The 263,100-nt window shown below is 34.6% G+C and overlaps 23 protein-coding genes and 3 long non-coding RNA genes across 34 annotated transcripts; 11 read left to right on the forward strand and 15 right to left on the reverse strand.

Moving 5' to 3' along the window:
- Positions 1-953: 953 nt before the first annotated feature.
- LOC135835265 (putative nuclease HARBI1) lies at positions 954-2,478 on the reverse strand. Its single transcript, XM_065349443.1, has 2 exons — positions 2,117-2,478; positions 954-2,032 (listed from the first exon to the last, which is right to left on the reverse strand). The coding sequence occupies exons 1-2, from the start codon at positions 2,380-2,382 to the stop codon at positions 1,168-1,170; spliced, it is 1,131 nt and encodes a 376-aa protein (XP_065205515.1). The 5' UTR covers positions 2,383-2,478; the 3' UTR covers positions 954-1,167.
- Positions 2,479-4,368: 1,890 nt separating this feature from the next.
- On the forward strand, positions 4,369-7,611 carry LOC135835268 (intraflagellar transport protein 74 homolog). Its single transcript, XM_065349451.1, has 9 exons — positions 4,369-5,003; positions 5,078-5,278; positions 5,362-5,617; positions 5,726-5,922; positions 6,000-6,176; positions 6,274-6,498; positions 6,582-6,890; positions 6,984-7,208; positions 7,305-7,611. Exons 1-9 carry the CDS (start codon positions 4,905-4,907, stop codon positions 7,518-7,520), a joined length of 1,905 nt encoding a protein of 634 aa, XP_065205523.1. The 5' UTR covers positions 4,369-4,904; the 3' UTR covers positions 7,521-7,611.
- On the reverse strand, positions 7,458-9,913 carry LOC135835269 (uncharacterized protein F21D5.5-like). Its single transcript, XM_065349452.1, has 7 exons — positions 9,589-9,913; positions 9,139-9,506; positions 8,634-8,951; positions 8,271-8,549; positions 7,912-8,199; positions 7,773-7,834; positions 7,458-7,697 (listed from the first exon to the last, which is right to left on the reverse strand). Exons 1-7 carry the CDS (start codon positions 9,725-9,727, stop codon positions 7,583-7,585), a joined length of 1,569 nt encoding a protein of 522 aa, XP_065205524.1. The 5' UTR covers positions 9,728-9,913; the 3' UTR covers positions 7,458-7,582.
- A 138-nt stretch (positions 9,914-10,051) lies between these two features.
- On the reverse strand, positions 10,052-12,335 carry LOC135835270 (histone-lysine N-methyltransferase SUV39H2-like). Its single transcript, XM_065349453.1, has 4 exons — positions 11,485-12,335; positions 10,946-11,386; positions 10,667-10,866; positions 10,052-10,430 (listed from the first exon to the last, which is right to left on the reverse strand). Exons 1-4 carry the CDS (start codon positions 11,770-11,772, stop codon positions 10,109-10,111), a joined length of 1,251 nt encoding a protein of 416 aa, XP_065205525.1. The 5' UTR covers positions 11,773-12,335; the 3' UTR covers positions 10,052-10,108.
- A 2,399-nt stretch (positions 12,336-14,734) lies between these two features.
- LOC135835272 (serine/threonine-protein kinase meng-po-like) lies at positions 14,735-21,708 on the reverse strand. The gene is made up of 5 exons (XM_065349454.1): positions 21,063-21,708; positions 16,096-16,425; positions 15,788-16,002; positions 15,393-15,703; positions 14,735-15,255 (listed from the first exon to the last, which is right to left on the reverse strand). Exons 1-5 carry the CDS (start codon positions 21,153-21,155, stop codon positions 14,957-14,959), a joined length of 1,248 nt encoding a protein of 415 aa, XP_065205526.1. The 5' UTR covers positions 21,156-21,708; the 3' UTR covers positions 14,735-14,956.
- Positions 21,709-21,960: 252 nt separating this feature from the next.
- On the reverse strand, positions 21,961-27,320 carry LOC135835267 (xylosyltransferase oxt-like). The gene is made up of 17 exons (XM_065349450.1): positions 27,185-27,320; positions 26,837-27,103; positions 26,465-26,765; positions 26,238-26,394; positions 26,021-26,163; positions 25,764-25,933; positions 25,487-25,686; positions 25,111-25,411; positions 24,857-25,033; positions 24,676-24,781; positions 24,401-24,606; positions 24,195-24,317; positions 23,924-24,124; positions 23,689-23,843; positions 22,954-23,133; positions 22,701-22,868; positions 21,961-22,617 (listed from the first exon to the last, which is right to left on the reverse strand). Exons 2-17 carry the CDS (start codon positions 27,017-27,019, stop codon positions 22,614-22,616), a joined length of 2,775 nt encoding a protein of 924 aa, XP_065205522.1. The 5' UTR covers positions 27,020-27,103; positions 27,185-27,320; the 3' UTR covers positions 21,961-22,613.
- Positions 27,321-27,488: 168 nt separating this feature from the next.
- Positions 27,489-40,705, forward strand: LOC135835266 (arginine-glutamic acid dipeptide repeats protein-like). 5 transcript variants are annotated; one of them, XM_065349448.1, is made up of 23 exons: positions 27,489-27,668; positions 28,008-28,078; positions 28,209-28,445; positions 28,531-28,629; positions 28,780-28,860; positions 28,940-29,087; positions 29,160-29,198; positions 29,274-29,375; positions 29,445-29,644; positions 29,723-29,866; positions 29,944-31,042; positions 31,122-32,125; positions 32,208-32,382; positions 33,189-33,341; positions 33,600-33,708; positions 33,795-33,951; positions 34,037-34,314; positions 34,403-34,570; positions 37,586-37,674; positions 38,521-38,808; positions 39,212-39,327; positions 39,407-39,507; positions 39,871-40,705. In XM_065349448.1, the coding sequence occupies exons 2-23, from the start codon at positions 28,034-28,036 to the stop codon at positions 39,887-39,889; spliced, it is 4,851 nt and encodes a 1,616-aa protein (XP_065205520.1). In that variant the 5' UTR covers positions 27,489-27,668; positions 28,008-28,033; the 3' UTR covers positions 39,890-40,705. The 5 variants fall into 5 exon arrangements, with proteins under 5 accessions (XP_065205520.1, XP_065205516.1, XP_065205521.1 ...); XM_065349444.1 differs by having other exon boundaries at positions 27,490-27,668; positions 39,920-40,705; XM_065349447.1 differs by lacking the exon at positions 27,489-27,668 and adding an exon at positions 27,768-27,861 and having other exon boundaries at positions 39,920-40,705.
- Positions 40,706-40,781: 76 nt separating this feature from the next.
- On the reverse strand, positions 40,782-42,238 carry LOC135835273 (beta-1,4-galactosyltransferase 1-like). Its single transcript, XM_065349455.1, has one exon. The coding sequence runs from the start codon at positions 41,824-41,826 to the stop codon at positions 40,846-40,848; it is 981 nt and encodes a 326-aa protein (XP_065205527.1). The 5' UTR covers positions 41,827-42,238; the 3' UTR covers positions 40,782-40,845.
- A 3,356-nt stretch (positions 42,239-45,594) lies between these two features.
- On the forward strand, positions 45,595-49,170 carry LOC135835275 (kynurenine aminotransferase-like). Its single transcript, XM_065349458.1, has 8 exons — positions 45,595-45,796; positions 45,884-46,034; positions 46,118-46,354; positions 46,508-46,754; positions 46,828-46,994; positions 47,062-47,248; positions 48,169-48,332; positions 48,982-49,170. The coding sequence occupies exons 1-8, from the start codon at positions 45,720-45,722 to the stop codon at positions 49,036-49,038; spliced, it is 1,287 nt and encodes a 428-aa protein (XP_065205530.1). The 5' UTR covers positions 45,595-45,719; the 3' UTR covers positions 49,039-49,170.
- Positions 49,171-50,012: 842 nt separating this feature from the next.
- Positions 50,013-52,421, forward strand: LOC135835276 (RRP15-like protein). The gene is made up of 5 exons (XM_065349459.1): positions 50,013-50,197; positions 50,418-50,932; positions 51,021-51,106; positions 51,204-51,393; positions 51,796-52,421. Exons 1-5 carry the CDS (start codon positions 50,161-50,163, stop codon positions 51,883-51,885), a joined length of 918 nt encoding a protein of 305 aa, XP_065205531.1. The 5' UTR covers positions 50,013-50,160; the 3' UTR covers positions 51,886-52,421.
- Positions 52,422-52,699: 278 nt separating this feature from the next.
- Positions 52,700-71,112, forward strand: LOC135835274 (histone-lysine N-methyltransferase ash1-like). Its single transcript, XM_065349456.1, has 27 exons — positions 52,700-53,009; positions 53,911-54,123; positions 54,441-54,554; positions 54,714-54,866; positions 54,957-55,139; positions 55,212-55,757; positions 55,836-55,991; positions 56,069-56,395; positions 56,470-56,892; positions 56,974-57,737; positions 57,878-58,049; positions 59,699-61,758; positions 61,847-61,954; positions 62,033-62,247; positions 62,325-62,551; positions 62,640-62,826; positions 62,912-63,072; positions 63,155-63,309; positions 65,700-65,898; positions 66,006-66,261; positions 66,346-66,684; positions 66,768-67,028; positions 69,225-69,357; positions 69,441-69,662; positions 69,746-69,866; positions 69,945-70,169; positions 70,244-71,112. Exons 2-27 carry the CDS (start codon positions 54,010-54,012, stop codon positions 70,403-70,405), a joined length of 7,983 nt encoding a protein of 2,660 aa, XP_065205528.1. The 5' UTR covers positions 52,700-53,009; positions 53,911-54,009; the 3' UTR covers positions 70,406-71,112.
- Positions 71,113-71,215: 103 nt separating this feature from the next.
- On the reverse strand, positions 71,216-72,764 carry LOC135835277 (BLOC-1-related complex subunit 8 homolog). Its single transcript, XM_065349460.1, has 4 exons — positions 72,559-72,764; positions 71,923-72,100; positions 71,732-71,839; positions 71,216-71,458 (listed from the first exon to the last, which is right to left on the reverse strand). Exons 1-4 carry the CDS (start codon positions 72,635-72,637, stop codon positions 71,314-71,316), a joined length of 510 nt encoding a protein of 169 aa, XP_065205532.1. The 5' UTR covers positions 72,638-72,764; the 3' UTR covers positions 71,216-71,313.
- A 90-nt stretch (positions 72,765-72,854) lies between these two features.
- On the forward strand, positions 72,855-73,999 carry LOC135835278 (anaphase-promoting complex subunit 11). The gene is made up of 4 exons (XM_065349461.1): positions 72,855-73,007; positions 73,117-73,236; positions 73,312-73,435; positions 73,542-73,999. Exons 1-3 carry the CDS (start codon positions 72,989-72,991, stop codon positions 73,425-73,427), a joined length of 255 nt encoding a protein of 84 aa, XP_065205533.1. The 5' UTR covers positions 72,855-72,988; the 3' UTR covers positions 73,428-73,435; positions 73,542-73,999.
- A 1,871-nt stretch (positions 74,000-75,870) lies between these two features.
- On the forward strand, positions 75,871-84,301 carry hop (tyrosine-protein kinase hopscotch). The gene is made up of 17 exons (XM_065349466.1): positions 75,871-76,772; positions 76,858-77,108; positions 77,182-77,301; positions 77,371-77,531; positions 77,605-77,730; positions 77,803-77,927; positions 78,005-78,223; positions 78,303-78,427; positions 78,507-78,660; positions 78,740-78,887; positions 79,130-79,258; positions 79,362-79,468; positions 79,559-79,717; positions 82,832-82,978; positions 83,061-83,228; positions 83,305-83,474; positions 83,551-84,301. Exons 1-17 carry the CDS (start codon positions 76,053-76,055, stop codon positions 83,864-83,866), a joined length of 3,345 nt encoding a protein of 1,114 aa, XP_065205538.1. The 5' UTR covers positions 75,871-76,052; the 3' UTR covers positions 83,867-84,301.
- Positions 84,287-85,903, reverse strand: LOC135835288 (macro domain-containing protein CT2219-like). Its single transcript, XM_065349473.1, has 8 exons — positions 85,758-85,903; positions 85,495-85,609; positions 85,285-85,419; positions 85,061-85,216; positions 84,868-84,984; positions 84,694-84,797; positions 84,516-84,620; positions 84,287-84,450 (listed from the first exon to the last, which is right to left on the reverse strand). Exons 1-8 carry the CDS (start codon positions 85,779-85,781, stop codon positions 84,352-84,354), a joined length of 855 nt encoding a protein of 284 aa, XP_065205545.1. The 5' UTR covers positions 85,782-85,903; the 3' UTR covers positions 84,287-84,351.
- A 102-nt stretch (positions 85,904-86,005) lies between these two features.
- LOC135835287 (lysosome-associated membrane glycoprotein 5-like) lies at positions 86,006-89,798 on the forward strand. The gene is made up of 8 exons (XM_065349472.1): positions 86,006-86,198; positions 86,270-86,430; positions 86,496-86,598; positions 86,670-86,788; positions 86,884-87,000; positions 87,078-87,165; positions 87,235-87,426; positions 87,515-89,798. Exons 1-8 carry the CDS (start codon positions 86,162-86,164, stop codon positions 87,673-87,675), a joined length of 978 nt encoding a protein of 325 aa, XP_065205544.1. The 5' UTR covers positions 86,006-86,161; the 3' UTR covers positions 87,676-89,798.
- Positions 89,799-92,216: 2,418 nt separating this feature from the next.
- Positions 92,217-94,544, forward strand: LOC135835280 (UDP-glycosyltransferase UGT5-like). Its single transcript, XM_065349463.1, has 4 exons — positions 92,217-93,312; positions 93,521-93,740; positions 93,883-94,102; positions 94,203-94,544. The coding sequence occupies exons 1-4, from the start codon at positions 92,491-92,493 to the stop codon at positions 94,516-94,518; spliced, it is 1,578 nt and encodes a 525-aa protein (XP_065205535.1). The 5' UTR covers positions 92,217-92,490; the 3' UTR covers positions 94,519-94,544.
- A 60-nt stretch (positions 94,545-94,604) lies between these two features.
- Positions 94,605-102,208, reverse strand: LOC135835281 (vesicular glutamate transporter 1-like). Its single transcript, XM_065349464.1, has 9 exons — positions 101,482-102,208; positions 100,077-100,307; positions 99,842-100,016; positions 99,558-99,688; positions 99,358-99,478; positions 99,132-99,271; positions 98,889-99,031; positions 98,674-98,794; positions 94,605-95,198 (listed from the first exon to the last, which is right to left on the reverse strand). Exons 1-9 carry the CDS (start codon positions 101,647-101,649, stop codon positions 95,040-95,042), a joined length of 1,389 nt encoding a protein of 462 aa, XP_065205536.1. The 5' UTR covers positions 101,650-102,208; the 3' UTR covers positions 94,605-95,039.
- Positions 102,209-102,308: 100 nt separating this feature from the next.
- On the reverse strand, positions 102,309-109,423 carry LOC135835279 (probable cytochrome P450 6a13). The gene is made up of 6 exons (XM_065349462.1): positions 108,958-109,423; positions 108,618-108,888; positions 103,860-104,149; positions 103,174-103,395; positions 102,840-103,085; positions 102,309-102,754 (listed from the first exon to the last, which is right to left on the reverse strand). The coding sequence occupies exons 1-6, from the start codon at positions 109,328-109,330 to the stop codon at positions 102,576-102,578; spliced, it is 1,581 nt and encodes a 526-aa protein (XP_065205534.1). The 5' UTR covers positions 109,331-109,423; the 3' UTR covers positions 102,309-102,575.
- A 656-nt stretch (positions 109,424-110,079) lies between these two features.
- LOC135835283 (farnesyl pyrophosphate synthase-like) lies at positions 110,080-115,913 on the reverse strand. Its single transcript, XM_065349465.1, has 8 exons — positions 115,595-115,913; positions 115,128-115,272; positions 114,527-114,667; positions 114,224-114,424; positions 113,943-114,104; positions 113,024-113,101; positions 112,794-112,925; positions 110,080-112,695 (listed from the first exon to the last, which is right to left on the reverse strand). Exons 1-8 carry the CDS (start codon positions 115,723-115,725, stop codon positions 112,480-112,482), a joined length of 1,206 nt encoding a protein of 401 aa, XP_065205537.1. The 5' UTR covers positions 115,726-115,913; the 3' UTR covers positions 110,080-112,479.
- A 7,734-nt stretch (positions 115,914-123,647) lies between these two features.
- On the reverse strand, positions 123,648-135,947 carry LOC135835286 (toll-like receptor 3). Of its 2 annotated transcripts, none has more exons than XM_065349471.1 (2): positions 135,850-135,947; positions 123,648-126,279 (listed from the first exon to the last, which is right to left on the reverse strand). In XM_065349471.1, the coding sequence occupies exon 2, from the start codon at positions 126,255-126,257 to the stop codon at positions 124,860-124,862; it is 1,398 nt and encodes a 465-aa protein (XP_065205543.1). In that variant the 5' UTR covers positions 126,258-126,279; positions 135,850-135,947; the 3' UTR covers positions 123,648-124,859. The 2 variants fall into 2 exon arrangements, with proteins under 2 accessions (XP_065205543.1, XP_065205542.1); XM_065349470.1 differs by lacking the exon at positions 135,850-135,947 and adding an exon at positions 129,366-129,614.
- LOC135835285 (uncharacterized) lies at positions 132,779-190,941 on the forward strand. Of its 2 annotated transcripts, XM_065349468.1 has the most exons (3): positions 132,779-135,696; positions 179,494-179,549; positions 189,655-190,941. In XM_065349468.1, the coding sequence occupies exon 1, from the start codon at positions 133,451-133,453 to the stop codon at positions 135,620-135,622; it is 2,172 nt and encodes a 723-aa protein (XP_065205540.1). In that variant the 5' UTR covers positions 132,779-133,450; the 3' UTR covers positions 135,623-135,696; positions 179,494-179,549; positions 189,655-190,941. The 2 variants fall into 2 exon arrangements, with proteins under 2 accessions (XP_065205540.1, XP_065205539.1); XM_065349467.1 differs by lacking the exon at positions 179,494-179,549.
- A 13,168-nt stretch (positions 190,942-204,109) lies between these two features.
- On the reverse strand, positions 204,110-205,882 carry LOC135835289 (uncharacterized). The gene is made up of 2 exons (XR_010556852.1): positions 205,667-205,882; positions 204,110-205,561 (listed from the first exon to the last, which is right to left on the reverse strand). It is a non-coding gene; the product is annotated as an uncharacterized LOC135835289 (long non-coding RNA).
- Positions 205,883-210,283: 4,401 nt separating this feature from the next.
- On the forward strand, positions 210,284-226,195 carry LOC135835291 (putative helicase mov-10-B.1). 2 transcript variants are annotated; one of them, XM_065349475.1, is made up of 14 exons: positions 210,284-210,427; positions 210,503-210,620; positions 210,734-210,927; positions 211,079-211,221; positions 211,569-211,825; positions 211,937-212,120; positions 212,228-212,538; positions 222,492-222,902; positions 222,995-223,188; positions 223,278-223,444; positions 223,522-223,646; positions 225,404-225,527; positions 225,603-225,803; positions 225,916-226,195. In XM_065349475.1, the coding sequence occupies exons 2-14, from the start codon at positions 210,508-210,510 to the stop codon at positions 226,111-226,113; spliced, it is 2,622 nt and encodes an 873-aa protein (XP_065205547.1). In that variant the 5' UTR covers positions 210,284-210,427; positions 210,503-210,507; the 3' UTR covers positions 226,114-226,195. The 2 variants fall into 2 exon arrangements, with proteins under 2 accessions (XP_065205547.1, XP_065205548.1); XM_065349476.1 differs by having other exon boundaries at positions 210,286-210,427; positions 225,627-225,803.
- LOC135835294 (uncharacterized) lies at positions 215,778-217,264 on the reverse strand. The gene is made up of 2 exons (XR_010556853.1): positions 217,093-217,264; positions 215,778-216,961 (listed from the first exon to the last, which is right to left on the reverse strand). It is a non-coding gene; the product is annotated as an uncharacterized LOC135835294 (long non-coding RNA).
- Positions 226,196-243,329: 17,134 nt separating the features above from the next.
- LOC135835295 (uncharacterized) lies at positions 243,330-254,032 on the reverse strand. Of its 2 annotated transcripts, none has more exons than XR_010556855.1 (5): positions 253,714-254,032; positions 253,318-253,425; positions 253,054-253,169; positions 244,926-245,065; positions 243,330-243,862 (listed from the first exon to the last, which is right to left on the reverse strand). It is a non-coding gene; the product is annotated as an uncharacterized LOC135835295 (long non-coding RNA). The 2 variants fall into 2 exon arrangements; XR_010556854.1 differs by having other exon boundaries at positions 253,296-253,425.
- Positions 254,033-263,100: the final 9,068 nt, after the last annotated feature.

Here is a 263,100-nt window from a genome sequence, read left to right on the forward strand (position 1 = left end):
CACGAGAAAAACTGAAATCTCAATGAAAATTTTTTTGAGCATTTCATGAAAATTTTGAGTTGAAAAATTCATGAATGAATGTATGACATTTCGACAACGTCACCGTTCGACCTATCAAAGTGGGTTAAAATTTCGCGACGAAAACGAAAATCTCAATAAAAAATTTTTGAGCGTTTCATGAACATTTTAAGCTGAAAAAATTGTATGAATCATTTTTTAAAGTATATTTGGTCTGTTGTTGTAACATTCAACGTATACGAAAAAAAAATTATTGAAAGTAAAATGACTTTGTTCTTTGGACACCTTAGAATCCATTTAAAGAAACGTGAAAAATGAGAAAATTAGAAAAAACACATTATAGCACCCCCTCCCCCCCTCCTCCCAAAATACTTGCTTTAGGGGTACAAAATTTTTTCTCATTATAGTTAACCTTTTGAGGTAGGAGCGGTGAAAATCTGTTTCAGGGGAATCATCATACTTAACCGACTACCTAGGTAAGTATGTCTTTTTAAAAAAGTTTATTCAAAAAAACGCGATTTTTCAAAATTATAATTTTTTTATTTCCCAAAATTTCAAATTGGTCTGATGTAATTTTATGGGGTTTTGATACCTACTCTTAAAACCTCAAACTCAAAAATGACATTTTTTTTGAAAATCCCAAAATATTGAAAATGAAAACGAGAATGAGAATCTATGTTTCATCCCTTGCTACAGTCGCAAGAATTCTAGTCATTTTTCCAATTTTTTTCTGCATCGAGGTGTCAACATATATACTAAAATCCAAAAAGCCTAATTCGTACTTTTCTGTGTATTTTTCGTGTTTCTAAAGTAAAACTTAGTATCAAGTCAACTCTATACCTCCATAGTAGGTAATAGGTCTGGTACTTCCCTTCCCGCATCAGAAAAAGACAAATTTTTCAAGGTTTCTTCAGATTTCTAAAATTCTACATAAATAGGCGACTCAAGATATTTATTCAGCGAAAGTACAACACAGTCCTTATATTAAAAATGTACAATCAAAAAAGATTATAAAAAAATATTCGTAAAAGCTCAGAAGAGCAATAAAACGCAATAGTTCGATCTTGAATTAACGTAACGTGTAACTATAACGAATTAGAAAAATAACGCTATCTTCGAAATACCTAAAACGATATTTCCATTTCAGATCTACAGTTGACTTTCAAAATATTTCAAGAAAGAATGCCTGTGCACGGATCGATTATTTCCTGCAGTTAATAAAGGAATGTTTTCCACTTCTTGGATGTCTATGAGTGCTTCAAGTTCTCGAGTAGGATGAGGGACATCGTCACCAAACTTTAAAGCTATATTGTGCAGAACAGCTGTCGCCACAATAACGGCGAGCGCTGTTGACAACTGAACACTAATACCGATGCTCAATATGGGAAATCTCAGCTTCCACTCCTCATGCGATCGTTCTACAGGATTTCTAGTTACCATTTGGGACTCGTTAAATAGCACTTCAGCTGCAGTCTTCGGATCCTGTAGAGGAGTTATGATATATTTCTGAATTCCGTAACCGCTGTCAGCCACCAAAACATTATTTTTGAATTTTCCACTTTCAAAATGTTGTCTGATACGAGAGCATTTCAGTATATGAGAATCGAGACTGGATCCAGGCCACCTAGCAACTATATTTTGTATCCGCAGCTTAGTATCGCTGATTGTCTGCACGTTGATGGAGAAATAGTTGTTTCTATTTTTGAATATTTCCGGCTCTTTGCCACCTGGTGAACGGATTTTGATGTGGGTGCAATCTAAAGCACCAATGCACCGGGGAAATTTAGCTATGTTGTAGAATTCTTGTCGAATCTGCGTGATATCTGCATCACTTTCTGGCATGTATATGAACTGTGGCCTAAGCTCAGCTATAGCTTCGGATACCAACTTGATTATTTTTTCCACTGTTGATTCGTGAACTCCGGCAAATTCAGCAAACGCATCTTCAAATGAGCCAGTGGCGTAGTACCTCAATGTAAGTAAAACTTTTTGCTCCGGTGTTGTCGCATCATTTCTGTAAGAAACAGTATATTGTTGTAGATATCATACAAAATTAATAGGTACCTCACACTGAAGTAAGCTACAAGATACACTTTACCTGGTGGTCGGTGAAGAAATTTTATTCTTGATGAGTTCAGTCAAGAATTTTACAGTCGTTTTAGTCAATCTGAACTTCTGAAGGAATTCGTTATCTGGATATCTTTTATAATCACTTCGTTCACGTACTACTTTCCCAGCTCTGGGGAATGCTACTTGTATACCCATTTGAAAGAAATCCGAGTCCATGTCGATACTACAGCTTTCATCGTCACTGTTATCTAGATTGATATTAATGTAGTTTATTACGTTAATATTATCCATCATGAACAAGAAATTGTAAAAGTTTTATGACAAATTTGAAAAAATATTTGCACTTCAAAACAGAATTATCACAATTCTCACAAACATGCTCACAAAGTTACTGGGTACTGATAACATTTTTGCAACAAAAAAAAAATGACACCATCACGCGATTTCAAATGGGCCAATAGTATTGCTAACCAACAGAAGTTCGTCAGCTAGGAGAAATACGTTGTAACAGTGTGTTAGACGCTAACCAACGATTGTAATATCTCACAACACAATTGAACAGTCATTAACTAATGAATCGTTGCTAACAATTGATTGTAACGACCCTTCAACTATACCTATTCGACAAATCGATTAATTACCGATTTACCTACCCAGGGTGAGAAGATTGGATCTAGGGAATATCCAGATTCCAGATCTCATTAGGTTCGAAACAGGTAAATAAATATTTTTTTCAGGAAAAAAAGGTCTAACCGGATCAAAACTTCGACCTGGCCATGATCTGATCCGGTTTGATCAGTGGTCAAATTGGGTCCAGGTTCAGGAAAAGTTTGATTTAATCAGATCCATCAATCATTTCCTGCTGGGTCATTTCATGTCAATTCGACCAACGTTTTTGAGTACCCCTCGGGGGTTGGGTGGGAGGGTCTTCCATTATTTTCACATTGTCTCGAGGTACTCAACTTCAGCAGCGCATTCCTCCAAAACTATGATACTTTGATCAAAACTGATTTTACAGTTCAAAAGGGTATTGAATTTTGAACTTTTCAAGCATTTTGAAATTTTCAAAATTTGAAAGTTGAACTTTCAAATTGAAAGTTCAAATTTCAAAATGGCGCTGTAAGTGAGAGCTACCATTTAAAATTCTGAAAAAATGTCCATAGATGCACCTTTTGATGATTTTTCAAAATATTCAAGTTTCGAGATTGGATCTGTTAATGGAGAGGGAGCACCCCCACCACCAATTTTGGGCAAAACTTTCGAAAAAAATCTGTGGCATGTGATATATCGAATTGTATGTTTTTAGTAACGCTGAACACGAATATGACGTTAGATTTTTGATTGGGCCCCATCCACGGCCCCCAGCGCCTCCCCAAATGGGGTAAAAGTTCAAAATAGGGTTTTTTCGTGCGACACATCAAATAGTATGTTTCTGCTGACGCTGAATACGAATATGACGTCTGAATTTTGATTGGACCCATCCACGGCTCCCAGTACCTCCCCAAGGGGGGTAACCTAATAAAAAATGGTTTCAATCGTGTGACACATGAAGTAGTATGTTTTCGATATCGCTGAACACGAATATAGCCTTATTTTTTTAAATTGACCTCATCCATGGCCCCGGAGAACCTCCCCCAATTGGTAAAAGTCCTAAAAATTTGTTGGAGGCCGTGAATGGGGTCCAACCAAAAATCTGACGTCATATTCGTGTTCAGCGTCATCAAAAACATACTATTTGATGTGTCGCACGAAAAAACCTTATTTTGAACTTTTACCCCATTTGGGGAGGTGCTGGGGGCCGTGAATGGGGCCCAATCAAAAATCTAACGTCATATTCGTGTTCAGCGTTACTAAAAACATACAATTCGATATGTCACATGCCACAGATTTTTTTTCGAAAGTTTTGCCCAAATTGGGGGGGGGTGCCCCCTTCCTTCAAGAGATCCCATCTCGAAACTTGAATATTTTGAAAAATCATCAAAAGGTGCATCTATGGAAATTTTTTCAGAATTTTAAATGGTAGCTCTCACTTACAGCGCCATTTTGAAATCTGAACTTCCAATTTGAAAGTTCAACTTTCAATTTTCAAATTTTAAAAATTTCAAAATGCTTGAAAAGTTCAAAATTCAATACCCTTTTGAACTGTGAAATCAGTTTTGATCAAACTATCATAGTTTTGGAAGAATGCGCTGCTGAAGTTGAGTACCCCGAGACAATGTGAAAATAATGGAAGCCCCCCACCCACCCTCTGAGGGGGCTGGAACCAAACTGATTGCGGGTTTCTTACTTACTGGGTGGGTAGATATTGTAAAAAAAATTGAGCGAAATCGAAAGACATGACTTTCAAAATCGCACTTTTTTGGTCGAATTGACATGGAATGACTCTGAGGGTTGAGGTAAGTAGAGGTACTGGTACACCTACTGAAGAAATTTAGTTTAATACATACAGGGTGTGCAAAAATATCGAGTACCCCAAAGAAAGTGTTGTTTGTTGAAAATAATAGATTGGCAACGTGAAATAGATACGTATGAATTGTGGCCAACTGAAACATTTAGCAATTAGCAGAAAACTTGGGGGGGGAGGAATCGATATTTTATGCACTTGCACACCCTGTAGGTACTCATAAAATGCTGATCATAAATATTGCAACCAAAATCCGAATTTGAAATATGTACACAAATTGAATTCAAGGTACTTGAACTTGTGTGTACTTGTTGATAAGTTGTTGCCCTAGCAACCAATCGCTTTTTATCACCGGACCGTTCGAATTAAAAGTTGATACCCAAATACAGTAGGTAATATCGTCCTCGTCGATATGGATCGTCCAAAAACATCTAAGCAAAATGAAGATCAAAATTTTGAGGGAATCAAAGGTCGTCCATCTTCAAGAAGAGGAATTCGAACAGCTCAAAGAGTAAAGTTATAAAATTATAGAACGTTGAGATTTGATGGTTATCAAAGAGTGATATTAATACATATTTTATGCAGGAACCTACTGCCCAAGGTGCTCGTACTGAGAGACCAATTAGCAGAGCAGCATCGTCAATTAACAGTCAAGATGGTGGTTGGAGACCACCTTCGGGAATCGCCCGAATTCAAGGCACCGCTTCTCGACTTATCTCTACCGCTTCTCAGTCTCAACAAAAAGGCCTTTCTCGAGCCATTTCTCCTCCACGTTTAGATAACCAAGTGAGCGATGAGTCGATGAATTAATAAGAGCATAAATTCGCCTATAGTTCAACAGCTATAATAGTCATCAATGTGTTTCTCAGGTAAATGTAACCGATCGTTTAATAACTCAACAAGGTTTGAGCAGCAGAGCTAAAAGTACAGCGACAGCTTTGAGAGGTCCTGGAAGACGTCAGGTTCTAGATAAACGTTATTTCGAAGGATTACTGCAGTTGAAAATTAGAGAACTTACTAACGAAATAGCTTCGATTCGAAAAGATACCGAAAACAGCAATAAGGAACGAGAAGCTTTTTTAATTTACGATAAACAAAATAAAGAACTAGCCAAAGAACTGACTGGTAGGTATTTTTATACATGACGACATGTCGAGGAATTCTTATGTGTGAGAGTAAAATTTATCTCATTTTGTCACAAAGAAACGAAATTATACTTTATTTTTATTGCAGAACTTCAAGGAACGTTGGCAGATTATAATTTGGTTATGGATAGGTTACATACAGGCACAGAATTGGCAGATATTGAAGCTGAATATCAATCTTTGAAAGCTACCAATGATGCAGAACATGTTAAACTGGAACAGCTTTTTGCCGAAAGGACACAAAGACAGCAACAAATACGTCAAGTTGAAGAGGATATCCAAAAGGTACCTACCTGCCCAATGACTGAACTCTTCCGTCTTCCAGATAAATGTAATCCTGTTTTTCTTTCTATATAAAACAGGAAAGGCACGTAGCAGAAAAACTTGTCGAAACAATGCCACCGGAAATGCGACAAAAATATGCTGAATTATCGGATACTAATTTGAAACTGCAAGAGGTTATCAATAGAATGCAAGAAGAGCTTGACACCATCACGAAAGATAAAGCGCTCTTTCAACAGCAATTGTACAATAATTCCGTAAGTGAAATGGTCATTTCACTCATAGAATTTCATTGAAACCTACAATTACTTACCTATCTATATATCTAACCGTCTTTATGTGATTTACCTACAGTTGAAGCAAGAAGCAGTAAAATTGGAATTAAAACTTTTAGAATTAGAAGAAAAACGTAATAATTTGGTTGCCGAAGAAAACGATAATAACCCAAACAACCTACAGCAGAAATATCTCAATCAAGTGAAAGAAGATAATACCGAAATAGCCACCATGGAACGTTCCATGAATCAACTAAACGAAGAATTACAAAATTACGAAAAACAGCTGGAGCAAGTTGACCAGGTCTGCAATTATACACGATCAAAATTATTATTTTCATACGAGTAGAAGTAGGTAGTAATTTCGTGAAAAATTTTCATGTTCAGGATTTGGAAGAATGCCAAAGTGACAGACATAAAAAATATTTAGAGCTTCGCAAACGAGAAGAAACCATCGAATCGTTTTTATCTACGTACGAAGAAACTAAAAATTTAGAGCTAGAGAATTTGCAAGAATTGAAATCTGTCATCGTAAAAACCATGTTCAAAATGAGCAAATTTTTACTAACAATGCCACCGACGGAAAACGAGTACGAATTAATTAACAAGGAATTGACTTTAATTGACAGCGGTGATTCGAAAGGACAACAATCTTTACTCATACAATATAAGCAGAAACAGCTGTATTTAGAAAAGGTAACATAAGCTTCAAAAAAGACGTATATTGCGTAACAGATACCTCTTAATCTTAATTTTATTTTTAATTCGTTTTTTTTTCAAATGCTACAGTTGCAAGGTTTAGAATCAAAATTGAAAGTCGAAATTGATAATTTGCAAGAAAAAATGGAAAAAGCTCGACAAGAGCTTTCAGTCTACACAAACCTTGATCATCTCAAAGACCAAGCAGAGAATCAAAGAAAAGAACTGTTACAGAAAAAACAACAGTTCTTAGAAACACAAGATGCTTTAAAAGATGAACTGAAAAACGTACAGCAGGAATACGAGAAACTTCAGGTGAAAAAAATTTATCATTATTTATCCATATTCACGTAGTTACACGTTTTATTTTATTGGTAAAAAAAATTGAAATAAATTGTGGACAATTTACAGAAAGAACTGGACGAAAACGAAACACATAAACAACTGCAAGCTTTAGAACGCAAACTGGCGGTAATCGAACAAGATAATACAGAATTAAAAGAATACATTACGGAGAAAAAAAATGAAATGAATTACGAATCGATAAAAGATCAAACTACGGAATTCATACGAAAATATAATGAAGAATTGAAGGAAAAATACAAAAGTCCTCTGCCAGAAATATAAAACGGATATCACGAGAAATACATCTGTCATTTTTCAAAACCAAAGCACGAAGCTCGTCAACGTTAGTCTAATAAATAAGTGTAATACAGTTTCTCTTCTTCGTCATTCTTAAATTTCGGTATAAAATTAACTCGAACTATTTCACTAAATCCTTCACTCAAGTCCGGCGGTTCGATTCTGAAATAATGATAAGAAAAAATCATTATTCACGTAGCTTTAAAAAATGAGAATTGAGATGTCACTGAAACTTACGAAAAATGATTCAACGAGTAATTAGGAATGATTTCGTGACTAGTATCAGTAATCTTGCGGAACTAAAAAAAAAAAAAACCAATACAGTTGGTGAAAAACATCCTTTCGAATTCAATCTTAAGAGTGAAACATTACTAACTGCGTTATTATGTTTAACATGATCCAACGAAACATTCATCCAAAAAGCTCTAACAGGAACATTGAAATCTTTTCCTACGTTGATATACCTAGCTCTAGATTCTTTATCAGGATTAGTATTGTCTACAACAACCGATCTATCATTGCCAACACTATGTTCGGTCAACTTGACACATTTTTGCCAAGTTTTCAAGGTATCTCGATTCACGTAGATGTATCCTGCAGATACTAGGTGAGTTTTAGAGAAGAACGTTTTGCCCGAGCCTGGACATCCGATCATGACTATTATCTAAGAAAAAGATATCGATTAATTTACCGAAGAATGTAACGATGAAAAAAGTACACAAATTCAAACCATACTTCGGTGGAATCATCGATCAATTTAGCATTTTTTGGTTCGAGTAAAGAAGTATTTTTCAAATTCTTCGCATAAAAGTCCGGTAACTTATACGGCGCTGGTTTCCATCCCAAAAAATATTCCTCCGGTGTGTAAAATTTCAAGTTCAAGTTTATAGCGAATAAACGATCCGAAGACGAAAAATCTTTCTTTTTTTTATTCGGTTCGCAATGTGCCTGTCTTCCGGCAGCGTCGCCACAAAAGAACGATTCTTCATAATTTACAGGAATATTATCATTTTTCTGGAATAAAAAATTGAAAAATTGAAAACTGTTGAGCTGTGGTTGGGTAGTAAAAATTCAACAATTAGGTATGTACTTACTTACATTCGTCACTAAGCAATTCCACATTCCTGGACGAGGTTTTCGATAAATGTCGTCTCTACCGGAGACGAAAACTTGTACCGGTAAACTGATTTTTCTTACAATCGTTTCGACCTTTTGCTTAAAATCTGATAATTTTAGTTTACCGCTAGCGATACCACCTTGATTGGTGAAGAATACTATTTTATAATTATCACGATACAGTTCTTTCAATTTTTCTTTCACAGTAGGATACGCAATTTTCCAATCATTCGGTTCTTTTGGGTATACATTCCCTGATAATGTTGTTATTATGGTGCCATCTAAATCGAATGCGGCTATCTGCGAACAAATGTACAAGAATTTCGATCATATTATTTTTTTCATTCCACTATGTAAAGTAAAACATCTTACCTTCGAAGTATAATAAGATTTACATCTCAAAATAGTGAAAATTACAGGAGAGCGAACCTCGTTATTAATACTCCGAAGATGCGATATGAAATGAAATCGTCGTATTAGTGATTACCTTTTCTTTACTTTTGATACCATCTGATGTAAACACGTATAAACTATCCGGAGTAATACTTTCCCAGCATCCTGCTTGTTTCAGGGCGGAATTCTTCAAAAAATGATCCAAAGTGCCACTCGGTTTCGAAGTTTTCTCAATGGGTAATCCACCATTCTCAACTTTATCAGTCATAGTGGACTCTGTGCGAGAAGAATTCGGGAATTCAACTTCGAATAGATGTTCGGATGCTAGTACTTCGATGATATCGCCTTGGACAGCTTTACGTTTTTCTCCCTTTTCGAGCTTCATTCCGTTTATTGCTGATGGATTAATACCAACTTGTTCAACAACCAATTCAGAGTGTTTCACATCGGCAGAGACTAACACTAAAGGAAATCAATTGGAAAATATGAGAATTACTACTGGTATCTTACTGAAAATTATGATATTGTAGGTGATTGATCTTACACTGTACTCGAGAACATCTCGGATCAGTTATTTGAGTATCACGACTTCTTCCCAATAGATAAACTGAACCATCGTGTAATTTTATACATTTTGAACCGTTCTGTACGCTTCGTAGGGTTATTGAATTATTATCATCCATGAATATTTTGCATATTACGATGAACTAGAAAGAAATTGGACGACTTCTCATCGCATATTTTTGCATTTGCTAAAGAGAAAACGAATCGACACAATTTGAAAAAAGTGATAACAAGCACATGTTTACAGAGATTGGTGTTTTGTTCCGAAACTACTCGATCGAACACGAATGCATCCGAAGCTGTGAAAAACTAGTGTTAGAAAGATTACCTACATTGAAATAACGAAGGCAAATGTTTTCCTCTTGTATTCTTCTATTTATTCATTAGATTTTATTTGTTAAATCCCATCGAGTGAAGTATTAAATAAATATTGGGTCAAAGAATCAATCGTACGAATAAACATGTAATTTATTATTAAGTATCAGAAACAGAAACAACGATCAAAATTGAAACACAATAACTTTACACGAATCACATTTACAATTATTACTTACGGATGTATTTTTATGTAAAAATGTCAATTTTTCTCCATTACAGATATCTTGAGATGCAAACAATGCTACGTGATATATATTGGGATCCGATGAATCAATCCATACCGAATAAGCGTGTAAATTAGGTGCACAAGAATGACCAATAAAACGTGAAATATTTCCATGTTTCCAAGAATTAATCGTGTACAAGCAGTCTTCTTTATTGAAGTTTAAATCGAATAAATAATGATTCTGTTTTTCTTCATGATGGAATTGATCTATTTGATTCCTGCAATGAAAAATGTACGTTTAATTACCGGTTAAAAATAGTAAAATTGTTTGTATTCTGTTGAAATTTTGATAACTCCAAATTGAGTAAGCCAAAGTGTTTCTGATTAGCTTTAAATTTTCTCATCAAGTAGGTAACAAGTTTTAGAATCCTTTCAGTAAGAAAATTTCGTTTTAATTTTATTTATTTACAATTAAAAATATTCCTCAAATAGATATTTCAAAATGTTCGTTTACCTTTTCACAATCTCGCCAACATATTCCACAACAAAGGTGCCCTTTTTGATGGACTGAGCAGCTTGAACGCCCCATTCGTGATCTTCGGTTCGAAAAATGATGAACTTGATATTACTTCCTCTTTGTACGATACGATTTGCGCATGATTTCGAACACTTGCAATTTTTATTGCATTCGTAAATCGGCATATTTGAAGGAATCTGTAACCATTTAACAAATTATCGATAATTTGAAAATTTCCAATTCCTCAAGTAGGTAATATAGAATTTAATATCTCACCATCACTTGACCGTCTTCATTGTAGGTAGGTTGACTATTGAACATTTCCGGACAACAGTTATTCAATAAACAGATACGTTTTCCTATACAATCGCATCCGATAGGAGGATGTTTTAGAAACGATACATCAGCACCAGCGATATTGGCATTTATGTAAGAAAAATCAAAAGGCAATAGTTCCAAATCAACGAAGTTCTCGACGGTAATTTTTTTCCTACATTTGGCCACCAAATTGATTTCTTTTTCTAGACAAAACAACACTGATAATTGATCTCGTCTTTTGTTCACCATTTCTTCGCGAAGAATATTTTGTCGTAATTTTTGCACGAGTTGTGGGCTGGTTTTTTGTGTCGTTTTGTAATCTCGCATCATTTTCACGATCATCGTGTTTATTTCGGATTTCTGCGACGTTGGTAAATCTTTCAAGTTCAACTTGACGATCTGTAATATTTAATTTGAAATGTCTCATTTAGTACCTAATGTAGGTACCTGTACCTATCTATTTACCGAAAATAATTACCTATTATGATGTTACCTACTTGTTTTTGTAATTCGAGCAATTCAGTATCATTTGCTCTGCTTAATTGACTGTAAATTTGGTTAACTTTATCTTCCAAGCTCGAAATATTTTTTTGCGGTGAAGTAGGTCTAGGTACATTTTGTTCAGCACTTTTTCGATTATTCTCATCTGCTTTAGCATTAGTCATGAGATAATCTGGTATCCATAATTTCATTTTCATACCGTTATCCTTGCACAGCACCAGGTTGTAGGTTGTATCGTTGACTATCTTCCTATCGATTATTTCTTGCTGATTTATATTATTCATGATACCTACCTACTATGTATAGCTGCTGCAGTCACGTGGTTGAAATTAAGCTCTATTTTGAACTTGAAAGAAACCGCTCGAGGTCCCGAAATAGAATTTTTTTCTTCTTTCATCAGGTCACAACTTTGTAAACGGCTGCATCGTTCGGAATTTATTTATATAATACGATTATTATTTGCACGTTCACTTTGAAAATGAAAAAAAAATCGAGCTGGTTAGATTTTTGATTCGGAAAAAGATCTCGTAAGTGCATCGCGAAAGTAAACGAATCCAAATTTCAGCATTTTTGCGAACTGACTCGGTTTTGAGAAAGAATTCCACGAAAACGTCGACTTGACGCAATTTCGCTTCGAAAAATCAATAGTTGCCCTATACAGCATCGCATCCAGGTTTTCGTAAATGTTACCTTTTCCTGTTCGACCGCAGTGTTGCCATGAAAGGGTGTTGAACTGAACTTTGCAGCGCAGATTTGTTTTTGAAGTAGGAAGAAGGGGAAAAGGGTGGGAAATGATTTCAAATTTTGAACAGCAAAAAATATCTCTTGATTTTAATTTTGAAACTGAACTGATTAAAAGATAAAAAGAAAGAAAGAAAGAAAATTGGGCAAACAGAAAATTTTTGAATGGTACCTCTACCTACTAATAAACAATGTTACCCTTAACCCTTTTTATTAATTTTTTCTCCTACTTTTTAATGAATATTGAAGTTGTCAATCATAAAACAAAAATGAATCTAGTAAATGGACAAGAAAAAGAGTACATCTTTCTAAATTTTTCGATTAAGTATTTTGAAACATTGGTCAAATAATAAATTGATTTTACAAAAAAAAAAACGATTTTTTCATCATTCACAATTTTTTTTTACTTGCTGTATCCATTTCACCTCCTCACCTAAAAAAACGAGGAAAATGTTATGCCCAAAATTGAATCATTATTGTCAAGATATTTTACAAAGTGTCTGTGAACCATCAAAATGAGCTGAAATTTCGCGATAAATTCAAATATTTCGAAGAAAATGTTTTTTGAGCACTTTTTAATAATTCTGAGCCGAGGCCAAAATTGGGCCATAATTTTAAAACTTTTGAAAAAGTGTCATGTGACCTATCAAAATCGATTGAAATTTCGTTAGAAATTCAAATATTTCTATGAAAATATTCTTTGAGAATTTCTCGAGAATTTTGAGCCAAAATCGGGCCTTGATTTTTGAAAAAGTGTCATGCAGCCTATCAAAATGGATTATTTTTGTAAAGAAAATGGTCTTGAACATCTTCGCCGAACTTTCAACTGTACGAATTGATTTTTCTATTTTTGAAAAATTTTTAAAAATCCAAAATTCACATTTTCGGTAGTTAAAGTATGTTTTTTTTTTCAACGAACAGAAAAAACTTGACCTGGTTATTCTCCCAGCAAAATTTCCGATTTCTTCAGAATTTTTAAATTTTTCCATAAGGGGCGGAAATTGATTCAGGAAACTAAGAATTGAGTTGTACGTTATTTTCGGCCTTTTCCGCGAGTTTATCCACATTTTGGTCGATTTTCCAGACAGACACCTTGAGGGTGTATTTTTAGATCGCTCAATCGTGAAAAATATCAATAATTAGAAATTGCTCTTCAAAAAAAGGCTCTCGTCTGAAAATTAGCTCAAATACGAATCAGCCCGTTAGTCGGTTTAGAAAATGAGCCATCAACTCGATTTTACAGACTCCAGAATGGTTCGAAATAGTGATCTTTGGATCAGGGAAGGTTGGTTTTATCAAAAAACACAACCATTCTCCATCGCCTTGGAAACCGCTTAAAATGTGGATTAACTTTTTTAACAAGTTGAAAAGAAGTAACAGCTCTTTTTAGCCACCAAAATCAATTCCGATCCTTCTGGAGAATTGAAAATTGCGCTGGAGGCTCCAAAACGTCTCAAAATGACGAAAAAATCTGACTCAGAGGAATGGAAATTAATTTTATAACCAATCTTCATCACTTTCCTAAAAAAAATATATCTTTTTTAAGAACATGAATCGCCAAAAATGACCAATTTTGGGAATTCAAAATCAGGGATTTGTACTCCAAACGCGATAGAATTCAAACATTAATAATATTTGTCTTAATTTTTTTAATTTTTTTTTTGACAACATTTTTGCTTTCAACTCCTCAGCCCTCCTTCCAAATTCGGTCAATTGTATTAGCTGGAAGATCCGTTGAGGAGGAGGGGGGGAGATCTTGGGTAAAAAGTTAGGAGAATTTCAGTCTAACCCCACCCCCTCCCCCCACGACGAATCACTTCGTCACGCCTCTGGAATTATGAAATCAAGGGGGGGGGGATATGTTTCAGACTGGAATAAGTAGGTACCTACACTGATTTTAAGGAAATTGAAACAAATAATGATTACTGACCCTATCGACCATGATGGTCCAAAAAGTATCTGGAAGCTTCAAAATGACTTGGAACCACCTGCAGTCGACTTCAATGCATATTGAAATTGGTTTGAAGAGCGAATTTTGACTTCATAAACCCCGTTTGATGAAACGCTGTTGAAATTTCAAGTTTCTAAAATCTGCTGGAGGCTCTGGGAATTTTCAAAAAGTCGCTGGAGGCTCCAAAATTACTTGATAGCGGGTTGAAATTAGAGTGCAGATGGTGAATTTTGAACTTCTAACTCTGTTTGGTAAAATTTTATGGAAATTTCGAACACTGAAAAATCTGCTGGAGGCTCCAGTAATTTTCAAAAGATCGCTGGAGGCTCCGAAATGACTTGAAATCTACCTGCGGTCGACTTCACGCTGTAATATTGCTGAAAATTTCAAGTTTTCAATTTTTAAGATGAACAAGTGCTCGAAAAAAATTGATGAAGACATTTTTGTATCACCAAAACACTTATCGAAGGGAAAAAATAGGAAAAATGGGAGAACTGAAGGGCACAGAGAAATCCGAAATTTCATGCAGCAAAGTTTGAACTTTCAGATGATCATTTCATAGAAAAAATGTATATTCTTGTGCAGGTAAAAACATAACATCTAATACAGGAGATATAAAATAGGACATTCGACACATAATAATTAAAAATATAATAAATAAAAATAATTGTGTACTTTTCGGAATATTTTCAAAAATGTCCATAACTATCAGTTCATCATTACCAAACCTAATATTCTCAGTTCTAACAAAGTCCCATTCATAAGAAAAAAAAGGATCACTTTGATCGGTAAGAATCTCCAGTTGTGGATGAAGAAGCAGTAGCACTGTCAGAAACATGTCTTTGGTATTGCAAATGAGAAAACTCGACGTCTTCGTTATCTGGTGACATATCTTCATCTTCTTCTTTGATCACACTGTTTTGTATCCATTGCTGTATGCGTACCTTTTTAGCGGATCTATCGACGGTTGTCTCGACTCCGTACTCGGTTAGAACATGAAGTAATTTTTTCTTTTCTGCAGGACTACTATGGAAGCTGTACATAGAGGGGCATAAAGTTTCATCTTCGAAGCGATCTGTGTTTTAAAAATGAAGAATATTTATTACTTATTTCAAAATATGTTTTGAACACTCGTGTGCATATATTATATTTTTATCATATTTAGTAAATAACTATAATAGAAGTAAAATTCTTGTTTCGTTGTCAACTTACCGTTACTTTTATCAGTAATCGATTTATTGAGCCATTTTTCATCTAAATATTTGGCGAGATCTTTCAAACCCGAAGGTCTTCTTTCTTTTTTCGGTTCTAGAAACTTTCTTAGAAGTCTTTGAGCTTTAGAAGATAATAACTTGAAGAGTTTCGGCCTCCGGACAGCCATCATGACTCCGTTACTATTGTGCCATAATAAATAACTAACGTATCTAGGATCATCGCTGCCTGCCTTTTGCCAAGGTAGGCAACCAGTTAGACATACGAATAAAACGATTGCAAATTGCCATACGTCGTGGGACGGTTCAGCTCTGTAAATTGAAGTACGAGGAGATTTAAGATCCAAAATAATAGTGAAGGGGTAATAGTATTGTTGTGTGGATCTGAATATTTACCTATAAGTTTGATCAGTATTGGTAGCCAAGACCTCAGGAGGTGAATAAGGTAACCATTCGTTTCTTCTCCTGACTAAAGCGTGAGTTTTTCTCGTTTCTCCTAAATCGCATAATTTTATACGAGAAAAATCAGACTTGAAAACCAGTATGTTATCTAGTTTCACATCCCTGTGGACCAGATTCTGATCGTGGATGTATTCTATAGCTGCTGCTAGCTGCGATATGAAAAAAAATGAAAGGTATCGAATTAAGCCTACTTAACTATTACAGGCGTTTTAAATGAAATAAATAATTTGAAGATTATTCACCTGTTTAGCGACCTTTTTGCTGTACAGTTCGCCTATGCCATTTTCGGATACGTTAGACGTTAGGTCGCCAAGCGGAGCATATTCTTGGGAAAAAACATAAAATCCAGCAGTCTCAAATGCAACGTTATAAGTGGTAACAATATTTCTATGTACTCCTAAATGAAGACCGTAATGAAATTCTCGAAAAAAATCTTTCAAACTGATATACTGTTTGGGTAATGCTTTTAGTACCATTTCCGTATCCGTAGACTTATGCTCAACTAATAAAATTTTACCAAACCATCCTTCGCCGACTATTTGCAATATGTCAAATTCTTCTGCTAAACTGACCTGTAATAAACAATACAGTATGAATAGATTAGTGAGTGAAGTAGGTACCTATTTAGTTTGACTTTCGCATTGATAGGTTATATTATAATACACAAATTTATCATTGGGGACTTTTCGAAACGGTTTTGTTTTCGGGCGATGAGATGAAGAGAGTGAGAATTGATTGGAGGCTAAATTCGTTCAACAAAAGAATTTCAAGTGCTTAGTTAATCGAAATACTTTTGCGAGTTGGATCTATTTTTAAACTGGAAAGATCTTCTTTGGACAGTTTCCAGATTCCAGCGAGCCTTTAACGCAGTGAAGAATAAAAATAAAAAATTACTTACTACTTTTTCTGAGAGAGAAAATACTTATCGGAATGACACCTGTGACTTTTTTTCTGAATTTTTCAAACTAATATTTTCAGCAACAACCTCCTACCACTTCATTTATAAGATTTCAAATGAAACATGACGCAAATAGAAATTGAATTTTGTGCAAAAAAAATGGTAGGTATCTGATCCAGTCAAATAATTGATCGATCAAGATCAATCAATCAGGTGGTTTACGTTTATGAATTTTTACTTGAAAATACTAGGGAGGATTCATCCCTCTGCTTCAACTCTCGGTTTGCACCCTCGTTTAGATGGACTTCTGACTTCTTGCATTATGACTTTAGGACGAAATAAATAATAAAATGAGGCTTTTTCATCAAAATTTAATAAAATGGACCTTCTATGTATAATTTTTAATCTCTTGAATCGACGATTCGAGATTGTTTCAAGTCTTTTTGGGAGCCTCCTTCAGAAGATTTTTTCAACGTAAGAAAATATCACAAGCAGAGAATTGAACCCACGCCTCCCCAAGGTTTTTAAGGAATTCAACTACATACTTAATTTTTGAATGAAAGTGAATTTAGCGATGCAATGTTGAAAAGTATAAATTTATCAAGGTGTCTATCAGGTCCTACTAGTCCTACTAAAGTCCTACTTTTTTTTCAATAAGACTTTTTCAAACCTTCAATTTTTCCCCTTTTTCTGGAATTTTGCACAAATTTTGTAGAGAGGGCTCATTTGTCGATTTTTTTAGATTTTGAATTACACATTTTTGAGAGCTTTTACCCTGTCGCTTAGCTCGGGTTATTTGCTCTTTTTTCCCGCATAAAAAACTTATCGTTCAAATTCAAGAAATGTTGAAAGTTTGAATCAGAAAAATCAGAAAAATGAACTCCTATGTTCATAAAGAAACTTTTTGTTTTTGCTTCTGAAACATTGATTGAATTTTTAAAACTTTTGGCCTTGCTTCACTCGGGTTTGTTTGATTTTTTTTTTTTAAATAATCATCATTCGAATTTTAATATTTTGAAACAGAAATACGTAGTAAACTGCTTCTTATATCACACAAGAAAACATCGTTTTTTCGGAAGATTTTGCCCTCGCTTCGCTCAGTTCAATTTGCGTGTCTTTTTAGCCAAATTTTTGTAATTATTTATAAGTTTCAGCACGATGGTGATTTTTACATTTTATGACCTGGAGCCTGTTCTAATTGATCAAATAAAGTCAAACTTGGGGAATGGAGTTCTCCTGGAAACTAGAATTGACCCCTGCAGTTGGAAGGGTCAAAATTGAAAATTACAGAAATGTCATGTTTTGGAAAAGCATAATTTGACCCCAAATTGATGAAAAGTGTCCAAATTCATACCATTGGTGAGTACCTCTATTGTGAACAACATATCCAAATTTCAGCTTCCACCCCCACCCTATTTAAGGTGGAAAAAATCTGATTTTGACCCTATTTTTAACCCCAACCCACTTAAAATTAACCTAAGGAGCCCCAATGTCCAGCATACAATGGGATAGTGCCACTAGAGTGTATTTTGTAGGTTTTAACCTTCCAACCCCATTTAACCTCTCTCCAGGGTCAAAATAATGTTTTTTTTTGCTATTTTACAAGTTTTTCGACCTTTAGGAAAGTCTGCAGCCCCCCCCCCCTTGATCTAGAACATCCAAATTTTCACAGTACATTGGGAGGATGTACCCGAAGTGTCTTTTGCTGGTTTCAACCTTCTATCCCTATTTGATTCCTCTCCAAAAGATGATTTTTCCGGCTATTTTACATGTTTTTCGACCTTTAGGAAAGCCTACAGCCCCTCCAAATTCACCTAGAGGGTCCAAATTTTCACAGTACATTAGGAGGATGTACATGAAGTGTCTTTTGCTGGTTTCAGCCTTCCAAACCCATTTGACCCCTCTCCAGGGTGATAAAAGTGGATTTTTCACCTATTTTCAAGTTTTTTTTTTCAACTTTTAGAACACCCTGTAGCTCCTTCAAATTGACCTAGAGGGTTCAAATTTTCACAGTACATTAGGAGGATGTATCCCAAGTGCCTTTTGCAGGTTTCACCCTTCCAAACCCATTTTTTCTAGTTTCAATTCTTCTAAAAAAAAACAAAAAAATATTCGAATTTCAAAATTTTGAAGGAAATAGTAATATGAAAATATGTTTACAATCGAAATTGAAGAATTCGAGTTCAATTTGATATCAAACGAACATAATATTTATTCAATTTTTAAAATTGATCGTTCATCGTTGAAAATTTATCGCCAATAACTTCCAGTTCTGTTTTTTTCCTTGTTGAAATTGAAAAATTCGATTAAAATTTTATTTCAAGTGAACGTGATGTGATATTCAGCATTTTTTAAATTGAGGTCTTTTTCTTTTAAAAATATAATCAGAAGTCTGCGTGAAATGCTGCCCAGTTTGAAAATTTATTTGCAAGTTCAAGTTTTGTTCCTTTATCATCACAAATTTAGTATGTAATTTTGTTACGTTACTTACGTTTTTCAAAATTGTGTGATTACATATAGACAAAATAAGGTTATCGTTTATTTTATTAGGTACTTGTGTTTATTTTTGTCCTCTTCTGCATGATTTTAAGTTGAGAAATATTGTATCGAATTTCTTGCATTGAAAAAAAATTATTTCATTAGCTCGAGTTGCTCAACAGTCAACTTGATAAATAAAAAGTTCAAAGGAGAAATAATATTGAAGTGAAACGTTATATTTTTGGCGTCTATACTTAGTTTTGTTTAAATAAAATCAAGGTGTTTGAAGGCATTAGAAAAGCAAACATTTTTTACGAAAATTTGACTGAAAGGAGAGTAAAAACTTGAATGTGAATTTTGACCTCTACCCCCCCCCCCATTTGAAATTTTGTTAAAGACTCTGGTATAGGCACAACTTACCTACTGAACTGATATCAAAAATTAAAAACCGCCTTTCTTCATTTTGAAAAATCACAAATAGAGTAAATGAACCAAATTCCATCTTTCTATCTTGGTTTTATCAAAATTTTATTTTTCCATGAAAGTTTGGACAATTTCAAATTTTTAAAAATTCGTCAAAAATAATTAAACGCGGTGGAAAGGGGAAGAGATGGTGAGAAAAAAGTTCGTCCAGAGTGGAAAAGACAGAAATCCAGCCAAATTGTCCAAAGTAGGTAAGTATAACAAAAAATTAGGAGTCAACGTAAAATGACCTATGAAATAAAATTTCCAAAAAAAAATCTTGCTTACATTTCTTTACCATGTTCCGAACCAAGCAAATAAAAGAGTATATCCATCGTTCAGCCTCATTGTGCCTTACTGAACCCCCTCTTTTCTCCTCCTTCTTCGCACATGGAGACCTAATTTATCAAAAACTTGTACCAACATATCGAATACTCGTATAAGCACAACTCGCACATGGTTCACGAGTCTTTCACGAATAAAAATGGCCTGTTTTCGAATTTGGTTCATTCTAAATATAAAATTCTAGCGTGTTAACGTATGTTACTTTGATGTTCCAGTTCAAGATATTTCTGTCCTTATTGATTTTGCAAAAATGTTTCTCAACTAAAATCTGCATGTAGCGTGTACCTAATTATCTATGTACTGTAGATACTCGTACATAAATGTTCGCGAAAATATCTGTTAAACGTTATTTCTCGTACACAATGAGGAAAAACAAGCACCTGATGATTATTTTCTTACTATAGCTCGTACATTTTAGCGTAAATTCTCGTCCCTGTTTGCAAATAAACTTTATTGTATTTTATAGGTTCGACGATTTTATGGATAGTTAATCTCTATGTATTGGCTGGATTGATTTTTGGCACATCGAAATGCGAAGTCTTTGTCGAGAGAACATAGTAGAACATCTGGCACTGGTACATTTTCTCAAATTACTCGTCGTATTGAAGAAATTACATAACTTATTCGTCATAGCCCATAGGTAGAGGTACCCAGACCCACCTAATTTTTATTTCTATTGTTGGGTCATGAAATATGAATATTTTTCTGGTGATGGGTCAGACTCGTTATTAGTCAATTTTAAGTAAGCCTATGAGTCATTTTTTAAAATGTGAAATTATGATTTCATTTTGAGATCTGAAATATGGCGATACCTATCTTACTTCCAGCTGTTGGGGTGAAGCTTTTTCCTCAATTTTTTGATAAATAATTTGAAAATATAAAGCTAAAAATATGCTGTAGGTATGGGTACCTATTTTCACATCTTTATGAAATATAATACGGTCAGCTGACTTTGGATCAAAACTTAATGTAATCCTATCTATTAATATAGTGTTATCTGGTCTAAACGTCTCTTCAGTCTCTTACCTTTTCTAAATCAAATTCTCTAATTTTATACACATTCGAGTTCAAAATAGGCGGCGCCTTTAAATGATCAGTAACGTTGATTTCTTTTTTCATTATTGCCACTTAAAATCACATTTCTTCGTTCGAAAAAATTCCAACCCCGAGCGACACTCGTTTATTTGGAAAATCACTTCTGAACACAATGTAAATTCAAAAACAATACGAAAATTCGCGATAAGAAAAGAGGGGAAAAACACTTATCACCGATAGAATCACGACGAAATATAAAGCACGTCAACTTTCTATGGCTATTTTCGTAATAAGGTTTTACAGCCGAGAATGTAATTTTTGAATAATCCCCACCACCGAAATTTTTCACATCCGATTTGATTACTAAGCCAACAAAAAGTAAAATAATAGAACACGTAGCATCAGGGACCAGACAAGCCCGACTGTCTTATGTAAAATACAATAACTTAGTAGTTAATTGTTGGAACTGTTCCCATTAATTCACTTTTTTTTTCTGCTTCTTCATCTTTCCTATCTTCTCTTCGCTCCTCTTCGGTCTGGGATTGGACTTCGATGCAATTTGGCTTAATTGGACGAATTTTTGTCGAGCTTTTTTTTCAAAATATTTTCATTGAGGAAAAATTATTTACATTTTATAATTAGCTTAGCACGGATTAGATGGACTGTGTCGCGGGAGTGGGATGGCGTTTAAGTCAGTAGCCTTCTGTGTTGGCAACCTGAAACAAATTACTTACCTACTACGTGTACGTAACATGAAAAAAATTAACTGAGATCACACATTCGTAAGACCATTTTTGAGAGTTCCAATGACTGATCGTAAATTCATAATAGGTAAATCAATCATTTTTGATAGCGACCGTTCAACCACATTTTGATAATAAATTCGATATTTTACAATATTATTTTATTAAAAATCATTCACAAACCTTATGACACGCATAGGAAGTCAGTAATTTTCACACACCGTGTACCTATTTACGTGGTACGTACGTATATAAATTACAAAAATTGGTGGGTGGGGGGAGGGGAGTTACAAAACAAATCACAAGTAAAATTGATAATACTAGATAGAATAAAAAAAATTAATACGTAAATAAAAAATAAAACACGAACAACGATTTACGACAAAAATAATTGAAATCATCGAACTCCGGATTCCTGTTTAAGTAGTTTAAGTTTCTGAGTCAGGAAAATGTGATGGTAACATTAGGTCGATTAACAATAGGTTTACGTGATATTGACTAAAAATTCGTTGAATTATTTCAATACATGTTTCCGAATCCAAGCAACACGATAGTTGAAATTTTCACCGGAGGAAAAGAGCTATTTTTAATAATACGTATGATTGAATAAATAAATAAAATAAAAAAATGGAAGAAATACGTATTTTATGTCTGTATACGTAGTATTTCCTCAATCAATTATCGTGTTACCCGTTTCAAAAACGTTTTGTTCGTGAAGTGCTTAAAATTGATTTTGATCGTTTGTTCATCGCCGATGAAAAAAAAAATACAACTACCTATAATGCTACACGATATAAATTCATCTGCAAACAGAATATTCGACGAATTTAGTAATGTATTTCTATGAATACGATGTAATACGAGGATGATGAAATTAATAACTCACCTATTCAGTCTTCCTGTTGATTTATTAACTGTGGTGATATGTGTTTTAGGATCCGGTGAGAATGAACTCCATAATGATACTTTGCACTGCTGTACGTTTTCACGAACACATTTCCATTCATCTTTCAACGATTCGTTATTGTGACATACATTTACCATTTTGAAAGATCTATCAATTCGAAAGAGTAGATTAATATCAGCAAAAGGCTAACGTAAGTAGTACGAAAGGTAATTAAGACATAAAAGGGACGTACTTTAAAACTAAGTCATCCAGCCATTGCTGAAGTTGTAATCCGGTGTATTTGGACTTCTCTACGTAGTCTTTTTTTAATCGTTCTATGTGATTGTGGTCTTCGATTAAATTTAATATTGATTTCAAATACGTCTCGTCGTACACACTTTTGAATGTGTTTTCGGAACCGAAATGTGTTGTTCTGTGAATAAGAAAATATTTTTAGTGATACGAGTACATATTTTTTCATTAGTTTAAAGGTACCTACGACTTATTGTAGTTAATAAACCAGGGAGTGGTCAGTTTTTATTTTTTTTGACAAACTTCCACCACTCCTAAACTTTTAAAATTTTTATGACATGTTTATGGATAAATAACCAACAAAAAATTGCCCAAATTTTTTTTTCATAAAATAGCTTGGTTCTTTGTAATCTCTAGAACTCATCTTAAAAAACGCAAAATTTTTATCAGCATTTAGTGAAAAATGAGAAAATTGAGGAAAAAACACATTTTAGCCCCTCCTTTCAAAATACTTGCTATAGGGGCCAAAACTAAAATTTTTATCAAAATTTTTTTTCATTATGGTTCATGATTTTGAGGACTTAGATAGAATTTTGCACAGCTTTAATTTTTTTTTCAATTTTTTAAATAAATACGTTGAGGGCCTTCATGAATCATTTTCAAAAAAAAAAAAAAAAAAAAAAAAAAGAACACAAAAAAACGATTTGCTCAAATAAAAACTGTTCATTTCACGTACTTTGCTTGTTCCAATGTGATCGGTTTTCCAGACACTGTTTCCAGAGGATTTATTAAAAATGTCACCGAAGCCAAAACTTCAGTCATATGGATCAAATGAACTTGCCATTGACCTGGTAGCAGCGGTGTCTTAAGGTCTGGTTTAACGTGATGTATCTAAAAAAAAAAATGAAAATTATTATTTTTGCTTTCATTTTAACGATAAACGTGCTTATTTCCTTTAGAATAAAAATTACCCCTAAGCTTTCATCTAAAGAAATTTCATTAACTTCTTCAATCGCATTCGCCGGATTCATCCAAATTACTGAAATATTGGAAGCTGGTAAGCCAGAAATGATAGAGTAGATGAGAACTGGTTCAGAATGCGGTCCCATTGCATTAACGTAGTTTCGTGACATTTTTTCTTTAGCGTCGAAATTTGTATTAACCACCAAATCCTGCAATGCTTCGATTAGTATAAATAATTCGTTGAATGAGTAATTATTAAAAATATGGTAATCATCTCACAGTAAATCTGGAAGAAAGTTGAACTTGAGGATGTAATGTGAACGAAGGCTCGAATGAAAACCAAACTTCCAAAATAATAGAAGTATTGATTTCCGTGGTAGCTTCAAAATTAACTAAAATTCCCTGTAAATTCGACGCATTAAATTAATATCTAATTGAGAATACATTTTACTTTTTCAATTTTTTTTTTTAGGTGATGAGCTTACTTTATGAATATCTTCGTCGTAATAAGAATAAACTTGCAGCAGTTTCTTAAAAGATAATTTCGAACATATGAAATGATCATTGGAAATGATTTTTGTTGCATGTCGAGAAAGACTAGAACAAACAGAAAGTATCGCGTCGTCGGGAGGCGGACTACGATCCGTGTGATGATAAACATTTTGCCAGTATTTCCTTTTGCTGTTGTACTCTGCAGGATATCGATCGAGGATGTGATTAATTAAAGACAATCAATTTGAAATATTGAAGGAAATCTTACCATCTGTGTATTGCCCGTATAACCACTCCTCTACCTGATTGATAACTTGTTGATTGACGGTAGGATCGAATTTTCGAGCAAAAAACGCAGATTTATTTACTGTAGACTGTATTAAAAATTGCAGAGTTAGAATCGGTCACTTTTAATCGTTCGATTATTAGTAAACAAAATAAATACGAACTTGTATTCTGGTCCAATCATCTAATGTAAATGCATTTGGGCTACAGCCACACCAGTCCACAACATGTTTGTATTGACACTTACATCCAAGATGTCTTTTCCAATTAGTGATGTGAAGATTATTGTCAATATACGTATCGCAAAATATCGAATTCCTCAATACGGTGTGAAAGTAACTCTGTCAAATAAAAACAATACCAATTAAGAGGAATATTTTTCGTGGAAGTGATTCTAAACCCCCCAAGAAACACGTACTTCAGCAGGAAGCAAAGTGTGTTTAAAAATAATTCTGAGTCCATCGAGTAATCTATCATTCTGAGCGGTGACTAAATAATTGATGAATTGTCTATTTAGAGCAATCCAATCACTTCCACCATCGATTACGATGCCTGATGGTAATATTTTGTTACCAATACGCCACATGTGTTCGTCGCATTCGACGAATGTTTTATCCAAGCCTTGTTTTTGAATAAAATGATAAACGTCTCTTCCATGCGACTTGACAAAGTTCCTATTACGATTGTTGCTGAGAAACGCCACTAACTCTTTATTGCTCCTGTAAAAATGGTCAAATTATAACGATGGTAACGAATAAAGCATGATTCACGTAAATTGTGTGGTGTGGTCTCACTTGATGGGAAAATCAGATTCACTCAAGTTAATTAGGAAATCCCAATCCCAAGACGATTGAATTAATTCGGACATCGACTCTAGCAACATGGTTAGTAAAGATGCACCGCCCCAAATTGTACTGTGACGTCGACGAGATAAACGAACGTTGGGTAATTTCAGCTCGAGCGATTGCAGTTCATTGAATAGATAATCTTGCCTCTGAAAAAATCCGCAATTAGTTTGTATTCGTAGGTATAATTATTATGTTTCTTTAATAGGTCAAAAATGATTCATACAGCGTCGACGTGAATGAAGAAGAAATGATCGCGATGAAATAGAGCTTTAATTAACCGCAGCACTTGGCGAATAGCTCGACCATTCAATGTCAAAAGAAAAACCACACGAACTGGTGAATCGAGTGAGTCATCTTGTGAAAATATTTCGTTTACGGTTTGTGGCTTGAATTCTGCAAATCAGTGGCACGATAGATAGGTTGATAATTAATGGTTTTATTTTACCAGCTACGTGAGGTTGTGTAATAAAAAAAACCAACTTGCTACTCCAGTTTCGAACACATTCATCGTTAAATATCCGCCACAATTTTGACTCTCGTTCGAAGGGCATTTCATGTTACACGATGAATCTGGTATTTGTGAAACTACAGAAGGTTCTTCGTTTCCACAGAAACACTCTCCACTACAAAATTTCCAAACATCATCTCTATCAAGTTGATATTACATGTACTGAAATATCGAATACTTTCTACATACCCGTATTGAACTCCGGCGTAAGGAAATCCAGCTCGAAAACATTTATTTATGCAGTACGTTTGAGAATTCGATTTACTCGAGTTGTAATATGCACCGGTCAATAGTCTAAGCGAATTCGAGTCCCGGAAACATCCCAAAGATTTATCCTTCCGAAGTCCTGTGTATTAAATTAAGAAATTAGTACGTGTTAGGAATGTTGAGATTTACATTCGCAGGTCTCGAATTACCATTTGTAGGACACGAATGAGGTAAAATTTTCGGATAAAGTTGTCCATTTTGAATTAAACATGTCGTGTTGAGTATTAGTTGCTTACAGTATGATGTTTTAGCTCGATTAATTGCAGAAATAGGTTCTTTTCCGGTGATGTTACACGAACTTGACGAACGATAACTCTCCAAGGTGGGTTTATTATTTAATATGGCACTCTGTTTGGTTTCTTTGTTCCTAAATATATTCGAGTCTTTTTGTTTATTTGAGATCCCATCGTTTTTCGATGATAATACGTCATGATATTGGTAATCTTTTTTCTGCAACAGAGCGAAGAGAATCATTAGGTGTGCGGTAAGTTAACGGTCGAATGAGTTTAACTGATACGTACTTGATTAAATAAAGGTGCATTTTTTAAATAAGTATCGCTAGACGAGTTCCTATCAGTTTCATCGTATAAAGTAAAAAATATCACAGCTAAGAATATCTGTAAACTCATGATCAGGATACAGATGATGAATATTGTACGATAGCGCCAAGCCCATCGTACGTCCAGTATTCTAAAATGAACCATTCTTCTTCATATCCAATAGCATCGACTGGAGAATACTGACATAACATTACTGTTCCAGTACCTCTTCGCAGTTTACTTGTGTTTCTGCAATATTCGAATATGTATTTACACATGGAAATTTCGTACTGAATAAATTACACGAAGAAATGATTGAACTGTACGTACCTGGTGAGCCATCATTTGAAGAGATTTGTTCGTAATTTTCGGATCCAATCACGAACTAAAAAATCGGCGTCTAGTTACTTCAATTTCTGAAGTACTTGTGCTAGTTGTTGTGTGTAATCTTTTTTATCAAAAAACACCTTCACGGATTGTTTACATTGAGACCACCTAGTACGTTACAAGCTGCCTTGTTCTAAAATGCTCTTCGAGCTTGAATAAAATTCCGCCAGATGGCGAACTTGAAAAGTTCTTTCTTCAATTTTGATTCTGGCTGGTTTTATCCAGGTCTGGATGATTATACTGGAGCTCATAGGAAAAACAAACATGTTAGCAAAATAAATAAGAAAAAGATGTAAAGTTGAAACAATACTATACTAATTAATAATACCGATGAAAATAATGAATCAGTTATACTGTGATGTGATGTGATCTTTATTTATTGAAAAATTTCGACGTTCGACGAATGTGCGAATCATTCACTAATCACGTAAGCTTTACCAAAAGTCATTTATCTTACCTACTTATTTAATTAAAGAGGAGCAGAATAAATTGTTGAACTGTGCAGATTATGTTGACATTTTAATCATTAAACCAATTTATGTTGTCGTTGGTAAACATAATTGCTTATTTTTAGAAGATATATGTCACGAATATCGCATTGCATAGTGTATTTTAACAAGGTTAACTTCGATATTTTATTATGGAAGCTTGCACAGATATCAAGTCACTCAAGTGTAATGATATTGCATTTAGTGATAATTATATTCAATTTTTCAATTTCCACCTTTCAACTCTAAAAGTTTCTCTATTATTGTTATAATTTCAGTGTGATGCATCACTTGAGAAGATAGGATGGGTTCTACTCAAGGAGAAATACGTGTTGGACCATCTCATCAGGTAATTGTTGTTAGCCTAAAAATTTTCAATTTATTTTATCAGTGAAATATCAGTGTTACGTGTTTCATTATCATTACTCACTTTGTTTACGTGATACTGTATATTAAATGTGTTTCATTCTACGTTTCAGGCCAAGTTACCGGATAATCGTTTGAACGGAACTGATTCGAGTCCTGATCCAGAATTTAGTAAAGAAAGAGAAGAAATAAGATGGGTTCCCAGCATGGCTTTGGACGGCGATCTCGTCATGTATTTGAGAGCTGCAAGATCAATGGCTGCATTCGCCGGTATGTGTGATGGTGGCTCTGCTGAAGACGGATGTATTGCGGCTTCAAGAGATGGCACTACAATCAATGCCATGGATGTGGTAAGAGTCAAATTTACCTTGTGATTCTTCACTGTTATTAATTGTTCGAAGGTTCAGATTTACAACGAGTGATTTCTTTTTTCAGTTACATGATTCTAATTACGACCCTGGTAAAGCCCTACAAGCATTGGTGAAATGCCCTGTTCCTAAAAGCATCGAGAAAAAATGGACTGAAGAAGAAACTGTACGTTTGAATGATTGCTTATCTTTTGTAACTTCGATTAGATCTGAAATGTGGTATAACATTTTAGGCCTATGACAGTTTCACGATAATTTAAAATGTGAACGTTTTAATGTGTAAAAAATTAATTCAATTCTCGAAATCATTTTACAGAAACGTTTTGTCAAAGGATTACGTCAATTCGGCAAAAATTTCTTCCGAATTAAAAAAGATTTACTCCCTCATAAAGATACGGTAAGGGTGATTTTATTTCATGACCGAACTACGTGTATGGTTTGAATTCATTTCTGATTTTGTTGTTTCTATTCTGTAGCCCGAATTGGTAGAATTTTATTATTTATGGAAAAAGACTCCCGGTGCCAATAACAATCGACCGCATAGACGTCGACGACAAGGATCATTGCGACGGAATCGAAATACTCGTAACACCAGAGGAGGCACTCCGAAAGAAGAAGTCTCAAGTAATTCTTTTTCTCCTTTTTCTCAAAAAAAAAGTTTCATTTGCTTCAATTAATCGACTTTCGTTGATTTAGGTAATAGCTCAAGGCCATCTCCAAGTTCTAAAGATCAAGGTAATCTATCTCGATACGTAAGAAATTTCTCTTTTATTACGTCGGAATTTTATAATCGTGTTTTATCTGTTGAAGGCGAGGCCAGTTCAGGAAGTGACGACGACAATGATAATTCCTACGACGATTCGGATTCCCGAGAAAACGGTGGTTACCGTTGTCAACATTGCTTTACAACAAGTAAAGAAAATACTTACCGTGTTTTTAATCGGCACTGTAAACTCGTTGCTAATAATTGAGCTCTTTTAGGTTCTCGAGATTGGTTACATGCGCCTAATGGTCCAAAACAAGGAGCTTTGCTTTGCTACAACTGCCGTACTTATTATAAACAATACGGTGAATTACCACCGGCCAATCGAAGTGAAACGTATTTATTCCAACCTGTGCAAAATGAATCCCCCGAAGGTTCGCCTGGCCGAATGAGGACGAGAAATAAGGCGAAAGAAACGGTAAAATTGAACAGTTCAAAATCTCGATTGTTTCAAATTGCATAAATTTTACATCAGTTGTGCATTTTTTCTGCGCAGCCCACGAAAGAAAAATCCACCAAAGCCAAACGAAGTGAAACCACCACACCGGAGCCTGAAAGTGATAAAAAATTCAGTAATTCGACCGCTGATTGTAAATCCCCCAGTAATGTTAATTCACCCAGCGATAAATCGAAAAGAAAGGTGAAATATATTCGTATTGCTCATCTAAACGAGAAACTTCGTGCCTGATTATTAATCGTTTCTCAATTGTTTCGCAGAGTAAACCTGAACAAAGTTCTAGCCGTAAACGAACCAACATCATGCAATCAGATAGTGCTCCGAAACGTAAACGAGGTCCCGATAGCGGTTCCGGTGAATCGGATAGCGAGTCTTTGCTCGACGAAGTTGACTCAAACAGCCCTGCTCAAAATGTCGAAGAAAAACCAAAGTCTGAAATTCCAGTTGCGCCTCCATTGTTACCAATTGCAGAATTAGCTAGGCAAGACGAAACCGATGTCAAAAATAATAACCCTGATCCAGCTGCTGTCTTTCCTCCTGTACCATCTCCTGGCGCCAAAGATACCGCAATTTCTGATAAATCTCCGGTGAATTTAGGTGTCGGCGAAGACAGCTCCGATGCGAAAAATTCGAATACAGCCGATTCCAAGGATAAAGAATATTCTGCCAGAGTGGAAAACGTACCAACAGCATCGAGCAAACCGTTCACCGAATACGATAGTTCGTCGAATTCGGCGGTTAAAAACGAAGGTATATTTGATTCTCCTTCGCCAGACAAAGATGAAATTTTACCCCCTGTATTGACTTCCGAAGAAAGCTACGTACCCAAAGATGAAATGCCTACTTTACACGCCAGCACAAATCTGCCCGATTCGATGACCACAACTTCGTCGTATTCGAACGAAATGAATTTGAAGTATCCGGGCGGTTACCTTTCGCAAATAGAAGTAGCCATAGATGCGATTAAAATGGAACCTGGTTTGCAATCCAGTGATGAAAATAGTACCTCGGAACCGGCGAATAAACCGAATTTATCCGAATCGTCTGCACCTCGTCCTGAATCGCCGACATCGTTCAACCGTCAACCTGTAGCCTCGTCTCCGTCTCCTATACCGTATTCTCACATTCCTCCCGAGTCGCCGAGACAATCGATGGATCAGAATCCAGATAAATCTTCGCAATCGGTGCTGTTACCAACTTATATTTATAATGAAAACGAAAGAGGCGACAAAACGTTGAATCCTACCGGTGTACCGCCCGGATCGTTGAATTTGGCTCAACATCATTCCGCCTATAATCCTTATTATCATTTTCCACCGCATCCTCACGCTGATAAAATGGAACCGTCTCCTTATCTAGGTACGGAGATTATCTCACTTTTGATAATGTATTGTAAAGTATACCTCTTATCTAATGGTTATTTTTATTCTCATCTCAGGCCCTAGTGCTCTGCAAATGGAACCTCAAGATTTGAAGATAAAACAAGAGGTTATACCACCCGATCAACGACCTCCATCCGTTGATCCTTTACAATCGTTGAAAGAAGTTAAAGTACCGGGTTACTCGAATACATCTATTTCACAGCCGCTTTTACCGACCACTACGAGCTCCGCTATATCGCTGAACGCGATGGAATCATCGCAGCATCCAGTGAGCAACAGGTCGGATTCCAATTCACCGTACATGTCTAACGTACCCAGCGAAGATATCAAAAAGGAATCCGAATCATTCAACTCGGCCAGAGTATCAACACCTCTGAAATCTCCGAGTTTGAATTTATCGAAATTATCCAACGATATTCCTCGTAACCTGTCTCCAAAACTATCCCACACTCCGCCCTATCAATCGGCTCCGTTAACTACGCAGACATCGACTCGAACACCTTCGTCGTCTCCAATCAGTACTTCAACGGCTGGCCCTCTGGTAGCTCACGCGTCTCAACAATCCTCTCCGTTGAATCGTTCTTCGCCCGCTCATCTGGCTCATCCTCATGCCTATATGCCGCCCATGCACCCGCATCAGCATTATCTACAGCATTCTCTTCTGGCTGCGGCAGCTGCAGCTCATGCTGCATCCGTACATCCTCCTTATTCGCATCATCCGTATCCGTATCCGTATCCTTTTGCGTACGGTCCGTATCCTATACCTCAACCTATTCCTCCGCCTAGACCGCTAGAGAACCAAAAACGTGAAATCGAAGGACCTACTACACTGATGACCGCACATCATTCGTCATCTTCATCTTCGTCCGTTACTACAAGATCGTTACGAGACGAAGATTCGAATGTGCATTCGCAAGAGATAACTCAAACTCATCACCATTCTTCGTCACATCACGCTTCCATTCATCATCATAACGAAAAACAGACGATCTCGCATTCGACTAGTTCGAGTAGCTCGGCATCGGTGCAGCATAAAGTGAAAAGGAGTTCTAGTCCTCAGGTTAGTGATTTTTACATTTTGAAAAAATTCAGTAGCGAAGTCGCCGATTTTACTGATCGATGATTTGATTTGTCGATTCCAGCATTCATCTTCTACCTGTCACGTTTCGGCAACTTTATCGCAGTCTACTTCATCATCAGTGTCTACTAATCATGGTCAAAGTACTCATCACAGTCATCACCACCAGCATACTCATCATCATCAATCATCATCTGGTGAACGTTTATCGCCACTGATGAATATGCCGATGTCATTAGGTACGTATTTATGGCACATGCTCCTTTTTTTCATCAATTTTAAACATCGATGTAATATTTACTCTCTGCCGGTTCAAAACGTTGCGTTAAAAAAAACATCGATGTAAAAATAATGTTTTAATGGCTTCGAGTCTAAAGATAGTACCTACCTATGTAACGAATACGAAACGAAAAAAAAAATATCTAGTTGAACGGAATTATTACGCTGGGAATATGTCAAAACGCTCTAAAGCGATAAACAATGAAAATTTTAATGAAAAATGTAGCGATGCGCATTGTCTGGTGCGCAATCTGTTGTCCTGTCAGTTGCTTTCTGTACGGTTATGAACTTACGATTACGATAGACGATGCATAAGCTTGTAAAATACACGTAATGTGTTTGTAGACTTGAATTTGAACATCGAGTCGTAGGGCATGACTAATGTATAAACTTCGATTATACTCCTCTGAATAAATATACCAAAATTCGTAAAATTATTATTATCGCTTTACGAAAAAAGAGCACACGAGATGTGCTATTTTTTCAGTTCTATTTCGTAGTTTTGTTCCGTTCACATGGTGTCATGATTTCCTTAAGATATTATTGTGGTAAAAATTTTTTTTGATCTATTCTTCAAATAATTGGTTTATTAGACGAGCATTTGTTTACATTCGTAAAATTGTTGAAAATCTAACAAAAATGAAATTTGTTTCGTCTTGTTTCCCTTTTTGGAAATTACATTGCTATAAAATTACAATGGTCTGGACGTGTATGTAAAAAATATGCTAAGATATTCACATTTTAATAATGTTTCGTTTGGTTTCAGGACCTGGGGCTGTTATGCCACCGACTCATCATTCAGGCCTTTCGTTGCCTGGATTACCTCCACCGCCTTCTGGTTCCCTAGAAGCTCTGCGAGCTCATGCTCATACAGCTGCTAATATGCATTCGCCGTTACAGTTACAGCCTTCTCCTCACAGTAAGCACAGTTTCAAAATGATTCTATAATGAAATACTACGAAGTTCAAGTACAGCTTTTCGTTCATTAGTATCGCAGTCAGTCTTCATCAGGGAATGGGGAATGCTTTTATTTTTTTTGATCATCGTACTTTTATTTGAAAAATATTGACGATCGACTGTGGGTATTTAGCACCTGCCGATATGAGTTTTACTGGAAACAGTGATTTATTAAAACCGGATTCGACTTTAATACGATCTAATGACGTTTGTTTGTTAGGACCTCCGGATGAAGATGATATACCCAGTCCGACGAATCATATACCAAAAGGACCATCACCGGAGCCGAAAATCGAAGATAGCGAATGTCATCGTAGTCAAAGTGCAATGTAAGATCGTGAAAATATTCTTATCGCTGGAAAATATCGTAATATTCGGCATATAGAAGAGTTTTTTAATTTACATTTCTGCGCAGATTTTTACGTCATTGGAATCGAGGCGATTATAATTCCTGCGCTCGTACAGATCTCACATTTAAACCAGTGCCTGATTCGAAATTGGCTCGTAAACGAGAAGAACGCATTAGAAAACAAGCGGAGAAAGAACGAGAAGAAAGGGAGAAAAATCAAGCTGTAAATACTCTACTAACCTTACCTATCTAGTATTTTTCCTACGGTGGCTCGAGTATATTTTATACTAATTTTGGTTATTTTACAGAGAAAAATTACCACTCCGGATAAGCCAGAAACGGCCAAACCTCCGTCTCGTGGTCCCATCGAAACAATCACCTCACCTTACGATCGTTTCGCTCGTGGTACTCCGTACGGCGATACGCCAGCGTTGAGACAGTTGAGCGAATACGCAAGACCTCATACTGGTTTTTCACCTGTAGCGTTACAGCGTTCGGCTGCTTCTCTTGGGCTACCGCCGCATTGTATAGATCCTATGTTACAATATCAGCTCAATAGTATGTACGGACCAACGCCTCGAGATAGGTATAAATTGTGATCATTTCGACGACACTTGAATATTTATTTTTTTTGTGTTGTATGATTTTTTACCTGCATTTCTTTTCTCTCGTAGAATCGAACTGGAACAAATAGAACGCGAAAAACAGCTTCGTGAACGTGAAATTCGAGAAATGAAAGAGAAAGAATTCAATGATCGGCTTAGAGACGAGCTTATAAGATCAGCCACCGGGTCTAGGATCCCTAATCCTATGGATCCTCATTGGATGGATATATCAAGAAGGTATTGTTTTGTGTTCGGATTGCCTACGTGTGAATTTTTTTGGTCATACTTACAACTAGAAAACTCCAGCTATTATGGTAGTGGCCTGTTAGCAGTTTTGTAGGCTATTTGAGATGAATAAACACGGTTTTTCGCATTATTTTGGCTCAGAGAATCAATTTATGACTTTTTTGTCGTCGTCGACGTTGTTTCCTTATAAGTGGTGGGCCTGTTGGCCTGTTTGCTATGGTATGGAACTTGTTGAGGATGAGCCTGAGGTATCAGTAAGTTTCCTCCTTGGTCTCCCTCCGCATCTTTTCCCCATTGGTGTATATTGGGGGACCTGTTTTGGCAAGTTTCCTCCATCCTTTCGACATGATTTCTCCAATCTTTCCTATACTTTTCTATCTCCTTCATGACTGACTTCACTCCGAGATCTGCTGTTATTTTCTCAGATGGGACTCTGTCTCTGAGAGTCTTCCCTGCCGTTCTACTCATGATTTTCATCTCCGCTGCAGTTATTCTTCTTTTATCAGATTTCTTCAGTGCCCATACCTCGCTTCCATAAGTCATCATCGGTATTGCTAGGGTATTGGGGTCCTATTTATCAGTTCAGTGACTCTCAGGAACTTTGCAATCTTTCCACCAACATCTTCTTCTCCCTGGTATGATCGTGTTTCCCCTGTATTTAAAATTATTGACCTGTTAGATGATTTTTCATTTATTACAATCTTGCTTCTTACTGGTTCTTTTCCTTTGAAGGCCATTGTTTTTGTTTTCTCTGATGATATTCTCATATCATACTTTTCCGATGTCTTTGTTAGATTGTACATTGATCTCTGTAGGTCATCTTCTGTTTCGGCTAGTACTGCTTGATCATCTGCGAATAGTACTGTTGATATTTTCTACCTTATGTCTATTTTAATTCCTTTTGGCTTTGTTTAGTTTGTTTTCGGCCATTCTTTTACCATGTGATCCATGTACACGTTGAATAAAACACCAGACAGTGGGCATTACTGGCAAACTCCTCTGTTTATTTCTGCTTGTTTTGAGAGTTTATTTCCAGTTTGTACTCTTTATTTTGGTGTTCCTATATCGTTACCTTAATGCCAAATCCGTGTATGTCCATACAAAAAAAGTACGATTTTACACATCACTGATAAGGTTTGGATATGCTCGGAAGGGTTCGTTGAGTTCTGATTGAACATTGGTCAGCTTTGTGCGTCTTTTGTGGTGCACTTTTACTGCGCTCAGATGCAAATTTTTCAATTCAGGGCATCCCAGAGTCTTATCAGTGACGCAAAAAGACAATTTTTTTTTTGATGTCCATACACGGATTTGGCGATAAGGTAACAATATGCTGTTTATTACCTTTCGCATTTTATGTTATCTCTTCATCCTTTAGGACTTCAAACAGTTTTTTTCTATTGACCTGTGACCCTATCATATGATTTTTTCCAGGTCTATAAAGCACATGTGTGTTTCTAAGTTGTATTCGATCCTTTTTTCCATCAGTAGTTCTACTGTAAAACTTGCGTCAGTGCATGATCTTCCTTTTCTAAATCCATTTTGACTTTCTGACATCATTTCTTCTGCATGTTCTGTTAGTCGTTTCACCAGTATTTTTGCATATATCTTGTAGCAGGTGTTGAGTAGACTTATTCCTCGGTAGTTTTTCAGGTTTGACGTATCGCCTTTCTTGAACAGTGGTATTACAATCGCTGTTTTGAATTCTTCAGGTACCTTTTCTTCTTGGTACATCCTATTTAGGAATTCCAGCGGTCTAATTTTAAATTCACCACTTGCATATTTGTACAATTCTATTGGTATGCCATCTTCTCCTGGAGCTTTTGCATTTTTCGCTGTTTTCAGAGCTTCTTGTAGCTCTTTAAATGGTATTCTGTCTTCTATTTCTCAGATTTCATCTTCTATTTTTATATCTTGTGCATTTTCATCCCTCTAGAGTAGAGCTGTAGGACCAAAATGATTTCGGGATTGAATTTAGGTTTTGGGTTTGAAATTTTTTCATTACGGGATTGGATTCATTTCGGGATTCGCTCTTCTAAATTTTCATTTTGGTTTTGGGATTCGTCTTGGGTTTGAAAAAATTGTTTTGGTTCCGGGTTGAATCGGTTTCGGTTTTGGGATTTTCATTTCAACAGATTTCAAGCCCAAATTGACTAATGGACTCTGCTAGGGCCTAAAAAATGGGAGGTTTTGACATGAAAAATCCAATTGTGTAATTAGTTTGATGTTTTAAATGCATATTTTGCTTAATTTGTCGAGTAATTTTCATTATATTCTGAATTGATTGACAATAAATGATTTCATGACCATTATCAAAATAAAATAGCGGAAAAAATGCAAAAATTGAAATTGTAAAACCAAAACAATTTTGTTTCAGTTCTGGGATTTTTTTTGGCTTCGGGATCAAGAAAAATAACTATTTTAGTTTAAGGATTGGTTTTGGGATTGGATTTGAATCAGGATTTAATTGGTTTTTGGTTCCAGTTTCGGGATTGTTTCGGTCCCACAGCTCTGCTCCAGAGTACCTCAAAATATTTCTTCGCATCGTCGATTTTCAATTTTGGCCATCCCACTTTTTCGTTGAAATTTGTGTCAATTCTCCTTATGATCTTGTACAACTTTGGCCATAACTTGTATGTGTCATGCTCCAGGAATGTGATAAAATTTTCCCAGCTGTTTTGCTGTAATTTCCTAGACTTTCTCTTGACTTTTGCAGACTGTTTTCGATATTCTTCACCATCAACTTCATTTTTTGAGCTCATGAATTTTCTAAATACCTGTCTTTTCTATTGTATGAGATCTTGGATTTCGTTGTCCCAATTCTTTATTCGCTTTGACCCAATTCTGTATGGAACCATTCCTAAGCTTTCTTTTGCCGCTTTTGTCGCAATGGATTTGATATTTTTCCATTCTTCTTCTATATCCTGGCTTTTTGGTATCTTTTCACTTATGATGTTCATCCGTCTTTGATACAACCATTAATGCAAATTAATTTTGTGACAATTCCAGATTCACCGCAGTACATCCATTTGGACTCTACGCTACCGGACAACCCGCCAGTTTGTCGCCACTGGAAAGGGAACGACTCGAAAGATTAGGTAATTGAGTAAAATTACTAATTAGTAATTAAATTTACTAACCACAGGATGACTAATTTTCATCATTTTATTCTGTCAGAAGTTGGCAATTTATTCGTTTTTTTTTACATTTTTTTTTATTAGTAATGCAACATTCATATTTTTAGAACCTGTTCATTATGAAAATATAGGTAGTAATGTTGTTAAAATGTGCGAAAAAAGTTATTTAATTAACATTTATGATATTTTACTCGTATATAGTTCTAATGGTTGAATTATTTCATTCCCTTTTTGCGAATATCTTTCTTTTATGTGATAAGTTTGTAAAAGTAGGATATAATTATGCGTTAAGTTTTTTTTATTGCTTTAGTCCATTTCAAACAGGTAGCTTTTTCATTGCACTGTTAGAAATTAGGATGTAAGATTTTTAAAACTAGGAATTATGTTGTTAATTCGAATGTGTGTGCGTGTGATTTTGGATAAGATGTATCTAGGTAAATTTTCCTCTTATTTTATTAAGGAATACACAGGGTAGAAAAAGAGAAGGAAATATTTGAGGGAAAAAATAGTCTCCTTCTGAATTATTTATAATACTTTATTAAGTTGCAAATTATTATGTTTTGTAAGTAAGCCTGTAATTTGTTTTGTTAATTTTTTGCATTATGTCTGGTCTAATTGGTGCCTTGGTCTGGTCGATTTGAAAAATGAAAAAGGTTTCTTGTTTGAAATGGAAACTAAAGGGGAAAAAAAGAGAAAAAGATTTTCAAAAAAAGGGTTTGAAAATTCAACGTGTTCGAGCTTTTTGCGAACGAATCCACGTCTGATTTCGGAATTGATGTGTATTGAAATTGAGGTACTATTTTAAAGGTATTCCGACCATTGGGAATGGTGGATCGGCGGCGTTAGCTCTTGGCGCCGGGGCTGGTTTGGGGCCGCCGTCGGTTGCGCAATTAGAAGCGGCGGAACGGTTGGCTTTGGCCACGGATCCTATGGTGCGTTTACAAATGGCCGGTATATCGCCGGAGTATCACGCTCACTCGCAGCACGCCCACACACACGCGCATACCCATTTACACGTGCATCCGGGACAGCAGTCTCACTCTCAAGCTGCTCAGCAGTCCACAATCCCCGATAGTCCTGCGTTTTCTTTAGCAGGTACATTTGTACAAATAATTTAGTTATCGGACTGACCATCTCTGTTTATATTTTTTGGTTGAGTGCGGAGACTTGAGGCAACTCTCTGGTGTCTGAAAACTCGATTGATTCGATGGTTATATGGTATTTCTCTTAGCATTATGATTGTAATTTTTTTAAAAATCTGATTATAATTTTGTGTATTACGAATCTTGATTCTTAAGCGGAAAATGTTCGCGATATTGTGTTTGAAAAACGTAACTTATTTATTTAATATTAATACGTAACAGGTTCTTCAACATTATTCACATAAAATGTTTAATTGAACGGTTGCATTACTCGTGTGATTTTACTGTACTTGTCTGTGATATACCTACTCGAATTGTCGAATATTTCTTCTAATTCAAGATGTTGTATCGTTTAGGAACAGCTGCCGGACCTTATCCTAGGCCTGGTTTGATTCCAAGAGAAGCTTCTATGGCGTTGCATCATCCCTCAGAATTATTACCCCGTCCATACGCCGATCAATTGATGCATTCGGTGAATACTCCCTGTTGAACTCGAATCGTAAGCTATTCAACGAAGAGAAAAGTTTTTAACGTATTTATTTCGTTTACAGGCGGCGGCTCAAGAACACTTACAAAGACAAATGATCTTGGAACGTGAACGATACGCTCATCCTGCTGCGTTGATTCAACAACAACAAGAGGACCTTTTAAGGTATAAAATTTGATTAGAATATCTACAATACTTTGGTGATAATAACTTATACGAGCTGAATCATCGTTACCTATTTAAAATGTAACAAAATAACCCAACATCGTTAGCCACATTTATACTACCTTGGTTTGGCTTCGTTCTTATTAATACTTCGCTATCATCATCGTCTCTCATGCGAATTTTCTTTACACGCTTTTAAAACGAAGAATATTGTGGGATTCGGTATTAGAGGAATTTACTGAATACGAAGTGTTCTATGCCGCAAGAATCGTTGGTTGTGTTTGTGAGTGTGTGATGTGAAACGCCGTGTAAGGCAAATGTGGCTCTGGTTATCATCTCTTTATTATTTTTATGCACTTATAGGAAGTTATATTTAATGTGATGAAGAGTTGTGATGTAAATGATTGTGTAGACAACAGAAAATTCGCACATTAGAAGAAGCAGCCAGAGCATCTCGACCTTGAGAAAATTCCTCGATGTGAAGTTGAAATTCTGCGATAGAACATTGTCAGCGTTGAATCCCTCAACGTTTATTTGGAGTTCTGTTCGAGTCCTCGAGTACGATGCACAACACGAAGGAATAATTAACGAAGATTTGGTTATAAACCGTTCGTGGTTTTGTATAATTTTTTTTAAGTGGTTTTTTTTAAAAAAGAAAATTCTGTATATAAATATTTTAAGACTGGTAGAAAAGTAGCGATTGTGAATATTTTTTCTTAATGTATAAATCACAAGGAAAGATGCCTTCGAGTATGGCACTAGCACGTTTAATTTTTTTTAATATTTACTTCGCACTTGTATAAAATGTCATTACTGCCTTTTTAAAATTATTAATCTTGCGAGTTCGAGATATAGCTTTATCGAAATCAATTATGGTTGCTGCGAGAGCTGTATGTTTGATAGGAATTTTTTGATTTTTTTGTTTTGTTTTGGAATATGAACGAAGTTGTGAGAATTTTTTTTTTTCTTTTGAGATTTTACTTTATTTTAATCATTTCCACCGTTATATTTTATCATTGAATCACGAGTTGTACGCTCACTCATTAATATAATCGTATTTTTAAGAAAAGGCTTATGATTAGCGAGGCGATTGTGTATTTTACCATAGATTATTTTTCTTCCGAAGAAAAATCGCGTATTTTTATAAAAGTAGAAACTTTGTACATGATGTAGATATAAATAAATACTTTAGAAAGTATTTGAATTTTTTTTCGGCGTTGTTCAGTAATGAGTAATGATTTGAGGAAATTGAAAAAATTGTAAAGAACACGAAACGAAAATTATATTAAAATCACAGACGTTTTACAAAATAGTACACAATTAAGTATAGAGAAAAATTCAAGTATAAACTGATATATGAACATGAGTAATATTAAAAATCTTAGAAGCAACTAGATACCTTAATGAATTGAGACCATCTTTAGAATAAGAATATATTCCTCTGTTCAGTTTATCGACACGATCGTCAGCCGGCTCAGCTTGTTGATGAGGCAAACTTGCATATCGAGATACCTCTTGAGCGAATCTACTCACTCGAAGACCAGATATTCGTACACGATTAAAGAAATCGTCATCTTCGCCACCCCATCCGTAAAAAGAGTTGGCGAATCCGTTGACTAGACGAAATTGTTCGCTCAAAATGGCAACAACTCCGCCAAAATTACGATCGTAAGGAACCTGATATCGGAATTTGTCGATGCTGGATGACATATGACGAGGATAACGCGTACAAGCGTAGATATTATCGTAATTTTGAGGCAGTAAATCGATATCGTGGAATATAAAACAAGGATATGGGTGATCTTTTAGAGCTTCGACAAATCCGATATTGAATAATTTGCCTCGATTGAAATTCAGAGGGTCTGATTGCTCGATAACGTAGATTCGATAATGTATGTTTTGGTTTTGTAGAAAAGGATGGATGTTGTAAAGGAAGATTTTCAGATGCTCTTCGCGGTTCCGGTAAGGTATTACGATGGCGACGTAAAACAAAGCGACGCAATCGTGAGGTTTCCATTCTCCTGCAGTAATGTTGAGATTTTTGGCCCAAGAGTTTAGATCGTCTGGTACGTTGGTGTCGGGGTAATGCAATCTACTACTCGAATCAATAGTATGAAAAGTGCAGTTGACGGAAGTGCTGTTACGATTTGTATCGAAGACTAGATTGGAGAATACTTTGTTCTGAGGGATAACGTCGAATACCGTAAAGAATTGAGTATATAAAAGGCTATTAAATAATACTAAAAGAGTTAAAAATAAAAGGAATAGCTTAAATTTATGATGCTTTAGAATTAAAGCTAGAATATTTATACGAGACATTCTTATTTTTTAATAAGTATGTGATTATTATTGCGAGTGTATCTTCATTGATAGATTAGATACGACGTGCACCACCAACATCTATCATCATTCAGAGTGTCTTATTCCTTGGTCCTTTTGATTTTGCCAACTTTCAGTCTGAGTCTCAATGAAATGAACTGATGTTAGAACTGCATTTAATGTACTGGCTAAATGTAAAAATATCAAAGTCTGAAAGAAATAGACCTAATTACCTTGTAAAACCTTCGATCGTTTACCAAAACACGCTAGATTTATTGCATTTTATTCAGATTTCTATTTTTCAAGTATTCGTTCATAAAATCGTGTAAACTTTCCAAGATAAGTCCTTATCAAAAACTTCAAAAACAATCAAAATAGAAAATACAACAAACAATGACGTCACAATGTGGCACAAAGGATCCTGTGATGACATGTAATCTTAGAGCATGTAGCTCAAAATTTTCAGTCGAACCTCGAAAAAATTAGGAGATAGCTGAATTTCACATTATTTGTTTAGATTGGTCTCTGAAACAACCCATCAAAAGTTGCACTAAACAACTTGCCGGATACCCCCCCCCCCGCCGCCGCAAGAGGTCATTAACCTTTGCCGATACAGGTTTTTCGGCTGTATCGTCGACATGAAGGGTCCGAGAGGGAAAATCAAAATGTTCAAACAAAAATTGTTCTACGCTAAATTTACTATACTACCATGCATGACCAGTTCAGGTTTTCCCAAAATGGCGATTTCACCCTTACTAAGGAGGGGGTAAAGTTGTTAATTTTATGAAAAAATTGTTTTTAAAAATGGAAATCGACAATTTAAAACGTGAACTCGATTCACGGTAGACCCGAAAATATTTTGACCAAAGTTGCACACGGCAGCTTGTCTGCCGCCCCCGCCAGAGGTCATTAACCTTTGTCAATCTACGTTTTTCGGCTATATCGCCGAAATTAGGGGTCGGAGATAAGTGATTGAACTAAAATTTGATCTAGAAGGATGAAATTTGGGATATATCCTATTTTCAACCTGCCAAATCGATTAGAAACTGTTTCAAGCCATTTTGAGCAGTTCTGGAGCCTCCAGCAGATTTTTGAAACTTGAATCAAAAGCAGTTGGAAAGCTAAAATTCATCTAGGGAGTCGACTGCAAGTAGATTTCAAGTCGTTTTGGAGCCTTCAGTGACTTTTTGGAAATTACTGGAGCCTCCAGCAAATATTTCAATGCTCGAAATTTCCATAAAAATTCACCAAACAGAGTTGGAAATCCAAAATTCACTCTGTAAACTAATTTTAATACACTATGAAGTCGACTACTGGTAGATTTCAAGTCGTTTTGGAGCCTCCAGCGACTTTTCGGAAATAACCGGAGCCTCCAGTAGATTTTTCAATGCTCAAAATTTCCATAAAATTTTACCAAACAGAGACACCCCATTTTTGACATTATTCTGAGGTGAATCGCAGACAGTTTCAATCCGTTTTGGAACCTCCAGCAGATTTTTAGAAACTTCTGTTTTTCAAAAAATTTCACAAAATCTATCAGAATCAACTTTCGGTGTTCCAACAACATTATTTGATGAAATTTCGTAGAAATTGAAAGTTTCAAAAATTTACTGGAGGCTCTAGTAATTTCCAAAAACTCAGCTTTTCAACTCCATTTGATGAAATTTTGTAGAAAGGAAGAGTACCGATAAGGCCATTTTTTGGCCCCACGACAGTTATCCACTGGACCACTCTTAAAATATTGTAATGAATATCCAAAATACGAATCGGTGGTTGGTTAACCCAAAATGACCATTTTTTGGGCTCCAGAGGTTTCCAAAGTTGTGATTACAAAAAGAATTTTAAGAACCACTGAGTATTATTTCCAGAAACTTTTTTAGCGTGAAATATCTGTTTGAATTTGATGAACGTTATGCGAGGTGACTTTCCTATTTTCGACCCTCGTGGGCAGAAATGGGGGGGGTGGGGGTAGTTGATTTTTGAAAATTTTGGAACCACCACCCCCCCCCCTCCAAAAAGCTTTTTACAGTTTATTTAGTATCTGAAAGACCTACATCCTACCAAATTTTGAGCTCAATAAAATTTTCCGCTGGTACTCAAAAAGCCAGTTTTCCATTTTTTCGCAATTTCGAAATTTTGGGAACCCCTGGAATGAGATTTTACTTCGTTGAAATCGTGAAAACGTGATTTTGGTGTTTTTTTTAAACAGTAAAATCTCAGAATTTGGCCCAAAAAAGCTTAATTTTGAAAGTTACAGGAAAAATCGAATGAAAAATTATCGAGCACTTGCCAGTGTGGTTCAAATGTAAATTCTTCAACTCATTTGAAAAAATTGCTTGAACGCCTTTTTTAGGGGTGCCTAAAGTGGGGGTTCTAAAAAAAGGTTTCAAAATAAAATTACGAATTTACAGGGAGCTTAATTAAACTTTTCCATCGAGATAATTGAAAATATCCTTCAAAACGTTACGTTTGGCGCAAATCGCAGGTTTCTAGTTTTCCAGGGGTTCCCAAAATTTCAAAATTGCGAAAAAATGGAAAACTAGATTTTTGAGTACCAGCCGAAAATTTTATTGAGCTCGAAATTTGGTAGGATAAAGGTCTTTCAGATAGATACTAATAAACTTTAAAACGCTTTTTGGTGGGCTCAAAGGGGTAGGTTCAAAATGGTGATTCCAAAATTTTCCAAAAATCAAAACCCCTGCCAATTTCTGCCCACGAGGGTCGAAAAAGGGAAAATCACCTCACATAACGTTCATCAAATTCAAACAGATATGTATTTTACGCTAAAAAAGTTTCTGAAAATAATACTCAGTGGTTCCTAAAATTCTTTTTGTAATCACAACGTTGGGAACCCCTGGAGCCCAAAAAATGGTAATTGTTTGTGGGATTTTCAAGTTTCAAAAATGTGCTGGAGGCTCCAGAATTGATCAAAATGGTTTGAAATCGTTTCCAATCGATTTGGCAGGTCGAAATTAGCGTATATCCCAAATTTCAGCTTTCTAGGTTAATTTGGTAAAATTTGGATTTTTTTCTCATTTTTGGCCTAAATTTGATTTTTAAAAATTCACCAAAAATCGAAAAATATATTTTAACTGAACTGATCATGCTTATGGGAAATTTGATGTAGAATAATTTTAGTTCAGTCACTTTTTCCCCTTCGACCACCCTTAATTTCGGCGATATAGCCGAAAAATGTAAATTGACAAAGGTTAATGACCTCTAGCAGGGGTGGCAGACAAGTTGCAGTGTGCAACTTTGGTCAAAATTTTATCCGGTCTACTGTGAATCGAGTTCACGTTTTAAATTGCCGATTTTCATTTTTAAAAAAAATTTTCATAAAATTAACAACTTTACCCCCTCCTTAGTAAGGGTGAAATTGCCATTTTGGGAAAAGCTGAACTGGTCATGCTGGTAGTAAATTTAGCGTAGAACAATTTTTGTTTGAACATTTTTCCTCTTGGACCCTTCATGTCGGCGATACAGCCGAAAAACCTGTATCGGCAAAGGTTAATGACCTCTCGCGGGGGGGTAGCGGTCAAGTTGCGGGGTGTAACTTTTGATGGGTTGTTTTAGAGACTAATTTGAACAAATAATGTGAAATTCAGCTTTCCCCTAATTTTTCCGAAGTTCGACTAAAAATTTTGCTAAAATGACTGTACTAATGACCGTCACCTGATTTTTCAAATTGAAAATAGGCATGCAATGATAAGATAATAATTATGCCAGTTAATTAAATTACTGCGCGCTTTTGGCATTACATAAAATGATTGATAGTTCATTCATTAGCTACGATTTGAAATTAATAGTAGCTACTCGTGGTCGTATCAGAACGCTTCATTTTTCGATATTTTAAAATTCGAACTAAGTAGGTAGTTACGTGCTAAAAAGTAATCATGAATGCAGAAGTGGAACGTATTAAAAAGAAATTTACTTTGCCTCACTCGCTCCAAAGCAGTGAATATAACGTATGGTAAGAAAGAAAAATCTCTGGAAAAATAATTTTAACGAATAATGGTGTATTGGTACCCTACCTACTATTTTACTTCTTGTTTTACAGGGTTGATTTTTCCATCGTTGCTGCTCAATACAAACCTGTAGATTTAGGACAAGGATGTCCAAATTATTTACCGGGAGCTTTTATTGTAGACACACTTACCGATGTTTCCGAATCAATGGATTCTGCTATTCTCCACGAAACTCGAGGAGCTGTAAGTTTTTTTTCATCATTACCTATCTATGGTACCGATCAATTTGATGAAATCATTGGTGAACATGGTTTTTTTTTTTGCAGGGTCATTTAAGATTGGTGAACGCCCTGAGTAATTTGTACTCCAGATTTTGCAACCGAAAAATTGATCCAGAAAGAGAAGTAATGATTACTTGCGGTGCATACGAAGCTTTATACGGTTCAATTGTTGGTAATGTGGAAGTTGGCGATGAAGTGATCATTATCGAACCTTTTTTTGATTGCTATGAACCATTGGTGCAACTTTGTGGAGGAAAAATCAGATTTATTCCACTTAGAAATGTACGTTGCAATTTATTTTATTTCGTTACCTATTTTAAAAGTGTGTTACCTACCTATGTGTTAATTTACTTACGCAGTCATTGACAGATTGCTCAACAAAAAATATTTCATTCATTTTAAAACCATTCCTTTCATTCTTTTTTATTATTTCAGACTTCTAAAAATGGTTTATCCAGTTCATCCAGTGATTGGAAACTAGACGAAGACGAATTACGAGGCCTGTTCAATGAAAAAACCAAACTGATAATTTTAAATTCTCCGATGAATCCTATCGGGAAAGTTTTCAGTCGAAAAGAATTAACTTTCATAGCCGAATTATGTATTAAATATAACGTCATGGTTATATCGGATGAAGTTTACGAATGGCTGGTATATGAACCAACACAACACGTGAGAATGGGTTCGCGAAACATGACTCAAATATCTCGCCCATTTGTATTATTGAAAATTTTTTAATAATTTTTTTAATACAGCTTCGTTGCCTGGAATGTTTGAAAGAACCATAACCATAGGTTCGTCCGGTAAAGCTTTCTGTGTAACTGGCTGGAAATGCGGTTGGGCTTATGGATCTGCTCAACTAATAGCTAATGCTCAAGTTGTTCATTCCATAAATACCAACTCTTACATTACTCCAATTCAAGTGAGCAGATATCTTCTCTTTTCAGTTCATTGGCCAGAATTTTTTTTTAATGTACCTAAAATTTCAGGAAGCTGTTGCTCTCTGTGTTGAGAGAGAAATTGCAAGGTTCGATTCTCCAGAATGCTGGTTCAAAGTTCTTCCTAAAGATGTTAAACCGAAGAGAGACTATTTTATTAAAGCTTTAATTGAAGCAGGTTTCAAACCAATCTGTCCTGAAGGAGGTTTTTTTATTGTTGCAGATTGGTCTGCTCTAGGTAATTATCTACTTATTATATTTTGTAGAAAAATTCAAACATTGCGAGTACCTATTCAAAACACTTTTTTATATCTTATGACATACTTTCATCATGTCCTTCAACTTTGGCCCTCGTAGATATGAAAAATTTCAATACCGTGAATATTAATAAATTTAAATTAATTGATTTAAATTTCCAATTTGATATTTTGTATCTTCCTTCTCCTCTCTAAAATTATTCTATTGTGTTACTACCTATTTCGTTAATGATTAGGAAAGAAAACTTTTTCCTTTATGATTCTTAAAAATTGTTATTTACTTACTTTGTTACTACTGCTTATGTAAAGCCAATGATACGATTTCGTAATTTGGTATTTATATAATTCAAGGGCGAAATTCTTTTGGGAGTTTGCGTCAATATATTTGTTATCTGATGTAGGTATTTGCCATTAATCGTTAATTCATTTTTCGATTAGATGAAATTATCTGTACTATTTAGTTTTTTTTTCCTTACCTATCTACGTAATTATCTGTATGAATGCTAATTATTTATGCAGTTTACTTCTGTTTTTGACCATTGCACAACTTCCTATGCATCTTATTATTGTGGCTAGATCAAATTTCATTTCAACACTTCATTAAATCAGATTCCTAAACACTGATTAGTTTTGCTGCGTTTCGCTGAATATAATTTTCATCTGTCTATTTCGTATGGTACATTTAGTATTTTTAGGGAAAAAATGTAGGCTATGGGTACTAGATAGGTACTACTGCACATTTTCGTCACGTGGGTTTTTTATCTAAAAATTAATTTAACTATACCTATCTTGTTTGTTAGAATCGCAATTGAGTTATTGCTTGATTAGTCATTTTTGTCGATTACATGGATTTTCTATGAATCTATCTTTTTAAAATTATTATCTAAATAATATGTTACAGAATCGAAAACGGACTTGCGGAATGAGACGAGTGAATTCAAAGATATAAATATGGCTAAGTGGATGGTCAAGAATATCAATTTATTAGCAATACCCCCATCTGTATTTTATTCAGCCAATAGCAAACATTTGGGATTAAATTTAATTCGATTCTGCTTTTTTAAAGTATGTACATACGTACCTGTTTTGTTTCAATCCAAGTCTGATTATAAAAATGTATGTGCTGAAAGGATCGTCCTTTCAGCAATTTTGCTTACGCTTCTCTGGGTAAATCCCCTATATTCTTCCAGAAATGTTGCATTTTGATTTCTAATACCAAAAAAGAAACATTTGCTAGGGTTGCTTCATTGTTCATAGTAGAAAGAGAAATCGTGAATAAACTAATCGAACTCTTTACTAAAAATAATTTACTTATTTCGGGAATTGGATTCTCAAAATCAAAAAATCTTCCATCCTCCGATTCAATATTTCAAAATGAGAAAATTTCAGGTATTTGTCAAATTTTTGTATTGAAGACCGATTTATGAACAATCGAAAGTTGCCTACTTTCACAATACTCAAAATTAAAGCAGGAAAAATGACGTTAGTTAGGTGGTATTCATGTTGAAAAATTTGCCTAACCTTTTTGCCGAAGGAGCAAAATCATAATGTTGATTAAAAATTTGAAAAAGTTTGTATGTACCTATTTACTTTTGCTTTTGTTTTCCTAATTTCGACTTTGCATCAACTATTCGTGTACCTAATTTTTATAATCAGCAGAAACAAAAAGGATTATCAGAAATTGATATAGTTACCAATTTGATCATTTTTACAGACTGATGAGACGTTGTCCGCTGCTGTAGAATGTTTGCAAAAACTGAAAAACTTTTAAAGAAGTAATGCATAATTACGAAATCAATATAAAAAGAAGAGGAATTAAAAAATTGAAGAAGCATAACAGCGAATATCCACGAAAATAAAAATGTGTTCAAAAGTTACCATAAAGATTAAATTTTCTACGTCACATGTTCATCCTCATTTTAAAAATTACTTCGTTATGATATAATAAAATTAATATTTAATTTTGAATCGTTTGCATTGCGGAGAACTGTATCAATTTTTTTCAGCGAAGTAGCTTGCACATTGAAATGCTGACACAGCGCGTATAAATAGGTAATTATCCACCAAACATACTTTTAAAAAGCAAAACCACCGCCAACCAAAAAAAAAAAAACAAGAATAATTGTCAACAAAAAATCGACTGGGTAATTTTAATGAAAAAATTCATGATATCGAAAGTTGGAAACATCGCCAAGCAATAATCACTCAGCAGTCAGCTGCTGTGATCAGGATTCAGGAATCAATAGGTATGAAATTAAATTTCAAATTAATTTGGTATTGAAATAAAATATCCATAAGTTTACTGTTTAAGAACTGCTGACAATGGCCCTATTTTATACATCGCAGTTTATTTTCAATAATTTTACTTTCGTGTTTGTTCAGTTTTTTTTTCTACATTTTATGATAGAGAGTATTGATTTTGCTGTAAATTTATGCCATGTGTTTGGATAAGGAATCGATGCCGGTCTCTTCCACTTATTCCACAACGTTAATTTGGGGATCTTTTCCATATTCAATTTCATGTTCACCTTCATTACATACAAAATTAAGTCATCGATAGAAATAAATGAATAAATATTTAATCGTTCGCCAAAATGTTCGACTTCAAAGTTCAAATATTTATTTCGAAAATTTGAACCTTTCGTGAGAGAGAAAGGAGAGGAGAAACCATTGAACGACGCGTCTGATTGGTCGAGTGTCACATCCAATCCACCAATCCTAAATACGCCATGCAGTGGTTCTCAGTTCTGTTATCACAGAAACTGATAAGAATTGAAACATGTGCTTCCATAGTTTCATTTCATTTCAATATTCAAATTACTTTAATTTTCAAGTAACTGAATAATTCGTGTAGATCTATGTTTAGAAGTTCTCGAATTTTGAAAAATTTGTAATGGATAACTCAGCATCATCAGTATCATCAGCGTCAGGTATCTATCTATTGTACATTTTTTTGAATCGCCCTTTATCATGTGACATCTTCTACACTTTTCAACTCAACTGAGATTAATAATTGAGTTGAGTGCATATAGGTACTAATTTCATTGAGTCATGAATACATTTCAAGTACTTATAAGAGTGCATGTTATAATAATATTTTATATTAAACCAGGAATACGTATATTTAATCCATCTTAAAATTGATTACAGATGACGAAAAATCGGACGCAGCGATCGAAAGCTACGATTCGTACAGCGAAGAAGACGAATTCGAAAACGAAGTACTCGGCGATAATTTTTTGGATTCTAAAACCGTCAGTAAAAACAAATCATCGTCCGATAACGACGACGATGAAAACGACATCGATAACGATGACGATAGCGAAGGAAACGATGAAAACGACAACGCTTCCGATAGCGAAGGAAACGATGAAAAAGACAACGCTTCCGATAGCGAAGGAAACGACGAAGGAGATATGTTAAATGTGCAAAATAAATTGAAATCGAATCCCGGATGGGCAGACGCCATGGCTAAAATTTTAAGAAGCAAGAAATCACTTAATAAGAAAGCCATCGTGTTATCCAAAGCTAAAAAGATTAAAGACGTAAAACCGAAGAAAGTCGAACTCGACTTCGAAATCGTTGGTGCGGAAAACGAGGAAAATGAAAAACCAAATTTAGACGAATTGGATGATAAAAAAAACGTATTCAACAGAAAATCAACGGTAAGCAACTCAGCATTACAATCGTTTCGCATTTGTTACATTTCTAATTGATTTACCTATGGAGAATTTTATTTTGTATGTTGATTAGACGAAAGAATGTGAAACAAGAGGCAGAGTTAAACCTTCTATATTGGATAAAGATCGCGAACGTACTTTAATGAAAATTGCTACGAAGTAAGTATATTGCCATTTATGTAGGCAAAATCTCCTCACGGTTCTTTCGTTACAAATATTTTGCGTAATTTTTTAATTTTCTATTTTCCCCCTGCAGAGGCGTCGTACAGTTGTTTAACGCAGTAAGGCAACAACAAAAGACAGTGGAGAAGACGATCAAAAAAGCCGGTAAATCGGAATTGAAACGTGAACGAATGTTGGAGTCAATTGATAAGAAAAAGTTCCTCGATGTTCTAGCTGGTTCAGTTAAAAGCACACCGATTGATAACGAAATTAAATCAGAAGAGGTAAATTTTACTTAGCCGAAATTCGCATTACATAATGATTCAGGACGATCGAGTAGTATTACTCCTGAAATTACCGATTACCCATTTATAATTTCCGATAAGTCCAGTTCAGTGAGAGACTGGTTAATTAGGTGGGAGAAATGGAGGTAAAAATGTCGAGTAGTATATGTGGCTGAAGTTGTAATAGGTACTGCTGAAATGTACAGTTTGAATGAACTTTACCCTTCGAGTCTTCCCATTTCGCCATTGAAATGTTACGCGATTGTCTGTGTATACATACACACATGCGTAATTTATCGTCAATAATAATAAAAATTATCGATATTAAAAGTATTGAAGATGTATTCGTTTATTTATGTTATTAATAATTGATATCTGATTAATTTTTTGTTTCGTTTACAGATCCCTAGTAAACAAAAATGCACGTGGGGTGTACTCAGAGACGATTTTATGATGGGTGCAAACCTAAAAGACTGGGATAAACAGGAATGAAGCTCGTGAAACTCTCCAAGCTCATAATGTGATATTTTCTTTACACTGTTTCTAAAGCTACCGTTTATTTTATAAGATTTACGAATTCGTGAAGCGTTTCATTTGTTAGATCACATCTACCAATTCGTAAACTGAAATGTTGAGTTGATTTGAAGGCGTGAGATTGGTTGTAAAAAAAGGTTGTATTGTCAAAGAATTCAATGGTAAATTGGTAGGTATGTATTGAGTTTTTTTTTTTTAGGCAGAAATTCATAAGTACTTTAAATTTGTCGTTTGGTGTTTGGTCTCAGAAAGTGGTGTTGAAAATCAGTATAGTCACAAGTTCAAGAGTATTGATATTGAATTCATTTTGAATGTGTTTCCTACAGCTTCGTGTTTCTATCTGTCTGAATTCTGAAATCTGTAAAGAAATGCTGGTTCATTATTAAGTACTTACCTATAGGCCTATTTAATTTTATAACAATCTACTTTACGATCTGTATGAAATTATTTATCAAAATAAAATGCGTAATTCCGCTCTGTTTTTTCACTTTTCAGACGAAGTTGAGTGTTGGTTAATTTTCCAAACTTCTCACGACGTGATTATTTCGCTGATCGTGCTGTGATGCAAAATTAGATGTGAAAATTTGATCAAAGTCAAACCTCAAACGTGCCTATTTTGGCTTGGTTGTTTTGTCAAACCGGTCAAAGGTTTCATGATTCTGCTGAATGCTGAATCAATCAATCTGACAATGCTAAATTTAGTTATCCTAATTCCTAGCACGGAATACGAGCAGGAGCAATAAACTTTCGTAGAAAAAAAATCAAAAAATGTTACCCACCCAACTGTCCAATCACGTTCCACGTTCCAGCCAAACGCACTCTAGTGGACGATTCGGTATACCGAGGGGTGTGCAGTTTGCATGTCACAGATGAAGCAGATGTTTCAACAAAAATGTAACTGAAATTTTTGTTTTTGTGTTTGTTGTTGAATCGAGAAATTCGAGATCGTGTTTTCAATTTTCACTTTTTCGTATAATTCAAATTGCATTTTTTGCTCAAGTGTCTTTTTTCATGTGTAATTTTCATTTATAAAATGTGAGCTGAGGAGTTGAATTAATACAGCCATGCGGACGTAGACTTAGGTACTTACCAAATATCTTAAATAAGTAACAATAGGCCGGTTGTATATTTCGAAAATGAAAACTTCAAGCCTCAAAATAAAATGAAATTTGCCTATTTTTATGCGAGAGGCGAGTCCCTAAAAGGAGCTGTGTTTCAAAAACAGAGTAAATACAAGCTGTGAAGGCTTTATTTCTGAAAAGTACAGGCTTTTACGATTATTTCAAGCTATTCGTGAATAAAATTCGTTGGAAACTGTTCACTTCTGAGTGATTTTGAAATCTTTGTTTACAATATTCGCGCTTCATTTCAGCGTTAGTTTTCGCCTAGTTTTGATTAAATTGTCATCAAAATATCTTGAAATGATCGTAAACGCTTCTACTTTCCGAAGATCAAGCCTTCCTTCGTGGCTTAATTCTACCGAATTTGTAAAATTTGAGCTTTTCAGCTATAGATGACCAGAATTTGCCCATTTCTATGTAAGAGATGATCAGCTGAAAAAGCCTACGAGACCTATTTCCAAACGAAGCAAAAATAAGCTACGAAGGCTTCATTTTTGAAAATTAGAAGCTTTTACGATTATTCTATATTATTTTGTGATCGAAATCCGTTCGAAACTAATCATTTCAGAAGGATCGAAAATCTCTGTTTACAAATTTTCATTTTTCATTGCAACGTTGGTGTTCACATTCCACTGGTGAATGAAAAATGATGAGATGTCTTTTTATCAAACTCGTCTCGTTTTTTCGGATTGAAAATCGTACGATGCAATGACCAAAAAAAAAATGAAGATGCTTTCTCTTTTATATTTATTGTATACTATGGAACTTTGTGAAGAAATATTGGGAAAAAATGTCGTTCACATCATTTTGATTTACTAGCTACCTCATGTAAATTATTCATTCATTTATGTATTTATTGCAGAACCGTTTCTACTGAAAAACATCAACTTGAAGGCACAACGATGATAAATGTATGTCCTAGCAGTGTTTCACATGCGTTGTGAATTGCAGATAATTCAACATGGATTTATTTCGATTGGATCCTTCTCTGAGAAAAGGTTTCTCAGAAAGGCCTTCTCATTTTCAAAGAACTGACGTACCTTCTGCGGTATCGCATCATGGCGACTTATCTAAAGTAAGGCGATGAAATTTGGTTTATTAAATATGATTGTTTGAAGTTGACAACCTACATATAGGGTGCCCAGAAATATCGTGAACCCCTTACAAAGTTTTCTGCTAAATATTTCGGTTGGTCACAGTGAATGATAATAATGATAGCACATGATTGGTTGTTATACTGAGGTGATAACATTCCACCAATCATATGCATCTATTTCACGTTGCCAACCTATATTTTTAATTAAAAAAACTTTCTTTGGGGTTCACGATATTTCTGGGCACCCTGTATATATGCAGCGCAATGTAATCGTTGAAACATCGATATCGTTTCAGTTTCCTGGTAGCGATCTTTTGAGTAGTTCTGCGTGGAGTTCAGTTATTCATCAACCTGATCAAGATTCTGATCCTGAAGATTTACCGTCCACTGTCGATATTGATGCTATCAAGGTAATATCAATCATTATTATATCATTCAACATTGCATTATTTTGTCTCATTCAATTTGCTATAAGATATACATATATAACCACTGAGAGAAAAAAATGACATCAAATACGATTTTCAAAAAAATGATCCTAATTGAAAAAAATCTGCTCGTACCTTTAGGAACCTCCTACTCCTGTAAACGCGTCAGCTCAAACACCTGCCGGTCAGCTGCATGGGGATAGTCATTCGTTCGAGTTGAGTGATGAACAAAATATCGGAGATAGTGGTTCTGACTCGGATTCCGATTCGGAAAGTGGAAACAGTGATAACGAGGTAACATTCGACTCTTTATTTATTGATATTTTTTCTTAGGCACATACAATTGTTCGTATACCGTCACATAATAACATGTTTAATTCGCAGAATGCTGCCAGTGGAGGTGACTCGGGAAGCTGTAGCGACTCCGACTCCGTTTCGAGCCACCTTAGCTCAAGTAGCGGTAAAGATAAACCGCCATCTTCACGTTCTTCGCGTTCCAATTCGCCACCTTCTGCGCATAACAATCAACGACAACAGTTCGCGGTACGAGAAACGAATTTTGATCAGGTAATACTTCGTCACGAAGTTAATGCGCATCCGAAAAAGCGCGAATTTTTCAATATTTGTTTGGTTTTTCAGGGTGGTCTTAGATTGAAGTTTTCTGCGCTGAAACGTTCGAAACAGAAGTTTGGCAACGACAACGCCGAGATTTCATCTGACTCTTCTGAATCTAAAATCGAATACGATGGCCGGCTAAAGAATAAAAAAATGTTCACTTCTAAAGCGAGGAACGATATTAAAAATAAATCCACGTTTTTCGCCAAAAAACAGCCAAAACGTCGTAATTCGAACGACAAAGACTCTGATAGCGATTCTTCGTCATCGTGTCATACAACTCCTGAAAAACCGTATAGTCCTTGGAATGCAAAAGCACGCCTTAGTATGAAATCAAATTCTAGAATGGAAACTAGCATCGGTCGTTCGAAAGCTGCAGTATTAGATAAAACTTGTTTCGGTGTGGGTAGAGATACCAAAAATGATAGATTGACGAGCCTTTCGACGAATAAACGAAATGATTCGAACAGAAGTATGTTTTCAAGTGCTAAAGAATCAACATCCTTTGGTGCGATGCATTCTAAATGTCGTGGTTTAAATAAATCAGCTTTTGGGTCGCCTTCGTTAAAGGTAAGGTTTCTCATTCAGTTATTGGAATAGTGTTTGTTTTTTTAAGAGCTTTCTGAAACGTTATTGGTGTATTTTCAGTTACCTCACGCTTGTAAACTATCCGAAGATTCGGACGAAAGTTTAGATAATTCCAAAACGTTGAAAAATGCGAATAAAAAGGAAAACGATCGCGATACGATAGAAAAATTAGCTCAGCAATTGACTCAGCCAGGCACCGCAACGGATCAATTACAAGTAATTTGTGTTGAATTAGTTTTGTTGTACATATACAAAAAAAAAAAAAACATACCATTCATGCTTGATTTTCATAGGTATTGAACGAAGAAGACTTGGCGGCCGTATTACCAGACGTGGAAGGCGGTGCAAGCGGTGCGGGTGAATTTGAATTGGCTGAAGGCAGCGCAACTGGAAAAAAACGAATTCAGCCGATTGCAGAAAACAAAAAAATCGATTCGTCGGATTCGAGTAGCGATACCGAAATGTTCCCTAAGCAAAAGCAAATAGTTAGAGATGTAATCAACAGTATACATATTGATTCGGATTCTTCCAACGTCAGCGATGACTCGAACCACGAGCACAGATCATCTGACGACTCTACCTCTAACGACAAACGTGAAAAACAAAAAAGGAATGAAAAGGTACGAACATATCAATCGAATAAAATCCAACTTCAAAGAACGTGTGTATTTTCATTATGTTCCGTATTTAATAGGCGCAGTATTCTCCTCGAAACAAGCAAGTCGCTAGTTTGGCTAAAAACAACGTGAAAAATTCACCAAAATCGAGTAAAGCTTCCAATATTTTGACTTCGAAGGATAAAAATAATGAAAATGTGGTCGCCAAGAAACGTGGAAGACCGCCTAAAATTAAACCTGCACCAACAGCTGATATAGAAACCTACATGCGGCTGGATTGCTCCGTTTCTAATGTTTCGCCTGACAGTGGTATCCAGTCTAATGCAGGATCTCCTTCGTATCATAATTTGCATTCATCAGGGGCGACTCATAATCAGAATTCGCGTTCGACTGGAAACAAACTCGCCTCCGTGTCTTCAAAATCGTTCAGCTTGACACAAAAAGCAGTATTATCAGCTTCGAAAAAGAAAAACAGAAAGGAAATGATTACCACTCGCGAGGTGCGTATTTTATTTCAAATTTATAAACATATCCGGATTCGGATGTGATCGACGTTTAATTTATCTGCAATATTTTTACAGACTGGTAAAGCTGTCACTTCCCAATTTTATAAAAGCAAAGCCGAAATGGAAAAGAAATCAACCTTAGCTCAAAAGCAAACAGTCCGTTCGAAGACGACCAATGAAAATGTAAAAACGTCGGCTCACTTCGATACTAAAATTCGGCAATCCGCATCAAATGCGGATCTACCTCATTTACTTAAACGTCGAGGTGATATAGAGAAGAAATCTGCGCCAACTTTGAAACCAGTAGCACGTCCCACTCACATCGATCAAAAACTTTCACAAGCTACGTCAAATATGGTCGCTATGCATGGCGATTTAACGTTATTCCAAGGCAAAAGAGGTCCGGGAAGACCGAAAAAACTCGTTTCCGCCAAAGTGAATGGCAAAACGAAATCTGAAAAGATGCTGCCTCTTGAACTAGACGGACCGTACGAAAAAGCAAATTATTCTGCGCAGAAACCGTTAATTAACTTGTCCGACGATTACAGAACCAACCCGAAGAAATTGAAATACTTCGGGTCTGTCGATATGTGTTCAGAAAGTAAAAAGAAGCATAAAAAAACAAAATCCAATCTCGCACTGGTTGTGTATGAATCTCTGAAACCTCCTGTGTCTCAAAAAATGCCTTTGCGTCCGGTCCAGAAGGAATGGCTGCGTAAGCATAAGAAACGCAAGAAAAAAGATAGCAAAGAAAAAAACGTTGATACGGAAGTAATGAAGATGATCGATGATTTAGTCGATACGTTCGATAAGAAATGCATTATCGAAGAGAGAAAAATGTAAGTATCCTCGATTCAAGCATTGAAAAATAAAATATCTCGACCTGTTACAGATAATATGTATCACTTTTGAATCTTTTGTGGCCGCATTGCTGTGTAATGTGATATACTTACGTGATAAATATATTTCTGTTTCTTAGATCAAAACTGACTCATCGGTTGAAAGAAAAGCCGAAGAAGAAGAAAAATACGGAAAAAGTGAAACATAGCGATAATGAATTTGAATTCGAACCCGTTCCGTCTGCTTCAGTTGCCACGAATATTGCCAGTAATAAACGAAGAAATAAGAAAAGTGCCATTGAAACCCCCAAAGTAATTATTTAAGTACATATGTAGTCGGGGAGTCCGCTTAAGGATCTATTGCACCTCTCCTCGATCCTCTGGGACAACTTTTTTCTGAAAAGGAGAGTCCTAAGGAACATTTCTAGCCCTTGTACTCAAAAAAAAGTGACCCTGCTTGACAGGTCAGCCGAAATCGCAGATTTTGCGTTCCAACATAGGACTTGCACAAAATTTTTCAAACCGTACAAAGGTAGATCGAAAGATCAGGCAAAAATTCATCACCTGTCAAAATTTCGAGTGTTAAAGTGCGTTTTTTGAATTTTGGTGAATTTTTGAAAATAAATTCAGGCCAAAAATGAGGGAAAAAATCAAAATTTTACCAAATTGATCGAGAAAGCTGAAATTTGGGATATACCCTATTTTCGACATGCCAAATCGATTGGAAACCTTTTCAAACCGTTTTGAGCAGTTCTGGAGCCTCCAGCATATTTTTAGAACTTGAAATTCCCACAAATTTTCATCAAATGGAGTTGTATAACCGAAATTTACTCTGCAAACTAATTTCAATACGCTACGAAGTCAACTGCAGGGGGATTTCAAGTCGTTTTGGAGCCTCCAGCGATTTTTTTAAAATTACTGAAGCCTCAAGCAGATTTTTGAAACTTGAAATTTCCCCAAAATTTCATCAAACGGAGATGGAAAGTCGAAATTCATTCTGCAAACTAATTTCAATGCGCTACGAAGTCGACTGCTGGTGGATTTCAAGTCGTTTTGGAGCTTCCAGTGGCTTTTTGAAAGGTCGTATGGCGTTTTTTTTGGAAAATTGAAATTTCCAAAAAGTAGCTGGAAGCTTCAAAACCATTTGAATCCACCATGTAGTCGACCTCATATCGCATTGAAATTAGTTTGCGAAGTAAATTTCAGCTTGCCAACTCCATGCGGGAATTTCTAGTTTCAAAAATCTACTAGAGGCTCCAGTAATTTTCAAAAAGTCGCTGGAGGCTCCAAAATAACTTGAACCTACCTGAAGTCGTCTTCAGAGGGTGTTAAAATTGGAGTGTAGAGTAAATTTCAGCTTTCCATTTCCATCTGATGAAATGTTGTAAAAATTTGAAGTTTGAAAAATCTGCTGGAGGCTTCAGTAATTTTCAAAAAATCGCTGGAGACTCCAAAACGACTTGAAATTGACCTGTAGTCGACTTCATAGCGCATTGAAATTGTTTGCAGAATTAATTTCAGCTTTTCAATTCCATTTGTTGAAATTTTGTGGGAATTTCGAGTTTCAAAAATCTGCTGGAGGCTCCAGAATTGCTCAAAACTGTTTGAAACAGTTTCCAATCGATTTGGCATGTCGAAAATAGGGTATATCCCAAATTTCAGCTTTCTTGGTCAATTTGGTAAAATTTTGATTTTTTCCCTCATGTTGGCCTAAATGTATATAATTTTCAAAAATTTACCAAAAATCGAAAAAGGCACTTAAGCATATAAAAATGTTGACAGGTGATACATTTTCGCCTGATCTTTCGATCTACTCCCCCTTTAAGAAAAAAGTTGTCTTGGAGGATCGAGGGGGGGAGGTTCAACGGGCTCCCCAACTAATGAACTATTCATTGGATATATGTATTGTTTTGTTGGCAGTTGAAAACTGATTTATATATTGTGTTTGTCATGTGTTGCAGGTGTTGCATACCAGCGAACAAAGGTTACCATTGAAAAAACGTCATTACCACGTATCCGCATCTTCGATTACCAGCAATGGTCACCAGAATAATGGCGAAAGCAAGAATCGTACCGAAAAACAAGCGATTTCGCATTCGAACGAAACCACGTCCCTGTTACCGAGCACTACTGACAACGTAGCGAAAATCAGCGAAAACGTAAAATCAAAAGTAGACGGTCTGAAAACATCATCAAAATCAGACACCCAAAAACCCGTATCAAAGAGCGAAGTCGTCAAATCAACGACGAAACTGGAATCAAACAAAACATCTGCCAAAGTCGATTCGCTGAAAGTTTCATCCAAAGATACGATCAAAAATCTGCCTAAAAACGAACCGCCCAAAAGTTCTAACAAAACCGATAATCGTAAAACATCCGCCAAAGTTGTCAATCAGCATCCTAGTAGAAGCGAATCGAACAAAAATAGTAAACTAGATTCTGGCAAAGATGAGCCCGATGTTACGGCCAGTAACGATAATGCTGACAGTGTTGTTACCGCAGCAGTCACTTCGAACAAAAAATCCCGACCTGACGAAGAGAAAAAACATACTAGGAACGTGGTCCCGAAAGAATTATTGCCATTCTTGCCTCTGAGAAGGTCTGGTAGGAGTATCACCAAAAAAGAAGAGCCATCGTCGCCGGATAAGAAATCAAAATCCAATACAAAAAACAAACCGGTTAGAAACGAGAACGAAGTTGAAATCGATGCTATTTCTGATGCTAATTGTAAAAGAAGTTCCAAACGAACCGAAACGACGAGTAAGGCTAACTCTACCAGTACTCCCGAAGGTGGCAATTCCGCAAATGGTTTAATTTCGAAGAAAGAACAAGCTGCAGTGTTGGTCGTTGATTCAAACAACGCGAATAATGACAAAGAAATTACTGATGAAAAGATCATTACGAACACTCCAGTGAAGCTTCAAACTACGAGCAATAAACCTCAACTCATCACACCGTTACCTTCGGAACCGGTACAGCAAAATACTTCGGCAGTTACTTTAAAGCCACCGGCTGGAGTTTTCGAGCCTTCGAGAAAATTACCAGCTTCTGTATCTAAACCGAAGAAATCTTCTATAGACGACGTTCTGTCTAAATTGAAAGAAAAGCTCAAGGATTTAGATTCGCCTTCGAAAAACACGACGACGTTGATCGAGAAAATCGGAGTAGTTAAAAACGACGTTATAGACAGTGCAAATAACGATCGTTGTCTTAGATCCAAACGTCCAAGCACCGAAACTGATGCCGTAGCTGCTAAAAAAAGTAAAATATGCAAAGATATGAGCATTCGATTGCGTAAACTGTCTCATAGCGAATTGGTCAACAACGGTATCGTCAAGACCGAAGTAAAACCAAAATTGAAGCGTAGAAAGACCATAAACAGAACTGGGTTCCCTGTCAAGAAGAAAAAGAAACGAAGTAAAATCGACACCGAATCGATTCTAAGTATTAATACAGATGATGAAACGTATTGCAACTCTACCGAAGACGAAAAGACTGATGAAAACAATATCGCAGAAATCTACTTGACAGGAAAAGTGAAAAACGAATCGATCGAAGAACAAGGACATAAAAGTCAAACTACCAACAGTTCCATCCTTCCACGTTCTGCTGATAGCGATGTCAGAGTGAAAAGCGAAGTGATGAGTGAAGATGAAACCGTTCAAGTTAAAAATATGCGGTTGTTAGTCAAGAACTCCAAAAAGAAACTCACAAAGCAGCAAGATCTATCCAATAGATTTCTTCCATCTCGTTGCAGTGCTCGCATTTACATAAAGCAACAAATACGAGCCAGAGAGATGAAAAAATCGAAGAAAAAACCCGCAAAGAAATCCAAAGCGAAAAAAGGATCGAAGTTGGGCAATAAAAATATCCAAAAACCAGTTCCAACTAAATTACTCGAACCTAGAACGTGTAAACAGAAATGTCTTTCTAAAAATGGTCTTCAGGAAGGAACAATCCTAAAAAATGACAGCAATAAGGATACGAAGGGCAGAGAAGAAACTGATAGAGAAGAATTCAGGTAATGATAACGTTACTTTTTTTTCATTTACTTTCGAGTTACGATTGAATTGAAACACTCGATCTTATACTAATTTATTTTTATGTAGCGACTCCGATTCCGTAAAATATCAAAGTTTGAAGAAAATAGAAATACCTAAATGGAAGAAAAAGTATTACGTCGCTGGCTTGTTTTCTGATTCTTACAAAGAAGAAAAGTAAGTTTCGATTTGATGAAAATCGACGAATATTCGATCATTATAAATATGTATATTAAAATTTTTACGTACTTGTAGACAAAACCTCGGAGACGCGAAGAATCGATCAAATTATAAAGAAGAAGACCATCCTCACAGTTTGTTACCACCTCCTGCCTACGCTAATGATTACGTACGCGAAAGAAGAGTCAACTTTAAACTACCTTACGATTTATGGTGGCAGCATTCGCACAATCAATTGCCTGGAAGAGATGGCGTGGTTCATTCTTGGAATTACAAAAAAATACGAACTAGTAAATTCTTATTCTTCATAATTAATAAATCAACCGATAATGAAACGTGCAACGTTAACGTTACTTATACTTTTCAGATGTGTACTACGACGTAAAACCAACGTATATGTACGAAGCTCAAGCGTGTAATTGTAAAGTACCTACAGAAAAAGATGAACTCGGATGTGGCGAAGACTGCATTAATCGTTTAGTTTACGCCGAATGTTCTCCGGATCTGTGCCCTTTGAAGCAAAAATGCTCCAATCAAAAAATACAGAAACACGAATGGTCCCCGAAATTGGTGAAATTCATGACTCAAGACAAGGTATGCGGCGTAATCGAACCTCATTGGTTGAGAAATCACTTCAAGTAAAGTTCACAGTGACCTGAAACCATGGTACTTTTTGTTACAGGGTTGGGGAGTAAAAACGAAAGAAGCAATCAAGAACGGCGCATTTGTCTTGGAATACGTTGGCGAAGTTGTCACCGATAAAGAATTCAAGAAACGCATGACATCGTTGTATAAAGACGATATTCATCATTATTGCCTCAATCTAGACGGTGGTTTATTAATCGATGGTCATCGTATGGGTGGATTTGGTCAGTTTCGTTAGTTAGATTATTCGCAAGATGAATTTCATTCGCGAGAATTCGTTGTAACGATGAATTTATATTTTTATGACAGGTCGTTTTGTTAATCATTCGTGCGAACCGAATTGCGAAATGCAAAAGTGGAGTGTGAACGGTTTATTTCGAATGGTGTTGTTTGCATTACGCAATATCGAAGCTGGCGAAGAACTAACGTACGATTATAATTTTGCCCTGTTTAATCCGGCAGAAGGACAGGTATATTGAGAAAACACGAGCACGACTTATGAATGATCATATTTCCAATAAACACTAATGTATGTATGTTTTCAATATTTAGCCTTGTTTGTGCGGATCTACCAAGTGTCGTGGAGTTATCGGTGGAAAATCTCAACGTGTTCCTCTGAACAATGTTAATAATCCTACGCACGATGCGGACAGTTGTAGCTCTTCAAATGCTGCGTCTAATGCTGACAAAAAATCAAATAGACAGAGGTATGTTCTATTTCAATCCCTCTTTTACTTTCGCCTTTATGTTTACGTATTAATATTATGTATAAATTAAGCTGCGTGGCAGCGTAGTCCTAAGGAACATTTCTAGCCCTTGTCCTCAAAAAAAAGTGGCTCTACTTCCAAAATGGCGGCCAGTTTGATTGACAGGTCAGCCGAAATCGCAGATTTTGCGTTCCAACATAGGACTAGCATGAAATTTTTTAAACCGCAGAAAGGTAGATCGAAAGAGCAGGCAAAAATTCATCACCTGTAAAAATTTCAAGTGCTAAAGTGCCTTTTTCGATTTTTGGTGAATTTTCAAAAATCAAATTTTGGCCAAAATGTGAAAAAAATCAAAATTTTACCAAATTGACCTAGAAAGTTGAAATTTGGGATATACCCTATTTTCGACCTACCAAATCGCTTGGAAACTGTTTCAAACCATTTTAAGCTGTTCTGGAGCCTCCAGCAGATTTTTGAAACTCGAAATTCCCACAAAATTTCATTAAAAGGAGTTGGAAAGCCGAAATTTATTCTGCAAATTAATTTCAATACGCTCGAAACCAACTGCAGGTGAATTTCAAATCATTTTGGAGCCGCCAGCGACTTTTTGAAAATTACTGGAGTCCCCACCAGATTTTTGAAACTTGAAATTTCTTCCTTTTTGCTAAAAATTTACAAACCTCGCTGTGTGTAGCCAAATTTGCTGAAAAATTAGATAAATTTTTTACCCAAGAATTAAGTACCCCAAAGTTGCGCCTTTTTGTCAAAAATTACTAAAACGTTCCGGTTTTTTCGAAAAAGTTGCAGAATAGCCCAACTTTTTTGACAAAAATTGAGAAAAAATCACTTTTTTGCCAATTACTAAAAGAAAATATTATTTTTTTGTTAAAATTGTCAACAAAATTTCTTTTTAACAAAAATTTTAGCTTTTCAGCAAAATTGCTACAAAGCCTTGCTTTCTTGCCAAAAATTTCCAAAAGCTGCTTACCACTTTTTGTCATACAAGAATTCTCAAAATTTTGTATTTTGCTGCTATCAAAAATTTAATCCAACTTTTTTGACAAAAATTACAAAAAAAATCACTTTTTTGCCAATGATTACTAAAATTTCTTTTTTTTCTTTTTTTTTTTTGCTAAAATTGTCAAAGATTTTTCTTCTTAACAAAAATTTTAGCTTTTCAGCAAAAATACTACAAAGTCTTGCTTTCTTGCCAAAAATATCCAAAAACTACCTGCCACTTTTTCTCATGAGAATTATCAAAATTTTGTATTTTGCAAATTTACTGCCAAAAATTTTGCCAAATCTTTTTGAAAAAAATTACCAAAAAATCTTTTCTTTTTTTTTGTTGAAATTGTTAAAAATTTTTCTTGTCAACAAAAATTTCAGCTTCTCAGCAAAATTACTACAAAGTCTTGCTTTCTTGCCGAAAATTTCCAAAAACTGCCTACCACTTTTTGTGGTACAAGAATCATCAAATTTTTGTATTTTGCAAATTTACTGCCAAAAATTTAGCCCAACTGTTTTGACAAAAATTATGCAAAAAAAATTACTTTTTTGCCAATAATTACCAAAAAATCTTTTTTTTTTGTTAAAGTTGTCATCAATTTTTCTTGTCAACAAAAATTCTAGCTTTTCAGCAAAATTAAATTTACTGCCAAAAATTGCTAAGAAGCCCTGCCTTTTGATAAAATTATTGTCAAAGTCTTGTTTTCTGCAAAAAATAGCAAAAAGTCTCGCCATTTGTCAAAATTGCCTTAAAAGTCTAATTTTTTGGCAAAAATTGTTAAAAATTGTGTTTTTTTTTCCAAAAAATTTCAAAAAGTCTCACTTTTTCCAAAAATTTGTCCTAATTGTCGAAATGTGTCATTTTTTTAAATCAAAAATCGCTATAAATCCATTTTTTTGCTGAAATTGTCAAAAGTTTCACTTTTCGCCAGAAATTGCCAAATTATTTCCTTGTTACCCCAAAATGGCAAAAATCTTGGATTTTTTTCATCTATTTTTTTTGACAAAAATTGCGTGAAAGTATCACTTTTTTGGTACTAATTGCCAAAAAGTCTTACTTTTTGCGAAAATCGTACCTACAAGTTTCCAAGTTTTCATTTTTATAGATTTTAATTTTTTTTAAAAAAGTTGTGTTTTTTTTCTGCATTGAAATGTTTTGACCGTGTATTGTCACTTTTTCAGTTACCTTTTAATTACTTTTTAGAGCTGTTTTGGTTACTAAAGTTACTTTTTTTTTGAAAAAAAAAAATGAGTACGAGTCCTGAATGTATACCTGATAAGTGATAACTATAGGTATTCAAGGCATCGTATAATTCTAGAGACCCTGTTCAAATAATCCATATCGCATATCCAAATAATACATATTCGCATTATTGATCTTACAGGCCTCGAAAACAAATACGCAAAAACACGAATATTGAAAGTAGCCAACATCTTAGGAGAGATTCAGTTGCCAGCAGCAATAGTATTGGTATATTACCTCTACGTAATGCCTACAATTTAATACCTGTCAAACCACTCACGTTGGAGGAGAAGAAAATTGTATTGAATTTCCGCGTATTCCTGATTCGTAATTTGATCAAGGTAGGCGTATAATTAATATTTCTTACGAACAGGGTATTTTATCTTTTCTACTTCATAATATTTGAACCGATTTATCTGTTGATTTAAATCCACCCGCTTGTTTTTAGATTCAACGTTTCCGAGAAAAGCTTTTACAAAATGGTAACAACAAAGAGAACGCAAACAACTTGAATCAGAACTGTGTGGAAGACGCTGCTGCCAAAGAATCAGCTGTTTTTGTTACTCATTTCAACGCTTTATCTACGCAAAGAGGTATTACAACGCGACGTTTAGCTCAAGCCCAAGATAACCCCGAAGTGACGAGGACTGTTCTTCTTGCGAAAGTTTTTCGAACTATTTTCAACGACGTGGTTTCTGCCAAAGGTACTTGTATATTTCACAAGTATTTTTTCTGCATACATAGACATACGTTAATTGCACTAAATTAATACAAATACGATCGCGCAGATGAAAAAGGACAACCGTTCAGTTCACTTTTTATGACGTTGCCTTCGAAGAGAAAACTACCGATGTACTACCAACGTATAAGTGATCCTATAGATCTGACTACTATCGAGAGAAACATCGTTACCGGAATGTACAAAAATGTCGAACTATTCGACAAAGATATGAAAAAACTGATTGCCAACAGCGTAAAATACTATAAACGAACTTCGGATTACGGAATCGCCGCTGTCAGATTGAGAAAAGAGTACAACATATCGAAATTGAAGCACGTCGATGAACTAAAGGAAGTTATCGGAGAATCAATACCAGCGACGTTTATGCCTGGTCAAGAGGATCCTGGTTGGTGTCGTATTTTATTCGAAGTACCCAATAGTTAGTCTTGAATCTTATTTTGAAAATATAACCGACGTAAATTCTTTCAGGTGACGAAGAAGAAGATGTTATCAGATGTATTTGCGGGTTCTACAAAGACGAAGGCGTTATGATTCAGTGCGAAAGATGTCTGGTGTGGCAACATTGCGATTGCGTCAAAGGCGACCCGAATGCTGAATTTTATTTATGCGAGAGATGCAATCCTCGAGAACTCGATTACGATATACCTCTCGATAGTGTACCTGAATACGCGCAACCTGGAGAAAAGCATTATTTAACTTTGATGAGGGATAATTTGCAAATCAAGCAAGGTATATTTTTGTTTTGGTTTTACGCTTGTTGGTATATTTGACTCCCTTTAGTCGTCAAATTGTGGCGAATTATTTCCAAGTGAAAGAGCTAGCGAGATGAATGAAGCGGCGTTGAGTAAGGTTAGGGAAAAATAAGGGCTTTCAAAAGCGACTAGCAATGTATTCTACACACCAAGGCGTCAAAAACGTGATATGAATTTTTTGAAACCGGTTCTTCAATTTGCAACCAGTTGACAAAAATACCCAAAAATTGTAGATAGAGAAAAAAAACTTGAAACAAAAGTTGTTGAGTGTGAAAAATTGAACCATTTTTGCTGATCGGATTTTGAAACCGGTTCACTAATTTGCAACCAGTCATCAAAAATTAACTAAAATTGAGGATGGAGAAAAAAGCTTGAAACAAAAGTTGAGGGGCGTGCAAAATTACACGATTCTGTTCAATCACATTTTAAAACCGGTTGATTGGTTCGCACTTAGCAACCAGTTTTTGTCAACCACCTAAAAATTAGAGATAGAGAAAAAAGCTTAGAACAAAAGTTGTAGAGCATGAAAAATTGAACCATTTTCACAGATCGGATTTTGAAAATGGCTGATTAATTTGCAACCAGGTACCTTTCGAGGGCTCCCGAATCATCTTTCAAACTTTTTGGGTAATTGTCAAAAACTGGTTGCTAAATGCGAGCCAATGAACCGGTTTCAAATTGTGATTGGAAAAAATTGTGTAATTTTTCACGCTCTATAACTTTTGTGTCAAGCTTTTTTCTCAATCTACAATTTTTAGGTATTTTTTGATAACTGGTTGCAAAGTACTGAACCGGTTTCAAAATCTGATCAGCGAAAATGGTTCAATTTTTCAACTGATCTTTCAAACTTCTTTCTCTATCTCCAATTTTTGGGTAATTGTCAAAAACTGGTTGCTAAAATGCGAGCCAATGAACCGGTTTCAAAATGTGATTGGACAGAATTCTGTAATTTTTCACGCTCTGCAACTTTTGTTTCAAGCTTTTTTCTCTTTCTCCAATTGTTAGGTGATTGTCAAAAACTGGTTGATAAATGCTAACCAATCAACCGGTTTCAAAATCAATGCGATTGAACAGAATTGTGTAATTTTTCACGCCCTACAACTTTTGTTTCCAGGTGGGAACAAAAAATAAAAGGCGAAAAAAATTTTTTAAAGCTTTTTTCTTTATCTCTAATTTTTAGGTAATTTTTGATGACTGGTTGCAAATTAATGATTAATGAACTGGTTTCAAAATCCGATCAGCGAAAAAATGGTTCAATTTTTAACGCTCTACAATTTTTGTTTCAAGCTTGTTTCTCCATCTTCAATTTTTGGGTAATTTTCAAAAATTGGTTGCTAAATGCGAGCCAATGAACCGGTTTCAAAATGTGATTAGACAGAAGACAGAATTGTGTAATTTTTCACGCTCTACCACTTTTGTTTCAAGCTTTTTTCTCTATCTTCAATTTTTGGCTGATTGTCAAAAACTGGTTGCTAAAAGCGAGCCGATGAACCGGTTTCAAAATTTGATTAAACAGAATTATGTAATTTTTAAGCTCTTTAACTTTTGTTTCAAGCTTTTTTCTCTATCTACAATTTTTAGATATTTTTTGTCAACTGGTTGCAAATTAATGAACCGGTTTCAAAAAGTTCATATCACGTTTTTGTCCCCTTCGTGTGTAGAATACATTGCACCAATAAAAACCAGTTTGAATTTTTTGACCAAACCGGTTTTTCAATTTGTGGACACCCAGTGGGTGGACCTGAAGTTTTCAAGGTCGCTTTTGAAAGCCAAAAGGCCCTATTTTTCCCTACTCAACGCCACTTCATTCATCTCGCTAGCTCTTTCCACTTGGAAATAAAAGCCACCGAGCACTACTTTTATGTCATACTGATTGATTTTTCATTTTAAATCCAAGTACCTACTTCTAGATTGATAGATTAAATTAATATTTGGTAGAAATAAAAGGAAGAAGGAGCGAGAAATCGTTAAATTTTTGCCTAAAAAAATATGCTGATTTTTCATTTTTTTTTCATATTACTTACCTATCTGAATCGATATTTCTAAAAATGAGGTATCCTATATCTCTGAAGATTCAAGGAGGATTATTAATATTTAGAAAGAGCGTATTGCAATTTTCAGATATCCTTTGTAATTGTTTTAATTAATATAATTAATTATGGTATTTTCGCAGGTGATACGGTTTACGTGCTGAGAGATATTTTCAATCCCGAAACGAAGACGAGACATACGTTCAAAACGATTAAAAACTTCAAATTCGACGACTGTGATATTTTCCGCGTGGAGAGATTATGGATAAATGAAAAGTAAACCCTTGTTTTGGTTTAAAGCTCCTCAAATTGTGTACAAAATCATAAACCTACTCACCTGTTTGCATTTTAAATTTCAGAGGGGAAAGGATGTCATTCGGACACCACTATCTGCGTCCTCACGAAACTTACCACGAACCGTCGAGAAAATTTTTCACTAATGAAGTCGTTCACATCCCTTTATACGAAGCGGTGCCTTTGGATTTAATTATGGGACAGTGTTACGTTCTAGGTTTATCAACCTATCGTAAAGGTCGGCCGATAGATTCCGATCCGGAACATATTTACATTTGCGAATTCAGGTACATATTCAACAAGTTTCGTATTCCGTTACCTACCGTTGTGATAAATTCATATTTTCATAAAACTATTCGCTTCCTTACAGAGTGGATAAGCAAGCCAGAGTATTTTATAGACTACCTTCTCCCAAGCAGCCCAAAGTGTGCACCAAAAATTACGCTTTTGATACGTTCGATATCCCATTGAAGCCTGTTCGAACCTATGCGGTGAGTATAATAGCAAAATTCATCGTTGACTGGTAAATATGATCGTTTTTTTACTTACGATGATATACTTCGTTTCAGCCACACGGTGAAGTGAAACTTACATCTAATACGTCTACGTCGTCATCGAGTTCAAAACCATCAATCAACAATTCAAAAGTTCGTGGAGTGAAAATTGAAGAATCGGCTGTCGTTAGTTCAGAGAGTAGTCGTGTATTTCTGGATAGTGCTACAGAAAACTCCAGTAGCGGTATGAAAAATATAGACGAAGATGATATACCGTTGTCACAATTAAGAGACTTTAAAGTAAGTTGAAAACGTAGTATAATTCATTGATGGAAATCCATGGTCGATTGTAACGATTTCGATATTATTTTCAGTATGAAAAACGAAAGCAACGTCTCAATTCGATACTGTTGAAATTATTGGCTAAAAAACCGTCTACGAAGGCACCTCTGGATGCGTCGTATTTGTTAGATTTAGGAAGAAGAAATCGTAAAAAACCAGAACTGTTTTCTACCGGAGTACAGTCTACGGGTTAATCAAGCTTTCAACAACTTTCCACCGTTCAGTATTCATTTGCGTTTGGTAATTCATTAATTTTAAATATTTTTCTACATGATCTTAGCTTTTGCGAACGATGTAATTTTTAACTCATTTCCAAACTCTGGAACGATTTAGAGTGGGAAATGTTTTGTGATATTTATTGTTTTTATAAAATATTACATATTACTTTTTGAAATTGAGTTTAAAGTATTATATTATTATTTTTTTTTTTTGCATAATTTCTATACCAACGTTGTTGAGTATTTTCAACTCCAAAATGTAATGTTTCATTTTGTTTTTTATATTTTACATTTTCAATTTTGTGTACATTATAATGTTTAAAAGACGGTGACATGTGATTTTTGTGTTTGATATTTTGCCCTTTTCTTGTTATTTTGTAACTAATTGTGTTACCTGCATTTGTAAAATTTCATTTTTAGAATTTCATTGTTCTGTCTTCTTATATTCGATTCACGATTTTTTTTTCTTAGCTTGTATTATAATGTCACAGTTTCCTTTTCAATGTTTAATAATTTTTGTCTTGATTTTTTTTTAAAATTTGAGTAATTAATATGTTTGATTGTAATATTGTGATTACGATATTTTTTTGGATAATTTTTAATGCAACCAATTAACATTTTTAAACATTCAATGTTATTGAAATAAAACAATGTTCGACAAATATTAATTTCTTTTCGCTCAATCTGTGTTTTTTTATGCCACCTTTTAGATAAAAATTACGATGATGATTGATTATTCATACCTTTACCTATCTGCTTCAAAGTGTGCTAAATATTTATGAATGATTAATACACGATGAAATAATATTTAATTCATGATGAAATTTAATAAAAAATATATTGCACTTTTATCGTTCATAAAACGATCAAAACTGTGTGAAAAATCAGTACATCGTCGAATGCCTCGAATTACCCATCATCGACTCGACTTTATTCGCTGTTTCTTTCAAAGCATCCGGTAGGTCTGGCAAATCGAGGGTGATATGAGCTGAAAACCTCTTATAGACAGACGAAGGATCTTTCTTATTCCTATGTATAAAATTCGTCATAATTAGACTCGCTGATTTAAATCACCTGATACACTAATCTCAACTTTACTAAAATCCAAAATACTCGATGCCCAAAAATGAACACAACTGTCTACTCAACTACCAGCAGCGTACGTGAACAAAAAAAAAGCCATCACAAATCATGCAACTATACGGGAAAATTCGATCTAGATTGAATGAAATACAGAAAATGATCAGAAAATCAAAGAAAGGCATCGTATCTACATAATTCTCCTACAACTAATGAAATTACCTTTTTGTTTTCAGATATTTTACTTGCTGTTTCATGAATAATGCAGTTTTCGAAAGCTCCAATATATTTTTAAAGGTTTCTTGTGTTTTTCTCATAGCTGTCAGCTCGCTATATAAAAATGAGATGAAACGATGAAATAATTTCTACACCGTGAGATGATTTCAGTCGCTAATGAAGATGTAGGTACCTACTTGATAGCGTATTCTAAGTCGTATATGTTGCCTTGTAGATCTTTTTGCAATTTTTCTGCTTCTATTCGTTTATCAACCACGTGTGGTAATGATTTCCTAATGTTTTCTTGTAATCTGTAGTAAGCGAGCGATGGCTCATTGGCGAGGATATGCATATTTTCTGATATTCTTTCTTTAGCTATAAACATGGAGGTATTTTTAAATTTTCAATAAATTCATGGAGTAGGAAGCTGAATAAATGTACGAAGATTTCATCAGGATCAGGTACAGGTGAGAATTACACATCCTTACAGCAAATTTTTTCAATCTGTCAGCTCTGTCTGTTGTAGAGACAGAGATTAGAGAATGGTAATTGACCGAGACGAGTCTTCTTAATCAGCTGAACTTTAATCTGTACGGTTTTCTTCATAATTACAGGAATAAAAATTTAATTACTATTCCAAAGAAAGGTAAATATCAATTAGTGATTTCCATATCACTAGACTGAAATTGATAATAAAATTTGTAGTATTCCTTTCTAAACTTGAGCAATATTTCACATTAGGTGACCCCTTGAAATTAATAAATAGAGAAATATTGAAACGTAGTAGGTTAGGTTAGGTTAGGATGCAGAGGAAAATCGATAGAAAGGCTCACCTTTACGAACTTTTTCTTCAAGCACCGGATCAATGACGATTGTATCGAGTTCTTTATTACCTTTACCACCTTTAGACATTTTAATGATTAAATATTCAACTAATTAACGTAGTAAATAAAATAAAACCTGAAGAAAATTAATTTTACAATTTTCTGAAAATTTATTTTTCTCTTATCATTTTTATATCATAAATAAACAAACTACAAACTAGTTTTAACCAATTACAACACGAGCGGATCGAAACCACCAATCAGAGACGTGTTAGTTCTTATCAGTAACTCTCACTCTCGTAGTTTTGTACTTCACATTTTTTACCGGGAATTTGCAATCGTTTCACTTTTTGTAATTTTTAATATACAGTAATCGAATCAATTAAATGACTAATGAGAAAATAATCTACTTTGTTCAAACTATTCTTCGTTGATTCAAATGAAAGTTAAAATCAAAAGTAAGTAGTTATTCATTTTTTTTACCGCAGGTACTGGAAGTAGTAAAACATCCATCTCAATCTCATCATCGAAGCTAACAAAACACTAATAATTATGTTATTTTTCTAGGCTGGTTGGGTGTCGCTACATGGCGATGGGTTGCTAATGATGATACATGTGGTATATGTCGATTAGCTTTCGAAAACTGCTGTCCAGACTGTAAATTACCCGGTGACGATTGCCCATTAGGTGAGACTGATTTCAAACAAAAACTAGCTGTTATCTGCACTAACTAGCGGTGTTTTAAACCTGAATTATTTTCAGTTTGGGGCCAGTGTTCGCATTGTTATCATATGCACTGTATTATGAAATGGTTAAATTCGCAGCAAGTTCGTCAACTATGTCCTATGTGTCGTCAAGAGTGGAAGTTTAAAGAATAGACATAAAGGTTAGTATAGCTTTACATGTACTTTTCCAGTGTCATCGTCGTATTATTGCCTACATCATGGATGACTATCTAACCGAGTAGTACACTTTTGCTTTTTATGTTACAGCATGATTTACGTCAAATGGATTTATCTCTACTGTCTTAACTTTGGTCGTTGAACGAAGCCATTCGTGAGTTCCGCCAAATGCAAGAATCTCTGTCGCCTCATAATACACCTTCGACTCATTCATCCGATAAAGATGATTGCGAATGTTACTCGAACGTTGATCCTCAATTCCTCAATGGGTTATTAACCAGAGCCTAAATACCACTGGGTCGAATTCTTCTCGATCTAGTGTCAATACGTCCAGAACTAATATTAGAGAGACGTGAATTTGATATTGTACAGTAAATCATATCATCTCGTCTGTCGCTTCATAATTTTTTCAATTTCTTTTGCGTAATTATGCTCTGTACTGTATTATGTAATTTTTAAGGCATACATACTCTCTCTCTCTCTTTTCGCGCATTTTGTGTTCCTGTTGTAGTTCGTAATTTCGTAATAAATTTAATCGAGTGCTTGTATGAGGTGTTTAATGTTGATGTATTGAAAGGAGGAGCTCGCGCTCGGCTTCATAGAGAACTGTAGGATAGGATTGGCTCGCTTAAAATCGAATACGAACTGCGTAGTAAGAAAAAAAATTGACAAAATGGAACGAAAATGAATAATTTTGAAACTATACATTCTCACCTCGAGAACTTGAAAATTTCTTACTAGGGATTAGGGAACCTCTTGAGGTGTCACACTCCGATTTGAACGGGGCGGCGATTTTTGGAAAGAGCATAGTCTAAAACCCCTAAATCAAATTTTCAGCTGCCCAAGTTCATTTTTCGATTTTTTGGTGAATTTTTGAAAATTCAAAATTAACTGTTTTTGGCGATTTATGCTAATTTTAAAAAGTGCGTACTTGATCAGTAAAAATGGTCAAAATAAGTCCCAAAACTACTATTAATTACCCAAATCCAAATTTCACCATTTCCAGCGCGATTTTTCAATTTCTCCAATTTGCTCCAGAAGGCGTGAACATGAAGTTGGACAGCTAAAAATCGAGTTGTATATTACACTCGACCTGTTCAACGAGTTCATCCACATTTGAGCCGATTTTGAGAGTGACACCTCAAAAGTGGCTTTTTGACCAGGGTTTTTCAAAATCAAAATTAAGAAATCCAAAAAATCAAAAAATAACCGTTTGTGAGGAAATTTTTGAAATTTGAGCGAATCACTGTATTTTGTCCATAACTAACCCCCCAAATCCAAATTTCACCATTTCAAGCCATTCTAGAGCCTCCAGCGCGATTTTCCAATTTCTCCAGAATTTTGAATTTGCTCCAGAAGGCGTGAATAAGAAGTTAGGCAGCTAAAAATCGAGTTGTATATTACACTCGACCTGTTGAACGAGTTTATCCACATATGAACCGATTTTGAGAGTGACACCTCAAGAGTGGTTTTTTGAGGTGTCACTCTCGCTAGTCTCGCTCCAACACGTCTGGAAATGGTAGAATTTGCGCTCCGGGGGTTATGCTCGACAATATACATCGATTCGCGCAAATTTCAAAAACTTCCTCACATACGGTTATGTTTTGATTTTTTGGATTTTTCAATTTTGAAAAAAGCTGGTCAAAAAACCATTTTTGAGGTGTCACCCTCAAAATCGGCTCAAATGTGGATAAACTCGTTAAATAGGTCGAGTGTATAATACAACTCGGTTTTTAACTGCCCAACTGCATATTCACGCCTTCTGGAGCAAATTCAAAATTCTGGAGAAATTGTGAAATTTGGATTTGGGCAATTAATATTATTTTGGGGACTTATTTTGACCATTTTTATTGATCAAGTACGTACTTTTTTTGAAAAAAAAGCATAAATCGCCAAAAACAATCAACTTTGAATTTTCAAAAATTCGCCAAAAATTGAAAAATGAACTTGGGCAGCTGAAAATTTGGTTTTGGGGGTTTTGAAGTATGCTCTTTCCAAAAATCGTGGTCCCGTTCAAACCGGAGTGTGACATCTCAAGAGGTTCCCTTCTTAATTACTAATTACATGGAGAACTGTAGGAAAGGATTGGCTAGCTTAAAAGTTAGAATCGATTCAAATTTCAATCGAATACGTAGTTCACGGTAGTTCAAGAAAAAAATTGACAAAATGGAGCGAAAATGAATCTTGAAACACCTTCATTCTCAATTTTTCACCTCGAGAACTTGAAATTGAAAATTAGATTTTCAGATTTTTATTTTTTCAATAATTATTATTTATTAATTATTTTTATTTTTTATGAAAAAATAAAAAAATAAAAAATAAAATTCACAGCTAAACCTTACTATTTTCACCACAAGTAGCGCTAGTGTCGTTGATATGATTCACCATTCTTATCGATGTTATCTGTGACGTATTCCAATATTTATGTTTGCTTGACTATTTTTCTCATTTTCTGCTTATTTATGCGATTATAATTTCAGTGATCGATTCTACGTAAATTTTTATAAATAGCTGAAAAGTGTTGCGCGATAATTATCGCATCGTGATCTGCAGCGTTACAATAATGAAAAGGTGATCCGAATTTCCACTCCGTCCGCCGCCATGAACACGGTAAACGTTGAAACACATTCGTCCAATTTCAAGATAAACACTGATTCGAAAACAACAGCCGAAGATTTGATCATAGAAACATGTAAAAATTTAAAAATCGGTCCCGTCGCTCGACATTTATTCGCTGTACGTATCAAAGCTAAATCGATATGGCTACACTTGAGCGCCAACATCGAAGGAATACCGTACAAAGATTTCGAATTCCGTATGCGGTTCGCTGTTCCTGATATGAATCGTTTACAAGATATCGACCCGAACGCTTATAATTTCTGTTACAATCAAATCAAATATGGTATTCTACGTAACCAGTTCCCCAAACAGATTTACAGAAAGTTTAAGAACGAAATTTTCGGCCTAAGTGTGTTGAATATGTTTCTCGCTATCATCGAAGACGGTCTGTCCAAAGAAGACGTCATTAACGACTATCAAAAATATGTACCTCCGGTTGTTCTAAAACAGCATCTTTTCTTCGTCAAGAAACCATTGATAAAGGCTTTGAACGAACTCGGACAGAATAAGTCGAATTACGATGCGTTCTATGTGAAAAGTGGTTACCTCGATCAATTCAATAAAATTGTTCCTAATTATCTAAATGAAAGTTATAGAGCTTTTGTTAACGGCGAAGATAAACTAGAAGCGGTGCAAATCACTGTTGACCCTTTTCACGATGTTTATCCTGGGATTAGTATGAAATACGATACTAGAGACGAAGTGAGTGTTGGTTAATTTCGTTTCTTTAATTCATATTTTGGATCACTGATTAAATAATTAATCAATTTTTTTTTCTTTTTTGCAGATCGAACATGTTTGCTCAATTGACGATTTATGCTACTTAAATATACGTAAAGAAGGAACTATTGAGATATCACGTAAAAATGGAATCCCATTGTATTTGCAATTTCATCCAATATCCGAAATGATGTCATTCGTTTCGTTACTCGATGGATATTACAGATTAATGGTGAAATGGATATTTAATCTTTGTCGTGATATACCAACTCCATCTTTACTAAAATTACAACCCTTAAAATGTCACGGACCTATTAGGTATTTATCGAATGTCATTTCAAGATAATATTATCTTCTATGTCGTAATTCCTAATCGCAATAATGATTTCAGTGGCGAATTCGCTTACCGTAAACTGGAGGAAAAACGTAGCAATAAAATTGGCTGTTTTATTTTGAGGGAGAGTGATCTAGAATACGATACGTACTTCATCGACGTTTGTACCAAAGCGAGGTAAATACATATTAATCATCTGTCTTACTCATAGATCGACGACAGTACTGATAAAATTATTTTTTTCAGCACCAAACCAGTCACGTATAAAATCGAAATGACCAATAACAAGCAATACAGACTGTGTAGTAGTAAAACCACCTACGCTTCTATACCAGCTATCATCGCTGCTCATAAAACCGAACAAGCAGATTTTATACTTCGCGAGTGCTTGCCACCGTCTGAATTTGGTATTTATTATCAATTTGTGTTTCCTCTGCATGACGAATGTGGCATAGTTTGATACGATGTCGTTGTGTTTAGATCAATCGAATTTATTAATATGTCAGACTGAAAGATGCGCCTATGCTCAAAAATCTCTCAGTAAGAATGAGTTACCAAAGACCATGCCGTTGTGTATTGATACGAGAACCTTGATGTATTTTAAAAGTAAGTCGAATTCGATTTATTTGCATTCGAAAATTTGTTCGTTTACTCATTTTTTTTCATTTTTTTTAAAAGATAAACCCAAAGAAGGAAGAAATCAATTCACTACCGTTTACCGAGCTATTTGGACAACCGATAATACGAAGAAAAACGTCGCCATGAAAGTATTAAGGGAAAGCTATAAAGATAAATATTTACAAGTAAATAGGATTTCTTCGACTAATTTTATCCTGCTGCGTTTATAGTTTTTTAAAAACGTATTTGTGTTTTTATCAAGGAATTTCTTTCGTTAACCAATCGTTGGGCTTTTGTTACCTCGAACGCAGTTGTTAAATTTTTCGGACTTACGTTATCGAATCCCATTTCAATGGTCACCGAGTATTTACCGATGGGACAATTAGACCATTATTTAGAAAACGCAGATAGTCGTCTACCTATCAAAGAAGTCGATTTAGTCGAAGCTGCTACGTATTTAGCAAACGCCTTGTGGTATCTGGTGCGTTATTCGTAACGTCAAAATCAGCATTTCGAATACGAGTACGAAGTTTCATCGAGCTTTTTTTTCATTTTTATAGGAAGAAGCTGGTTTCGTTCATGGAAACATCAGATGTCGTAAAGTATTAGTATCCTCCCATACGGAGAATTCATTCGCTGTTAAATTATCCGATCCTGGATTGCATGAAAACTACACCGATGCCGAGTAATTAATGATCGTTCAAGTTTACCCATATTTTGGAACTAGTTTGATGGTTTTTTTAATTGATCGAATTATTTTGCAGTTTACACTGGATCCCTCCAGAGCACCAAAATAATAACATGAACGAAGCCCGAAACTCTGTAGCGGCCGATGTTTGGGCTTTTGGAACGACCCTTTGGGAAATTTTCAGCTACGGTAAATCGCCTCCTTTGGCCGAACCCAGCGTTATCAGAAAGGTATTTGGGTATTTTTGATTAATTTTTCGTCGCTGTTGAAAATTTTACTAGTTTACTGATTGCATTTTTTCCCGTACAGTTTTACAAAAGCGGTAAAATGCTTCCTCAGCCAATTGGGTGTCCTGATACCGTATATTACGTAATGAAAGAATGTTGGAACAACGAAACCGATCATCGTAAAAGACCACAGGCGGTTATGCGTGATATTAATCAGGTTCTTTATCAAGGTGAGAGCCCTCATCTCGTAACTCGATGTTTATCGAACAAGATATGTACTTGATGAAATTTCTACCTATTGCTTTTCTCACCTCTTATCCCACCTTATTATGGGCAATTTCATCGATTATTTCAAGCTTAAAAATTATCTAAAATATACTCCGTCCACGATGGTAGACTTATGAAACCGTCTGCATTCGGTAAAGTAACGGAATTTCGTTTAATTCAGTTTATTATGTTGTTTTTGTTTCAGTATACAACGCACGACAACGTCATTCGTATACTACGATCACTCCATCTTTCGATAGTCAGCAAGATAATGTTTCGAATAAATCAAAAGAAAGCGACGATTTGAGTTCTAGTTTATTCTCCGAGCTTACAGGTATTATTAATCGTCTGACACTGACGATATATGTTAATGTTCGTTTGCAGCGTTGGGAAAGAAACAATAATCATAATTATTGACGATTTGGTTGTCATTTCAGTGACCACGTTTGTAGACGACGGAGAAGAAAGATGTTCGGCTGATTTATTCCATATGAATGGTAATACCACTTCCGATTTGATGTTCCCGATGAAAAGCTCTCCGCAGGTGAAATATATTAATTTTGTATTTCGCTTTCCAACGAATCAAAGATTTTTAATATCCACGTGTAAAATATATGTATTTTTTTTCGAATAGACTTACAAACGAATCGAGAACTCATCCCGAACAAATTCAGTGTTGTCGATATTTAGTCAAACCGAGTACAGTCTTGGAGATAATGCTATTTCCAGCATACAGAGTATTTTTGAACTGGATCGTGAATGGCAGCTGATTCTGAACGGACGTATTGGAGAAGTACGAAAATACTGTGTTTTTTTGTCGTAGCATTTTTGGAAAGAGCATGGTTTGCCCCCCCCCACCCCCACATACACATCAATTAAATTTTAGCAATTTAAATGCTTTTTTCGATATTTAGCAAATTTTTAAAAATTTTAAATTTATCATTTTTGGCGATTTTGATATTTGAAAAAAAAAAGAAAGAAATATGGGCAGCATTGAGTAAAAATTGTAACAATTAATACCTAAAGTAATTAATGAACTCTGAATCGAATTCACCCATTTTCGGGTAAATTGGAACCTCCAGTTCGATTTTCAATTTCTCCTGAAGTTATGGAAATTAATTTTGGGAGCTAAAAATCGAGTTGTGGCGTATTCTCGACCTGTCGTAAGAAGTATAGCTTTATTTGAGCCGGTTTCCAGGTGGGCATTATCAAGTTGTGTTTTGTTGACCAAAAAACCAAAATTTTCAATTCGCAGAGAAGTTTTTGAAATTTGTACAAATAGCTATATAGTCCGGGGGGGGGGGCGCATAAGGATTACGACAACTTTTTTCTTAAAGGTGGTAAGGAACATTTCTAGCCCTTGTCCTCAAAAAAAAAGTGGCCCTACTTCCAAAATGGCGGCTATTTTGATTGACAGGCCAGCCGAAATCGCAGATTTTGCGTTCCAACAAAGGACTAGCATAAAATTTATTAAACCGTACAACAGTAGATCGAAGGAGCAGGCAAAATTTCATCACCTGTCAAAATTTCGAGTGCTAAAGTGCCTTTTTCGATTTTTGGTGAATTTTCAAAAATCAAATTTTGGCCAAAATATGAGAAAAAAATAAACATTTTACCAAATTAACCTAGAAAGCTGAAATTTGGGATGTATCCTATTTTCGATCTGCCAAATCGATTGGAAACTGTTTCAAACCGTTTTGAGCAGTTCTGGAGCCTCCAGCAGATTTTTGAAACTCGAAATTCTCACAAAATTTCATCAATGGAGTTGGAAAGCCGAAATTAATTCTGCAAACTGATTTCAAGCTGTGAAGTCGACTGCAGGTAAATTTCAACTCGTTTTAGAGTCTCCGGCAATTTTTTAAAAATTACTGGAGCCTCCAGTAAATTTTTGAAATTTGAAATTTCCCCAAAATATCATCTCAATGGAGATGGAAAGCTGAAATGAACTATACACTCCAATTTTAACACCCTCTGAAGACGACTTCAGGTAGGTTCAAGTAATTTTGGAGCCTCTAGTGATTTTTTGAAAGGTTTCATGGCGTTTTCAGGAGAATAGAAATTTCCAAGAAGTAGCTGGAAGCTTCAAAACCACTTGAAACCACCATGCAGTCGACTTCATAACATTATTGTATTAAAATTATTTTGTAGAGTAAATTTCCATTCAAAAATCTACTGGAGGCTCCAGTAATTTTCAAAAAATTGCAGGAAGCTCTAAAACGACTTGAAATTAGTTTGCAGAATTAATTTTGGTTTTCCAACTCCATTTGATGAAATTTGGTAGGAATTTTGAGTTCTAAAAATCTACTGGAGGCTTCAGTAATTTTCAAAAAAATCGCTGGAGGCTCCAAAACGACTTAAGATTTACCTGCAGTCGACTTCATAGCTTATTGAAATTAGTTTGCAGAATTAATTTCGGCTTTCCAACTCCATTTCATGAAATTTGGTTGGAATTTGAAGTTTCAAAAATCTGCTGGAGGCTCCAGTAATTTTCAAAAAAATTGCTGGAGGGTCTAAAATGACTTGGAATTAGTTTGCTGGATTAATTTCGACTTTCCAACTCCATTTGATGAAATTTGATAGGAGTTTCGAGTTTCAAAAATCTACTGGAGGCTCCAGTAATTTTCAAAAAAATCACTGGAGGCTCCAAAACAACTTGAAATTCACCTGTAGTCGACTTCATAGCTTATTGAAATTAGTTTGCAGAATGAATTTTGGCTTTCCAACTCCGTTTGATGAAATTTTGTGGGAATTTCGAGTTTAAAAAATCTTCTGGAGGCTTCAGAACTGCTCAAAACGGTTTGAAACAGTTTTCAATCGATTTGGCATGTCGAAAATAGGGTATATCCAAAATTTCAGCTTTCTTGGTCAATTTGGTAAAATTTTGATTTTTTTCCTTCATTTTTGGCTAAAATTTGATTTTTGAAAATTCACCAAAAATCGAAACGGGGACTTTAACTTTTGAAATTTTGACAAGTGATGAATTTTTGCCTGCTCTTTCGATCTACTTTTGTACGGTTTAAAAAATTTCATGCTAGCCCTATGTTGGAACGCAAAATCTGCGATTTCGGCTGACCTGTCAAACAAAACGGTCGTAAGTAGGGCCACTTTTTTCTTAGGACAAGGGCTAGAAATGTTCCTTAGGACTCCCCCTTTAAGAAAAAAGTTGTCCTGGAGGATTGGCAGGGGGTACAAGTGATCCTTATGCGGGCCCCCCGGCTATATGTCTTGTCTAAAATCAATTCCAGAATCCGAATTTCGCAACTTCGAGTCGTTCTGGATCCTCCAGAGCGATTTTAGAATTTTCCCAGAATAAGAATTAATATGGGGAAAAAATCAACAACTTTCTGTAGGTAAAGAGATTTTTTGGAATTTTTAGGAATGGCTGTATCTTGTCCAAAACCATCCCTGCCTCTCTGTATCCAAGAAAATTTGATTTTTTTTCTATTTATGATTAATTGATTATGTATGCTGGTCAATAAAACGCACTCGAGGTGTCCGCTTGCTGGAAATCGCCACAAATGTGGATGAACTCCTAGAAAAATGTTGAGTATGAGCCATACCTCGATTTTTAGCTGCCTCACACCTCGAGTGGTTTTTGATTGGAATAGGTAAAAAAAATCAAAATTTTTCTGTTCACTGAAAATTTTTTAAAATGTGTACGAATAGCTGTATTTTGTTTAAAATCAGTCCCTCAAACTCGAGTTTTACCATTTCCGGCCAATTCGAAGCCTCCAGCATAATTTTTGAATTTCTTCAAAAGGAGTGAAAGTGAATTTCAGCAATATTGACACCACAATTTTTTGGGAGGAGGGGGGTGCCATTTTTCTACTTGGAAGGGCGTGTTATGTTATTGTTCTAAAAAAAATTGCAATGGAAAGTACATTTCATGGTTGTAATTTTTTTTCAGGGATTTCACGGTGAAGTATTTAAAGGAATGCTACAACATTGGCATGCTGAAGAAGACGCCCAGAAAGTTGCTGTAAAGAAATTGAAAACGCACACTTTAACACGTGACAGACTCGCTGACTTCGATAGAGAAATTTCTATCATGAAGGTAAACTATTTTTTTTTTTTTTTCGTAGCTTCATCGTAAAAGAATGACGTGTATTAATACTAGTTCTTTTTCCACGACGTAGAAATTGGATCATCCAAACATAGTCAAGATTAAAGGTATTATTAGAGATCCAGAACTATGTCTGGTTTTAGAATACATCGATCACGGATCATTGCGGTGCTACTTAAATATAAATCGTGATCGATTGGGTACCCTTCGTTTACTTAAATTCGCTCTAGATGTAGCTTTGGTAAGTGGAAGATGGAAGGAAGCTGATTTGAAGACTGTCGAAGTATTCGAGCAATACTAATGTGTTCTTTTTTCAGGGTATGGCTTACCTGAGCGAGAAGAAAATCGTGCATCGTGATCTAGCTGCTCGCAATATTCTAGTAGTGAACGATACCCACGTGAAAATATCGGATTTCGGTCTGGCTCAGTTCATCGGTAACAATAATTACTACCAGTTCAAAACCGAACGACATTTGCCGATAGAATGGTAAGTACAGTCTACCTCTGGGTGTGTTTCTCTTTTCGTCGTCTTCATCATTCTACTGACCCTTCGTTTTCGTTAGGTACGCTCCGGAATCAATACAGTACGGTAAATTCTCTCCTCAATCGGACGTATGGTCTTACGGTGTCACCTTATACGAGATGTTTACCCACGGAGAAGATCCTCGATTACCGATCGATCAACAGTCTGTTGATGACATGTTGAACGCCCTTAAAAACGATATTCGACTAGAGTGTCCACCTGACTGCCCTTCTCACGTGTATTCCAACATAATGCGAGAATGCTGGCATTACGAAGCGGCTAAAAGGCCGACTTTTCAAACTCTTAGTAAAACGATCGAAGAGCTTTTCCGTCCTGATACCGATGCACCAAAGTAAAGTCTAGGTAATTTGTAGAAAAATGTATTTTTATGGGTTTTATTTCGTTAATGTATTTTGTATTTGTAAATTGTTTGTAATCGATTGGTTTCTTTGAGCTTATTTGTTAATTCGAGTTTTAAAATGTGTATTATTGTGAACCGTGTGAATTTGACGGTCATGTGATAGTATTTTAGATTATAATGGATTTGATACGTTGTTATTTTTATTGTATCTTGCAGTCCCGTTACCCTACTTATTTTCCCCTTTCTCATCATTGTAACAAAGTAGATAATACGTAGTGTTCTTGTTTGCCTGTATGTCTCTCTCTCTCTGTACCCCTTTTGCGGCGTGTTTTATGTATCAATAACATGTGCATTTTTGTGAGTGCCATTTTTATATAATTTCGTTGAAAATTGTGTGTTTTTATTTTAAATTAAAAAAATTGAAAAAATAGTGTATTGATTATAATTTAGAGACAAATCGCAGTCTTAGGAATAATAATATTACGCCGATGGAGTTTCAAGAGGGAAATATAGCTGCAAAAGCTTCTCGTAAATTTCTATATCTTGATACAAGAAACAAACGAAGATGATTTTGTTCACCTGTAACAAACACAGTGCTTAGAACCGGTACTGTAAATACGAATATTTTTACCACTTCTGTTTACTTTTTCGTGATTCTTTTGTAAGTATTGTCTGACTGTTCGTAACACAACGTGGGCTGCTTTTTCATTAGGGTAACCGTATATTCCGGTAGAAATACAAGGGAAAGCCTAGAATACGAAGAATAGTATTATTACGAACTGAACTGAACCAAAAGAATGGATCGAATGAGAAAAGACTTACGACGGTACGCAGATCATTTTCTTCCAAGACAGTCAAACTTTTCTTGTAACACGATTCTAATAAATCTGGCTTTTCACCACGAGGACCAACGGTGTGAATCACATCTGAAAAAATCAACTCGAATAGAATTTTTTCAAGGGAAAATTAATTTTAAAAAATGTGTAATTTACTGACATTTAGCTGGTAACCGATAACCTCCGGTTATTTTAGCGTCACCTGTAGAACAACCTCCTAGTGTGGTACATTCTTGCTTAAGGAAGGGTCCTGCGGCTCTATGGATAGCTCCATCAACTGTAATTCGATCGTAAAATTAGGCAAGATTATTAGAACAGAACTATGAGGATCTAGAAATTAATATGTATATTACCTCCTCCTCCACCCAATAAAGCGTTATTAGCTGCGTTGACTATGGCATCGATTTCCAACGTTGTGATATCTCCTTGCCAAAGAGCTACTTTATCGCATCCTTCCGGGAAATGGGAAGCTGATTCGTCGAATTCTTTCGCAGCTCCGCTTTTTTCAACTGAAATAACGGATTGTTTAATTTTGAAGTCGAACCATTTTAATTTAAAGCATTCAATTTAGACTCACATAAGTTCTTCAATCTTGACTCGTTCGATTTGTAATATTCTCGCCAAGTTGGAATTTCATCAATACTTTGGGATACCTTAATCTTGGCGTCTTTGACGTTCAGCTTCGATTTGGTATCCATGTTGAGGAACTTCTCTGCAAGTTGAGACAATCGATGATCAGGAACTAAGTTGAGAAAAAGTAAATGTGACATGGACAATACCTACGTACCTTTTTCAGATTGCCAATCAGTCATCTTGGAAGATGATTTAGCTATTGTACTGAAACGTGAAGTTATTGAAAATTCCAAAAAAGTGAATTGATTCGAAGATTTCGTTGACTGAAACTGAAAGCAGATAATTCAACTCGTGTTAGAAATGTGCCGGTGATAACGAAAAATTTGGAGAAAAAGACGAAATTACAACTGATTAGATTACAGTACAAGGGAATGTACCACTCTTTTGTACTGTAATCGTATTAAATTAACTACTTACGTTGAAAATTTTTCGCAATAGCATAACAAGTAGAAATAAATTTGATTTTTGCGATTGATAAGATAAAAAATTGCAGGAAAGTGTTTTTTTGTGTGGTGGTGTTTTGATGTTTTGTTAGCTCTAATTTGCACCAATGTACAGACTATTTTTTATGAGGAGGTGCGAAAGTTATCCTGATCCTGCTGATCCTTTTGAACTTTTTGAACTGTGAAAGGGTGGAAAAATTTTCGTGGGTGAAAAGTGTTTTGATTTTCCTTTCATATTTCGAAGTATCTCATTCAAGTTTCGTCGATTACGTTAATTGGTTCATTGAAGAATACTTCGTATTGGTAAATGATTGTTTAGAAAATTGTTCGGTAACGTATTTTATCTCGTATTCAACATATCAATAAGTTTTGGCCTAAATGTACATAAATGTAGCATATTTTACGTACATATCATGTAAGTTTGTCCATTTTACTTCATTACTTGTATTTTACATCATGCTCGTGCTAATTTATAACTTTTTGCAGGTTTGATTTGTTTGTTTCCTATCGTTTGCTTAAGCGATGGTCCAGCATCGAATAGTTCTGCCAAAAATGTCACTTCAGATGTAACAAATGCAAAGATTCTAGTCACAACACCTTCGGTGGTTCCCACGACATCCCGAATACCTAATCAGACTACAAAAAATGTAAGTATTACTGGAAACTGTACTACACGTTTGAACGAAGTGATTAATTTTCAATTTGTTTTTAGGATGCGAAAAGTACGAGAGAGGATGTCGAAGATACCAAGAAAGTCGAATCGATTAAGAAAATGAACCTGATAAAAGGCAGTAAAGTGAAAACAACTCCAGCAAGTAAGTTTTATTCGTCTGGATAAAGTTGAATATTGTCGTATTCTGTATTGAAATGAATTACGTTTCGTTAGGTAATTCAAACATCGCAACATACCGGTTAAATAGCGAGGAAGATGGTACAACGTGTATTTTGATGACTGTTGATGCGTTGATCAGCTTTTTATACACGACGAAACTGAAAGAACAAGAGGTTAGTAGTTCACATCATAATTTCGTGGTACCTAGTACCTACTATTTTTAAATGATGATTTTTTTTTTATTCATAAATTTACGAATTGTCATCAGGAAAGTGACGCATTTGTTCCTGATAAAGTTGAGGTAGCTGGAGACTGCAGTAATGCAGATGATGCAGTTCTAGTTATAAAATGGAAAACGTTCGAATTAACGTTCAGATTTGAAAAAGTAAGCATTTTTTCATATCTGATGAGCCCGAGTATATTCGCAGAATGCAGGTAATATTGTTTAATTTCTTTCGACAGACTCCGGGTGGTGAAAGATGGTTCGTTAATCGTGTCCAATTGACTTTCAACACGAAAGAATCCGTATTCAAGCATATTAACCATCCTAGTACGTATTAGTTCACACTCTTCGAGTCAGCAAAATAGACACCACACTAATCATTTTTCTTTCCTTTAGATGCTGTGATAAATGCCCAAACTCCCGAAGGAGACTTACTCTTAGTCACGCCAGTAGGTAGATCATTCAAATGCCATCGTGAAATAGAAATTAATTTATTCGATCCAGCGTTTCAAGATCTTAAAGTTAAGCTCCTCCTGAGAGAATTAACCATCGAACCTTTCATCTTCAAGAACAACGATTTCGGACCAGGTATGTAGATGTACTCACAAGTGACGTAAAATCGTGATTTTTAATTACAAAAGTATTCGATATTCAATTTATATAAAACTTTGCATAGAATACCTCTGTGCTGAAGGAGGAGCTGGCTCATTCCGCAGCGAAACAGCACCATTTGTGTTTGGAAGTTTACTAACTGTATCTGCATTATTTACCGTCGCAGGTTATTCCATCTATCGTTATTTGAAAGTGAATAAAGTTCAATACGATACGATGCAGTAAGCGGGTTCGACCTACAGATGTGTTAATTGGGATTGTTTTTAAAAAAATAACGTTTACGGGTTTGACTCTTGTTTTTCGTTTCGTTGGTTTTCATTTCAATTTTTTTCTTTATTTTTTAATTATCCTTACAGCATTTTATTTGCTATACTTCCCTGATTTTAATGATCTCCAATTTATTGCTTTATATTTGCATTTTTACGAAAAATTGTGATAAGTGTTGTTTTTTCCTAGTCTTTGTTGCTTCGTATGGGTTTTAAATTGACCGACATTACATATGATTTGCGTTTGCGTAGCTTTTGACTCATTCAGTTTGTTATAATTTTCATTTCATTTCTACTATTCGCTGTCTTGGCCCGTATTTTTTATTTGCTTCTTTATTTCAATTTTATTTTTTTGTTTTTTCCTTCGAATGGTGCTTTGGTTGTATTATGGTTTTGTTTGTTTGTTGAGTCGTTTATTTGTTGGTCTTCGAAGAAGACTTTAATGGTTATCACATTGTTCTTCCCATCTTACCCCTTTAAATTAATCAATCAATCTCTCAACAATCAAAATGTTGCTAAAATAATAATTATTTTTATGGGTGAAAAAAAATCAAAGCAGTAGCTTTGATTGTAATTTTATCTACTTGAATAACTAAACTTATCGATCCAGTCTTACATTCTTATCCTTCAGCTTATAAATTATTTATTCTATTTTATTCGTTTTTAAACATTTTCTCGAATCGTATTCTTGCGTCTAAAATTCATTTACTTACGAGTATATAATTTTTTTTCAACTTGATTTTTTCCAAAATGTTAATTGCACTCAGTGTTGTTCTCTTCTCCTCTCATTGAAAAACAGTACTTTATTCACTCTAATCACGACTTATCTTGATTCATTTTGGCATTGATTGTAAAAGTAACTATTAAGTAATTGAGTAATCCTTTTTTTTTCAATAACTTTTTTTATGCCCGAATGCACCTGAATAATTTATGCAATTTTTTTCTGTAAATAAAAAGAAAATGTTTTAGTAAATGATTCATACTCTGAAGAAAAAAAATAGTAAAAACATAAATTGTGTTAAAAAATCAGCAAAATATGATTCAAAAAAAAATTTGAATAAAAATGAAAAAAAAATGATCTTTTATTAGTATTGACGCAGAAATTATGTAAGTTTTTTTAATCATAATAAGTAATAATTATAATCATTTTTTACGAAGAATAGTCACGTCAGCGTTGCATAATCAATTTCTTAATGGATTTTGTGGGTAATACATATTAAATTAGTCTATCTATTATTAGGTTTCAAAGGAGAAAAAAATCTATAATTTTGTAGAAACAAAAATTTTTAAAAATCATGATAAATTATCTGGTTTTTGAAAAAATAAATTATTTCTTTTCAATTTTAAATTGATGTAACTATTTTAATTTTTTCCTCGCTCACTATGATCAAATTTTTATTTTATTATTAATTTTTTTTTTTTATATCGAACAAAATTCATCAAAGGTTTATACCAAATATCGAATTTTACCAAAATTAAACTATAAACTAGTCAATATATTGTTTTAGTAAGATTATACATTATAATTAAATCACATATCTGTTAATTTTTATAGAAACCTTAACAGCAATAAATTTTCTCTCATACACCATCAAATTTGAATTCCACCCCCTCCTCCCCTGTAAGCCAATTAAGACAAATTCAATAATTGTGATACAGAGGTCTCTCTATATTATTTATGGTGTAGTGATTCTCATTTTATTCCTATTTCCTATTTTATTATAGATTCTTTTCTAACATATCGTTACAAACGTATGTGTATTGCTTACTCATTCCAAAAAAAGACAAGCATATGGTCGAGAAATTGAAAAAATATATATTTTATTCGTCAATTATTGTGTAAGAGGTAGTGTAAAGTTACGTATCCCCCTGGCCCTCTTTCTTCTTTATTACCCTGCCCCCTTTTTCAAGTCTATGATCTTGATTTTACCCGCTAGTCTAGTTTTGAAAATAAAAAAAATAAGGCATTTATTAATTGTTATATTTTTTTCGCTTTTATTTAGTGTTCTTTATTATAAAGTTGTAACTTATTATTTTAATCCTAAAAAGAAAAATTTTAAAAATACAATGATTTAACGCGTATGTATGTTTTTCTTTTTGTTAATTTAGGTAAGTGAAACTTCGACGTTGTGTTCTTGAAGAGAAATTTAGTCGATTCGTCGTATCGCGTTGTCTAGATCTGTCGTCGGTAATTAAGTGAATTTTATTAAGAAGATGATGATTGAGTGTCCGGAAGTGAATATCAAGTGTCAAGATTTTAATTTGACTATTGACTCGAACCCAAAATTATGTAGAGTTCTTCGGTTCCGCTTTAAAAGCTCATTTCGACGGTCTATCCAGTGGCATATCGATTGCTACTTTGACTCCTGTGTATATCTCGACTTCCAACTTTGAAAAAAGTGAGGGGTTGGGAGGATATCGATAGATCAAGTACGGAAAAATTGAAAGAATTTCAATCTTTGACAATTTCATTACGAAATCAGGAAGTTGTCAATCCATCGAAAAGGTTTCCAAATAGGTACAAAATTTTTTAAAATATCTCAATAAGAAATTACTGAAGGTTACTTCTTCTAAAAAATGTAAACAGTTGGAATTTTCAACAAAAAAAATACGTGCTTTGTTCTATTTTTCTTCGTGGACTCACAAGGGAACCTCTTGAGGTGTCACTTTCCGTTTTAAACGGGACCGCGATTTTTGGAAAGAACATAGTCTAAAAACCACAAAACCAAATTTTCAGCTGCCCAAGATCATTTTTCGATTTTTGGCGAATTTTTTTAAAATTCAAAATTGACCGTTTTTGGCGATTATGCCTTTTTTTAAAAAGTACGTACTTGATCAGTAAAAATGGTCCAAATAAGTCCCAAAACTAATATTAATTACCCAAATCCAAATTTCACCATTTCCAGCCATTCTGGAGCCTCCACCGCCATTTTTCAATTTCTCCAGAATTTTGAATTCGCTCCAGAAGACGTGAATATGAAGTTGGGCAGCTAAAAATCGAGTTGTATATTACACTCGACCTGTTTAACGAGTTTATCCACATTTGAGCCGATTTTGAGAGTGACACCTCAAGAGTGGTTTTTTGACCAGCCTTTTTCAAAATTAAAAGATAATCGTTTGTGAGGAAATATTTGAAATTTGTGCGTATCGCTGTATTTCTTCAAGAACTAACCCCCGGAGCGCAATTTCTACCATTTCCAGCCGTTTTGGAGCTAGAAGTGGCACCTCAAAAAACCACGCTTGATGGGTCTTTCTCAAAATCGGCTCAAATGTGGATAAACTCGTTAAACAGGTTGAGTGTAATATACAACTCGATTTTTAGCTGCCCAACTTCATATTCACGCCTTCTGGAGCAAATTAAAAATTCTGGAGAAATTGAGAATTGCGCTGGAGGCTCCTGAATGGCTGGAAATTGTAAAATTTTGATTTGGGGAGTTAGTTGCGGACAAAATACAGCGATTCGCGCAAATTTCAAAAATTTCCACACAAACTGTTCATTTTTTGATTTTTTTTGAATTTTAAATTTTGAAAAAAGTTGGTCAAAAAGCTACTTCTGAGGTGTCACTCTCAAAATCGGCTCAAATGTATATAAACTCGTTAAACAGGTCGAGTATAATACACAACTCGATTTTTAGCTGCCCAACTGCACAATTCACGCATTCTGGAGCAAATTAAAAATTCTGGAGAAATTGAAAAATCGCGCTGGAAGCTCCAGAATGGCTGGAAATTGTGAAATTTGGATTTGGGGGGTTAGTTTTGGACAAAATTCAGCGATTAGCGTGAATTTAGAAAATTTCCACACAAATGGGAAACTTTTGTTTTTTTTAGATTTTTTAATTTTGAAAAAAGCTGGTCAAAAAGCCACTTTTGAGGTGTCATTCTCAAAATCGGCTCAAATGTGGATAAACTCGTTAAACAGGTCGAGTATAATACACAACTCGATTTTTAGCTGTCCAACTGCATATTCACGCCTTCTGGAGCAAATTCAAAATTCTGGAGAAATTGAAAAATCGCACTGGAGGTTCCAGAATGGCTGGAAATGGTGAAATTTGGATTTTGGTGATTAATATTAGTTTTGGGACTTATTTTGACCATTTTTACTGATCAAGTACGTATTTAAAAAAAAAGAAATGAATCGCCAAAAACAATCAATTTTGAATTTTCAAAAATTCGTCAAAAATCGAAAAATGAACTTGGGCAGCTGAAAATTTGGTTTTGGGGGTTTTAGACTATGCTCTTTCCAAAAATCGCGGTCCCGTTCAAATCGGAGTGTGACACCTGTGACACCTCAAGATGTTCCCTTGTCAGTTGGTTCGAAAAAAAAATGGCCTAGGTACCTATGAAACTTTCAATTTTTTCCTACAGTTACGAAACATCAGTTTGCGTTAAAACAAGTTGGTAATTTTTTCTGTAAAGCATTAAAACGTGATAAGGATAACAAAACAATTTACGGTTAATCAGTTTTGTATTGAAAAGTTGATGATAAAGTTCTAGTTGAGGTATTTTTTTATGTCAATGTTACCTATAATGGTGTTTGTCATTTCGAGTTAACAACAATAACTACGTTATGTACCTACCTCAAGGGTGTCTATTCCCGGAGTTTCGAGCGAATTCGAAGAATTTCTTCGATATGTAAGAAAAATACTCGCGTGAATAGTTCTTCATGCATTGTATGTACCTAATAATTGATTTTATTCAATACATAAACCCAATCTGCGCGTATCAGTGCTCATAATAAATGTAGGTATTGCAAAAGTGGTGTAAAAATTCGATTATGAGAAAGTCCATCATTGCAACTTTACTGTTATCATGTTTATTAAGTCGTGGGATAAATTCATCCAACATTTTAGGACTATTCTTTATGCCAGCTCCGAGTCATTACGCCTTCGTCAGACCACTACTGAACGAATTAACTAATCGAGGACACAATTTAACCGTATTCACGGTATTCGCTGACCAAAAATTGGCAAATTATCGTGAAATCCACGTCGTCGAAGGATTCCTACCAGTTGTACTGAAGGAGAACTCACTGGGTGAAACTTTAAAAGAAATATCTTCCTTTGAATTATTGAAAAATGTAATCTTTAAAATGATCCCTAAGTTGAAACAAATGCAGCAAAATGAACGTATAATGGAACTGGTCAATTCAACCGATCACTACGATTTAATTTTAACCGATATCGTTCATGCTGAATGGTATACCGCGTTTGCATTCAAGTTCACAGCGCCTATGATTAATATTTATCCTAATTTTATTTTCCCTTGGTTTGCCAATTACATTGGGGCTGGGTTTCATCCTGCTTTTGTGCCCATTTTAAGTACTGGGGTGTCTTTCGAGATGTCATTTTGGGAAAGATTGCATAATACGATTGTGTACATGGTGTGGATGACTGTTGGACAGTATTATTCTACCATACCTTCGGAGGAATTGGCTAGGCAACTTTTTGGTCAGATTCCACCGTTGACGGAGATTGTGAAGAATACTAGTATGACTTTTATCAATACGTATCCGCCGAATTATCCGTCTTGGGCGTTGCCTCCTCATGTGGTTCAAGTTGGTGGAATGAATATTGCTCCTGTTGAAAAACTTCCTGAGGTTTGTGTAGTTGAAAATTATCATTCTGTGTGTAAAATTTGACCGGATGTTTTTGTTTTATCAATTTTGACTTGGCATTCTGAAGGACGAAAATGTGTTTCAGATGAAAATCTAAAATCGTAATCGTGTTCAGCACCTCCAAGACATGTTTTTCAATGTGTCGAATCGAACAATAAGTCGTAGGAATCAATTTCATTTTGTGTTCCAGAATTTGGAAAAATTCATCGGCGAATCAGAAAATGGAGTTATAGTTTTCTCCATGGGATCTCTATTCAAAGGCTCCATCCATCCTAAAAAACTGGAAGCATTCTTGTATGCGTTTTCCAAGATACCTTATCATGTGCTGTGGAAATGGGATGGGAAAGTTTCGCCCCAAATAAGCAGTAATATTATGCTTTCTAAGTGGTTGCCTCAACGTGATATTTTGGGTAATTCAAAATGATATTTTTATCACACAGTTCCAAGATTGTTGTAAAAACGTCCTCTGAAATGTGAAAATTTCTACTCACCTAGTCACCTTATCGTATGAATAATTTTTTCCCCTAATTATTCAAATTTCTCTTATTCCAGCTCATCCAAAAGTAAAATTACTGATATCCCAAGGAGGGCTATTGAGCATTAATGAAGCGATCTACGAAGGTGTACCAATCCTAGGAATGCCCATTTTTGGTGACCAGAGAACCAATATTAAATTTCTGGTAACCAATGGTGACGCTGAACTTCTCGAATACAATGAAATTACCAAAGAAATAGTTTTGGAAAAAATTCAAAAACTGTTGTACGATCCTAAGTAAGATTTTACCAGCTTCAAATAGCACTCGAATGTGTGCCTACTCCCCGATGATATGACAATTACCTATAGGTACATTTTTTTGAAATTTTTAATGAAGGTACAAAACGAATGCTGGACTTTTATCGGACGTGTTTCGTGATCGTCCAATGTCTCCATTAGATACTGCCATATACTGGACCGAGTATGTTATTAGACACAATGGAGCTCATCATTTGAGAACTGCAGCGGTGGATTTGTCCTGGTGCCAGTTCCTACTTTTGGATGTTATTGTCTTCTTATTAGCTGTTTTTAGTAGTGTCTTGGTGATCGTCTATTGTGCTATGAAGTCGAGTTTGAGATTTGTACGTAGATTCGTGTGCAGTAAAAACAGCCCTTATTCGAATTCGAAGAAAAAATATGTAAAACACGATTAAGACATCGAACAAAACGTCTTGTTTTTTATTTATTTTTTATGACATTTTTTAGCCATTTCATAGGGGGTTTTTCGTGCTTTTCTCAATGATTTTTTAAACATTTATTATAAAACTTTAAAAATTTACATTCATTTATTGACTTTGTGTAGGTACTTATAGGATTCTGATTTCTGAGCATTCAGAATGTACTTGACAGTTGTTTGTTGTTAAATACTCGTAGATAGGTACCTATTATGTGCTTGTTTTTCTACACAAGTTTTCACTTTCCTGTGACAGCATGATCGATATTTGAGAAAATATTCATTCCTACGTGCATTCTTAAAACTGGAAATACCTACCTACGTTTGTTCTCAGTGGCTTCGATTTTTCGTTACCCATATTTACCTACTTCTATTCATCTCAAATTGTTGAGAGGAAGGAAGTTCGAAAATATGTACTTACATAGGAAACCAGCTTGATATACCAAACTGTCTATCAATTGTAAATTATGTGAAGTGAATACAAATCTGAATCTACAAAAATTAAAGAATCTTCAAACTGCCTCTTCTGGCCTTTGCTGCCTGAGATGGAGGTGCAGACCATGGCTGAATATCGTTTGATCCGTATATTCCGAATATTAATGCACTGATCAGTAAAACAACCGAAGTCACGAGGAAACATGTGTGCCATTCGTGTATGCTCTGGAAAAAAAATCGTGATTATGTTTTGAATTATTATATCTTGAAAAGTAGAAAATTGTAATACAGAACACAATTTTTCAATTCGAAAAAAAATCGGATAAATTGATGAAGGTAGGTAGACTTGGTGGAAGACTAGAAGTAGCTGTTGGCCGGCGCATGGAACCTTCACGACCTATATTATTTTGATAAAATCAATAAGTTATCTGATTTGACAAAATCTATCGCATTCGTTTTTTTTTGATCATCCTACTATACGAGATAAAAATTCGAAAAAATGATATTCAAAAGAAATGCCAGTAGAGAAAAATTAGGTATCATTTCTCAAATTGAAGAAAAAATACCTAATTCTATTCAACAAAATGATCATTTGAAGAATGCAGACAATAGGCCTATTAATTTTAAGAAAAAATGAAATGGTGCTAAAAATAGAAAAATCATGTCTTTTATAACAAAATAAGAATGTTTGATGTGAAACGGCAACATTTTTCTTTTAAAAAATCTGTTGTAGATAAATAAAGATAATGAAAGTCCGAAAATGATTTGTAAAAATTTCCAAAATTGAAACAAAAAATGAAAATAAAAAGGAAGAGAAAAGATCGATACCTACTTCATTCATTTCAATTTTTGTGGGGGGGGGAGGGGTATTTATAATTACAAGATTATTACACCCGTGCAGGGGGGGGGTTAGATTTGATTTGTGAGGTTGTTGTTTTTTATTGATAAAAAATAGTTCAGGTAGGCCCCAATAGGTTCGTAAAAACTTTGATTGTTTGAAAAAAAATAAAAGCAACTAACAAGCAGCAAAAATCTGGTTGCATGTCAATTATTAGTGCTATAAGTTCACGGTCGTCCCTTTCAGTTCTCTGGATAGATTTCGTAGTTTTCCTATCGGCGCATCAAGGTCTGTTTTCAATTTGCTATTTGGTAAAATGACATGATCTACATTTGTTTAAAAAATCTACTCCTACCTCTCCCATTTTTGGAAAAAGCTTCTGTGTTAGTTTTACACTTTCTATAAAATAAATTGCAGAGCAGACGCATTTTTAAAAATCGTTTTCGGCTTTTCATTTCTATTGTCTGTTGATTTTTGGGTGTCCCTATACTGACATTTTTTCAGATGGTTTTTCAGTATAACACTAGTTTGAAAGTCTGGATTCCAGATTGAGCAGAAAAAAATGAAAAATATTGACAAATTTTCTTCGAAAATAAAGGGGGCATTGACGAAAATTTTTTCGAAGTATAGGTGGGGGGGGGGTTAGATGCTGACTTCATTTTTGCACAAGTCGTTGGCAATGTTTGATAACGTTTTTTATTCAGGTTTTGAAAAACAATGAATTTTCGTAATATAATTTAAACAAACTGTCTAGTTTCTAAAAAATGTTATCATGGAAGTCCCAACTCAAATCTTCCATCTCTTTCTTTCTCACATTAAAATTGGTTTTAAAAAAAAACTCAAATGTTTGTCACTTTCTAATTTCTATTGAGATTATTAAATATTGATTCATTTCCCAATTTCATGAAATTTCAAAATAACTTGAAACTAACCTACGTCACGGCCAATGAGTAGGTATTTATCCTATGCTGAGAACGAAAATTCGCCGGATTTTACCAAATTCATCAGAAAAATCTTGTTTTTTTTGTTCCTGTCACTGCTCAACCTGTTTTGGGGCAAATATGGCCCAGTTCCAATTCTTAAATGAAACTATTTCTGATTCAAATCCAGTGGTTAAAAATTCCCAAATCCCTCATTTTTGGATTTTGTGTTTTGAAGATTTGTTCCTTGTAAATATTTCACATATTCTTCGGTCATTACTGCCAATTTCAAAAAACCGAAAAAATGCCATAAATTTTTGGCTACTTTTCTCAATTTTTTGAAATTGGTGATAATGACCAAAAAATTGGAACTACTTTGTTTTAAAATATTTTCCCACTTTTAAGAACAGGAATGATATTTTTCAATATTTTGGCACAATTTGATATAGGGGGGAAAATAATGACTATAGTCATTCTTTTCCCCCAAACCACATTCAGGTATACCACATTCAGGTATACCTGAATGTGGTTTGGTTAAGAATTATTACCAAGGGGGTGAAGATTAGAAATATTCCTTAGGCGGGGGATATTTGCCAATACCTAGACAGCTCAGAAGGGTGGTAGTTTGTATTAATTGCTCTATACATCATTTAAAAGAAGATACCTAATAAATAAGACTCGCTTGCTTATTAAGTTGACTATCTTTATGAAAAAGAATGATCTCTCCATGTGTGTGATGGGGTAGATCAATAAAAGAACAATAATAGTCTAAATTATGAGACTTTATCCTAATACCTATCTTTGAAAGGGTAGAATGACAAATTTTGCATAAAATAATATTTACACGAGAAAACAACATAAAAATTAGTCATCATAGATTACGACACGTCGACACCTTGCTCGGAATCTATGTGAAAGGAGTAATGTTGAATAAAGTAAGTGTATCTTACCACTTAGGACAAACTGTACGCTTTTTCCATCTCTTTCGGGAGCCCACCTAATAATCAGGCTGTCAATGGAACTTAACTAAACGAGGCACAATTTAATTCTTTGCCTATTTCGGTGATGTCCGGATACATCCCAAAATATCAAAAAAGGTACACTTGTTATTAACCGAAAATAGTTCGATTAATCTGGATTTAATCAGTAGTATTTACCATCAAAAGGATGGAGAAAACAAGAGGACTTTGCCATGGTCTCTCCCGAAGAGGCGCTCCCATGGCATAAATTTTATCAACGTTGACGAGAGAACCACCTATCGCGAGTTGCTGAAACCAAGTGAAGTTTTAGCGCGAAGATCAGTATTATAAAGAGACTTGAGATGGTCAAATCTCCACCCCTATTCGTGGGGTACCAATAGTGTAATCAATTTATGTGATTTTACTAATTTATGGCTAAAAACCCTATCTCGGGCTATAAATGTCAAAGGCTCGCGAACCCTTTCTCTTTAATAAAGGTGCGGCGTTACGAGTACTTAGCATATCTTTAAGGAATTTACACACGTTCCCAACATTTTCATTATAAGGGGTTCGTAATATAAGCACTACCTTCGGCAGTGGGGCCAATCTGCCCTCTGTCAAATTGATGCGAAATATTTGCGAAATTTTTTTTCAAAACTCGAATTCATCCAAAAATGAGTAATTTTTAAATTTTCAACCGTTCGGTGAGACCCTAGAAGTAGTCTTGGATTTTGGCGGCAATAACATAGATCGACGCAGGATCTGGGACTAAGCCACTTTTCTCAAAACTGGTTAGGTAGCGACAGGAACGAAAAAAAATCATTTTTTCGAAAATCTCTCCTTTTTAAGGTCCATATCTCCCCTCCAGAGTGGAACATTTTTTCTGAATAACTATCAACTCAAAATGAAGGTATCTGCTGAATTTGCTCGAAATCCACCGACTTTATTTCGCGATCCATCTTATAATGTAATTAAGTACTCACATGATTTTGTACCATTGAACTTGTAGCGCTTTGTGAAATGAGTGTACCCAATGAGAAAATAAACACCACTAAGCCAAATAATATGTTAGCGCTATCTGGACATAAATTCACCACAACATTTCTGTAAAAATGAGAAAAACGTATACCTATTTGTACCTACTTATTTTAGACAAAATGTACATTACAGCCTACAGGTGCAAATTTTTTCAACTTACTGTATAATCGTTATCATGAACGACGTCTCAATTTGAATAGCAACAAACACGATCATTGTCACGATGAAATTTGGGATCAGTACGAGAATAGCGAAAGAAACAGTCGTCGAGAGACAAGCAGAAGTCATCATTATTTTGTATATCTATAATAAATTGAGGTACCGGAATCAGTTACAGTTTCTTTCAATTCAAATTGATTGTATGGTTGATGGCGATTGAAACAAAATTTTTCTATCAGTTCACCTTTGTTAATGTGAATGAACTGCCGCTATGATCGTTCCAATAGTTCATAAATAAATCCGCGAACAGAACTGAGAAAATGAAAACGATATTTGGAATTGCAGATAGCATTCCTATTTCGTCGGTATTTTTATTGGTAACGTCTGCGAAAAAGAATAGGTAGAGGTACATATTATTTTTAAGCGAATGCATTTATGTAGGCTGGTTAGGAGGTAGAAATAAAACCTACCTTTAATGTATAAAGGCAAACACGTTCCTGTAACTGTGGATACCCAAATGTATGAAAACATACAAATATTCAAAGCCCAAACTGCCATTGATGTGAAAATACTTTTGAATGGATGATTTACCTGAAAAATTAATGTCATTGTCATCTCATTCTGTACCTTTTATTCCTACGAGTACAAAATTAAATAAAGTTTTCATTACTTTTGTGTCAAGATTATCATCAGTTCTTTCAAGAATGTATGTAAGTTCTTTTTTTGAAATCCAACTGTCTTCCGAAGGTCGATTCCTTACGATAATTCCGAAAATAAGTGACGTGATCACAGCTAATGCGCCTAATTGAATAATGTATAGTCAGGTGTTATGAAACATGAATTCGGACGAATTACTTTTAGCAAGATTGTTAAGATCTGGCATGGCATGGCAATAAGACGTAACTTTTTCTCGAGTTAATTTTTTTATCGTTTGGGAAATCTAATATGACTTACCTGTAACGTAAAATACAATCTGCCATCCCCATTTGTAAGCCAAATATCCACATAAAGGATAAGCAACTGCCACTCCAACATTTACTCCATTGAAGCTAAATGCGGCCAGAAATGATCTTTCATTTCGTGGGAACCAATGTAAAATTACACCGCTAGAGCTTGCGTAAAAGAAAGACTAGTCAGCGTATAAAATGATGATCTATTTTGTCGTACTTTACAGGGAGTAGATGATTACCTCAAATGCTCCTGCGATAAATCGACAAACTAGAAATAAATTGAACCCCAGTTTGAGCGTAACTGGCTGAAGTGTAGTCATGATACCTCCAATAAATGAGAACACTGCGCAACTCACAGCTCCTCCGAACCAATCTACGAAAAAGCCACCGAAAAATGCCAAAAGACCTCCACATGCTGTTATGCTTAACGCAAAACCAACGGTCATTGAATTCCAGTCGAAGTCAGCAGGCTGTGAAATACAAATAGCACAGTCGTATTAATAGGTTCCTTGACCTACCTACTTACATGAATATTGTGTGATTTTTTTTTACAGTTCCCTCGGTCTTTTGAATAATACATATGATGAGAAGGGCAGGGAGAAGGGGTTAAGTCTTGAAATATCTCATCAGAGGCGTAGCTAAGAAGTGTGAGACCCCCTTGTGGTTGAAGTTGAAGTTGAACATTTAAAATAAAACATGCAAAAGTGAGCGTTTTTTTGTTTTTTGAACCAATTTTTTCAAAAAATTTTCGCTTGAGCAGTAATTTTGCCTTCATTTTCTTGGAATAATCATACCATATGGAGAATTTCCGGAAAATTGCCCCTAATTTTAATTTTTTTTATGCCTAAAAACCTGGTTTTGCCCCCTCTTTGGTAAAATCCTGACTACGTTGAATTTTGTGTTCCTTCATGGAGAAAAATATCAAAAAAATCTTCTATTTAGAATATTTTGAAAATCTGGAGACACTTTGAAGATTTGGGGGGGGGAGGGTCCCAAAATTCATACATCGTCGTTGCATCTTCAATTTCCAGATTAGGCTTATATCAGATCAACTAAATACTGCCCGAGTGTTACTCCTTGAGAACGTAAATATAGGCAACTATTCGAACATGCAGATTAGCGATTAACAGCTAATGAGCTAAAATCTATTACCTATACCTACGTAATTAATGTTTGGATAGGGTGGTCTGATTTTCATTTTTTTTCAATATCGAGTTCTCCTCTTAATGTTATTGTTTTTATTTTTGGTAAAAAAAATTATTTTACAGATCCCAATTCAATTTATTTTTTTAAAAAATCATTTCCAGTAGGTACAAAGAAATGCACCCCAAGGATTAAAGCTTGTTAAAGTAGGTCGTTTTTTAATTATTTTTCATTTTGAAATTTGATAAGAGTCGAACAAAAAATTATGGTCAAATAACCCGAAAAAGACGTTGTAAAAATTCCAGATTTTTGAGGTCAATGTTTAAACATCTCCTTCCATCATAAGTAGATGAACACAAAATTATAAATAATATTATTTTAAAGGAATGAATTTATTATTCTGTTGAGAACTCCTGAACATAGCTGAAATGGACTTTGAGCTTTTCTAGTTATAGGTACTTAAACTTGTTGATATGGAAGAACATTTACGAAACCACTTACTTCTATTATAGTTTCGTTTCCTTTGACTATTGTTTTATTCGAAGTCATTTCCACAACAGTAATACTAATATTATTTCTTAATATTTGAAAATTCATAAAACTAAAAAATAACAAAAACGCTACGAGAAAACGTTTTGAGAACAATAATGACATCAGATCCGTGTCCATTTTGAAGAGATACTGATGTAACAACGAAAATAAGCAAGTAAACAGTAAAGAGCTCGTAGGGAGTTCGAAGTGATAAGCTATCTGTGGGTAATAGGTACTTGGTTTTTCTAGGTGTAGGTACCTACTTACTTATTCTGCATTTTACGAAAAAGTTGTTTGGCATAATTTGTGCTCATTGATAATGAATTGGTTTAGGTATTATCCTATAGATATTTTTTTATTTTCAAAAACAAGGTGCTAAACATTTTATGGTTTGGTTTTTCTGGCTCAAAAGTGAATTTCAATGCTGCAAAAAAGATTAAATTTTGTACCTACAAAAAATCACTCTTGGTTTTCTGCAATATTCAAATCACATATTTACGAGCCTCCAATTTAGATTATAAAAATTGGCAATAATTTGAAATCTAGATGTACTAATAAATATTATATATGTACTTCCAAGTCCCAAGTACAATTTGATTTGATTGGACTTTAGTTGCATTAAAATTTTAAATCGGTACTCGAAGGCAGTCTTGATTTTATATGTTTGCAAGCAAAAAAAAAAAAAAAATAGTGAGAATAAATTTTTCAAAACTGGCCTCTACCTACGTAATAAGTGGGGCTGGTGGAATGCAAGGTAAAATTTCATAATGATGTATGCAAATTACGTAGGTACTTAGTTGTCTACAATAAACAAATATATTTTTTTTTTCAGTGTAAAAATGTGGATTACATAAAACTCGAAGCATCGTTTAACAATTTCATTGAACTTTGTCGGTAAATATTTGAACGAGTAATTAAAATTATCAACTGATCAAATGAGTTTCTTTATTCGTGTAAAGATTTTTTCTGCTCCTTGATTTTCCCAAATTGACAAAACCACCATTCCAATAAGTTCAACAATATTTCTTCCTTTGATATTTTCACTCTTAATTTTCCATAGTGATTTAAACACATGCTGAAGTAATCTTCTCTCGTACGAGTAAAATTTCATTACTGGGAGACAACAATCCGAAATTTTTTTCAAATTTCAGAGGAAATTTCATTCGTGGTGAAATTCGATAGGAGAAATTCTTCAGTGCGTAAATCAGGCCTGTTTTCACTGTTAGTTTACTAAAACGTGAACCTGAAACATACAATAATTTTTGATCACCATTGTGATTTTTACACGAAAAAATCTAACTCGATTATTTTCTATTGACATGACCTACCTATGCAGTATCTAGGCCCATCTCCAAATGGTAAATACGTAAACGACTTTTCTTCTTCGACACCACTGAAACGCTCTGGACGAAATTCTTGCGGATTGTCGAAGTATTTCTCATCCATATGTAATCCATTTATCGAAATTATGATTTGAGTGCCTGTTGGTATTATCACCTTTGACCCTGGTACTTGATAATTTTGTACAGCTGTTCTGAATAGCAAAGCGAGCGGAGGGTATTTTCGAAGTGCTTCTACGCATTTATCGATTGTTTTTTTTTGTAAAACATCAAATAAATAAGTTTTGTATGTACTTGTAAATTCGTAGAAAATTCCACAAACCTGCGATCACCATATCTGTGTAGGTCATTTGTTTCAAAACGTCGTAATTGAGTTCATCGTTGTTCGAAGAAAGGACTTGGTGAATTTCATGTCGAACTTTATCTTGGATGTGTTTATTTTGAGCTAATTCCAATAATACGTAGGTGAGGTTTGTTGAAGACGTCTCGAATCCAGCGAGGAAAAAGAGCAGTGCTTGAGCAGCCATGACTTCGTTTGTGATTTCTGTTTTTAATCAGATTTCGAAGGTGTGAGATTAGTTTAAGTGTTGATTATGTGGACCAAGACAGTGAGGGACGGAGCTCAGTTCAGGTGGTTGAATCAGCCATTGGCTTGGATTTGGGAGAAAATACTCTCAAATACTTATTACGCTTCTGCAGTGTTTTGGAGGATGGAAAAATTCAACTTATGAATTAAAATTAAAAAAAAAAAAATTAAAAGGTTACTTGATCTACAACTTTTTAACATTCAATTAAGCATCCTTAATCAAATTCGCTTATGAATCGATCGTTGAAAGCTTTCACCTTATTTTCTATGTCATGAATCAATTGCTGGCATGAGAGACTCCAGTGGAGATACTCGGCTGGCAATATCCTACCATAAATGTATAGTTTCCCAAAACTGAAGACAGGGCCAGGGGCATTTCACCTTCCTATTTTACCTTCGAATACCCTTTCAAATATTCTTACTTGTATCGTTTTTGTCTTCAGCGTGAGATCCAACTTGCTTGAGGAATTTTTTCAAATCTTCTTCGTCTTCTTTAGAAACGTTTAAAATACACGTATCATCATGTTTCAACGCAATCAACAAATCTAGCAAGTCGTTTCGTACAATATCATTTCTTTCTCGGTAGTTGACAGTATTGTAAATTATATCTCTGAAGAAATTCTGAGTTTTTCTATCCATCAAGGTGATTTCTAGCAATTTAATCAGGCTTTTGGGTATTTTCACCTTTAACATGCGTATAAGCGATTTAAATCTGGAAAAAAAAGTTTTTCATTCGTACATTTTTAGCCAAATTTTTGTCAAAAATAATGACTATTGCAGTAGGCCCGGAAGATATTATATTTATGCGAGTAGGTTTCAACTTAACATTTTATGACTTGGAACCTGTTCTAATTGATCAAATAACGTCAACTTGCGGAATAGGGTTTTTTCGAAAATCATATTTGATCTCTGGAGTGGGGTGGTAGTCGAGGGGCCCGCATAAGGATCACTTGCACCCCCTGCCGATCCTCTGGGACTACTTTTTTCTTGAAGGGGGAGTCCTACGGAACATTTCTAGGCCTTGTCCTAAAAAAAAAGTGATCCTACTTACAAAATGGCGGCCCTTTTGATTGACAGGTCAGCCAAAATCGCAGATTTTGCGTTCCAACATAAGACTAGCATAAAAATGTTTAAACCGTACAAAGATAGATAGAAAGATCAGGCGAAAAATCATCACTTGTAAAAAATTTCAAGTGCTAAAGTGCCTTCTTCGATTTTTGGTGAATTTTTAAAAATCAAATTTTGGCCAAAAAAATCAAAATTTTACCAAATTGACCTGGAAAACTGAAATTTGGGATATACCCTATTTGCGACCCGCCAAATCGATTAGAAACTGTTTCAAACCGTTTTGAGCAGTTCTGGAGCCTCCAGCATATTTTTGAAACTCGAAATTCCCACAAAATTTCATCAAGATGGAGTTGGAAAGCCGAAATTTATTCTGCAAAATAATTTCAATACGCTGCGAAGTTGACTGCAGGTCGATTTCAAGTCGTTTTGGAGCCTCCAGCGATTTTTTGAAAATTGGTGGAGCCTCCAGTAGATTTTTAAAACTCAAAATTCTCACATAATTTCATCAAATGGAGTTGGAAAGCCGAAATTAATTCTGCAAACTAATTTCAATATGTACTCTATGAAGTCAACTGCAGGTGAATTTCAAGTCGTTTTGAAGCCTCCAGCGATTTCTTAAAAATTACCAGAGCCTCCAGTAGATTTTTGAAACTTGAAATTTCCCCAAAATTTCACCAAATGGGATTGGCAATTCTAAATTTTTTCTGCAAACTAATTCGAATACAATGAAGTCGACTGCATGGTGGTTTCAAGTGGTTTTGAAGGTTCCAGCTACTTTTTGGTAGGTACTTTCAATTCTGCTAAAAACGCCATGAACGTTTTCAAAAAGTCACTGGAGGCTCCAAAATTACTTGAACCCACATGAAGTCGTTTTCAGAGGGTGTTAAAATGGGAGTGCATAGTTAATTTCAGCTTTCCATCTCCATTTTGAGGAAAGGGTACCCCCCGATAAGATAGGCAAAATGCCCTTAACCTCAGATTTCGATGAAACTCACAGGGTATGTTTAGTACCCCCAAAAAATAATTTTGGGCCCATAGCCCGCTCCCCACCCCACCCCCCTCAGCCAGGGGGGTCAAAAAAACGCTTTTTTCAGGGGAAAAATTCTGTATCAGCGCGTAATTAAGATAAATTGATTCTGTAAACGAATATAGTTAGAGGATACATGGGCGTACCTCCCTGAATTTTTTCAGAATTTTTCATCACACGGGGAGAGAAGGGGGGACAAAAGAAAACTTTAAATCGACATTACTCCGTAACGAAAAAACATACCAAAACGATTTTTTCGTCAAATATGTATCTTTAGGTCTACTTTCTATAGAAGTCATCACCCGGCCATTTGGAGTGGTGGGTCAAGCTCAAAAGCTCAAAAAACTCTCAAAAAACCACGTTTTTTGCGTTTTTCTCCAAAAATATGGACAAATGGCGGAAATCTAAGAGAACCAAGTTGTTCAGCGTGAAATTTTACCTCAGAATTGTGTAATTGAAAATTCATTTACACCGCATGATCGTAAAACTACATGCGCAGAAGTATTTTGTGCTTACATCAAGATAGCTGAAAGGGTATTCCTGGGTAAAATAGGTGAAATGTCCCTGTCCTCGGATTTCTGAAATTTTGATGAAACATAGTTGGGTACCATTAAAAAAAATGTCGGAGGCAAAAAATCCCCCCCCCAACCTCCCCTTGCTCATAATAGCGAAAAAAGCATGGATTTTTTCTCCCCGAAAAAGGCCCTTTTTTCACTATTAGGAGCAAGGGGAGGTTGGGGGGGGGATTTTTTGCCTCCGACATTTTTTTTAATGGTACCCAACTATGTTTCATCAAAATTTCAGAAATCCGAGGACAGGGACATTTCACCTATTTTACCCAGGAATACCCTTTCAGCTATCTTGATGTAAGCACAAAATACTTCTGCGCATGTAGTTTTACGATCATGCGGTGTAAATGAATTTTCAATTACACAATTCTGAGGTAAAATTTCACGCTGAACAACTTGGTTCTCTTAGATTTCCGCCATTTGTCCATATTTTTGGAGAAAAACGCAAAAAACGTGGTTTTTTGAGAGTTTTTTGAGCTTTTGAGCTTGACCCACCACTCCAAATGGCCGGGTGATGACTTCTATAGAAAGTAGACCTAAAGATACATATTTGACGAAAAAATCGTTTTGGTATGTTTTTTCGTTACGGAGTAATGTCGATTTAAAGTTTTCTTTTGTCCCCCCTTCTCTCCCCGTGTGATGAAAAATTCTGAAAAAATTCAGGGAGGTACGCCCATGTATCCTCTAACTATATTCGTTTACAGAATCAATTTATCTTAATTACGCGCTGATACAGAATTTTTCCCCTGAAAAACGCGTTTTTTGACCCCCCTGGCTGAGGGGGGTGGGGTGGGGAGCGGGCTATGGGCCCAAAATTATTTTTTGGGGGTACTAAACATACCCTGTGAGTTTCATCGAAATCTGAGGTTAAGGGCATTTTGCCTATCTTATCGGGGGGGGTACCCTTTTGCGGAAATTTCAAGTTTCAAAAATTTACTGGAGGCTCCAATAATTTTCAAAAAATCGCTGGAGGCTCCAAAACGACTTGAAATTGGCCTGCAGTCGACTCCATAGCGTATTGAAATTAGTTTGCAGAATTAATTTCGGTTTTCCAACTCCATTTTAATGAAATTTTGTGAGAATTTTGAGTTTCAAAAATCTGCTGGAGGCTCCAGAACTGCTCAAAACGGTTTGAAACAGTTTCCAATCGATTTGGCGGGTCGCAAATAGGGTATATCCCAAATTTCAGCTTTCTAAGTCAATTTGGTAAACTTTTGATTTTTTTCTTACATTTTGGCCGAAATTTGATTTTTGAAAATTCCCCAAAAATCGAAAAAGGCATTTTAGCACTTAAAATTTTGACAGGTGATGAATTTTTGCCTGCTCTTTCTATCTACCTTTGTACGGTTTAAAAATTTTTATGCTAGTCCTATGTTAGAACGCAAAATCTGAGAGTTCGGCTGACCTGTCAATCAAAATTGCCGCCATTTTGTCAGTAGTGCCACTTTTTTTTTGAGGACAAGGGCTAGAAATGTTCTTTAGGACTCTCCTTTTAAGAAATCAGTTGTTCCAGAGTATCGCGGGGGGGGGGGGGGTGTAATAGATCTTTAAGCGGACTCTCCGACTATGGGTGAGTGTTTAAAATTACAGAAAAGTCATTTTTTTGGAGGGGCATATTTTGGCTTTCAATGGATGAAAAGGATCCAAAATCATACCATTGGTCATTAATATCCAAATTTCATCTTCCTAGGTCATCTCCTACCCATTTAAGATGAAAAAAATCTTATTTTACCCCTCCTATTCTATCCCTAGAATTGACCTAGAAGACCCAAATTTTCATCAGACGATGGGAAAGTGTCACTTGAATGTTATTTGCAGGTTTAAGCCTTCCAACCCCATTTGATCTATTCCATGGTCAAAAAAGTGAATTTTTGGACTATTTTATGTATTTTTCAACTTTTAGGAATGCCTGCAGCCTCTCCAAATCAACCTATAGAGGGTCCAACATTTTTACAATACAATGAAAGGATGTACCTGATGTGCCTTTTGTAGGTTTCAACCGTCTGACCCAATTTGACCCCTCTCCAGGGTCAATAAAAATGCATTTTCAGGCTATTTTACCAATTTTATGTGTTACATGACCTTTTGGGCAGCCTGTAGTTTCTCCAAAGTGACCTGGGTCGTCCAGGTTGCTACCATTTTTTTCTCTTTTCAAATTATATTGGTTGGTAATTCTTATAATTTTCCATTCGAACTTTTGAAAGGACTTTGTAACAATTTTGAGTAATTTTCACGTTGTTTTATTGATTTTTACATCGTTATCGACTTTTTGAAAGAAAATTGTGTTGGTAGAGTTCTTATCAAGTTTTTTTTTAGATAATCGGTACGTATTTTCACGTAAGTGCTGCTTTGTCTGTCTTGTTAATGTACTTAACAGCTGTCCAAACGGTTCATATGTTCATAAAGTGCATAAAAATATCAAAACTTGTTTTTTTTTTCGATATTTCTTTCTTGGAATATTGCTACTTATGTGTAGTTATATGACTTTTAAATACACTTCGAATTTGGAGTCTTACCTGAATCGAAATATTTTTTTGCCCACTATTCTAAATTCGGAATTAGGATTATCCAACGACTTGGAATCCAATCCAAACACACAGCTTCCTATCACGTCACACGTGTATCTTGAAAATAGATCTTTCGCCTCTAAAGATTCATCGTACGTTTTCTCATTAATGACTTCGTTCAGTTTCTCACCGCAGGTTCTCACCAGAGAAAACATGAATTTCATTTTTGAAGTTGTAAAAATACTGGTGAGGTTTCTTCTCAAATTTTTCCAGTCGTCGCCTAAAATTGAAAGTTTCATGCACCTAATGAATACTGATCTTTCTGATAAGATATAGATTGAAATTTTACCTTTCATGAAGAAAAGATGATTACTCATTGGTTCAATTTCTGGATCTACGTCGAAACCGCGATCGCAAAAGTACCCGAAATCCCTGACCAAAATATTCCTAATGAGGTCCGGATCTCTGATCATTATCACAGGTTGTGTTCCAATGAAAATTCCACCCAATTTATGGGGGTCTAGTTGTCTATACATGTCAGCATACCATTCAGCTATAGATGTTCGTAATAACACGACGTCTTTTATATTACCGAGAACCAGAGTTGGCTTTATGTAAGGTATTCCGAGTTTTTCAAAATACAAGTGAGCTTTTTTCACGCACCAGTATAAATATAACGATATCGATACGATTATTAAAATTATAAAATTATAGAGCACCATTTTTGATTTAGTTTTGATTGTACGAACTTTATAAATAAACTATTCGTCGTTTTCAACGGAAGGTTGCGAACGTCTTTAATAAAATCACATCTTGTTAAAAAAACAAGTTGCTGAGTTGTTTATCGTCTTAATAGTTAACGACCGTGGAATTTATTCTATTTCATGCAAAAAAAAATATATATCCAATGAATAACGTAGGTACTTTTCATTATTTTTAAATCTTGACTTTGAAAATGAAATACCTGATGTTGGGGCTAGGAATCTATGTACTTGAAATCCAGCTCCCTGGAGGACATATTATCATCCATACCATAGAGGCTTAGAGCCAAATTTTGAGCTTCAAAGATGATTTTTCAATATTTGCCCGATTTTTGAAAATGAAAGTAATGACCCTTGATTAAATTTTTTTTCTACGTGAAGGAGTAAACCTGATTGTGAGATAAAACTATATGTCAAGTTGAAATTTGATTATGCCTTCCGCTCTCCTAAAGTCAATTATGATCATTTTCAAGACCGCTTGAAATCATTAACAAAAATTGACTGGTCTCTCGAGATTCAATTTTGCAAAATTGCTGAAATTGAAAGACTGACTCAGTCAGCTCATAATTTGATTCTGAAGTGTGGATGACATCCTCTTTCAATGAGTCAAATTTCAGCTCGATTGGAGTTCAAAGGGGAAAGTAAAATTCAACTTTGAGTGATAGGGCTTCTGGACGAGGTCGACAGTGAAGTCAAACTAATGATTTGCGTTTTTTTAATTTTTTGAATTTATTTTTATTTTGTATGGAAAAATATAAATCAAACACCTTTCATCAAACTACATATTTAATCAATAAAAATGATGGAAAAGAGTGCAGTGAGTATGTCAAAAAACAAAAAATTTAAACTTCACATTTGAATAAAAAAATTCAAAAGCAAACAATTAGAAATAAGCAAAAACCCTCTGGTAAACATCAGCTGATGGCATGACTCAGTTGAATTTTTGTTGAAGCAACGTGCCATGTTTTTGTTTTCGTTTTGTTTCGATGTACCTATCTACCTATTAGGTATTTGAAATAGTATTTTAGTTGTGATTTAAGTTTTTCAGTATTTTTCTTAACATTGAGAATTTTCATAGAAAATTATCATCTTTTTAATACTCGCGTTGTTAAACTGGTTATCAAATATGCTCAGTTGGAAAACAGCGGGAGATGTTGATTCATCGACGGCGAACAAGCCTCGCTAATATGTAACTACATAACTATGTATTTATTTATTTCGTTATGTCAAAAAATTATCTCTACGTAATTTAAAATTTTCTTTTTGTGCTCCAAGTAGACGAAAATGTGAATTTTCTAAAAATTTAAAAATACTTGCTGAAGTTGGTCGTCTTTGACTTTTTTTGGGGGGAGAGGGAATTGGAGAAGGGAGACCGCAGGAAAACTTTTGGATCCCTGGCTTGAACTATCACTTTTGACTTTTCTACCAAGATTTCATTCCTCTTCAAAGTATCGTATTCTCATCAGCTTACCTATGCTTTACTAACTGACCCAAGTAACATTTTCGTATTATGTATTACCTTTCTATTATTCTCAACAATTTTGTCTTTCACTTTTTTTTTTGGGTTCTCCAATCCGCACCAGGTGGTGGGGGTATTTTATTCAATTTAATATTTACAGCTTACACATCTATCGTTAAAACTAGTTTACAATCTTGACTCTAGATGTCTATAAGCTTATGTAAAGGAGGAGTCGCGATAAGGCCATTTTTTGGGCCCAGACACTTATCGACTCAACCACTCCTAAAATGTTGTAATGAATGTCCCAAATACGAATCCGTGGTTAGTTGACTCAAAATGGCCATTTTTTGGGCTCCAAGGGTTCCCAAAGTTGTGAATGAAAAAAGAATTTTAGGAACCACTGAGTATTATTTTCAAAAACTTTTTTATCGTAAAATATCTGTTTGAACCCGATAAACGTTTTGCGTCGGGGCAGAAATGAGAAATAGGGGGGGGGTTAATTTTTGGAAAATTTTGGAATCACCATTTTGAACGTAGAACGTACCCCTTTGATTGCCATGTTTGTTAACTAATAGCACCTACATAACATTTTTAGGTGTTGTTGGAAAGCTTGAAAATTTTAAAATTTAGATTTTAGAATTTCAATTTTCCAAGTTTAGAATTTCAGAGTTTTATGGTGAATTGGTATGAAAGTTTTTGAAAAAGAAAGATTAATTGTGTAGTCAGTGTGACTGTGGTATTACCTATTTTTATTGAACTTCACCTCATTTTCTTTTGTTTGACGCACCGGTGCTGTAATCCGTAAATGGGGGCAAATCCAGTAACTCAAGTTGTCATTAGTTCAGAGATCAATTGTACACGTAAGTTGACCTAGATTCTTCATAAATTAAGTACTTAGTGTACTTTTGAAAATGCTACAACAATATTCTATGTCTATGTTGCACTTGCTTCCTTGTTACACCTAGTGATAGGAAACTGGCAGTGTTGTCAACTTCAGGGATTAATCCCTAGATTGTGAGATTTTTCAACAGTTTGGAAAACTCGAAGATTTTTTTCAGGGATTTCATGATTTTTTGGGGATTTTTCGTGGTATTATCTAAGAGAAGTTGAGCTATCGTTTCACTAAGAGTTCGAGAAGACGAGGCATTTGTATGATTCTTATTATCTCATATTCAAAAAAAAATTCTCTTCGTTTGTTGCCGAATTTTTGGTCATTATTCAACCTGTATTGAAGCGATTTTCCTAAGCAAAATCTCTGATAGGAAGAGGATGACCAGATATTTTCACCTCTCACGTATTTATAGACGTTACTTACAGATCACTTGGCCAAGTGATGAATTTTAAAGCAATTTTTCTGGTCGTGATTAAATTCTTGAAAAAATTTTTAATAATAAATTGAGAGATTGGACTCCGAAGTATTGATTTATCATTTTAAAAATATGGCATTTTTATTCGTTTATGAGAAAAATTGAATCAAAATTCACCACTTAACCAAGTGATCCCTAAGTAACGTCTATGAATATGGTCCTATAAGGCTTTACAATGCATAAATTTTTTTTAGGGATTTTTAGTAAAAGCTGGGATTTTTTCACCGAAACTAAGGATTTTTGGAAATTTGGGTTGGCAGCACTGGAAATTGATGTCTTTGAATTCATTTTACGTAGATATCAGAGTACCAATTTTCTGCTTGGTATAACATATCTGATAAAGGTTTTCTCATGCTGACGTCTTCGATTTTGTTTATAAAATTTGAAATATCACGTGACATTGTTTCCATGTATTTGAAATATTTTCCTTTCAAATCCAGTTGCTGGTATACTTCAACCACAGCTTTTATACGGTCTGGATCGTTTTTACCGTAACAGTCCTAAGGAAAAAATGATTTAATCGATTAATTGAAAAATTACCCACTTGACTAATTGTGAATGAAAGAAATGCATATTTAAATGCAAAATAATAACTTACATGCAGGATTTCTTTTTGATCTGAATTGCAATGTTCGAGTGCTGTCAGCACAAACCAACTCATTTTGCCATATTTAATGTCTTCATAGAGTACTTTACCGCTGGTTTTATCGAATATATCATTGTAATCATTCTAAAGGAAATACCATTGACGGCATCATGTTCATACAAAATTATAATCGCGGTCATTTACATATTTAAATGGGTAGGTACCTATTTAATGAGACTCACTTGAACTAACGAAATAATACCAAATGCTGAAAATATTTTTTCCAAATCTTCCGCAACGTGATCGTACTTTACACCTGCCTGTTGAGGGTTTTTTTTATTATTAAGACGCAATGAATAATTATTTTTAAATTAATTACCTGCAATGTAACGCATACCTAATTGTAAATTTAATCATTAAGATAGGTAGCTTTTTTTGCAGGATAACTATAGTTCTCGATTAGAAACAAAATATTGATTCCTCAAGATTGTTTAAATTGCATGTAGATTGAATATTGTGATCACAATAGGTTGAAAATTTCTGAAGGAGCACAAAAAAATGACCCCTTGAATTTTAGTTAAATTTCAAAACTATTGGTGTAGTGATTGATTGAATCTCTTGCCAAAGTTTAGCCCATTTTTATAGGTTATTATGGCACTTTTTTCGAACAAAAACAAATATCTTAACTCAATATTTGGCATCAAAATTCTTTTAAAATGCTTAAAAAACATTTTCGTCGAAATGTTTGCATTTCTCGCGAAATTTCAACTCATTTTGATAGGTCGCATGACACCTTTTTCGAAAATCCAAAAATCATAACCCTATTTTTTTGGCTCAAAATTGTTCAAAAATGTTCAGAAAACATTTTCGTCGAAATATTTGTGTTTTTCACGAAATTTCAACTTATTTTGATAGGTCACATGACACTTCCAAAAATCATGACTCCCCTCCTCCGTTTTTGGATCAAAATTATTGTTCAAAAACGCTCAAAAAACATTTCAGTCGAAAAATTTGAGTTTCTCACCAAATTTAAACCTATCTTGATAGATCGCATGATTCTTCATCTCCCCCTCATTGTGTGCTTAAAATTCTTCAGGTAAAAATGGAGAAAATGATTCAGCGAATGGGAAAATGAGTATAGATAAATATCGTGAAACTAACCATATTCATCGCTGCTAATATTGGCATTTTAAATGCGTTACTTGCCATCAGACCAGCGCAAAGTACATCGTAGGTTTCCCACGTGCAGTATTTTTTGTTTTTTCCAAGCACATCGACAGCTTTGCATTCCAGAGCGAAAACATTTTCACCTGCCCAAAATGACTGAACAATTTTTTTTCTTTTGAGAAAAAGATGAAGCACATTGAATTACTCATTTCATCCTCCGAGTTGATCGATAAGGCATGAAATTAACTAATTATCGATTGGAAAATATACCCTACCTCGTTGAAAACTTCGAGACATGGCATATAGTAAGGTTCATTTAAAAAAAAAGTTCTTAAAATGATTTGCATAGCACTGCTCATCATCAATGCATGACCAGAAGCCTCTTCTACACCGGTTTTTCTGCACCAAGTGGGCTTCATCCTTCTTGTTTCGGATTTATCGAGTATATCGTCTATTATGATGAGGGAAGACGTTAACTGAAAATGTATCAGTGAAGTAAGTTAATTGAGGTTTGGAATTTTGAACGTTTGAAGGTTACGTAATTTGTTTCTTTAAATATAAATTTTTCTATCACATACCATTAATGGAAGGTAACCCAGGATCCAAGAACGCAAAATAAACTCATCGGTCAATTTTGATTTTGGTGTAAAGTTTTGACATACGTTTAGAAATAATTTCATTCGTTTGTATTTTCCACCAGTCAGGTTGTATTCTATAATCTGTTTAAAAAATTGACGTTGAAAAAATTACTTGCTCGTTCACACGGACTTTTACGATCTACCTAGGTTGAATTATGGTTCTTTTCTTCCGCTGCCTTGAGCGGTGAAGTTTCCTAAAAAATAGTCGTGGAATTACCTACCTACCTACCTCATTAGTAGGTTCGTGATAAATCTTCAAAGCTCGTAACAAAAATTCAAATTATGAATATTTCGAGAAAAATTCAAAATGAGCTTAACCCGGTCATTTTTTTTTTAATTTATCTACTTCAAAAATCACACACAAAAAAATGAGGGAGAAAAAGTAGTCCTCAATTATTAATGTGAGGTTCATTCTTTTTTCTTTCTCTTTATGTATTGCAGATTTTTTTTTGTAAAATCAAAGGAGGAAAATGCATATTTAAACACTCGAGTGATCCTTGTGAAAAAACCATGATTCAAAATACTTCACGTAGGTGCTTACTTCTTCATTTCTATCAGAAACAATTGACGATCCTAAACAAATACGTTTATCTGAAAGCACTTTCTTGATGATATTGTGTGCTACATTGAATTTTGATTCATCGTCTTCACATTTGTGGATGTTCTTCAATTGTTCGTTGAAAATTCTAAAATTATAAAAAATTCGCGAATTCGCAGTTTAGGTTTTCGTGACTCGTTGCTTCAGCTAGAGTGGCAACCTTGATTACAAATTAGGCTGGTACCTAGTACCTACATGTAATAAATTGTAAACATAAGAGCTCATATTTTTTTTGTATATTAGGTAAGCTAAAAAAGAAAAACTGGAATATTTTCAATGAGCAATAATGAATCACGAGTATTGGGAAGCAACCTGAGAGGTTACATTTTTAAATTCTATGTGTTTATTTAAGTACATATAATGCAGAGAAAAAAATTCAATAAAGCTAGCAGCAAACTGCACCCACTTACTTTTCTGCAACGCTTGAATTCGTAGTCAAAGGAACCACATTAATGTGTAAATTTTTTGTTTGAATGATTGACACTTCTCCAAATTTTTTAATGTTGTTTTTCAAATTCAAAAAACGTATTAGAGTAGCCATCTGAATCAAGTAGATGTAATTTTGTTCCAAAAAATTGAAAAATTAAAAACAAAAAATCCAACTACTTGGACCAGACCATGTAAAAACGAATAACTATACGAGTTTGCAGGCATATAAAAAAACTATTTACTATTTTAACGCTGCTTGCAAGTCATTGTGTGGTTTGTTATGGAAAACACGACCATTACGTGTACTCTTGAGGAATGTTACCTATTTTGTTATTTACCTAATTATAATTTATGTAAATTACAAATTAGTATAAATATTCATTCGTGACTTCAATTAGAATCATATTAAACTAAATAAGGTCGTATTTTGTAAGCGGTCTTTTAGCATAATGAGTTATTATAACACGAGGTATTCTACACTGATTCGCTATTTCCTTCCGTATTTTTATTTTGGGTGCCCCAATCCTTAAAGGAGAGAGTGAAGACAGTAAACTGGTGTAATATTTTACCTATCTTTGTCACCTCAACATGTAACAAGCCTTTTATGAGGATAAGATGCAACCCTTATAATGTACTTATAATAACTTGAATTTTAAAAAACTTTGGAACCTCTCGCGAAGTCTTCTCTGCCGATTTGAACGAAACCGCGATTTTTAAAAAAAAGAATGGTCCGAGAATGGTCTGAAACCCCATAACCAAAAATTCAGTTATCCAATTGATTTTTCGCGAAATTTTAAAAAATTCAGAATTCACCATTTTTTGCGATTTAGGTAGGTAAGTATGTTTTTTCAACGAAAAGAGCACTTATTCAGTAAAAATAATGAAAATTGGTCTAGAAACTAATATTAACGCTCTCAAACCGTATTTCATAATTTCCGGCTGTTCTGGAGCCTCCAGAGCCGTTTTTATTTTTTCTGAGTTTTAGAATTTCTTCAGAAAAAGTGGAAATCAATTTGAACAGCCAAAATTCGAGTTGTGGCTAATCCACGATCTGTTTAAAAGATTTATCCAATTTTAGCCGATTTCCTAACGCACTCCTTAAGTGCGTTTTTTTTTACCAATATTTTCCTCGTTCCATCAAACAAAGGAACCTCTTAAGGTGTCACACTCCGATTTGAACGGGACCGTGATTTTTGGAAAGAGCATAGTCTAAAACCCCCAAAACCAGATTTTCAGTTGCCCAAGTTCATTTTTCGATTTTTGGCGAATTTTTGAAAATTCAAAATTGACTGTTTTTGGCGATTTATGCTTTTTTTGGAACAGTACGTACTTGATCAATAAAAATGTTCAAAATAAGTCCCAAAACTAATATTAATTACCCAAAACCAAATTTTACCATTTCCAGCCATTCTGGAGCAATTTCAAAATACTGGAAAAATTGAAAAAATCACGCTGGAGGCTCCAGAATGGCTGGAAATGGTGAAATTTGGATTTGGGTAATTAATATTAGTTTTGGGACTTATTTTGACCATTTTTATTGATCAAGTAAGTACTTTTTTAAAAAAAGCATAAATCGCCAAAAACAGTCAATTTTGAATTTTCAAAAATTCGCCAAAAATCGAAAAACGAACTTGGGCAGCTGAAAATTTGGTTTTGGGGGTTTTAGACTATGCTTTTTCCAAAAATCGCGCTCCCGTTCAAATCGGAGTGTGACACCTCAAGAGGTTCCCTGGTATGTATCATTAAAAATATGTTGGTCAAAAAAACACACTTGAGGTGTCTGCCTTGAAATCGGCTGAAATGTGCATAAATCCTTTAAACAAGCGAGGATAATCCACAACTCAATTTTTACGCAATCAAACTGATTTGCACGTTTGTTGGAGAAATTTAAAAGTTCTGGAGAAATCAAATATCAAGCTGTATAGGCTTCAGAGTGACCAGAAATGTTGAGGTACCTATGGCTTGAAAGAGTTGATATTATTTTTAGGACTGATTTTTATTACATAAGATGTGTATTAATTTTTTTTAAGCATAGGCAAATTGTCAAAAATGGTCAATTTTGAATTTCCAAAAATTTGCAAAAAAAAAACAAATTTGGGCTCAAGTACATATGCATATTTTTCATATTTTATTCAAGAATGTTTCAATAGAATAAATTATAAGCTTACATAAAATAAATTCATCTTCCGACTAGACCTGAAAATTTCCTTGAAAATCACAAAATTCAAAATTGTCTGTAAGTAATTTTGCATGTGGTGCTCCGTGAATGGGCGGAGTGTATGCAATTTTTCCATCATGTACGTATGTTCAGTGAGGAGGTTCTTGGACTGAAGAACCGGGGTGAGCAAAGTTGAAAGAAATCGGATTCAAAAATCTATGTCGAATTTACATGAAGTAATCTTAAATGAGAAAATCGAATTTTTACATAGTTGCTGTTATGTGACAATTTACAATTTTTTTTCTCATTTTTCCCCACACGTTTTTCTTACTGGAAGTGAGCAAAATCTGTTTTTTCAAATTCCTTCTTACTCGATATGAATATTTTTGGGTATACATTTTTTTTCTGTTTTGTAGTTTTGGATGTAGGTAGTGTGGCCTCATGACAAACTCACAAGGCATTTAAGTTCGTTTTACCCGAATCATGAGAACCTCGAAAGGGTTAAAAATAGCTAATTCAAGTAAAATTTATTGAATCTTTAGTTCTGAAAAATTCATCTCCGTTGTATTTTTTCTGTTCACTTATTTCGATCATTTTTTCTAATCCTATGGTTGCGGTGATACCATCATTTTGTACAATATCTATCATTACACATTAGGTTTCGAAAAAAAAAAATGCAAATAGGTAAATGAATGCGCGAAAGAGTGTGATTCATTTTTCCCCCTCTCAATTTAGGCTTCATTTTCGGAAGATACGGAACAAAATTTGAGAAATTCATCTTGAATCGATCGTTTGTTATCAAAAATTGAAAATTTATCAATAGGTACCTACGTATTTTCATGACAATAATTTCGATTTTAAGGAATAATATTGAGGTTTTTAAAAAATTCTCAAAAATCCTACAATTGATCGGGGTCTCTTTGTGACCTATCTTAATCTACCGATTCATAGCTGATGAAATTTGTTTCGAAAATTTAGGCATGGTGATATCCTTTTTAAATAAATTTAGTCACCCTCTTGCAATCAGCAAATATAATTTAGTTGATGCTGTTGCCTGCTTCATCGGCCGTCTCTTACTCTTCCTGACGCCTTCGTGAAATAAAGAATCTTCTCGAATCAAACCAATTGACACGTTGAAGTCGTAATGGTGGCCTAGGTGTAACTTTCTCAGGCGCTAGCATCTATCATGAAATCATGAGCAGTGAGCCAGCCAGCCTCCCAAGTCCCATTCATAGCTGTACTATATGCTCTTTGGGTTCGCGATTCTAGCATCATCATCATCACGTTACGTTGTCGGTAGTAACTTCTCCATTCAAGCATTCTGGTCGACTTGATCATTGATCAAACATACTACATATTTCAATTAGAAATCGATAAAAGCGTAATTAATCGCTTCGAATCGCAGCAACGACGCGACTCGATGACGCGTTTCACTCTTGCCTTACCATTGCCACCCATCGAAAGCGTGCTGTTGAGCGACTTTAATGGATTTTCAACTGTGCATCGAGGTTTTCCTAATTAGTCGCCACAGCTGTCAATATCGCGTCAATTTTTTCTCTTCTTTTTTTTCTTTATTTTGTTTATTTTTGGTATAGGTAAAAACGTACCTAACGTACATAGGAATAAAAATAAATATAGTATATCTTTGAGACACGCTTGGTCGATTGATTTTGCTACTCGCGCGACGCTAATTAATATTCCGCTATATTTAACGCGATCATTAACTCAGGATTCTAAATCGATTACGTATCGATAACAGTGAAATTGGCTGGTTAGCGAACGCAAAAGGACATAACAACGGACCGATCACGGTCTACGGATTAAATTAGGAAGTGACCGGGTGAAACAAGTAGTCTCAAGTGGTCAAGCAACCGGTAACAGTGCAATAGTGAGTTTACTTTATCATGAGAAAAAGAAAGTTACCGTAGGGCTGAATTTTTTTTTCCTTGCTTGCTTCCATTTGATTAATCATCTCGTTATCGAATTCACTCATTAGTGCAATGATTACGATAAATGAAGATTTTTGTCGTGAAAAAGGAAACCGTTTTTACGCCGGTGATTTTCGACTTCGATGCAGGATGTTTCCGATTTTCTTTACAGAGGATTATGATAACGGAGGTAGAATTTGATTTTAAGAAATATCTTGTGATAAAGTGATCTTGTGATCTCTTGGATCAATATATTTTATTAAGCTGAACTAACTATTCTTTAGCACCCACAATTTTTCATTCTCTTGTATTTTTCCTTGCTCTTTCACCCCCTTATTTTCAGCCAAAATCCTTTTTTGAATGTCGACTTATTTTCGTGATCAATTATTATTGTTCGTATTGAATTAGATTAGACTATCAAAAGGATCGGCGCTCTTTATCCGGAGTCGGTTTAAAAAAGAATTCAAGGGAAGTGTGAATAATCAAAAACACTCAAAGAAGGTCGATTTTTCTCTCATTTTCTTTTTCTGGAGACAAAAGTAAAAATCGGAAGGGAAATTTCAGTGGGAGAAAGGAAGATAGAAAAATTTGGAAAATGCTGAACTGTAATTGAATTCTTTTCTCCTCAAAATAGTTACAATTGGCAATTTTCTCCGTCCCGAAGTACTAAATATTTTCTTCTACGGAAGAAATTAAAATCAAAAGAACTCATTAGTGATCGAAGTTTCCCAACTCGAGTTGCAATTTTTTCATTTTCCACTTTCAAAAACGAAAATTTCTCCAACTCTATATTCCAACGATATAAACAAAAACATCTAGTCCTAGGATGATACTTCATTATGATTTATTTGAAGAAAAAAAACAACTTGATTACAGGCAAGATTACTTTCAGTCTTTGTGAATAGATTTAAAGATTACAAATTTTGAACGATCAGTATTCTCAAGTTCTATTTTACCAATTTTAATAAAGAAAGAGAAAAAAAGTCTGACAAAAAAGTGAAAAAGTAGTGAATTTATTTAAAATAGGTAGTGAAAAAATTCGTTTACCTATTTGTATTGTTTTTTTTTTTATAATTTTGATTCAAATTAAAAAATACTTATAACTTTATACACAAATTTTCTTCCGATTTCGATTTTTTTAAAAAGTTTTCCTGTGAAAAATTTAACATTGGTTAATTTTTGTATGTTGAGGAGGAGGGAGTGGGGTCAAGTGGAGATCTCTCTGGAAACTTGGTTGAAAAAATGGACAAATTTTATGAAACTTTGTGCAGTTTTGACAAATTATCATTATTTATTAAATTTTGAGGATTTCCGATTAATTCTTGGCATTTTTCAATAATCTAAGCAGTGTGTGCAAAATTTAACCAAAATAAGACGTTTTTTGATGGTCCATCAATATTTGATATTTTTAAGCGATTTTCATAATCAATTTTACAATTTTTATGATATGTACTTTATTTGTGAATATTCATTTCTGGTTCTTCATTAAACATCGAGATCGTCAGAATTTTTACTTTGGCCTTTGGCCATTATTATTTCAAAATTTTATAACCAACTAATCCACCTTAATTTTTCTTTGTTTCAGGTGTGTACAAATTTCCTTCCAAAAATGAACTCGCGTATGAGAATAAGTGAGTAATTTTATAATCCTTATGAGAGAAGTTACGTAAGTCACTTCTACTCCTGTGACCTTTCATTTTCAATGGCAAATCAAAAAAAAAAAATCTAAAATCACGGAATTTGAAAATTAGCTGAAATAATTTTCCATCAGGTTTGAATTGAGGTGATCTTATTTTTCGAATACGAATTTGGAAACAATAGATCGAATTTTTGAGTTCACAAACGGTTTTGATTTTGAATGAATTTTTGAAAAATCAAACTTGGGTTAAAAATGGAGGGAAAAATCAAAATTTTACCAAATACACCAAGAAAGCTGAAATTTGGTGTGTGCCTTGTTTTCGACCCTCCAAATCGATTGGAAACGGTTTCGAACCATTTTGAGTGGTAGTTCCGGAGCACCCTAGCAGATTTTTGAAGATTGAAATTTCCACAACATTTTAACCAATTGAGTTGTTGAATGAAATTTACCTAGTATGTAGTTAGTACTCCATTTTTAATTATTTTGAGTCGTTTGGAGGTGACGTAAAAATTTTTAAACCGTACAAAGGTAGATCGAAAGAGCAGGCAAAAATTCATCGCCTGTCAAAATTTCAAGTGCGAAAGTACCTACCTTTTTCGATTTTTGGTGAATTTTCAAAAATAAAATTTTGGCCAAAATGTGAGAAAAAATCAAAATTTTACCAAATTGACCTAAAAAGCTGAAATTTTAGATAGCAGTTCTGGAGCCTCCAGCAGATTTTTGAAACTCTGAATTCCCACAACATTTCATCAAATGGAGTTGGAATGCCGAAATTAATTCTGCAAACTAACTTCAATACGCTATGAAGACGACTGCAGGTGAATTTTAAGTCGTTTTGGAGCCTCCAACGATTCTTTCAAAATTACTGGAGCCTCCAGTAGATTTTTGAAATTTGAAATTTCCCCAAAATTTCATCAAATGGAGATGGAAAGCTGAAATTAACTATGCACTCCTATTTTAACACCATCTGAAGACGACTTCATGTGTGTTCAAGTAATTTTGGAGCCTCCAGTGACTTTTTGAAAGGTTTCGTGGCGTGTTTTGGAGAATTGAAATTCCCGAAAAGTAGCTTGAAGCTTCAAAATCACCTGAAACCCACCTGAAACCACCATGCACTCGACATCATATTGTATTGAAATTAGTTTGCAGAGTAAATTTTGGCTTCCTAACCCCATTTGATGAAATTTCGGGAAAATTTCAAGTTTCAAAAATCTGCTGGAGGCTCTAATAATTTTCAAAAAGTCGCTGGAGGCTCCAAAATGACTTGAACGTTGAACCCATCTGAAGCCGTCTTCAGAGGGTGTCAAAATTGGAGTGCATAGTTAATTTCAGCTTTCCATCTCCATTTGATGAAAATTTGGGGAAATTTCAAATTTAAATAATCTACTGGAGGCTCCAGTAATTTTCAAAGAATCGTTGCAGGCTTCAAAACGACTTAAAATTCACCTGCACTACCTGCAGTCATCTTCATAGCGTATTGAAATTAGTTTGCATAATTAATTTCGGCTTTCCAACTCTATCTGATGAAATTTTGTGGGAATTTCGAGTTTCAAAAATCTGCTGGAGGCTCCAGAACTACTCAAAACGATTTGAAACAGTTTTCAATCGATTTAGCAGGTCGAAAACAGGGTATATCCCAAATTTCGGCTCTCTAGATCAATTTGGTCAAATTTTGATTTTTTTCTCACATTTTGGCCTAAATTTGATTTTTGAAAATTCACCAAAAATCGAATAAGGAACTTTGGCACTTGAAATTTTGACAGGTGATGAATTTTTGCCTGCTCTTTCGATCTACTTTTGTACGGTTTGAAAAATGTTATGCTAGTCCTATGTTGGAACGCAAAATCTGCGATTTCTGCTGACCTGTCAATCAAAATGGCCGCCATTTTGTAAGTAGGGCCACTTTTTTTTTGAGGACAAAGGCTAGAAATATTCCTTAGGACTCCTCCCCCTTCAAGAAAAAAGTTGTCCCGGTTGATCGGCAGGAGGGGTGCAATTGATCCTTATGCGGGTCTCCTGACTATAACGTTCATGAAAAATGTCAAATTGGAAAAAAAAATTATTCGGTTGAAATCATCTAGTACAAAAATTACAAAATAACGGAATGGAGATTAAACAACTGGACACATTTTTAAACAAAGTATGAAAACTGATCAAATGCGCTCGCTGCAACGAATATCGTACCATAAATGACCAAACACAGTGTGTTTCATCTATGGAGAACAAATTTCTTGATCTGAATGAAACCTTGAAAAATTTCTTAGGTATTGATAAATACTCGTATTTTGAAAAAATGTACACGAAAGACATTCATTTTTCAAGACGTATCTAATGGAAATTGAGGTGAGAACAACTTATGATAACTGATTAACTTAAGTATATAGGTACAAAAAAAAGTAAACCTAATGATATTATGGCTTCTTGCTCAAATGAAATGCAGGTTGATAGGTAAATACTAGAGCAAGACATGTAATAAAGTCAACAACAATAACTGACAAACACTGTGTAAAATTTCGCAAATTATCGCGATTATTAAAAAAATTTAAAAATTATAAATTTAAGTATATGAATACAGAATAGTAAAAAGCACATCCGATGGATAACTTTTTTTTTATGAGTAAATTACGTAAGTAGGTACATTTAAAAAGATGAAAATGAAAATATTTTACACTTATATACAAATACAATTCAACTTGCAGAAAATATTTTGAACCAGACAAAGCTAAATCGAAAGAGCATGAAAAAGCACATAACTATTGACCAGCCAAAATTTCATTTATTCGAAATCAAAAAGTCAGAAAATGAGAAAAAAATTATCAAATTGACTTCGAAAGCCAAGATTTGGTATGTTAGTGCCCAAACCTATGTATTAGGTACTCTATTTTCGACTCTCTGAATCGATTGAAAACTATTTCAAATAGGAACAACAGTTCTAGAGCCTCCAGCAGCTTTTTGAAATTTGAAATTCCCACATAATAATTTTGACAGTTTTTTTAAACCCCTTTTTGACAATTTGAAATTTCCAAAATGTGACTGAAGACTATTCCAATCGACTCACAAAGAAACCACTCGAGGTGTCCGCCTCCGACTTGAACGGGACCGCGATTTTTGGAAAGAGTATGGTCTGAAACCTCAACAACCAAAATTTCGGCTGCCTACATTTATTTTTCGATTTTTTTAAAAATCCGTGGAAAAAACTTTCAAAAATTATCTCGTGCTTCCAGACCTGCTCGAAACTGTTAGAAACTGTTCCCAATTAATTTGGTTGGTCAAAAATAGGGCGCATACCAAATTTTAGCTTTCTAGGTCAATTTGGTAAAATTTTGATTTTTCTCCATTTTTGGCTCAAATTACAAGATATTTTTAAAAATTCACCACAAATCCAAAAATGCGCTTTAACACCAGGAAGTTTGGCTTGTGATGTATTTTTGCATTCTCTTTCCTTTCATTTTCGTCTGTTCCTAAAATTTTCTGCTTTAGTCCCCTGGTTACTGTTAGTGGTATGAAATTGAAAAACAGTTTTAGGGTAAAATGTTGCGCATATGGCCGACTCCGCCACGTAAAAGGTATGTTCGTGGCGTTAACGTTTCTGTGGCACCAAAAGCTCCCTTGAAAGCATTTTCCAAATGCGATCCAAGTTTCCATAGCCACGAGCGAAATTCGGGTTCGTGATATGCGCATTTCTTTGCAGTCCACGATGTAGTTCGGGGTTGAGGATTTACTTTATTGCCGAACAAATCCACCGTTTTGAGATGTTTTAAATCATCAAAGATGCCTTTTTTCAACTCGCTTATTTCGTTGTTCGCCAATTGCAAGTTTTCTAGCCGAGTTAATGAGCTGAACACCGGCTTCGTCAGGTCATTTAATCTATTTCCGCTCAAATTTAAAGTAGTCAAGTTTTTCAGTTTACGAAAAACACCCATCGTTAAATTTTTCAATTGGTTGTTTGCCAGCTGTAAATTTTTCAAGTGAGTTTGCGATTTGAATAACGAGTACGATAGGTCTGAAATATTATTTCCATTCAGGTTCAAATTTTCCAAAGAAATTAAATCGCGGAAAATATACTTATCCAGCGACGACAGCTTGTTCTCAGAAAGATCCAGACTTGTGAGGTTTTTCAAAGGGGTGAATATTTTGGCAGGCATTCTTCGCACATGATTTTTATTCAATACCACTTTCATGACCACTTCCTCCGGTACGTATTCGAAATCGTTATCGATTAAGTTTATTTCAGTCCCCGAATCCGGCTTTAAGAACGGTTTTTCATTCATTAAAAGAAGCCGATTTCTAGAAAGGTTCAGGACTTTGAGGTTTTTCAAAGACTTGAATATTTTAGCTGGCAGTTTTCGCAGACTATTCCCATTCAAGAATAGTTGTTCTAATTTAACCATGTCTGCGAATAGGTGTTCGGGCAAGTCTTCGAAATTGTTCTCTGATAAATTCAATACAATAACTGAATACAGTTTTGAGAGGTGATTTGACCTGAAAACAGGAGGCGCTGTTGAGTCAGGTAGCTGTTTCGCCTTTGTGAAAGTTAAATTTCGGACTGTGTTTTTCAGGCTGAAAATGTTGAAAAGTTCGATAAATGGTACCGCTGGAACTGCAGATTGTTGTATTGTGAAATTGACTGGATGCGAAGTCCATTCGTCTATGTTGGCAAATAACATATGGTAATCTGGTTGGTTGAAAGTTTTCACGCTTTCGATTTCTATATGTGTGATATTAGCGGTGTAACGTACGTTCAAAATTACCATGTCTTTGATGCTGGGTTCGCTGCAGAAATATGCCTTATTGTTGATGTCTTCTGCGTTGCAGTTGCAGTATATATTGCCATAACAGAAGTGAGTTGATTGAGCTGAAGTTAATGTCAGTGTTGAAATTAGCAGCTGGTAGAAGCAAACTCGAAGGATTCTGATCATTTTTAGGTGGATTCTGGTTTAACTGCAAAAACAAAAACAAAAAAAAACATATCTGAATATCCATTTAGGTTAAAATTATAGGTTGATGGAATTATTTTTTTCAGGGTATTCTATAACAGGTAGTGAAAGTAGTAAAAAAGTAGTGATTTTAAAAATGGGTAGTGAAAAAATTAAAAAATTCAAACGCACAATAAAACGTTGAAATCATTGGGAAAAATGTTTATTTTTGATAAAATTGGCAACTTGTTTTTAGTGTGCGTAGCACACTATTATTTTTTATAATTTTGATTAAAATTTAAAAATACTTTGCTTTCAATTTCATTTTTTTTTTTTGAAAATTTTCCTGCGAAAAATTTGATTGCGTTAATTTTTGTGTGTTGTGTGTGTGGGGGGGGGGGGAGAGTTGAGTGGGGAGTTTTCTGAAAGTTTGGTTGAAAAAGTGATTTTTTCAACAACAAAAAATCTTTTAGATAGATACCATGGTTTTGTGAGGGGAAAATTGCCATTCGGTCATTCCATGACAAATTGGCGGATTTTTGCGAACGGGGTCTTTGATTATTTTCAAAATCAGATCATGTGTAGAGGTCATCAAACGATGACGAATGACGCAAACCGGACATTTTTTCGATTTTTTTTGGCGGAGCTGTGGGGCTTCAAAGTTCTCTAAAATGGCCGAAAATGGAATTTTTCAGTTGCAAATTGCTCAGGTTGTAGTACGTGGTATAGAATTTTGAACTATTTTTCAAATTGTAGTACTTTGAGAGGGTAATCGACGAATGATGTCAAAATCAGTGTTGCCACTTTCAAAAACCAAAAAAATCGATTTAAAAACTTATAATGGGTCATTCCATGCCAAATCGGCGGATTTTTGCACGAGGGGTCTTCGATTTTTTTCAAAATCAGATCATTGTAGAGGTCATCAAACGATGACGAATGACGCAAACCGGACATTTTTTCGATTTTTTTTTGACGGAGCTGTGGCGCTTCAAAGTTCTCCAAAATGGCCGAAAATGGAAAATTTCAGTTGCAAATTGCTCCGGTTGTACGTAGTATAGAATTTTGAACTTTTTTTCAAATTGTAGTACTTTGAGAGGGTAATCGACGAGTGATGTCGAAATCAGTGTTGCCACTTTCAAAAACCTAAAAAAATCGATTTTAAAACTTATAATTTAAATATAACCATGATGTCCGCCAGTAAAAATTCTGAAAAAATTCTCAGTTTTAGTCCTTTTTATGTAGAATAACATATCAAAAAATTGGACTGGCATCTTTTTTCGTTTTCGAGAAAAAAAAATTACAAGTTTTAGAATCGCTGCAAAAGTACCATCAGAAACCTAAAAAATGAAAATTTTTGCATTTTCGAAATATTTTACCAATGTGTAGACGAATATTTGAAAAAAATCCCCTTCCCCCATTTGTCAACGAATTGACATTTTTCGTGCTATAAATTTTTATTTCAAGAGTGAAATATACGCATTTTTCGTCAATTTGTCGACAAATTGGGGGGAGGGGATTTTTTTCACATTATCGTCTACACATTGGTAAAATATTTCAAAAATGCAAAAATTTTCATTTTTTAGGTCTCTGATGGTACTTTTGCAGCAATTGTACAACTTGTAATTTTTTTTTTCTCGAAAACGAAAAAAGATGCCAGTCCAATTTTTTGATATGTTATTCTACATAAAAAGGACTAAAACTGAGAATTTTTTCAGAATTTTTACTGGCGGACATCGTGGTTATATTTAAATTATAAGTTTTAAAATCGATTTTTTTAGGTTTTTGAAAGTAGCAACACTGATTTTGACATCACTCGTCGATTACCCTCTCAAAGTACTACAATTTGAAAAAAAGTTCAAAATTCTATACTACGTACAACCGGAGCAATTTGCAACTGAAAGTTTCCATTTTCGGCCATTTTGGAGAACTTTGAAGCGCCACAGCTCCGTAAAAAAAAAATCGAAAAAATGTCCGGTTTGCGTCATTCGTCATCGTTTGATGACTTCTACAAATGATCTGATTTTGAAAAAAATCGAAGACCCCTCGTGCAAAAATCCGCCGATTTGGCATGGAATGACCCAATTTAAATATAACCATGATCTCGGCGAGTAAAAATTCTGAAAAAATTCTCAATTTTAGTCCTTTTTATGTAGAATAACGTATCAAAAAATTTGAATGGCATTTTCGAAAAAAAATTACAAGTTTTACACTTATCGCAAAAATACCATCAGAAACCTAAAAAATGAAAATTTTTGCATTTTGAGATATTTTACCAATGTGTAGACGAACATGTGAAAAAATCCTCTTTCCCCCCTCCCCCCATTTATCAACGAATTGACGAGAAAATCCATTTTTCGTGCTATAATTTTAAGAGTGAAACATATTGAAATAATTTCGCCGCTATTTTAAACAAAAGCAAGAATCTAAAAACTGAATATTTTTGCACTTTTTAAATTTGTGGCTTATCATTTGAATATCTAGAAAAATTACGGTATTCATGGACACTTTTTTTAAATACTTTTTTTAACACTAGGTTTCGAAATGGGATTTCAACACCTCTGGGGTGCAAGGTCCACAATTTGCACTGAAATTGAGAAAAAATTAAAATAAATTAGGTACTGAGATCAATTATTTATTTATGGATTTTTTGACCCGACATTTCTGAACCATCTATCCTCCCCCTCTCCTCCTCTCACCTCTAAAAGGTCTCAAACATGGTGAAATTCCATTTTTTTTAAAAACTTGTAATGGCGTGTGGCTCATCGTTTATAAAATCGCGCTGTAAGCACACTTCAATTAGTGGTCTTTCTCTAGAATTTTTAGTCCTAAAAATAATCTGATCAAAATAAAAATATTAATTTCTGGTTCTCGCAAGAAGAAAGTGATAGCAAGTTAGTACTTCGGAAGGAGTTCCTCCTATACAGAGAGCATGCGTTTCATTATGATTTTAGCTTATTTTACATTTCAAAGACACTCGAAGGTTTTCTCAAATCTTACGTGTGATCTAATATTATTCATCTCGCAATTCATCCCAAACTCCCTATTTAATAATTTTTTGGAGTACCTAGGTAAGAAGTGAAACAGGTATTAAATTAATCAAAATCAACTCACCAATCGAGTAATAATATTAATCACAAATATTACCAATAAGTAATTACGCACCGAGCAAAATTCTTAATACGTATCAGCACAAAGTAAAAACGTAAATTCCGACACAGTTTCTTAAACACGACTTTATGATACATTCGCGTCATCCGCAATCACCCCTTAACAAGCCTCTGTTTTGTTTCTGTCTGCTCTTAGAAAATATTATTTTGTACATGTGTGGGTTGGGTAATGGGTATGCGTAAATGTGTGAGCCATTTAGTAAAATCTGGTATTTATTAATGGAGTGGTTGGGGTATAGGATTAAAGGTCGCCGCATTCGGAAGTTTTTTATGTGTAGAAGTAGATCCACCTTAGCTAGCTCAGCTGTTTCGTCAAGTGATGCGTTGCTCTACATATTATTAAACTCGATTTAAAAACATATTTATCCTTTTACACGTTACGTCGTATATTACTTCTAGTTGGGATTACTATGGTCTATCAATTAGTATTTTTGAAACTTTGGAATGAGGTCATAAATTTAAAAAAAAAAAAAAATGGTGCCTACCTACTTTGTAACACTGAAGTCGTTCTTTCTCATGAGTTAGGTATGTTGTTGTTTTTTCAGCTCGATTGTCCTCCTAAAGACAAATGAAAACTACAACTGATACGTTTTTCTATTATTCCGAAATTTTGAATGGAAACATTAAGCTAAATCCGTTTTAAGATCTGGAAATCCTTTCTCATTAATTTCAGGCATGTAGGATGTGTATTTTTTTCGAACTGGCCTTTGAGAAACTGATTCTAATAAACAAAAATGATCTGAAAGATTTTGAAAAAAATTCAACGAAACTGAGTTGCTCAATTTTGTTGCTCTCTATCGATTTCAAAATTTTGTGAACCATCAAGGATATTTCAACTGTCTGAAAAACAAGATATTTTGAGCGTATCATTTGCCGAAGTATGTATTAACCCTCGGCACGTCAGATGTTGGTTCAACAATTTTTTTGAAATCGATTGTGAGTAATGAAATTCATAAAATAACAAAATCTCCTGAAGACCAGATTGTATTTTTATCTCAATATTGTTTACCATGGCCAATTGACGAGGATCTCTGAAATCCTAATAACATACTAGTCAGGGGGCCCGCATAAGGATCACCTGCACCCCCTGCCGATCCTCCGGGACAACTTTTTTCTAAAGGGGGGAGTCCTGAGGAACATTTCTAGCCCTTGTCCTCAAAAAAAAGTGTCCCTACTTACAAAATGGCGGCTATTTTGATTGACAGGTCAGCCGAAGTGGCAGATTTTGCGTTCCAACATACGACTTGCACGAAATTTTTTAAACCGTACAAACGTAGATCGAAAGATCAGACGAAAATTCATCACCTGTCAAAATTTCAAGTGCTAAAGTGCGTTTTTCGATTTTTGGTGAATTTTTGAAAATCAAAAGGCCAAAAATGAGGGGAAAAATCAAAATTTTACCAAATTGACCGAGAAAGCTGAAACTTGGAATATACCCTATTTTCGGCATGCCAAATCGATTGGAAACTGTTTCAAACCGTTTTGAGCAGTTCTGGAGCCTCCAGCAGATTTTTGAAACTCGAAATTCCCACAAAATTTCATCAAACGGAGATGGAAAGCCGAAATTTACTCTGCAAACTAATTTCAATACACTACGAAGTCAACTGCAGGTGGATTTCAAATCGTTTTGGAGCCTCCAGCGAGTTTTTGAAAATTACTGGAGCGTCCAGTAGATTTTTGAGACTTGAAATTTCTCCAAAATTTCATCAAACGGAGATGGAAAGCCGGAATTTTTTTCGCAAACTAATTTGGAGAAATTTCAAGTTTCAAAAATCTACTGGAGGCTCCAGTATTTTTTAAAAAGTCGCTGGAGGCTCCAAAACGACTTGAAATCCACCTGCAGTTGACTATGGTTTTGCAAATTCAACAAATATCACGATAAGTTTATAATTGTAAATATCATTAGAATAATATGCTTGCAAGCATTTTTTCAAATTTTTAAATTACAGCTTCAGAATTTGGAGAGCTTTAGAAAATTGAGCATTAAGAAAAACTCGACTTTGAACTTTTAAATTTTTTACGTAATTAGATTTTCTCCAAAAATTGAGTTGGACTTTACGGCGAGAAATTTCAACTACTGAAAAAAAACACCCCTCCTGTCCTAAAATGAAATGTGTGAAAACTAGGTATAGGTACATACATATATATATTATAAATATAAAAAAATTTCAGCCGACAAAATGACTCATCAATCATCGGTTCACTGATGTAAAATTACAAAATATTAACATTATTATGGCCAATTATTCTTTTTATCCAACATTCATTTTAAAAATGGTTGAACTTTTTCAGTTCTTTGAATTTAAATTGAATCGTCGTTTAGTCGGAAGAGATTCTTCAACTACGAGTATTTCCAATGTTTTCAATTATGTACTTTTCTCTCCTGCGATCCTTTAAATGAGGGGGGGATGACAATTTTTTGTTCTATTTTACTTTATCGTATCAAGTCTGCTATATTTCAATTTTCAAAAAAATTTGAATTACCGTCAATCACCCCCTTCCCCAATTTCGGACACCAGGTTTTTAATCGATAAAAACAAAATCAAAAGGAAACATGAACAATTTTCTCCCAGAAACTATACAATTATAAGAAATATATTCCAGGTTTAATTTTTTTCACTGTTTATTTTTTATTATGTATGTACTTACTTAGTTGAAATTTGTGTCCGAAATCAGGGAGTTTGACGGTATTAAAAAATGTATAGATAGGGTAGTTGATACAAATAATTAGAGCGAAATAATACGAGAAAATAACAAAAATCAATACAATTTCAACACCAATTTATTCACTTTGGGATTCGATGTTTTTTTTTGTGAAAATGTTTTTTTTTTCTCTTTTTCTCAGTTTTTGGAGTCGATATCAATCTTTTAATTCAATTTTTTGATATTCCAACGAAATGAGACGATATTTTTAAATTTTGAAAATAGTTCTAATTTTAGAAGAATAGGACATAGGACAGTTCTCAATTTCTATTGATAACCGTAGACTATAAATTTTTTAAATTGTATGCAATCAAAAATCGAGGTTTACAATATTGAAAAAAAAATTCCTCCAAAAAATCCTTTAAAATTTTCCTCAAATGTAATGAAAAATCCTACCGTATTACGACAACACGTAAACAAGACGACCCAACGCGACACAGACGAACGGTAATACGCATGCGCGCAGGTGTATTATCCGATCCACAGTGCGTAGATCGCAGATTTACAAAAAAAATGGGGACCCAGGGGCAACGGGGGGCAGGCTCGACTCGGTGGGATGGCGATGAGCAGAGCAGGGGCAGAGCCCCGCGTCGGCTTCGGCACAGGTAACACAGGACAGGTAAGACGGAAGAAGAATAGAGAGAGAGTATAATGGTTATATACGTGTCGAAGTGGCTTATAGATGCGCTCTTCTGCTTTTTTTTTCTATTCGCCGGTCGATGATGTGTAGGTAAAGGTATCACAGGTTAGGGATCGGAGAGAGGTACGCGAGTGAGAGAGAAAAAAAGGAATTCTAGAGGTCATCGCAACACAAGCAACAGGTTACCCAGTACAACACACGCATTCGAGTGTGTAGTGTACACTCATCGTTCGTCCAAGAGTTGGTTGTGGATTGCCGTTCTTGTTCTTGTTCTTGTTTCGAAGACCGAGGAGAGTTCGAGACTCGTAGTGGAAGTGGTGGAATCGACGACTACAACACGACGTGAAAATTTTTTTCACCGAGTTAGTCAGTGAATGTGTGGCGTGCTCGCGTTGTTCTTGTTATTGTGTCGTATCTGTTTTTTATTGTCGCTGTTATTGTTGTATTTCGGTTTTTTCGGCGCGTAGTGCGAGTCGCGAGTCGATTTTCACACCTGTGATCGCGTACCTCTTCGTGTTGTTGGAAATTTCGCGAGCATTTATGTATATTTATTCGATCGATAGAGGAAATCGTAGGATATTCGAGCTGCGAGTGTTTTCCGGCAGCGAGATCTGGTCGTGATGGGTGAATCTCGTCGTTGAAGTCAACCCCAAGTGTTTGTGTCCGTGTACTTTATAATTCGGTGAATGAAACACCCCGCCTTTGAATTCAAATCCCCCTCGAACAAGTGCAAAATGCCTCTACTGTCGCGCAATTGTGATTCCGATTCGACCCCTATTTGTCGATGCCGAGTACTGTACTTGGGCTCGGCCGTACCTCACGTTACCAAAGATGGTCTGCAAGGAATACAAGAACCTTTGAGAGAACTGTACCCAGAACAGGGTGCTCACGGTGCTCGAGGTATCGACTCGTGGCTCAGTGTCTGGAGCAACGGTCTGCTGTTAGAGAACGTCGACGAGAACCATAAAAAGGTGACCAGGTTCTTCCCCATCGACTCTCTGCATTATTGTGCCGCCGTCCGGTACGTCTTAGTGCCGGAGAAATCATCTGTATCTTCGAGCACCCAACCGAGATTCTTACCTTTGGATTCGCCTTTCGCCAGATCCCCTAATCCTAACCATCCTCCTCTATTCGCCGCCATCTTGAGACGTACCACCGGCATCAAGGTGCTGGAATGTCACGCGTTCATCTGCAAACGCGAGGTGGCCGCCAACGCCCTCGTAAGGTGTTGCTTCCACGCTTACGCAGATTCCTCGTACGCCAAACAAATCGAAAATGGCGGTTCACTGATGAATGGAAATGGATTAGGACATGGAGCTGGTGGAGGCAGTCTGTATGGAACATTGTGCAATGGCCAGCAATCCTCTTCGAACAGTATTGAAAAGGTCGAAGGATGGAGAAGACTGGCCTCGCAGCCGGCCACAGCTGCCGGAAGCACGTTAACTTTAAATAGTACTCTGCAGCAGCAATCGCCCAACAACAACCACAATCATCATCACCATCAAGAAAATGGTCTCAGCTCGAACATCGAGCTGTCCAATTCGGTGGACGATGTTTCCATCTACAACGGCGACGAGAACCATAAAGTTTGGGCTGGAAGTACCAGAGATCTGTCGGCTGATCGCGAAGCCCTGTATGGAGAATACGGAGCTAGCACAATGCGCAGCTCCAGATCTAGCCGACCAAGACAGATAATGAACGCTCCTCCACCTCCACCTCCTCCACCGGTCATCAAAGAAGAAAAATCATCCGGCAGCTCGAAGAAATCCACCAAGGAACGAACCAGACGCAAGAAGCTATCCGAGGGTAGCCGCGACGACCTTTATTATTTCACCAACGGTAACGGCACCGCTAGCACACTCATGAGAGCCAATGGATCACCAGCCATGAACGGTATGGGCAAATCGCCGAGCTCGATTAGCGGTGGAACCATAATGCGAGGATATCCAAAAGGTGCCTATCCTCCACCTCATCTAAATGGCATGTACGCCACTAATGGCACAATGCTGCGTCCAGCAGCTTCCCATATGAATGGTTTCCACCCGATACACGGGCCCCCCGGTCCGCCACCACTGATGATGGTACCGACCACGTTACCGCATCCACCCAGACGCATATCTACCGGATCGTACTCGCATAAAGGTAAACATCCGGTAATGGTACCGATGCCCAGACACGTCGTACCCCCATCCATGATACCCATAGCTCCGCAACAAATGTACGTGCAAACCGGACGTAAATTATCCAAACACCATATGCCCCCCGCTATCCCAATCGCAGCCATGGAAGAACCCATCTACATGCCCTCAGCCAGACCCATGAGTCCGGTCGCCTCTTACCAGCCGGGCCATTTCCCCCACGAAGCGTACCTCATGCAACAGTACGCCACAATGGATGCCAAAACAGCGGCCACGTCCAAGAAAAAGAAACACAAGGCGAAAAAAGACTCGTTCGTTGTGCCCAATGGTAAAGCCCATCATGCTCCGGCGTCTCGTCTCGACGACGAAGACGATCTCGAAGAGGGTGATTCGGTCTACAACACTGGCATCTATAAACGTAAAGGCCATCTGAACGAAAGAGCATTCTCGTACTCGATCCGGCAAGAGCACCGGTCCAGATCGTACGGATCTTTGGCTAATTTGAAATTCGCTCCTCCGCCCGTTGTACCCAATGGAGCTATACCCATCGATCATCACCATCACCAGGGCGTCAATAAAGAAGAGATCAAAAAAGAACGAGAAATTATGCAGATGATGCAGGATCTAGATTTATCCGGAGATGAGCTTGAAAGATCCGAAGTTCCGCCCGGCATTTACCCTACCAATAATAAAATGAAAGCTGCCAAAGTTCGAAGATAAAACTCAGCTGTCCGACCTTGTCGTGGTGTCCACATTTATGGAGAATTCTTACCTATGTTTTTATTCTTTTTAAGGTAAGAATTTTGGTTTTATTTTGGTTTAAAGTATTGCTCGTAATTTTAGTAGGTAGTAGGTAATATTATCACTGCGAATTGTGTCTGTGGGATTTTTGACTGGGTACTTGGAGTCGGGTATATCGATAAATAAATTAGTAATTTGGTACATACCCGTTGAGAAAAAAAAATTAACGATGAAACAATCGAACACTGTCAACACTGGAACACCTTTTTCATACTGGTACCGGTTGTGTTGCTTTCAACGTCTTCGCGTTATATCCTGTTTATTTTTATTTTTTATTTTATACTCCGTCGTTGTCGTCTTCTTCACTCGTCTTCTTGTCAAGTTCCGGTTTCGTGGTGCCCGGCTTCGAGCATGTGCATGTGAATATCGAATCGTCGATTGTCGACTGCTCAGAATGGAAAAATAATAGCACGAGGGATTAATGAAATGAATAGCAAGAGGAGGAAGACCAAATGAAAGCTAAACGGAAGACGTTTGCGAAGTTCTATCATACCGGCGAGCTAAAAATAATGAATATTTAATGTACCCGTATGAATATGGTTATTGGTTATTATGATGAGGAGAGTATTTAAAAAGTGCTCAGAAAAAATTCAGTGGATGAAATTTGAAAAATTTCGTAACATTTTGTGAATTTACCTAACAAGGGAACCACTTGAGGTGTCACACTCCGATTTGAATGGGACCGCGATTTTTGGAAAGAGCATAGTCTAAAACCCCCAAAACCAAATTCTCAGCTGCCCAAGTTCATTTTTCGATTTTTGGCGAATTTTTGAAAATTCAAAATTGACTGTTTTTGGCGATTTATGCTTTTTTTAAAAGTACGTTAAAAATAGTCAAAATACGTCCCAAAACTAATATTAATTACCCAAATCCAAATTTTTTCCATTTCCAGTCATTCTGGAGCCTCCAGCGCGATTTTCAATTTCTCCAGAATTTTGAATTTGCTCCAGAAGGCGTGAATATGAAGTTGGGCAGCTAAAAATCGAGTTGAATATTACACGAAACCTGTTTAACGAGTTTATCCACATTTGAGCTGATTTTGAGAGTGACATCTCAAAAGTGGCTTTTTGAGGTGTCACCCTCACTCCAAAACGACTGGAAATGGTAGAATTTGCACTCCGGGGGTTAATTCTTGAAGAAATACAGCGATTCTCGCAAATTTCAAAAATTTCCTCACAAACGATTATCTTTTGATTTTTTGGATTTTTTAATTTTGAAAAAAGCTGGTCAAAAAACCACTCTTGAGGTGTCACTCCCAAAATCGGCTCAAATGTAGATAAACTGGTTAAACAGGTCAAGTATAATACACATCTCGATTTTTAGCTGCCCAACTTCATATTCACGCCTTCTGGAATAAATTCATAATTCTGGGGAAATTGAAAAATCGCTCTTGGAGGCTCCAGAATGGCTGGAAATTGTAAAATTTGGATTTGGGGGGTTAGTTTTGGACAAAATACAGCGATTCGCGTGAATTTCAAAAATTTCTACACAAACGGGAAACTTGATTTTTTCGATTTTTTAATTTTAAAAAGGTTGGTCAAAAAGACACTTTTGAGGCGTCACTCTCAAAATCGGCTCAAATGTGGATAAACTCGTAAAACAGGTCCAGTGTAATATTCAACTCGATTTTTAGCTGCCCAACTTCATATTCACGCCTTCTGGAACAAATTCAAAATTCTGGAGAAATTGAAAAATCGCGTTGGAGGCTCCAGAATGGTTGAAAATGGTGAAATTTGGATTTGGGTATTTAAATATTAGTTTATTGGGACTTATTTTGACCATTTTTATTGATCAAGTACGTACTTCTAAAAAAAAAACCATAAATCGCCAAAAACAGTCAATTTTGAATTTTCAAAAATTCGCCAAAAATCGAAAAATGAACTTGGGCAGCTGAGAATTTGGTTTTGGGGGTTTTAGACTATTCTCTTTCCAAAAATTTGGTCCCGTTCAAATCGGAGTGTGACACATGAAAAGGTTCCCTTGTAAGTACTGTTTTTTTTTAAAATTTATTTTCTTATTCATTTTTTTATATGAAAAGTAAAAGTTTGCTGACGATCAAAGTAAGGTCTACTTAGTTTGCTCGAATTCTGCAACGTCCCTCCCCCCTCTATCCACTCCAATAGAATTTTTTTCAAAAAACCCAATTTCAAATTGATTTTTGTAGGTTTTTATAAGTGGTAACACTGAGTTTTGTCAGGTCTCATTCCTGAAGTAGCATTTTGATTAGTGAATAAAGTTTTCATTACTCCAAGAATTGGAATCGGCATTATCCATATTTGAAATTTGCAAAAAACACCATTTTCAAAATTTCAGAAGCTCATAGTTATCCTTGGTGAAAAAAAATCACAGAGATCTGTGGTTCTCGGTCATTCGTCTTCATTCGAGGACTTCTACACACGTGCAAGATTTTTTTTTTGAAAAATCGGTGACTCATCGTCCAATTTTTGTGTGATTTTACACCAAATTGCCCTTTAATATTACTGATAATCTTAATTCAAACTTACCCAAAGTAGGTGCAACTTCATCATTATGGAACTCCTTATCGAGTTGTTGATCTTGATTTATCAGTGATCAGTTCGATTCAAAAGATCTGTTGACTGATTTTGAAGTCCGAACTATTTACATTACTCTAATTAGGAGACTAAAAATATCCAATACATTACTTTTGCAAATACATAATTATTTTAGTGTGGTAATTTTACCCAAATTACCGCCAATTTTTCCTAGGTCATGTCACTAGTCTTGTTTCCAGCCCAGATGTCTGTCCTAGGCTGAGGCGTCAATTAATTTGTAATGACGTAGCATTATTCGAACCTTCCCATTGTACTTACATTTAATGGTCTGGTCGGCTATATCGCCTCCTTTCTTCCTCACCGCTCATTCTCTGACTGTCTGTGTCCTGGATACAGGTAGCTTTTCTTTTTCGGCGATGTTTGCAAATCGTCGTGTACCGACAACGGTAGTTGTTTTGATTACCAGATGTAATCTGATCTGCGGTTAATTGGTTTTGAAATTAACGTCGTCGTATTTAATTTCGCATTTGCTCGAGTAACATTGAACTGAATGGCGAATGTGTATTGTTCGTTTACTGGCTGGTGTTTTTTTTTTCGTTCCATCAGTCAAGGTTTTGCTTTCTGACTATACTTATTCAGATTAGGTAGGTTTTATGTGTTTTTTTCTTTTAAATGTGTGACACGGAAGAGAAAACGACCTCCTCCATCTCCCCCTCTCAAACACTATATTTGGGAGAAAATTATCGTGTTTTTTTTAATTATAACTTTTTTTGGAGAATCTATGTCTTTGATTTAAACTAGTTGGAATGATTTTACAAATCATGTAAATTCTATATTTGACAAAAGTATGTACAAAAATTAGAAGCACCCTTCTCAGAACCATGGTTGATTGGCTAAGTCAAAACTGTTCCAATCATCTCGTGATTTTCGCCAGGTAACAATTAGGCAGAGGCACCTGTCGACTCTTCAGGTATAGGACACACTGTATGTAGCAGATAATTATTTTTTAATGTGAAATGCGGTTCAATCTACGAACAGTTGTCCATGTGTGGTTCCTAATGGTTGATTTGGCCTTTCTGATACAGAATTCGTGTGTTAACAGCACAATGTGAATCTGTGTAGAGTTGGTTAGATATAGGTACGTTTGTCGGTTCGAATCAGTTTGCAATTTGTCCTACACCATACAGATTTGGTGATTTTTATCTATATCTGGGCTGGGGTATTAACTCTAGGGGATCTTTTTTAGGTATAAATTGATATTCGCGGTCTCTGTGGTTCTTATTATTTTTTTTAATCGATTCGAATGATTATACCCAACCCATGCTCTCGCAGAATGTACATTCTCGTTGATCGTTTGTGATTCGAACAATATACTTATAAAGAAAGAGGGAAGAAATTGCTTTAGGAATAGACGGTGTTGTTTAATGACACGTTTCAATCGCGAATTTCAACCAGAGTTGTTATCTTTAGATCTACTCTTGAATCGTAGATTATTCGTACGAGTATACAGTTGTTGTTGTGATGGAGAAGGAATTGTAATGGTGAAGAAAGAAAGGTGTTTGTGTTTCTATTCCTTTTCTAGACATGTAATTTTTGTTTTATCGATTTTTGGGTTCCAAAAACCTAAAAACATGTTGAAGAGTTGTGGGAAGTGTCCTGCTGTGGTTTTATAATGGTTTAGGTAGAAATTCTCAATATACTTATCAGCCAGCTCTGGGTTTAAAAATGTTTTTTTAATGATGAATTAGCTGTTGGAAAAAATTCTGGCTCAATCCAAAGTCATTTTAAATTTCAAAATTTGAAAACTTATCTGGGAGTTATTCTTGAATTTTTTCTGTTCTCTTTGGATTTTTCGCTCGGAACTGCGAATCTCATTATTAATTTAATTTTCTAATCTGGTTTTGCGAAAAAAATCATACATATGTAAGGCTGTCACTGAACCTTCCATTAGGAACGTTCCTCATTTTCGAATTTACAGAAATATACTTTCTCCATTGCAGTTGGAACCAATGCCCCAATTTTCGTATTTAGAGTAAAAATAAATTTTGTTTGTGTTTTTTTTTTTTCGTTGTTGAATTTATGAAATAGAAAGTGTATTTATCCTTCTCTGCATCCTCTCCTGATCGTATTAAATTGTAGGATTATTTTAAGGTTCATTATGGCAAAAAATAATGAGTAAGAATTTAGAGGAAGTAGATTGTGTTGGTAAATTCGTCGGAAAAAGTCTGGGATTTCTAGTTAAGTATCTTTGCTCCAAAGTTAACAGTTTTTTATTACAATTTTTTTATAACTATTTCTTCTTCAAAAATGAAGTCATTGAATCGTAAGATTACGTCATACGATTGGTCATTCTTCTGCTACCAACTGTGATATGATAACGCTTCATTGATAAACCAAGTACTTATTTCAAACGCAAGGCTTTTCGTTATCATTTTACTCTGACGTCAGTAATTTGAACGTGCCTTGGTGTTCCTTTTATCAAAATCACAAAATTTATCGATTCAAAAGTTGTTCTTTAAATTTTTAAAAATTGAAGACGAAAGTATAAGGAGCTTCTTCCATGTGTTGACCAAAAATTGACAAATGGTTATCAAATGAACTAAATTTTATTGGGTATTTCCTTCCTTTCTTTTTGTATTCGAGTGTTTTTGATAGGTACGTTTTCAAAAATATGAAAAAGAAAAAAAATCAACAATTTGACTCTCGATCAAAAACTTGGAGCGTAGAAAAAACATTTTTATGGTTAGAGTGGATCACGAAAAAAAAGTCGGAGGATTTTCTTTTCAAGTTGGAAATCATTCAAAAAATGTTACCTCTGGAAGTGCTCCTGGAGGGGAGAAATGGGTCCTCAAAGAGACAAACCTCGAGCTCGACCATTGCACCATTTCACTTATGAATGACCAACACAAATCGAAGAGGGACAGATTGGATAGGAAACATATATTATCCTGGACATCGCATCTGTTTCGTTTCGTTGACATTTTCGGAAGAGGACAATGTCGCCGGAAGAGGCGTACTACGTCACATAGGTTCCCTCTCATCATCATCGAGTCGTATAACCGCTCGTATTAATTTGTCGTATTCAAATTAGGACACCCAGCTTCATTCGAATAATGCGGTTTGTCCATATGCTTGATTGTGATAGGTACTCGTATCTCTCTCATCCTCATCATCGTCATCATATTACTATCTCTCATACCACATTTTATATCCACTGAGTTGTACGTACGAGTAGTATTGTTTTGAACAATTTTCCTACTACTCCCTGCCTCTCACCCCAGAGAACATGTTCAAAAGCACAATTACATTTAGATAGAGATCCAATTTAAATTTATTCTCCATGTGCGATTCTTTCCAATTTCCATCAATGCTCGATCATAAACTCAATGAGCGTGTAAGTGATTTCTAATTACAATTATACTGGAAGAGACATCGACTATTTCCCTCCTCCTTGCCCGTATACGACATACTAGGTATCTTTCTCTCATTTCCATTGTAGTGGCTGGAATTATTATTCGCACATGTATGTGGATAGCTGCATGGATACATACGCGGGAAAATGACCCGTGTAATGATAAATAGTCTACTATATAGTATATGGTACACGTGATGACGATGAGAACGAGTATGGTGCGGAATCAGGTTGACATGTGTCTATGCTATGCTCTTTCTTTCGTACTACTCTGTTATAAAATGTAGATATCTATGCTACTACATACATAGGTACTACAATATATGAGGGACATCGTTCGTCGTCTGTCTTCTGTCGTCCATCTCCAATACTTACATGTTTAGTAACACGTTTATCCGGCATATTTTCTAGCTTGATTTAAGTACTTGTCTCGTTCTCGTTCACAATCATTCATTTAGGTAGATACTTTTGTTTTTATGTATTTAGAATTTTGAAAGATTATAGAAGATACTTTTGAAACATGGAAAAATTCAATCAAAAGACTTATTAAAATTTTAATTTTTTGTTTTGGATTTTTGGGAGCCCAAATGTGAATATTTCTACTATGAAACAAAAAACAATTTCCCCCGAGCGAAGCAAGCGTTAAAGTTTTTGAAAGTTAAATTTCAAGAGACCTGAAAAAATGTTTTTTTTTTTAGGAAGTTGATTTTGAAAAAAAAAGACAGGCTCGAGCAAAGTGAGGGTGAAAATTTTCGAGAATTTGTACCTATGCATTTTTAGAGAACTAAAAACTGTGTTTTATTATACAAAAAGTTTATTTTTTGGTTTTTAAAATTTTAGAATTTGAAAGATTTTTTTTAAGATGTTAAATTTTGAAAAAGAAAAGAGAACAGTCTCAAATGAGGGTGAAAGCTCCTAGAAAATTTGTATTGCAAGAGCTATGGGTAGTCCTCTATAGTCGAGGGGCCCACATAAGGATCTACTGCACCCCCTACCGGTAAATATTTTTTCTTGAAGGGGGAATCCTAAGGAACATTTCTATCTCTTGTCCTCAAAAAAAAAAGTGACCCTACTTACAAAATGGCGATCATTTTGATTGACAAGTCAGCCGAAATCGCTGATTTTGCGGACTTGCACGAAATTTGTTAAACCGTACTAAGGTAGATCGAAAGAGCAGGCAAAGATTCATCACCTGTCAAAATTTCGAGTCCTCAAGTGCCTTTTTCGATTTTTGGTGAATTTTCAAAAATCAAATTTTGGCCAAAAATTAGGGAAAAAAATCAAAATTTTACCAAATTGACCTAGAAAGCTGAAATTTGATATATACCGTATTTTCGACCTGCCAAATCGATTGAAAACTGTTTCAAACCGATTTGAGCAGTTCTGGAGCCTCCAGTAGATTTTTGACATTTGAAATTCCCACAAAATTTCATCAAATGGAGTTGGAAAGCCGAAAGTCTTTCTGCAAAATAATTTCAATACGCCACGAAGTCGACTACAGGTGAATTTCAAGTCGTTTTGGAGCCTCCGGTAACTTTTCGAAAATTACTGGAGCCTCCAGCAGATTTTTGAAACTTGAAATTTCCATAAAATTTCATCAACTGGAGATGGAAAGCCGGAATTTACTCTGCACTCCAATTTTAACACCCTCTGAAGATGACTTCAGGTGGGTACAAGTCATTTTGGAGCCTCCAGCGACTTTTTGAAAGGTTTCATGGCGTTTTTAGGAAAATTGAAATTTCCAAAATGTAGCTGGAAGCTTCAAAACCACTTGAAACTACCATACAGTCGAAACTAGTTTGCAGAGTAAATTTCGGCTTTCCATCTCCATTTGATAAAATTTTGGGGAAATTTCAAGTTTCAAAAATCTACTGGAGGCTCCAGAACTGCTCAAAATAGTTTGAAACAGTTTTCAATCGATTTGGCTGGTCGAAAATTGGATATATTCCAAATTTCAGATTTCTAGATCAATTTGGTAAAATTTTGATTTTTTCCCGCATTTTTGGCCAACATTTGATTTTTTTGTTTCTGATAAGATTTTCGACGAATTATTGAATTCGTGTAGGATGGAGTAAAACGTATTGCAGATATTTAATCTATTACAAAACCCCATCGAAGAATACCAGTTTACCAGTTCCAGCCACAAGAAAACAAGAAAAGTTGCTCAACATTCCAGTATCTGAAACCGAACATTAAAATTATGCTAAACGTGACAGAAAGTATCATTCAGAAATGATGTTCAGATTCAAGCAAAATTGTCTAGCTTTACCTCTCCTCGTCTCCTCCAGTTCAAGCTACGGTCATCTCATCACCATGGCGTCTCAAAAAGGTCAACAAATTATACGTGCAAAATTCAAACGCAATCCATAAAGTCGTCCCTTCTGCACCTTTCTGTCGATGTGATGTGAATGACGTGACTCCAAAACATCATCGTCGCAGTATAAATAGTAAATATCTCAATATCGATGTATATTGTTTTTTCTTCTGTTCTTCTTCGCACAATCTAGAGGGTTATTACGATGCTGGCCACGTTCTGAGATCGTTATTATGAATAAGTATCGTTGTGAGGCGAACGATGAGTAGGTATAAAGCTAAAAAAAGGCACAGGTTAGATAGCCAGTGTAGGTAGTTGGTACCTAATTTAAAATGTGTACGGTGTTTGAGTACAGGAAATACACACCGTAGAGTATGTACATAAATGGTCGCAAGAGTTATGATACTGATAATCAACTACCTATAAGGTTTTCCTAATGGTGTTGGCAGTTGCTTGCTGTTGTGTCGCGTCGGTCCTCGGTCGCGAGGTATACGTCCACTTACGAGTGTTGTACCTATCTGATAATTTTAATTTTACATCGCACTTTTGGTATTTCCATCCTGCCTGGAGTCTTCATAAGAAGGATCGAGTGATCCTACCATCGTCTACGTATACTTCTTTCTGTACCTATCTTACTAGTAAACTATCCACCATATATCCACACCAAGGTGTACAACCATGTTCAGTCAACCGTAACTCATATCGATAAAGAGACCAGCAACAGCGAAGGAAAAAACCCTACTTGGTACAATGGCTTCTCCTAGATAGGTATAATATTAACAAACAAACGAACGACAAACCTTATTCTACGAGTATTTATACACGGTAGAAAGTAAATTACATAATTTCGCACCCGATTCGATCAATTTCGTTGTACCTATTTTTTGCATAATTTCCTTTCATCGATACTCATTGTTTTTTTTCCAAACCGAGAAACCGCTCCTCATCTACCGAGTATCTACACCAAATAAATACCAACGTTGTACTATAATTAGCCAAGAATCTAAGTCGGTTTCGGGAAATACCAACGTTAGGGTCGTTAACCTTGCGGTATCTGCTGATATCTGAGGGCTCTGGGTGACCACTGACAAATCCTTGTGCAGTCACCATTGCTGACTATTGTATTAGAGAGAGATAGGTGACTATATAAAGTACGTGTAGTTATTCGTAGCTCTAATTTAAATTCGCTATTTGTCGTTGCTGGTTCGATAGTATGCATATTTTTATACGCTGCGTTGCTCCGGAGTGTTAAATGGAGAGATGGGAGCGGGTCTGCGAGTTGTTATGCACTATGGTGCCTATATCTGTTAAAGATAGCTGGTTGGTAAAAGGTGCGTTCCGAATGGAATGCTGCACTGGTCTGGAATAGTATACGTACTACGAGCACCTAGGATGAAGTGAAAAAGCACAAGATGAGAGAGCACGATGTGTGTGTGTGTGTGTTATAGATCGCGATGCCGCGAGAGCCGGGCCCGCGAGCCGAGCTACCCGTAAACCAACAACCCATTAGCATATGACCTTTCTAGAGAGATGTGAATAACCTAAACGCCGTACAGCAGCGCAGGTACCTACTCATATCTGTGGAGATATTTTTAGCAATCTATAGCACTATCCAAGTCCACATTCTATATACCCCTCCAGCCATCCTGTTTATTTATCTCCTCTCTTTTAAGATCATCGTATCGTTTCGTATGCAAAAATTTCTCTTCGTATGATCTCTCATAGAGTCACAGCGACAGCAGCAAATCCAAGAACCAAGAGCTCAGGTACACATGTGTGTTATTCAGAGAGTACCTATCGTTGTAAATTACCAGTCATAATGATAACTAGGTTAATACTGCAGGTATTTATGGCGATAATTGACTTTTGATGGACGTAAGAGCTGGCTACAGGTACACGTAGATACGATTCACGTTAGGTAAGAACTTGAGATGGTATTGCACGTCATTCAGGCTACCGTTTACATTTGTTCGTTGACCAATTTCACCTTAGTAGATACAGGTGGCAGGTCGCTCTATCGTTTCAAAATAGCAAAAATTTGGTTGAGATCCTAAAAGTTACATATCTTTTCAACAGTATATTGAATAACCAGTTTGCGCTTACGAGTTGCCTCAAATTTGAAGAAATCACTTGATGTACAAACGATCTTATGGGGTCATTTCACGTCAATTCGACCAAGAAGTGAAAAGAGGGGGGAGTCGGCGATTTTTTGAAATTTTTCTTGTGGATAGACCTTCCGAAGAGATGATTAATGGCGCAAATTGCAGACCTCTGGTCCTTTTTTAAAGGCTGCTAGGGGGTGTCAAAGTTTTCAGTGAATTTAAAATATCGTCCATTTCAGTAGTGGATTACTCGATAATCGCGATACCTACCAAAATGGAACTTTTTCCAATAAGTAGAGGTTTTGAGAGGCTTTTTGGTGATATCATAAAAATCAGTGTTGCCACTTTTTTTCGTACAAAAAATTAGCTCAAAAAGTTTCAAAGGGTAGTTTTCATATCGTTCCGACTCTCAAAAATTCTGAAAAAATATATTATGGACAACTTTTCATGCTGAACAACTTAGTAAAAAAATTGGGATGGCGTTATTTAGTGAAGTGGATTTAAAAAAAATTGAAAGTCTGCGAAAAAATTCGATTTTTGATTTAAAACATGAACAAAGATGTTGACTGGTAAAGTTGACCCATTTAACCCCTATTTTTACATATCCGTTGAAAAAGTTGAGAAAACTCCTTCACTCGGTGAAATAAACTCATCACCAAAAAAATCAAAATTCGAAAAAAATTCAATTTTCAATTCCAAACATCAAAAAAAGTTTAAATTTATTCAGTTGTCTTATTTTGAACTCTTTCTGACACATTTCATCATCATCATTGAACTTTGACCTGGTGAGCTGTTCAGCCTGTCTGGGAAACTGTAGAAGAATTGCTTGCCGATGTATCATCAAGTTTTTTCTTCAGTCTTCCTGTGCTCCTCCTGCCAGTTGGAGTGTATTCTTTGACTTTTCAAGGGGACCGTTCATCAGGCATTCTATCAATGTGTTTTCACCATTTCTTTCTGTAATCTTTCACTCGTCTAATGATTGGCTTTGCTCCTAGCTCCTTCAGGATGTCTACGTTCCTTTTCCTATCTTGTCTCATAATAGGTATATCCTGTTGTGGCTCGCATGAATCTCATTTCCGCTGCGGTTACTCTGCTTTTTATATCCTTTCTCATCGTCTATGTTTCACTTCCATACAGCAGCATTGGTCTTGCCAGCGTATTGTAGATTCTTATTCAAGTTTTGACTCTGACTTGTCTTGGAGGAATGGCTCGGTTTATCACTCCGCTTACTCTCAGGAATTTATTGATCTTGAGTTGTGAGTCGACTTCTCCTTCATATGATAGCTCACATCCGAGATATTTAAAGCTCTTAACTTGTTCCATGGCAGTCCATTTACAACAATTTTACTGCGTATTGGCTCTTTCCCCTCGAAGGCCATCACTTTTGTTTTTGACGACAAGATTCTCATTCCATATTTATCAGCTACTTTCTGAAAGTTGTGCATTGCTCTCTGCAAGTCTTCTTCGTTGTCAGCAAAGACCACCTGATCATCACCAAATAGCAGGGCATTGACATGGGTGCCATTGATGTCTAGCCCTTTTGGTTTGGTTTTCAGCTATTCTTTAATCATGTCATCAAAGTAGATGTTGAACAGACTACATGACATTGAGCATCCCTGTCTTACTCCTCTTCCTATTTTCTTTGCTTCCAGCATGCTTCCAGATCTTACTAATTTTCCTCAAGATTTCAAACAACTTCTTCCTTCGTACTCAATCATACACCTTCTCCAGATCAACAAACCACATGTGGGTTTTTAGGTTATATTCTCGTCTCTTCTCCATCAGCAGCTTTGTTGCGTATACCCCATCTATGCATGATCTTCCCTTTCAAAATCCATTTTGGCATTTCAATATTATTGGCTCCACATGGCTATCGATTTTTCTTGCTAGCATCTTTGCAAGTATTTTGTAAGCTGCATTTAGTAGGCCAATTCCATGGTAGTTGAAAAAGTTATATAGATACAGCTTCCAACAATTTGAGGTAAGCATTTCTTTCAAGAGTGATAAAGCTGGGCAGCTCAAAAACGAATTATCACAATAATTGAAATTATAGAGGGGTGATGATAAATATGGGTTTAAAATCCCCTCTCTAAGAAGTGTTTTGAATCATGAATTGTTTTTTTTTGCACAAAACTTGGGTTATGAAATCGGCAGAATTTTTCTCTAGTTTTAAAAAGCTTGATGAAATGTCATGAAGGTCGTTTTTGGAATAATTTTAATAGTTTATTAATTTTTTCTTCTGGTTTGAAAGTCAGATGAAAAATCATTTTTTTGATTTTGAAATAGGTGAATGAAAAATCTTATAAAATATTAAAAAGCCGTTTTGAAATTTTTGAAAATATTGACATTATTTTTGCAATTTATCAATTTTTTTCCACTTTGAAAAGTTGGACTTGATATCTGATTCAAAAAAAAAAACATTTTGATGAATTTTTTTTTTGAGGCATGTTTTTCTATAATTTGAGCCTCGAAGGTTGCCTAAAATGAAATTTTCATAAAAGTGAAATTGTATAGGGGAGATGTTGAGAAACAACGTCCGTTCCTACCTTCCTTCCATCGAAGCTCACGGATCGGATTATTATAGGTGAAAAAATCAGTACCTAGTGAAATTTCGCAATCTTAAGAACCCCTGGAAAGTATTTGCAATTTGATCTCAAAAATGTAATGTTAGTTCCGAAGTCGGGGAGAGTACTTTCGATTGTATACCTCAAAAAATCTGTATCTGGTGGGGAGCAGTACGAGTACCATACGTTGCATTTTTGCAACTTACGCGTACATTGTTCTCTCTTCTCTAAAAAAAGTGAAAGATGGTCGATAGCTAATGCCTCCAAACAGGTCTTGTACATCTCAGCAGCCGGAGCAATATGGCCAATTACGTTGCCAATATGCGAGAATGACCACCGCAACTAACGTATTATATTCCACTCGCGCCTGTGTCCAGTGCCAATGATGACGATGATGCTAACTTCCATGTCATGCTGTGTCCGCATCTCTCGGTCTCTTGTCTATGGTCTTCTTCTACTTGTGTGTGCGTGCGTGTACTGATAGTATAGTTTACGTTATTGTCTTTGTCGTTGTATAGTCTCGGTGTCCTATCTACTACGTGTAGTGTAGTCTTTCTCTCTTTACATAAACCTAGAAAAATCTAGTTCATTGCTCCGGTATTTCACCATTACGCGAGTTACACACAACTCTCATATTCAACATATTTGTATACTTGCCTTTACCTACCTACTCGAGCTCGAGAGTCCAGATGCACACACGTGTTAGGATAGGTATTTTCCACGTCTTTGGTACAATACCGGACTGTCCGGTAGCTTTGACAGCATCTGTGTGGACCACTTCAAAGATGCCAGCGTTTTTGCCATTCCTTTAAATGTACGCTTGGCAGGTAATTTCCCAATTTTTTTTTTTTTTGAAAGTGACCACTGTTTCATTTCGAGTGTTGAGGATGTAGAAATTATGTACATAACATAGACAATTTTTTAAACATTGGCTGATCTCTATGTCAATTTTTGAGCATAAAAAATGCATAAGAGTCGTTGTTCAACCTTCAACGAAAAAATTTGTCGATCCAATCGAATTCAAATTGATCTATTTCTGAAAATGTATAGGTTTGATTAAACTCCATTTTAATTGGATTTTTGGGATTAAGTTTTAGATACTTACAATCTGATACAATTGAATAATATGTAATAAAAAAAATTTTTTTTAAATGGAGAGTTTTAACCGAATTTAGTGAAGATTTTTATTTTCAGTTGAAAGTCACTTCGAAAAAATTTTAGCTCAGGAGGTGTTCCGGGAGGGGAGATTGGGTCCTTAAAAGGCCAAAAAATCGTAACTTTTACGATCTAGTCCCGACCCAACCTGTTTTGGGAAAAATGGCGCAGTCCCAAAATATAATTTTGAAGATTTTGCGTCAACCTAGGTCATGTCATCTAAATCCAAGACCAGTTTTAGGGTTCTACTGATCGGTTGAAACTTTTAAAATCGCTTGTTTTTGGGTAAATTCGTCCAAAATATAGGAAGGTAGAGTATCATTTCTTAAACTTGAAAAACATTGAGAACACAGTGGTTCCAGTTTTCTTGCCATTGTTGCCAATTTCGAAAAATTGAGAGAAGTACCTAGGTAGCCAAAAAGGTACCATTTTTTTCAGTTTTTTAAAATAGGCAACAATGACAAAAAAATGGCACTACTGCGTTCCAAAATGTTTCCCCAGTTTTAGAAATGATATCTTCTCATCTTTTGGTTTGTTTAATGCAAATTAAGTATTTATTGTATATTTTGAAAAGCAAAAAATTTCAAAACACAAATTTACCCAAAAATAAGAAAATTGAGAATTTTCAACCGCTCAGTAGGAAAGTTGTCTTGGGTTTCAATGATCATGGCCCAGGACAACAGTGTCGAACAAAGAATCTGAAATATCATATTTTGAAAATTTTGAAACTAGATGAATTTTTGCAAACCAGTTTGATTACAGGCTAGAGCGAAAAAAACACGATTTTTCCGGAAATGCCCTTTCTTTGAAAACCTAATCTTCACTCTCGGTGCATCTCCGAAGCTAAAAAATTTTACGGATGACTTTACACTCAAAATGATGAAGGTTTACAGTGAATTCGGTCAAAATAGTCTGATCTATATTTTTTTTTGTTGGGAAGATTTCGCAGGATAAGGGTCCTGGAAGGAGCTAGGACGGAGTTACTAGTTGGTGGAGGGGGGGGGGTTATATTTTGTTGTTGAAAATTTTCACAAATATGTACCATACCAAAATATCAATCAAATCGCCCACCTCAGGATTCGAAAAAAACATGTTTTTACACATTCTGGCGGTCTAGCCTATGGTACACTGTGGGCCCCAGAAGCTAGAGACTCGAGTGTAGGACTATGATAAGCTTCTAAAAACATTTTTTCCAAAATTGTGAATTCATATCTGCATAGGTAAGAGGTGATTTGAAAACTTGAATAGAATTTTTGAAGGGAAGGAGAGGGTGGAAGGGTGTATTGATTTTTTTTGTTGAAAGCCCTCATAAGCCCTTACAATATGACCCATGTTTCATCAAAATTGCGCAGGCAGATTTTATATGAAAAATTCGTAACTATTTCTGAGGTAAAGTGCTCTTATTCAAGAACCACTGAATCTTAAGATCTGAAACTTGGGCGATCAAGTATCTCAACAGTACCTACTTTCTGCCGGAGTTTCATCTCGCTGGCTCCAAAAGGCAATTTCTCCCTCTTATCCTCCTATGCTCTTTTTGGCGAATTTTGAATGATCAAATTTAGCGTTTTCATGGAAGATCAAGATTTGGTAAAATCGAGGTAAAAAGCTGAAATTCAACTCACCTCTCAAAAATGGATTTGTGGTGTTTTTGAGCCCTTTCAGAATTTATGACAGATTTTTATATTTTCCTGCGTCGAGTACCTAGATGCTGAATTTCATTTTAGCTTTTTCTTTACAAAACTATGCTATCTAAAAAATCTGCTGGAGACACTGAAAGGGCTGAAAACCATCACCAAGAAGTCAAAATTAGGGCATAAAAAGCAGACCTCAATTTTATCAAATTTTAATTTTTTTTCACAGTATAGGGGGAATTTGAATTTTCAAAAAATTCACTATTCTCTGCACTTTCAAAATCAAGTATTATAAGTATGTAAGTTCTTCTGATTTGCAGTTTGCACTGTAATTTCAGCAGTATTAATACTTACGTTGGAACGTGTTCTTCATTGCAAACCCATTATCCACGTTTGAAAGCCGATAGCTAAATCGAGTAAAATTACTTTTTGGCATCCTTGCGTGGATTATACCCATCAAGGAGGGGGAATAAATGCAAATTTCTATCTCGTGATTTTGTCGAGAACTCTCGATATGCATATTTTACGGGTGTTCACCAATCTCATGCAGACGAAACAGATTATTTTGGCAGTTCGTACTCGTATGTATAATTTCTGCAAATAACCCAAATCAGATAGAACACCACCAGTTCCCTCTTCAGAAAGTTTACGAAGAAAATAAAATAAAAGAATCCTGTATTATAAGTACATACTCTCGCATATTTCCATAATTAGACTGGTCTCACTAGTCAGATTTGTTTCAAGACATCGTCGGGAGGCGAGTCAGGGTGAAGATTATAAATACTTGTATGCAAACAAAGCCTCATCTCTATGTCTATGTACAACAGAAAATATGTACATAGAATGTAATACGTATTTAAACTAAAGACCCTCCTGGAGAAAGAGTGAAAAACCGGCCTGGTATAGGTACAACATCCAGAGGGGCAAATGCGTATACTCACTAAAATATCATGTGATAATACTCGAGGCGAGCAAATGGGAGTACAAGGTGTAATAATGATGTTCGCCTCTCGTATACCAACCTATTACTCATCTTCTCTCATCTCTAGGCAGAGCTACGTACCTATGTATGTACCCAGGTATATGAGTTTAGGGCACAGCGTAGAGCGTTGTATTGTGTATTAAAAAAGGATAATCTTCACAATCAACGAGCTATCTGTCAGGCCAGAGCCTATGGTGCGAGTATAGAGTATATACGCATCTTTAAAACAAAAGCCATTAAAAACAGCCTCGGTTGTTTTCCTGCTCGTCTCATAGCTCCATGCTCAGGTTCGATTGCTCGAGAACATTAATTAAGGTCTGATTAAAGAATAGAGAGAAGATGAGACTTGACTGAAGATATTCGAGCTTGGTTGTACGTCGTATTATTGTCTTACGTACTCGGTGTGTTTACTGTTTATCCTTTGAGGCGATTATCGCGAGTATATAGATCAACGTGGTTTGAATGGTGCTTCGACAATGACGTCAGCAAGGCCGGCAGCTTATCTGTAAGTTTACGATGTCGTATACGATGATGTAAGGTGCTCATTACATACCTGTGATTTATCTCTATACGAGTACATTTATTGTGCACTTCCTTTCATTGCGATAATTCACATAGGTCGGTTCTTGTTTCATTTTTGACAACGCTCACACACACGTGTGTATGATCGTACAGGTATAAATGGCACATGACATGTGATGAACCATGCGAAAGACCCAAAGGCGATGATGTACGTATAGGAACAATACACTCGGTGTACGCAATTTACCTGTTTTAATATGTTTATATTGCGCAATAAAAAGTAAATTATGAAGTTTTGACGTGGCTCACAGTCTGACTGTGCATGGCAAATTCATCGCAGAATTCGCACGATACCTTGAAACCGTTCCAAATTTCGTCGAGAACGACTTCGCGTTCGCCTGGCTCGGCGATGGCGGTTCAATTCGAAGCACGTGATTACGTCAGGATACATCGTAAACCCGATTAATGTTCGGTATTGAGATGGCGATGGCGATGGAGCGGAGCTAATTCAATAACAACTTGGCTAAAGCTAAAGGTATTCGCAATTCGCGATCCACCCGACTTAACTGTCCGTTTAATAGCCCTGGATATATTACAAAGTATTTTATAAGTATACGAATATACTGCATAACTACACGATATAGTGGAGTATATGCCTAGGTAAATGCAATAGTTGGCCGAAGACAGCTCAACTTGTGCACGATTAATCGCCGGCGTCTGTTTTCCTTATACTCCACCCAGACTCACACTCACACACACAGTTACATCATTAACGTCGAAATATACATACGTAAAGTACTACATACGAACTGTTGTTGGTCTCTCACTCTGCACATAAGAAAGTGAAAGTATGTTAAGATATGCAAGTATATCTTATGTAGGTACTACGTATACATATACCTCCTGTAATAACGCTGGGTATATTCGCGAGGAAAATATGTAAGCCGGAGCCCGCTAACCGCGGTTCAAATAAGTCCAGGACCCAACGACCCGATTAATTTGACATCAATGTCTCGACTCATGATGGATATGATTTAGGCAGTTATGAGTGACTGGTTGTTCGCAAAATAATTCGACAAATTTTATGAAAATGAAGCTGACGGAGTTGATGTAGAATTTTTGAGCCATTATTTGATTTAAAAAAAGACGTTTTATGAACGATGGGATTTTTTTGATAAATCTTGCCTTGGAAGATGTATTGACCATGGTCAATGGTGGTACGAAAATTTCCAGGAATAAGCATGTACCTACGTAGATTTGAGGGATATTTGTTTTGATGATAAGCATTTAAAAATTCCCATTTTAAGTATAGATCCTCAAATTGTGTTACCAATTTTTGAGAAAATTTGGAATTTGTGGTTTTCCTCGAAGATTGTTGAATCAGAAACGGAAACCCTCTTGCAATCAGCGAATGTCACCAATTTTCTCGCAGTTCCTGGCTTTTAGGTTTACTTCATCTTTCTAAATGAAAAATTCTGAACTTCTGAACGAAAAGCTGAATTTTTAGAGTATTTTTGAGGAGATTTTTTTGCACCGTCTTTTTCAAAAAAAAAAAAAATAGGTCCTCGGTGATGCTCATTTGTAGAAATATTCTCTCTTTTTGTGATAGAAAGCTCTTTTCTGTTCTAAAAATACAAACATGCCTTGGGTTTTCACCAAATTTACGAAGGTATGTTCATCTTGAGTTGAAAGTGTCCCATAAAAAATTTGAGACTTCAAAATCAAAAGAAGATGGAGCTTGTGGAGCTATACCTTCCGAATCGTGATGTTTTCAAAAAATTCAGTTTTTTATTTTCGTCTGTTATAACGTTATGTATAATATAAAGGGACACATCACCACCCTTAGAAAGATTTGTTTCGAGTTTTTACCCCTCTCTCCTTAATGCAAAGAGATCTAAGCTGGAGAAGTTTTCTAGGGTGGAAAGCAAGACTTGAAAAGTTGCAGATGGCTAAAATCAAAACGTTAAATTTTCAGATGTCTGTTTTTTCATATTCCTCCCCCCCTGATTTTCAGTTAGGTGTAAATTAAAAAAAAAAAAAAAAAAAAAACATAGAGAAAACTAAACAGAAAAATGCGAATTCAACGTTCAAATGTGAAAAATGGCCTGAAATTAAATTAGGATTCATACTCAACTGTTTGTGATTCAAAAGTTTTCTTGTAAAGGATACTTTACACCTATTTCTGGTGATTATTGTTAACTTTTGATGAATTACCTACTGGTAATTTTTGTCAACTTTTGGTGAATCAACAGCTAGTTTTTCGTGAATATTATTACTTGGGATTTTTGGTGAATTTTTATACAAAAGATTTTTAATGAAAATGCCCAAATTTGACCACCTTGTGGTTTTTTTAAAAAAAAGATAAATGCAACCTAGCGAGCCATAGATTACACTTAGGGGCTTCAAAATTATATCAATCGAAAGTAGACAGAATTTCGCGTCTATCGAACTCGTTATTTTTGAAAAATAAATCAAATTTGCTGACAAAATTTCGTTTTCAAAATTGCAATTTCTGCCCAAATTTGACCACCTAACTGTGCCCTAAAGTGGCCTCTTGAATTACTCTATTTTCGACCCACCGAACCGATTGGAAACGGTTTTGAACCGTTTTGAGCAATTCCAAAGTACAAAATATTACGTACCAAAAAAATGAAGCTAGAATGTTGGAATTTACTTTAAACTCTAATTTCAACAAGCTGAGTCGACTGAGGGCTTACTGAAGGTGGCTTCAGATCGTTTTGGAACTTCTGAAACCGCCATTGACATTTTGGAAATTCCAACTGCCATAATTAATAAAAAGTGCATAATGTAAAGTTACGCTTTCCAGCTTCATTAGTTGAAATTTTTCAAATGTCAAATTTCAAAAACCTGCTGGACGATGCTCCAGAACTGCTCAAAACAGTTTTAACCGTTTTCAATGATTATGGGGGGGGGGGGGTCGCAAATAGGGTACACCAAAATTCAACTTTCTTCGTAAAATTGATGAAATTTTGTTCTTTACTTTTCAAGTGAGCTTTTTTGGGCAAAGTGAGAAAATTTTTGCTAAACTTGGCCACCAAAATCATTTTTTGTTATTTGGTCTAAATGTCAATAACCCGATCAATGAACGACTTATTTGCACGATCCGAATCATTGATGAATTGTTGGTAATTTTGACGAAGATAATTATGTATTTTGCATTGGGAAGGGAAGGGAAGGGAAGGGAAGGGAGGGGAGGAGAAGAGAGGGAAAAGAGTGTGCTCAAAATTTTCAAGAAACTGATTTTTGTCACGCTTATTTACATCAATGTCAGACTTTTGAAAACTTGAAAAATATGCTGTAGATTTTCTATGTATTAGGCTATCAATGACATCCGATCAAGTTTTAAGCCAAAAACATTTATCTATGATTAAAAACTTTTTTCAAGGATGACACTCTAGATGTGTTCTTTTTAAAAGAATTTTCGCTGATTTTCAAGAATCTGGGTTTTAGCAAATTCAGAATCCACAAGAATCTACCGGGGTAGCAATTTTTGAAAATGGTTTTTGGATTCTACTTTAAAAAGAAAACTTCTAAGGTTTTGAAAGTTGATGATTGTAGTATAAAAAGTGTTGAAAAAGAAGATTTTAAAAAATGACCAAAATCCAAATTCTCGAAAATCTGCCAAAATCCGTGTAAAAAGAACACATCTTTTACTCTCACCTTTTTCCAAGCATTTTCCCATATTTTTAGTTTCCCATAGTATGTATTAGTCGGGTGGTCTGCATAAGGATCTACTTTTTTCTTTAAAGGGGAGTCCTAAGAAAAATTTCTAGCCCTTGTCCTGAAAAAAAAGTGACCCTACTTACAAAATGGCGGCCATTTTGATTGACAAGTAAGCCGAAATCGCAAATTTTGGGTTACAACATAGGACTTGCACGAAAATTTTTAAACCGTTTAAAGGTAGATCGAAATAGCAGGCAAACATTCATCACTTGTCAAAATTTCAAGTGCTAAAGTGCCTTTTTCGATTTTTGGTGAATTTTTGAAAATCTTTAGGCCAAAAATGAGGGAAAAATCAACATTTTACCAAATTGACCTAGAAAGCTGAAATTTGGGGTATACCCTATTTTCGACCTGTCAAATCGATTGGAAACTGTTTCAAACCGTTTTGAGCAGTTCTGGAGCCCCCAGTAGATTTTTGAAACTTAAATTCCCACAAAATTTCTTCAAATGGAGTTGGAAAGCCGAAATTCATTCTGCAAACTAATTTCAATACGCTACGAAGTCGAGTTCAGGTGAATTTCAAGTCGTTTTGGAGCCTCCAGCGACTTTTTTAAAATTACTGGACCCTCCAGTAGATTTTTGAAAGTTGAAATTCCCATAAAATTTTATCAGATGCTGATCTCTTTAGTGCTCTAAGGAGACAAGGAACATTATAAAAAAGATCAACCAAATTTCAGAAGGCTGAGAGAAATACTTGAAATATAGCTACTTATTTGTCACTTATTGATAATCTCGATAGTAATCATGCCATCGATAAATACAGCGCCATCCAGAACAAAGCCGAACGTTAATCATTGGGCCACGAATACAGAAAAAAGAGAAGAGTATACCTATAAACCTACGCGTGTCGGTGAACCATAAAAATACGCAGCTCTTATAATACTATAGGTACGTTTAAATACGTTGTTATATATGACATAATACTCGTATATTTTTCACGATCATCGTTCTGCGACGTGATTTCACGATACGACCGATGGAAGGTCGGAGACGCTGCAGATTGCACAGAATAACACTGTACCTACATAAGACTTAAGAGACACCACCATAGACGAAGAAAGCAGACATTTTCCAGTACATCGAGCCAACGTCGAGATGTCCCACAGGCCACAGAGTTGACGAAATAATAAATATAATACAGTCGACGACAACCAGCAGTTGAAATCAGCCCACTGGTGTTTTAAATACAAATCGGAATTTAGTGTTCCGGAAATGAACAAATCATGCGAAGTCCAGCTCCAGGTCCCTGCTTCACCTAAGTATATGTATGTATCTCGGGCATAGACAGTCGGAAAATCACACTTGCGGAACTTCCGGATCGTAATTTGCATAATATCCGATGCGGTGTTTCGGTCGATGGAACCGCATCATTTGCAAACGAATACAACGAATGGAAGAGCCACACCCGCCAGAGAAATGGAGAAATAATATCTCGATTCAGAGTAGCGCATCTTGTAGTATCAGCTGTGAGCTCTGTGTGTGAGGAGAGATTTCGATTTCGGATTCGGATATTGTACCGTATAGGTAGGTGAATCTCGTGATCTGATCGAAGATGCTATATGGGTGTATCGTATCGTGTCGTGAAGTACGATCATCAGAGTTACATAACGTATAATTCGAAGATCACGAACTGATAAAAGGTCAATTTCACTTTGACCAGATTATGCATTATGATTTCTCATCTTCCATTTCGCATTACCCATACAGTTCCTATTGGTAGATCTGGATATTCCTTCGAGCAATTATTGAAGAGTCCCAAAAAATACTACAAGTTGACTTGCCCAATTTCCTGGTAAAGAATTGTCTCTGCTCTAGGATTTGCTGCTCGACTCGATGAATCGTTTGTGGAAAATCTGTCGACTGACCAAGTGACCAGAGTGGTCGAATTAGGTGTAATGAACCCATTAACGGTATCCATATCGATGGCAATCGTTGTTAACTCGAATGGATTATTATTTTCTCTCCATTTACTCGAGTCTCTGCCTCTCTGGTACAACTATACGACCAAGATGATGATGATGATGATGTTTTGCTCGACTGCAACACCAGCAACCAAGACCAAGAGACCAAGAGGAATGATGACGATGGTGCGTTGCGCTGCTGATAATAATAGACAACGGGTTCGATATAGGATAGCCTAGGCGTAGTGTTTTGCCCACAGGGTGTAATAAGCTATTCATTCCACTATGACTGACTCCTTATACCCGGAGGTGGTGTTAATACTGTTGCCAGTGAGTGAGTGTACTGTACACTTAAATATATTATGCGAGTAATGCGTCTGTGTATAAGCAGGTAGCTCGGTGTAATTTATTGTTTCTCTGGTTAAGCTTTCTCTATCTCTCTCTCGCTCATTCTGACTGCATAGGTATACTAGATGGGTCTCATTTTTACGTAGATATTTTTTTTCATAAGACGAGTAGGTACGATGGATGGATTTAATACGATATACACGAGGATGAGATACCTGCATTCCATCGCGTAAACACCTGTCTACGATGCTCGCACAATAAAAGTGATGCAGGTCTATCCTATCCGTAGACAAATGGTGCTTTTCCCTTAACACGTATGAATAATCGCAAAGAGCTATGATAATTGTAACGGCGTTGCCAACTCGAACCGTATCCTATTCATCATGTGCTTATGCTACTTTTCTATCAGATAGGTACCATACGTATTCCCATTCATATAGGTACATCGATGGTCTTCTTCCTGCAATATTGCTCTTCCTATAGTGTAGGTACGTATGAGTACCAACTACATACTATGTGAACGTACTACGAGTATATGAAAGTATCGGTTTAGATACTTACTATGTACTTTATTTGCGGTATGTGACGTATATTAAGTAACGTGGCCGAGATAGTATCGGGTCATAGCGCGCGGTTTAGCTCACATGATGACACGAATTTGATATCAGGTCTGACTCTGAGCGCGTGCATACTGCATATGTGTACCTAAGTCTATGACTACGTTTATGTCTGCCTTTATAGCTGGTCTTTCTCTTGATTACCACAAGGAATCCGATACAGTAGCCGGTGGTATTTGTATAAATGGTGCTACTTTAATACTGATTTGGAATTCTGATCGTGTATTGTGCCCGCATTTTAAGTTGCTGATTGTTGTAGGTCTTGTAGCTTACTTGCTAAGTGGATGGTGAGGTGGGAAAGAGGAGTGGATGGGTGGTGATTGGAGTGTTTTGGAGAACAGCTGTTATTGTCCTAGTTTCTCGGTCATTTTTTCGTTCTGGATTATCATTGAGAAATTTTTTTGATTTTTTTTTCTCAAATTGTGTTAAGTAGGGAAATACCTGGATCTGCAGGGGTAGTATGGTAGTAATTTATTGTGAGGAAATCTTTACACCCATCGGTTTCGATTGAGCTGAAATAAATTTTGAGCTGCGAAGGTTGATTTTTCGATTTTTGGTGAATTAAGAGTATTTGAAAGTGAAGAAACGAAAAATAATCAAATATCTGAACGACCATAATCGATGGTGACCCATTGAAATTTGCCCTGGAGATTCCTGCTAGGCTTGAATTTTCTGCAGCTATTTCAAATAGCTCATTTAGTAAACTTGAGCACTGATCAGCTAAAATTAAATCCTGTCGTGAATTTGATTTAAAAAAAAAAATTGAAAGCGACCAATTACAGCAATAATAAATATTAAGTGGAAACCCTCTTACAATATTAGTGAATGACTGATTGCTCAATCTAATAAAAAGAAAATATGCTTCAAAACATCAAGAAGAAATCAATACGAGTAAATATCCGTGATTTGGAAAAATGGCGAAATTTTCAGAGCTTTGAACGAATAAAGCAGAGCAAAGAATTTCCGAATATCAACATATTATCTTAGCTAAGTTTGGAAACCTTTCATAAGCTTTTAATTGAGGAGTATGAACAGAAAAGGGATTAGATGTAAACTCGGAACCCTGAAAAGCTATGATCGATTCTTTTTAATCTCGCAAGAGTTGAAACTCAAACCTTAATTATTGAGGTTTCTTGAATCGGTAATAGTTTTTCACACATACTTACTGGAAATCTATAAAATTATGACTTTTAAGATTTATTCTATAAAAGGAAGATGACTCATTCTTAGTATAGGGCCTGAGAGCCCAAAGAAAAGATCGAGAGAGTAGTAGAATGGGTCCAAAAAAAATATCCTGGATTTTTACGAAAATTGTTGGGGAAGTTGACTTTGAGTGGGTGACTATCCAGAAAAATTTCGAGCGTCCCCCTTGCTACTCAAGGGGGTTGAGTCAAAGGTCCTCTAAGTACAGTCATTTTCGTGCAATCCCTCGGTCATCTCCCCCTCCAGGAAAGTTGCGATTTGAGTTAATGAATCTCCCTGACCCATTGAATTCAAAAGGGCCTTCCTCTATAAGATGGATGAGATGGCCTTTAATCCTTAATAGATCGAAAGTGGTCCAAAAAGTCACCCTTGATGTAAAAACTCTCCATACAAATTTTTGACCCACCACCCTCTCCCCTTCCGGAGAAACTGCCTCCTGAACATTGAAAATTCAAAGATTTGTTTCTCGGAGGGGGAGGGGTTGATGAAAAATTTTGAAATTTTCACAGATTGTGTACATCATGTAGGGGTACACACAGTAATTTTTTGAGAATTTCTCCCCACTATTTTCTTAGTTTTTCAGGGTGTTGAAAACTTTGAAAGGGGCAGAAAAAATGGGGGGCGGGGGTGAAATAGCTGAAATTTTTTTCAAAACTTGCTCATACCCTAAGGTATAACATATAATTTTCCCAAGGTCCCAAAGAGGGGTGCAACATGGTCAAAAAAAAAGTTTGAAAAAAACCGTATCTCGCGTACTACCGCGCGTTTTGTCAACACTGTTCCACGGCACCACCGTGAGAAAACTTCACCTATTGCGCCCTCTCAAACTTGGATATTTTTTTGAGAACCCTACCAAAATACCATAATTGCATTCAACATTTTTTTAATGAATTACAACAGAGGTATACCTATACAAGAATTTTCAACCCCCCTCCCTTCATATTTATACCCCTCAAAATTGCGTTTTTAAACTTATTTTATACGCTATTTAGTACATATTTACCTGAAAATTGAGAGGTACAATTTTTGGATGTATTTTTGACCCTCAAGTATCACATACTTTTTTCGAAATTTTTGTTTTGGTGCGTCGTGGTGAGAAATTGAAAAAAAGGTGTCGTAGGGCGTGGGGGGGTAAAAATGAGAATTTTGGGAGAATTAATTATTAATGAATGGGGTGTCGTTTTCCCATGATTCGATATCGCTGAACACAAATATGACCTCAGATTTTCTGCTACACTAATCTAACCCCTCCAGAGCCTTCAGCCCCTCCCCCAACCCAATTTTTACTACGTATTTTTGAAATAAAGAGCCAGTGATCAGCATAGAATTCTATGGTAAAAATCATGAAATATTAAACACTATATTTTTTAGGTACATACAATTTGAACTTCTCGGTTGTAATTTTATGAGATTCTAGATTGATTTTAAGGTTTAATTATGATAATGTCTATAGTTACGAGTTCATTCATGTTCAATTATAATAAGCTAATCCGCAATTGTATTCTTTTTTGTTTTAGGTGAGTACTTCTTTTACATCATAAAAGTATCAAAATGGTATGTGCAAGGCATCCAATCCAATTGACCTAATTGAGAATTAGTAAGTCATTGTATGTAATATGATTTATTTTAGAATTTCTTCAACTCCTTAAGAATGGTAGAATTGGAATTGCACTAGATCCTGATTTACATTTTGTATAAATGTGTAATGATAGACAATGGACATCAATGGTGCCCATATTAAGATTCATATAAATATCTGGTCTGATTTTTTACCTCACAGGTTTCTATCAAGGAGAGGTATATTATCTCAACTAGCTGAACATTTTTTGGACTAGGTGGAGAAAAATTGAAAGATCTTGCAAAATTACATCACCGGGCTCAATTTCAAGTCGGAATTAATTATATTTTTTTTTTAATTCTAATTGAAGAAAAAAAAATAGAAAATTGGAATCTGATTCATATCTGCCATGATTTTGACCTCCTGAATCGAAGGTTAGTGATTTCAAACCGCCCTTAAGTTTCCAACAAAGTTTTAAATTCTCCCATTTTGAAAAAAGAAAACGAACGAAAATTGAAAATAATATGAAGTTGAACTTGCAGAAATTATTTTGAAATATTTATTATGCCTGTCACAAAAACTGTGTTTTTGAGTTTAAAAGTTGGTGTTGAATTTTATTTTGATCTTTTTTCTACGGTTATTTTTCCAAAATAGGAAAATCCAAGAATTCGCTGGAGGCTCCAGAACAGCTCGAAACCATCATTAATCGATTTAAGAAATCAGACATGGGATGTAAATCTAATTTCACCATTCAATTCGAGTTTGATTAAATTTTGTAATTTTTTTTCTGAAAAATAAGACTGCGAGTTCTCAGAAATTCGCCAAAAATCGAAAAATAAAATTTAGCTTTTGAAAGGTTTGATTGGAGGTACTTACCATTTTCGAATGTTATTTTGACTTTTCTTTACCAAGTTCAAAAATTCCTCATTTGATTGAGATATGTACTTCCCTCGTCCGTAAGATTAAAAAATAGAATTCATCTTTTAGAAAACAACAACAACAATTTCGAGTAATTTCAAAAATACGAGTATAAGATCTAAATCGCTAAGGATGGGATCTTTTTAGAACACTAGAATATTTTTTTTTAAAAATTACTTTATTGCTTATACCGCTACAGGCATCTAAATCATAACATTAATTATGAGTAGGTAACTTTTAAATTTATACTCAAAGAATTTGATGAAATTTTAAAATTCAAGTATTTTTTGAATAGGTAATTTATTCATTTGTAATGTTTTTTGTTTTTTTGTTTGCAAAAATTCCTCAATGTAAAAAAAAAAAAAACATTGTCAATTTTAAAATTCCAAATTACGTAGTTATTTACGACGAGTACAAAAAAGGAAAAAAACGTGAGATCATCGCTTACTATGTCGTTATTTTACTTATGCAAAGATCCTATCGCCCAGAAGCTGATGGAAGGTGAACTGGGGAAAATTACTCGTATAACTTGCAGTATCATACTATATACGTAGTAGTTGTCCGACCCACGTGCATTTTTTTCGGTATCTATAGCTAACTAAGTGATGATGATTTAGTTAGAATAGAGCCTCGAATTCGTACCTATTTATGTGTAAAAAAATTAGTGTTGCATTATGTCGAGACCTACACGACATCGTTGTTCTTTGCCAAGGTCATCTTCAGCATCATATTCACACCCTCGTCTTGTGCAATTTTTATCTGCCCATTATTCGTGTAATTTATCCAGCCAGACGACGATGGCTGGATGAAAATTAGAAAAAGGGTACATTTATCAAAATCCTACTATACCTACCTAATAATAAATGGTGGTATAGAAGTGAGATGGTTTTTTTTTCTATCTCTGAACTTGGTCTATTTTTAATTTCGTGTTTACAACTCGGCGAGTAGGTAAATGAAAAAGTAGAAGTTCTGAGATAATGTTTTTTTATCTTTTCAAAAGAATAACTAGATTTATTTGACTATACACTACTTAAATAATATGTGTATTAGATGTACCTACAAGTACACATGTTCATGTATAACTCTCTCGACGATAACAGGGAAAGATAATTAACCGTGGCAATTGTATGCTTCAGTCTAGTCTACCTATTCGTTAAAATGAACCTGATTTTGTGACTAGAATGCCTATTTACAAGTTGAATTTTTTACTCTTTGCTACTACAGTTTACCTGACTGACTGAGAAACAGAGATGCAGAGAAGTAGTTCAACCTTTCTTGTGTATTATATGTATGTGTATAGAGGAGAACCATACGAGTGAAAAGGAAGAAAAGAGAGCATAGGGAGTTTCTTCTTCTCATCATCGTCGGTCGGTCGTTCGTTTTAATAATAATATAATCGGCAGCCGGCTAAATATTACATACGTGTAATTATATTCATTAACGCAGATGATATCATAGCAAAGTATACAGATACACGAAGTGCGTACAATTGTGAGGTAATTTTCGCTTCGTTTTATTCCTCTACCTTGTCATTATAGAGGGCTTTTGAAATACCTGAGTGGAGATTAAAGATATATGTAATTCGAATGGGGAAGTGGACACTGGACACGGACAAGTTGTAGAAAATGAATTCATTAAGAGGTCAGGTATATACGATTATGATGAAGTAATTTGAGGTGTCAACTTGTGTGGAAATAGAATGACATGAAATTATTTAGTTGTCGAGAATGAATTGATGGGTCGAAAGGTGATGAACTTGGCAACGTGGCGTGATCGAGGGTTGAATGGACATCGTGTGAAGAACGAGATTGTGCTTTATGAATGGGAATGTTTTTGTTTTGAATTGGGTGTTGATTTTATTGGATGGGGAGGGAGTGGTGTGGAAGTTTCACTCGTAAGGAAGGATTTGAGAATTTTGAAAAGGAGGTGTTGAGAGTAAATTACTGGAAAAAATGAGAACTTGAGAATTGATTACGAAAAAAGTAATGTCAGAGAATTTTGACCGAATTGAGTGGAGACCTTCGTGTTGATTTGAAAATCACTCGGAATTTCTTTTAGCTCGGGAGTCGTTCCTACAGGAGAGATATGAGTGCTCAAACAGGGTTAAATTTTGAAAAAATCGGGACTGTTTTGCTCTAGCTCTTGCCAAATATTTCAAAGCAAGCTGTAGTAGTATTTGAGATTCAGAGTCGACCTAGGCCATTGCAGTCAGAATCCAAGACCACTTCTAAGGTTCCACTGAGGTTTTGAAAATTTGCAAATCGCTTAATTTTGGGTGAATTCGTATTTTGAAAATATGTATTTCTTTTCGTACATTACTCATTAATTTTATGCCAAAATGTATCGAAAGATAGCATTCCTGGAACAATGGGAATATTTTGGAATACGTTGGTGCCAATTTTTTGGTCATTATTGCCAATTTCAAAAGATCTGGAAAAGTTTTCTGGAAGCTATTACTAGATTTTTTCGAATTTTTAGAATCATCAGTGATGACTAAAAAATTGGCATCACTGCACTTCAAATATTTCAGAAACGATATTTCTCGATGTGTTGGCATAATTGTGATTTAAATATTCGAAAGGAAAATATGAATTTACCTTAAATGAGCGATTTGTAAATTTTGAACTGCTGATGGAACCCCAAAAGTGGTCTTGGATTTTGACAGCAATAACCTAGGTCGACGCTGACGAAAGTCTATAGTAGACCTACTATTACTTTGAAATTGGACCATTTTCCCAAAAACAGGTGAGCGGGGACGAGAGCGAAAAAACTGAAATGCCCCGTCTTCGAAAACTTATATCTCCTAATCGAGAACGCCTCCAGAGCTTAAGATTTTTCTGGATGACTTTCAACTCAAAATGAGGATCTTCTTTGAATTTGGTGAAAATCCTTTGACGTTTTCTAATTTTGTTTTACTTTGAATATATTTTCAAGGGCGGAGAAAATGTGAAATAATTGAACTTGCGAATAAAAATAGTCGAGGAATAATGACTTTGAAGTGTTCATTTTCATTTCAAAGTTGAAATTTTTGTAAATGGCGAATTGAATGATCGAATTTTTCAAGCGGAAACATTTGGGGAAAAAATGCTTCGAAATACTGTCAATAAAATTATTTTTGTAAAAATTAATAATCTTCACGACGAAGAAGTTTCATCGGTTATCATAAGAATTTGAATTACTTGAAGTTCACCTGGTTCCTTTTTGAGAGGAGAGGGCCAAGGGAGAGGCTAGGATGCTGATGCATCTATTGTGCTGACGATGAACGCTGATTCTTATAGCAGAATATCATGAATTGCATCTTCCAATTTTACAAAATTTGATTCAAAATCGTTTTCATTCAAATTTTCTGATCAAAAAAATTTTTTATTAGAGAAAGTAAATTTTTGTTGATGAAATTTCTTCATAAAAATCTTGATTAGAGTTGTCAATAGATCCAAAAAAAATTCGTAAAAATGTTTCAAACTCTGCCTTCAAAATTTATAAAACTTGAATTCTTCAAAAAATCATTCTCAACTTTGAATTTCAATCGCTCACGTTGACTTTTTGATTCCTTGGTAAGTTTTGAAAATGAAAAACTCTGCGGTCAGATGAAAATGAGCTACGATTTGAAGATTTTGAAATCTGATATTTTCCAATTAGAATTAATTGGAAACAGAAACAAATATGTAGCTTATTTCTACCTCGTATGGCAGTTTCAAGGTTTTAATAATGGGACATAGGGTTCCTCGTCAATTATTGCACGTGCTGAGGTTCTAGAAAAATTGAACATACAATAAAGTTGAACGTTCTGATTTTTCTTCGGATGGTTTTAAAAACGTTATTTTACTTATGCTCCATAACTTTGATTCTCGTCATTTTTTTGGATCCATTTTTCCTTTTTTTCCAAAAATTAATTTTTTTGAGATGCAAGAATAGGAAGAAAATCAAGTTTTTGATGACTAACGGAAATTTTATGCTCTACACTTTTATTTTTCTTAATTTTTTTTTCTCATAGAACCCTCAATTCTTTCCACATTCTGGTTTGCTATTATGAAAAAATCGAATTTTTTTGTTTCACAATTTTCCACGATTCAAGTGTGATACGTTTTTTTCCTGAGATGATTTGTTCTGAAGGTATTTTGAGTAAATCTCGAGATTCTTTTTTTCGGAGGAAAATGGCTGGGTGCCATAGCAGCGACTCTTGAGCAAAATGTAAAACCCCCTCTTGCAATCAGTGATTAGCATAGATTTGGTTTGTTTACAGTATTTTGAATACTATGCTGATGATCAAAAATGGGACTTGTGCTGCTCAAAATCAAAGTTTTGTTTTTTTTCCTACTCAATTATACCTGTTTTTTTTTCAAAAGTCAAAGTTTCCTTCATTTTGAAGCCGGAAGGTTTAAAATATTCGAGAACCGAGATTTTCGCTTATAAATTTGCTCGTGTTCTTTTTATCATTATTTATTACCTATTATTTTTTTTCCAAATTTTCTCCTCATACTACAGCTCGAATGTGATGTAGGGGAAAATTTTCATACTCAATAACACACACACCTTTCGTTATACTCGTAATTACCGTAATTACGAACACTTCGTCTTATGCATGAGCTTATCGAAACCGTAAACAATTCGTCTCAACAACAATATAACCTATCATTGTCAATTTGTCAATTTGAACATCACTATTCGAGTAAAAATACTCGCACTTACCCGGCACAATGCAATTAAAAAATTACCTCGCGTTAATTACGAAACATTCGTCAATTACGTAATTACCACGGGCGTCATAATCGTCAAAATGTAATAAGTAATACAAAAATATAATCTAAATTCGTGCTCGCCATGCTCGTGTGTATTTTTCTTCGCTTTATGCATATTATGTATGTACACGAATTGATAATTTCTCGACTTATGGGTATGTACGTAGACGTACACGTAGAAATACCTGAGAGTATAATATATCTACTAATGCGAAAGTACTCAGCTAATTAACGTATTTCCTGGTCTATGCGAGTATCCATGTGTGTGTAGTCTATTTAATATACTTACTTATTGTATAAATCACGCATATAACAACATGGGCACTAGATATACTTGTAGGTACGCTAATTTGGGAGAATTTTTTCTTCTTTTTGTTGCTCTTGGAAAACTGATGACGTGTATAAGGCACCTATACATATATTGTAGTACATATATGTGAGATCACCGCAGGTAGCATAACCTACTTTTCTCATACACACACGTTGTATTCTCTTTCGTTCGCATAATATTAACAACTTTATTATTATGCTTTTACGATACCCGGTCGCAGCAGTCGAAACCAATAACGACGAATTTATTCGGTTTTAAATTGTAATCCACAACAAACACTTCGTACAGGAAAAAGGAAGATATACGACGTGAAAAATACCCAAATTGGCAATCTCATCTCAGCTGGACTGAGCATGATAATAAATGAATCAATCGCTACTGTCGGTGGTCAATTCCATCTCCCCATGGTGGTGAAGAGAAGTGAGAAGAGAAGAGACGGTCAATTACGACGACGATGACTGCCATGCCACATCTCGAACTCGCGTCAAATATTATTGCCCTACATATAGGTAGGTAGTAGGTACAAGTACGAGACCAGAGACCACTGCCGGCCGGAGAGTTGTCCGGGTAATAAATCCGAACTCTGCAGAGTAAAGGGGTTGCGTAATCCTGGTCGAGGTGAAGAGATTGTATGGCGAGAATTTTCGCGGTTGTAATGGCGAATGGCGATGGCGATTGCGAGCCGATATTGGGGCCAATTAGAGAGAAGATATATGTGATTTCATCGTCGTCGCGTCACCTGCGACTATTGCACTGCTAATAAGAGTGACATCATATTGCTAAATCATTGGAGTGAGCGGATTTTATGGTTATAAATTATAAAAAAAGAAGAAAAAGAATTTTAGAATTTTTCTAAATTATTAGTTTCTGAGTTTTTGTGATTTATTTTTTTCATTTTGAAGGACGGAATGTGAGCTTGAGGAAGCTTTTCCAGCCTTTTTGAAACTTTTTTCAAGACATTGATTTTCAAAAATCAAGATTGATTAAGTGAATTATCTAAAAATTTGCGGTCTTATGCAAAAGTGATGTAGGGGTAATGATTTATAATGAAAGAAAGAATCTGAAAAAGTCAGGGAATTTTGGCCGTCTGGAAAAGTCGGAGAAAAGTCAAGGAATTTCAAAAATTTTGAGCAAATTTCCCTCAAAAGTCAGGAAATTTTTTGAAAATGTTCATCTGTAATTTTTAATATTTATAGTTATTATTTTGGAAAAAATTTCTCTTGCGTCGCTCGGGTAATTTCGTTTAGTTCGGACATGGAACCGAACGTATTAAAAAACGTGATTTTTTTAATGCAAAGGAGGGGTAATTTTAAAAATTTGGTGTTTCATTTTTTAAAAAAAGTCTGGAAAAATCAGGGAAAATCATTTCCAGAAATAAGTGGACACCCCAACTTTGAATTTCGAGTTTTTAAGTGTAGGAAAAAGATGAACAGGAGACAAATTGAACGGGCAAAATAGTCTACTGTCGAATTGGCAAAAAGTGCCCCAGAAATAGAATTTGTTTGGAATTTTTGCTAGGAGGGCGAGAAGTGGGCCTGAAAAATCTCCAATTCTCAAATTGATTCGGAAGCAAACATTAAGGCAGAAAATCACAAAATTTCAATCAAAATTTTCCTGAGCTCTTCTGACGATTTTTGGGATTCTTGTGAGAGAGTTTTACCAGAAAACCATTTATTTTAGCCCATTTTGATGAATCACATGACGCATTGTTTTTGGAAATCCCAATTATCATGTCCCAATTTTGGGCTCAGAATTCTTTGAAAATGCCCAAAAAACATTTTCGTTGGAATATTTCAGTTTTTTGCGCAATCCATTTTGATGGTTACTTTTGAAAGATTTTCAAAAAGAGCATAGTCTGAAACCATCGTATGCAAAATTTCAGTTGCACAAATTGATTTTTGGCTTTTTGAAAATTCAAAATTGACTATTTTCGAAGATTCGTGTTTTTTTTTTATTCAAATATTTAATTTATTCAGCGAAAAGAAATGAAAATGAGTCCTGAAACTAACATCAACTTCTTCCAACTGAATTTCACCATTTGGGCTGTTCTAGAGCCTCCAGCACAATTTTCAATTTCCGCCAGGATTTTAAAATCCCTGTACAAAAGACGCAGAAATTAATTTGAGCTGCTAAAAATCGAGTTGCGACATATTTTGTACCTGTTGAGTTAATTATAGACTTGGGTCAATTTTCTGGTTGACTTGTCCAGTGTGTTTTTTGATCTGTACTTCGATGAAAAATAGGTAGGTGTAGGTACCAAAAATTGCTGGTTAGAAAAATACTCGCCGAGGTTTCGCCTGGAAATTGGCTGAAATGTCGACGAACTCGTTAATCAGGTCAAGAATAATCCACAAGTCGATTTTCAGCAGCCTAAATTAATTTCTGCGCCTTCTGGACTAATCAAAAATCGCGCTGGAGGCTCTAGATCGTCTGGAAATGGTGAAATTTGGTTTGGGAGAGTTGATGTGAATTAATTTTTATCATTTTTGCTAAATCTATTTTTTTTAAGCATCAGTCTTCGAAAGTAATGAATTTTGTACTTTGAAAAATCCGTCAAAAATTGAGTTGAACAGGTGAACTTTTGGCTATAGTGAGTTTCATTCAGACCACCTTCTTTTTAAAAATTACGGTCTCGAAGGCGAATTTTTCACGTAAAAATTTTTCAGGAAATGAACCTCCTCAAATGAGCAAAATTATTCTACGAATTTCGCTTTCCATCTGTTTTATGATTTAGAGTAAAACAAGTCAAGGTGGCTACACGATGTGCCAAAATGTCTGAAGTAGTGTTTTCATATTTTGTTTGGAAGCTTTTGAATGCCTCCTCCCTCCGATACATCTAACAACCCTCATACTTCAAATATGGTTGATGTATTTTCTTCAATTTACTTGTCATTTGAAAAAGTCTACCAAAATCTAGCTCTCCTCATCTTTTCCCATTATTTCAATTTAAATCCCTACCAAACCAAATAAATACTAGTACTGACATCGTTTCAGGCAGTTCAACTTTCAGTAGTATACGAGTAGCAACTACGTAAACAGATATGAGTCAGGCAGTCGAAGAAATCTCGACTGATCGACGATCGACGACCGAATTCACGCTCCAATGGTTAAATATTCAATATAAGATGGTATCCTACAGCTCTTGTCTGGTATCCTACGCAGCTCAGTAGAGATGAAGACACTACCTTCTCCGCCTCCACCGTCGTCGTCGTCGTCGTCGTCGCCATCGTCGTGGAAAATCCTCGGCTTCAGTCCGAGACATCGCGCGAAACAAGAACGTGACCAATCCAGCTATGGAAAAAAATCAGATCACGTCGTCTTCTCGGTAGTCTTTGTCACCAGCCCAGCGTAGTTACCACTACCAATTGAGAAAAAAATGAAGAAAATCTTATCGACGAACGAGTATTGGACATTGATTTCCACAGTGTCCAAACCAGCAGCTCAACCCAAGGTCTGGTGGACCATCTCAAGTGAATTGAAAACCGCGCCCTTCTCTCTCTTTTCTTTCAGATCCCGCTTCGGTACTTAAGGTCAGGATCTTTTAATTGTTCTTTACATAGGTATATAGATACGAAATTGTACCTATGTAATAACAATGGCCTTGCGCGAGCGGCACCGTCGTCGTCTTTACACGGTATTGTGAAGAAAATATAGGCACATAGTGTACAAAAAAAATACATCGTATACGTTACGGCATAGGCAAGGTAGAAGGTACTCGTTTTGTCAGAAGACCTAGCACATGTGTAATCAACAGACCTTAAAGAAAAATAAATTACGCTGGAAACGACGACTACACAACACACACACACACACACACACAAGTACAAAACATGATAACAATACAGGACGTCATACTCGCACATGTACCTATATGATACAGATATCCTCGACTCGTCTCCTACAAACTAGATACATACGTACTTACATTGTTACTCGTTAAAATCCATAACATCGGTGCTGGAGTGGAAAAAATTTATGAATAGATTAAAAATATTCCGTCCTCTTTCGGCACATTCGATGACCTGGCTGCGGAAAAATTTCAAAGGTGAGACTAGCTAACATAATTTTCGTGACATCGATCGTCAGCACGTCCGTTCGTAATTCTCTCTTTTAGAATGGATTTCTTTAGACGAAATTCTCGCTACATGATGCATCGTCCAGTGTGTAAGAAGCAGACGAGAAGGATTAGTGAATTTCAGAAAATTATTTTCACACCTTTTCAGTTTCACTTTTTTTATAATAAGGAGCTGGGAAAGAAGGGCACATATGAATGGATATTAATTGAACCCGGTGACTTCAAATTAGTTCACGATTTCTTGAATTTTTTTTTCAAAATTGGGAGATAAGAGGGACTTTGAGAGGTCGTATACAGAAAATGAATAAATAGTCGAACTCAGCACCCTGAATACCTACATTTGAAACGATGGGTCGCACGTTATTTTCAATTTTTTAGTCGTGTTGAAGAAAATTTCATGGGTTCAGACTTTCAGAGGCCTTGGATTGAAAAAATGAGTCAATATTCAAAATCAGCGACTTCAAATCAGTAGTAATCAATATGTCGCTTGACTTTTTAAATTTTGTCGAGTTTTGACCAAAATTGGAGGAGAGGGTTCTTGTAGTCCCAACGGGTGTTGTAATCACATATTGAGTGAGGAATTGGTTTTGTTCTTGATTACGGTTTTAAGAAAATATCGTTCGCAATTTCGAATTTTAGTTGTTTCTGGTTTTTGAATCAAAGTTACTGGTTTTTGGTGTTAGTGGTTGTGATTTTTTTGGTTTCAAGAGAGGGAGAAGATTTTTTCAAGAGTAAAGTTCGAATTTGTGCACTAATTCTTCTTTCTGGGAAGAGGAAGGGGATTTGCTCATGTTAGAATTTTTAGAGGCCATGAATCTGTGCTTAGTTGTTCACAAAAGGCAAAAAAATGATGTTTTTTTAAATAAAATTGACAGAATTTGAGGCATCGAAGATTCAAGTACCTACTTAGTTCAAAATTTCAATACCAAACGTCCAAAACATTCAAAACCGATTTGAATTTCTCAATTGGTAAATCCCAGGGTTTTGGTTTTGGTTTTGGGCAATTCTTTTCAGTTTTTGGTAGTTTTTGATTTCAGTTTTGGTTCACCGATTTCAGCTTGTTTGAAATCTAGACCTGAAACTGGACCCGAAATCCAAATCATTTTCTGTTCTGTTTTTCCCCACGTCAGTCAGCAAATTTTTAGTTCACATCCCCTGTCAACTCCGAGACGAATATTCAATTTCATCCCTCCATGTTTCAATTCCATAAGTTATTCCAGAAATCTTTCACCTAGTTGCTTGGTCCTTCGGGCCGGAGCTGGATTAATGCTTTCTTCTGGTCCTTTGGGCCGGAGCGTATTTTTGTCAACTTTCGAATATTTTTGTTTCAACTACATATTATTTGGTCCTTCGAACCGTGGCTGAATCTATGCTTTGTAGCCATGTACCTATTATTCAATTTCAATCTTCTACATTTATTCAAATTTCAAGGTACTTACTGATCTACTTGTAGGAGTACTTTTTATAGAACGTTTCGTTATTCTTCGAGCATTTCACTTTACTTGAGCGTTTGGTCCTTCGGATCGGATTTTTTTCAAGTGTCCATAAATACCTATTACTACATTTATGTAAATTCTTTGTACCTTGATGTTGGTACTGAATGTTTCATTGATTGCCCAAGAGCAGGTATATTTGATCCGAACATTTGGTCCTCCGAATCGGATTTGTAATTCGAAAATCGTTGTATATTAGTGTGGTCCTTATTTTTGAAGTTGGGATTTTTTCCGCTCCCACCCCCTAAAGTGGTGATCTCTGGTGAGAAAATAATTCCCTATTTTTTTATTTTTTCCATTTTCAAAAAGTTCGGGCTGCGGTGGGCCCCTCAATTTTCAAAAATTAAAAAAAACCTAATCCAAAGAAAAATGTTTAAAATTTCAAAATTTCGAGTTCCATTAGCTCTAGAAGGTCCATTTTGAGTAAAATAGACCCTCATGACGAGTTTAGCCCCCTCCCATGAAAACCAAGCTGACCCCCCCCCCGAATAGCTGAAATTCATATATTATGTGGGATGTCCTAAAATTAGTTGTTTTTGGTCCCAACCCACAAAGTCGTGTCCTTTGGTAAGAAAATAATTCCCTATTTTTTATTTTTTCCATTTTTAAACAATTCGGGCTGTGGTGGGTCCCTCGATTTTCAAAAATTCCATCATAAAATCGACTCTCATGACGATTTTAGCCCCGCCCATGAAAACCAAGCTGACGGTACCTATAGGTACCTAAAATACAAATTTCTGCTATTGGGAGGTCAGCTTGGTTTTCATGGGAGGGGGCTAAAATTGTCATAAGAGTCGATTTTACTCAAAGGGGACCTTTTAGAGACGATGGAACTCAAAATTTTGAAATTTTGAAAATTTTTCTTTGAATTAGGTTTTTTTTTAATTTTTGAAAATTGAGGGACCCACCACAGCCCGAATTTTTTAAAAATGGAAAAAATAAAAAATAGGGAATTATTTTCTCACTAGAGGTCACCACTTTAGAGGGTGGGAGCGGAAAAAATCGCACATTTTTTTACCATGTAGTTAAGGACCACCCTATTGTATATCATCAATAGTACATATTGTTTAAATGCTAATCTTTAATTATGGGTGCTGTAAAATCAATGTTTATACCTATTCAATTAATTTTGAAACAATATTGAGTGAGTAATTTTCTACTGCTCCCTGTAGCTTTGATTATAATATTTTATTAATATTTTCATCGTTCTAAACGATTTTTACCTACTTATCTAGATTACACCACTTTTTGTAAGTTTGACAGTGTCATAAAAATTGCTCAGTTTATGATATTTTTTTTCTCAGAAAACTAGGAAATTATTCCAAAAGAGTATGAAAACTTGAATTTTTGATCAAAAAATCGATATTTATGATGAATGATTGTTCACTTCTTCGTCATTTAGAAATTCTCCTTCAGTCTATTCCATAGCTCTTTGGCCAATTTCGTTCTACATGATTCGAAATGTGAACTATGCTACTCGATCTGTCCATCGCATTTAAAAAATAAAGATCCGGTTTCCGAAGAACCTCACACAAGTACGAAGAAAATACGATTTTCTTCTCTCCATTTCTTCAACTAAATATATAGGAGATCAACTCGCCAAATCTTTCGCCGTCGAGTGAAACTGGCGACGCGGCGCGGCGTTGGAAAAAACAACGTTAATTAATAACGGCGCGCGGTGCGGCGCAGCGCGTCGAACAGCATTCTTTCACCGGTGCTGGAAACCGGTTGAACGTCGAGCCGAGTCGCGGAAAAAACACACCGATAATCGTCTATTTGAACGCGTTTTTATACGCGAAAAAAAGCAACGTTAACGTTACTTACTCGTATATTTGCGTTAATACACTACTCGGTCTCGCGTTATGTTTCTGGGATTCCATAAGCTCATCGTACACATACGGGAAATGGCATGGTATAGCCTGACTTCTTCGCTGATACTGTACCAGTAAAATTGACTATCTCTTCTGCGACCGAGGTGCTCCTGCTCAGTACTCATGCTCTCTTGAGCTATACGTATTGGGAAAGTAACTCTTAACCTTTCGGCGGCACATTATGAACTTCTCCGTCTCTATTGGGCACCTAATGCAATATAGAGGTACTCGATGTATGTTGTAGATCTGTAATTTGTATGTATATGTAAGTGGACTCTATGATGATGGAGTCATTGAACCTATATAATTTTATTTTTTTACAACACACGTAATCGAATCGAAGGTGAGGCCGAGACGATGATAAAGGTATGAAAATTGAAATGGACGAAGGCAACCGATTATAAGTACTCGAGTATTAAGAATGGAATTCTATACGCGTGTCATTAGATCTCGAGCCAGCATCGTCGTCGGGCACCCAATAACGAGGTGTAATTTTTCAAAATCATTCAACACTTGTAATTAGAACACGTCTAGACTGGTTGGATGATGATTAGGAAGAGCGAGAAGTAGAGGAAATGCTCGTTAGAATTTCACAAGTCGGTACATTCGCGTCAAAATACCTCGATACACGATACGGATGATTAATTGGGATATCGGTCATTAGCAATCGCATTTTTATCGTGCTCGGATTTGTTTGCGAATACCAACACGTGAGCATTCGCATTTTTCAACAGAGTAGAGCTGTGGAAAGTGTTCTTATGCATCTTTTGATCGCTTTGAATTAATATACCTACTTAGGACCACACTCGAAGTTTTCATTCTGGTGGAATAGGAAAAACGTGTCTTTCGAATTTACTTACTATCTGGTTACTTCTTCGGTAAATCTACGCCAATATTTTTGAGAAATTCGAAATTTGGTGTTTTTTGAGGTATGATGGGCTATAAGAAGATGCTGCAGGGTTGAGTCTAAAAAATGAATTTTAATGGATTTCAATTTTCGTCAATCTGCTACAACAAATTTTAGAAATTTTTTCTATTCTTTTTGGAAACAAGGAGAGGTGCTCAAAGTACACTGAGGGATTTGTTAAGGCTCGACCATAGACCCCGACCCGTACCCAAACAATCAGCCATCCTTATCACGATGTTGGACTTGTAAAAATTTACTTCGTTGATCGTTGATCTAATCACAAGCAATAAATAAGATGAGTTCTGAGTAATTTTATCAAATTCAATCGCTAAATCATACTAAAAGAAAGAAAAAACGAAGAAAAATCCTACATGTAAGGTAATTCCATCTTTGGAAGTTTTGAAAAACACTCAGTTTGCTCAGCAGCAAATGATACTCGTATGTAATATCTACAACTACAACAAAGAACTTTGAAATTGCAATACAATGAATAAACACTAGAAAGAATTTTTCCCTTCAAAATACAAAGTTTTCTCTTCCAGTTGTACATTGCGTTGTGTTATTTCGAAGATTCAACGGCGAGTCTTCGCATTGGCACATACTACATGACCATATAGTCAAATTTTTTTAAACAATTGCTGGGAAATCATGAAATTTTCGCATAATGACGATTCGACTACAGTTTTAAGCGAATTCAACACCACAGATCGCACATAACATAAAACTGTCATTTCCCAAGTTTCATTTACCTACTACTCGTACTCATTATAGGATTTTTCATTATTTTCGTATGATTTAGCGATTGAATTTAATAAAATAACTTGGAACTCATCTTATTTATCGCTTAGAATGCTTATGATTGGATTAACGATCAACGATCAACAACGTAAATTTTTACCAAGTCCAAAATTTGTGATAAGGATGGCTGATTTGTTTGGGTACGGGTCGGGGTCTATGGTCGAGCTTTGTTAAGTTGCTTGCCTTATGATTACCTATTTGGTTACCTATGCATTTAGCTACCGGTTGCCCAGAAATATCATGAACCCCTGACAAAGTCTTTCATTAAAAATATAGATTGGTAACATGAAATACAGTAAAAGCTCGTTATAACGCTCTTCAAGGGACCGAAAAAAAAGAGCATTATATAAGCCGAAACGCGCTATAAGCAAAAGTCTCGTTTTAAAGCTGATGAGTGTAAACAAAAAAAGTGTAAGTAGGTAATAAAAAGAAGTTCAAACGCGAATATTATTTTTGATTTTGAACAACCAGCTGTATTATGTACTTATTTTTAGAAGTAAAAAAATCTGAAAGGAACTACATGTTAAAGTTTGATGTCAAAAAATCATTACTTTTTTGTATGCATTTCCTTCTGTCTTCTCCATATGTTTTCCATTTACATATCTTCCTGCAGCTTGTGGTCACATTCTATAGTCCGTCCAAAATAAGATCGTCAAAACAATCAAACTGCAGTAGACAATTCGGCATACCAAGGGGAAAAGCGATTACGTCGATTCACACTGCCCAACGAAAAAGTGCTTTTTTCACCCTGTTACAAAATAATACAGACTACCAACTGCCACTGTGTAGGCACATTCCAAAGGGTAAATTAACATAAATGTATTCTTCACTATTGGAAGTGTTTTTGTGGTGGTTGATTTTATGATTTTTTCCTATACCTTTTTCCATGTCTGTGTTTTCTTGTAGTGGTAAACTTCCATTTCTGTATTTTCCTTGTATTAGTAAATGATTGGGAGAGGATAATTTTTCCGGTATAAATATTATCCTCTTTTTAACAAAGAACAGTGTTGGTTAGTGCCGTCTTTCAGTAATCATCCTAAATTTTAACCCTTATAAATAGTTCGTGCAACTTGACTCTTTCGATTTTATAATGCAATATCAGTGCGGATTAATTTTAATAATTTTAAATTTTATAATTATTTGAATTTTATTATGAATGGTGCATGATTTTTAAATAAGTATTTGAATTTTGCTACACGAATTGTGTGTATTTTACGATTTTCTAATTTTATTTGCGAATTGTGCGCTTTATATTTTTACTGACTTCGAGTTAATTTTTCAATTTTTTTTTATCAATTCCAAATTTTTGTGCAATTTTAATAATAATTTAATTACTCAAGTCTTTTTCTCTTTATTTGACCATTTTCGCGAATTGTAATTTTATTATCTAGTCTTGCCAATTTTTTTTTTCAAGGTAATTTTAATTTTTAATTTTCACGTGTGTTTGTATTTATTATTTTATGAAAATTAATAAGTAAATAATTTTCAACTTTCATTCACTTATTTTTTGGGAACATAACATTTTGTAAGTATTGTTTTTTGTTTTTAATTTTGATTAAAATGTTAAAAATAGGCTGAGTGGAGATCTTTCTGAAAATTTGGTTGAAAAAAGGTAGGGATTTTTTCAACAAAAAAAAAAAAACCGTTAGATACTGTGATCAAGTTCTAGTAATTTTCAATTATGGAGGGGGGGGGTCAATCTGACAAATCTTATGACATTTTCTGCAGTTTTGTCAAATCATCATTCAATTTTGAGAATTTCCGATTAATTCTTTGTCTATTTTTCAATAATTTAAGCACTTCAGCAGTCTGTGTAAAATTTTACCCAAGTGAGACATTTTCTCACATTTTGGTCGTTTTCTGATGGTCCATCAATTTTTGATATTTTAAGTGATTTTCACAATCAATTTTACAATTTTTATGATACATTTCTTTGTAAATATTCATTTATGGCTCTTTATTGGACGTTGAGATTGTCAGAATTTTTACTTCGCCCTTCAACCATTATTATTTCATATATCTACCTACTTATGTGTTGATTGATCAATAATTTTATAACTAACTAATCCACCTAAATTTTACTTTGTTTCAGGTGAGTACAAATTTCCTTCCAAAAATGATGGAATATGAACTCGCGTGTGAGAATAAGTGAGTAATTTATAATCCTTATGAGAAAAGTTACACAAGTCACTTCTACACCTGTAACCTTTTATTTTCAATAGCAAATCAAAAAAAAATTCTAAAATCACGGAATTTGAAAATCAGCTGAAATAGTTGTTCATCAGGTTTAAATCAAGATGATCTAATTTTCAAAAAACGAATTTGGGAACAATAAATCAAATTTTTGAGTTTACAAACAATTTTGATTTTTATTGATTTTTTGAAAAATCAAACTTGGGTCAAAAATGGAAAAAATCAAAATTTTACCAAATAGACCAAGAAAGCTGAAATTTGGTGTGAGCCATGTTTTCGACCCTCCAAATCGATTGGAAACGGTTTCGAACTATTGTGAGTGGTAGTACTGGAGCACCCTAGGAGATTTTTGAAAATTGAAATTTTCACCACATTTTACCCATTTGAGTTGTTGAAATGAAATTTACTTAGTACCCCATTTTTAATATGCTGAGTCGATTGGAGGTGGTTTCAGGCTGTTCTGGAGCCTGCGGGTATATTTTGGAAATTTAAGATTTTCTAAAAAGTGGTCTGAAAACCGTCCAAATTATCTTAGCGTCATTTTTTTTTTTCAAAATACAGGGTATCTAACAGGTAAGTAGTGAAAGTTGTGAAAAAGTGGTGATTTTAAAACTGGATGGTGAAAGTAGTGAAAAAGTAGTGCATATTTAGTCAAAAAGGTGGTGAAAAAATAAAAAAATTCAAACACGTCACAAAAACTTTCAAATTATTGAAAAAATTGATTGAAATTTTAAAAAACTTTTTATACAAATTTTCGTTCAATTTCAATTTTGTTGTACATTTTTCAGAAAAATTTTATTTTGTTAATTTTGTGTGTGGGGGGGGGGGTCAAGTAGAGAGCTGGATTGAAGAAAGGTAATGAAAAATAATACAAGTAGTGAAAAAGTGGAGATTTTTTCAAAAAAAAATTCTGTTAGATACCATGACAGAAGATGAGAAAGATCGCGTTCAAATCAGTAAAAAATAAAAATCAATAGGTACCTATGTCACTTTTAAAATTTATTTTGAATTTTGATCAAAATTGAGCAATTTTTATATATGTGGTAGATACATTCGTTATGATTTTCAGCAACCAACTTGAGAAAAAATATCACATTTTAAATTCATCATCGAAAAAATATGATCCGAGAAGAAGTTAATCGTCCAATATTAGCCATGAATTCTAGCCCAATTACTTCAAATCGTTTCGCAGATAGCTCGAGAAGAAATTTTTCAGAGGAGAAAATCAATCAGCTCTGGATCATTAGGTTCCCCCTTGCTTCTCCTCCAGTTACCTATCCGAGCTACGATCAACCTGGCTACAAATATTTGACTTTCGTACGTTTTGAAGGAAACTCTCGGCATTTTTATTGTGAAAACAAAACGAAACAAGGTTCTCGGTATCGTAGTATCTTGGGTATCTGAGACCTGAATAATAGATAATTGGCTCGACGGGAGTACATTGTGCGCGTTATCTGAATACTCTCCGGAGGTATTAAAGGTATTAGAAGGATTCTGTGTGTGTTGTGATAGGAAAATGATGACGAAGAAGAAGAAGATATCTCTGGGAAGTACGAATAGAGGAATTGTAGTTTACCTGTTGAGATGTGGATGTTGCTGTTAGCGATTGACTATGACTATGAGCGCGGTGCATTCTACTTACGTTAGATAAAACCGAGTAGTTTTTCAACTATCCTATATTTTTGCTGCTGCTATGTGTGGCTCGTCGTTGTCAAGAATGCAGTCCAACGTGTAACCGGTTACCTACCTGTTCCTTATTCTTAATCCGTAGCGTGTGCTAAGATATTCAAAAATGAAAAAAAAATCTTATCAAAACGGAAATTTACCCCTTGAAAGTGATATTCAATCGAGAGAGGTTTATTTTATACCACATGATGTCTTCTTATAGCCCTCATGAGCTGAAAAAAGCAACAAAAAAATACTCGAATTGGATACTTTTTTGTAGAGAATTTTTTCAATTTTTTTGCACTTAGGTTTTCTGGAGCAGATCCAAATCAACCTTTCACCGTTTAAAAAAAAAAACATTACACGGCTGTCATTTTAGCGTCACCTTCGCGATACGATTACGATGGCGGGGGTGAGAGGGGAGATCGGCTGCTATGGCGCTGCTGCGTTATCAATTTACCGGAGTTATGCAATTAATAAATATTATAAATACACCTCTGGTTCTATAGCCAAGATTATGCTCGAGGAGTCGCGAAGGGAGGAGATTTTTTTGTCGTAATCGTGTTCACGCTTCGTGTCGCCTTTTTTTTTTATGGACCTAAAGTCAAGGTTACCTACATAACTCGAAACGTTTACCGAAACCATTGGGTATTTACTTATAGCTATACGAATCTTGGTGAATGCAGATTTCGTATGATTCAAGAATGCAACCTGTTGCATTTTGTATTACCTACGTATTCGTACATTTGGTTGCATTCATCGCGACACGTACATGGTACCTAATGGTACTTAACTGTAAATTGAGAAAAATTCTATCTATCTAATCGGTCCTCCTGCAACAAACCGGTTGCTCGAGGAAAATTTTATTTGTACGACTGGACGACGATGTCAATGGTGTGACTTGCGGACTTGTGCCTTTTCTTCCTTATTATAATGTACGTATTTTAATTCGGTATTCGTCGTTGTCGTCGACGACGGTCGAAGAATGCGACATTTCGGTTGGTCAGTTCGATATCATGCTGTGAAACAATGGGTGATTGGGGACAAGGGGGGTATGGGCAGATCGAAGTAACAGGTTGCTATAGCATGTGGATAATGCTATGACGACACAAGACTCTGGCATCGCATACACGCCACACTCGCACTTATAAACAGGTATATTTAACGTGTACCGCATCACTGGACCGTTATAAAATATTAGGACTCGGAATTATAAATTCCAAGAGCGCGGGTATATTATTATTATGTGTAGTATGTAATATGTACGTTTTTATATGTATAATATATTATGTAGGTATGCGAGAAAATAGAGTACGAACGAGAAGGGCAGAGAAAAGGGTATAATATTCGGTTTGATGCTTGTAATGTGTAGTGTAGTTATCAGAATTAGGTAGGATTTTATTACGTAGGTTGTGCATACGTTTACGTACGTAGTTGAGCTGTCTCAGATTGCCCTCATCTATACGAGTATTCGCGTCAGTGAATTTTTTAATAGTCTGATTGTGACCGATATTGGGTAGCTACGAGTATATATGATCAACGTGTGTGACGTATGATCGGATATGGTGAAGAATTAGGTTCATGATGTGGGAAGTTTTGTGATTATTTTGTGAGAGAAGGAGGAGTAGAAGTTCACGGATCGAGGTTGCTGAAATGTTACACGAGGGACTGAATTTTTGTTATTTTTGTGGAATAGATGCATTGAAAAATGGATAAATTGTTTTGACAAATTTAGTGGAGGGGAAAACATATCTTGGATTTTGACAAAAATTGGCGAAAAAGTTGCTAGTCGTAGGGTAATTCTCAAAAAAAGTTTAAAAATCGTATAATGGGTGGTTTACTTGAATACTATTGACAATTGAAATTTTTTTCAGTGGTATTGTGTAGATACCAACTCAGGGGTCACGTGCATGTAGTTTAACGTCCCCTAACCCCCCCTCCACTATGGGTCAAGTCCCCCCAACCCTGAAAACTCCATCGTCGTGGCCTGTAATGACTTAAATTTTTCAACTTCATCTTCAAAAATGAATTACACTATCACTTTTTCTGAAAAAAAAAAAAAAAAAATGGTACATTGTTTCAGTGATAGCAGTACTGTGCCCATTTCACAACCATCAAGGAAATACAGTCACCCCTTCTCCGAATGGTAATCTGTGAAAATTGTACAGATTACCATTTTTCAGATCCATCGCCGTGGCTTATCATTCTCACGTTTAAAAGAGACATTTTTTTTTTCTTGAAAAAAAGAAAATATTCAAATAGTAAGTATTTGATGACCACAACTTTCAAAATTGAAAAATTATTGATTCTATTACTAGTAAAACAAGTTTTAGTTCTTTTTTTCTTACGTCGTGGATAGTACAGTTTGGTATTTCGTCGTGGCTATCGTGATTTTTTGTCCACGGCGAAGGAAAATACCTACCCTATTGTGTTCAAATACTCCCATTAAAAGGTACCTGGTACCTACTTGATGACCTTTTTGTGAGCTAAAGCTACCAATAACTGCTCCAATTATACCTATACCTACCCAAAAGTAGTGAACGGCCTTTCCAACATGTGATACCGATTTTTTTGAAGCCCCTGCCCTCTCCCCTATTGAGGATGACTTGGGCCTGAAGTCATTTTAGGGGTCCTGGGTATGCCTACAATCAAGTCCATTTTTTAAAAAAAATCAAAAAAAGGTTTTCATTTTTGAAAAATTTTAGTACTGAAATTTAAACTTTTTTTGAGAATTACCCCGTACAGGATATCAAGCCAAGGGTCCTCAAAGTTGAGTCATGCTAAAACTTGTGTTTTTTTTGCCACTTTTGGGTAATGTCACCTCAAGCAGTGCCTCAGAAAAAGTTCGATTTCAGTTTCTAAACCTCCAGCTGACTCATTGACTTTGAAAATCGATAGCCTACCACTTGTAGCCCACTTTCAGCGTTTTTACGGTTTCTGTTTGATTAAACGAAGTTTTCCCACCACTGAAAATTCCATTTTGAGGACAACTAAGGGTAGATTCATTCTCAGCTGGCTAAAATCATGGGTACCCCCTTTACAGAAAAAATTTATCTCAAACACGCGTTGATGCAGAATTTTTCCATTGAAAAAATCGGTTTTTTGACCCCCCTGGCTGAAGGTAGAGAGGTGGGGGGGCGGGCTATGGGCTCAAAATTATTTTTTCAGGGAACTAAACATACTCTGTGAGTCATATCGGAATCCAAGGTTGAGAGCATTCTGCCTATCTTAATGGTTGGGGGGGGGGGGGTACCCTTTATACTTCAGGAAGTATAGAACAGACAAAATTGAATAAAAATTGGAAACAACGATAGTTTTGATAATGATGCCAGTTTTTTAGAAATTTCCGTGCTTTCGTGCCGGTAAACACTCTGAATTTTGAATTATTCGACATTTTTGTTTCCAACTCCATTTTTCAAAATTTGTTCAAACCACGTCTGGCTAATTGTCTGAAAAAATTCTGAAGGACGGTCTGGGGGAAAAACTTGGGAAAATTCCAGTCCTCCTCCTCCCTCCTCCGACACATTACTTCGTCACGCCTCTGCCAGCAGCACCTACACTTTCAAGTTGTTTGAATATTGCAATCTTGTAACTACGAAAAATATTGTGGATTATCGTCGAAGGAAGAAATTAACCTTGAAATTTGAAAGCATCTACGTACAAACTGCATCGAGCCCAGCCTCTTTGAAACATTCACTCTTCAAGGTTTACGCGGAAATAGAGGACGGCAACGCTGGTGGATGGCGCCAGTTCGCGATAGCGAGTAAAGAAACCTTATACAATTTTAATTTTTTACCAACATCGTTTATAAAAATAATGACTAACAATACAAATCTCGAAACAAAAAACATGCGATGGACGTCGGTAATTATCAAAGAGATAATAATCTTTCGGGAAAACAAGGGGGAAATACATCACAAAACACGGAGTTGCAGCAGATTAAAACGTAATGGCCGAATTTTCAAGCAATTATTCGTATCAGGAAGGTATATACCTACATAAAGTGATTCGGGATATGTACTCAAATAATGATCCAATTCAATAGTCTGCATTTAACGAAGAAATTCGACTCGATTCAAAAAAATAGGCAATGTTTAGATACTCGTAGTTGTGGTTACCTCGTTCACAATCACTTTTCTAGGATTTAGAAGGTAATCAGAAGTACCTGTTGCTATACAGCTGCGAATGCGATCTAGGCGCACAACTGTACACGTGTACACTGTACCGTGTACTCATAATCAGATCTATCAAAAAAAAAAAAAAAAAAAAACACTCTGCATTATATCTGCGAAATTCGCTCTATCGATTAATCGTTCACTCGTTTATAAACTGCTATGGTCCATGATATCGGCAATTTCAATCTCATGTACCTATAGCTCGCAGTTGATCTCTATAGTGAGTATAAATCCAGGTAGATAGTTAAATACGTCTTGTATTCAGTATTTGCCAATATACGATATAAGGGTGTCTTGGGTGTAGTCCAGATACCTTTCAGCTACGTAAGGTAAAAGTTACACTTCTCTGATTTGAGCCAGATCTGGGTTTAAGATACAAAATACATGAACGAGTTTGTCTATTAGTATTTAATTTTTTTTTTCGTTTCTGGTTCGTTTCAAAGCAATCGATTAGATCTAGAATCGAGAAATTTTTATGATTGATTATTACAATCAGGTAGGTAAATTCCTCTTCCACACGTACATGGAGAGAAAACGAGTGACGGGCAGATAGATTGAAAAAATATAAAATAAGTACGTACCTACAGATGGTTCGTAAGGTTATTCTGATTTTGGGATGAAAAAATAATGTACATTAAAGAAATTTATCTCGTCATTTTCACTTTTTTCATCGCTAAATTGTCAGCTTAAATCGATTGTTTGTGATGAAAAATTTTACATTTTTGAAATTTATGTTTCGTCACAAAATTAATTTCCAGGTTTTTCCTTTAAAATTCTGTAACATAGGACTTGAACAAAATTTTTCAAACCGTACAAAGGTAGATCAAAAGACCAGGCAAAAATTTATCACCTGTCAAAATTTCAAGTGCTGAAGTGCCTATTTCGATTTTTGGTGAATTTTTGAAAATCAAATTTAGGCCAAAAATGAGGGAAAAAATCAAAATTTTACCAAATTGACCAAGAAAACTGAAATTTGGGTTATACTCTATTTTCGACCTGCCGAATCGATTGGAAACTGTTTCAAACCATTTTGAGCAGTTCTGGAGCCTCCATCAGATTTTTAGAATTCGAAATTCCCACAAAAGTTCATCAAAATAGAGTTGGATAACCGAAATTTACTCTGCAAACTACTTTCAATACGCTACGAAGTCAACTGCAGGGGGATTTCAAGTCGTTTTGGAGCCTCCAGCGATTTTTTTGAAAATTGCTGGAGCATCCAGCAGATTTTTGAAACTTGAAATTTCCTCAAAATTTCATCAAACGGAGATGGAAAGTTGAAATTCATTCTGCAAACTAATAAAATTTCAATACGCTAGGAAGTCGACTGCTGGTGGATTTCAAGTCGTTTTGGAGCCTCCAGCGACTTTTTCAAAGGTCGTATGGCGTTTTTTGGAGAATTGAAATTTCCAAAAAGTAGCTGGAAGCTTCGAAACCATTTGAAACCACCATGTAGTCGACTTCATATCGCATTGAAATTAGTTTGCGAAGTAAATTTCAGCTTGCCAACTCCATTTTGTAAAATGTTGCGAGAATTTCAAGTTTCATAAATCTACTAGACGCTTCAGTAATTTTCAAAAAATCGCTGAGGGCTCCAAAATGACTTGAACCCACCTGAAGTCGTCTTCAGAGGGTGTTAAAATTAGTTTGCTGAATAAATTTCAGCTTTCCATCTCCATTTTTGATGAAATTTTGCAAAAATTAAAAGTTAAAAAATCTAGTGTAGGCTCCAGTAATTTTCAAAATTCGCTGAAGGCTCCAAAACGACTTGAAATCCCTCTGCAGTACTTCGTAGCGCATTGAAATTAGTTTGCAGAATAAATTTCAGCTTTCCAACTTCATTTTTGTGTTTCAAAAATCTACTGGAGGCTCCAGAACTGCTCAAAACGGTTTGAAACAGTTTCCAATCGATTTGGCGTGTCGAAATTAAGATATAACCCAAATTTCAGCTTTCTTGGTCAATTTGGTAAAATTTTGATTTTTTCCCTCATTTTTGGCCTAAGTAAATTTGATTTCCAGAGCCACTTTTTTTTTGAGTACAAGGGCTAGAAATGTTCCTTAGGACAGTAGATTTTTGAAGCTCGAAATTCCCACAAAATTTCCTGATTCACTCGAAATATGTAAGATGGAGGAGTCATGAGTCTAGCAACATGAATTTTTTCAAAAAATTTTGGCTGAATTGTGCATTTTTTTCACTATCTTAGCAACCAACTTTTGAAATTCGAAAATTTTTTGCGAATTCAACAGGTGGTCCAAAAGTTTTAAAAAGAGGTGCAATTTATTCAAAATTTCGAATTTTCTTCCTTGTTTTTTCAAATTTTTTGCCACAATGGTTCAAGAAAATACAGAAAAAAACTTTTCAAATCATAAGTTTTCGTTGGGCTACTTGGCTTTTTTTCAAATTTTCTGAAAAATGGTTATTCAAAAACAATGGCGAGATAGTTTTACAAAATCTTGAGTAAGGAAAGATATGAAAATTTTGCAGGTCATTGCATCGAATTTTTTTTTTAATTCAAAAAAGTAATCCAAACATCACAAAAATATCTTGACTCTGGTTTTCATTTTCAATCAACTGTACGAACCTTGTTAGAGGTCTCGTGAATTTTTTTTGACAATTATCTCATTTTTTTGAATAAAATGATGAAATGAGCAGAGAGGGCGGTGAGAGAAGAGTGGATCTTGAAATCGTGTACCTTCATGAAGAAAAATATCAATAAAATCTTCCATTAGAATATTTTTTAATTCTGGTGACAATCTAAAGATTTGATTTTTTGAAGGGGGGGGGGGTTAACTGTGGGTAAATTTGACAACATTGACGCTGTACGAAATTTCATTTTGAGAGTAAGAAAAAGGAATGAAAAAAAAACATGAATTTAGCTTTCGGATTTTATATGTAGTAAATACCTTGAACATAGGAAATTTTTTGATATTTTAGAAACAGTTGGGACTGTTGGGACTTCTGGCAGTTTTGATTGGAATGCATGGGATTTTTTTTTTTTGAAAAATTTCAAGTAAAACAGCATTATTTTTGGTGTGAAAAGTTCATTTTTCTATTTTCCAACTTTGGTTAGAGAAAGGAAGATGAAAATAAAACTTTTGAATAATTCAAGAAGTAAAAACCCATGGTTTTGGTAATTCTTTGATTTTCCCAGCTTCCTCGGTTTCTTCCCAACTTTTTCCAACTCACACACTCAACTTTTCCAGAAAATTCCCAACTTTTTGCCAACATTTTTCTGTTGGAATGGGAAGTGAGACCTCCCCCCCACCCCTCTCCGTTTGGCACGCCTCTGGATGCTGAACAAATATGTAGCCTAGTTAAATAAATGCATTTCACAATCATGCAATTTGAATTAGATGCAAATGCACGTAAAAAGATGGTTTAGTTTAGTCACATCGCCTTGATGTTGTCAACGAGGCAATATTGTTCTCTGGTAATTGCGAAACTAGATTACGATGTGCTCGTACATTAACTCTTAGTATTAATCGTGCTCTTGGTCAATAAAATCTACAGAGAGGTACCTGCTGCTCTTTAAATGAATACACCTACGTGCCTGCCTTCTTGTTGTTTACTCTGGAGAGTGGAGAGTTCGCGTTAAATAACGTTATAAATGCTCGCATCATCATCGCCTCATCGGTACAATGCTGTAGGTATATTTGAAAAGGATGAAGTAACGAATAAAAAAACAGACAAGCCCCAGGTGCTAGGTGAGAGGTAAAAAAAAGAAGAAAAAAAATTGAATAAGGTAAATATACAGCCAACAGCCTCATACTGGTTCTCAAATCGTCATAAACAGCGGAAATCATTTGGACAGGTATGAGAACAATGCGATGCTTCTATCTCGCTCTTTTGGTCTCGGCAAATATGCAAACGTGTAGTGGGTATGATGTTGTATGGTACCGTACGTACGTTCGTATACTTAGTACGCTTAATTAAAAAAATAATCATGTTATGAAAAAATAAAAATGGCGTATGGATGATGTGGTATGGTGTAGAGATAGGGATAGACAAGTTTTCGCGCATTCCTTTCGAGTCATGTGTTGTTGATGATGGAAGATGGATAGGATAGGTGCAGTTTGAAAAAAAAAGTTGAGATATTTGAGAGTATAAATTTGAACCACACTCGTCTTATTTCACTCGAAGAAATAACAAATTAATTAAAAATCATCGTCCTTATTCTGATCGAAAACATACTAATTTGATATTTTTTTTCGTTCTGTTACAGATTTTATTTTTCCATTTACCCTGCCCGAGGAATCTCGACATGGCCAACAGCGTTGTTGATGAAGAATCTCGTCGACCCAAAGGAGGAATCACAATTTCCCTACCGATCGTATTTTCTTCATCGTGTGCAGTAGCCAGAGCCACCTTCCCCCATATCTATGCTAGTCTTTACATGGTTTCCCTTATTCTCTCTTTTTCTCTCTATATGACGCACAAAAAAGAAAATCGACGACGATGTTACGAAGCATGGCTCGCAAATTTTACCTTAGTTATATTATACTATTTATTCGTAGTATATTTGCTGAAAGTTTTTAGAAAAAGAATTCGTATGCGTGTGTGTGAGCGTGTGTGTGTGTGTTTGTGCGCAAAAAAGTTACTATTTTTATGGAGGTATCGACTCGTACTTACCCTAAAATAATACATCGTTTATATCGGAGGCTGTGTTCATGAGGTAGTCCAGAGGTAAACTGCAGTAAGTATGTGTGTTTTCAGGAGGAATCTGTTGTGTATATGCTGAGTTGGTACTTCTTGCAGTATACATCTGGATGACTCTCGTAATTCGAATAGTCAACTTATTTGCGCATGATTATACTAAATGTATGCCTGTGTTTGTGTTAGTATTGTTCGAATCTTTATCGCATAATTTCTAAGTAAGGTACCATAGGTATAGTAGATTATGTGTTGATATATTCGTTAATTTTTTTTTCTATTTTTTTTTTTTTTTTTTTTTTTTGGTAATACTAATACGTTTTTTTTCTTTTTAGAAATAATTTTGTAAAAAAAAAAGATGAGACGTTTATCTTAATTTCGATATTTTACTTTTACGTGCCATTTTTTTAAATTATTTATTTTTTCGTCTCGAGCGATGTGTTTTTTTTTCTATTTTTTTCCCCTTTATCGTTTGAAAATTTTAAGACTTTTTATCGTATTAATTAAGAATGCGCTATTCGTTTTTTTAACAATTTATTTTTATGGAATATTTACCGTGTAAATATACATGTTTTTACTTTAATATGTGAAATGGTTTCGTTGTTGTTGTTCGTGATTGAAATGATCAGATTATCAGAACATGTGAGAATCGATGATTTTATACCTAGTCAAACTCGAATATTGATAGCATTTTTCTTTGAATTTTACATGAGAGTAACTTTCTCCAAGTTGGTTAGGAAATGGAGGATGGAAGGGAAGGGGGCAATTAAAATCTCCTAAAATGTCAACAAAGTAGGTATCAGTCTTCTAAAATTTCTTTAACGCCAAAAAAAAAAAAAAAAAAAAAAAAAACTAAAAATCATGCAGAAAATTGAAAATAATAATTCTGAAAACGAGATTTTGAAAAAATGAAAACCCTGAAGCAAAAAAAACATTGAATATCAAAAACTAAAAAGTAAAAGAGAAACAAAAAAAATTGAAACAGAAGTTCAGAAAAACGGAAACAAAAAAATCAAAAAACTGACAAAAGAAAACCAAAAGATATGAACAAAAGCTGAGAAACAGAAGGAAAAAATTCGAATGTGAAGGCTGAACAAAAATAACGAAAACAAAAAATTAGAGAAACGCTGAAAATTGATTTTTGAAAAAATTGAATCCAAATAATTTTTGGAAAAATTGAATTTAAATAATTTTTGGAAAAATTGAATCCAAATAATTTTTGGAAAAATTGAATCCAAATAATTTTTGGAAAAATTGAATCCAACTAATTTTTGGAAAAATTAAATCCAAATGATTTTTAGAAAAATTAAATCCAAATAATTTTTGAAAAAATTAAATCCAGATACCTAATTTTTGGAAAAATTAAATTCAAATAATTTTTGGAAAAACTAAATCCAAATAATTTTTGGAAAAACTAAATCCAAATAATTGAAAAAAAAAAAAAAAAAAAAAAACAGAAATCTGAAAATAAGAACGAAAGCTGAAAAAATATTCGAAAACAAAACTTGAAACTGAACATTATAATAACCTAAATATGTAGGTAAACCAAACAATCTAAAAACCAAGCCAAAAAAATCGTTTCCACAACTTCCTTAAAAATAAGAACGAGATGTGAAAAACAAAAACAAACGAACTTTAAAAAAAAAATGGAAAAACAGATTGAAACAAAAACTTAAACACAGAAGCAATGATAGAAAAAGCAAAAACCCACAGAAGAGAAATGGAAATCATAAACTTGACACCCCCACCCCTCAACAAAAAAATCTGAAAGACAAAATCGAAAATGAAGACCAAAAAACCCAAGAACCAAAATCAAAAGCAAGCAATATTTTGGAAAAATATGAGTCAGAATAATAATAATAAAAAAGAACCAAACTGTAAACGATAACATGACCTAAAATTAAAAAACGAAATATGAAAAATAAAAATTGGAAAAACTCGAAAAGAATACTGAAAATTGATCAAGAATAAAAGCCAAAAAACGTGAAAACTTGAAAAAAAAGTTGTTTTCACAACCCTCTTTACAGAAAAGAAGTAGAATTTTTGAAAAATTATAAAAGTAAAAAACCCCCCAAAAAAACTTTAAATGTAGATAAAAAACTGAAAATACAAAAATTCAAAAACACAGCAAAAAAAGTTGATAAATACATAGGTAAGTACAAAAAATAAAAACGAAAGCTAAAAAACAAAAAAAAAACTCCATTGCTATAACAAAAAATGTGAAAAAAAACGAAAAATCTAAAAATCAAATTTAAAAAAAAACAAAATTTTATAAAATTGAAACAAAAATTGAAAACTAAAAAAATCTAAAACCCAAAAATGAAAACCAAAAAAAAGGATGGTGGAAAAGAAATTATTCGAAATCAGCGCGGATCAGAATTGAAACTCCATAAATCAGAAAACAAAATAATAATTAAAAGCAAATAAAAAAATTAATACTAAAACTTGCAAAATTAAAAGCGACAGCTCATAAATTTTTTAAAAACCTGGAGAACTTGACCCAAAAATAAATGAAAAACGAAAACTATAAAATCTGAAAATCAAAACTAAAATCAGACTGAAAACGAAATCCGAGAAGTGACAAAAAACAACTCCAAATCAAAACCGAGATCTGTACCCCTCCCCCCCCCCGAGAAAAAATTGAAAAAATAATTTGATATTGAAAACGAAAACAGAAAATCCAAAATTAAGGAAAAAATTGGGAAATGAAAACGAAAACTCAGGAATAAAACTTAAAGTTGAAAACCAGAAAAAAAACTTGAGAACTAAACCGAAAATTGAAAAAAACACCCAAATTTCAGAAAAACTGAAGCTATATTAGAAATGGAGAAAAAAGAGCAAAAAGCAAAAACTGAAAACGACGAAACATAAAAACCAAAAAATCTTAAAAGTTAAATCCAAGGTAATAAAATTGTGTAGCACGAAATGAAAAAAAGTAGGTAACGTTGAAAACTGAATTTTAGAAAACATGAACAACAGGAAAACTTTTTTTTTTGGTGTTTATAATTGCAAGATTATTACACCCGTGTAGAGAGGTGTTTAGATTTGATTTATTGAGTTAGTTTTTTTTAGTAGGGTTATGAATTTTTGGATTTTAGAAGGGTTGTCTGGGATAGTCATTGAATTTGAGTGTATTTGGAGAGATAGTCTTGTTTGAAAGTGAAAACCAAAAACGATTTCGAAAACAAAAACGTACAGCATCAAAAACAAAAAGAAAAATTGAAAACCATTAAGCCCAAAATGGGAAATGTAAACTAAAAATCAAAAACTGGAATGTTCTGGAATTTTGTGCAATTTTTGATTTCCTTGTGATTAGTTTGCATTTTATTTTCACTCTTTTTTCTTCGCTATTGCACTTGTAAAATGTAACCATGAATGGATTTTGAATCGAAGTTATCCTTCCTCATGCCTACTCCTTTAAATGATGAAATTCTGTTGCTCCTGCAGTGGGTATCTAATCTTCCTTACAGAATAATCGTGAGGCATGAATTACTCGTACGAATAACCTTGAAATTTTCTGAGTATGAACCTTTGAGGCCGAAATTCTAGAAAGTTCTTAAAAGATATAATATTTAGTCTGTTTTTTTTTTAAAATCAAAATCACATCTACCTAAGTATCAAAAACGACTGAATTGATTTTCATCCAATTTTTAACATGCAAGTTCGCATCTTTCTAGTTCAATCTAGGTACACTTGTACAATTTGAATCAAATGATATCAAAAACACTCATCTAATTCCTCTTAATATCTCGCATTATCGCATTTTAAATTCCAGTTACCTCATACTCACTTCGGTGGCACGTACCATGTTTCTGGAAAATATATCCTTATAAAGGTGGTCATAAACAATTACAATGCTCTCTGGCTCGAGAGTCGAGAATGCAATGAAATCGTATAAAAATGTCGATTACCTCATGACAATAATTCTCATTATAAATCGTTGATAATAATTATAACTTTCATTGCGGCAGTAATTAAGCGAACAGCTCGTACCTATGCTATAAATACAACAACCTATCTACCTACCAGGTACGCAAACCAATGTGTGATTCGGTGATAAAAATGAAAGAAAGAAAAAAAATACGTAATAAATTTTCGCTTCATTACGTTCTCTCTTTTAAGCTGCACGTACGAGTACCCCATACATACATATAACTAAATACTATAGCACGAGGCCATCATAGAGAGCTATGTAATTTCATAGGTGAATGACTCTGGGCATCGAATTATTAAGACTCGATAATTTCCATACGGATAATAATGTGGATTTCGAGTTCGAAAAGCTGCATGTTGGGAGACTTACGATTAATGGAGATGTTTTAAAAGATTTCTTTCTAAAAAAAAAAAAAAAAAATTAATAAATAACTGTTTACGAGCTACTAGATTTAGAGGTATATTATAAGTACCTACATAAGTATACCTGGTGGATTTTGTGGCCGGTGAAATCGTACAGTCATAAAAATTCTATGGCTACTTGTATATGAGTACTGTAAAGTGTTGATTTGCATCGTTTGAAATGGCACTTTGAAAGTATTTATAGATGACTTCTTTTTCAAGTGAGTATTTCTCATGTTGTATGAAACAGGGTCTGGTTAATTCTTCTAATACTTACTATAAGGTGTGCCACTACTGGAAGTTCCTCTCTCTTTTTATTTGCACGTGTTTGGTGATTGTATTTACACATATAAACAATAGGAAAAGTTACCTCATGACTGGGTACAAGGATGAGGTATATAGGTACCTGTAAGAATATGAAAAAAAAAGTTACACGAAAGAGAATAGAGAAGACTCGATATGAAATGTGTATTACCATTTACAGAAATGCGGCCGAATTGAAATGCTGTTCATGTAAATCGATATTGTACCTAGTAAAGGCAATACAGGTATTGTAAACTTTTATTCGCCATTTTTTCCAGCTAACTTTTTACGAGCTGTTTGATCGTATTTTCCAATTTCTAACGCTGGTTCTGTCCTCCCTTTTGTAGGTTCCTGTTTTGGCGTCTGTTCGGTGAAAAGTGAATGAGTAGAGGAAACTGGGTCAGAGAGGTTTATTTATCATTATCAATTAGAACACTGGTAGGTAGGTACTTACAGGAATAATGAGTTGATTTTCAACATTGAATCGATTCTGTTTAATTACTGATGTAATCGATCAACACGTGTTGTTGATATTTTTTTTTGACAGGTTGAAGAATTATGATGGCTGTTCCAAAAAACTGAAAGAACTGGGTGAAAGTGGGTTTGGATGATTTGAGAGAATAGTGAACTCAAAACTGCATTTGGTGTAAACAGAAATGACCAAGGCACCATTACTTTTTTTCGTGGTAAGTTTTAGAATAAGTAACTAAATTTTTATTTTTTATTGATTTTGAATGAACTTTCTCTTGATAATATTTCGAAGAATTTTCTGATAGTGATTTAGAATAACTTTTTTTTTGGTTTATAGTCATTCTGAATGAACTTTTTTCATGATTATTTTGAACGAATTTTTCATGGTGATTTTGAATACATTTTTTTGTGGACGTTTTTAATGAATTTTTTCTCAGTAATTTGGAATTATTTTCAACTTTATGAAGAATTTTTTGTGGCGATTTTAAATGAATTGTTTCGCGATTTCAATAATTTTTTCATGTGATTGCAAATTAATTTTTTGGTGAAAATGGATTTTTAAACTGCAAACTTTTTTGGGGCGGTTTGAAATGATCTTTTTGTTATTTCAAAACCTTTTTCTCATTTCTTCAATTAAAGTTTAATATTTTTTCCTAATTTCAATAATGATTCTTTGTAGTGACTTTTTTATAATTTTTTTTTGTGATTTGTACGTAGAATAAGTTTTTCGGGAGTGTTTTTTTCAGTCCAGAATTTATTTGCGTTTCAAATTAATTTTTTGTAGTAAATTGCAAACGAATTTTTCCACGTTTTGTTGCAATTTTGTATGAATTTCTTGTGCTTATTTTGAATGAATTTTTTTGTAAAAATTTCAAATTAATTTTTGCATTGTATTATTTGGAATTTGATTTTCGATTCAGTAGAATTTTTTGTAGTACTTAATTTCAAAAAATCAATAAATTTTTTCGTCATTTCAAAGATTCTTTGTGGTAATTGCAAATCAACTTTTTTTGTAAAAATTGATTTTTGAACTGCAATTTTGGATTTCGAGGTAGTTCTTAGGGTTGTGGATTTTATTTTGGAGAAAGATTAGAAATGATTTTTAATTTTCTTTTAAATTTTAAATGCATTTTTTGTGACGATTTAAAATAAAATTCTTCAGCGATAATTTAATTAAAGGAGGAGTCCCGATAAGGCCACTTTTTGGCCCCAGGCCAGTTATCGACTCGACCACTCTTAAAATGTTGTAGTAAATGTCTCAAATACAAATCCGTGGTTAGTTAACCCAAAATGACCATTTTTTTGGGCTCCAGGGGTTCCCAAAGTTGTGAATAAAAAAATAATTTTTGGAACCACTGAGTATTATTTTCAAAAACTTTTTTAGGGTAAAATATCTGTTTGAACTCGATAAACGTTATGCGAGGTGATTTTCCTATTTTCGACCCTCGGGGGCAGATATTGGGGGGTTTCGATTTTTGGAAAATTTTGGAACCATTTTGAACCTACCCCTTTGAGCCCCCTAAAAAGCTTTTTACAGTTTATTAGTATCTGAAAGACCTTCATCCTACCAAATTTTGAGCTCAATAAAACTTTCCAATGGTACTCAAAAATCCAGTTTTCCATTTTTTCGCAATTTCGAAATTTTGGGAACCCCTGGAAAACTAGAAACCTGCGATTTGTGCCAAACGTAACGTTTTGAGGTATATATATATTCAATTATCTTGATGAAAAAGTTTAATTAAGCTCCCTGTATATTCGTAATTTTGAACCCTTTTTTTAGAGCCCCCCACTTTATGGCACCCCTAAAAAAGGTGTTTAGGCACATTTTTTCAAATAAATTGAAGAATCTACATTTGAACCACGCTGGCAAGTGCTCGATAATTTTTCATTTGATTTTTCCTGTAACATTCAAAATTAAGCTTTTTTAGGGGTGCCTAAAGTGGGGGGCTCTAAAAAAAAGGTTCAAAATTACGAATATACAGGGAGCTTAATTAAACTTTTTCATCAAGATAATTGAATATATATATACCTCAAAACGTTACGTTTGGCACAAATCGCAGGTTTCTAGTTTTCCAGGGGTTCCCAAAATTTCGAAATTGCGAAAAAATGGAAAACTGGATTTTTGAGTACCACTGGAAAGTTTTATTGAGCTCAAAATTTGGTAGGATGAAGGTCTTTCAGATACTAATAAACTGTAAAAAGCTTTTTAGGGGGCTCAAAGGGGTAGGTTCAAAATGGTGGTTCCAAAATTTTCAAAAAATCGAACCCCCCCCCCCATTTCTGTCCCCGAGGGTCGAAAATAGGAAAATCACCTCGCATAACGTTTATCGAGTTCAAACAGATATTTTACCCTAAAAAAAGTTTTTGAAAATAATACTCAGTGGTTCCAAAAATTATTTTTTTATTCACAACTTTGGGAACCCCTAGAGCCCAAAAAATGGTGATTTTGGGTTAACTAACCACGGATTCGTATTTGGTACATTTATTACAACATATCAAGAGTGGTCGAGTCGATAACTGGCTGGGGCCAAAAAGTGGCCTTATCGGGACTCCTCTTTTTTTTCATAATTTCAAATGATTTTTTAGTTATTTTTAATCAATTTTGTTGGCGATTTTTAGAATAATTTTTTTACAATTTCAAATCAATTTTTTTGTAGTATAAATGAATTTTTCAGTCATGATTTCAAATTGAACTAAGAGTATGTTGAATTTTGATGATTTTTTTGGAGGGTGATCAAGAATGTGATTTTGTGTGATGATTTTGAAAACATCATTCTATTCTAGGATGACTTACCTTGAATGATTTTTTGATGGGGGTTTTGTTTCTTATTTTTTCATGAATTCAAACTAATTTTTCGGGAACGTTCAAGAATAATGTTTTTGATGGTGATTCCGAATTTTGATTTTCAATTTATTGAAGAATTTTTCTGTGGTGATTTAGAGTTTTTTTTATTCATAATGAATTCTCTGGTGATGATTTAAAGTTTAATTTTTTTAATTCGGTTTGGAATTTTTTCTTGTTTGCGATTTAAATATAGGTATTTACATTTTTTCATAGTAATTTATAATAGGTACCTATCTTTTCTTGTGAATTTTAAAATAGTTTACATTCCTTGTTAGTAGTGATTCAGAATTCTTTTTTTTTTTTGGAGACAAAATTCAGTATAATGTTTCTGACAATAATTTTGATTTTTAATTTGATGAATTCTTTTGCGGTGATTTTCAATTTTTTTTTTTGGTGATTTCTAGAACGAATTTTCTGGTGACAATTTAAAATTCCAAGTTTTTGAATTCGATTTTGGAATTGTGTATGATTTCAAATGCATTTTTTGTGGTAAATTTTATACCACATTTTCTGGTAGTAATTTAAAATTCTATTTTCACGATTTCAAATAATTTTTTTTTTTTGTATAAATCCCAAATGGATTTTTTCTGTGACAATTTCTGGTTTCAATTGAGTATTTAGAGTGAAAATTTTTTTGGCGACGATTACAAATGAATTTTTCAGAGAGCCATTTATACCAAATCAACTTTTACTGCGGTGATTTTGATTTTGATTTTTGATGTAGTGGTGTAGTGCTGAATTTTGCTGTGGGTTGGGTAATTGGATTACATTTGTGCTGATTTGCTTTTTGCTTCCAAAGTGTTGTAAGTGAAGCTGTGCGAAGGTGAGAAAGTACGAAAGTCAAATTTGAAATTTACAACTTTATTGGTAATTTGGTTTCAAATCAGTCGATTTATTCTGCTGCACGAAATGAGAACCCAGGAGAAAATGATCGGAAAATAGCTCTGATTATTAGATCTACTCAGATTGAAATTTTGATCAGATCCAGTGGTTAAGACCTGATTGGATCTGGCCGGATTTGTAGAGATCCGGTCAGATCAGATCAGATTAGATCATATCCAGGAATTTCACTGATCCAATTACATCTCACCAAGTCGTGTAAGGACTTTGGCTAATAGGTTTGTGAAAAGGATCAACTGTTTTCCCAGCGGTTTTTTTATGAACTGGGAATTCAAAACTTTGCTATCCATCATTTTCTGGCCTTGGTTCTTGAAATGCCCTCTGACCTGACGATTTCAGTCAAATGTTTTTAATTCTGCCTGAAATTCCGGTTAAAATATTTATTTACCAGAGTGTAATAATTTCACAGCGTATGAAATAATGTCCTATCCAGTAGTCTTTTACTTACATCATAATACTTATTCTTTAATCACGAATTGTTTGTTTACGCGCATAAATTACTCGCTTGCGTGCCCATCTTGGCGCATCTTTTTACACAACAATCAGTTTATTATATTATTTGTACCTCTCTACCTACCTTGTTCCTTTGAATGCCCAAGTACCTACTACCTACCTGTAGCTAACAGCTATCCACTTTCCTACTCCAGTCCAGTCATTCCATTTCCATCAAAATACCCTCAACAAACTGACGCAACATGCGGCATGAACCAAAACAAGCTTCCACTACACGTACCGGAAAATAAATTTAATTACTCTCTTCGTAGAAGGTACACTGCTACCTAGGATAATACATTACACACGGACAGAGTATAGAGTAATCGAATCCCCCAGTGGAGTGAGGAATAGTCCTACCTATGTTCATGTTTATACCTTATACCGTATAGGATTGTTTAGGGCCATCCTTCTTGTGAGAATCACTGACCTGTTGTACGTACATATGCATCCAGTTACATGGCCGATGGTCTATTTGAAGGTTAACGAGTACCCGCCGGCTAATCCCAGTCACGATGGAATCTCGTTTGAATCAAAGCTTTCCTAGTTACTCTACCTAGTTCATTATTAAATTTATTGTTACTTTTTGAATATTTTTTTACACGTTATAATTTTGACCAATTGACGTTTAATTAAAAAGAAATTGGATTTAAATTTTTCATTGACCCATAAAGCTCCCACATATGTACTATAGTTGATATTTGATCGTAGGTTCCGCGATAATTTATAGGGCGCCCGCACATGGTTGCAGGGTGGTATGTGTTCACTTTTCATGAGACACCTGCTTGAGTTTCATGTAGGTTTTGGAAAAATTTTGGGTCTGTGATTTTTAAAAAAATGGGTTTTTGCTACTGAACTTTAAAAAAATATATTGCATTAAAATGCTAGCTGCTGACTACTTACCTAGGTACCTATGCTGTTTTTAATACTTTTTCATTTTCATTGTACCTAATATGTAATATTTTTAATCCGTCCAATTCATTAATATGGATTTAATTTTGCACATTCTTTCAGGATCTCTGCATCTCTAGTGATGGATTGTCAAAAACACATTAAAAAATTCACAAAGTTGGGCTTCAAAATGCTCAGATTTATCAGAAAGAAAATTGACAAAACTATTTCTGTACGATTGTTCACTGTTCACTTGTGCAACAAAAAAATGATGTCGATCAAGAAGTGAAAGGTAGGTACCTACGTAGATTGTTGCAATTTTTAGTATCATTCTATGATTACGAGGGAACCTTTCGAGGCGACGGCCTGCAATTTGAACGGGAATGTGATTTTTGAGAAGAGCATGGTTTAAAACCCCCATAGCCAAAATTACAACGTTTCGAATTTGATTTTTCAAACTTTACAGATTTTTGGAAATTTAAAATTTACCAAAATACATACCTGCTTACTTTATTCAGTAAAAAAATACAAATGATGAAAATTAGTCATTAACTCCCCCAAAACCGAATTTCACCATTTCTAGCCATTCTAGAGCCTCCAGTACGTTTTACGATTTTTCCATAATTTGAAAATCAGACTTATGACACTCCGAAAAATTGAATCAATTTTGGGTTCAAAATTCGTCTAAAGCGCCCACAATACGTTTAGATAGGATAGGAATATTGAAATTCTGCAAACTAATTTAAATACACTATGAAGTCGACTGCAGGTGAATTTCAAGTCGTTTTGGAGCCTCCAGTGATTTTTGAAACTCGAAATTCCCACAAAATTTCATCAAATGGAGTTGGAAAGCCGAAATTAATTCTGCAAACTAATTTCAATACTCTATGAAGTCGACTGCAGGTGAATTTTAAATCGTTTTGGAGCCTCCAGCGATTTTTTGAAAATTACTGGAGCCTCCAGTAGATTTTTGAAACTCAAAAATTTCCACAAAATTTCATCAAAAATGGAGTTGGAAAGCCGAGATTAATTCTGCAAACTAATTTCAATACTCTATGAAGTCGACTGCCGGTGAATTTTAAATCGTTTTGGAGCCTCCAGCGATTTTTTGAAAATTACTGGAGCCTCCAGTAGATTTTTGAAACTCGAAATTTCCGCAAAATTTCATCAAAATGGATTTGGAAAGCCGAAATTAATTCTGCAAACTAATTTCAATACGCTATGAAGTCGACTGCAGATGAATTTCAAGTCGTTTTGAAGCCTGCAGCGATTTTTTGTAAATTACTGGAGCCTCCAGTAGATTTTTGAAACTTGAAATTTCCCCAAAGTTTCATCAAATGTGGTTAGTAAGCCGATTACTCTGCAAACTAATTTCAATACAATAATATGAAGTCGACTGCATGGTGGTTTCAAGTGGTTTTGAAGGTTCCAGCTACTTTTGGAAATTTCAATTCTGCAAAAAATGCCATGAAACCTTTCAAAAAATCACTGGAGGCTCCAAAATTACTTGAACCCACCTGAAGTCGTCTTCAGAGGGTGTTAAAATTGGAGTGCATAGTTAATTTCAGCTTCAACGTCTCCATTGAGGAAATTTTGGGGAAATTTCAAGTTTCAAAAATTTATTGGAGACTCCAGTAATTTTCAAAAACTTACTGGAGGCTCCAAAACGACTTGAAATTTACCTGCAGTCGACTTCATAGCGTATTGAAATTACTTTGCAGAATTAATTTCGGCTTTCCAAATCCATTTGATGAAATTTTGTGGAAATTTCGAGTTTCAAAAATCTACTGGAGGCTCCAGTAATTCTCAAAAAATCGCTGGAGGCTCCGAAACGACTTGAAATCCCCCTGCAGTTGACTTCGTAGCGTATTGAAATCAGTTTACAGGATAAATTTCAGGTTTCTAACTCCATTTTTGATGAAATTTTGTGGAAATTTTGAGTTTTAAAAATCTACTGGAGGCTCCAGTAATTTTCAAAAAATCGCTGGAGGTTCCAAAACGATTTAAAATTCACCTGCAGTCGACTTCATAGAGTATTGAAATTAGTTTGCAGCCGCTCTAAACGGGTTGAAACAGTTTCTAATCAATTTGGCTGGTCGAAAATACGGTATATCCCAAATTTTAGCTTTCTAGGTCAATTTGGTAACATTTTGATTTTTTCTCACATTTTGATCGAAATTTGATTTTTGAAAATTCACCAAAAATCTAAAAAGGCACTTAAGAACTTAAAATTTTGACAGGTGATGATCTTTTGCCTGCTCTTATTGTACGGGTTAATAAATGTTATGCTAGTCCTATGTTGGAATCAAAATGGGCTGGATTGCTGGAGCCGTTTATTCCTGGTTAGGACCACACTATTCAACTCCCAACTCCAAGTACAAACGTTAGTTTAATTTTTAATTGAATTTCTAGTGTGACTACTGACTACATTGTTTTCATTACTAAAAAAAAAATCAACTTTTTTAAAGAGGAATATCTGCTGCGAAAATTACAATTTAAAAAATTGTTTTAATGATTTTATTAATTCTTTGTTTTGTGATTTTGCAATTCGCATTCGCAATTATATAAATCAGATTACATTATGAAATTAAATCCATTAAATCAACTTTTTTTTTCAAGATCTTTTTAGGCTTTTATTTGAAATTTAAAAAATGATATTAATTATTGATCAAGTTTTGAAAAAAGAAAATTATTCGAAATTCTCACGTACTTAGTACTTAGTGAGTCAAAACTTGCAATTGTGCGTTTATTTGCAATAGAAAAAAAATAAAGATTTTTTATTTGAAGTTTCAATTTAAGTAATTTGAAATTGTGATGTGAATTTAAACAAAATCCAAAGTGGTCAATTTTTTTTTTAATTCTTTAAATTCACTTTTCATAATAGGTACATACAAACGAGTACCTAGGCTAAAAATAATTTATGATATTCTGTTTTATTTTAGAGAATGGTTCATTGGATAATTAATTATCCTCGTTCACCTATCAAAGAACCAATATCAAGAAGTCATGACAGGAAACATCAGGAGCAGGCTTGATTGAATAGATTGTAAGATTGAACTACATGCGAAGTATAGGTACAAAGACAAACCGATCAAAATTGTGAGCACCAGCAGTGAGTAAGTATGTGACATGACGGACTGTCAGTATTTGATTTTTATCAATTGATTTAACAAAATTATTCGACTCATTTTTTTGGTTTATTGAACTTTTAGTCTTTCAATTATTTTGATTTTTGTTTTTAAAAAAATTTAAAAAAAAATTGTGTTATTAGAAATCAGTTTTTCAAATTGAATTTCATGCAAGTTTTTTAAATACAATTTTCGTTTTTTAATAAAAATTAGTTTAAATTTGAAAATTTCCTTTTTTTAAACTGGAACAATAATATGAAGGAATTATTCAACATTTCTCGTGTTTCTTTTTGGTTTTAACATTTAGTTCAATTATTATAACTGCCAACTGCCCACTGTTTATTGTTAGAAATTTGTTTTTCGTTGAAAAAGTTCTAATTTTTGTTGAAACAATGATACTTACATCTATTTTGTTTAAACAAAAAATATTATGTAACTCCTGTTTTTTTTTTTTCAGTTTTATTAAATTGCATGAAATGCATTTATTCAAACATCGAGCAGCACATGAAATTTTTTTCAAAATTAAGTTTGTGCAAATGTTGTTTTTTTCAGTTTTATAATATGATCTCGACTACCAATCTTTTATCAATATGAAAATTTCTTTTTTTCATGGTCTGCGGTATCTACGTAGGTACTTTATTTTGATGAAAATAATGAAGTAATCATATTAAGAATTGTAATTTATAGTACATATTTTATTGATAATTTACATTATTTATAAAAAAATTGAAACTGTACTAAGTATGAAAATGATAAAAAATGAAATCAATGTAAATGTAGGTAGTATGTACCTAGGTAGTATTCTACATGTAGAGGTATTTAGCGACATCAAATTGGTATACAACCTAATTAGAATGATATAATTATGTAATAACCTCAGAATCGTGATCAGCGACCTCAAATTAGTTCGATACACTAATTCTTTTTTTCCCTTCAAAATCTCAAAAAATATATTTCTGATTGTAAATTAATAAATATTCCTGCAGATACTTCTATAGGCAACTATATCAACAAGTAATCAATATTATCTTAACATTCAGCGAACGACTGGTGCTTTTTGTAATATTTTACCATTAATTAAAATTTATTACAAACACTAGAAATACATGATTAATAATCATAAGTAGCTATTTCTATTGTTGTTTTTAGCACTCGAATATAAAATTGAAAATGGATAATTCATTGTTCTAAAATTAAAGAAAAAAAGCACAAATAAGTTGATGAAACTGAAACAATATTTGTCATTATCTGCATTCATTCATAATTTGATATCATTTCAAAATACAATAGGTACCTAATGCTGCACTATTCAGACTGAATTTACGGACATTAATTGATCAAGTTTTCTTTGAGTTTGGTAAGCATCAATCTTGAACGTGTAAACTATTCCAATAATCAATCCTTCGGCATTCAAAGAGAGTTCCACCAAGTAGTTCAGTAGTTGAGTCGAAATTCCATCATGGCACCTTAATGCGAGCCTGATTTCAAGCGCTGCACATCGAGAGATGGAAATTATTCCAATTACCGCCAAAATACGCAAATATAAAGAAAATTCGCCCGGTAGTGATAACTCATTGAGATCATCCTTGGTAACGTACCACAGGGAAACGATAAAACAGATAATACAACCGTAATGAAAACCTATTACTTCATTTCCTTCTCCCAGCATAGAAGGAAAATATTCATAATATACAGTAAATAATAAAGAAACAATTATTTCATATGAAAAGTGAACGTAAAATTTTTGATCATTACTCCGTTCTATCGGGAAAGATACGGCATTTTTTCTCAGATACAAGCATGTGTCATAAGCTAATAAAAGTAATGAATATATCGGCAATATGCGCATAAATAAACTAACTTTTCGATACCATGAATTATTAGATTCAACGAAGGGTCCAATAACATACGAGAGAAAGTATACTATAAGCAAGTACGCGCTATACATTGTAATCCTTTTAGTTGCCAATGATAGAGTAGGCCCATTGGATCTAAAAAACTTGATTAATTGAGTAATCAAGCAAGTGACCGAAAGGAACAATATTAGAAAATTGAACGACGTCAAGAACATTTTCAAGGACATTTCGGTGTTTTCGTCCATTCTTGATCGAGATCTGAAATTGAAAGTGAGTATATAGTTCCAATAAATAAATAAATAAATAAATACAGAAGTGGAAGGGAGTGTTTGATAATAATAAAAACTGTTCATGATCACTTACCTACCTACACGAAATCTGCAATTAAAATTCTAACAAGAAGTTTCAACTAAAACACTTATATCACACCGGTCAGTTAAACGAGTACTTATTCAAGAGCTATCTGAAAATGAAATGTACCTACCGGTATTTTGTACGTACATATTTGAGTATTGCTTCTTATCACTTTCATACCTATCTCTTGAGAAAACCCTACAGCGAATAAAACATGATATTGCGTGCTTATTGCATTACTCATATATGTATGTAAGTCATATCGTCATATCTATTTTAATTTTTACTCGATTAGGTATTGAGTTGATTAAACGTTCATCACATCATTCGTTTAATTGATGAAAATTTGTACATGGCAATCGTAAAAATTGGTCTGGGGCGAAGCAAACCAATTTTACCAAAGGGGGAGGCAAAGATCTTGAAAATGCCAACTACAAAATCGCAAATTTTCCAACAATACTTTCATAAGATGAACTCTGCATTTTTTTTCATGCTCTCCCAACATGATAGGTATTAGGTACCTACTTTATTGGCGTGAAAAAGTAGTGAATAATTTGTACCCACTTCGTAACTGTGTTAAATGTCAACTTATTTTTTATTAAGAAGTTAGAAAAATTGAAAGATATTGTATAGATGAAAAATGATTAAATAATAAATACATATAACGTCAAAAGGTTAGTTTTGATGTTAAACCATTTCCACAGTTTTTCGAATCGGGACAGATGCATTATCTCAATCTCTCAAAGAAACATTACGTAAGATTGTGCATCAGGTTCAGGATACTGTTAGTAGGTACCTATTTTTCTCTCTCCTTTCATCCATCTTGTCGATGAATTGAATTTTTTTCAGAAAATCCGTAGATCGCGCTAATCTTCGCAAACTAATTAACCAACAGATCAAGTTACTCTTGAAATATTTCAGAGGCCACTACTGTGCAATGATTCAAACTTCTTCCAACTCGGAAGAATTCAACAATTTCACCTATAGAGAGAATTAGTATTCACCATTTCAATTGGTAGATTATTGAAAATTATGGCAAATGAAAGAATAGAATGACATAATGAGTGATTCCTTGTATACGGAGTGGGTGTCCGGGGAGTGGTGGTACAACAAATTTCAGATTTGGATACAACCGGGTACGAGTAACTTGAGAAAAATGGTTCAAAATCCAAGAGCCAAAATCCAATTTTGGCCATGGGGGTCGGTAGTACTTCGAAAAATGAACAAAATTACCTATATCATGACTTTTTCCACCACTTGCAAATTGAAGGGGCTACAAAAGTACAAAATGATTTTTAATTTCAAAAAATCGCAATGAAAAAAATGAATGCGGAAATGAATACCTAGTTACTGCGTCAAAAAATAAACAAATTTTGTATTACCTATCATTTTTTTCTTACTCTAAAATTTAAGAAGTTTTTAAAGAATAAAAATTGTAAATTTAATAAAATTTTTAGCGATTCAAAAATTTTAATTTGAGCTTCAAAATAACTTCGTAAATTTTAGAGTAAGAAAAAAAATGACAATAACAAATTTTTTTATTTTTTGGCGTAAGGAGAATTCATTTCCGCATATATGTATACACGACGTAATAATATTACAATTCTGATCGGTGACCTCAAATTAATAATTGGTAGGTATAAAACTTCATTAAAATGAGATAGCAACAATAGAATTGTGATAACGACTTCAAATTAGTATACATAACATTAGTATACACTAATGTTCAACAAAAAATCTCAAAAAGTATGTATTTTTAAATTAACACAAGTTACGCCTGCAATACTTCTATATAGGCAACTATATCAACGAGTTATCACACATACACAGGGGTCATTCCATGTCAATTCGACCAACACGTTTTTGAGTCATGTCTTTCGATTTCGCTCAAATTTTTTTACAATATCTCCCCACCCAGTAAGTAAGAAATCCGCAATCAGTTTGGTCCCAGCCCCCTCAGAGGGCGGGTGGGGGGGGGCTTCCATTATTTTCATATTGTCTCGAGGTACTCAACTTCCGCAGCACATTCCTCCAAAACAATGATACTTTGATCAAAACTGATTTCACAGTTCGAAAGGGTATTGAATTTTAAACTTTTTAAGCATTTTGAAATGTTCAAAATTTGAAAGTTGAACTTTCAAACTAAAAGTTCAAATTTCAAAATAGCGCTGTAAGTGGGAGCTACCATTTAAAATTCTGAAAAAATTTCCACAGATGTACCTTTTGATGCTTTTTTGAAATATTCAAGTTTCAAGATGGGATCTCTTGATAGAGGGGGAGCACCCTCACCCACAATTTTGGGAAAAACTTTCAAAAAAAAATCTGGGGCATGTAATATATCGAATTGTATGTTTTTGGTAACGCTAAATACGAATATGGCGTTAGATTTTTGATTGGACCCCATCCACGGCCCCCAGCACTTCCCCAAATGGGGTAAAAGTTCAAAATATGTTTTTTTTCGTGCGACACATCAAATAGTATGTTTTTCGTGACGCTGAACACGAATATGACGTCAGATTTTTGATTGGACCCATCCACGGCCCCCAGCACCTCCCCAAGGGCAGTAACCTGAAAAAAATGGTTTCAATCGTGTGACACATGAAATAGTATGTTTTCGATATCGCTGAACACGAATACAGCCTTAGTTTTTCAAATTGACCTCACCTATGGCTCCCAGAACCTCCATAATTGGTAAAAGTCAAAAAAAAATTGTTGGAGGCACGGAAAAAACATATTTTGAACTTTTACATCCATTTGGGGAGGTGCTGGAGGCCGTGGATGGGGTCCAATCAAAAATCTAACGTCATATTCGTGTTCAGCGTTACCAAAAACATACAATTCGATATATCACATGCCCCAGATTTTTTTGTTGAAAGTTTTGCCCAAAATTGGGGGTGGGGGCCCCCCTCTATCAAGAGATCCCATCTAGAAACTTGAATATTTCGAAAAAGCATCAAAAGATACATCTATGAAAATTTTTTCAGAATTTTAAATGGTAGCTCCGACTTACAGCGTCATTTTGAAAATTTCAAAATGCTTAAAAAGTTCAAAATTCAATACCCTTTCGAACTGTGAAATCAGTTTTGATCAAAGTATAATAGTTTTGGAGGAATGCGCTGCGGAAGCTGATTACCTCGAGACAATGTGAAAATAATGGAAGCCCCCCCCCCACCCGCCCCCTGAGGAGGCTGGGACCAAACTGATTGCGGGTTTCTTACTTACTGGGTGGGTAGATATTGTAAAAAAAATTTGAGCGAAATTGAAAGACATGACTTTCAAAATCGCATTTTTTTGGCCGAATTGACATGGAATGACACGACCCACAGGTGTTTTTTGCAATATTTTTACCATTGAAAACGTTTTGAGGCTGCAAATGAATACTCATCATGATGAATACATTTCCAAAAAGCCACACAAATTTTTATTTATTGCAATGGCTAATTGATCAATTTATGACTAACATTAGAAAATACGAGAATCTAGTCACATTTCTATTATTTTTAGAGTAGGTACTAATATAACTGAAAATGGATAATTCATTTTTCTAAAATTAAGAAAAAAACAAAACAAAGCATAAATAGGTAAGTTGATGAAATCAAAACAACATTGTCATTATTTGCATTTTTTTATGTTTTGAATTACCTGAAATACCACACGACACTACCAAATTGATCGCAATAATTCAACAAAAAATAATCGCTAACTAGAAACAAAAATTTTAAATTAGAATACACAATATAAGTTGGCAATATTTTATTTTACATACATACGACGATTTCAAGAAATACCAATAATTCTAATTAATAAATGAGTCAGTATTTGGCGCTCGCTTCTCTTTCATCACATTTTTACTTTTAGAATTAATAAAAGTTATTTTGTAGACTTTTTTGAAACTTGAAGCGTACGAGCTTATACGTACTTGAATTTCAAATAATGTCAAATATGGAAATATTGCGTATAACTCCTTGTAAAAAAAAAAATATGTAATTTATTTCTTGAATTATAAATTTTAGAAAACTTCGGCCCTCGCTGAGTCGCTTCGCTCAGGACTGTTGGTTTTTATTTTTTATTTTTTTACTTTTCGAAACTTGAATTTTCCGACAAATTTTTCCCTCATTTCATTCGGGCTTGTTTGATTTCTTTTCTGAAGTTGGAATATTTCTAAAAAACTATCATTCAGTTCCAAAACACATAGGTATGACTTTCAAATCTCCCAAAAATGCCTTTAGCTCTACAGCAAATAAGTTTCTGCTGTGCATGAAAAAAGGATCTCTGCAAATAAGCAAAAAATGATAAAATTACAAACTGAACAAAAAAATTGCTCTAGGTACCTATACTACATACTTATAACTACAAGGTTAGTAGTATCCGCGGAATCCGGAACATCGTCAGCAGTTTGTATGACCTGAGAACAGAATTGATAATAGCAAATGAAAAATATCCAGTCGCGTTTTTCTTCGCTATACTTCATTAATAAGCGATAAGCAATAATTTTAAGATCATATATATGGTAAGCATATTAAATAATTCCATGTATCTTGATTTCGCATCCGAGCTGTGTTATGTACACAGAAGATAACGTCGATAAAAAAATCAGTGGTAGGGAAAACAAAACGAATTCGCGATATCATATCGACGACGCTTGAGTGTTTGAATTTGTATTAGCTCTAAGTACCTAGTACATTGATGTTTCAGTCAACGAAATGATAGCGTTATTTTTTTAGTTTTCGTTTTACCGGTTGAATTTCTTTCAAAGTCAATCAACTATAGGTAAGTGGATAAATATTTCAAACATCAGGCACGTTCGTTAGGAACAGGAACATTTACCTTATTGTCAAATTTCAGGAAAGATGAATTTACGATGCGAAATTTGCGATCTAGTTTTCAACGATCACAACAAACTCACCACTCATTCGAAAACAGATGAAAGACATAAGTTGAGATATTGGTATACCCAAAATCGGTAAGTGCATTATTCAAAATAAGATTATTTTTCCTTCGCGTTTTTGAAAACTCTTACCGTAGGTATCCCATAATAATGTTATGTATTTATTTTATAGAGAATTTTTTTTCCAGAAACAAAGCGAAATCGATAACTTATTCTGTCTCGGTTCCTTTGAGAATATACGAACTAAGGTCAAAAATCAAAATTCCAATTGAAAGAAACCGTTTCTCACAGAATTGTTCTGAAATCAGCGATGTGTTTGAAATTGAAATTCACGATGAAGTAAAAGCTGATTCCAGCGAACTCCCTTTTTATCTTGAAAATGGTAGGTACCTATAGACCTACTTACTCGCTTTTGTTTTTCAAATTTAAACTCTTCTTGGTGGTAATTTTGTAAAATAAAAATGAAAAAAAAATTATTTCGTCAAAATGACAGGAACCTTGACTTACCTATTTTTTTAAAATTTTTTTTATAGATAAACCGTTTCCACTTGTGTTCAAACAAGTTGCTCGTTTTTGTGATTACACGGAACCTCCTCATAAAAGCATTATTTGTGTATTAAAATTAAAAATCCGGGGACAGAAATATCAAAAACCCAAATACTCATTGATTGAAGTAGTAAGTAAAGTAACCTAAATTAGTGTACGGTGTAGGTACACTTTCTTACACTTATTTCTCTAAGGTTTAAAAATTACGAAAACTTTAGAGGTGTCTAGTACCTACCTCGTATACCGTAATTTAATTTGAAACGCTACGTAGAAGCAGCACAAAATATTCGAAACGTGCTAATTATTCGAGTTTGATAACTGAACTCTGATAAGTTCTTTATTAGTCATCATACTGTTTTGAATTTGATAAGAAAAAATGCATTTTCAAAGAAATTGATGCATTGACTAATTTTTACATCGCGTCCATACTCATAGAGTTCTTCGAATTAATTAACAAAAGAAAACTTCATTTCGCAGATTATCCGGGTAGAAAAGGAAGATTTAAGAGAAATTCTAGGTCCATTCAAACCATACTGCAGAGAAAACAGGGAAATAATCAGATTCCCAAACGTTAAACAACAAATCCCAAGAGACAGATTACAACAGCAAAATCAATTAATTTCAAAAACAAAAATATTTTTACGGAAATACGAAATACCAGATAAACTGATGGAATCTCTGGAAAATATGCTCAGAGGAAGAAAAAATTTTCAAAACTTGGATCAGAATAATTTGTAAGTGGTAATTGTCATCATATTTGTAATTCTGTTTTCTAGAATAACAATCTGACTTACACAGTTCTCACTTTATATTATAAATCTGTGCCTATGCGATGAACATTGCAGGAGCAGTATATTGAAAGAACTCGGACTGCATGATGCTATGGGAACACTGAGAGAAGGAAATTACGTTGATTACTTCCACAACGTTTTATGGATCGAAGAACACCACGCTCAAAAGGAAATGGAACGATATAATCAAAAAGATGTCACATTACTGACTGATAGACGACCATTATATGGTATAAATGTGAGTCATCTGGATTTCAGTATTTTTTTTTCAAAAATTCACTTACGAATAGATCTCAGTTACCTACTCGTATAGTTCAAGATTTATATTTTCAATAATTTTTGCAGATTCCCAATCTCTCGGAAGGGCGCCCATCGCTGTTACCACAAGATCAAGTTCTAATACATAAAAGAAACGACATGTTCAGATGTGCGTACGAAGGTTGCATAGAAATTATAGAACGAGACAAAATATACGTCGCTGCCCATTCGCGCAAATTTAAATACGTGAATAAAGAATTGGTTCACGTCGAATTCAAAATAAATCGACGACCTTTCATGCTATCTCATCGAGCATTAGATCAAATCGAAAATCAAGCAACAATCAGCACAACGCTTTTTCCAAAAAAATTCAAAACGAAACCTAATACAACCATGAGGTACGTACCTAAGACCTATACAATTATTTACTCATCACGTTTCAAAAATTATTATTAGTCGTTTCGACAATATGAAATGGAGAGTATGGTTTGAAGGTTAGGGTGGAGACTGGAGAGAAATCGTTTTGAAAGAAGTTTCAAACATTTAGAAAAAAGAGCGAAAACAGAACTAGATGTTTGACGTAGGTGATAAAACAATAAATAATTATATGTTGTAATACTTATAAAGAAATCAAGACAACTTGATATTTCAAAAAAAAAGAAAAATGAAAAAAATGAAAATCAAATTAGGAACCGTTGCGATGCTAATTTTTCTGAGACTTAATATGTAGGTACCTACATAATGATGAAAGGACTGGAAAAATGAAAAAAATAAACGCACCATGTCAAAACACAATTTTTCTACTTAGGTATAGGCAACTATACTAATTATATTTTGTTAGAATATCGAATTTTAGAATGAAAAATTTAATCGAGTAAAAAGAATATTTTCAATGTATCTCGGTAAACTGAAAAAAACAATGATTTTCCAGCACAATAATAAAATGTAAAAAAAATAATGGATTCTTCACCATCAAAAAATTTTTGAAAAATTGGAAAAAGGAGCAAAACTAGAGGACTCAAGCTCAAAATTGGTCTGATTTCATGGAATGTCCAAATAAACCAATAAAATTATGTAAATGTCGAAACATCAACTGTAGGTATAGTCGGGGAGCCCGCATAAGAATCACTTGCACCCCCTGCCGATCCTCCGGGACAACTTTTTTCTTAAAGGGGGAGTCCTAAGGAATATTTCTAGCCCTTGTCCTCAAAAAAAAAGTGCACCTACTTACAAAATGGCGGCCATTTTGATTGACAGGTCAGCCGCAATCGCAGACTTTGCGTTCCAACATAGAACTAGCATAACATTTTTTAAACCGTACAAAAGTAGATCGAAAGAGCAGGCAAAAATTCATCACCTGTCAAAATTTCAAGTGCTAAAGTGCCTTTTTCGATTTTTGGTGAATTTTTGAAAATCAAATTTAGTCTAAAAATGAGGGGAAAAAATCAAAATTTTACCAAATTAATCAAGAAAGCTGAAATTTGGGATACACCCTATTTTCGACATGCCAAATCGATTGGGCACTGTTTCAAACCGTTTTGAGCAGTTCTGGAGCCTCCAGCAGATTTTTGAAACTCGAAATTCCCACAAAATTTCTTCCGAAATTAATTCTGCAAACTAATTTCAATACGCTATGAAGTCGACTGCAGGTAAATTTCAAGTTGTTTTGGAGCTTCCAGCAATTTTTTGAAACTTGAAATTCCCACAAAATTTCATCAAATGAAGTTGGAAATCCGAAATTGATTCTGCAAACTAATTTCAATACTCTATGAAGTCGACTATAGGTGAATTTCAAATTGTTTTGGAGCCTCCAGCGATTTTTTGAAAATTACTGGAGCCTCCAGTAGATTTTTGAAGCTCGAAATTCTCATTTAATGGACTTGAAAGCCGAAATTAATTCTGCAAACTAATTTCAATACGCTATGAAGTCGACTGCAGGTAAATTTCAAGTTGTTTTGGAGCTTCCAGCAATTTTTTGAAACTCGAAATTCCCACAAAATTTCATCAAACGAAGTTGGAAATCCGAAATTGATTCTGCAAACTAATTTCAATACTCTATGAAGTCGACTATAGGTGAATTTCAAATTGTTTTGGAGCCTCCAGCGATTTTTTGAAAATTACTGGAGCCTCCAGTAGATTTTTGAAACTCGAAATTCTCATTTAATGGACTTGGAAAGCCGAAATTAATTCTGCAAACTAATTTCAATACGCTATGAAATCGACTGCAGGTACATTTCAAGTCGTTTTGAAGTCTCCAGCGGTTTTTTGAAAATTACTGGAGCCTCCAGTAGATTTTTGAAACTTGAAATTTCCCCAAAATTTAATGAAATGGGGTTAGCAAGCCAAAATTTACTCTGCAACTTAATTTCAATACAATAATATGAAGTCGACTGCATGGTGGCTTCAAGTGGTTTTGAAGGTTCCAGCTACTTTTTGGAAATTTCAATTCTGCTAAAAATGCCATGAAACCCTTCAAAAAGGCCACTGAACGCTCGAAAATGACTCGAATCCACCTGAAGTCGTCTTCAGAGGGTGTTAAAATTGGAGTGCATAGTTAATTTCAGCTTTCCATCTCCATTTTGAGGAAATTTTGAGAAATTTCAAATTTCAAAAATCTACTGGAGGCTCCAGTAATTTTCAAAAAATCGCTGGAGGCTTCAAAATACCTTGAAATTCACCTGCACTTGACTTCATAGCGTATTGAAATTAGTTTGCAGAACTAATTTCGGCTTTCCAACTCCATTTGATGAAATTTTGTGGGTATTTCGAGTTTCGAAAATCTGCTGGAGGCTCCAGAACTGCTCAAAACGGTTTGAAACAGTTTCTAATCGATTTGGCAGGTCGAAAATAGGGTATATCCCAAATTTCAGCTTCCTAGGTCAATTTGGTAAAATTTTGATTTTTTCTCACATTTTGGCCAAAATTTGAATTTGAAAATTCACCAAAAATCGAAAAAGGCACTTTAGCACTTGAAATTTTGACAGGTGATGAATTTTTGCCTGCTCTTTCGATCTACCTTTGTACGGTTTAAAAAATATTATGCTAGTTCTATGTTGGAACGCAAAATCTGCGATTTCGGCTGACCTGTCAATCAAAATGGCCGCCATTTTGTAAGTAGGGGCACTTTTTTTTTGAGGACAATGGCTAGAAATATTCCTTAGGCCTCCCCTTTAAGAAAAAAGTTGTCCCGGAGGATCGGCAGGGGGTGCAAGTGATCCTTATGCGGGCCCCCCGACTAGTAATATATTTCTTTTCCAAAGTTTGAATGATAAGGAGACTAGTTTATTTAAAGATGCTTCGCATGAATATCAAATTTTCGTTCAAAAAGGTTCAGTTGAGGAGATTTCCATGCTTTGTTATTTTTTTTTTTTTTTAGTATACCCTAGTAGGGTAGAGAATTTTGAAAAAAGATGTGGTTTGTAGATAAGGCATTATTTCTTGTTACGTCTCGTACAAATGTTTATTGCGCTTATTTTTCTTGATAGGCTCAATGCTCAAAGTGTTCATTTTGAAAATATGATATGTACTTATTTCAAATCTACCTATATAAGAATTTTAAATCATACTCGTAGCTTTGAGTTTAAGTTCAATTTCTCTTGTTAAACTTACAATTGAGAAAAAAAAATCGTTCAAAATCTCAAGTTTTGAATATCAACATTTAATGACCTTCTAAACTGTAAAATGCTAAACCACAAAATGCAGTCATCAAAATTACAAATACATACAAAATTATAATCTGAACACAAGTCCTAGCGTAATGTGTATACCTTATTTCATCATAAAATTGTTTTTTTTGGTAGGTACCTAGGACTAGTATAAGTATACAAATTTTAAAACATCATGACTAGGCAACTAAGCTAAAAAGTAATTATAGGTACACTAAACATCAAGTTGATAACTACGTAGGTAGGTATTGTAATTTTTTTTTTGAGGAGACTAAAGACTTTGACTTCAGGCTGAATTTATTGGTACAGTTAATTGATCGAGTTTCCTTTGGAAAATATCCTTCTTGAATATGAAAATTACTCCAATAAGTAATCCTTCGGCATTCAAAGAGAGTTCCACCAAGTAATTTAGTAGTTGGCTTGAAATTCCATTACGAAGTATCAATATTAACCTAATTCCGAACAATGTGTTTCGGAAGAAGGAAATTATTCCAATCGCCATCAGAACACGTAAATATAGAGAAAATTCAAACGGTAGTGATAATCTATTGATCTTAGCCATATTGACGTAGCATTCGGCAGCGATATAAAAAATGATACAAAGCAAACCAATACTCAGTATCACTACTTCTTTTACCACAATTATACCTTTAGAACAAAAAGGAAAATATTCAACAAATATAGCAATAAGTAAAGAAACGCTAATTTCAGATAAACGATAAATGAGAAATTTCCGATTATTCGGCTCTAACGATGACGAAGAAGCTTTAAAATCTACTACATTGCTTCTCAGACACAAGCATGTATCGAAAGCCATTATAAATAATGAATATGGTAATAATATACGCATAAATACGTCAACTATTTTTTGATACTGTAAAAAGTCAAGTCCAACGAAAGGTTCAGCAACATACGAGACAAAATAAATGATAAGCAAGTAAACACAATACATTGTAAGATTTCTAGTGGCTAATGTTTGAGTAGGCCTATTGGATCTAAAAAACTTGATCAAATAAATAACCAAGCAAGCGACCGAAAGGAAAACCATTAGAAAATTCAACGACGTCAAGAGTATTTGCATTTTCGTATCTGGCTGCAGTTTTTCAAAGGACGTTTCATTGCTTGTATTTTCCATTTTTGATCAGTTGATTGTGATCTGAAATTAAGAGTGATCGAAATTTGTTTAGTTCCAACTGGGTTTCAATATTGAGAGGAAATCAGGACATTAACATTTTGCAAAAGTGGAAGAGATTTGAATAGAAATAAAAATTGTTCAAGTTCACTTACCTATTACACGAGGTTTGTAATTAAAATCTTAACATTTAACGAGAAAGTTTAAACTAAAACAATAAAGTAAGTCACACTCGGTCGGTGAAACGAATAGGAATTCCCGAATTCGATAACAGATATTAAACGTTGCCAAAAATGAAATGAATTTATAAACATTTAATGGTATTCTTTTTTTATCACTTTCGTTCCCTTATCTCCGTTCTCCGAGAATTTTAAACAGAAGAAACACCACAATACACAGGGTGATCCGAGAATCGTCTGCCCAAATTCAACTGAAGATCGTCCTCCTCGAGGAGACGAACAAAAACGTTATTATGACTGGTTGCCTATCTTATGAATTGAAGAAGCCACGTGCTTCGGAAAAATCGAAATTTACTATAATTTTTGAAAAAAATCATCAAAAATAAGGAAATGTTTGAATTATTCAATTCAAATGATGTCCATATCCCATAGTGCTCCAGTAGACGAACAAAAAAAATTATTAGACTGATTGCCTATCTTCAAAATTGAAGGGGGAAACTTGATTCCAAATTTCCAAATTTGTAGTGCCCTGCCCTAGATTTTGAAAATTTCAAATTTTCAAATTGTGTTGGTCCCTTCAATTTTGAAGATAGGCAATTTCTCATAATAACTTTTTTTGTTTGTCTGCTCAAATACTATGAGTTAGTGGAGTCACTGAAATGATCCAAACATTTTCTCATTTTTGGGGAATTTTTCAAAATTGTTACATTTTTGGCCAAAAGTTGTGCAACTTTTTCAATTTACAGATGGTAAGAAAATGTCTGCTTCATTGAATGAAATGACTTCAGTAATCCATAGTGCTCAAATGGACGAACAAAAAAAATGTTATTATAACAAATTGCCTATCTTCAAAATTGAAGGCGCCAGCACAACTTGAAGATTTGAATTTGAAGCATCCCAAATTTAGAAATTTTTAATCAAGGTTGCCCCTTCAATTTTGAAGATGGGCAATCAGTCTAATAATATTTTTTGTTCGTCTACTGGAGTACTATGGGATATGGACATAATTTGAATGATTCGAACATTTCCTTATTTCTGATGATTTTTTTCAAAAATTATAGTAGATAAATTTCGATTTTTGCGAAGCACGATGGCTTCTTCAATTCACAAGATAGGCAACCAGTCATAATAACGTTTTTTGTTCGTCTCCTCGAGGACTATCTGCAGTACAGTTGAATTTTGGCAGACGATTCTCGGAACACCCTGTACCTGTATAACCATCATATAAACAGTCACAAAGCATGATATCACTTTACACGTACCTAACTATCATTTTTTTCGTTTTGACCGATATTAATTTGTAGGTAGTTTATTAAACGTTGATCATTATACTTCATTAGGTACATCGCATCGCTCGTTTAATCGACGATAAAATTTACTTGAAGTTGAAAATACACAATCGGATGGAGCCGATGGACTGATTAGAAAATGAAATAGAAAACGGGCATTCGGATTCCGATTCCCCTCTCCCAAAAAAACATTATTCTCATCTGCCCTCTCGCAAGTGAGAAAAAATATAAATTTTACAAATTACAATGTAAAAATAATTGGTAATCGCGCGTAATATTTAAAAAATTCTTCTAAATTTTGTTTGGAAAACATTTATTAAAATTAGGTTATTACCTAGGTACATTTTTCTTTTGAAAAATCAATACTTTTGATCGATTGATTTTTGAAAAAAAATAAAAATAATAATAAAAAATTGAAGTTTGTAAACATTTCTAATTTCTTAAGAGGGTGCTCTACCTTTTGTTTGTTTACTTTTTAGCATACCCCCGGGCAGAGATTAGACATTTTTTTATTAGTTGGAGAGAATGAAAGTGAATAATTATGAGTGAAAACGTTATTACTGTATTGAAACAACATAATAAAGTTTTGAAACAAGCTAAATGATTAAAATATAATGAATTCAGACGATTCTCTATAATTCGAGCATTCATTGTCAGTCATCTGAGTCATCACACCATAATTCTGAAACTACTGAACAGAATTTGATGAAATTTGGATATATTGTGCATAAAAATGGTCCAGAGAGGTTGACGTTGCCCTTTTTTTTCAAATTTCTTTGTATTTTTGGAGATATTGCCATTTGAAAATTTCAAATGGCTATATAACTTTGATTTAACAAAATTAATCAAAAAAAGGGCAACGTCAAGTTGTCGGGAATTCATTTCTGCACAACATATTCAAATTTCATCAAATTCTGTTCAGTAGTTTCAGAATAATCTTGTGTCAAGTGTCTGATGACTGACAATGAATGCTCGAATATAGAGAATCGTCTGAATTCATTATATTTTAATCGTTTAGCTTGTTTCAAAGTTTTATTATATCGTTTCAATACAGTAATAACGTTTTCACTCATAATTATTCACTTTCATTCTCTCCAACTAATAAAAAAATGTCTAATCTCTGCCCGCGGGTATGCTAAAAATGTAAACAAACAAACGTAGAGCACCCTCTTAAAAGTTTTTTATTTCTGGTCAAAATCTTCCTAAATAACTTCCTTCTCTAGAAAAAGCCTCCCAGGGGTGCGTTCACTTTGCATGTAGAAATCGGGTATACTCCATCGATGATGGTATACTCGAATTCATTAGGTATAAACAAAGCATTAGCCAATCAGAATTTTTTGTTCTTTGAAAGATTTGGATCCATAAACAAAACGTCAATTTTTAACTGAGAAAACAGAAATATTGTTGGTTGTCTTCTGTTGACTAATGAAATACCAAACGTGTTCATTTTATTCGGAGAAATTTTCCTATCATTAGCCAATTAATTTTCATACCTAATGAAATTGGGTATACTCGAATTCATTAGGTATAAACAAAGCATTAGCCAATCAGAATGTTTCGTTCTTTGAAAGATTTGGATCCATAAACAAAACGTCAATTTTATCTGAGAAAACAGAAATATTGTTGGTTGTCTTCTGTTGACTAGTGAAATACCAAACGTGTTCATTTTATTCGGAGAAATTTGCCTATCATTAGCCAATTAATTTTCCAATTTCGAACTAATTTGTGCATCATAAAGTTTGTTTATACCTAATGAAATCGGGTATGGTATACCCAATTTTGACAGCCAAAGTGAACGCACCCCTGGGCTCCCTAAACAATATTGGTGTTTCTGGGACCTAAATTCTGTAAAATACTGGGGTGCCCAAAAGTCAGTTTACGCCATCAAAAATCACATCTAATTCGAGAACTAAGTCTCCTAAAGAAAAACTAATGACATTAATCTGATAGAAAATTTTATCCTCGACAATTTTCTTGCTTACGATTTTTCTCTAAAATGCACCGTTCGCCGGGAAAATCAACTTTTATGTCAAAAAACGTGAATTTAAAAAAAAATGAAAACAATTTAAAATTAATTCAGCATTCAAGTTCCGCTATTTTCAACATGATTCCCATAATTTGATGAAATATAAATGATCTTTTCAAAAAAAAAGTCAATTTTTTTTTTATAAAAACGCAAGACCCTTTGGGAGGGGGGGGCTACCAAAATCAAATGTCGTAAAAATGGAAAAAAATTGAGTGATATGTCAAAATGTAGGTTTTTTGAGTCGAGAAACACGAATCTGAGGTCCTTTTTTCGCTCAGACCCTTCGGGGGCCATTAAGGAGGTGCTACCAAAATCAAATTTTGTAAAAATCAAAAAAAAATCGAGTGATATGTTAAAATATAGGTTTTTTTGGTCGAGAAACACGAATATGAGGTACTTTTTTTCCTCAGTACTCTTGAGGGCCCTTAGGGAGGTGCTACTGAAATCAAATTTTGTAAAGATAAAAAAAAATCGAGTGATACGTCAAAATATAGGTTATTTGGGTCGAGAAACACGAATCCGAAGTCCTTTTTTCACTCATTGGGGGGTTTTATTTCACAGTTTTTCAATCATTCGACCCGCTATCGTCGGTTATTTTGTATCTTAACTAGAAAAATCGCGCCTAGTCGCAAAGTAACTAACCGCACTCAAATTCTACACACTCAAACACACATTTTCACGCAATTGTGGTTCTGAAACGAGTTGAATAAAAGAACTTATGCCTTATTCACTCACAATTACTTCGCGTTAATTTAGTTGAAATGTAGTCGCATTTGAGACGAGATATCTCAAGAATAGTACAGCACCTCCTCAATGGCCCCCGAGGGATCTGAGCGAAAAAAAGGACCTCAGATTCGTGTTTCTCGACCCAAAAAACCTATATTTTGACATACCATTATATACATTTTTTTCATTTTTACAAAATTTGATTTTTGTAGCTCCTCCCCAAGGGATTTTAGGGAAAAAAGGATCTCAGATTCGTATTTCTCGACCCAAAAAACCTACATTTTGACATATCACTCGATTTTTTTTTCATTTTTACAAAATTTGATTTTGGTAGCACCCCTCCCCCAAGGGTTTGTCGTTTTTATAAAAAAAAAAATTGACGTGTTTTTTTTTTTTTGAAAAGATCATTCATATTTCATCGAATTATGGGGATCATGTTAAAAATAACCGAACTTGACTGGTGAATTAATTTTGAATTTTTTTCCCAATTTTTTTATTTTTTTATTTTTTTAAAATCACGTTTTTTGACATAAAAGTTGATTTTCCCAGCGAACGGTGCATCCTAGAGAAAAATCACATGCAAGAAAATTGTAGAGAATAAAATTTCCTATCAGATCATTGCCATTAGTTTTTCTTTAGAAGGCTTAGTTCTTGAATTGAAGAGTGATATTCCAAAACTCGCTTTGTCCATTTTTATCAAAGTTGGGTTTTCAGTGGTACCTGGTAGATGAAGTATTAACTCACATTCCTACATCATCAACCTACCAAAATGAGGTGTTAAACTCACCTAAATAGCCAATTCACTAAAAATTTAAAAAAAAAATAATGTTCCAAAACGCGCTTTGTCCATTTTTATTGAAATTTTTTTCAGCAGTATTTAGTGGATGAAGTGTATACCTACACTCCTACATCATAAATCCACCCAAATAAAGTGCTAAACTCGCCTAAAAAGCCAATTTACCCGTTTAAAGGGAAACTGTTTTTCCTCTCTCCTGAAAAGTTGTGAAAATGGACAAAGCGAGTTTTGGAATATCACTCTTCAATTATATGTGATTTTTGATGGCGTAAACTGACTTTGGGGCACCTCAGTACATACCTAAAATAATGATGAATAAATAAATAAGGGAAGCATTGCTTGTATGGCAGTGGAAGTTTTTTTTTGAGAAACAGATCATTTTGAGAAATTTAGACACAGAAAATGTTATCAAGGTCAATACATCTGAAATACTTGATTAATTGAATTTTCAAGCAACGTATGTTGAAAGACCTACAAAAAAAATAAGAAAGGAACTTTACCATTCGATATTCATCTAACGAGTTTTTCACCTTTGCAGATTGAAAGGGACGGACATTTCAAGCTCGCAACCAATAAATGATCAACAATACCAAGCCATCAAGAATATACTGGAAAACAGCGCTCATCCCGCACCTTATGTACTTTTCGGCCCTCCAGGAACTGGAAAGACGTCAACCTTGGTCACTGCTATTTATCAAATTTGGAAAAAATCTTTCTCCTCGCTTAAGAAATCGCGAATTTTCATTTGTGCTCCCTCCAATTCAGCTGTAGATGTAATCGTGCAGCGTTTATTACTCGATACTGATATTCCTCACGAAGATGTGATGAGATTATATGCTAAACATAGGCTTGCAAATCCTGAGTTGAAAGACTGCAGCGTTAATAAGATATATGTTCCGGATTTGGACAAAAAAAGTATCATCGCTGCGACTACAATTACTGCCGGATGGTAATCATTAAATATTATTTTATGGAAATTTTCGAGTAAATTCAACTACATAGATGTGTGTTTAATCAAAGTCATTTGGAAAAAAATTCCAGGTTGGTCGATAAAGGTATCGGGAAAGGATATTTCGATTATTTGTTCATCGACGAAGCGGGACATGCCACTGAAACAGATATCCTTGTTCCTTTGGCTGGATTTTTTGGTGACGGGTGCTGTCTGGTTTTGTCTGGTGATCCTCAACAACTCAGACCAGTGGTCACATCTCCTTTGGCTGTTTCTTTAGGATACGGTAAATTAAAAATTAAATGATACGAGTCAAATATGCGATAAGTATGCGAGCATCATGAATTTCCACGAGTTCGTGTGTTATTTTTACAGATATTTCTTTATTGGAGCGTCTCATGTCAAAGATTGAATTATATCGACGGAATGTAAACAATAGTTCGAATGGATATGGAATCATCACCAAATTAATTAACAACTATCGATCTCACGAACAAATTTTACACATACCGAATAAAAACTTTTACCATGGAGAATTAAAGGTATGACTAAGAAAAAATACAACAACCGGAATAAATTTTCAAAAGACAAAACCAAATTAACTAATCTACTTTTATAGGCGGTAGGATATAGAAAGATTACCACCCTTGCCAGAGGTTGGAAAGGACTAAAAGATCCTGATTTTCCAATCATATTTCGCTCGGTTAATAATGGAAACGATAGTCGTGAAGATATTTCTCCAAGGTAAGAAGCACGAATATTTAAAAAAATTGTTGTTTTAAATCAAAATTAAATACGAGTATTAAAATCAGCAAAAATGGTTTTGCGTTAAGTAAAAAATCAAAAAATAAACAAACTCATTTAGAGAGAACATCCGAAAACCCCTCAAAGGAATAAAATTGGAAATAATTATTATTCTTTGAAAATTTGCAGTAAATTAAATATTTTTATTTTAAAGTAAGACTTGCTCCAATTTTTCCATCAAAAATACCCTCAAAATTTTAAAAAATTAAAAAAGGTTCTCAATTTTTAATTTTAAAAACCATTTATAACAATGTTCCAAAATTCAAACACAAAATTTAATTTTTCAATACATTGACAGAGTGTAGGTGGCCCGCATCGTTATAAGCGGTCATTCTATTAAGGACCACTTAAAGGGATGCTTATTTTAGCTACCCCTTATACCGATAGGTATCGGAAACGTGTAGGTATCTTTTAAATAGAAAGAAATGTACAAATACATTTGACGTCACGAACGGCTGGATCCCCTTTACGAAGTAAAGACTATATCAATTACAGGGTTGACAGCCGCGATGACATTTACACCCCGAGATAGGAAAACAAGGCGATTAATTAAACAAATTTATTAGTAAGAATGCTCGCTTATTGACAGATAGCGGCATTTCTTTGATAATTAGCGCCTTAAGCCTTTTCCACACCTCTTTTTGACCATATTATCTCGGGGGAGGGACCAAAATTACCCTGTTTCTTACATATACTGAGATTCACAAAGTTCAGTATGAGAATAGGCATCGGATAGTGCACAATCTCGGTTCCTCGTCTCGAAAATAAGTGTTACGCGTTTTTACTTTAATATCATAGAAATTCTTATCATGGGATGAAGGAATAAAACTATGAGAACGAGTTCGCGTTCGAAGGTTTTTGCTTTTTCCCATCCCTTGATGGCTAATACTACTGTGATTTCCGCGATCTTCAGTCCGTTGATCTGCACCCCAATCAATAATGTGTACCTTTTTGGGTGGTTTGCCATTGTGCCGGTAATGAGCAAATCAAGCCAAGTCAAAGTGATACCTCGTTTAGTTAAGTGTCATCATTGCCTACAGTATTGGACAGGCCCAGACAAGCGATGACAAACGTGTACAGTTTTGGTGAGTAAGTTTGAATTAACTTACTTCAGCTGGCGACTTTAACTACAGCTACTCGCCAGTGGTGATAGAATAATTTGTAATCTTGAGGGATTTTGGGTTATTCTAATTTATTTATTTATTTCATGGCAATGGAGTGTAGACAAAATTACATCTTGTTTCTTTCGATTAATGTAAATGTATCTTTTCTAATCGTAGCTATATTTTGATATTTATAGATACGATTACAACAAGCGTTTAATTTATTGTAACATGACGTGAAAATGTATATACTCTTCCTTGAGGGGGCTCATAGGGAAATATTGATGTTTGTCTAAGGATCATGTATTTTTCTATGTAAATTACCCATCAATAAAATATTTTTAATTTGTATTGAGAGTCTGAATAAGTTCTTTCCTCACTACATAATTATTGTACCTAGTATTTCTGCATAACTAATAAAAGCCTCTGAATGAGCTAGCCCAGGCAACTAACAACAACCAAGTCACATTCTCCCCCTTGAGAATGTGAAGAAAATTCTAATCGTCATAGGGAGTAGTGATTAACTATACCCATATTGACAGTTATGCCAGAAATGACTATGTCAACATTATATTTTTTTCTTATTTTACTCAGCTATTTCAATACGGACGAAATAAAAATCGTAAAACAGTACGTCGATAAATTGCTGGGTGATTCGTGGAATGGATATAAAGTGACAGAGAAAGACATTGGAATAATAACTCCATATCGAAAACAAGTATGTAAATACCTACTTACCTACGTAAAAAAATGATCATCAGACTAGAGTAAAATAAAAATATATCTAGTACAGATTATTTTTACTGTGTATGCCCAGGTTGAGAAAATTCAGAAATATTTAAACCACAGAGGTTGGAGTAAGATCGAAGTAGGATCGGTTGAAAAATTTCAAGGAAACGAGAAATTGATCATAATTATTTCAACAGTTAGATCGAGTACTGAACAGATAGAAACAGATTATAAATTCAAGTTGGGATTTTTAAAAGATCCTAGGGTAAGGTTACAGATGAATATTTCGTTTTAAAATATTGTCTACCTCGACTTTTTTTTTTATACGAGTACCTATGTACATTGCATTTGAACCTAATCATTTTTTATGTCTGCAGAGATTCAATGTAGCATTAACACGAGCTATGGCTTTGCTTATTGTTGTCGGTAATTCCAACATATTGTACTGTGATTCTAATTGGAAGGAGTTCATAGACTATTGTATCGAGCACAAATCGTATGAAGGCGATCTACCCAGCGTATTGAAATCTAGCCAAGTGAAAAAGAAAAGAAAACACAAGAAAAAGAAGAAATGAGAAAAAAATGCCTACCATAATTTTATAATAAATGTAAATCCATGTCTTTCAAATCTCATTAAAAATAATTTTTATAATTTTGCATGCGAGTCAGTTGCTTTATATGAAACTTATTGGTGGAACTTGAGTGTGACTGCAAAAAAGTAAAGTAAAAAATAGAAATAAAATTGTATGAGAAAAATGGAGAAGAGTCATAAAAATAATAATGTTTTCAAAGTTGAAAAAATGCCTTTGTAAAATCTGATTTTAGAACATCAGAACACCGAAAAAAATAATTTCTCACTCCATTCATTCATTGTCACTTTAATTTTCATCGGAAAAACAGTAGAGTGCGCTAAACTTCGCAAACCAATTAACCAACAAACCAAGTTTCTCATGAAATATTATAGAGGCCACCTACTCTGCAATAGTTCAAACCTCTTCCAACTTGAAAGAACTTAACAAATTCACCTACAGAGAGCATTATTATTCACATTTCAATAATCATTGAGATCTTTGAGATTGGGATGGTGACAAAAGAAAGAAAATGAAAGAATAGAACAACAGGTACCTACATAAATTAAATGATTCCCTGCATTGAAAAAAATAATAAATTAATCAAATACCAAAAAATTGGACTTCTGAATAAACTAATATTTTCTTAGTGTAGGTCGACTATTGAAATTTTTGAGTTTCGACAAACTTTGAATGATTTTTTAAACACTTTTTCGAATTCGAATTATTTTTAAAATCTCCACTTTTTCAACCAAATATCTAGATATGTTTGTACAAATTCACAAAGGAAACATCAATACTTATCAACCGGTGGGAAAAATTTGAATTAAAGGCAGAAAAATCATGAGAGTGCATTCGAAATTACACCAACATGTAGATCTTTAGCTAATTTTCAACAATTTAAATTCGTTTAATTTCTTACGAGAAAAAAAATCAAAAATATATAAGACTGAAGTTTCAAGTTATGACCTATGATGACCTATCTTCAATCTTCTGAACCGATTGGTGATCATTTTGAAGAGTTCATGAAGCCTCCAGTGGGTTTATGGATTTTTAAATTTTCACGAAATTCCATAAAAGAGAGTTGAAATGAAATTTAATAACTACATACAAATACAAATCCAATTTTTTTTTGGTGACCCTAATTGATGGATTTCTGCATAGGTAAATTTTCAGATCTCATTTTTGCAAGTTCAAATCCATGCAGCCTAGATTTATTTTTCGAAAGCTGGGAAATCTTTGAAAAACCTGCTGAGGCTCTTTCAATGTGACTTGAAACTACTAAGTCGATTTAAGAGCCTAAGAGGTACAAAATTGGATGGAGTCTGAGAAAATACTTGAGAGAGGGGGGCTCTGCACTCGTTTGTAAATTTGTCGACGCGATGGTTCAAGTGTTTGAGGGGAGAGGAGAGGTAATTTTCGGAAATGCTGGATTCTTTTTTAAAATATGTATATATTTACCCTCCATCCTCATTTCCCAAAAAATCTTGAAAAATAAAAGTGTTTGAGTCAAAATGTACAGATTTTCAAACCTTTTTGTGTCAGAAAAAATGTTCTGAAAATTTTCAGTAATATTTCTATCACTTCTTCAAAAAAGAACAGAAAAATGAACAATCAAGTAAATGCCCAAGCAAAGCGAGGACAAAATTTTGAAAGATTTGTATATTCAGTGATTATTTACTTACCTATTTACAAGGGAACCTCTTGAGGTGTCACACTCCGATTTGAACGGGACCGCGATTTTTGGAAAGAGCATAGTCTAAAACTCCCAAAGCCAAATTTTCAGCTGCCCAATTTCATTTTTCGATTTTTGGCGAATTTTTGAAAATTCAAAATTGACTGTTTTTGGCGATTTATGTTTTTTTAAAAAAAAGTTCGTACTTGATCAATAAAAATGTTCAAAAATAAGTCCCAAAACTAATATCAATTACCCAAATCCAAATTTCACCATAACCAGCCATTCTCGAGCCTCCAGCGCGATTTTTCAATTTCTCCAGAATTTTGAAGTTGCTCCAGAAGACGTGAATATGAAGTTGGGCAGCTAACAATCGAGTTGTATATTACACTCGACGTGACTCGACCTGATTAACGAGTTAATCCACATTTGAACCGATTTTGAGAGTGACACCTCAAGAGTGGTTGTTTGAGGTGTCACTCTCGCTCCAAAATGGCTGGAAATGTTAGAATTTGCGCTCAGAGGGTTAGTTCTTGAAGAAATACAGCGATTCGCGCAAATTTCAAAAATTCCCTCACAAACGGTAGATATCTTTTGATTTTTTGGATTTTTTAATTTTGAAAAAAGCTGGTCAAAAAACCACTTTTGAGGTCTCACTCCCGAAATCGGCTCAAATGTAGATAAACTCGTTAAACAGGTCGAGTATAATACACAACTCGATTTTTAGCTGCCCAACTACATATTCAGGCCTTCTGGAACAAATTCAGAATTCTGGAGAAATTGAAAAATCGCGCTGGAGGCTCCAGAATGGCTGGAAATTATGAAATTTTGATTAGGGGGGTTAGTTACGGACAAAATACAGCGATTCGCGAAAATTTCAAAAATTTCCTCACAAACGGTCATCTTTTGATTTTTTGGATTTTTTAATTTTGAAAAAAACTGGTCAAAAAACCACTTTTGAGGTGTCACTCCCAAAATCGGCTCAAATGTAGATAAACTCTTTAAGCAGGTCGAGTATAATACACAACTCGATTTTTAGCTTCCCAACTGCGTATTCACGCCTTTTGGAGCAAATTCAAAATTCTGGAGAAACTGAAAAATCGCGCTGGAGGCTCCAGAATGGCTGCAAATTGTAAAATTTGGATTTGGAGGATTAGTTTTGGACAAAATGCAGCGATTCGCGAGAATTTCAAAAATTTCTACACAATTCGGGAACTTTTGATTTTTTGGATTTTTTAATTTTGAAAAAAGCTGGTCAAAAGGCCACTTTTCAGGAGTCACTCTCAAAATCAGCTCAAATGTGGATAAACCCGTTACACAGGTACAGTGTAGTTTACAACTCGATTTTTATCTTCCCAACTGCATATTCACGTCTTCTGGAGCAAATTCAAAATTCTGGAGAAATTGAAAAATCGCGCTGGAGGCTCCAGAATGGGTAGAAATGGTGAAATTTGGATTTGGGTAATTAATATTAGTTTTGGGACTTATTTTGACCGTTTTTATTGATCAAGTACGTACTTTTAAAAAAAACATAAATCGCCAAAAACAGTCAATTTTGAATTTTCAAAAATTCGCCAAAAATCGAAAAATGAACTTGGGCAGCTGAAAATTTGGTTTTGGGGGTTTTAGACTATGCTCTTTCCAAAAATGACGGTCCCGTTCATATCGGAGTGTGACACCTCAAGAGGTTCCCTTGTTAGCATTTTTCAGATTTTCAATTCAAAAAAAAAACTGAACATTCCAGTTTACCTAAATTCTGAAAAAAATTTAAAGCACTAGACCTACACAATTTAAAAAAAAAACCAAGAAAAACATGAAATTAATGAAGTGTTGGTAAACGTATTGAAAAGTGCGAGTTGATTCATAAAGTTGTATTGCAGTTTTATAAAAAATGGAGAAATCTTTTTTTTGTGTTTTTTGGAGGGTGGGGAGAGGGGGGAGGGGATTTCAAAAGTCATGCTTTTTACTAAATTTTTCATTTCTAATTCCATTTACAAACAATGTATAGCTAGATAATCCAAAAATTTGGTTTTTATTTTTATTTAAATGAATATTTATTAATTTAATCTATTTTATTAATCTAATTTATTTAATTAAATTGATTATTATTTCGTCTTACAACATCGTTGAAAATCTCTTACAAGCATTGCAAAGTCACGTTATACACTCAAGTATACCTACCTATATCATGAGCATTGACCATTAAATTTAGGAAGTTTTCAATCTTTTAGTCAGGAAAAATAATAAAAAAAATATGTAATGAAACAACACCAAATGAGATTTTTACACACCATCAAGTACTCAACAGTCATCTACACAATGATAGCCATTGATAGCAATATCAGTAGCCACCGCAAATCTTCATACATATATTACTTCTAAATCGCATAAATCAAATCTATACGATCAGTTTATGACATTGAACTTGAACTTCCAATCAAGTATAGGTATCTGCAAACCGCAATCTCATAATTTTCATAGGTACATTTCTCAGCACTATAATTACATCTTCGACGTATATATATGCATCTCGAATATCAAATCAAAAACCTCGACACTTCCTTCGAAACCACCTCGTAATGATACCAATTCCAAGAAACCAATAGCTTCTGATTTTCCCATAAACTGAAACAAGTTCTATCAACGTAAGTTCATCAAAACATTCAACGTATTCAACGAAACAATAATCAAATCGTCGAAGATGGTTGGCTTCAAAAACACTAATAAACTCTTTTAATTGATCATGATCAACATCGCATATGTTAAAATACATCGGGTAGAGCTCGTATAGTAGAGGTAGATCGGAAAACATTGTCAACGAGTTTCCTGCTCGGTATAGGAAACACATAGGTAAAGGAGGACGAGGAGGAGTAGTAGAGTGGTACAGTGGCAACTGGCAGCAGACTTTTAATACGGTTAATGCATCTCTCTCTCTTTTTACAAACGTTTACAGGTGTTACAAAATATACCACACACCGGAGACCGAGACCGGAGACGGAGACCGACCAGTCATATCACATCGTGTTTTCGCGATTTGTCGACCAGACTTGGGCTTACGAGTATGTTGGTCGGTGTTTTCTGCCGATACCGTATTTTGATTCGATAGTTCAGTGATCGTTCGTATTGTGAATGAACCGATACGCTATTGTTAATTTTCTTTTTTCTGTTTCACCGTTGAGCTTACAATATAGATATTTCATGTCGCATATCAGTGTTTGTGTTATTATTATTACCGCGCAAGATAAATTTCTCGAGTTTTTAACACGGGTTTCACGCTGGTTTTACGTTTATTTTGAGGCACTCGATACCAAATTTTGGCAGAGTCGGAGGTCGATTTGGCATCGATGGTAGATTCAGCTGATTTAGGTGAGTATTCTTACAAATTTAATGTATGGTTATATGTAGTTGAAGAAGGGTTCGAAAAAGATGAACCATAACACATTCCTGGTGCCTTTTGAAAGTTGTGCACTCAGATAACTTATTCTCAATTTTTATGTAAGTTTTCGACTTTCGTAGCATGTCTCGATATCCCAACCGGCGTAAAAATATCTGAATTGGACAAAGAGGATTCCAAAGAGGATTCCAAAGAGGATCCCAAAGAGGATCCCAAAGAGGATCCCAAAATACTCTATCAGCAAAAATTTCAAAGGCTGAAATTCATTTTTCAGATTTTTGGTAAATTTTTAAAAATTCAAATTTGGCTCATCTCACAAAAAAATCAAAATTTGATCAAATTGACGTAAAAGGCTGAAATTTGGGTTGTATCCTATGTTTAAACTCCGGAACCGAATGGTGATGGTTTTGAACCGTTCTGGAGCCTCTAGTTTCCAAAAAAAAAAAAAAACAACGCTGTAAGTATAAGTAAGGTGAAAATGGAATTCGGCACCAATTAACTCGGATTTACCATATTTGTGACCCTTTCGATCGATTTAGACTCATATTTTCATAATATTTTTGTGCTGGTTCAAATTTGAAATTTTCTCTAGCGATTATTTTTGAAAAATATAATTAAAAAATTCATCATTCGTGAACGCATGAACGAAATGAGTTGAAATTTGGTTCCCTGTTTTAGACTTTCCAAATCGATTGATAACGGTTTCGAACTGTTTTGGAGCCTCCTGCCTCCATAGGATTTTTGGATTCTCCAGTTTTCTAAAAAAAAAAAAAAAAAAAAAATTAAGTCAATGGAGTGAAAATGAAATTTTGCCCTAATAAATTCGGATTACTATTTTTGTGACCTTATTGATCGATTCAGGCACATATTTTAAAATTCTGTTCAGAGCCTCACCAAATCCAAAATTTTAAAAATTTTTAAATTTTTTTAAAAAATAGTCGTTGGAAAAAATTTTGGTTTCGAAAACTGAAGAATCCAAAACTCCCCTGGAGACTCCAGAACGGTTCGAAACCATCACCAATTGAGTCTAGAGGTTGAAAAACATGAAAAATCCAAATTTAAGCCTTTTATATTTTATGTGAATTTCAACAAATTTTGACTTTTTTCATAAGACATAAGCCAAATTTGAATTTTCAAAAAATTCACCAAAAATTGAAAAATGAATTTATAAGTTCTTGAAGTTTTTGCTGGTGGTGTATTTTGGGGTCCTCTTTTGATTCCCATTCGTTCAGTTTAAAAAATTTTGTGAGATAAGAAAAAAAACCCAGACTTTGATGAAAATCTACAATAAAAAAGGTCAAATGATTTTTAATTTTTGTGAAATTGTAATAATTTTATGTACCTATTTCGAGTAAATATTAGTCTAGACATAAATGGGATACCTACTTTGCTTGTGAGTGATCTTCCCAGTCGTTTAATTTAGTGATATTGGAGTCTTGATGGAATTTTCAATGTGATTTTCGATCCAGTTACATGAGTTACAAAATGAAATCAAAAATGGGAGTAATATTCACCGTATTCATCAAAATATCAACCACTCAAAACAAAAAAGAAAATGTAAATCGAAAATTTGAAATTTCGATAGATGGGTTGACAAATAGAAATTCGCTAATCATTTTTCTCAATTTCTATACCGAATAATACATAAGTTGAATTTCGACCAATAAAATTTCGATTACAAATCGATTTTTTAAATACTTGAGTATATTTTTAAATAAAATTTTAACAATCAATTAATTTTAAATATGGATTTTCTTCAATTTTATTTACCCTCGAATAACATTTTGGAAGTTTTTTTTTTATCCAAATTAAATTGTTCTGAACAAAATTTCATTATCAATCAACTTTTCCCAAAACCAATACGTTAAATTGACATTGAAATTGCAATTTACCTCAAGCCAAGACCAAAATGCAAGGACTGAAGGAGGGAGGGCAGGTAATCATTAATCAATAAAGTGGTCCATTTTTTAATATTTTTCATTTTTTTGAAATTCGATGGAGTCTAGTTGCAAAAAACATGGCCGAATGACTTCAACAGGAAGCTGGAAAAATATTTAATTTTTATATCAATGCCTATAATCCCTCTCTCCCTGTGAGAGCTCAAAAATTGGAAATTTTCAAAATTTTTCATGTTTTTAAAAAAAAAACAGCTTATTTTGGTTCACGAAAAAGTTTTGAAAAAAATAACCATAATTTTGAGAATTTCTGAACTTGACATAGAAACAGTACTTGAAACAAGAAAAAACTTGAAAAAATAATTTCGAAACATTTCCATTTTTTTTTAGCTTTGACCTCTCGTCCAAGAGGTTACACATTGACTGGAAAATTTGACATTTTTCTCACCTCCTGTTGAGGTCATTTAGCCATAATTTTTTGCAAAGATCTATCAAATTTCAAAAAAAAAAAATTTTGTATTTCTTTTGAAAAAATCATAATTTTTTTGAAATAACTTTCTCACTTAAAACTCAAAAGATGGAAAAAAATTCAGCTTTCGATATCACTGAACACGAATATAGCCGTAGTTCTTCAAATTGACCTCACCCATGGCTCCCAGAACCTCCCCCAATTGGTAAAGTCCAAAAAATTGGTTGAAGGTCGTAGATAGGGTCCAACCAAAAATCTGACGTCATATTCGTGTTCAGCGTCACCAAAAACATACTATTAATTGATATGTCGCACGAAAAAACCCTATTTTGAACTTTTACCCCATTTGGGGAGATGCTGGGGGCCATGGATGGGGTAAAATCAAAAATCTAACGTCATATTGGTGTTCAGCGTTGCCAAAAACATGCAATTCGATGCCTATATCACATGCCCCAGATTTTTTTCGAAAGTTTTGCCCGAAATTGGGAGTGGGAGTTTTTCTCTTCGAAAAAATTTCATTTAGTAAAATGATTAATGGATATCAAGTTTTATTATATTTTATTTTTTTTTACTGAAATTTACGGTTTTTCTAAATCAGAGTCCAAAAAAATAGGTACCTATATTCGTGATTCAGAATGAAGCATTTTTTCAAATAAAGATCTGATCGTTTGAAATTTTGGCAGTTGGAATTTATAAATTTCTGTTCTGAAAATTATTAGTTTTTATTACCCCCCCCCCCCTCATCACCTCTCCTCTCTCAATTTCTCGATTACGAGTGTGAAATATACGTAGTTCAGGATGTTCTAAAATCCCATAAAAAATTAAGAATCATCGGAATAAAATTAAATTTTCATCCCTTAAAAAACTCCTAAGAAACATTTCAAATTGACAATCAAGTATAAGATTTCATGTTTGAAATTCAGTAGGTAGCCACTTCACGAATTTATTTAAATGAGAGTTTTTTGAGGTTAGGTACCTATTTGTTTGGCATCATCCATCGAAAATTTCAGATGAATGATCTACAAAAAGCCCTTTTCGGGAATCTGCTGGAAATTCCTGACTGCACTATTTCATATCCTCATCATCTATGATAAATTACGCTGACGCACTCTACACACGTCGTCCTGTAAATAGGTCACACGAGAACTCAAAGAGGAGAAAAAGATGTACCTACCTAAACTTACTATATTAAGAAAAGAAGAGCCATCTTGGTAATTTCATTTCGAGAAAGAGAATCTCGCCGCGTCGTGTATGTATAATTTAAATCCACATAATATACAGTGTGTTCGGAAGCGAGTCAGTAAATAGAACCATTTAGGTGTAAAAATATGTATAACGATCGTCATAATAGTATACCTACGAATATTTAACAAAAAAATAAAATAAAATAAGAAGTCAGCGGCGTGATGCGAATTGATCGCACGTCGTCGTCGTCGTCGTCATCTGACGTGTGTAAACCAGCAGCTCGATATAATTCGTGTATAAATGGCACTTGGCGAGGTGGATTTTCAATTTGACAAATTAATCTCATCGTAAAGATTACCACCGCCGACTGAGAAAGACACGATCGCGATTCGACTTCGAGCGCGAGTATATATGATGTACGAAGATTAAAACATTATACAAGGTTCGTAAATCAAATATTAAATTTTTTGCGGCGCGATATTTATGAGATGAAGAGTCTGACATTCGTTCGTTACTTTATATACTTATACTGTTCCAATTAACCAATTGTAATGGAAGATGAAGATGATGAGAGTAAACAATCTAATAAATAGTGTAACTGTACCATAGGTCGATTCAGCATCCAGGGACGAACGAGTTTTTATTTTTTAATGCGAAAAGAAATACTCGGCTTTCAACATAAATCTGTTATTTATGGAAATAGTCCAACGTTATAAAAATACGGATAAATATTATATGCCTTTGGTTTTGAATCACATGTTAGGATAAAAAGCTAAACAATTATTTATATACGTTTATGTCGACGTACCTAAAGGATTAGCGTGTGTAGTAGTAAGTAACATTGATGCTTAGTTGACCAATCCAGGTGAACCTATTGCAAGAATCTGGCCTATGGTTGAAATGATGAGATCATTATTGATATGAGAGTATTGGGTTCGTGTAATCGTGATCTAGATTGGTCATTTTTTTCATCGATTCGAGTTCAAATTGTGCGTATTAGGAGGAGACAGAAGAGTGTGCCAGATTTTGCGCTTTTTTTGGTAACCGTAACCCTTCCCTTCCCTTCCCTTCCCTTCCCTTCCCTTCCTCCTTCCCATTTCCATAGATTATAGAATTAGAAATGGTGACGAATAAGACAGAGCTTCTTTGAATAGAAAATTATATCTAAAAGATCCCCGGTTAGTGATTTTGATCCGCGAAGGAAGAAATCCGATAAAGGACGAAAAAATCGCTTTTGAGTAAAGAACCAATCTTAAAACATGAAAATTGAAATGAAATTGTATTTTGTTAATTTTTTTTGAACATTTTAAGCGATTTTCTCTTATTCAAGATGTGGCTGAAGAAGGGGTGAAGGTTCGTGAAAAAATTCCTAAAGACGTGTTTCTGACTTGATTTTTTTTGTTTTTTTTTTTTTGTCAAAAAGGCAAAATTTTGCGAAAATTCCATTTTCGTACCTATTTATTAAGGAGGACTTTTTCATTTGCTGATTAGCTAATATCTTCTTCAAACGTCACATTTTTTTTTAATGAAAATATTTTTTCTTCAATTTTTGAAATGTTGAATTACTTAAGTACGAAAAAAAAAAATCTAGCACATAATTTTCGTGATTTAGAAATTTTTAGACATTTTCAGGAAATACGTCTGCCAATCATTAAATTGAAAAATTTCAAAAATTAAGAATCCAAAAATGAACCACCCCCTTGTCAAATATCAAGGTTTTGATCGGTTTGAATTTAATTTTTCAATTTTTAAAATTTGAATAGCCGATGAAAAATACGATACTTAACTTGAGTGTCGCAGAAAATTAAAACGTGACCTTTCTCAGAATAAATTTAGGTTAGGGTGGTAAAAATACAGTTTTGAGTAGTTCTTGCATCTCTAAGATTGAGAATTTTTTTCATAGCTGCGACGAATTTAATGAAAATCACGTATCAATTGATCAAATGGGTCACAAAATTGTTCAATTCTAAGTTTAGGTGCCTGAATTTCAAAACAGGCGAAATTTTTCGATAACGATGAGAAAATCTGTAAGTTTTTCAAGAACTTCACCACCGCCAATACATAAATGCACTAACCTCAATTCGATCAAATTTTGATATTTTTTACACCCTGAACTTATCTAATTCAGCTTCTGAAAAGCTACAGCAGAGTAAAGAACCCATTATTATAATCCTAGCATCTTCTAGGACGAGTGCAGGTGAATGGGAAGGTGCGATCTTGCTCCATCCAGCCTCTAGGATATTTCTCAGTGAAATTGTATGAATTTTGGCATACAAAGTCAAGATTACCAGTGAAAATTGAGAGGCTTCGTGAAAAAGGGGCCTTAGTCAATTTTTTTTACTGATTTTAACAACTTCAAATAGACTTAAAAAAATTTTCTACGAGCAAACATTTTCCAATTCGTTTTTTTTTTTTTCATGGAAGAACACTTCAATATCACTGAATATGGTGGAATTCATTAAAAAAATAATTTTAAATAATTATATTCAGAATTATAAAAATCAAAAAACAAAAAAAATTGACTGAGGCCCCTTTTCCATAGAACCCCTCAATTCTTCTAAATTTTTCCCATTTTTTCCAGCTTTTTTACGTCCAAAATTGATTTTGAAATTTCGGAAATGATTCGCATCTCCCTTCGCCTGTTTCGTTCACAAATACTTGTTTTTTTGTAAATATTTCAAAATATGTATATACCTAAATATTTTTCATCTTCATACCTAAATTATTAGATAATTTTTAGTAGACATTTCTTGAGTTATCATGGAAGGTATCGAACGGATTTCTTTTTGAAAAAATCACCACTTTTTCACTACTTTTTTCAGCCAAATTTTCAGAACGGTCTCCACTCGACCCACCCCCCCTCTTTCACAGTGACATAGCCAGAATTTTCTCAAGAAGGGGGCAAAATCAGATTTTTAGGAATAAAAAAACAACGAAATTAGAGGTAATTTTCTGAAAACCTTTCGCAATGTGTGATATAATGAGTCCAAAAACGAAAAATATTGATTTTTGCACGTTTTATTTCAAATTTTTGCCCGCAAGGGGGCAATGGCCCCCTTCGCCATCCACTCACAAAAAATTGACTCAAATTTTTCACAGGAAAATTTTCAAAAAAATTAAAATCGGGAAAAAATTTACCGGCTAAACTGACTTCACATATTCTAACAATTTTCATCGAAAATAAACTTTTTTTCAATGTTTCGAAGGTTTTTGTTGCGTGTTTGAACTTTTTCATTTTTTTATCACCTTTTGTTTGACTAAATTCACTATCCATTTTTAAAATCACCACGTTTTCACTACCATACTTTTACTACCTGCGAGTTAGATACCCGGGTTATCGAACTTCTCAAAATAATCGTCTGAATAAGGGTGTTCTCGAAGCATTTTTTTGGCTTAGGGACGAACTCCATTCGATCAAAAATATTTTCAATGACATGTTTAGATTCAACGAGACAAATTACTCCGATTTTCCCCTATTTTCTCAATAATTCACTATGTTGAATTTTAAATTCCTGACCCTCTTTTCATCCTGATGCCCTGGAATTTGAAATTTTTGATGAGAAATCTGATGAAAAAATCTGATTCTTGAAAATCATTTTTTTCTCAAAAAGTCGATCTATAAGTTTTAGATTTCAATTCGACGAGTTAAATTGTCTTAAAATGTTTTTTTTGGTAATTATTTTGTTCAATTTTTTTGAAACATTTCTGATTTATATTTCAATGGCTCACTATGTTCAATAAATTTTCAAAAATAAATTACTCATTCATCACAGAATTAGATAGAAACTCAGAACTGTGGCGATTAATTTTACATATTGTCCTCAGAGATGATCAAAGATGATTAAGGTGGATTATTTTTCAACTTTTCTTGGCCAAATAACCTCAACAAAACGCAGGCAGATTTTTTCATTTGTAGGTTAATGTTCAATTTCCTCACCATTGCAAGGACTCAAGTTGTAAAAATTTGAAAATTTTTAAAATGTTCTATTGGGGGAGGGGGGAGGATTTAAATGGTCTTTGTATGTCGGCTTTTTACAATATTTGAACAAACTTACCAAACAACTCAATCCATCTCTTTTCCAATCCAGATACAAACATCTCAAACTTCTCCATTCTCCAATATATAGTTACTCGATTCCGCAACAGGTACAACTTCCACATGGCGAATTTCATCACAACATTCCTCACATGAATCCACGTGCGCTTGAATCGAACGCCTCGAGTGGTCAGGTCCGTAATCGTATTGTTCGCGAGCCAAACGACACCTCTGCATTGTCTTCGTATCAATTGACATTTGTGTGGTCCGTTACATCTGCTGGCACACACAAGTTAAAAATTTAATTAGTTTTCTCAACGCCCAAGGTGTTAATTCGCCAAAATGCGTTACGTTTTACGTTTATACGGGGTCGACAACGGGTATGGCCTGCGATTTGAGGTGAGCAAGAGGTTATAGTGCGGGTAAATGCACATACATTTGTACAAAATACGAGTCATACTCATAGCTCCGTAATGGTTGGTTCTTGGCGTTCAAATAAGAAGAGGGAGAAAAATGCTTTGGAATAATCGCACAATCATAATTGCTTCATTTATGTTGAACTCGGTTTGCTACAATTAAGTCATTAGGTACCTATCGAATTATCACACATACGCTCGAGTTCGAGTAGATATGTGTTGGCAAGTTCATTGTGCTTACATCTGCTCAGCAGATTTGACCAAATCACAGTTAGCAGAAGCGTTCTGAAAGGAGGAGGGGGGGTGTCTCACTCCTCCAGTGAGAAAAATTTTGGAAAAAAGTTGAGAATTTTTGGGAAAAGTTGGGGAATTTGAGTAACGATTAGGAAGAAGCTGTGTCTTTCAGAATTTGTTGCTATCTTAATTGGATCTACCTCCTCTTAAACCCATTAAAAAAATCCAAAAGTTCCAAAAAAAACCACAACTCTGCGGTGACGATACCTCAATTCCGGCTCAACTGAGCCTTCCCTCACATTCATAACTCATAAGGTAGGTACTAAATCTGCACATCAAAAAATGCCACCATGTGACCCGATACACGAGGAGGCAATTCGGCAATATTGTTGAAATTGGAACGTGACGCTGCTTTGCTTTTAACGCCTACATAAGTAAATTCGGCGTATATAGATCGACACTTTGCTGCAGCAGAGTTGTCGAATTGTGGCTGGCGTTGATCGAAGATTATGCTGTGCATACGCAAACACAAACACTCACAGAACGATTGTAACTACCTAATTTATCAACGTGTAACATTAACTCTTCTTCACTTCTTGGCAAATTATACCTATTCGCTACATATGTAGGTAGGCTAATTTCCAGCACATTACGAGATGTGCTTAATTAACGCCTCGCATTTGTAGTATGTACCTAGGTAGATACTCGTATTTGGTTATTAAAAATGGCGTGAAACGAACCTTACTAGGTTATCTTATCACTGTCAAGGTCAATCTACCTTCCATCGATGACCAAAAAGAAAAAAAATTCCACTGTAAATATTCGGTCAATAAAACCATTACTTAATTCACGGTCGACTAACGTCGTCGTCGTCGTCGTTGTCGTCGTGTTAGAAATGGAAAGTGAAAATACCACATAGGTATATAGGTAAGGTACGGGTTGAGCCGAAACACATACAAAAAAAATCACAAATACTTACGAGTAATATTGTCTCTCATGTGGCACTTGACAATGATCTCGACCGAGTGATGAAGATGAAGAGAGGGCAGCAAAAAAAAAAAAAAAAAAAAAAAAAAAACGCGATGAAAAATTAAGCCTTGGTTGACGATGACTCTGGCTCATGTGGCCAGTTAATTACCATAATATAGAAAGGCCAGCGTGTTATTTAATTAATAAAACGGTTAAATACATTGTTTGTATTCGTCGTAATCCTCGAAATTTAGAGAAAGCATACAATTATATTACGAGTAAAACGACGAATAGACGGGTAAAGTTGTGTATTACACGGCGTTTACCAATCTAAACATAAACATATATGCTATAGTAAGTACATATAATATAGGTAGAAGAAGGTACAAGCAACTGAATTGTCGATGATTAAATGAACACGACGCGAAACAATCATAGTCGTAATCGCTGTTCCCCTTCGAAAAATTTCACGCGTGTGTAAATTTTTCTATACGTAACCTGCAGGTAGGTAATATAAAAATGGTGACCGGAAAAGTATACAACATATTATACGTAATTACCTACGTATAAATTATGACAATGAAAAATCCACTTGCACCTTTGGACAAGAGCACCACATAAATCAAGGAAAAAAAAGTAAAGAGGGATTATTCGACGACAAATATGGAGGACAAGAATGAGAGGAAATGAGCCATTTGTGAGGGTTGTGTGCATAATGCATTACGAATACGAACAGATGAAGGTAGAGGCAATAGCAGATACTTGAACTTGACCCTACTGGATAATTTTTTCTAGAAATGATAATGGGGAAGAAAAAATCACAAGCAGTATTTCAATGGTCAATTTTCAAAAAAAGTGACCACCTCTACAGCATATCAAAAAAGTTGAAAAGAAAATAAAAGTTGAAAAGTCACAAATTAATTCCAATTTCTAGAACAAAAAAATATATTGATCATTTTGAAATTGATCTATACACCACTTTAAGCTTCTACCCTTTGAAATTGTTGGATTTTATGAATAGATAGATCCAGAAAAAGTGATGCTTAGAGCGCCCCCCCCCCTTAGGAAAAAATAGATAAGAACTTGAAAACAGAAATTCAGAATTCTTCCAAAATGTTTTTTTTTCAGTCTTTCCTCCCAACACCTTATTTAACGTTACTCATCGTGTAAAGAGTCCAGCCTCCCAAAATTGAAAAAAAAATTAAAAATCGAATAAAACTCTAAAGTCTGTGAAAAATTCTCAATTTTTTTCGAAATGAGTACTTAATTCCTCTAAATAGTTCTCAAAAAGTCGAATTCACACCCTGTATAGAGCATTACAAGGGTGGAGAAAAAAAATCAAAAAAAAAGAAAGAAAAAATTCAAAATTCCCGTTTTTGTGTCAACATTACTTTAAACATCCCCTTTTTTCCAAAAAACAAAAAAACTTCAGTACTCAAAACAACAAGAGTATTAATCTCCATATCATTTGAAACACTCAAGGTTGAAAAAAATTGGAAAAAATTATATAATAAATAATTAGAAGTACAATCATACACCTAGCAAACGTTTTCAAAAATTATCTCCAATAAGAAAATGATTATCTACATTATTTTTCAACCCTTAAATAATAAAATAGATCATCAATAAATTAGTTTTAAAATGGAGAGTGTAAGAAAACATTGATCAGGTAGCCAAAGAAACATTTTCATTAAAAAAAAAAAAAAAAAAAAAAAAATGGTCATGTGAAGGAATTCTGAAACACATTTCCGGAATGGGTTCGTATACAAGAGGACAAATATTCTTTTAAGAGGCGAGTCCAGGCATCGTAGCCAAATTTTTCTAACAAAAAGTGACTTTAGTGACTTTCAGTGAAAAAAGTGACCAAAAAAGTGACCAATTTTCATCGAAAAACAAAAAAAAAACGTTCAATAAGAAATCGGTACACCTGAAATTCGTTACTTTGTTCTCCTCGGCTCCACAGGAAATCCATTTTTTTTTTCAATGTGAGAACGTGTACTTCATTTTTTTACTTTTAAAATTTTAGAACTTGAATGACGTTTTTTTGAAGGATGTTGATTTTGAAAATGAAAAAAAAAACAGGTCTAAACGAGGGCGAAAGCTCTTGAAAATTTGTATTTCGAGATGCCTAAAAACGATGTTTTTTTGCGAGGAGCTTACTTTATGGCTTTAAAACTTGATGTAAAAAAAAATAAATTTCCATCTTGATTTCGTAAAAGAAAAGAAAATAAGCCCGAGCGAAGCGAGGGCAAAAGCTTTTGAAAATTGATGTTTCGAAAAGTAAAAATTTGTGTTTTTTGAAATTGTTTACTTAATACAGAAAATTCGCATAAAATCCTTTGAAAAGGAGTAAAAAAAAAAGATAATTTGGATAAAAAACGTTTTTTTTCCATTAAAAACAAAAAAAATCAAAAAAGTGACTTTTTTGGAAGAAAAAGTGACCCGCTACGATGTCTGGGCTAGTCAATTTTTTTCTAAACAAGATTATTTAGTGCAAATTGGATATAAAAATTAAAAACACTAAAAAAAAATGTTTGTGAATTATTCATTTTTTTTGGACTTGAAAAAACTCATGTTGAAGAGATGATGCGAACTAATGTTAATTGAGAGGATCATGGGAGATTTTTCTCTCACAAAAGAGCTACATATTTACAGAACAGTTCTGAATTCTGATGCACAGATTGTGAATTTTCAAAAGTAATTTTACAATCAGGTATATGATATTTTTGAAATTTTCTGACTCGCTTGAGTAGAGCTCTCAACGAAACTTCATTTTAAATTGGAGCTAAAAATTTTGGATAAATTAATTTGGAATACAGGAGCTGCTGAAATAACATGCCATGCTGCAAATACATTGATAAGAGGACTGTCGTGAGGGGGAGGGGTGTTAGTGAATTTTATTCACAAAATACTCACAAAATGTTCAAAAAACAAAAATTAATTTTTTCCTCACATTTGAAGAAGTTTGCCTTCATCTTTAAAGCTGGAATAAAATTACGATCTTTGACTTCGTTTAAAAAATTAAAAGAATCGCACAAAAATCGATAACACATGAAAGTTTTATTGTGGCAGAAAAAGTAGATACGTAAGGTTTTAAAAAATGAAAACATAATAGCAAAAAAAATAAAATTTGAACATTTCTCTCGAATAGGTATAGAAAATATTTGATTTATTGATTTTATTTTCCATGGCTTTAAATCCGCTCACCAAAACTCAATTTTCAGCTGCCTAAATTGATTTTCAGAATTTTTGGAAAAATTCCAAAAACTCCGGATGAATTGAAAATCGCGCTGAAGGCTCCAAAATAGCTCCAAATGGTGAAACTCGGATCAAGGGCGAGGGGTGTTGGTGATTTTAGACAAGTTACAGTCACTCGTGCCAATTTCAGAAATTTCCCATCGAACAATAAATTTTGGATTTTTTGATTTTCTTTCTACACAAGTTTGCTGGACAAAAAAACACACTGAATGAAGGATGTCCACCTGGAATGAGATTAACATTCTACAAAAATTCAATCAAACACATTTCAACAGCTTGCCAAGATTTTTAAAAAAAATAATTATTAATTGATGTGATGCAGTTCTGAGTTATTAGTTTGAATTTTTACTCCATTAGAGAGATTCTAGAAGCTTTCATGGGGACTCAAAATCAAAAAACTGAGTTCATATTCGTGCTCAGCATTTATTTGAAAACACACTAATTGACGATTGGTACTAATTGATCAAGATTTCGACTCCATTTAGAGGAAGTGGGCTGGAGGCTGGAGATTTCATGTTAATTTTTTTTTTAGAAATTTTGAACAAAAGGAGGGAGCTATTTATTAAAGATTACCTAACATCAAAAATATTCTACGATACTGCCTTATTTTGAAAATCTAAGCTTCAGTTGAAAATTTCTACATTCAATTTCTGAAAACAAAATATGAAAGTTCTAAAATCTTTCAATGTTTTTCAAAATGAATGCAAATAATCCAATTATTGTAAAATATAGGCTACTTGAAAGTTTAGGAAGTGTGGCGGAGAACAGAGAAGTCAAAATTGGTGAGACCAAAAAAGTAGGACCTAAAACAATTCATTGAATCGAGATCTGAAATTTTCAACATGTTAATTTGGGCTCATTAGGCCACCAGTAACCTGTAGCCCAGTTCTTCAAAATTCGCAAAAATGCAAAATTGACCTACTAGTCGACTACATTATTTGAATTACCTACATACAAATTGGAAGAGGGGCAACAATTTTTTTTTTTTTAAAGACATGAATTTTTCTCATTTAGAACAATTTTTTTCATTTTTAATTACTTACTTATCTTCTGACTATCCCCCTTAATTTTAAATACAATTAAAATTATTATGGAAATCAATTTTCGTTTCGGTTCCAAAAATCAAGGCCTGCTTCTCTCAAGAAAATCAAAGATCATGATCAAGAAATAAAAATACTTACACCTGGACACACACCAAGAAAACTTATAAACTAAATGAAACCGGTAAAAATTAAAACCAAAACCGTAAAAATAACACAATTTAAAAAAAATTGCCGGTCAACTCACGTCACGTAAAGTACTCGTGTTCGAATAAAATTGCCATCTTCCTTCTACTTCGATCTTGGATGATGTTCAATCGTCATAATTTTAAACAAATGCCACCCTTCTGCGTCAAATTCCACTTCACATTCGACATTCAGCAACGTCTGAAACCAGTTCAATAATTTTTATCGTTACAGATAATAAAAGTAAATTATACCAGACGATTAACACACGCTACACTAAAGTACTACATTTATTCCTAGTACTATAGTAGGTACCTATACCTATCCTAACAAGTTCACGTAAAAATAATTCGCTACTTAGGGGATAAAAAAATGCAGACAGGTACATATTTCGATGATCAACGTATAGGTAGTACAATTGACCCGTGTCCACTTACACTTTATATCATTAAATTGTATCAGTTGTTAATCGTTCGTTGGAGTTGAATCGGGTGCTAGAGTCTTTCTGATTTTGTGATTCAGGTGGTAATCCGACACAAATGCGCCGGGTTTTACAAATAACTCAATAAATTAAACAACAAAAAAAAAAGACGAATTGTAACCAAAACACATCTTAATCGGGTATAAAGAAGCAGTGGCTGGATGAAAAAGTAACCCAGTGTAGAGCTGTATAGGTACGCGAAATCACTTAATCAATCAGAGAAGTACGATTTACGTCATTACGTCGAGACGAGTGGCGGACGCAGGAGGAACATGTGGCACGAGGAAATCCATGAATCATGTAAGTGAGAAAAACGATAAGAAAAATGATCGGTAACTTAATCCAAATTGTCATCGCGTCAAAATGCCGTTTCGGTGCTCATTGATGGTAACCTACGACGTCATTAAGCCATCAAAATAAAAAACTACATACGTAAAAACAAATTACACTCGGTAGTACGATTTAACGCTATCGCATTAAGCATTACGAGTACATGCTGATGCTACTCGTACTACCGTACTTGGCCGCCATTCACGATCGATCGATCAACGGCGTGTTTCTTGCTCTTTTTTTCGTCAAGTTAACTGGCTCGAGTGGTAGGTAAAGGTATACGCGTACATAGTGACACATCTTCTCACACAGCGCGTATTTGTTGACCTGTAAACGCGCGTATTCGTCATTAAGATCAACGGCTGCGATTCTGCGTGCGACGACGTCTCGGTTGTTGATTCTGTTGAATGGTCGTGTAGCGTATTGTAGACGAAAACGAATACGAGCACTATGAGAATTCGAGTAGATATCTGCTACTCTGGCGTGATCAAAGATGTCTCATTTTGCCAACCAGGTCGTATATTCGATGCTAATTAGAATAGATCGTGGACAGACATACGACGAGTACCTAAATGTGATGAGGTGATCACTCGAAGGTTTTACAGGGTCAAAGGCGATATCAGCGAAGATTCGTCACTTTGGTGACATTTTTTACGGACTGGTGTCCTCTTCGGTCCAGATTTACGGTGATGAATTGGACGTGCGAGTGTAGACTAAATCTGTCGTCTTGGTATAGGCTATGGTTTCCGCTGTTTGGATTTATGGAGTTGGTTCATAGGCTAAGTAGGGTTTTGATGGTGAGCACGAATGTTCTGATGGAATAGTCAGCGACGTCATTTGATATTTTTTTTACGAAGACTATGCAACTCATATTGGAGCCTCCGGGACTATTTTCCAAAATTGATGAGTCAGCTGCAGTTCGATGAAATCTCTGAAACGATTGATTAAATTACTACAGTTCTTGGAATAATCAATGGTGTTACAGTAATCGTAATAGGTGAAATCGTTTTAATTCGACGTTGATACGTTGGAGGAATCTCTCATCTCTGCCATAGAATGACTAATGTTCCAGTAGAATTGCTCAAGTGATCGCTTAGATTACTGGGAATATATCTAAGATCGTCACCTTCTGGTAGAAGTCTGCAAGGTACTTAGCTTCTTACTATGGTGCAGGTGGAGTTTTTAATTTAGCTGCAGGATCTTTACTAAAATCACCAACGACAAATTAAGGGTGATTGGAGCCTTTCTGGAATTTTTATGGACTCGTTATTAAATTGAAGATTTTTTCTGCAGTCGATTGCGTTCTCGCTAAAGTCTGAATTCTAAGAATCCAACCCGAAATTTCTGGAATTGGCGTAGGAATCTTAACGGAATACATCAAATTGTTCTCAAAATGAATACCAAGTTCCCCCAGAGATACTGATCATACAAAAATGCTTTTATAGACCTACTCGCTGATCAAAAAAAAAATGAAATGATATAAAATTCAAAAAAAAAAATCATTTTTGACTAAAAATTGTTTTAAATAATTCTCTTTTTAAGAAAAAAAACTCTCCCCTAAACCCCTAATTTTTGAAAAATTCTTTTAATTTCTTTTTTTTCATAATTCTGGGGCTGGGTATTTTTACAGTACGAGTAGAATCAACCAAGAATTTTTAAAGAAATTTTGACACCGAAATTAAACATTAAAAAAATCCCGAATATCATTTTTTGGGGGCTTCACACAGAAGGATCAATTTAACTTTTGGAGAACCAGGGAATATTTTTTTGAATAAGGTGTTATTCAGTAAAATTACTGATGCATGAACAGCTGATGATTCAAAAAAATCAACCACTTTACATATTTTTTTTCAATAGGGCGGGAGGAGCCAGGAGGAGGAGGAGAAGGAGGAGGAGGAAGTTCTGCACAAGGAATTAGGAAACCAACATCAAGAGTTTTTTTCTCTTTCTTTCTTTCAATAAGGTTATTAAGGAAAATTTTGACAGAAAATGCAGAAATATTGAGAATTTTTTAAAAACATTTTTAATCACATTTTTTGAAAAGATTTAGCAAGGATGGAAAGCTAGCTAAAAGCTAAAAGCTCGAAGCTGAAAGTTGACGACTTTTGGGGCTTTTTGAAAGCCAAAAGCTAGCCAGAACTGTATGATTGAAAAGCTAAAAGCTAGCCAAAAACTTTGTTTGTTCAGCTTGTTTTTAACTTTTTTGCAAATTCAATCAAGGATGAGGCCCCCCAAACGATTTTTTTTGGGTCCTGGTTTCGAGGCTTGGGCTTTCAATCAAAAATTTATTAGGTCTTGGGCTTGGATTGGGACCAGGAAACTTTGGGTTTGGGTTTCAGGGCTCAGTGTCCAGGACTTGAATGAAGTGTTCAGGGCTTTCCGGGGCTTTTCTGGGCTTGAAATTGAGGGGTTCCATGGAAAAGGGGCTTTGGTAACTTTTTTTTTAATTCACAATTTTGAATGTATTAAAAATTTTCTTCATTAATTTGCCATATTCAGTGATATTGAACTGTTCTTCCATGAAAAAAAAAAACGAATTGGAAAATGTTACCTTGTAGAAAAATAAGTCCATTTGAACTTATAAAAATCAGTGAAAAAAAATTGACCAAGGCTCCTTTTCCATAAAGCCCTCCAAATTGCAATTTTAATGAAAGTAAAATCTTATTTGATTTTCTGTTGAAAAAAAAAACAACATTCTAAGGGAAGATTCTGATGGCATTTTTCAAAATTATTTGAATGGAACAGTTTTTTTTTTTAAAATCAGAATTAAATTTTTTTGGAATTCTTAATTATTATTGTCCAAATTTTTTAAGTATCATTTTTCAAAGAACAATGAACTACCTACAGAATATTATAAATAGATGTACTTACCAAAAACTTCTCGAAATAGATATTAAAACTTTTTGCTGAAGCATAGTTGTAAATTTTTTTTTGAAAATTATCTCTTTTGACTTTTAAAGTTTTGAGATGCACAGAACGGCAATTACAATAGTAATTTACAAAATTTACACAAGCCCCGAAAAGCCCAGTTTGGGTTTTGGGGCTCACGTTCGGGGCTTGGTTTTCAGAGGAAAAGGTTTCGGGGCTTTGAGCAAGGACTTTGTAGGTTACAGTTTTCAAGGTTTTGGGGCTTGGACATTCGGACTTCAAGGAAATAATCGGGGCTTTTTCGGGTTTCGGGTCCTAGTCCTGGGCCGGGCCTCATCCCTAAATTCATTTGGTTCAGTTTTTGTTTGAGTTATTTTTCAATTTTCACTTTTTACTTTTCTCCTTTTTTCAGTTTTTTCGTTTCTTCCCCGTTGTGGTTGAGTTTCCATTTTATATCTCAATTCACCTCGTAAAAAAATTGAAAAGCCGGAAGCTGAAAGCTAAAAGCTAAAAGCAAAAAGCCAATAAAGGATTTTTGAAAACTAAAAATTAGCCATTAGAAAGCTTTACAAATTTAAAAAGCCAAAAGCTAAAGCTTGAGTTTTAAAATTTTTTAGGCGCTTAAAGCTATAAAGCCAAAAATTTTATCTTTCAGCTTGCCATTCTTGGATTTTGGAAACTCTTGGCAAAACATAATTATTAGTCAAGGGCTAAAATTTTCAAGAGATTTTTTAAATAAAAATTTGACAATTTTGGGATGTAGGATTAGTAGAACGAAAAAAGTTCATACTTAAGTATGAATAAAGACCAAGGACCACCTCATTCTTTACTCCTGCTAAATAATTGCATGAGAATGGAGAAAATTGGAAATATTATTATTAGGTAACTTTCAGTGCCTGATTTAAAAAAAAAAAAAAAAAAAAAACTATTTGATGCCACTGTTTATTTTTGCTACCTAACTTGAGTAAAATCCTTGATGATAAGAAAAAATGTCGGCGAAGACAAAAAATTGAGATACATCACACATTGCGCAATAAAGTTTTGCAAATGACAAATTTTTGAAAAATTTCGAATTTTGCTCTTGATAAAATATCAAAATTTGATCCCATTGAGGTAGAAAATGAAATTTGGTTCACAACTTACTGGGTAATTAGCCCAGTCAAAATGCAATTTGACCCAAACATAATTACGATCAAAGGTTTTTTGGCGAATATTGTGTAGAATGGTGTGCTGAACAACAACCACCCAAAATCAGTTTTTTGTCAAAAACTTCTGAAATATTAACTTTTGAGTAAAATTAGCTCAGTGAAGATTTTATGTCCTCTCCAATACCTATCAAAAATGAGCTGTCAACCAACTCCCTAGCCTCAAGAAGGGTGGTGCTACGACCCCTCAAAGCGCCATGATTTTAATAACTTATATCACATTTTTGACATTTTTTATAACTTGGGACATGGAACCTGTTCTAATTGATTAAATTGAGTCAAACTTGGGGAATGGGATCCTTTTGAATGCTAGAGTTGACCTCTGCAGTGGGGAAGGTCAAAGTTGAAAATTACCGAGACGTCATTTTGGGGGAAGGGGGCATAATATGACCCCAAATTGATGAAAAGGGTCCAAAATCGTACACTTGGTTAGTATCCCTATTGTGATCAACACATCCAAATTTCAGCTTCCTAGATCATCCCCACACTTCTTAAGGTGAAAAAAAAAACGAAAATAGGGGCAAAATAAGGAAATTATTTTTCGTCAAATGGGGTGGGGATGACCTAGGAAGCTGAAATTTGGATATGTTGATCACAATGGGAGTACTGACCAATGGTACGATTTTGGACCCTTTTCATCCATTTAAGGTCATATTATGCCCCTCCAAAAAAATGGCCTTTTGGTAATTTACAACTTTGACTCTCCCCACTCCAGAGGTGAACTCTAGCTCCCAAAAGGATCCCATTCCCCAAGTTTGACTCAATTTAATCAATTAGAACAGGTTCCATGTTCCAAGTTATAAAAAATGTCAAAAATGTGATAATATTATTAAAATCATGGCGCCTTGAGGGGTCGTAGCGCCACCTCCCTTGAGGCTAGGGAGTTGGTCGATAGCTCATTTGATAGGTATTGGAGAGGACATAAAATCATCATTAAGCTCATTCTACTCAAAAGTTGATATTTTAGAAGTTTTTGACAAAAAACTGATTTTGGGGTGCTTTATATTGATCCACTGTGGTGGGGTTAGCTCGTGGTGTAGGGGCGGCGACTTTTGGTGGCAGTTCAAAGATTCTTTGGAGCCCCTAACGTTAACCCCATGTTCCTAATCAGCTTCAATTATTTGATCCTAAAAAAATAATTTTGTAAAATTGTCTGAATTGATCAAACATGTCGTAAAAAACAGTCAATTCGAGTTTCAAAAAAGCTAAATTTCATCTGGATCTTTTTAATGAAATTTTTCAAAAACCAGAAAATTCAAAAATTCGCGATGAGAGGCTTCTGACAACCATTTTGAGAAACTGACATCAATTAATTAGCGAGATTAAAAATACGATCCAATTTCATCTTCCTGCCTCGATTCGATTATAACGAACTTTGATCTTCGAATCCCTACAAAACTTTCTAACGAATTCTAAAAATAAATGACCCTACCCCCCCCCCTCCTTCATCAGAACTCACGAAAAAATAATTTTGAAATCACAACCGCAATCCGACAAACAAAATCGCAATCTCGATCAACAAAATTTCTATACCTATTACTTATGCTTCTAAGAAAAACCCAAAAACCAGTCCGATCGAACGGAACGAGCCTCTCTTACTAGAATTTTTATTAAGTCATCAACGAATAATTTATAATACCGCGATATTGCTCCGATTATCTATATCGAAACGTCTGAAAAAATATTTTGTTTTTACAGCCTGCCGCGTAATAAAAGTTGAAACTTTTTACCTTCATCTTCAAAAAGCAAAGCAGAAAAAACAATCTATAAATTACGATCATTTTTTAACGACATATTCGAATGCGAACAACATTAAGCGTTTGTAATAAAGCTCCGGAACATTTTAAACCACTTAACCAATACCTACCTATGTAGAGTTCTCTAAACGATGGTACCGCGCGTACCTACCAACGTAATCGCAGCTATGAACTTTGATGTGTTTTATAATTTCGAAATTGATGCAGAAAGAGAGCAACAGAGACAGAGAGAGAGAGAGAAACGAAGATGCATCTTTCATCGTCGTCGTCGGAACAACAACAAAGATTTAAATTATTCAAGGTGATCGAGGAAGAAGATTTTTTGACGTAGCCTAGTTACGTCTCTTCTTCGCGGTGTTCGGTCTCGTATAGGTAGGTATAGGTGAATTCATTTTTCGTCGTTTCTTGCCTTATATTTGTTGAGTAGCCTATTTAGCGGTCTGAATTGGTTTATATAGTGGTGGTCATCGTCTATGTATATCGTCCATCGTGTGTGTATAGCTTTGGTTTCACGTTGAGAATAATATTAGGTGTCGAATGTGACGTCTTATTCATCGAACAGATTATTTCGTAAGCCTTTGAATGAACTATCGTAAGAGATGATTTCTAAAATTCATCGACAGTAGCTGAATCTCATCAAACACCGGTACTATTCAGTTGATCTTCATCGTTATCCTAAACCCATGTTTAATACAATTCATTAATGATCACAAACACGTTCACAGCCAAGAATGTACGTTGACTTTGAAATCACCATACCTCACATGCGATATCCATCCATCCAGCGCTGACCATCTCATATGACTATTTTTTTCCTCGATTCATTATCGACCAATTAATATGCTATATATTAATCTGGATTATTCTTCGAATAATTCATCTTTAACGACATAACGGATACTTATTTGTCATGTATCACCGCCGCCGAGCGTTCTCGTAGATGCCAGGCTCGTTAAAGGCCTCATATGGTAAAAACATCTCGTCAGCTAGAGCTTCAGTCAACGATGAATTTGGTTTTGATTCGTTTAATGACGTCAATTTTTCTGAAATACCGGATTACTAGACCATCGCTAACGGTAGATGATTTTTTTTGCAAACTTGTTTTCCAGCAGCGGCGTAAGCTTATATACCTAGGCAATTGGAAAATCAAAAGTGGTCTTATGGTAACGGTAGCAAAGTACACGAAGGAATTACACCACGTTGTCGTGGCTTTTCACGTAACATAAGTCACTTAATATTATAACCAAGTGCACTCTCGCAATCAAAGGTCATCGGCTTCTTATCATTTGAAGATGCGCTCTCGTCAACAGCATCGGTTACTTTTGATCTATTACTCGGCTGTAATTAGATTCTACAATTGGATTGAAATCGACCGGTTAAACTTTATCGTAAACTTACCTACGATAATAAAATATACGACTAGCTGCATCTGGAGCTCGACTTAGTTACTCCACGAATACTTACCTACAACAATACCAACAATCTTTAGAAAAAAACGTTACGATTTGTATGCAAAATTACACAATTATTATATAGGTACTTTGTTACCTAGTTCGATGTGGTATCCTCGCCGTTGGTAGTTCATCGCCTAGCGTTACGATTACGTAAGGATGACATTACCTACTCGAAATTTGATTCAAACCGCCATCCATCTCGCCATGTACCTGAAGCAAAAAGAAAACACACAATGTGATTTTTTTTACTCCATTTTATAATACGATATTTTACGCTGGTGCCATCAAATAATAGAACGCAGCGTGATATGGAAACTTCGGCAATCACCAACCAACCATATGAATACCAAATACACACCCGTTAGCCATGAAAACTGTTACTTTCAAAATTGAATTGCTGCGATTGTTTATTGTAGCGTGACGATATTTGTAACAGTTTTTCTCATCGAAGCTTTTGGAGAAAAAACTAAAAAAAAAAAAAAAAAAAAAAACACACATTGTAACTTTATATACTTATTTCTGATGAATAAAGTTATCAACAATTAGATTTAGGTATAGGTATGTTCGAGATATTTCATCACGTAGGTAGGTATAAATAATCAGGAACAAATGTGTATCGGCTTTCGCTACCCACAGGCAGTGCACAAACCGAGTATTTTCACCAATTATACTGCTTTTACCCGATAAATATAACGAATAATTAAATTACTTTACACGTATTAATTAATATTCTACATATTATACTTATACTTACACTTATAGGCTGCAGCCGCGTTAACAATGTACGGGTATATTCTCGATCTCGAGTATAATTACTCCAATTTAACGACTGGCTGGGTGTCGAATGCGTAGACGTACAATATTATGTACTGTTGGTAGTTCGTATACATATATGTGTATAAATATTACGCAAATTGAAAATTCTTCCCGTTTATACCAGAGATGGATTCCCGTTGGCTTTTACGACTAGACATACGCGTGTTCAACAGCTTCACTTCAAATACCGCCATTTTACAACTGCATAAGGCTGGCGGCCGCACAGTGTTTATGGAGCTAGATGATACTTGGAATACCTATACACAAGAGAAACAAACAGATATCGGTATTGGTAATAAAATGTTCTTCCGATGAAGAGCGTATTCTTTGATAGACGAATGTGTTATGTGTTAGTTAAATGGTGTAATTTACGAGGGCATCAAACACTATATAAGTACGTTAAATTTGATATAAAATTCATTCGGTTCTGAGTATAGATATACTTACCTTACCTACTTGAATGTAGCAGTAGAGGTATTTCCGATAGAATTCAATACCGTGCGGCGATTTTATCACTTTGAGCGAGACATTGAGGTAGATGGTGGAGAAGTGTGATCATCCCGAATTAGGTAGGTAGGTAGGTATTCTTATTTCTATTGGCAAATGCATAAAGGTCAATGGAACTATTAATACGAGGGGATTTTAAAACTAATACAAAATTTATGATGATAGGTCTATTTCTACTTCTTCTACATGAATGATTTCAATTTCCAATAAGGTAAGAAGGAACATACCTATCTACTAGTCAACAAATAGTCGTTAATGGTTGAACTATACAACTTCAAATCGAACATCCTGATCTTCGAAGGTGAATTTTTGCAATGTGTTGGTGTTTTCCAGCGTCACGGAAGAATAATTATTTCAAATCTTCATCTCATTTCCAAACTGAAATCAAAATCAAAAATTGGAAAAAACAATATACAATTTTACAAAAACCAACAATAAGTAGGTAATCAACTTTCATGTTGAAGCACTACTCCGAATTTGGGCAAAACTCACCCAAGAGGTTGGTTTTGATGTAATTTAAAACCACCTCAAAGGCTCAAAAATTTTTTGAGTTGACCCCCACATCAAATTCAATATTTTCTATCTTTGGAAGGAATGGTCAAAATTCAAAAATTTTGAAATTTTCACAAGAAAAAGTCACTAGGCAGGTACGTTTTTTTTTTTTTTTTTTTCAAAGTCCCATGTAGGTATTTTGGTTTTTGGGGTGGACGAGTAAAGTACATATGGGGGGAGGGAGGGGTTGAGAATTTCAAAATTTTATTAAAATTTGGTTTTTTGTTGGAACTCAAAAATTTATACAACATGCTCAAAAAGGTCGAAAACGAGTTTTTTTCTATTTTTTAACTGTTTTTAAAAGCCTTTTCAAGGTCAATATTTTCAAAAACAATCGATTTTGAGCAGCGTAAAATACACGAAAATTATGATTTTTTTATTTCCAAGCCTCAAAAAGATGACGAACGTAGATCTCTTTAGATGTTTTCATGGGTTGGTCAATTATTTAGTACACATATTTACCTACACTAGTGAAAATTATTTTTACAATTTTTTCGCCCCCTTCTCCTGCCAAGTTTCTGAGTCCTATTTTTTTTTAATTTTCTGAAAATTTTAGCCCTCCATTTTGAAATTAAGTCGTTCAAGAAAACTGATCATTTTTTTGAAAGTGCGTTATTGAATTTTTCATTTTGAACATGATCAATCATACAAGATCGAAAATCGCAAATAAATCAATTTGGATTTCGATTATTCGATTTTCGATCATGATCAGTTTTTTGAAAGCGCGTTATTGAATTTTTCATTTTAAACATCATCAATTGCATCTGATCGAAAATCGCAAATAAATCGATTTGGAGTTCGATTATTCGATTTTCGATCATAATCAGTTTTTTGAAAGCGCTTTATTCGATCTTTCATTTCAAACGACATCAATTGTATCTGATCGAAAATTGCAAATAAATCGATTTTATGATTCGATTAATCGATTTTCAATCATGATCAGTTTTTTGAAAGCGCGTTATTGAACTTTTCGTTTTAAACAACATCAATTGTATCTGGTCAAAAATCGAAAATAAATCGATTTTATGATTCGATTAATCGATTTTCGATCATGATCAGTTTTTTGAAAGCGTGTTGTTGAATTTTTCATTTTTAACATGATCAATCATACAAGATCAAAAATCGCAAATAAATCGATTTTATGATTCGATTAATCAATTTTCGATCATGATCAGTTTTTTTGAAAGCGCGTTATTGAATTTTTCATTTTTAACATGATCAATCATACCATACAAGATCGAAAATCGCAATTAAATCGATTTGGTGTTCGGCTAATCGATTTTCGATCATGATCAGCTTTTTTGAAAGCGCGTTATTAAATTTTTTATTTTAAACATCATCAATTGCATCTGATCGAAAATCGCAAAGAAATCGATTCGGAGTTCGATTAATCAATTTTCGATCATGATCAGTTTTTTGAAAGCGCGTTATTGAATTTTTCATTTTAAACATCATCAATTGTATCTGATCAAAAATCGAAAATAAATCGATTTTATGATTCTATTAATCGATTTTCTGATTCGATTAATCAATTTTCTGATTCGATTAATCGATTTTCGATCATGATCAGTTTTTTTGAAAGCGCGTTATTGAATTTTTCATTTTTAACATGATCAATCATACAAGATCAAAAATCGCAAATAAATCGATTTGGTGTTCGGCTAATCGATTTTCGATCATGATTAGCTTTTTTGAAAGCGCGTTATTGAATTTTTTATTTTAAACATCATCAATTGTATCTGATCGAAAATCACAAATAAATCGATAGGTACCTAGGTATGTTATCTCTTAAGGTGTAACTGAATTTTTTGGGAAAATGTCCACTTATCACAACCCTACCTAGCGACTTTTTTTTTGTAAAAATGCGAAAATTTTGTAGGTACCATTTATCCTCTCCACAGATAAAAGAAATTGAATTTTGACCATCTAACAGACAGCCATATTACTTAGACTAGAATGGCGTACTGTTGGAGGCTTTTTTCTATAAGCACGCAAAGTAACTCAAGTTGAGGACAAAAATTAATAAAGTAGACAATTTGAAAAAAATTACGTTTTTTTCTCCATTTTGAAAAAATTAGAACAGAAAGTTTTTCCAACTCGAGCTACTGTTTTATGAATGAAAAAGCTGATTACCATGAATTTTAATAATGTATCGTAATTTTCGGGAAAATCAAGTCTCGGATTGAGGAGTAAAGAAACATCCCAACTTTTGAACTTTTCCTCTCATATTTATATAGGAACAGAATACGAGGAAAATGATTTTAATGTACATCTTGGAAATGTGTTCTTTTTTTTGCCTTCCTTTTAATAAGTACCTACTTTATTTCGTTCAAATTTTGCATTTGTTAGTTGTTATTGTTGTTGTTGTTTTTGCTTTTCAAATCACATATTCAAAATTACACAAATGCATATAAAACTGTTTGTAAAATATCTACCTAATACCTATACAAAAAATCAATTTTCAACGAAAATTGAAAATTAAAATAATTTTATAATTTAATTTCCCATCTCTCTTAATTTTTTTTAATTTATTCATTTTTTCATTTGGTATTTTTATTTTTAAAATGGTAAATATCTTCATGTATTTCAAATGAAATCTTGCTTTAAAAAACATACTTCTGGATTTTTACAAATTAGAGTTGGTAATTTTTCAATTATGTGCTTCATTAAATCAAAAAAAAAAAAAAAAAAAAAAAAAAAAAAATTGCTCAATTTTATCCTCAATGTCACAGTAAAAATTCTGGGATACTTTTAGATTTTTTTACCTCGTCTCCCTCTCCTCATTTCTCAAACAATTCCTACAAATACGAATACTCCTTAAATGGTAATTCATTCACTGAAGCTTATGCCTTTTGATAGATAGCTCTCATTGACAGAAAATCAGATTTCGTTCAATTCGAAGTTTTGAGCAAAAAATTTGGAAAAAATGAATTTTTGACGAAATTTTAATTATAGGTACCTTACCTACATGCAGGAATTTTGAGCCAAATAGAGGACTTTTTAAAGGGAATTTTTCCCATTTTTAGCTCATCTTCGTCAAACGTTCGACTTTTTCATATGTTTTAAGTATTATAAAATATAAACTCGTTAAATTAGGTCATGTGATTCGTACCATTGTATGTGCTTGAGTGATCTAATACCTATAAAACACAAGTTCAATTTTATATTATAATTACAATAGGGATGTTGAGTGAAGTAAAATAAATACAAAACACAATTCTCGGCGACGGCCGGTATAAAAAATAAGCAAGGAGGAAAAAACAGTAAAATAAAAGATATAGGCACTCCAATTCCTGCAATCATTTTGCAACATAGGTACGAGAAAATTTTAAAAACGACAACCCTGATGTAATCTTTCAACTCAGAAGCTATACTTAATCGATATTTTTGAGTTAATTTAATTAAACCTGAGAACGTATACGTAATATGTAAGTGTAATTTATAAGGAACCAATCGTAAATATACTCTCTTTCGGATATTGGACATGGACACCACATTTTACACACGTATCTGGACCAGTCCACTTGATCCGAATTCCGTCTCGTATAGTTTACATAACTCACTCGCGACTCGAGTACCTCTACCTACGTTAACACTTCTGCTTATATTGAACAACGCACCGACTTCAAAGTAGGTACTTACATACCTTGTTACTTACCTTCTATACAACTGCAACCAAATTGCATTTCAATTACACAACAATGTGAGCACCAAAAGTCAGCTCGGCTTCTCGACAGTCGACACCTTAAATTAAAATTTATCCATTTAGCGCGCAGATTACGCGCGTTATAAAATAATCCAGATATATAATTCTCTGGAAGTCGAACCGGTTTCATTTCGCGGTGTAAATGTCAAACATCTCGTATCCGTATTTTTCACTTTAAAAAAAAGCACCTGAAAAAAAAAGAACAAGGAAATCAGCGTCTATGAAAATAAAACTATAACTTTCGGTTAACGATAACTTATTCGTTAAAATGGTAGGTCCAGGTATATAGGTATTATACGTATAATCTCATTCTGGATAATGTTATGAAATTTTGGAAACCGTTGCGTTGGTCCATTGAATTGAATTATTGCATTGTTCGCGTTTTTTTCTACACAAAGATTAGAGCAGATAGAAATTCTGGTGTAAACGAGAGCATCGTCGTATATCGGCGTCTACTCTATCGAGAAAGCCAGCCAGTATCAATTAAATCAATTAGATTTATAAATTCCGCGCGATCAAGCTGCTCCGGCATCGTGTTGGAATTTCAAAACATTATAATTGGATAATTAAATACGACGGCTTAATTTTTATAATTCATTCGATGTATAATTGTATATGACTTTGCATATTCGATCTCTCTTACTCGCCAACATCCGTCATCATGCTACTTTGAAACAATCAAATACAAATTACACACGTACCTACATATGTACCTAGATGATACGAATGTTTTTTTCTTCCTTCGTCTTGACACGTAGGTAGGTATATCGTACGTAAGGGATCATTTATCCAACTTTGTGAGTTGTGAGAGTAGTTTATCAACATAAGCTACAACTATTCAATGCTCGTGCGAAAAGCACCTAAGTACAGAATGTATGATTATTTCTAAATTAGGTAGTACAGAATGCGGCGCTTTGTAAAATCGAGAATTTTGTAAATCGAATTCGATCAACTATTCTGCGTTGAAATGATTTCCGCTCGTCACGAGGCATAACGTATTTGTAATTTCCCTTCAAGATGAAAACAATGTTTGTTGTACGAGCAATAGGTATAGAAACAAGATGCCGATTCGATTCAATTCAAAGTTACGGATCGACGAATGATGCGATAGTGTAGGTCTATAGGTACCTACTTTCTCGCTGTAACTTGGATTTTAGATTCGCAGCTTGATTCTCTACTTATTACTTGATGAGTCGTGAAAATGTTTATATTTAATACCGATATAATTACCTGTGAATTATGGGTAGGTAATTGACGAGAACAGAAGCTGTGAGGTGTTGCCAAATTTTTTTGAGGAGGGTGATGATCTGATGAAAAAATAAGCGGAGAAGGAAATTGATAACCTGATTAGTCAAATCAGAGGTGGAATGAACATGGAACACATTGCCAAAGGGGAGTAGCCAGGTGGGCCTTTTCATGAATAATATGGGTCTCTTTGAATGATTGAGTGTATTTGATTTTTTAACCATTGAATACCATTTTGGTTATTTTTATAAATACATAATAAAATGAGGTGTTTCCATACAAAGTTTCCAAAATATGACTTCATTCGCCCCATTTTCTGTGTAAGAAATAAAAATTTTATAAAGTTGACGATCAGTTTACCTATGCCTAATTTTTGATCTCTTGAACCAATTCTTGATAGTTTTCAACTCACAAGTTTTTTTTGGGGGCCTCCTCCAGAAGATCTTTGGGTTGCTCAGTTCTAGAAAAACATAGCAAATAAAGAATTAAAATAAAATTCAGCAACTTCTTTCTTGCAAAAAATATACCTGTTTTAAAAAAATCAAAATAGCCAAAAAAATGCTTTTGTTTTTACTAAAATTGTAAAAAAAAGTTTGTTTTTTTTTACCAAGATTGCAGGACCCACTTGCTCTGTTTAGGTCAAAATTTTCATAAAATTTTGCTTTGTTGTCGCTCTTTTTGTTAAACTTGAAAAAAATACAGTTTTTTATCAAAACTGTCAAAAAATTCTACTTTTTTGCAAAAATTATGAAACATTGTACTTTTTTGTGCTTATTGCAAAAAATTACTGTTTTTTACATCAAAATTGCTAAGAAGTCTTTTTTTCCCAAATCTAGGAAGTCTTGCAATGTATTTTGTGGTAAGTATAAAAATCTGGATTTTTTTTTTTGTTCAAAATCGCAAAATAATCAGTTTTTATCAAATTACCTTGCAAAAAATCTTACTTTTTTACCCAAAATTGTAAAAAATTGTACTTTTTGTAAAAATAAAAAATGTAAAAAAGATCTCTGTTTTGCCAAAATTGCAAGAAAACCGTCTTTGTTTAGGTCAAAATTTAACAGTTTTTTCCATCAAAATTCAAATTGTCAAAAAATGTTACTTTTTTATGCCAAAGTTCTAAAAAATTCTTGTTATTTTTTTAAAACAAAATTCCAAAAGTCTTGTTTTTTGCCAAAATTGCTAAAAAGAATCTTTTTTTGGTCCCCAGAAATTCTAGCTTTTTTGTTGTATAAAAATCTGTTGTTTTTTTGGTCAAAATTTTAAAAAAATCAGTTTTTATCAAATTAATAAAAAATTTTACTTTTTTGGCCAAAGTTCAAGGAAAAATTCTGCTTTTTGGTAAAACCGTAAAAAAGACTTCTTAGTCGCGGATCCCGCTGAAATGCACACCCCCCCTCGATCCTCCGGAACAACTTTTTCTTAAAGGGGGAGTTCTAAGGAACATTTCTACCCCTTGTACTTAAAAAAAAGGTGGCCCTACTTACAAGGTAGATCGAAAGATCAGGCAAACATTCATCACCTGTCAAAATTTCAAGTGCTAAAATGCGTTTTTAGATTTTTGGTGAATTTTTGAAAATCAAATTTAGGCCAAAAATGAGGGAAAAAATTAAAATTTTACCAAATTGACCAAGAAAGCTGAAATTTGGAATCTACCCTATTTTCAACATGCCAAATCGATTGGAAACTGTTTCAAACCGTTTTGAGCAGTTCTGGAGCCTCCAGCAGATTTTTTGAACTCGAAATTCCCACAAAATTTCATCAAATGGAGTTGGATAACCGAAATTTACTCTGCAAACTAAATTCAATACGCTACGAAGTCAACTGCAGGGAAATTTTAGGTTGTTTTGGAGCCTCCAGCGATTTTTTAAAAATTACTGGAGCCTCCAGTAGATTATTGATGCTCGAAATTCCCACAAAATTTCGTCAACTGGAGTTGGAAAGCCGAAATCAGTTCTTCAAACTAATTTTGATACACTATGCGAAGTCGACTGCAGGTGAATTTCAAGTCGTTTTGGAGCCTCCAGCGATTTTTTGAAAATTACTGGAGCTTCCAGCAGATTTCTGAACCTTGAAATTTCCCCAAAGTTTCATCAAACATAGATGGAAAGATGAAATTCATTTTGCAAACTAATTTCAATACGCTATGAAGTCGACTACATGGTGGTATGAAATGGTTTTGAAGCTTCCAGCTACTTTTTGGAAATTTCAATTTTCCAAAAAACATCATTTATGACCTTTCAAAATGTCGCTGGAAGCTCCAAAATGACTTGAAATCCACCAGCAGTTGACTTCATAGCGTATTGAAATTAGTTTGCAGAGTAACTTTCGGCTTGCTAACCCCATTTTCAAAAAATCGCTGGAGGCTCCAAAACAACTTGAAATTTACCTGAAGTCGACATCATAGCGCATTGAAATTAGTTTGCAGAGTAAATTTCGGCTTTTCAACTCCATTTGATGAAATTTTGTGAGAATTTCGAGCTTCAAAAATCTACTGGAGCCTCCAGTAATTTTCAAAAAATCGCTGGAGGCTCCAAAACGACTTGAAATTTACCTGCAGTCGACTTCATAGCGTATTGAAATTAGTTTTCAGAATTAATTTTGGCTTTCTAATTCCATTTGACGAAATTTTGTGAGAATTTCGAGTTTGAAAAATCTGCTGGAAGCTCCAGAACTGCTCAAAACGGTTTGAAGCAGTTTTTTTTCGATTTGGCAGGTCGAAAATAGGGTGTATCCCAAATTTCAGCTTTCTAGGTCAATTTGGTGAAATTTTGATTTTTTCTCAAATTTTGGCTAAAATTTGATTTTTGAAAATTCACCAAAAATCGAATAAGGCACTTTATTACTTGAAATTTTGACAGGTGATAAATTTTTGCCTGCTGTTTCGATCTACTTCTGTACGGTTTAAAAAATTTCATGCTAGTCTTATGTTGGAACGCGAAACCTGCGATTTCGGCTCACCTGTCAATCAAAATGACTGCCATTTTGTAAGTAAGGCCACTTTTTTTTGAGTACAAGGGCTAGAAATGTTCCCTTTAATAAAAAAGTTGTCCCGGAGGATCGGCCGGGGGGGAGTGCAATAGATCCATAAGCGGGCAACCCGACTATCTGTTTTGTCAAATTGACCAAAAAATGTTGGTTTTTTTGCTAAAATTATTGCATAAAAATTTTTTTTAACTTCCAGAAAGTTCTGTTTTTTTGTCAAAATAGCCCAAAGAAATCACATTTTTATCAAAATGCCAAGTTTATTTACTGAAATTGGAAAAAAGACCTACTTACTGCTTCTTTGTAAAAATTCTAAAAAAGTTCTCTTTTTTG

The sequence above is a fragment of the Planococcus citri genome, chromosome 2 (genome assembly GCF_950023065.1).
Source record: "Planococcus citri chromosome 2, ihPlaCitr1.1, whole genome shotgun sequence".
NCBI classification, from domain to species: domain Eukaryota; kingdom Metazoa; phylum Arthropoda; class Insecta; order Hemiptera; family Pseudococcidae; genus Planococcus; species Planococcus citri.

Excerpts from the sequence above, each read along its gene's own strand:
- LOC135835286 (XM_065349471.1), bottom strand. The coding sequence starts at position 126,257 with ATGATCAGAATCCTTCGAGTTTGCTTCTACCAGCTGCTAATTTCAACA.
- LOC135835268 (XM_065349451.1), top strand. The coding sequence starts at position 4,905 with ATGGATCGTCCAAAAACATCTAAGCAAAATGAAGATCAAAATTTTGAG. Across the intron at positions 6,177-6,273 it reads AGCAATTGTACAATAATTCC|TTGAAGCAAGAAGCAGTAAA; the intron begins GTAAGTGAAATG and ends ATTTACCTACAG. Across the intron at positions 6,891-6,983 it reads AACAGCTGTATTTAGAAAAG|TTGCAAGGTTTAGAATCAAA; the intron begins GTAACATAAGCT and ends CAAATGCTACAG.
- LOC135835285 (XM_065349468.1), top strand. The coding sequence starts at position 133,451 with ATGAAACACCCCGCCTTTGAATTCAAATCCCCCTCGAACAAGTGCAAA.
- LOC135835283 (XM_065349465.1), bottom strand. The coding sequence starts at position 115,725 with ATGGCTACTCTAATACGTTTTTTGAATTTGAAAAACAACATTAAAAAA. Across the intron at positions 114,105-114,223 it reads GTCTCGAAGTTTTCAACGAG|TCATTTTGGGCAGGTGAAAA; the intron begins GTAGGGTATATT and ends AAAATTGTTCAG. Across the intron at positions 112,926-113,023 it reads GTATTATTTCGTTAGTTCAA|AATGATTACAATGATATATT; the intron begins GTGAGTCTCATT and ends TATTTCCTTTAG.
- LOC135835272 (XM_065349454.1), bottom strand. The coding sequence starts at position 21,155 with ATGAAAAAAGAAATCAACGTTACTGATCATTTAAAGGCGCCGCCTATT. Across the intron at positions 16,426-21,062 it reads GAGAATTTGATTTAGAAAAG|GTCAGTTTAGCAGAAGAATT; the intron begins GTAAGAGACTGA and ends TGTTTATTACAG. Across the intron at positions 16,003-16,095 it reads GCAAAAAGGTCGCTAAACAG|CTAGCAGCAGCTATAGAATA; the intron begins GTGAATAATCTT and ends TTCATATCGCAG.
- LOC135835278 (XM_065349461.1), top strand. Across the intron at positions 73,237-73,311 it reads CGGTGACGATTGCCCATTAG|TTTGGGGCCAGTGTTCGCAT; the intron begins GTGAGACTGATT and ends AATTATTTTCAG.
- LOC135835274 (XM_065349456.1), top strand. The coding sequence starts at position 54,010 with ATGGATTTATTTCGATTGGATCCTTCTCTGAGAAAAGGTTTCTCAGAA. Across the intron at positions 55,758-55,835 it reads TTGGGTCGCCTTCGTTAAAG|TTACCTCACGCTTGTAAACT; the intron begins GTAAGGTTTCTC and ends GTGTATTTTCAG. Across the intron at positions 61,955-62,032 it reads GATTCTTACAAAGAAGAAAA|ACAAAACCTCGGAGACGCGA; the intron begins GTAAGTTTCGAT and ends ACGTACTTGTAG.
- LOC135835279 (XM_065349462.1), bottom strand. The coding sequence starts at position 109,330 with ATGGTGCTCTATAATTTTATAATTTTAATAATCGTATCGATATCGTTA. Across the intron at positions 108,889-108,957 it reads TCATCTTTTCTTCATGAAAG|GCGACGACTGGAAAAATTTG; the intron begins GTAAAATTTCAA and ends TTTCAATTTTAG. Across the intron at positions 103,086-103,173 it reads CACAGATATGGTGATCGCAG|AAGCACTTCGAAAATACCCT; the intron begins GTTTGTGGAATT and ends ATAAATGCGTAG.
- LOC135835280 (XM_065349463.1), top strand. The coding sequence starts at position 92,491 with ATGAGAAAGTCCATCATTGCAACTTTACTGTTATCATGTTTATTAAGT. Across the intron at positions 93,741-93,882 it reads GCCTCAACGTGATATTTTGG|CTCATCCAAAAGTAAAATTA; the intron begins GTAATTCAAAAT and ends CTCTTATTCCAG. Across the intron at positions 94,103-94,202 it reads AAACTGTTGTACGATCCTAA|GTACAAAACGAATGCTGGAC; the intron begins GTAAGATTTTAC and ends TTTTTAATGAAG.
- LOC135835275 (XM_065349458.1), top strand. The coding sequence starts at position 45,720 with ATGAATGCAGAAGTGGAACGTATTAAAAAGAAATTTACTTTGCCTCAC. Across the intron at positions 47,249-48,168 it reads TGCAGATTGGTCTGCTCTAG|AATCGAAAACGGACTTGCGG; the intron begins GTAATTATCTAC and ends AATATGTTACAG. Across the intron at positions 48,333-48,981 it reads TTCGATTCTGCTTTTTTAAA|ACTGATGAGACGTTGTCCGC; the intron begins GTATGTACATAC and ends TCATTTTTACAG.
- LOC135835269 (XM_065349452.1), bottom strand. The coding sequence starts at position 9,727 with ATGGATGATAATAATTCAATAACCCTACGAAGCGTACAGAACGGTTCA. Across the intron at positions 7,835-7,911 it reads ATGTTAAACATAATAACGCA|TTCCGCAAGATTACTGATAC; the intron begins GTTAGTAATGTT and ends TTTTTTTTTTAG. Across the intron at positions 7,698-7,772 it reads TACTCGTTGAATCATTTTTC|AATCGAACCGCCGGACTTGA; the intron begins GTAAGTTTCAGT and ends TCATTATTTCAG.
- LOC135835276 (XM_065349459.1), top strand. The coding sequence starts at position 50,161 with ATGGATAACTCAGCATCATCAGTATCATCAGCGTCAG. Across the intron at positions 50,933-51,020 it reads TATTCAACAGAAAATCAACG|ACGAAAGAATGTGAAACAAG; the intron begins GTAAGCAACTCA and ends TATGTTGATTAG. Across the intron at positions 51,107-51,203 it reads TTAATGAAAATTGCTACGAA|AGGCGTCGTACAGTTGTTTA; the intron begins GTAAGTATATTG and ends TTCCCCCTGCAG.
- LOC135835287 (XM_065349472.1), top strand. The coding sequence starts at position 86,162 with ATGTACATAAATGTAGCATATTTTACGTACATATCAT. Across the intron at positions 86,199-86,269 it reads ATATTTTACGTACATATCAT|GTTTGATTTGTTTGTTTCCT; the intron begins GTAAGTTTGTCC and ends AACTTTTTGCAG. Across the intron at positions 86,431-86,495 it reads CTAATCAGACTACAAAAAAT|GATGCGAAAAGTACGAGAGA; the intron begins GTAAGTATTACT and ends ATTTGTTTTTAG.
- LOC135835266 (XM_065349444.1), top strand. The coding sequence starts at position 28,034 with ATGGGTTCTACTCAAGGAGAAATACGTGTTGGACCATCTCATCAG. Across the intron at positions 29,867-29,943 it reads GCGATAAATCGAAAAGAAAG|AGTAAACCTGAACAAAGTTC; the intron begins GTGAAATATATT and ends ATTGTTTCGCAG. Across the intron at positions 34,315-34,402 it reads GGACCAACGCCTCGAGATAG|AATCGAACTGGAACAAATAG; the intron begins GTATAAATTGTG and ends TTTCTCTCGTAG.
- LOC135835291 (XM_065349475.1), top strand. The coding sequence starts at position 210,508 with ATGAATTTACGATGCGAAATTTGCGATCTAGTTTTCAACGATCACAAC. Across the intron at positions 212,539-222,491 it reads AAACCTAATACAACCATGAG|ATTGAAAGGGACGGACATTT; the intron begins GTACGTACCTAA and ends TCACCTTTGCAG. Across the intron at positions 223,647-225,403 it reads CGTGAAGATATTTCTCCAAG|CTATTTCAATACGGACGAAA; the intron begins GTAAGAAGCACG and ends TATTTTACTCAG.
- LOC135835265 (XM_065349443.1), bottom strand. The coding sequence starts at position 2,382 with ATGATGGATAATATTAACGTAATAAACTACATTAATATCAATCTAGAT. Across the intron at positions 2,033-2,116 it reads ATTTCTTCACCGACCACCAG|AAATGATGCGACAACACCGG; the intron begins GTAAAGTGTATC and ends TGTTTCTTACAG.
- hop (XM_065349466.1), top strand. The coding sequence starts at position 76,053 with ATGAACACGGTAAACGTTGAAACACATTCGTCCAATTTCAAGATAAAC. Across the intron at positions 76,773-76,857 it reads AATACGATACTAGAGACGAA|ATCGAACATGTTTGCTCAAT; the intron begins GTGAGTGTTGGT and ends TCTTTTTTGCAG. Across the intron at positions 83,229-83,304 it reads TCGCTCTAGATGTAGCTTTG|GGTATGGCTTACCTGAGCGA; the intron begins GTAAGTGGAAGA and ends TTCTTTTTTCAG.
- LOC135835281 (XM_065349464.1), bottom strand. The coding sequence starts at position 101,649 with ATGGACACGGATCTGATGTCATTATTGTTCTCAAAACGTTTTCTCGTA. Across the intron at positions 99,479-99,557 it reads ATGATAATCTTGACACAAAA|GTAAATCATCCATTCAAAAG; the intron begins GTAATGAAAACT and ends TTAATTTTTCAG. Across the intron at positions 99,032-99,131 it reads GTTCATTCACATTAACAAAG|ATATACAAAATAATGATGAC; the intron begins GTGAACTGATAG and ends AATTTATTATAG.
- LOC135835270 (XM_065349453.1), bottom strand. The coding sequence starts at position 11,772 with ATGAATAATATAAATCAGCAAGAAATAATCGATAGGAAGATAGTCAAC. Across the intron at positions 10,867-10,945 it reads ATGAAGACGGTCAAGTGATG|ATTCCTTCAAATATGCCGAT; the intron begins GTGAGATATTAA and ends AAATGGTTACAG. Across the intron at positions 10,431-10,666 it reads GTTGGCGAGATTGTGAAAAG|GAATCAAATAGATCAATTCC; the intron begins GTAAACGAACAT and ends TTTTCATTGCAG.
- LOC135835288 (XM_065349473.1), bottom strand. The coding sequence starts at position 85,781 with ATGCTATTGCGAAAAATTTTCAAC. Across the intron at positions 85,610-85,757 it reads TATTGCGAAAAATTTTCAAC|TTTCAGTCAACGAAATCTTC; the intron begins GTAAGTAGTTAA and ends ATCTGCTTTCAG. Across the intron at positions 85,420-85,494 it reads TGATTGGCAATCTGAAAAAG|AGAAGTTCCTCAACATGGAT; the intron begins GTACGTAGGTAT and ends CTCAACTTGCAG.
- LOC135835277 (XM_065349460.1), bottom strand. The coding sequence starts at position 72,637 with ATGTCTAAAGGTGGTAAAGGTAATAAAGAACTCGATACAATCGTCATT. Across the intron at positions 72,101-72,558 it reads TGAAGAAAAAGTTCGTAAAG|CTAAAGAAAGAATATCAGAA; the intron begins GTGAGCCTTTCT and ends CCATGTTTATAG. Across the intron at positions 71,459-71,731 it reads AAATATCTGAAAACAAAAAG|GAATAAGAAAGATCCTTCGT; the intron begins GTAATTTCATTA and ends TTTTATACATAG.
- LOC135835267 (XM_065349450.1), bottom strand. The coding sequence starts at position 27,019 with ATGGTTCATTTTAGAATACTGGACGTACGATGGGCTTGGCGCTATCGT. Across the intron at positions 26,164-26,237 it reads TACGCCGGAGTTCAATACGG|TGGAGAGTGTTTCTGTGGAA; the intron begins GTATGTAGAAAG and ends GAAATTTTGTAG. Across the intron at positions 23,844-23,923 it reads CTTTAGATGAAAGCTTAGGG|ATACATCACGTTAAACCAGA; the intron begins GTAATTTTTATT and ends TTTTTTTTTTAG.
- LOC135835273 (XM_065349455.1), bottom strand. The coding sequence starts at position 41,826 with ATGTCTCGTATAAATATTCTAGCTTTAATTCTAAAGCATCATAAATTT.